The following is a 288,358-nucleotide window of genomic DNA, read 5'->3' as shown; positions in this document are numbered from 1 at the left end:
CTGTCTGTCGTAAAAAATAGCAGTGTTATCATTAGGGATCTCCCAGGCCCCAATCTCTATGTCTTCCAATGAAAACCAATGGTGGACAAAGTACAAACTCAAGTAAATATTCAAGCATGCATTAAAAAGTTCTTGTAAATATCAATGCATTGCTGTATTGAAATGTAGTAAGAATAAAATAAGTCTGCACAACAGTTGCTGCTCCAAACTCAGACTGTTTTCACAACAACTTACCACTCTGCCTCACCTGAGGAAGACCAACAAGTGGTCTTGTCCTGCACCAGAGCATAAATATCGTTTTGAAAGATGTTTTGCAATTTAGAACATAAAACAGGTTAAATAGTGAAAATAGCAGCTACCAGTACAAGCTCACGTGTCACAGCGCGAACGTGCTGTGAGCTTTGTCGATAGGCTATTTTCACTCTAATTGAAATATTATGGGCGGGAACCCCTATTGGTATCTTACCCCCTCAGGCCGGGCACCCATATTTGGGTTCTGTACAGTATGTACAGTATTCAAAAATGTAAATATTTTGATGCTGCTATATAAATATTTGAAGTTTTTCAGAAACCTTAGGTCAGGATTTAGAGGCGTTTTTAGAATCGGCCTTAGGCCTAAATGGGTTAAAGCAGCACGTTTCCCTTTCTAGTAGTAAGTGCTAAAATGTTTTAACATTGAGCTAATAGATCCGGCCTGCATGCTTGGGGGTTCAATTGAATCTTGACTATCAGGTCAAAATTCGTGTCAGATCCTGTTTCTCAGAGCAGGGAGACTACAGCCTCCCCAATTGTATAAGTTATATTGTATTGTAAAAGCATAACCTTTATAATCATGAGGGACTCCCAGCCCACTGAAAACCCTAAAACTCTGATAGAGAACTCACACGTGACAAAGATATTTCCACTAAGTGTGGATGTCTTTTATCAGTGTAGTATCATATACGATGTGGAAAGAGGAGGTAGATAGATGAAGGCCCTCCATCAATGACATGGACTCTAGAGTTTAGCCTCTCTTCGTTCTACCCCTCCCTCCTCTTATCGTGTGCCAAGTCTTTAGACTAAAGGTCCAACAAGGAAATCACATTTATTTGAAACATCTTCAAAGGTTTTAGGGGATGCAATTATTATAGGTGAAGATTTTCATAATGTAAAAATGAAAGGAAAAAAGAAAGTCTAACAACAGTGTGGCTCCATGTGGCCAGTCTATGATGCAGTCCCGCCCCCTTTTATGACGACGACAGGCCCAGGAAATAATGCATTTTTCCCATAGACAAGTATTTATTTAAAGATCTGTAAGCCTTGGACAAAGCCAACTCGGATCGTGACAAATCACGTGTGTTGTAACTTGTAACCTGCCCTTATTTCTATATAAGAATAGGAAACATCTTCCTTTTATTCATTAAGTATATATATTTTTTTAAGTACACATACATGGGCTTAGCTTAGGTAATGGGAAGGAGCACTTTTTAAGCTTCCCTTTACTTAGTATATTTGCAGTATAATTTAGGATTTAAACATAACTTTGCAGAAGTATTTTAGGGAACAACACATTCTTGTACAGATCTCAGTTGATATTTATGGTGTTACGTTTGCAATTTGTCTATTTGCACTGCATGGAGCCGGATATCAATTCAGTTTTATAGCGACAGACAGCTTTCATAAACTTCACTAATCTACGGTACCAGCCTGTACCTGGTACCACCCTTCTTATTGTGTTGTGAGACATTAAACAAACTATACACGCATGTGAGGGAGCACACACACACACACACACACACACACCCACCCACCAAACTATACACGCATGTGTTGTGAGGGAGTAGTAGTACACACACACCCACCCACCCTTTGGCCTAGCTGTAAACCGGTACTTCCCTGTCTATGTGTTTCCATAGGGTTATAAAGGACAGCCCCACCCACAGCTATTCATTTCAATGGAAGTTGCTCAGTGGAGTTGTCAAGCACCTGGAAGAATGCTTTACTTCCGCATTTTGTTTTTATTTGGACACCAAAATCTGGTGTCCAAAATGCGAAGTGCACAGGGTTGCGCACACACACTAAACCAGTGGTTCTCAAACTTTTTCTTGCAAACGACCCCCAAATGAATGTGTTATGGCCACGGACAGACACCGATTGTTTTACTTACGGTAAGTAAAAATATCAATAGGCTACTGCAATATAGAAATACCCTACAAATCCGGAATTAAAATGTACTTGCCAATACTTTTGTAATAGTACAAAAGTATTGGCATTAAAATGTACCTATATAAAAGTACTCATTATGAAAAATCCCATTTCACAAGTTCAAAAAAGGATGACAGACAGACCGTCATCCATTAATAGCTAATAAGGTGATGATTAACCTCAGTGGTTATAGTGATGGAAACTTCTGTGACGGAATCCATTGTCAAGGACACCCGGCAGCGGTGACATCACTGCAAAATGAGTGAGGTGTGTGCGTGTGCGGGTGGGTAGGTGGGGGAACCCTGTGTGTACACTGAGAATGACACAGAGTCAACATGCCACTACACCTCTGGGTCTTTGACCCGATACAAAACGAGTCCCCCTCCCTTAATGGCCATGTGACAGGCCTCTCATGTTGTAGCTAACACTTTTATGGTTTGAAGAATGTTCTTAAGGCGTGCCTATCATGTACTATTATCGATCGAGTGCCCAGCCTTTATTTGCCCTGAACCTGGGTGAGGGTCGGCCTGTCACCATTGTTAGATAATCTCCTGATTGCAATTATTTCAGCTAATTTAGGATAGTTTCCATGAATCTGTATAACATCTGGAGGAAACAAAAACTTAATATTTCCATCATTAGCTCTTCTTCTTATTAAGAAGACGACAAAAGGCTCACTGCAATAGTGAGTTTGCAAAAACATTGTTTTGTCTTTTAAATATTATTAAGGACATAGTCTTTTTTGGCCATAGTATATTGGATTACTAGTCATTGCCAGCCATTTATTTGTGAATTTAAGTGTGCCACATTTTTTGTATTTTTCCAGTTTCCCATGTGTCTATGAGGTGACAGTACTTCATTAGACACCCTGGAGTCGTTTTTATGTGCAATGGTATTTGTATTTAGGGTTTCTTCCTGGAGGCTGAACCCTTGACAGTCAAACGGTCCAATGACATAAACAGTAAGTGACATCACACTATCATTTTTTGTTTACAATGTGCCAATTCTAACTCAACTTCAGCTGTCGAAAATAACAGCTGACCTGACTCGATCCTCCACACTGTCAGCTAATGTGTAACTATTTGTGTGTCTCCCTTATCTTTAGAGTATATATATATATCGTTATATGACCATTTAGTATAGCATCTCTGTTAAGAGTGGACTATAAATTAAGGATGGTCTCAGATTGGGGTTGGGGAGGCTGCCAGAACAGGCCAGGAGGCTTGTATGCTGTTCTTCATAATAAATTCTCAATACTTCACCCTGAATGGACATCAATATTCATAATACATTCTCAACACTTCACCCTGAATGGACATCAATATTGTCCATTATATGTTGTAGATGACCAAACAGCGAAAGCTAAAGTGCAAATGTGTGCTTTATGTAACTTTCCTCTCATTTGAACCTGGTTAACTACGCAAGTGCTGACATCTTTACCATTGAGTTAATAGAGCCTGCCTAGTGCCTAATTGCTCTGGGGATACATACTGTAGAATCTGGACTATCAGGTCAACATTTGTGTCAGATCTAGGTGAGAATGTACACAATGTAGACAAAATACAGCCACCCCAATTGTACAAGTAAAGTTAATTAACATACAGTATATAACCCCAGTTTCAGTGACACTGCACTGCTTGTAACCTTTAAAGTTGATTTTAAGATTTTATTGTTGACTTTTAAAGCTCTTAATGGCCTGGCACCCCAATACATATCTGACCTCCTGGAACCCTGTGTGCTTGTCCGTTGCCTGAGGTCCTCTAATTTAGCCCTACTAGAGGTCCCTAAGACCAACCTGGTGACCAAGGGTGACAGGGTCTTTGCAGCCAGGGCCCCCAGACCCTGGAACGGTTCCCTCACAATCTTTAAATAAAAATGAATGACCCATTCCTATAGAGGCCTTTATTGCGGCAGAACTGAATGCCTTTATTCACACTGATAGTGTTCTTGTGTTACATTATATTTTTGGCTGTAATTGTTGTTGATGATATGATTGTTTGATTTCATATTGTTAAGCACTTTGTAAGGCCAGGCCTTCCTCTAATTAACTGTGAATTCCCCAGATGATAATACAATATCTGTCAGCTTTTAGAGTTGTAGAGAGACAAGAAAAATAGAGTTGAAAGAAACACATGACAAACATATCGTCGCTGTTGGACAGAAACCTCATCTCCACATTTTTATTTTTTCCCCCCGTAAATTAACGGCCTAGGCCTACTTGATCCTACTACAGAGTCCCACACAAAAGCTTGTGGATCTGCTCCTTTAAAACCTGAAAAGTACGTTTTGGACATATGAGGTTTCCCACCCGACAGAAACGATATCACTCTGACATTCAACAGAACATTTAAATGTATTAATATCTTAAGTTACGAAACTAATTAAGTGTGTCGTGCGATGTATTTTTCAGACCATAAATCATTATCTCAAGTTCAGCATGTTCAGTTTGGTTATTAACGCCACTGAGAACTCCGATATCATGACGCATGCAGATCAATGGAGTGTGGAAATAAAGATTAAATTATTATAGGAAAATAATAATGCCCTTTGATTTATTGGGCAGTTCACACACCATATAATCTATTTAGGACAAGGTTATCAAATCGGAAACTTTAATCCAAGAAGTGGTTCTCAAGCATTTTCATGTCAAGGATCCCCCAAATGTATATTTAGGCTATTTGACAGCAGTAATCTGAAAAGATTTTGTGCAAGGGACCCTCACAATGGAAGATTGAAGATCAAAATTATTAACATTGTTTTCCACAATTTTCAAAATATTTTGAAAAAGCAAGTATGTAACTTATAAGTGGTTAAACTGATTTGTGATGCTATGTTAAAGCTGCACTATGTAACTTTCCTCTTTCCTAAACCATTGCACTAATAACACTCTACTAAGCACAATGCACTTCTTGCCTAGGGAATTAATTGATTCTTGACCATTAGGTCAATATTCATGCAAGACCCTCCCTGTCTCTAGGTGAGACATGACCTTTGACTGTGATGCTCTATAATATAGGTGCTTTGTCCTGGTTGCTTTGGGCTTGTTTTCATGGATTTGGCTGCTCATTGCTCATGGCAGCACTGCTGAACAACCTCATGTCGTAAGGGCCATTCAAGCACTGGCATGACACCAAAGTGCTTAATGTTTCATAGATTCACTTACTGCAGTGTGCCACACCAGACCCCGTAAGCGTCATAAAGGGATGATGGTTATATAATATAGGAAGTCCCAGCCCCACACCGTGTCTCTGACGCTGAAGACACAAAGAACCCTCACAGCTCTGGTGATTAATCATGTTTCAAAGTGCAACTTGCCACACCACAGATTAGATGTATTTCAAATAAAAGTTATGATAGTAAGATAAGTATGGGAATGGGATACCACCATCATAACCACGTATCATAATTAATAGCGTCCCACAGAGATCCTCCTGTGTACAATATATGTGCGCGTGCGTGTGGAGAGAGAGAGAGAGAGAGAGAGAATGCAAGGGACTTTTAAGAACTTTTTAATACCTAAAAAGAAAAGAAACTTGTGAAATGGGACTTCTGCATAATGAGTATCCTAACTACTTATTACTTTTGGTACTATAAGTACATTTTGTTGCCAATCTTTTTGTATTTTTACTCAAGTCATTTTTTACCACGGAACTTGTACTTGTAACAGAGTATTTTGAGTATTTCTACAATAGGGTATTGATGCTTAAATGATACAGATAACAGTTTGAAAAGGGAAAAAAAGAAAAAAGGGGGGAAAAAAGTGAGTACTTCTTCCATCACCTTGAGAACCGATAAGTCAGAAGGAGCACAAAACCTCTGCTGGTATCATGACTTGCGCTGTGATCAACTAAACATGAGGTTTAGACGCCATCTAGTGGATTGATGACAAGAACGCTTGCGAGAGCCTAACCAGAACATTTTTGTTATATTGGAACTTTGTTTCAAACTAAATTGAATGCCTCAACTGCTACAATTCCAAGTGCTTGTCAGGGTGGGGGGTCCCCAGTTCAAATATGATTATTTTGTGGGGTCACAGCCTGAATAAGTTGAGAACCCCTGCCCTAGAGCCTACAACCATCTCTATCTGGCACCAGTGTATTAAATGTCCATATGGAAAACATTGTTTGATGACATTTGATTGTGCTCATTTAACGTGAGATGGCCACTGATTCAGTTACAAAGTCGTTATCTGTACCCGACCGCACACCCGGAAAAATGCTCAGAGAGTTTGAGACGAGTTGGAGTTGTGTGAGCTACTACCTTGATGTTATCTGTAGCCCCAGATTCAAATCAGGGGGTTCTCCATCTCTCCAGACCTATAGTATTAAGAAAATACATCATCAGTCCGGGGATCCCCCCAAAACATAATTTGGAGACGCCAGAACTCTCCCAACATCTCTTATTTTCAAAACATGTTATACATTTGATAACTTGAAATGGGACATTCTGTATAATGAGTACTTTTACCTTTGGTACTTTAAGTACACTTTGATGCCTTGCCAATACTTTTGTACTTTCACTCACAGAGCATTTCTATATTTCAGTATCGATACTTGTTGTAAAAAAAATATATGTACGTTTTTCAACAACTGGTATCAGACGTTATGCTTCAGTTCAGGGTGAGCTGAAAAGGCTTTGAGTTCAATATTGACCTCAGCTCCTAGTGACCCTGAATGGGAGTCCATGTCCAGGTATGATGACGTCGGCAGTCCGCAGCGCCACCTGTCGGTGGACCTCCTGGACTGCGGGGTTCTCGCTCAGCTCGCGCCAGCTGTCCTCGTCGTCGCAGCACTCAAACAGGTCCCCGGCAACCAGCACCGTGCCCACGGAGGTTCCCGTCACTTGCACACTGATGTCCCGTCCTGTGTGACCCGGTGTGGGGACAAGAGATATCTGGTGGACAAGACACGGGAGAGCAGAGAATAGAAGAGAATAGTTTCTGACTACAAAATACAAGACACAAATTTTTTGTTTGTTTGTTTTGTTCTCAATACATGTACGTGAAAAGCAGATCGTGATGTGGCCTTCAGTATTGATGTACTTTGAATTTCCTTGAGTATTGTATCGTACATTTTGTGATAAGGTTGTCCCGTGGCTCTCACTTACATGTTCATCTATGTGATACGGTTGTCCCTGTGCCAGCTGGTTGGGAAGGTACCTGTCCCCTTCGCTGATGTCGCAGCTCACAGCCACCATGGCAGCCTGGAAGAGACCCAAGTTCCCGACGTGGTCCGAGTGGCCGTGGGTCCCCACCACCCAGTGCACATCTGCCGGCTCCAGGCCTCTCTCCTTCAGCCTCTGCAGGAGGAGGTCTCTGTCCCAGGGCCCCCCGGTGTCCACCAGCACCGTCCTGGAGGGTCCCGTTACGAGGGAGATGGTCCCGTCCGCCCGGAACGTCCCGTCAGGCTGCGGCTCGCAGTAGCCCACCTATCAGTGGTGGAAAGTAACTCGATTGATTGATTGATTTGATTGGATACTTTATTAGACAGAAATGCAAACAGCAGGAGGCACAGTCATACATCAGGGCTAAAGGATCTGGGTTCTGGGGACTTCTTTCCAAAATACTACCATTAAACACATATAAAACACTATATGGTCACTACATCACTTTTACTTCTACTCCACTACAACATCTCAGAGGCAAATATTGTATTTTTCCTCTACTGCAACTTATTTGAAAACTTTAGTTTCTAGTTATTGTACTGTTAGCCCCTCTCGGAACCCTCCATAAAGCTTTTATGAAATTTGGATTTCGCTTTATGTAGGGTCCCTGTACATTACTCCATTTTCGAATGGGGATGTTGGAACGCGGACATAAACATCCTCCGCATTAAGTAAATCTGCGCACTATGACGACTTTTTTTCTTGTGAGGGCTTCTGAATGTGTGAACTATAAGTACCTATACATACCGCTGCGAATATCTCCTGTGTCGCGGAAGCCGTTAAGTATTTTTAATCCATGTTTGATTAAAAATGTCGCTTTGATTCTTCTTGTTTATTTACCGTTTATTGTACCGCCTCCCGATGTGCGGTTGGCTTGTGCCGGCTATGTCCCTGCCTCTGATCTGCTCCGTCATAGCTATAGCGCCACTAGCTAGCCAGATAGGCGGTACAATGAGGTGTCAATAAACAAGGTAGGAAGAGAAGAATCAAAGCGACATTTTTAATCAAACATAGATTAAAAATACTTAACGGCTTCCGCGACACAGGAGATATTCGCAGCGGTATGTATAGGTACTTATAGTTCACACATTCAGAAGCCCTCACAGGAAAATAAGTCGTAAAACTGCGCAGACGTGTTTACGTTTATTTATGTGTGCGTACCTGGTGGCAGGGTGGCATAGGACCCCATGGAACTGGGTCTACAAAATGTCAGAAACTTCAGTACCATTGGGTTCTGCTTGTAGGGCTATTGTACTGTAGACTTTGATTATCATTAGTGCAAAACCACTTCAGACCTATGTATACTTTGGACATTTCAAAATAGCCGATCTAGAACAAAACGCGTTGCCTTGCGCAGGCTCTAGATCACCTATTTTCAAAGCATATTTTTATACGAGTACTTCTTCCATCACTGCCCACCTTGAGGACCGACACGGAGTACGGCTGACCGGCGATGTCCAACTGCTCCTCCGTCAGGGCGGTCCGTTTAGGGTCCATGATCATTCACAACACATTATACACAACAATAGAGATAGAGACGCTATGATTCATAGAGACATGATAATAACTTCATACATATGATGATATGAATAGAACACCAGCATGGACAACAACCATAGAGACAACAACACAGGAACCGGTTTGTATGGCAAGTCAGAAGGAACACACAAAACCTCTGGCATCCCCATCACTTGCGCTGTGATCAACTATACACATCTCCGCCATCTAGTGGAATGATGACAAGCTTGTAACTTATTTTTTTTGCAAGAGCAAAAAATAAAATAAAAACATTATTGTGTATTTGTGTTGTGTTTTGTTTGAATTATACATGACAAAATAACATTCTGTTTTGATTGTATTTGGCTACTGTCTTGCCAGCAATGGACAGACGGACCTTTTAGAATGATGAACAATTATAAGATTTCTTGGGTTTAAAACCTCTTAAGTGGAAGTTTGATTCCAGGTTGCTCATGTGATCATATGAGTCACATGGTTTGTGTCCTAACACTTCCTAACAAGGTCCTAACACTTCATAACAGCATCCTAACAAGGTCCTAACACTTCCTAACAACATATCCTAACAAGGTCCTAACACTTCCTAACGAGGTCCTAACACTTCCTAACAACATCCTAACATTTCACCATATCGACATTTCCCTGGCATATTTCTTCGTTTCTCCTCTTGTTCTACGCCATTGGGAATGCTAAAGGGTACAAGCTGCGATGGCCGAGTGGTTAAGGCGTTGGACTTGAAATCCAATGGGATCTTCCCGCGCAGGTTCGAACCCTGCTCGCAGCGAATTGGCAACGTTTTGAGATTTATATTATATAAATCAAAATATATTTTATTTGATTTATAAGACATGTCCTAGCCACCGTGGACGTTACGTTAACTAGTAACGACTAGAAAGTAATCTTTCTTGGTCTGAGCTCATGCCATAATACCATATTGGAACAATCCAGGACATAATGCAAATACACACTTAATGAACAGTGAACGAGTCCTAAATTCTACAGTAAATGGCGCAAAATCAAAAAATGGCCTGTGGGTAAAAGGCACCGCTGAGATTCGAACTCAGGATCTCCTGTTTACTAGACAGGCGCTTTAACCAACTAAGCCACGGCGCCGTTGTGTGTCATGTGGGCACATTTAAGCATTTAATTAACGTGCAGTTTCGTGGTTCAAATTCAGACTTTAATAACATTTAGTTGGCTTAATAACATTCGTTAAACTGAATCTGTGAATTGTACATTCTTACATAGATCACGCCACCAAGGAAGGCCAAAGCTGTTCGCTTGAAAACAATGGACTATCAAGTAACATTAAATAAGCACTGGGTGCCGCTGTAGAGTCACACGCATGAAGGCTATTCATACGCCAAAACTCAGTGACTTAAATCACTAGACTATGATAATCTGCATTGATTCCTACCTGACTGTGACATTATTTCTCACGACCACAGGCTACAATAGATGCCTTGCATAATAATAGCCCTAATAGCATGATTGCCTATTAATCATTACCATCAGAAATGTCAAATTTCTGTAAATTCTGTGCAGCAGTGCATGGTAGCCTCATGAATCCCTGTGTAACGGACCTTATATTGTGATGTGCAGAAAGTGTTGACGTGCTGGCCCTTTAATTTGACATGGGGCCAGGCAGCCAGGGATAATTGGTGATTGGGAACCAGGTAGTTCAACTGTGGAGGTGGCGACTAGGTTAAAACACAAGCGCAAACGTTTGTTGAATATAACTGGAAAAGAAGGACAAAGGACGGAAAGGCGATGGAACGTACAAACATAAATCATGAGAAGTGAGTAACCTTCATGATAGTTGTAAAAATTCAGATCTACAAGGCATTAGGTGTTATGTAATTTGAATCATGGTGTATACATTTCAGTTGGAACAAACCATGGACACACTGACTCAACAATTAGCACCCAGCTGGAAAGGGGCCAATTAAGGTTAAATATTGTGGTTCCAAATTATACACTATTAAATTTGATTACGTTCAACGCTGTAAAGCACTTAAGAGTTAGGCCTTTAAGGGTCCATTTGGAACCCCTAGCTCTGTTGTAGATCGGTATTGGTTCAAAGAAATGTCATTTTTTTTAATGATGATATGATATCCCAAAATGAATGGGTCTTAAAGGTCTATACTTTATCTCATCAGTACCCAGAGGGTCTCTGGACCACACTTTTAGAACAACTGGACTACAGGGATTGCAACTTACTAATATTTTCATAATCGATTCACCACATTATCCATTTAAAAGTAAAAAAGATTATAAAAATTGCTGATCTACAATCTCAACGCTTTGCAGGCACTATTTAGGCCTATATGATGAAGTAGGCTTATAACCTACTAAAGTAGTTCATCCTTTGTCAACATGTATCACTGAGTCTGTTGGATTGTAGATAAATAACTAATTAGTGTTGAAAGGGAGATTAATATTGAACTGTTATTCTGTTATAATTATTAGAGATAGGATCCAAAAGGAAGCACGCACATCTCAGGAAATTCTACATGTGCTGAACAAAATATATAATACACGTACAATGAAAAAAAAGGATGTCCCGCCGCACACTGTATCAGCTCCTAGGAAACTTGGGAGCTGATACACACTGGCCTCAGTTACATGCACAAAATGTATTCAGAATGAATTCATTCATTCCGAACAGAGATTCATACCCAACTATTTACGTGGAACCTGAATACAAGTATTCCTATTCCTCAATTGTTTACATGACCAAAGCATTCATTCTGGAATATAAATTTGGACTATAGAGATTATAACCGACAAACACTAACAGCTATTTTCTGATCAAATAAAATAAAAATATATTTTGAAGCTCAGTCCCTGATTCAAACGGTATATACCACCCCTTCAGACTGGAATGAAAATTCATTCGGAATCAGATATTCTATTTCAATTGAGGTGTTTACATGAGCGTTTTTATTCTCATGACTGGAATGAATCCATTCATTTCCGAATGAATTGCTGCATGTAAATGGGGCCACTGTGCGGACAACCCTTCTTTTTCATTCTGTTATAATTCTTGTTATTTCAATGGACGAAACACTTCCCAGACAGGCTACTGTACTAAAGTCCACACAAAGATAAGTGCGGACTAACACACAATCCACTCCATTTGTTCCCATTAAGAACAGATCTGCCAGGCAATCAATATGTTGTTTAATTAAACAAAAAGCATAGTGCTTGACTGGTTTATTGATAGCCAAACCTTTTATTATAATTGAGCATGAGGTACCCATTGAAGCACAGCATCAATTAGTTGACGCACGTACACAGGCACGCACGCACTTGCGAAAAAAGGAAAAAGCTCATTCCTCTTTTATCTCTGACCACTTCCCTCCTTTCAACTTAGGCATCTACCAGAAATGCCTACATTCTATGTAACAATACACACTTTCTCCATTTCCCCATTATCCATGAGCTAGTTCCTCTTACTAATCCGCCAGACCATCAAGTAACCTTTTCCTCATCTCTGACAGTCACCTTCAGGAATGAACACTATGCTAATTTTGTCATCAGTGAAATGACAGTCCAATACCTATCGTTTACAATAGAAACAATTTGATCATGAGACCTGTCATCATGACCCGTCAGTCAACATATTTGATATTGTAAAATCCTCATTGTTTATTCATTCATTTAACTCTGATATACAACATACATGCATGTGAATTAATTTAGAATTTAAAAAGATTTACCTATTATATATAGGCCTTCTACTGTCGGTGAATGGACTGCCTAATGCTTCGTAACGACACCCAACACGTCCGTAGGCTACAACACTCTTAATATGGGGGCAAAAGAGCCAATCAGCTCTTGAGGGCCAAACTGGAGAGAGGTTGATGTTTCAATCATATTTGAGAATAAATACCAGCACTCACGTTGTATCCTTTTAGGATTCTTGTTTTATTTTTCGTTTTCCCCCAGCAGGCAACAAACAGACAGATGGGCGTTTCGGCCGTGTGGCTAAACTTCTTCAACTCTAAATCTAGAGTTGAAGTAATTTAGAGTTGAAGAAGGCCACACGGCCGAAACATTACACCATTATGTGGAATTATTCAACTGAGTGCTTGCTCTCGCTTTCTTCTTTCAATCATATTTGAAATTTTATCAAAGGTCAGCGAATAAAGATTATATTACCCACCCACCATTCCACTGTACATGCAGGAATTTACATTTCAATAGCCATATTCAATTTCGGTCCGCTTCTGAGGAAAGGCTATACTTTACTTGAATTGTAATTTTACAAAACAGTAGACAATATTGTTATGGCTGTGTGGACTTAGTCTACATCAGTCTTGTGCCTGTTTGTTTATGTAACAACTGACACGGGATTCCTAAAATATTCCTTTCGGAATGTACATAGGCTATTTATATTTGGCAGATTCCAGAGCATATTTCTGGGAAGAACTCACTTCCAGATGTGTACGTGTGACAGTCCGTGTGTCATGTGTGTGTGTGTGTCCTTTGTGCTTTGCAACTTGTGTCAGCAAAATTGTCCCTAATCTCTTGTGTGCAGAGGGCACGTCATTTCCTGAGCATTTGCACCCTTGTTTTTCATGCGCTTTCACAGGCCTGTATAGAAATCCCAACACACGCACGCACGCACACACAGTACCATCTTACTAAAATTCCATTTGTACATGCCACTTGTACTTGCCAGTTGCCACTTCTTGTTCCTTGCAATTTGGACTCCAAACCCACAACCTGTATCTTCTTCATAGTCTTAGCGTATCTCTGGGTTTGATTAACACCTTGTGTTTTGAGATGAACCACGTACATGCTTACCTAACCAGCTGACCTAACATGACCTCACATACATTCTAAACCCCAAATCTAACCTTTCCCTAACACAGAAATAGCCGCATGTATATGAGGATTGGCTAAATGTGCCCACAGGGGCCAGGCTGTTTCCTCATCTGCTAATGACGATATTAGGCCCTTATAAAGATACAAGAACATGGTATTCACTTTACTCCCTATACTTACTGGCCACCGGTAGAAACAGAAGTGTATATACTTTACTTTCGGTATCGCCACAGCTTGCTTGGAACAATTGGCAGAGGTGATAAAAAAGGTAACGGGTACTAGGTACTTTTGCCTAACCTAACCCATTAAAACCATTAATGTGATTATATCATTCATAGAGTATTAAAAGGATATAGACTGAACCAGAGGGATAGCCTCGTGTGGAAGTTGCTCAGTGGCATTTTGAAGCACCCGGAAGAACGCTCTACTTGGACATCTATTTGGACACCAAAATGTGGTGTTTGGTGTTCCGCCGGGACCACGCATAGTGGAAGAGCGCCAATTAATGACCCTCCTCAGGGTCTATACTTAGCCCTGGTGAGTCAGACCTAAGAGACTAATGTGAGACCCCATGGAACTATTCATCAGTTTAAATGTAGCCAGGGGGAAGACAACTGAAGTCACGCATCCAGCTGCTGACTCATCCTTATGACTTCTGACCTACATGTTTCCATTTCAGTTTCAGCGCGAATTCTTTCCTTCTTTCCCTTTCTTTTCATTTCACTTCCCACCACTCACCCTTTCTCCTCCTGGCTCGAGCCGCTGTCAACTCGTTGCAAAAGAAATATAAATGTTTTATGAGGCTTATGAGGCTTATTCATATCCCGAAAGAATCTCCGAAAGAACATACTTACTGAGCGGTTTCTCTTCACAGAAAACACGATTCAGATTTTCACTTCACAAATGGAATAAGTGTATATAATGTCCATAACTCGGTGAATAAATGACAGAGTGTAGGATCTCTCAGTATAGCCTTGCATGGGAACAAACAGTTCCCGAGCCACGTGGCCCCTAGGTCTGTAGACTAACTCCTGTTTCCATTGCGTGATGCAGTTTGAAGTACACGTACACCCCCTGGACGTGACGCTATATAGTATGCCACGGGGACCGGGGAGTGAAGCCCTGACCTCCCAATCTCAGGGCAGACACCCTAAAGGGCCTTGCAAACGTGAAGTGAGGAACGCAGGCGTTGTTGCCTGGCTCAACACAGGTCTCCTCCAGGTCTGTTGAAGAGGGGGGGGGGGTTTCCAGAGGGTCCCTGTCATTCATTGTAGAGTCTAGGTCTTGTATTTCTCTGTATTGTTCCCTGGTCTAGTTTTCGTGGTTCTATGTTTGTTTGCTCCAGCTGTGTCTCATTTTATAACTAGATAAAGTGCCCCTCGGTGCACAGGTCTCCACCAGGGCAGGTCAGGTTGTGGCCTCCTGGTGGCGCTATAATAGGCTAATGTGAAAAGGCTGCCATTTCTTACACCTTGGATGGCAATTTGATTTGAGGCATTTTGTTCCAAAAATGTGTTTTGGAAAAATCCACCTGTTGGTGGCGCTATAACAGGCCAATGTGAAAAGGGTGGGATATATTCCTCAGCCTAGTAGGAAAGTCTGTGAAAGATTTCACGTAAATTGCACGCCGTGTTCATAATTTGAGGCTTTTTGTTCAAAATGGGGCAAACCTTCAAACTTTGCAAGCCAATGTTGGCCAATTCGGGTGGAATATGAAATAGTGAACAGATCTGTCTTGAACAAATGACAATAGTGTGTAACGATTTGCGGGATTTTTGAGTGTGGAGGAGTAATCTAAAAAAATGTTTTTCAAAAGTGGCCTCCTGGTGACGCTATAACAGGCCGTTCTGGAAGATTTGGGGCTGAGGTTCATTGTTGGCATCCAGGGAGTGTGCGTGCAAAATTTGGCACATTTGCCGGAGATTAGCTGGTAACAGACGGACGGACGGACGGACGGACACGCTACGCGCATGGCCTCAGGTTTTAATGGGTTAAAGCAGTAGTTCCCAAACTTTTCAGCTCGAGAGGGAGTCGAGACCCAAAAGAGAGATTAGATGTTTGCCCGGGACCCAATAATGAAAATAGCAGATCTACAAGCGAACAATGCATCACAGTTGTGACTCCAAACATTGTTTGGGAAACAGTGGGTTCAAGAATCCACATGATGATGCAATATTCTAGAAGAGGTTAAGTGCACAGTAAAGCATGTGTTAATAGGGAGTAGCTGTTAATGGACACACACACACACACAGTGGGACAATACAGAGTTATGTAATATGAGAATCAAGCCAACACACATGGAAGGAGGTGAAAGGGAGACTGAGGAGGAGGAGGAGATGGTACAGGAAATAATCGTAGGTGTTAGAGAGAGAGAGAGAGAGAGAGAGAGAGAGAGAGACATTTTGAACTAGGGAAAGTGCATGGAAAATATGTAGGTGGTCAGATTTTGTCTACACTATAGGTAGGATGTCAGCGCCTGATGTCGGCTCCTGATCTGATCAAGGATCAGCCCACACTCCTCGATTCAGTGGGATTGCATTGTTAGAATGAGGAATGCAGACTTCTTTGAAAAGGAAAGCAAAATTTAGTTAAACTCTTGAAAACAGCTGGCCATGTCCAATTGTCCATCCATCACACAGCTGTCGGCCCACATGAGGGTATCATGTGGGTGTGAATGTAGAGATTAGGAGTTCAGACAAGTCTGATAACTGTGTCGACAAATGACTAAACAACTAGCACTGCTATGTACTTTGTGGTCACAAAGTCATTGGTTTCGCCTCCTATCCTGTAATCTCCTCTCCCTCTGGCCAAACTAGCTGCATTTTCGCCAGCAAAAGACTATCAAAATATGTATAAACGATACAGAACCACCTCCCCTAAACAGTTTATTTTTGGACCACAATGCTTATATGAGAAGATTTTAAGGTGACCCCATGTTATACTTAAAAACGTCAACCCAGGGGATGAACGACGTAAGGACTTCAGTACTCTATGACGGATGAAGTTGAGGTTGATGTGGTCTTACTTCCAGTTAAAAGTCTAGTAGCTACATTTGGAACCAAATGCACATGAAAATATATTATATTAACAGAATATATTGCAGAATATCATTATATACAGTATGTTTTATTTCAGCATTCTTAGCCTACTAAGCCTAGTAAGTATCCTTAGGAATAGTGGAAAATCCAATAGGATATTTTGAAATGGGTAAACCTTTAGAATACATGAGAGAGTGAATGAATGAAGTATAACTGTCTGACGTAGTTTTGGGTCTTTCAAGATTGTAGTCATCATCGAAAACATCATTCATGGAATCATGGAACGTAAAGTATTTCTATCTCAAACCATCACATTCTTTCTCTTTTCATTTTGTTTTCTTTTCGGACGGTGGAAATGTTTTCTCCACGTATAGCTACCATATCCACTCAGCTTACCTTCTGTGTGAATCGTGATACATCGTAAGTCATGCAGAAATAGTTTCTGGGGGAAACATTAGTGGTTCTTTTACATCGCTGTCATCACTCCTTATTAATGCCTGATTTATGCGAACTGAAATTAGCCAATACACAATCTCAACACCAGTGGTGTAAAGTAACTAAGTACATTTACTTAAGTACTGTACTTAAGTACAATTTGGAGCTATTTGTACTTTACTTGAGTATGTCCAATCTCTAATCGCATGCGGCGAGTTATGTGATTGTATACTGCGTTCTCAGCAACCAACACTGATGTATGACGGAGTACAAATCGGGCTTAAGCAGAAAAAAGATTCAGCCGGGGAAAACCTGACAAGGCGATTTATGAAGGAGAAGAGCAGTGCCTCTGTGTATTCACACTAGTGACCCAGAGGTAGTTGGCTAGTACACTGTGTTTTTCCACACAACAGCCACAGCTAGAGAACAGACGGACAACTGAGGCTTTACTGTTAAGTGGGGCTCGGTTAGGCTGGGCTCGGTTAACATGTATGTACGAGACACGCAACAAGCTCCACTGTCAAAGTCATAAACAGGGACCTGCGGTGGCATTCTTTTATGGCCCTGCACTCCAGTCCGGGTGTCTCATTTTCAGTACAGTATGTGGCTGTACTTTCCCCCCATTGAAAACGACTGTGTCTGCGCCGGTAAATGAACCAAGCTACTAATTGAGTGCCATGCAGACACATTGCGGTCGGGGTCAGGTTGCGGCATGTCGCAGCATGCAGGTTGAATTGTGTGTGTGATACGGTAATGAACTCCGCAGGTGAGGGAGGAGTGCTTGGAAATCTTGTCGACCGACGTTAGATTGGCGTGTTTATCACACGGCAAAGAGTGAGTCACTGCAAGGGACGTGAGTGTGTGTGTGTGTGTGTGTGTGTGTGTGTGTACATGTGTGTGTGTGTGAGTGCGTACGTGTGTGCGATGAGTGTTTGCACGAATGAAGAAGCAAATACACACCTACCATATTGGAAACTGGGAGTGTTTTTCTTCTGCCAAGCACTGCTTGGAAATCTGGGTCCCCAGGGCAGATGCTTTGAACCGTCAGTCATGTTTATATTTGACTGACTCCTAAACTACCTTGGCATCAGTTTTAAATGCTCATGGGTTCCCCCCTTTAGCGTCATTTCGGAAAATGCAGGGTAGTCCTACGCTGTTACGTGGCTGACGAAAGAATGCGGACATGATTGAGGAAAGGGAAATGTTGCCATTAAAAGCACTGCACACAAGTTACAAACATTGAAAACAAGTTAAAAACATTGAAAACAAGGCAGGTTCATTATTAGAAGATGCATGTGTGCCGCACGGGACTCAAGTCTGCGCTGCTGCCGAATCCCGAGAACCAAGTACAGAACCCTGGTCTGGGGGACCGAGGGGTCTATACATCAACAGTATATAAGGTCAATGAAGAATGTAAGGTTTAGGTGGTTGGCATGCAGAATACTGAAATGACTTACTGTATTTATTCTGGCTGGGTGCTGTGTTCTCCACCCTATGGGTCAAAGGCTAACGGAAGTCAAGGGACAGCAATGTGTTTTGTCTCGGCTGTCCAGACACTGGCCTTTGTCTGTCCTGTATATCTTCAGACAGCTGCTAGCAAGGCGTTGACAGACGAGGGGACACGCATACACACTCATAGGCAGACAGCCATACACACACACACACACACACACACACACACACACACACACACACACACAACCAGAGGTGACTCAAGCGTCCCACTGGGGCAATATGCGAAGTCAGAAGAGACGTTGACTCAGAGAGGCGGGGAGTCTCCTACAGGTGGAATGTGAGTGTTTGTTTGTGATAGAGGTGGATCGAGAGAGGGTGCGAGAAAAGGAGGGAAAGTAGAAGACAGCGGCTGAAAGTCACAAGGCAAGATATATGCCTTTTGCTTCTTGCACATTTGGCACGGCTGCTAGAATCTAGATTATACTGCACCGGTACTCTACCTGTACTGCATGCTTTAACTTTATCCCTATCATAGTGTTGTTAAATCCAGTATTATTACTTTTTTTAATTTGTATTGTCATGTTATGGAACATGTCTCAACCACTATTCTGCTGAACTGTACAAGTTAATATAATATATATAATATATATAATATATTAACTAAATAATGTAATATATTAACTTGTACAGTTCAAGAGAATCACTAATGAAGACTGCTTTATTTGCCATAATATGGCAAATAAAGCCGTCTTCATTAGTGATTCTCTTGATAAACGTATTCATGATGCAATGTGGATGACAGGTATTCCTCTTCAGTTCACGGCGAGGTGTAAAATAATACGTTACAATAGCATAAATACCCACATTGATTTGTACAAGCAAAGTCATTAACTAAAAGCCAGTGACTTTGCAACAGAACTAAATGTTTTGACATGTTGTTGTCACCAAGCTGGGTCGAGGCAGGGAAGATGCAGTGTTTGCCAAATCTCTCATCTCATCTGCCGTGCAGGGCGTTTCCAGACTGCTGTTTACTGGCACAAAGAAGATGGTGAAACCGTTCAGTTGCCTTTTTGGAGTGTGTTTTGTCTGGTTGTTAGCTAACAATATGGTTGATTCTGTCAGTTCTTCATCGTCACGTGTATTATAATGTTAATGAATTACTCTGGCTTTCTCTGCCTTAACACGACATAAAATAACAGAGCGTCCATAAAACCAACATAAACGCAGACATTAATAGACTGTGTAGCCTACAAAATGTAATTTTTGTACACAATTTATGTTGTGTATATACAATACACAACAATATACACAATATACAGTACAGAATTACATCGTCACTGTAGTGCAGAAAGCTTGTATATTCATATTTTCTCCCATAGTTAATAATAATATTGTCCTATACTTTGTTGTATGACAGTGATTCGCAAAAATAGTAAATCTTTGTAGCTATTTGTGAAATGGGTCAAATATTTTGTATGTTTTTTGCCTATAATAATAATGACCATAACTTGCATCCATTGGAACATATAGGTTGACAGTTTTTGAACATACATTTCCACCAGACAGCGACATTGTGTGGTCCATTATATGGGTGAGTCAGTGCTTCAACTTGACTGGTACTGTGTGGAAAGACACTGTTACTGAGTTAATGATGCTCTGCTAATGTTTTTATAGATGGAAGGAGCGACAACAGAACATGTCCTGTTCAAGCTTGACATGAATCAAGCTAGACTTGAGCACTGGGGAGGTTATGTAACTGTGTGTGTGTGTGTGTGTGTGTGTGTGTGGGGGGGGGGGGGGGGGGTTGGGTGACTGTGCGTTTATTTGATGTGTTAGATGTGCAGGTACAATTGCTTGATACGTGTGTGTTGCTTGATACGTGTGTGTGTGTGTGTGTGTGTGTGTGTGTGTGTGTGTGTGTGTGTGTGTGTGTGTGTGTGTGTGTTGCGTGTGTGCGCGTGCATTACTATACTTGCAACATGTTCCCTCAAGTAGTCCGTGGTAGGATATTTTTCCTGGTCCTAAAAAAAAGTTCTGGTAAAAAGAAAAAACAACAGAAGGATTGGTGCAGTTGCTTACAATGGAAGCTTACAAGGAACATGGTTGGTTTATAGGGTTAGAATTAGTGGTTAGGTTTAAGGCTGGTTGTTGGAATGGTTATGGTGTTATGCCTTATTTACACAACCATTTCATTAAACCATTTTGAAATCTGGTTGCATTGCACACTACAGGATTCCCTTCTCAACATTTCACTGCACGTACAGTATAGTGCATATCGTTTTCCTCCTTTTCAGTACAGAATTAATTTCATATGTTGATCTGACCCTCTGTGTGCAGTGTGCACGTGACCTCGCCCTAAAATCAGGACCACAATGCTTATATGAGAAGATTTTAAGGTGACCCCATGTTATACTCCATAGAGAAAAAACGTCAACCCAGCCGGGGATGAACGACGTAAGGACTTCAGTACTCTATGACGGATGAAGTTGAGGTTGATGTGGTCTTGTCTCTTACTTCCAGTTAAAAGTCTAGTAGCTACATTTGGAACCAAATGCACATGAAATGCAACAATATATTATATTAACAGAATATATTGCAGAATATCACTATATACAGTATGTTTCAATTCAGCATTCTTAGCCTACTAGTAAGTATCCTTAGGAATAGTGGAGAATCCAATAGGATATTTTGAAATGGGTAAACCTTTAGAATACATGAGAGAGTGAATGAGTATAACTGTCTGATGTAGTTTTGGGTCTTTCAAGATTGTAGTCATCATCGAAAACATAATTCATGGAACGTAAAGTATTTCTATCTCAAACCATCACATTCTTTCTCTTTTCATTTTGTTTTCTTTTCGGACGGTGGAAATGTTTTCTCCACGTATAGCTACCATATCCACTCAGCTTACCTTCTGTGTGAATCGTGATACATCGTAAGTCATGCAGAAATAGTTTCTGGGGGAAACATATTAGTGGTTCTTTTACATCGCTGTCATCACTCCTTATTAATGCCTGAATTATGCGAACTGAAATTAGCCAATACACAATCTCAACACCAGTGGTGTAAAGTAACTAAGTACATTTACTTAAGTACTGTACTTAAGTACAATTTGTAGCTATTTGTACTTTACTTGAGTATTTCCAATCTCTAATCGCATGCGACGAGTTATGTGATTGTATACTGCGTTCTCAGCAACCAACACTGATGTATGACGGAGTACAAATCGGGCTAAAGCAGTGTGCACATGACCTCGCCCTAAAATCAGTTATACTCTATACGCTATATAATTAGTATATTGTATATACTTACTATTGTCCATATATCATGTCTGTATTTCTCCAAAATAATCAGCTTGAACGTTGTTTTTAAATTAAATTTTTACAATGCTGGACATCCTCCGGTAAAACATTCCAGAACTTCACTCCACTGCCAGAGTGGTGCAAGGCTAGCATCCAGATGTTTCAAATAAATACATTTCCCTCACTTTGTGCATGTGTGCGTACGTGTGTGCAACTGTGCATGCGTTCATGTGTTCTGTTGGTACAAACTGTACCAGCTGGCCTGTGTCTACATTAGGCCTGCTTCACCACAACCTCACACTGTTACTCACCAAAACCGCAGGTCCTCAGCAGGCGAAAACGTACCAATTCTCATGTCATCCTTCGTTTCCATTCTTTGTAATTTTTCACTTTTGATGTATACAGTACTTCCTCTTGTGGTTGACCACCTTAGACCACACCACACATCTCACCGGCCAGTTGCATCCTACATTCCTTCAGGATGACCCTGAATGCAGTGGAATTATTATGTAAGACACATTGAATGGTTTTGGGTTGTACTGACATTTGGAAACTATTTTTGTCATCCCAACAAATGTCCATACATTTCTTTTGCATAATATTTTATGGAAAGCACATTGAAGTGCCTCGTTGAAATGTGATGTACAAATCAACTTGCCTTGCCTTGTCTGGTTTGGTTGATCACATGTGGGTTAGGTTTACACCCTTTCCAAGACAAAACAAGTGTTTGCAGTGACAGGGACCATGTAGTAAGCCTGTCTATTATTATTCATGCCATATAATTGGCATAATGACCCAATTTGGGAGAAGATTTTATATCATCAGCAGGCTAGAATCGAGACGTGGGAACTGGGAGGTGTAGGACTGAAGGTGATCAGGCTTCCCTAGAGCTTATGGACAGTCTAAATAAATACCGGTACCTCAATTAACCACTTATGTGTGCGATTGATACTTTTACAGTTTGTACAATGAACACAGTTCGAGGAAAGTAGTAGGCCTACAGTTCAAATACAAAGTCTGTTAGGAGGATAAACACCAGAAAGACTTGTTTACATTGGGATCCTCCACTTTCAATTCATCAGAAGATACGACGGGTTGTATTTTTGCTATTAAATTTGTAATTTTTAGAATTGGCCTCAAAGTTGATTGGAAAATGTTATTTCTGTATTCATATTTGCCGCGACAGATGAGGAGGATCCTAATCACCTTTACTCACTAAAATGAATATGATGGAGGCTGTTGTTCATTGAGTTGGTCATGCTATTGACGTACCACTTGCTTATCATCAGGCATGAGTGTTTCACCTTTACTTGCCAAATTCTCCACATGTGATGCACACTTGGAATTATCACTGTCAAAGCAGCAGTCTTTCCTTTTGTGTCTGCACTGTCATCTGCAACGGGCCTTAATTAAATCATAATGGCTTTGGTTTAGTTGCCAATCCCTTCCAGTAACATAACATGACATCCCTGTTTCTGCTTAAGATAAGAGAGGACAATGAAGAGACTGGTAATGTGTTATTCTGTCTGTCTGTCTGTCTGTCTGTCTGTCTGTCTGTCTGTCTGTCTGTCTGACTGACTGACTGACTGACTGACTGACTGACTGACTCAGGTACCCATCATTAGGTCACAGAAGTACCCCCACAAATGTTTTCGCTTTGAAATATTTAACAAAAATGTTATATGGCTCTGATCAGGCTGAATTTGCTGAAACCTTGCCCAAATTTGGAGTTATTCGTCGTCATAGATATAGCGGTCTTCAACAGGGGGTCTGTGACCCCTAGGGGGTCCTCAGAGTGACTACAGGGGGTCCACCAAACCATTGTGTGACGGTGACGGGGAACATTAAATAGCAGATATATTTAAGATCACAAAGCCCTGTCTTGTAGCTATTTTAGTGTAGAGGGGAAAATAGCAGACCACTATAGACTACAGAGCCAACCTTCAAAACCCTCAATACTTAGTCGACTTGACCAGTCGAGTATTGAGGGTTTGAAAGGTTAACTGTCTGTAAGTATACATTAACATGAATCCAGCATATTAATAGAAAAGATAAATCATGTCACAACAGTGATGATAGTGCTGTCAAACTAGTCTATGAAATCTATGTAAAAGTTTAATCTGCGACACAATTTTATACAGGATGTAGTCCCTGCTTCGATCATCTCTCTCTCAGCTAAGGGGTCCTATTGGCCTGAAAATAGATAAAAACATTGTTTTACAACTTATTTGCCCCTGAAAGTGAGGATGTGACACATGCAGAGACGAACACAACATGCTCCCCCCCCCCCCTCCTCCAGCTCTCATTCTGACTGCAATTTGGTCAAATTACAAGAAATGAAAGTAAAAATAATTACTTTTTTTGGTTTTGTTTTACATTTTCCTTGAAATTGGGATGAAGTGGCCATTTAACTGCCTCTGTGGAGCATCCAGGAAGCTGTGTTTCCCCACACGCTCCTTGATTCACTTCCGGTTTTGTAATTGCCATTGGGCAACTATAGCAGTGGTGGACAAATAACAAGGTAATAACAAAGTACGTTTACAGTACATAATTGAGTATCCATACTTTACTTGAGTATTTGTATATTTTTGTATACTTGACTTTCACGGGGAAAATGTATATAGGCCTATTTCAAAAACAGCAATGCATGGATATTAAAAAAATAAAATGTAGGCCTACTTTGTAATTTGCACTTTTTTTGCAGTATAGGTTTTTCTAAACGTATTGTACTCCAGTACTTTAACTTACTCTCACTGTATATTTGACCAGGAGTGTCTATACATTGACTCAAGTAGGCCTACTGGGGTTGCGTGCTTGAATGTCTTCTTGTGCCTTCCTGTGAATAAATCACAGAAGGCTGGTTTTTGAGGTCACTGCAGTCGACTGCATAGTCATGTTGTTCACTCTTTGATTGCAGCTGCCTGCTGCTGGGTGGGTTCAGAATGAACACACTGTTTACCTCTGTCTCTCTCTTCTCACGCCCTCACACCATCCATCATGCTTCCTTATGTTTTACTTGTGGTCACGTCATGTCCTCTCAGTTTCCAAGGAAAGTCAGCTCATTGCTGTAGTTTGATGTTTCCACTACCCATCCATGCATGCAGATGTGCTTGTCCAAAATGACAATCGCTGCAGCCTCGTGTCTCTGCTTATAGTCGAATAATTGTTTTGAGAAAAACACAGACGAATCCGAATCAACATCGCGACGCATTGTGAACTTGTGTAAAGATGTTTATACATTTGAAATTTGAAAACTTGACATGGGACATTCTGCATAATGAGTACTTTTACTTGTTGTAATATATCCTTCATTTAGCTGCCTTTACTTTTGTACTTTTACATAACATACATGAGTACATTTATAGTTCCGTACTTTTACTAGTACAGAGTACTAATCTAGCAGTATTGATACTTCTAAAAATGTGGTATTAAAACATTTGAGTACATTTTCCACCACTGCTCAAAAGTTTGACATTCTGGGCGCCTGCTGGCCAAGTGGTCCAGGGCAGCGCATGCCACACATAGGCTTTTGTTGTTGGAGTCCCGTTCATGACGACCTTTGCTGCATGTCTCTCCCCTTCTCTCTCTCCCTCCTTTGCTGCATGTCTCTCCCCTTCTCTGTCTCCCTCCTTTGCTGCATGTCTCTCCCCTTCTCTCTCTCCCTCCTTTGCTGCATGTCTCTCCCCTTCTCTCTCTCCCTCTTTGCTGCATGTCTCTCCCCTTCTCTCTCTCCCTCTTTGCTGCATGTCTCTCCCCTTCTCTCTCTCCCTCCTTTGCTGCATGTCTCTCCCCTTCTCTCTCTCCCTCCTTTGCTGCATGTCTCTCCCCTTCTCTCTCTCCCTCCTTTGCTGCATGTCTCTCCCCTTCTCTCTCTCCCTCTTTTCTGTCCATCTTCACTTGATCAAGTCAGGCAGAAAAAACAAATCTTAAAAAAGAAAAAAAAAAGTTTGACCTTCTGCAAGAGGCCAGATGGAGTTTCCTGCTCATTTGACCTCACACTTCGCCACACTTAAAGCTAATGTGATTTAATACCACACCTAAATCACACTACTTCCACATTCCCATGAATAAACATGTAAAGGCCCTGACACACAGAAAGCGTGCAGAGGAACATGCTATCCCTCCCTTCCCCAACTGTAAATTACAATGAATTAAATACAAACAAACTAATAATGAGCATCTCTTTCACTCTTGTACTCTGCACCCCCCCGCCCCCACCCATCCTGCTTCTCTTCCTATGTTTCTTCTACTCCTACCCTCTACTGCAGTGGTTCCCAAACTGTGGTGCGTGGCGTGCACCCCTTGTGGTGCACGAGCGCCTTCTAGGGGGTGCGCGACATAAAGTCTAATGGTGGTGCTATGGTTTTATTTTAACACATTTTGTGCCCAAGACGTCCACAGACGTCCTAGGAATTGCAGCATGTAGTGCCCAGGACTAGTGACAACAATAACAAAAAAAAACAGCTCTTGGTAGAAGAGTTGCATAGTTCTTTGAAATAAAGAATTCTATAAAAAATGTTCCGGCTTGCAGTTTTAAAACTGATCTTGTTCGTGTGGTCCTTGCTGGTGAATGAAGAGAGACATAACATATTATGCCAGCATGATTTAACATTTTTAATTAACCTTGCAAGCCTCTCTATTTTGGGCAATATATTTCAAATGTATTTCTGTTTAAACGAGCAAAATTCACTTTTCTTTGTATGACGAAGTATATAACATTTTAGTTAGTTAAGTTGTTAAGGAAGAAACACCACTCTGCTACAGCCTTGTTGCTCGTGCAAATGGCGCAGTTCACACACACAATGTTTTCCAGTCAACACACGTCATGAGATGTAACGTCTCCATGTCAACACTGGAGAAACGGCCAGCGGACAGTGTGTGCATGGGGTCAGTCTGTACACTCAGAGTCAGCTGAACCACAGAGCCAAAGGTCGAGCCCCGCCTGCCCTGGGTGAAGGGAATCCCCTCTCCTCTCCTCCTACGCACCATGTCTTCCTTCATCTCTTCCCACTCGTAAATCGCTTTCCTTCGATGAGTCCTCCTCATTCCTTCAGTCCTTCCCCCGCCACCTTTTAACCCACTGTCAGCGTTCAGATTTTCCGTTGTCCTTTTATTGCCATGGCCACAACAACAATAACAAATGCTAGAATTGCTTGTAATTATTTGTGAGCACTTGCACACACAAGCAGGCAAACATTATGTGTATTAGGGTTATCTTGGCAACTATAGGCTCACATAAATACATACCTATAATTAGACTATCCTATCCCCTTGTGTCTTGAGTCACTGGCTTCCTTTTAGTTTATAGTGGTATGATAGCAGCTTCGCACCAAACTGATGTAGACGGACGTAGAATGGGGTTTTCCAACACCTGGTCTCAATACAACGCAATGTTCATGAGGGTCAAAATATTTAAAAGGATTTCTATTTTAGTGTTGTCATGTCATCCAGCTGAAGTTATACAGTAGGTGTTGTTATAAGTGAAAAGGGAAAATGCTTACCTTTTAAAAACCGCAGTAGAATACAGACCTGGAATACATGGGCCTCAAACACAGTCAATTGGTGATAATACTTCATCGTATGATAAAAAAAAGGATATTGATCTACAAGTTCACAACGAGTTGCATCACGACCTATTTGCCTAAGCCCTAAGACATTCCTAAAGTGGCTAAACTCTTTACAGTCTTTCTTTCTTTCTTTCTTTCTTTCTCTAAAACCTCATTATAAGCAAGATTATGCTTTAATAGAGAGACAGGAAACAAAGGACAGAGGAACACAGGAAAGACCTACTACACAAGGCCTGAACCCGGGTTTTCTCTAGCTCATGGTGAAAGCAACGGCCTCTGAGGGTTGGTCACATACAGTAGGCTTTTTAATGTTTTTGTTTCACAAGCATTTCCAATTTAATTGCTGTCCCCGATGGCGCCATAGTATCAGATCATCATTTGTTATACATTTTTGAGAGAATAATATTTGACCAAATATATGACTTAATTGAATGCAGATGTCTCTCTCTGTCATGTGGTTTTGAAGGGGGCACTTGCAATTTTCTTTCCTCATTGTTAATGAAGTATCTGTAACAAGTTACTTGCAGGGCTCAATCGTGTGATTGTTAATTTAAATTTAACTTGTGTCGAGCCTCTTGCCACCACCTATTTGAATCCAGTCTCTCTGTCTGTCTTTGCTACGACTGTTATTATGAGTTATTTATTATAAGTTATTACACTTCATTGTACAAGTACATTTGCACAATCCTTGCAGCCGCTTAGCTAAATGTATTTTCAAATGCAATCTATTGGGTGTTTATATACAGAGAATACGTGTTTCTTCATAAATAGTTTCACAGAATTTGTGAGCAACACACATTGCTCACCTGACTCCTGCCCTATGGGCCACATGGAAACGTTGGTATCCCAAGGCCACTCACTGCCACATTGCTCAATTACATACCGATAGGTATGCTCAAGAACTTGTTCAATAGCGGACTAGCTGATTCAGTTACAGTAGTACATAAATCATGTAAAGCCCTGTATAAACCATCCCAACAGGCACAGTGTGTACAGTGTGGCCATGTGTCATGTCAGCTTCCAGTCATAGGTGAAAGGGCTTGCGTTTCACTAAAGCACTTACTGTACAGTAGCATACTTTGATATTGCCTAACCTGTGTGTGTGTGTGTGTGTGTGTGTGTGTGTGTGTGTGTGTGTGTGTGAACACACACAGCACCCGTGACATTATTCACCATCCTCAGTGGGGGGGCGGGCTGGGTGTACCGAATGTGTCATGGATCTATATCAGCATGCGCATAGCTCATCTATTAAGCATGCTGAATAATGATGATAAGGATGTTAGGGAGCTAGCCAGATCTTCCCTGTTCCTCGATATGAGGAGACGCAAGGTCCCCTTAGCCAGGGAGCCACAGCCCCACTTCCTTGGGTTCAAAAGGAAACCCAGTGGGAAACTGGACACTCGCTCCCCAGGCTTCGGTGTCTCGTCAGATTGGCCGGATCTGAACGACCTCTGCACCCAAGCCGGTGTGTCCCTGGAGTGGGCGCGGCCTGACTCTGAGACTGTGGAGGTCTCTGAGGACATAATAACTGACCTTCTCACCTCTGTTAGAGCAACAGTGACCTACAGCGGACACACCCACCTGTTGACACCTAAGGGTGCCCGGCGGACCCTGTTGGATATGTTCCAACATCGGCAACAACAACACTGGACTGGACTCAAACTCCAGGGGAAACTGGCTTGTCTTCCCCATGCTGACCACTCTGTTTCCCATTCATTCATAAGGAACACTGCTCTCAATGAGGACATTATCACCTTTACAGTAAAAGCCAGGCTACAGATCCTTCCCACCAAACTCAACCTCTCCCTCTGGTTTCCCTCCACCCATGCACCTCATTGCTTGCATCACACCACAGGGCTTGTTACAGAAACCATGTCACACATTCTGAATGGCTGTTTTGCCTATAAAGGGCTTTACATAGCACGCCACGACAGAATAGTTGATCTCATAACTAAGGACATATCCAAACATTTTGCACTGTCTGTGAGAATGTACAAACATTCCTGTGTCAAACCTTCCATGTTTCAACTCTGTACTGAAAATACTGACATTTTTGCACATCTCTCTGCTAACACACCAGATGTTGTTGTGGTTAATGAAGAGAACAAATCAGTTTTCATTCTTGAAATGGCCTGCACCTTTGACTCTAGCTTAGAGGAAGCCTTTATGACTAAGGTCATTAAGTACCAGCCGCTCCTCCAGTCCATCATTGAACTAGGCTATAGGTGCAATCTATATGTGTTTATCTTCGGCAGCCTAGGACATGTACACAGTTTGGTCGTAAGAGGCTTCCAACAACTTGGGATGCCGAAAAAAGCAGCCAAACGGCTTGCGAAATTCTGTGCAATATCTTCCACTATCGGTAGCCGCCAAATATGGCGAAGACGCTGTTACCTGTACCCCTGAAGGGTGTGTGGGTATTTATTTGTTCGGGATTTGCTGACTGCATTCTGTGCGGCACCTTGTAAATATTTGTGTCCTTGTATTTGTATCTCTTATGTGGACATAAATAAATGATTAAAATGTGTGTGTGTGTGTGTGTGTGTGTGTGTGTGTGTGTGTGTGTGTGTGTGTGTGTGTGTGTGTGTGTGTGTGTGTGTGTGTGTGTGTGTGTGTGTGTGTGTGTGTGTGTGTGTGTGCGCGCGTGTGTGTTTTTGAAGAGTATGCACATCATTATTGTAACACCGTTTTGGTTTGGCAGACACTGTGCCGAAGAATGTTTGTTGACTAACTTATTTTCACTGACAAACGAAAGAAAAATGAAAGAAAAAATATAAGCTATGACTAAAACTAAAACAATACAACACTGTACAGTAGCTGAACAAACACGTTGCACAGCCTATTTTCAAACCAATTTGCAAGCTTACAATGTGTCACACTGCAAAACGTTAGCTTGCTACTTAAAAAAAAACATTGAAGTAATGTGAACATAATGTAGAAGAATTTTTAAACATTTTACCAACACAAATCTTGAGTCCCTGGCACAATGTTTCAGATGGGGGTCTGCAGCCAAATAACAATGTATTGATGTGATGCATTGTGAGCTTGTAAATCTGCTATTTTCAAAAGATGTTTATACATTTGAAAACTTGAAATGAGATATTCTGCATAATTAGCACTTTTGGTACCAACATATCTGCCTGGGTGACAGCGACTGCTGGGCGAGCGCGCTGGTGCTTTGGCATGGGGGGGTAAGATTTCGCTGGCTGCCGGCTGCACTAATAACTTTGGTGCAGGCCTTAGAGTTTAAATGGACAGGTATCAGTCAAAAGGGAGACATCGAAGAGGAAGGATGGATGGGGAAGTTTCAACATATGGAATATTTCATAACAGGTCAGCTACATATATGGAGATCTAAGGGTTTGAGGTTTGAGGTCAGATGTAGAGTTGCTGGCCAATATTGATGACATCAGGGATCTCCATCCCTGATGATGTCACATGCTCCATCCCTCATGATGTCACGTGATGTCACATGCCCAACCAACCAACACACTGACGGGAAATGCACAATTCCATAATTACCTTTGGTCGCAATTAATACAGCATTTCTATAATGTTGTAATAATACTTTTACTTAAGTAGGCCATTTGAGTACTTCTAGAAGTCACGACTAGAAGATGCTGGATGTCAAAATAATTTGGTGCTTGTTTACGCTGTGAAAACAGCTGCCCTGTGGCAGCTGTTTTATGGTTTAATACGACTAGACAAGAAACGTTCATGTCGGACAGATGCTTTCTTGGCATGTGTTAAGCTTCTTTCGCCCAACAACACCTACTAATCACTTTGACCACAGGGGCTGTTTAGCAGACACTGAGACAAATGTCTAATCAATTAGCCTGCCAGAGCAGTTTTTCTCTTTCGTTTGGTTTGTATCTGTGCGCATACTGTATGTGTATGTGTGTGTGTGTGTGTGTGTGTGTGTGTGACACGTTGCATCGAGCGGCGCGGACGAGGCGATTGCGGGGATTGGCATTAAAGACTTATTCATACTCCAGTTTTAGGTGATAAGGTGACCTATTAAACGGCGGTCTGCGTTTTAGTGAGCGGTGACTCCGCGGCGTGATGTCATGTTGTAGTTTTTGGTGGTCACCTTATCAGCTAAAATGTATGAGTACGAATAGGCCTTTAGAGGTTAGGTTTAGGTGTTGGCGTTGTGAGATTGTAGATCTGCTATTTTTGGTGTGCGACACTGGTGCGCTCTTTTCATCTGCAATGTATGTACTGTATACATTATGTGAAACCAGTTAGGTGAAGCCCACTTAATGGTCTTGCCATATGTCTGTTGTAGTTTATAACAACAACGGCAACAATATTACAGACTGTTGCTATGGTAACAGAGCCTTCATTGTTCCACAATCAGTTCCCAGCATCCCCCCCCCCCCTCTTCAGACAGATCTGAGTGGGTGGTACGGACCACATTTCCACTCAGAACCTTATATGGAACAGTATGTACCAAATCCTCAATGGGGGTGGTGGTGGTGGTGGGGGGGGGGGGTCAAAATATGGTCTAAATATACATTATATTGAATCCAGTATTACTGTGTAAACAAACACCATGACATGCCTTTTTAGAATTGCAGTTTCCTATCCACAAAAATAACTGACACATGAGCTCATCTTTATCCCCAGAGAGATTCCTGTGTCCCTTTGTTGTTATTTGTGTGTGTGTGTGTGTGTGTGTGTGTGTGTGTGTGTGTGTGTGTGTGTGTGTGCGTGTGTGAGAGTAAGCACACGTGAGTGAGTGGCACTGAGTGCATCTGTGCATGTATGTGTGAGCAGTTTTGAGCGTGTTTCCAAGTTCATTAGTGGTGAACACCTCATGTGTTAAATTGTGCCGCTTGATGTATTTTAACAAGCTAGCTCGTTTAACGCCATAACAAACCTGAGGTACACAGAAGCTAAGCTCGGTGTTAAGTGAGAAACATTCAAACCCAGAGGACTATAAAACACGCCATCACCGTGACACCCCAAAAAGAATCAAACGGCCTCCGTAGACAATGACATCACGGTCTTGACGAGACTGCCAACTTTAACGAGCATCCATGTCATCTTTTAGTTCTACGGTCTATGGTTAAGTTACAACGTTGTTTCACCCATGTCTTTATTGCCATGGTAACAGAGTGAGATGTGACGGGAAGAAGGGACGTGAGGGATTTTGGCGAGACGTCTGCTGTTTTGCAGTGATGGAAAAACCAAATGTTGTATTTAAGAACTTTTCAATACTGCAATGACAAAACATTCTGTTACAAGTAAATATCAAAATAAAAATTCAACTCTCGTTCTCAGTCAAAGGAATCAAGTCTGGCCTTGACTGTAAAATAAATTAGACATACTCTACTGTAGATAAGTTTACAAAAGGAAAGTGATTAAAAAGACGCCCGCAGACTATGAGATCACAGTCCGTGAATAAAATGAACAAGGCAATGACAGCATGGCCTCCCCGTCCAGGTTGTAACTTTATAAGATAATATTTGTGCATAATTTGTGTAGTATACAGTTTGTGAATTAAGCTGCACAAATCACAGTGCCATGGCAATGTCGCATTATACAGACTGCTTGACGGTTTACGCCTTATTAAACCACCAGCAGAGTACTGGAAAGGAGGGTCCGGCTGATAGTCGAACCTCAGATTCAAGTGGAATTCAAGTGGAACAGCTAGCCTGCCCCAGCTTGTGTGATTTCTGGTCTAGAGGGGCGGATTCAAATATGTCGGCGAAAACAGCCGGTGGATGCTATCTGTGCGCCCGCCGATCCCTCCTCGATCCTCCCCTCCCCTAGCCAGTTGAACACAGCAGAGGACACTGATGTCTGTCAACAAATTTGTCCTATGCCACTTTTTTTGGCTCATTTGCACAGGCTTTTTTTTAACAAAACGCCTGCAGTCACGAGGCTATGGAACAACTGACCAGCTCTTCACTCTTGCAGGGATCCTGGAGAGGGCCTGGGAGTATGCATATGCGGTTTACATGTGCTTTGTGGATTTGGAGAAGGCATATGTGTGAGCTGCGTCCGTGTGCTGGGCAGTAAGTCGGATTTTCAACTGTGACCCGACCTTTATGCTCTCCATAAGTTACACTGCAATGTTGGTTGGCCAATTGGAAAAAAACTCTTCATACATAGGAATGTTTTACATGTTATGCATATGTACTATAGCTGAATTATCTTATTGGTTGACAGACGGACAGACAGACAGACAGGCAGACAGACGCATGCGCGGGCGCGCGGGCGCGCGCACACACACACACACACACACACACACACACACACACACACACACACACACACACACACACACACACACACAAACCTGGATAATTATTTATACTAAATCAAATATAATGACAACAATATTCTCTTGTGGGGGTCCCTGGACTCCCTGGCACAAGATCTTTTAAAATTGTGGACTTGGAGGTCCATGGCTTATGCCTACTGGATCCTATGATCATCCTTTACATGACAATGTTTGAGGACCACTGGTCTACAGCCATGCTATCAAAAAGACACACATCACTGTTTTCAGTTAGACGTTTGCTATTTTTGAGGCGAGCGACACTGTTGAAATGAAAAATAAACAAGGCTTTGTGCAGAAGACACCCACTCAAGGAAGCTCTCTTTTCTGGAACTTCCTACAGAGAAGATAAGCGGACAAGCAGTCTAGACTCTAGACAACCCTGACAATGCCTTCATACCAGAGATATTTGGAAACGGTGAGTGTGTGAGCTGTCCCTCGCGCTCACGTCTGCTAGAGAGGCATCATGAGTAGTGGGACATGGAATGCCGGCCGACCACTGAACCAAATTTGGACTTTTTGCTGCATCACTCTCACACCCCCTACCCTCACCCCTTAACCCCAACGAGTCAAAGTTGGAAAGAGTGTAGGTGAGTTTGGCAAGCAAAGGAAGAGGAAAAACTACTGTGGGAAAACAAGTAGCCAACTATGAACCGCTTTCAAAGTTTGCATGATTGGCCCGTTTAGAACAAAAAGCCTCAAATCATGAACGCAGCATGCAATTTACTTGAAATCTTTCACAGACTTTCCTACTAGGCTGAGGAACATATCCCACCCTTTTCACATTGGCCTGTTATAGCGCCACCAACAGGTGGATTTTAGCAAAACACATTTTTTGAATACAATGCCTCAAATCATCCAATTGCCATCCAAGGCATAAGAAGAAATGGAACCCTTTTCATATTGGCCTATTATAGCGCCACCAGGAGGCCACAACCTGACCTGCCCTGATGGAGACTTCATCTAGTTAGTAGACTATTTTTGTGGTTTTTAGAGCGTAAAACCCCTCTCAGTGGTGATTCCAAGGATTAAAAAGCTATACATCCTGAAAATGTGAGTCTTCATCAATTTGTCACGCTGTGTGTGTGTGTGTGTGTGTGTGTGGGGGTCACTATTTCAAAGACATGACATCATTTCTGCTCTCAGCGTCATACTGCAGGGTTATCAGTTCGCCACATGTGACACGTGGACATCTTTGTGAGGATGCGCAACACTGTCATGACCGGCACGTTCACAAGAAACACCAGAAGTTGACTTTTTTCTACATTCGTCACACGTACAATACGTGCTGTATGTGTGCTGTATGTGTCCTATATTCTGTCAGTTTGTTTGCACTGTCCATGTATACTGGCACAGTGCCAAGGCTGTCAGCCAGCTGATGAGTTGCTGGAATGTGTCATAGTCAGTGTGTCAACAAACAGTGGCCAATGATTTCACCCCGTTAGTGACCCGTCACCCCCTGGAGGACAGTGGTGCATGATGGGGGATCCCTTGACTAAACAGCATGACTGGACTTTCTCCTCTGAGAGAACTATAGTCAAACATACCAACATAATGTGTGTGTGTGTGGGTGCGTGTGCATGTTTGCGTGCATGTCTGTGCGCCATGCGTACGAACTTGCTCGTGTGCATGAGTGAGTGAATTAATAGTTTTTGTGTCTGGCCACTTACGCCAATTATTCAGACACATTAAAGACAGTATTTAGTTTTTGGTGTAGAGCCATCACGCTGACGCAAAACAACAAAATAAAGATAATTCCATGAATAAGAAATTAAATTGACATAAATAAGGGTTCTGTAAGAGAATAACCTGTGCCATGCACACCAAAGGAAAATGGTGTAGACTTGTCTGTCTGTCTGTCTGTCTGTCTGTGTGTGTGTGTGTGTGTGTGTGTGTGTGTGTGTGTGTGTGTGTGTGTGCGCACACACACCTATGCACACATGCATGAATGCAAACTTGTTCAAATCAAGCCTGTTTTTCCTTGAGGGCATGACAAAAAAATGTATATGAGCAGCACTGATCAATAATGGGAAATGTTGTGTGTGTATGGGCAACAGAGAGAGAGAGAGAGAGAGAGAGAGAGAGAGAGAGAGAGAGAGAGAGAGAGAGAATGTGTCAGAGGAGAGTGTGTGTGTACTCAAGAGAAAGGGTGCCTGTCCAGACAGTCGGGTGACCTCATACCCAGTAATGACTTCCGTATGTGTGCGCACACGCGTGCGTGTGTACGTAGTCGTACGTGAGTGTGTGTGTGCGGCCTATGTGTGCCTGTGTGAAGAAAGTGAGGGTGGAGAGAGTGAGTGAGTAGTGGGAGGGGCAGTAGAACAACATGCTCTCCAACCATGTGTCTCCACCTCTATATAAAGAGAGGAGCTCCATTAGTTCCTCACATTAAACCGGTGTAAGACCAGGAGCAACAGGAGACACTCAACTGCCAACACGTCAACTACGAGAACTCCTTTATTTTCAAAAACTTTAAAACACCTGACTTCAAACACTTCAACCTACAAGGTAATAATTCATTTCTGAACTGAACTTCTCTTAACATCCATGCCAGTTTTACATGAATAGAAAATGCTCAAAATATACTCTTAGGATGCAAATGACAAGAAAGCTCTCTGTAAATATGTTTTAGAACTATCCTTGAATGTCAGTGTGAATAAGTGCAGGCGTGAGTTGATTAGTTGCATAACACCTATTCCCATGATTCATACTGTAATATCACAGGTTTGGTATTTGTTTTAAAAGAGTCATACAGTTATTATACAGGAGTGAATGGCAATTGTGATGCAACATAAATTATGCTGTTGAATGTGCTGTATAATATTACATGATACCTTTTAAATTATGCATTATTTTTTACTATGATTTGCTATTTTGTTAATGTCTGAATTGTCTTGAATTCATTTTACATAGTTTATATTGACATGCGTGTGTATTCCTTTCCCCTATAATGACATGCTCATATAGACTCAGGGATGCTGGTTTGAAAGTGGTTAACTTCAGCTCAGAAACAGCAGTGTCCAGCTCCTGTGTAGTTAGTGGTGGCAGTGAAAGGGGGTTTGTAGGCTACCACCATGATGGGTGTGTGAGCTATAGGTTATATAGAGCCCTGTGGTCACGGTGTTTGATTTGAACCACCTCTGTGACGCTGTGTAGAGACCGCATGTAGCATGGATACGCTAATGATGTACACTGTACAGTATGTATGTAATGCAGTGGAAAACTAGGAACGTATGGTTATAGTGACTCATTTCCAGTAAAGCACACAGGCTATGTACTCACACACACCTTCTCTGAGTTGGTTCAAAGTTGGCAGCTGGTGCTTGTTATGTCCAGCCCCCCCTGTACTTGTAGCTGTAACTGTCTACAATTTGGGGCATTTAGTATGTCTTATACTCCCAGTGCCGAGATCTTATATCAGTGCCAAGGTCTCCATTCAGTTCCAAGGCCTGTATAGTCTTGCGTAAACAGACAATCTGAGATCTACAACTACTAAGCGGGCCTACATCTGGTGACATCTATAAATTCAATGAATGGACTAAAACTGGACGGAAACTATTCTGAAATTTTGAATTAATCACAGCATTGCGGAACCAATGCAAAGTCTAACTTGTATTATGTAAGCTTCATATAGTTGAAGAGCTATTAAGAATTGTAATTTTTTTAAGACTGTAGGCTGTAGGGCTACAAAATGGAAACGAATTGATCAACCTTATACAGGTCCATTTGTTTCCATTTAAAAACATTAGGAGTTAGATTGACACTGACACTAACTGTGTATGATGTCTGCTGCTAAGCATAACTTATTGCACTGTGAGTCAGTATTCTCTGGTGCCAAATAATGTCACAGTATTGAGCAACTCAAAATCTAAATGACACAAGGAACATGTTTTCCATCATAAGGTTTTGTTTATAATTTTAGAAAGTTTGAAGCATTTTTGTTGGCGAGCACAGCAGAAAATGTGCCAGCTCTTGTTACCAAACTTAACAAGTCAGCAAACCAACCCAAGTATTATTTCTGTGAAAATTGTAGTATCTTAGAATAACTTCTTGGGTTAACGGTTTCCTTGCACAGTGGATTATACTCATCTACTGCACATTTGCACAGCTTCAGCCGTCTGTTAAAAACTATATTTAGATGTTTATGGCTGATGTGTTTTTCCATGTTTTAGCAGAGATAGAGGCAAATTGAACAGGAAGCTTTGTGTGGTTCTACTCAGATATCTCACTGTGCCTCCTCGTGACTCTAGAAAGAATACCAAGCTTAACATTGATATACTAGTGCTTCTCAACATTTTGTGGATCAGCGTCCACTTGAAAAACCCAGAAGGGTTTTTGTCAGCCCACCCATCTGACCTTAACGCGATTTTAGTGATTTAATCAGTGTTAATTAAAGTCAATGTTTTGAAGAAAACTGTACATGTACTGTATGTTTTTATACATAATGTTTTTTAATGTTATGTCAAGACCTGAGGCCAATTCTACAAGTGCCTTAATTCTAAACCGGTAGTTCTCACACTTAAGATCTTTAAAAATAGCAGCTGTATAGCCTACAAGATTCATGCCACGTACGAGCTTGTACATCTGCTATTTTTGATTAGCCAATGCTGAAATCGGAAATAACACAGATTAAAACACAGGTTAAAATCTTCGTGGTTTTGGGGCCCCCGCAGCCCACAGGTTGTGGAATCGTTGCTCTCGAAAGAATACTAACCTCAACATAACACCATTCTCTCTTTCCCAGGATGCTTTGCGTGTGCGCGTTCCTCTTCCTGTCCCTGAGCGGTGCGAGTCTCGGCGGCCTCCTGCAGGACAGGCAGACAGACTTCGGACTGAGGGTGTTCTCGGAGCTGGCCCAGCTCTCGGCGCCCAAGGGAGAGAACCTGGCCTTCTCCCCCTACGGAGTGGCCTCCGTCATGGGCATGGCCCAGCTGGGCGCCGGTGGAAACACCCGCAGGGCCTTGACCGCCGCAATGGGCTTCACTCTGCAAGGTACCACGACGGCTCCTGGTCGTAATTTGTGTACATCCATGATCCAAAAGTTACACATGGCATGTTCCAGATTTCCTTTTTGACAGTATTATACCATTAACAGCAGAACTCCTATACTTGGTTGACCGGAGTCCCTCAGGGATAGATACTAGTGACGTTTATGAGCTTGTAGACTGGCAAATTTTCTGCAAAGGTTTTCCCCACAATATGGATTCTGGATTAAACACTTCACATTTCATTATAGGAGAACATTTTAAAACACTTTCCAGAAACCTCCCAAAATCTTGTAAATTATGCGAAAAAGTATCCAAAAGTATAAAAAATAGATCTAGGCTAGATCTACTGTTGTGAGCTTGTAAAACACTTAGTTTCGCCGGTTGTACGTATATGCCTGATTATGTAAGGGCTTATGTGGTAAAATTGCACACTTACATTTTCTTCCGACGATTCATGGTTCTTATGTCTTTCTCTCTCGTCCAGAGCGCGGCATGTCTCGGCAGCAGCGCCTGCTCCAGCGTGACGTGTCCAGCGAGGACGGCGTGGAGGTGGCGAGCGGCGTGATGGTGGAGAGGAAGATGAGCCTGGAGAAGAGCTACCGCCGGTCACTGATGAAGGCCTTCCAGAGCGAGCCGCACCAGGTGGACTTCACCAGGCCAGAGCAGGCCCTCGCCGTCATCAACGGCTGGGTCTCTGACCACACCGCAGGTACTTGGTCACGTGTCAGTCTACAAGCTCTCTATGAGCTTGTAGATCTGCTATATTTGAATAGCTAAAGTATAAAATAATGCTTTTTAGCTCAAATCTAAAATGACACGGATGCTTTCCCGGTCTTAATGGGTTAACAATGATGGAAGAACTTGCTGGTTCCTGATTCCATAGCATATGCATATTTCTTTCCTGCCGTGAACCAGCTGCCTGTATAAAGTGTGTATATAAAAAAACACACTTATCGAGAAATAGTTTAATCTCAAGGAGTTCAAGTTTAAATTGTTTGTTAGAATTCCCTCACTGATCTTCCGTTTTCTTTGGGTCTTTGCAGGTATCATCCCAGAATTCCTGACCTCTGGATCCCTGACTGACCAGACCCGCCTGGTCATCCTGAACGCCCTCCACTTCCAGGGCCTGTGGAAGGTGCCCTTTGACCCCAGGTTGACCCAGGAGAGGATGTTCCACTGTGCCAACGGCAGCTCTGTGCCCGTTCCCATGATGAGTCTTACCAACCGCTTCAATGTCGGTATGTCAACCGACTCCCTCCAAGTCAAGCAAGCACTTTTTTATGCCAACGGGAGACAAAATGGATAGCCCGAAATACTAATGTACAGCAAATACGATATATATTCATTAGAGCAGGGGTCTTCAAGAGGGGTGGTTGTGTGAGGCGTTGTGAGCTTGTACAAAATGTGCTCAATTTCTCATGTATCTCAGGGTCAACAAATATAATACAGTGTGCGCACTGTAACTCCATTCTAAACTCTCTCTATCTGGGTTTTCCACAATCAACAGGTGAGTTTGTTTCTGCCGACGGTCTGGACTATGATGTCATCGAGGTTCCCTATGAAGGTGACTCTCTGAGCATGCTCCTGGTGTCTCCCTTCGAGCCCTCGGTGCCGGCGAGTGCACTCATCAAGGAGCTGAGCGTCAAGAGGATACAGCAGTGGAGGGCTGAGTTCAGGAACCTCAAACGTCAGCTGGCCCTGCCCAGGTGAGAGAGAGAGAGGGACACATTGATTGACTTTTGAGTTCCTTTAGTGAAAAATGGCATGAGTAGAAGATGAGGGAGTGTTGGAAAGGAAATCTTTGGACTGTTAAAGGAATGGTATTTGCAGTATGTGTGTCACCTATATGATCATTAACAGCTTGTGTCTGTGTTACTGTAGGTTCACCCTGGACACTGATGTGAATCTGAAGGCCGCTCTCACCAACTTGGGCCTGGGAGGCATGTTCAACCTGGCTACCGCTGACTTCACACGCATCACCTGTAAGTTATTATATGATCGCTAACTTAAAGCTTCAACAAGTGTGCATTGACTCCCTCTCTCGATGGAGAGAGCTAATTGGACGATGTGCAAACTAAAATAAAGATGGCGGCATATCTAATCGTGTCCAATAGAGTGCGACCTCTTCTTCAAATAACGCCGTATTGCATTGATGTATGGGTCAATGTTACACACTACAAATAAATACTTTGTGCAGTGTACGTGTATGTTTATGCCGTTCAGACGGTCAGAGCGGTCAGTGTGTGCACGTTTGGGCTGCTGTGCGTCTAAAGTAACTTTGCTTGTTGTTTCTACAGTGGAGGAAAGGCTGTGCGTCTCCAAGGTTCTGCAGAGAGTGAAGATTGAGGTGAACGAGGAGGGCACCAAGGGAGCTGCCGCAACAAGTACGATATGAACCTACCCTCTCTTTCATCCTCTCTCATCTGCTGTCATAACTTTATCATGACGAGTTAGGAGATCTCCTAACTGACTATTACTATTTGACTATTTCAATAGTTTTTCAGGTATTTGCAATGATTTATAGAAACTGAAAAAGGATTCTATTCTATTCTATTTAGTTGTTTTTTATTATTATTGGGTTTCTTTTTTTTAACTTTAGTTCGTAATTGTCTCTCTGCTATAGGTGCCATCATGTTCTCCCGCATGGCTGTGGAGAGTCTCACCATGGACCGACCTTTCCTGTTCCTCATCCAGCACAAAGCCACAGGTGCTGTTCTGTTCATGGGCCAGGTCAACCAGCCACAGACACACTAGTGGCCAATCGCCCAGCCACTCGACACACACCAAACTATACCGACTCCTAATCATTCCATTGGCGGTGTCTACTGCCAGTCAAACTTGCTACTGAGACTTGAACGTGACAAAGCAGAGATGTGATGACCACAGCTATACAACAAATATGTCCCTGACTGACTCGAGAGTGTATGGATAATGCTTTGTCCCCCTTTATGTTAAAGCTGTAACCACCGTTCTCCCGCACGGAAGACTACATTTGTACTGCTCTGCACTTGTGAGCTTCAGGCAGTACTATGATGTCCCTCCCAGAACCAGGGTCTAAATGTCTCAATGGAACAGTATAACAGTATACTGTATTCATTTATTAATTAAAATAAGTTCCGGGTTGCAGCTTTAAAGGAGCATTCAGTGATTTGAAGAAAAAAAAACCTGGTCCGCCCTGGTAACAAGCACTACAGTGGGGCGACACGCGACAGGCCAACAGCACACACACCAAGGCCCGCCCCCGCTCAATCATGATTGGTGGGAGGCCCCTCTCTATTCTAATTGGATGAAGGCTGGGCCACTTAGCCAAAAACAAACCTAAGGTTTTTTGACCCCCAGGGGTTAGCTGGGGACAGGGAGGAACTCCTTATATGGTCAGCACACTCTATAGTAGAGATGATTATCACAACAAAACAAAACAATAAGTGATTTTTGAATTAAGTGAAATCACTGAATATACCTTTAAAGGAGATAAAGACATGTGTTTGACATGAGAGAATAACAGAGTTATTATACAGTATTTCTTGGTTGTTTGTATGTTACTAATTTATTTCTTTTGATGGTTATGGTTGACTAGATGGAAATTATATGAAGAAATTCGAAAAAAGGAAATGTCATCGTTTACCATTTTCTAAACTCGGAGGCACTGATACATTTGACAGTATGTAAATACAGGTCATTCTTTAACGAGGAAAAACACTTGTAAAATGCACCTTTATGGCTGCTTGACTGTTAAAAAAAGTTTGCAGGTTTGTTTTCTATTTTTACAATGTTTGTAATGGCTATTTCATTATTTCTTTGCAAATATACAGTTGTATTTTTCACAATATTTATATATTTATATAAAAAATAAAGATGTTTTTACAAAGCCATACTCTTGTGATTAATTACATGATAATAACCTATCAAACTGTAGTACATACAGTATATGTAGTATAGCCCAGTGGTTCCCAAAGTGGGGTCCGGCCGTCCAGGGACCCCCAGGGGTCCTTGAGGGAGTTCCAGGGGCAGCTAAATGATAGTTTGGAACCAAATGGGCCCTTATGGGTCTGTAGCTCTGAGAGTGTACAAATTTGTACACTGTCAGTGTTTCATTAACATTGATTTTACAATATGAATTGGGGGTCTCAGAGATAGAAATGACATTAAATGGGGGTCTGTAGACTAATATGCATGTCAAACTGGGGGTGCTTGAAATTAAACAGGTTGAGAATCACTGCTAGAGCAGTCAAAATCTTCTCTTATGGGGGTCCCTGGCATATATTTTTCAAATGGGCGTCCGCAGGCTCATTAGTGTCAATTTAGGGGACCTTGACATGAAAAAGTTTGGGAACCACTGTAGCCTACCATACTAGTACAATGGTAGGCCACATACTGTACCGTGCTACCGACCATCCTTGTTGATTAATTGAATACATAGGACCACAAATGTACCTACAGTACCTGAAACAATAAACCATGGTACCTGTCACTAACCCTGCATGAGAATATTGCTGTATTTTGCTGCCGGTGAACCTGATGGCTTGTGGAATTGTACTACAATAGTGTCAGATTGACACTATTCAGATAACTTATTGCCATTGTCCACCAGTGGGTGTTGAAATGTTTCATTTGAAGAGAAGGGAGACAACCTCCAAATACAGCAGAATGTGATAGTCGTAGGCTATTAACATACTCTTTACTCTACTATACAGATTTGGTGATTTTGGAGGCATGTTCTTTTTTATTTAGCTTATTCTTATTCAGCCTCCATGTTTCCTCAAATACAAAGACAAGTAGTATAGCTAGCAAAGAAAGAAAGAAAGAAAGAAAGATAAATGTAAGCCAACATTAAATGTGACTGTCTCTTGTAAGTATAGGTATCTAGAAGCATTCTGACCTCTAGTGTTCATGCAGAACATGGTTCGCACAAAGTTTGTGACACAAAAGGGCAAAGCCATGATACAATAATGAGCATTATAAGAGCATTATAAGGGCATTCTAAAGAGCAACATACGGTATAGTCTACAGTGCAAGCTGTCACAAAAACGTGTGCTATTTATTGATTTATAGTGATTTATTTAATTTTCATGACAGTTCAGAAGTGTGTAGTAGTGTAATTGACTCATATATTGTACAGTAGGCTACAGCATGTCTTACACATTTGTTGCCTTCACCCTTCCAATTGCTACCGTTTCCATGGTAACTACATCACCGTTTCATTTTGTCATGGCAACAACATTTGGAAACAATTTGAACTCAGCAGCCTACTCACTCATCTGTGGCAACTGAAACATCAATCTACCATAATGTTCTTTGAAATTAAAAATACAATTCCCTCGATCCTGTCTAAAATGTTTTAGTCGTGATGCTCAAGTTCACCTTTCTTCACCCTGTATTTGAAAGGCCTACTGTACTTTATAATTAAATAGCAACAATACAAGATACAGACAATGCCCAGAATAATTTATGCTATAAACAGCAGATCTACAAGCTCACAGAGCGTCGCATCCTCAATAAGCTGTGAGCTTGTGGATCTGCTGTTTTCAGAGACTTTATGATCCCATTTCCTGGAGGGTTTGTAGCGCTATATTGGCTTAATTGGTTGTCAGGGTGACCCACTCGGCCGAAACGTGAATGCAGTGGTCGCCCTTGACCGACTTGCCCAATCACAGGGCTAGCTGGCATCTCTCCCCCCGGGCTATGGGACGTACGTCCCACGGTCACGCACGTCTAGAATGCGCAATGCGCATGTGTCACACACACACACAAGACAGAGGTGGATTTGAGAACAGCTGACGCTCGCGCTGCTGTGCTGTCACCTCACCGGGTGCTTTCTTTTCTTTTTTTTAATGGACGCATTTGAACAATGTTAGCGTTTTGTGCGTTAATACGACCCGGTTTTTAAATAAAAAACACCCCTCCTTTTTGTTTTCTTCCTACGAAGCTTTTCATCGTTGGGGGGTACGGACGGCATACCATGGTAAGTACCACTGTTTTACTGTACGTTGGAATGGAATGGAAGCTAGTCTCTGTGCTAACGTTAGCATGCAAGGTGTTTCAGGTTTCAGGAAGAGGACACCTGTGTGTTCCCTTCCTCCTCCACCTGGATGAGAAGACACGCTAGCTTCCATGCTACCAGGCCATTTTAGGGACACAAAATGCATTCTAATGACATTGACAGCCACCTGTTGTGTAGCTGTGCACTCTTCCCTAATATTATATCGCATCGTAATATGGGCAAAGTTGGAATTGGAGGAAGTTTTCCAAGTTGCTACAGTATGTAACATAGCTTTAACACAATGCTGTGTATTTATTGGTTTTGACCAGATGTTTCTGTTCACTGTACTGAGTGCACTTTGCACTTTTTCGTTCCGAAAGATCTTCATTTTCTAGCCAAAAAGTGCATTGTATACGTGTGATGGGGCTCAGAGTGCGTCCACCGGGCAAACTGGAAAAGTAGGCTTTTTCATCACAAAACCTGTCTTTGTATTGGTAGCGAAATCGTTATTTGTATTTATTCGAGAGGCTGTTAGGCGGCAGGTAATGGAGAGAGCTAAATCCATGCTATAATGCATCCAAAGTTGCAATACCAACAGAAAATTAGATAGGAGTGGGACTTTTCTGTTTGGATGAATGGGCTGTCAAGGGTTGGTATTGCAACGCTAGCTTCCAGAGTTGCTGGGCTAGTATACTACCACCGTCCAAAATTCAGGTCTAGAGTTGCTTTTGCTTGTGGCAAATATAGGGCAGTGGTTCTCAAACATTTCCTGTCAATGACCACCAAATTAATATGCATTTGTCTGCAGACCCCCAACTGATATATTTTCCATATGTTTGTGTTGTAGCAGATATAGATGGCTGAGCTGAGAGCTCACACAACTCTTTGCATCGCGATGTGTTGGTGTTGGGTATTTAAAAATACAAATAGCTGATTAAGTCAGTTAAACTGATTTGTATGCTATATACATTTGCTGGGATCCCACTTTGAGAACCACTGACTGTAGGGACCTTGATGTAGGGATGTGACTGGCTTGAGACCAGAGGCTGGAAATTGCACAGGTGAAAGGAGCTGGCCTCATTAGCCCACTGGCAGAGCCTGGCCCAGGTGAAAGGAGTTGGCCTCATTAGGCCCACTGGCAGAGCCTGACCAGAGCATTTTGTGGTGGTTCTGGAGAACAGACTCGATGGGCTCTGCACTCCCTGTGGGGGTGTGGAACATGTGTGTCGAATGTGAAGTCGGTGGGTCAAACGGTTCTCGAGTTACGCGCATTACTGTGTGTGTGTGTGTGTGTGTGTGAAGACTGCAAACTGAAAAGTGTACTTGGCAATCAATTCGGCCCACTGGCAGAGCCTGATTGGTTGAGCCTCAATTGGCTGAGGCAGAGGCTGGAAATTGCACAGGTGAAAGGAGTTGGCCTCATTAGGCCCACTGGCAGAGCCTGGCCCAGGTGAAAGGAGTTGGCCTCATTAGGCCCACTGGCAGAGCCTGACCAGAACATTTTGTGGTGGTTCTGGAGAACCGAGGGTCCGACCGACTCGATAGGCTCTGCACTCCCTGTGGGGGTGTGGAACGTGTGTCGAATGTGAAGTCGGTGGGTCAAACGGTTCTCGAGTTACACGCATTACAACCCACACACACAGACACGCGCACAGAGACGTGGCGCATTTATAGTAGGATACTGTCAACACACACAGTGACATATAATTATTTTTACTGTACCTAATAATCAAGTGAGTGACAATGGCTGATCTACAAGCTCACACCCTGAAATGCGGTGTGAAGCTTGCAGATTTTGAAAAATATAAAGGAACAGTTTTGGACATGGATTTTCACTCGACAGTGACGCTATTATAACTGCTTTGGGGCGCAACTCATAACCTAGTCACTTGTAACTACACTTGAGGTGCATTGATTGAATTGCCCCATTGAATAGCCAACCAATGCATGGCAGAGGCGTCAAGCATTGAGTTACCCGGTTGTCTTGCCGATTTTGCGCAGTGCTGATTTGCTTGTGTGTACGTTTGTTTGACTTGGGCTCAGTGAAAGAAAACTGCAAGCAAGTGGGGTCAACCACAACCACACACTTGTCTCGCATTGGTTGACGGTGCCGCCTGGTTAAGGCACAACAGAGTTGAACACCGTGCATTGAACATTATGAGAGATCCCAAATTGGCCTTTTATAGCTTTACTTGGCTATTAAATACAACTTGTTTACATGAGTCACAGATAGACTTTACCCTTTCTGTTCTGTGTAAACTATAAACTACATTCAATTGTCCAATGAGCCGCACTAGCCCGGTGTGTTTTGTTAAAGGTTAGCTTTGGAGTGTCAGTGGAGTTGTGGAATTCACAGTCCTTGGACTATAGTTTCCTTCTGCATTACCTGAGGCGCAATGTAAATATGCCCAACACAAACATCCAAGAATCCTGCTGTTGTAAAACAAACACACCTCTCCTTTTTCTCTGTTAGACTAAGGACAATGTATACAATATATAGGTTTATGGTGCCCTTAGTTTCTTTTATTCTTTTGGGCTTGTTTTTGCACACGGTTTCTCTTGCAAAAGCTGGCAACACTGTAGTTAAGTCACCTTTTTGCAAATATTATAACTTTCAGCTTGTGTAGCTTCTCTTGACTAGACTTGAATACTTCTTGCTGTGAGCAAAGTAAAGCAATTAAAAGCTGATATGTGTGTGTGAGATGCGGAAACTGAGTTCCTTCAAGCTGTTTATGGTCTAGATTTAGGCGATGCATTCACTCACTGTGCTTTAATTAAATTGACCTCAAAAGTGTTACAGAGCTTTGCATTGCATCATTAAACACTGTACTGTAATTGTCAACTAGACTAAGAATAGGCACATTTTTCCGAAAGAAGCCATTCTTGTGGATGATGGCATATTATCTACACACACACACACACACACACACACACACACACACACACACACACACACACACACACACACACACCAAACAGCTCATCCAGCCTCATCTGACATCATGCCTCACTGTTTTCTCTGAGCCTCTCTCTCTCTCTCACTCACTCACTCATTCACTGTCACTCACTCACTCGCTCTTTCATACAATCAGTCAAAAAGTTATTTTGGAAGATGACTTTCACAGTCGAGCTCAAGCCCCCCAAGAAGACAGCCTCAGACACGGAGAGAGGGGATGTCAGCCAAGGTTAATGGAGTCACCGTGCCAGCATTTACTCTCTACTTCGACTCCCACAGCCACAGGGAGCAGTTGGCAGCGTGACAATAGCAGCTCATTTGTCTAAAACGCGTCTGACATTTCAGATGCATTAACACGGCCCACATCTTCCAAAATAGACTTATTTTCATCAGGTCATGTTAAATGTTGAATTATTTAGTGTTTAAAAAAAACATTGTAGGGTGAAATAAGAGTTCTTTGAGTGAATAAACAAAATTGAGGCAATACTGGTCAACTTGTCTCCAAATAATTGTCACTATGGAATGTTAATAGTTAATCGATTAATTGCCGTTAAGAAATTGGTCAATTAAACTTAACAGTTAATAACTAATTGAATTAATCAAAAGTTCAAAACGTCATGCAATGTGACAGACAAGACAGTGCACTTTTCATTTGATTCTATTAATCATACAAAGATGCCATTGCCTGGCAATGTATCGCAAATGGTCAAATAAGTATTTGATTAAGCAATGTAATATGCCTTTTGTATTCTTTCTGTATATCAGCAAAGCGTAGATTTTTATTTTGGACATTGAGGGAAATGAAGATTCTCCCTTATCAACTAACCGTTTAATTGATCGATATAAAGCTGCAGGGGTCGACAATAATCATGGCCCGGTGGCCCGGATGTACTTTTCAGAACGTCCGGGTCACTATAGATGGTTCCATACACTGGCCCTGTTGGGCCAGTGAAAAAAATGGCTTGAGAATGAAATAATAATAATAACTAAAGTCTAATTTCACAATCCGATGTGGTACGGTTTTGTAATTATTTCTGTGAAATCGTTTCGGTTATTACCGCTAAAACAAAAGCGTTACCGTTTTCCTTTAGAAAGATATTGAGGGATGGACACGAATAATTGATAGCGATCATACCTGTGAGAAATCCAGCACCATACTGTATCAGGGGTGCCCAAAAGGTAGATTGCGATCTACCAGTAGATCACAAAGGCTGTGCAGGTAGATCACATGACATGCCCCTAAAGAATATTTAAATTAAATATATAAAAGACAATATTCTTGGCATCTGCCACTTGGATTAAAGGCGACTTGATTGATTGACATCAAAATGCGGCTGTCACCTCAAATCCACAATGCAAAAAATATATTTAACTCAAATCTTTGCTTCTGGAGGCATCTCACAATATTTTGACATGCGGGTCCGCATCTACAGGACAGTTGTAGAATCAGGTCTTAATCGGTTAAAGGTTTGAGTCGTCCGTTAAGACCTACTACACCACGTCACCCAAGTGTCTTCTCTCCCAGCACTGTCTCTCACTACCGGACCGGTTCTTAATAAAACATTGTTTCTCTGCTGCAAACCCTGAATTGAGAATACAGATGTAGTAACTTTAAGCTCTACTGTATATAAACCCCCAATGTTGTAAACCTTATCAGAAACGGAACAAGCGCATAGACAATACAAACGTCACATTGTTGTCATTGAGTTTGTAAGCCAGCAGCAGGCGTCAGCCATAATATTTAACTGAACTTTAACTGCACTAGCTGTGCTCTAAAGTAGTAGTAGGTAACGGAGGAAATGGCTGTCACGCAGTTTGGCAGAACGGCTACTTTAACAACATACAGTACTGTACTGGGGAAGCATGACACAAACGTAGCTTTTGTTACTTGGCAGACATGCAATATTGCACAGCTAATCCCCTCGGTTTTTAGAAATGGCACTTTTGATCTGTTATCCTGTCGTGCTGCTTCATGCTGGGGCTGAATTGATCATCATATTTTAGTTGGTGATTAAGGTGTTAAAAACATTTAGGGCTGTTTGCCCTAAATGCCCCAAAATGGTTGGACGTTTTCACACTGAAGTTGAAAGGTGATTAAAAGTATTAATAATGATTTTGTGCAATTATCTCAAATAATTGTTATCAGGTATTTATGTAATAATTGTGAAAAGCCTACTTCATCATGCTTCAGTATATCAGCTGTGAAATTATTCCTGCATTAAAGCTCAGCATGGGCTACATACTGTAGGCCTCTGGCAAGTTACCTTGTGTGGAGGAGAGTGACACCACCGTTTTAAAAAAGCACTGCGGATTAGTTCTGATGATCTAACTGTGTTTTTGAATGTAACTCTGGGTCTTTAACTAGGACAGACAGTCCTTTGGGAACGGTGTTGAGTGGTAGTGGTATTCATAGTTTTCCAGCGTTTGGTGTGTGCGAGGGAGAACGAGGTCGAGGGGGAGAGAAAGGCTTGTTTGTGCAAGGTTCATTCCGCTTTGTTGTTGTTCTTTTTTTTTTTAAGGCAAAGTAGTGACTGTTGAATGTACCAGTAATGAATGTGGTGATTTGTAAGTGTGTCCTATATGTCGCTGTCTGTCAACCTCTACTCTGATGCCAGACTTCCTCTAGGCCTATGTGCATTATTCTCTTATCATGTTTTCTCCTGTCTCTCCTTCCTTCTCTTATCCCCTGTCTCATTTTATTTCTCTCATTTCCTCCCCTCCCCCCCCCCCCCCCTCTCTCTCTACGACCCAATGTTTCTCTCATTTCCTGGTCCTTCAAAGAACCCCCAGAACAGCTATCCTGGGAGTTCCACTCTAACAATCATCACTCATCAGTTGTGATGATGACTTCAACAACTGCTACCCTCAACCCATTAATTCCACCATCTGCTTTAGGCCAGTATCTCATACATGCCAGATAAAGTGAAGATTGTTTCAGACTGATATTGGAATAAAATATCATCAGCTGCTATTTTAAAGGCATACTAGGTAACTTTAAGCCAAAATAAAATAAAAACTGCTTCTCGGAGCACAGGTCTCCTGGCAGGTACAGTAGGTATGGTTATTGTGGCATCCTGGTATGCACTAGCCTCGCATAGCCAGACTTCATCTGCCTTTGCAATACATATTGCCCCAGGTAGATTAAGTCTGGCTCCTAATATGGGCCGGGACATAGCAGGAAAAACAATCTAATACTGAAAGGGACAAGACTAGACACTATGCACATGCCTCACTTTTCCACCGGTTCACACCCCCCTCATCTAGACTGAGCAGCAAAACATTGAGCAACATGGAGCATTGGAGTTTGGAAGTGCTCATTGGAAACGGTCAACTGTCCTGCATACCACCCGTTTTTTAAATTGCACATAATGCGGGAGGCAGCAGGACGTTGTGTTTTTGAAAACTAACGCTTCCAAACACCTAAATATAACCTGCATGCAATTTAATAGCTCATAGCATGTCTGTGGTAGATTTTTATAAAATAAAAAACTTTGCAGATAGAGGATAATTCAAGCTTTCCGTACAGCTGCAATGTTTTTGAGGTTAACATAGTTTAATACAATCAGATATGATTGTTTGGATGTATGGGGTGTCAAGGGCACTCGGTAGGTGTTCCTGCATGACTTCAAAGTACGAATTGATGATGTCACGCACATAGCCTCTATAGTCAAGTATTAATGCTACGTTTTTTCGAAGCTTCCTAAATTAAGCAGTGTACTAAGTGTATTAATGTATCTGTAAATGAATGTAAGTGTATTAATGCATGTTAGTATGTCTTTATTTAATGTAAACAGTCCCTGTAACCAAGATAACTGGAGAAGCAATTATTGTGGGTATGCTATTTGGGAAATGGTTCCAAAATGTTTCCATGTACTTCTTAAAAGGATCCAACGGTATAAATGCACTTGGCATTGTTCCAAAAAATGCAAAAAACACCTGTTGGTGCAGGCGCTATAACAGGCCAATGTGAAAAGGGTGGGATATTTTCCTCAGCCTAGTAGGAAAGTCCATGAAAGATTTCACGTAAATTGCATGCAGCGTTCATGATTTGAGGATTTTTGTTTAAAAGCCAATGTTAGCCAAATAGGATGGAATATGAAATATCGGACAGATCCGGCTTGAACACATGACTATTGAGATAGTGTGTAACGAATTGAGGGATTTTTGGACAGAATCTTGAGGAGTAATATATATATTTTTCAAAAGTCGGCCTACTGGTGGCGCTATAACAGGCCGTTCTGGAGAATTTTGAGCAGAAGTTCATCGTTGGCATCCAGGGAGTGTGTGTGCAAAATTTAGCGTCGACCGGGTTAACAGTGCCGGAGATGAGCTGTACACAGATGGACGGACGGACACACACAGACACACGGACGGAGTGCAAAACATACTCTCTTCCCATGCCTTCGGCCTGGTGGAGACAATGACCTATAATGATTTTGATTATAGATACTGTAGATAGATAGATATATGTGAGAGTGTGTCTCACTTTCGGACATCCTCATATTCATTCTTTCTGCCGCCTCTCTGTCCTGTCCAACAGGGGTTGTAGCCGGCTGCCCTGCACCACTGACGAGTCCAACAGCTCCTTCCCTTTCTCCTTCATCTTCTCATCGATCCATCTTCGGAGCTCCTCTCGAGTCATAACCAACTTCATCATCATCACCCTCCATCACAATTTAATGTAACGGCAACAACTCTCACTGTCTGTACTGTCTTTATATCTGTCCTTACCTGACCCGTGTGCATTAATTTCAGTTCTCAGTCGCCAGTCTCGCCACAATTGATTTCAGCCATTTGGATTCCATAGAAGCCAGCATGTCTTCTGTGGAAGCATGTTGCGCAGCGCAAATAGCCAATCTATAAGCTATCAATGCGTCATAGGCAGCTTGCTGGAACCCCTTTTGGTGGTAGCATTATGCTATGCTTTAGCTATTGAAAAATAGCAGATCTACAAGCATTTTCGCGCTACGAGGTTGTAGGTCTGCTATTTTTGAAAAATCGAAGAACGACTGACATAGAAATATAGCTTTTTCAGAAAACGGTCCGGATGTAGAAGACATTTTTAGAATCTGATCTCGGGTCAAAATGGGTTAAGATTAGAGCATTTGAAGTGGTCAAAACTAGCAGTATGTTCAGTAACGGTCTGGGATAGCTCACAATAGCAAAGCCACAATCTGTGAGGGATTTCTTCACCTGGTTGGTAGTAGGTAGAACAGCAGGAACAATATTAAGTAAAACATAATAATATATAATATTACAGTGCCAGTTGTTTCACACGGTTTCCCAAATCACACATTAGTCGTGGGGTTTTAATTTTGATTGAATCCATGGCGTGTGTGTTTTGTTGCAGATGCGTTTCATGTTGCTGTTCAGTCGACAGGGGAAGCTGAGGCTCCAGAAGTGGTACACGGCCACAGCGGAGAGAGACAAGAAGAAGATGGTGAGAGAACTCATGCAGGTGGTGCTCGCACGCAAACCCAAGATGTGCAGCTTCCTGGAGTGGCGGGACCTCAAGATTGTATATAAAAGGTAAACATGAAAATATACCAACCGTCAAGACCTGAGGTCGATTGTACAAATCATAAATGTAAATGTGAGCTTGTACAGTCTTAATGTGCTAAACAAGGGTCTAATAACAGTGTGGTCTCCCCCCTCATATTTCTTTCTTGATAGTGACAGTTACCACTTACCGGTGATATAGTTAATCAAAGTCATACATTTAATCCATTATAAAAACATAATTGGACATTTAATAAAATAAGCTATTCAGAACCCATTGAAATATGTCAGTGTGATCTTGTAGATGTGCTATTTTCATTTGTAAGTCACCCTTGGGCGTTGAAGTATAAAACGCTGAAGTATTTGATCTTTTATTATAAAGCTGCAACATTTACAAGTCGGCTCCTGCCTCGGCTGCTCGTCCCCCGCCCCAACAGAGGAGTAATCAATAGACAAGCTGCATAGCATGCGTTCTACTCTGTCTGTGTTGCAGACAGACAGAACATTTTCGCCGATGACGGTACTTGTGCGCTCTGCTTGCGCAAGTAATAACTTGTATATGATTAGCAGTCCACTTAAGACTATTCAGACTATGGTATGGTCCCGTGTGCGCACCTGGGACCATAGACCAAAGACATTCAAAGACCCACGGTTTAATAGATGGCCACATTAATTTCATTGACTATATTATCCCCTTGTAGGGCTTCTCATTATATCCATTTGTCTATTGTGACAGATATATTTTCATGACCAATATGAAGAGGTCACCGTTGAGCATCGAACATGTTTGCAACTTGTAAAAGAATGCTGTTAATAAATGTAACCTTTCGGTTGCTTCTCATTTACCAAGAGGATTGTGGTATATAGATAGACATGTAAAACATTGAGGTAGATTGTTCAGTTGTGTCATTTAGGAAGTTTAGAGGAAACGTGACATATGATATCAGTACAGATTGGATTTCAACAGTGTTTAGCTTATAATATGATGTGTGTGTGTGTGTGTGTGTGTGTGTGTGTGTGTGTGTGTGTGTGCATGCGTGTGCGCAAGGTTAAGTGGTTAGTGATGTCAGTGACAGTAACATCTAAATATTTCTTTTCACAAGCTCATCAAAATGTGAACATTCCATATTATATATATTATGTAACTTTTTTGCTTGCTGAGTATTGTAAACATAAGCCATTTTCTCAATGGACATTCACAGCCTAGGCATACAAAAAGTTGCTGCATTGAGTCAGAAATAAATCATCTGCATTTAGCAGTTTTAGGGTGGGGCTGTGAGTGACAGCTGTGACAGTGTGACAGATGAAAGCCTATAAGAAGGAGGAGGTGTGTTTGGGTGCAGGTGGATTGATTGTCACCAAAAGGCAGCATGTGCCTGAAGAGGTGGAGCCAATCAATTAGGATGTGATCATCATAAATAATCTCTGAGAGCCACCGGAGCCATGCCCAGAGTGCTGTCTGGTGGTTCTAAGGGCAGTGGCTCTCGATGTGGGGTCCCCTAGGGGTCCTTGAAGGCTTTCCAGTTTTGTCAACTCGTAGATCTACTGTTTTCCCAACAAGTCTTGTTATGGGCGTCATTGGCACAAAATATTTCCTAATGGGGGTCCGTGCCTAAATACATTGGGGGTCCTTGACATGAAAATGTTCTACAATACAGACCAGAGAGCACTATGCTCTGGGTGAACTCTGAGTGCACAAAAAGCCAGATTTATCTTAGCCTCTAAGTAGTGACAATGGTTTGTTTGTATTGCCTTGTAGATTGGCTATAGATTGGCTATTTCCAGCAATGTAGAGGGAAAAGTGAATGAGAATAGGTATAGAGCCCTGGGGGACGCCAAGTATATACTGTAGGGTTCAAGTGGTTGAAGTAAGACATTTCAATATTGTACTTCATTACTCTTTACTGTGCATATATGAGACCAACCGACTTCAAACTGGCCGTGCACAGCTGCAAGGACTCAAGGGAATGTACTTTGGATATCCAGTTGTCCAGAACCGCCGATCCAACCAACATGCCCATATATGGGCATTCCTATATACAAGCATATACTGATGACATAGTAGTGTAGGCGTACTGATGATGTAGCGGCCAAAACTTTTATTTAGTCATGGAAATACTTGTTAGTTCTCCCTTTCTGCCATTTCAAGTCAATCTTTTAAAATCATATAATTATCATTTACCTCAGATGATAGTGGTACTGAGGTTCAAAAGTTCCAAAGCCTTTTTATTGTGTTTTTCATTGTGCCGACTGCACTGAAGCGTGAGTCCATTTAGCTCATTAATGTTAATGTCAAACCTCAGGGAGCATTCTGGGTCGGACTGATCTAACAGATGATTATCTCATCCTTCTTGCATCTCCCCCAGAGGAGAGTCATGTATCTCACACAGAGCTCTCATGCTCTCCTAGTAGCATGAGCTGCATCCGGCCTTGCTCTGAAAATAGCTGACCTACAAGCTCACAATGTGTCTCACTGCAATGCGCCGTGAGCTTGTCCGTCGGCTATTTTGCGTGCACAACACCGGTGTGCAGCTAAGTATAACTCTGTGTTCTACTGTCTCAATGAGTCATTCGGGGAAATGACTCAGCTTTCGCCCACTTTCCAACCCACGTGTCCAACCCACATCTGCACTGCACAAATTTGAACGGTGAAATAATCTGTTTTTTGAGCTTGTATGATGGGTCCTAATGACAGTGACTCATAGTGAAAAGCTGACAGTCTATTATTTAGCCTGATAACTAGGTCAACCTTTTTCTTTTTTTTGCAACCCATTTATTCACCCACTGTCAATTATCTAATGTAATCCTGGGCGCTATAGCACTTCCTCTGCCAACCTGAGGGGGGAGCGGACTGACCTCATGCTTCCTCATATGCATGAGGAGTCCAAGCTGCTTCTTTTCACTTGACAGGGGAGAGATTCCCCTTCCGGACATAGAGTGTGGAAGGAACACGTTATTCCGACCAGTTCCTTTCCCCTCCATCAGGCGCCCCGGCTGACTGGGGGAGGTAGTTCAGAGACTAGGATTACTGCATGTTTTTGTGAGGGTACACGGAACTCCACACAGAAAGGCCTTTTCGCCAACCCCGCCTCGGGTATGGGCACTGACGTGGAGCCTGGAGGAGAGAGCGCACCCACAGCGGGACTCGAACCCAGGACCTTTTAGCTGTGAGGCAATAGCACTACCGACCGTGCCCCCAGGGGCGGGCCTTTTTCATGTCAAGGACCCCCGGAATTATATGCATTTGGCCACCAACCCAATCTCAACATATTTTGTTACATATTCAAACGTTGCATTAAAAAGAAAATACTCATGTACCGAGCAAATACATAGTGTGCGGGTGTATTCTATTCCTTTCAAGAATAGCCAAAGTATAAAATGTAATGTAAAATTACACTTTGCTGCGGGATGCTTTCCCGTTTTTTTTATGGGTTAAATGGAAATTTCACAAGGGCCCGTGGATGAGTCAGCCATGCGTGATTATGAATCCCACCACACCTCTAAGATAGACACGTCTGATTGGCATAGTTTTACTGAGGTTAGGGTTAACGTTGGGTTTAGGCATAGTTTTACTGAGGTTGGGTTTAGGCATAGTTTTACTGAGGTTAGGTTTAGGCGTAGTTGCAAAAATGAGAACTCATGCTTTTGATTCTAGCTCACTGCAATGTTGGCGAGTTTGACATTTAATTTGGTTGGATGAATGGGCTGTCAATGGGAAATTGCACCTTGCTGACGCGGCCTGCATATACATGGTCAATGGGCTTCAATGTGTGAAAGGATATCCTTTGTAATACCAAATCTGGGTCACGTTTCAGATTATCATTTTACAGGATTCGTCATGAAATTCCTGGCAATATTTTGAAATTTGAAAAAACATTTTCCAGTCCTGGAAAAGGTTTGGAATTTATCAAGGGGTCCTGGAATGTTTGGAACAGTTTGACATTCATTGGTAAAAATAGTTTTATTTAATGAGGTTGATCAAAAGACTGATCAAAATTTGAATAGCTGAGTATATTTTCAGCAGTATGATTAACTACTGTGTACAGTATTAAACAAGCAATTTCTTTTAGTAATTTGATTCGTATATTTGACCACTGGGGGGCACCAGAGCATTGACTAAAGACTCTCAGTAAAGTATGCGAGTGTGTATTTAGTGTAAGCTTGTGTGCCCCCATGCTCATAAAAGCCTGTGTTACTTTAGTCTTCATGTCACCCTCCCAGACATCAATAAAACTGTATGTATTGTATACAGTATACAGCTGTGTAATGAATGTGGGCGGACACACGGGGTGTGAAACCCCACTATTCCAGCCTCCAGCATTGATCTATTCTACCGTAACTGCTGTTTCTCTCTCTCTCTCTCGCTCTCTTTGCCATTGCTCATTATTGTCAGCAGAATGCAGAGGCAGGCAAACAAGACGGCAAGCCTTTCACACACCATCCATCCCACTCTGTGTGTGGGTTGTTAGTAGAGTACAGAGGGATTCCCTGTACAGTGTACAGGGTGGCGTAGGCGGAGTGTTGTGAAGCGATCCAGTGATTCATCAGTCTCTCTGTTCTGAAACTGTGTGGGTCGGGGTGGTCCACACATAACTTTGGGGGTCCCCAGATGACAGTTAAAGTGATAGACTTTTAAGACCTTTTTAATACCTGGTATAAAAACATTACTGTATCAAAAGTAATCAACAAACTATACTATAAAAATCACACCCGTGTGAACTTAGTGGTACAATCCCCACCTCACCTCTCTCTCTCTCTCTCTCTCTCAATTGAAAATAGCCTATCTACAAGCCCACAACGCCCTGCAGCGTTGGTCCATGGACCCAAACATGCGCCCGACCCACTGTATGGGAAACGGTGATGTAGATTAGAATATAGATGACGATAGATATGGATCGTGTACTAATAATGTGTGTGTGCGTGCAGGTATGCCAGTCTGTATTTCTGCTGTGCGGTGGAGGAACAGGACAACGAGCTGATCACCCTGGAGGTCATCCATCGCTTTGTGGAGCTCCTGGACAAATACTTTGGCAGCGTGAGTCATTCAATCTCCTCCTCTCTTCTTCACTCCTGCAGGCACCTGCTGCATCTCTGTTCCACCACCACTAACCCATTCAACCTCCTCCTCTCCACTGCTGCAGGCACCTGCTGCATCTCTGTTTCACCACTAACCCATTCAACCTCCTCCTCTCCACTGCTGCATCTCTGTTTCACCACTAACCCATTCAACCTCCTCCTCTCCACTGCTGCAGGCACCTGCTGCATCTCTGTTTCACCACTAACCCATTCAACCTCCTCCTCTCCACTGCTGCAGGCACCTGCTGTATCTCTGTTTCACCACTAACCCATTCAACCTCCTCCTCTCCACTGCTGCATCTCTGTTTCACCACTAACCCATTCAACCTCCTCCTCTCCACTGCTGCATCTCTGTTTCACCACTAACCCATTCAACCTCCTCCTCTCCACTGCTGCAGGCACCTGCTGCATCTCTGTTTCACCACTAACCCATTCAACCTCCTCCTCTCCACTGCTGCAGGCACCTGCTGTATCTCTGTTTCACCACTAACCCATTCAACCTCCTCCTCTCCACTGCTGCATCTCTGTTTCACCACTAACCCATTCAACCTCCTCCTCTCCACTGCTGCATCTCTGTTTCACCACTAACCCATTCAACCTCCTCCTCTCCACTGCTGCAGGCACCTGCTGCATCTCTGTTTCACCACTAAAGTAGTGTTGATTTTGACAGCTAATTTTAATTTAGTTAAACATCGTCTTTTGAATAAAATGTCATTTCGTTTTAGTCAAATTTTAGTCTAGTTTAAATTGACTCGATATCATAAGATTTTAGTGTAAAAATCTACAGTCAATTTAGTCAGATTTAAACTTATTTGCATGCCGAAAATAGCAGATCTACAACGGCGCGTTGTGGAATGTGACAACTGCATACAACCAAGCATAATATGACTTAGTTATACTGGATCTCTTCTCCATCAGTCCCTCCATAACATTTTAGTTTAGTTTTTTTTTGTTGGCGAAATTGTCACCTACCTGGAAAAACGGCGGGTCGGGTAGAATTTGAGAACTCGCACATCAGTGCGTGCTTATGCTTATTCAAGTTGGAAAGAGGCTTCAGCCCTGACGCTTTATGCACTGTGTGTCCTGTTGCCGTAGGTGTGCGAGTTGGACATCATCTTTAACTTTGAGAAGGCCTACTTCATCCTGGACGAGTTCCTCATGGGAGGAGAGATCCAAGACACGTCCAAGAAGAGCGTCCTCAAAGCCATTGAACAAGCTGACCTGCTGCAAGAGGTACACACACACACACATGGCCAAAACCACCCAGTTCCTGAGGTAATTTCCAATTCCTGTGAGAATTCACGATCAATTACAAATGTCATACTGTACCCATTTTCTTTAAGTTTCTCATGAATTTACCTTTCTCCACCTGTCTTTTTAGGAGTGATGAAAGCAATATTGGTTGGTTAATGTGTTAAATAGCTCTATATTCCTGCAAATGAACAATTTCTAGCCCCTCCTATGTCCAGCTTTTGGTGTATGTAAACGCAAACATTAAATGCCATTGACAACGAATGGACAATTTTGAGTGTAAACATTGCGTGACACAAACCTTGATGACGAAGGTGAGGACGCAAATTGTTTTTGGCCGGAATGAGATGATGATGTACGATGATGAGACCGCCCCTCACCGACTAACCACCGGTGCGGCAGCGTAGGTGGTTAATCAGCCGGAAGGTCATTTATATACACGGCTACTTAATACATCAATTAATACATTTATCCAAAACACAACAAAACAACTCGTATTTCCTTGTTTATTAATGAAAGTATTTCCATAAGTGTCGTGCTGGCCTCCGTCTGCCCAGCTATTTCTCGCTCAAATGTTTCCAATTATTTTTTTGAGAGCAATGTTTTGCTGTAAATGACTGTTTGTGTTTACATGGCTGTCATGTTGGAAACAGCAGTAAATCAGCGGGGCACAGCAGGTGCTCTGAGGCTTTGATAAGTCTGTTATAGAGCGGAGCGGTCATTATCCAGAAATAACAGACCGATTTGGTGATGCCGTTGTTCACTGCTGCGTTCTACAGCATATAAGATTCATAAGTTGGTGAACCAATAGGAAGTCTGCGTTTTGTTTCCCGCACAAGTTTGTTCCGCCCCCTCTATGCCCAGAAACGCATAGGTCTCTTGTCAGGCATAAGAATCAGCTACTGCGCTCACTCCGTCTCCCTGCTGTTCTTCATTTCTGTAGTCAATCCTCCCTGTCTGCCTCCCTCTCTTACTTTGTCCTGTGTCTCTGTCTCCCCTACAGGAAGACGAGTCACCAAGGAGTGTGCTGGAGGAGATGGGGCTGGCATAGTACACACACACACACACACACGCACGCACGCACGCACGCACGCACGCACGCGCGCGCACACACACACACACACACACACACACACACACACACACACACACACACCGACAGCAGTTACACCTTTTAACCTGAGACAGAAACCACGCACACGGAGGTGGATGGCTGGGAGGGGAGGCATATATTGAATCAAACGCAGCTTTATCTGCGGCTCTTGGTACTGCGTGGGAGGGGGGAGGGGGGGGCAGACAAGAATTCAGGACTGTAGAGCCTTCCAGACGGTTCAGACTTTGTGCGTGTGTCTAGATGCAAAGTCTTAGCAGGAGACGAGACACTTTCTACTTGATGAAGAGGAACAATAGGACCGGCAAAGCCAGCCAGTTTCGCACTGTACTGTACATGTGTGGCTGTGCACGTCCCTGTACACTGTACAGGCTGCGAAATGGCCTTTTTTTTGTGTGCTGTTGGGTTGTGGGGAGGGGAGGGACTGATTCTCATGATTTGGGGGCGGGGGATTTAAGCCCAGTCCACAACGATGATTCGCAACGCAACAAGTTGAAATTCGCAACCGGTTGGAACAGAATACCAAAACCGCAACGACCTGCAACAGGTCCATTTAGACCGCTGTGCCTGGTTGCAAGTTGTAACTCATGGAGTTGTGCGTCATTGGTATGTGCTGGTTTTTAGGGATGGATGGATGAGTCCAGCTACAGCTACTTTTAAGTGAGGTAAACATTTTAACCATGGATACTGGCAGGTCCACACTTATTATGGCGCTTTTTGATTGATGTTTTTATTAAGAAAAAAAACTATATATGACCATATATTTGTACATATCTGTCAACAGGAGAGCTAATTTCCATTGTGGTCCATTGCATAGAACCGACTCGACTTTCCAATAACATTTACAACACATTAATTCGAAAGAAACGCATCTAATTAAAAAAATCACACCCGTGTAAGTGGGGGCACTCTTATCATCGTACCGCTCTCCCGTACGCCCTCCCTCTGATGCCTATTTTAATAAGAATTGATTACGGAAAACTTCGCTGGCTTATGCTGTCTATGGGAACGCTCTTATGCTGTCTATGGGAACGCTCTTATGCTGTCTATGGGAACGCTCTTATGCTGTCTATGGGAACGCTCTTTTTTTAAATCAATGTTGATCTGCGCCTCATTTCTGTAATCGATATGACCCCAGGTTACAACATGTATGTTTTGGGTGAATTGGGTGACAGAACATTTACGTCATAAGTGCTCTAAACACACATTAAAAATCCCATAGACTTGGCTGCCAACCATACGACGTAATCTTCAAAAGCCAGGTAGCTTGAGAATCACTGGTTTAGCAGAGGGTTGGTCGTTGCAGTGACCAACGGCTACGCTGAGGGTGCACTACTACATGCGGTGGAGAACAAAGCCAGTCGATTTGAGCCGTTTCAATGCAATGGAAATGCATAATTTTTTATCACTGCTTTGTTTTGCTTTTAAACCATCGGTACTACGGACACAAAGGGTTGCGTAAGCGCAGACTGTCAAAACCTCTTTAGTTAGTGGAACCTGAGGTTAGATCTAGAGCTATGTTTGATACGGGATGAGATGCATTGTTGGAATAAGACGCCCCCCAGTGGTTCCCAACTGGCTTTGTACAAAGGCTTCGCATTTTGCGTTGGACATGCAGTCAACCGTCCCCGCAGTATATGTATTATTTGACACTATTACTTTATTAACCTGTCAAAGTTGCTCTTTGAGTGCAAGCCTCTTCTTCTGCGTCTGCTTGTCGGCCTCCGTGTCCTTTTATGGTAGTCTTGAAGTTGGGTAATGAATTAATTACCCAATTAATTAGAGCGACAGAGAGAGGAGTGTGTGTGTGTGTGTGTGTGTGTGTGTGCGTATGGGTGTGCGTGTGTGTGTCAATTTAACAATGGTGCAGACGATCAGAAATCAGCAGAGTGATCGACGTTTGCGCTACTCTATGCCGAATTGAAGTGGACTCGGACCTGGAAATAAAAGCGTCTGGGTTTCCGAGGCTAGTAGGGCATTGGCAAAGACCTGGTCAAAAGATTAGTGTATCTTCTGTTCGGCGTGTATGGGACTTGTTGTCACGAGCGGGGTGCTGGATGTGGCCACCAGAACGTCGAACTCTACAGAAAACCCTGATGTTGCCCCTTGAGTTCCTGGATGATGTTGTGCAGGTTCTCTCCAAAGTGGAGCTCATCCCTTCTGGCATGCTACAGTCTCCTGGTGAGCGCCCAGCTTCATCCGGGCACAACTGAGCCTTGTCTGGAAACGAGTCAGATTGCACTTGGCTACACTTTCTTTCCTGATTTTCTCAGAGGGAGTCAGAGGGACCATTCTCTATGGCCTTGTGCAACATCCGTCTCTGTAGCTCATTGTTGTTGCTAATCATGCTTTTTGAGATCAGCTTTTTAGTTTTGACCCCAGATTGGACCCATAGCTCCGCCTCACACTCGCCGACTCTGCAGTCCCCTAATCTCACTGACCCTCTCGGTTACTGCTGCCTTCAACGCTGCTTGTTGTCTTGGTTGTAACATTTGAATTTGGTCTGGCATGTGCACTGGCATGTCAGACCTTGCCTTTTACGTCCCAGCCGGGACACGCCTGCTTTTGGAATGGTGGCTGAGATACAGTAGATGCCTATGACGGTGTCTGCTACCTTTGGTCTGACCACCACCTCTAGCTCCTTACGCTGCCTTTTCTGTGGCAGGCTGGCTTTCATTATTGTCTGTGGAGATCACGGGCAAGGGAGAGACCGACTTTGGTCGATCTGCGTTCTCCATTTTCTTTGCTCTCAGACTGCTCTTTCAAGACTATTAGCCTCAACCACTGCCTGCTGGGTGGGAGAACATATGCAACCAGTATACCCTGGGTTGCCGTTTTCACATCCAATTTAAGCCTGGCTGGTGTCATACCTCACACAGTGAAATCCTCAGCGTTAAATGTATCCGTTTGTCCACTCTGTGTACAAATGCATAAGAATAAAAGCACGCTACTATATATTAGAATAATCACAGCTGTCTGTCTGATCACAAGAGCTCGTTATATTGGCTCATTGTGGCACACCTACAATTGAGTTACATTGTACATCAATTGAATTATGAAATAATACATAATTATAAATAATGAATTAATCATAATAATAATAATAAATAATTAGAATAATTAAAACATATTCACAGACAAGAATGCCATTTGGGATGACTACCGTTTTTAGAAAGGCAGACAACCAAGGACACAACAACATCCATATCAAGATAACATAGTAAATCCAGTGTCGGAACAGAAGCCAATTTGAAATGCTCAACAACCATGATCCTGCATGGGTCCCTTTGACATTAATTAGCACTGTGTAGTGCGATTGTATGGTTGGAGTGAAGGTAGTGGTCTACTCACATTGAAATAGCTTCCTTCATGCTTAGCACAGGTGCCTGCAGAGCTCTGCTGGCTGTAGCCAGACCGCCAAAGCGGGTCTTGTTGTTAATGGCCAGCAGGCTGAGCTGGCCTTGGAGACACTGGATCATTTGATCTGTCTCCTTTTTGTAGCAGAACAAGGGCTTCATTTACAAATAGATACCAATACCAGTTTATTTCCTGATAACGAGTCCCATAACTTGCATATCGGTTAGGCTTACAATTAGGAAAATATTCAGTTTGGAGTTATGTAGAGGTTAAGTTTAGGGGTTGGGGTTTGAATAATGCCCGATTTAATTGGCTGTGGGTGTTGGGCGTCCCTAAAAAGGCATTCATAGAAAATGAGAAGGCTTTACAAAAAAGGGGCATTAGAAAATGTGTGTGGCATACCAGCTGTTGGGTTTCTGAGTCTTGTTGGATGCGTTGAGACAGAATGTCATGTTTGTTTCTGACTCTTGTTGGATGCGTTGAGACAGAATGTCATGTTTGTTTCTGACTCTTGTTGGATGCGTTGAGACAGAATGTCATGTTTGTTTCTGACTCTTGTTGGATGCGTTGAGACAGAATGTCATGTTCGGCCTCCAATGAACAGAGAGCATCCAGGGAGGATGTCCTCAGCTCAGCCAGTGCCTGAACATGACTGGTCAGAAACATATTGACCTCCTTCATTGCCTCCACCTGATTGGATGACAGGGAGTGAAGCCAGACATCAATAGTTGTGAAAAATAGTTGTGTTGTGCGGTTTCCTCGAGGGCCTTTGTTGGCCTTTGCAGCCTTTACGCTGCCTTTTCTGTGGCAGGCTGGCTTTCATTATTGTCTGTGGAGATCACGGGCAAGGGAGAGACCGACTTTGGTGGATCTGCGTTCTCCATTTTGTTTGCTCTCTCAGACTGCTCTTTCAAGACTATTAGCCTCAACCACTGCCTGCTGGGTGGGAGAACATACGCAACCAGTATACCCTGGGTTGCCGTTTTCACATCCAATTTAAGCCTGGCTGGTGTCATACCTCACACAGTGAAATCCTCAGCGTTAAATGTATCCGTTTGTCCACTCGGTGTACAAATGCATAAGAATAAAAGCACGCTACTATATATTAGAATAATCACAGCTGTCTGTCTGATCACAAGAGCTCGTCATATTGGCTCATTGTGGCACACCTACAATTGAGTTACATTGTACATCAATTTAATAATTAAATTATAAATAATGAATTAATCATAATAATAATAATAATAAATAATTGGAATAATTAAAACATATTCACAGACAAGAATGCCATTTGGGATACCGTTTTTAGAAAGGCAGACAACCAAGGACACAACAACATCCATATCAAGATTAGTAAATCCAGTGTCTGAACAGAAGCCAATTTGAAATGCTCAACAACCATGATCCTGGGTCCCTTTGACATTAATTAGCTAATTAGCACTTCCACGTGGCCTCTCAATGTCCAGGGTATTGCGGCCTCATTGTCCACCATGAAAGGTGACTGGAGTGTCACAAAATGCTCAGTTATTATTGAGCAGACATACTGTACTGTACATACGTAATGTATGCATATGTAGATTAAGAGACGAGATTATATAGAGATGTTTACGTTCAGGTCTCAGGACTTCTTTGCGGACAATCCTGCACCCCCTACTGTAGATGTTCATGTGATTGTTCAGAAGTTGGGTGGGTGGTGACTCATTTATGTGCTCCCGCATTCAGACCAGGCTTCGTTCTAGTCCATATAAACACCTGAAAGTCCTCTCTAGTGACCATGCTATTAAACACACAAACTGTCACAAATCCCCCGCAGCACGTCGGAAACCATATCCGGACCGGCGGCGCTAGTAGGGCCGTCACAATTACAGTTTTAAGTTGACGATTAATTGTCACTCAAAATGGTCGTGATTAACTATTTAATTGTGTGTTTGGCATTGGACATTGGAACATATGAAGCCTTTTAGGCAAGTAATGCCTTATATAGTGATATAATTATGTAATACTTACATGTATACTAGTAAGCTAGTATACATGTAGAAATAGCTGATCTTATAAGCTTGTAGATATGCAGGAGGTTATAAACCTACCATTCTTCAGTTAATATCTACCTAACAACTACTAATAACTTTCACAACTAATCATATTCACAGTCTGTCAGACTCACACACATATCACACCGCTTGGATGCAGTAAAGTTCACTTCATGTGCCTTAATTGCTTCCCCAGCTGTCAATATTATGGATACCTCATGTGCTCAGCAGCGCAGCGGCACTCTTCCACCACACGGGGGCACTGGCGTCTACAGCCTTTTCCAACAGTCTGTGAGGCTACTTGCTAGTTGAGAACCACTGATTCAGAGGGTTGTCCGTTTTTTACTGGGTTTTTTTTTAACCACGGTAAACGAATAACGCTCGTCACATAGTTGATCTGCCGATTGACCTTGACATCTGCAGCTTTTTATTTTATGTATTTTATCCAAGTACTGGCATATTTTACTGCTGTGTTTGACTTATTTATGATCTAGTTGCTTCATACTATTATATGGTGTATAACTAAGAGGATGTGTGTAGTCGCTATGCTATCAAGTGCTATTTTTTTACTGCGATCTACAATTGCAGAGTTTGAACAGTTCTAATAAATGTTCTTCATTTAACATGAACCTCATTTGGAGCCAGGAAAAGTTCCCTGCAAGCTGTTTTAGTTCATACTTAATAAATATGCTAATTATCACACACAGTGGTTTGATAAAACAAAGACATTCAAATTGTACTGCATTGAAAAGCAAACGTTTTTCTTGGTGCGTGTGCCACACATTGATTTACAGTGTAAACCACACAAACCCTTACGTCCCTATTCTGTGCATGTCATAATGGGCGAACTGAGAAAATAGCCCATCTACGAGCTCACTCGATGCGTAGTTGCGTCGCATTGTGAACTTGTACAGTAGATCTGCTATTTTCTATGATGGCCTTTGGTTTTGAGGGGAAAAAAGGAGGAGACCAAGTACAGACCCCTGATGGACCACCAGTCTACGAAGTATACCGTCTCTTTCGGATGTAAACCTCAGATGTCCAAAACGGTTACTAATCAGGATTAAAATGTAAAAAAATGGCAGATCGACAACCTCAAGCTTTCAGATCTGCTCCCTTTGATGCTTTTGTCTGATGCTGTAGGGTGATAATTTACGAAAATAATATTTAATTAAAATATGGATATAAGAGGTTTCCATATACGGTTTTGGTATAGTTAACCCATTTAGGACAGGCAGATTCTTAAAAACGCCTTCTAAATTCTGACCTATATGTTTTCTGAAAATTAAAAAATTAAAATCAACATTTTCAAAAAATGTCCCAAAATATCCCCAAAAGGGATTTCCGTCCTGAAGGGGTAAACACAAAGTGTTTCCCGCCCAGAATGGGTTAAACGTTGAAAGGCCTGCTCTATAGTCAGAGTTTATACTTATAAATACGGTGTATTTCATAGACCCCAATGTTGTCCCCAACACGAAGCCAGGACCCTGTGACATTTGAACAACACCATATCATATTCCTACATGAAAGTTGTTCTTTGTCTATAAACCACATCAGTACTTCTCATGAGCTACCAGGGGGTATGGGGGGGGGTGTGTGTGTGTGTGTGTGTGTGTGTGTGTGTGTGAGAATATCCGTTATTTAGTTTTTTGGTGTTGACATACGGGAAACATTCTGAGGCAAACAAATGCAACCAAAAGCTGCTCTTAATTTATAATTGTATTCCCTGTGTAGAACGTCTGTCTACTGTGAGTCACTGTTTTCAGTCATGGTGAAAGTCTCTGCTGCCTCAAAACGTCAGCTGCTTTTGTTATGAAGTAATCTTTCAAATTAATAATAGTAATACAGGATTTCATGGTCCTGGGGTGGGTATTTTGTATCTATTTTTGTGTTTGTGTGTACTTCCATCCTGATCACAGCTTTTGTCATGGGCTTTGAAGTGTGATATAGTTAATAGGCAAGGGTGTGGGTGTTGGGAACGGAATGGTTTTGACTGTGTACACGGGGTGTGTTTGTGTGTGTGTGTGCCTGGGGGAGTGTTTGTGTGTGTGTGCCTGGGGGAGTGTTTAAGCTCTGTTGCAGCACTGAAAATAACCCATGTACTGTATAGGGCTGTCACAACTTTTAAATTGTCACATATTATAATTGCTATTAATGATTTGGCATTGAACATTGGAACATATATGAATACAAATTTCAATTCCGTTTGGTTTTGAGGCTACAAACAAATTGCAAACACAGGGCAGATGTATGACGAGTAACTAATCATGCCATTCTGTAGGCTAATTATGGTGACAGGCCTACCCATGTTTTGTTGTGAGCTTGTACATTACTAATTTCGGTGCGCAGCATGAGGTGCGTGCTGTTCCTATAATTGTACATGACGGAATTTAAAACCCCCAAGGCGTTTCTTTATTTTTTATTACAGCTCAGTCTTCGCTCGCCTTGATTAACACATGTTTGGATGGACATGCCATTTCTGTAGTCGTGGGACCGTTTTAACCCATTAAGACATGAGGCTGATTGTCAAATGTCTTCTAAATCCTAACATCCATCCATCCATTCATCTTCAACAGCTTATCTGATATCGGGTTGCGGGGGTAACAGATTTACAGTGTTCCCTCCCCCGAGCAACATTATCAACGTGTGTGTGTGTGTGTGTGTGTGTGTGTGTGTGTGTGTGTGTGTGTGAAAACATCTAATGTAAGCCCCTCAGTCAAATCTGGTCATACATATATACTCCATTTAAAGATTTGCATACATTTTCACAATTTAATATCCAACGCATCTTAAGAGATCTTAAATCTCAAAAGACACGGATGCTTTCCTTTTTAGTTTTAATGGGTTAAATGAAAGTGGCCCGATCTGATCTCCCACGTGGAGTGGAATCTCTCTTGCCCAGGGGAGATATTAATACGCTTTTTGGTCTTCAGGCAGAGGCTCAGAGCTTTTATTTTATTTTTATTTTGTTTATAATTATTATTTTGTGTGAGATGATATACTGTACTTGCTGAATTCAGAATTTTTTACTCATGTTTCACGAGTAAGGGCTCAATGAAATGTGCGATCTGTGATTGTGATTGTTGATGAGGCGTCGGGTCCAATATGCCGACATGTAAACTCATTTAAATTATGCAAGTATAGCTCCTGCAAACTAAAAGTAAATTTATACTTAAACAACTTGACTATCATACAACAAAAACAGCATTACTTTGACTCGTAAAAGAATGGAAAGAAACGTTGACACATTCCACGTCTACAATTTATTCAGTTGAAAGTACTGTATGTACAGTACTTTTCAATGAAGTATAAATTGGCTTTAAGACATTTCAGATAGTCTATGATGTACGTGCGTGCATGCAAATGCCTAAATGCTCACACATTCCTCGTACATTTGGTCATTTACTTTTCCAAAAAAGTGTTTTGTCTGCATCGAGGGAACAACTTACGTAGGTATTTTGTTTTATTTTGAGGGCTGTTTTGCTTTGTGATTGTGTCCCTGACTGACTTCTTGCTTCAACTTATTTTGTTTAAAAAAGGCACATTTCCATTATTATAGCCCCCCCCCCCCCCCCCTCGTGTTGAGTGTTTGTTTCAACCTAGTTACTTTAAACTACAGATGGCAAAAATAGCCAATCTACAAGCATGTATATTGGCAAAACGGATATGCCAGGGTTAAATGTGATTTAAATCCATGCCCCTCTTTGAGTACTTGTGACCCGTCTCCTTTTCCTTTCTTAATTTTCTGCTTAAAAGAAAGGAAAGAAAAATCGAAATGGTAATTGAGATTCAGATGATTCTAAAGTGATCGTTCTGCTTTAGGGCTCTCGTGAGTTAATACACTGGTATAAAGTATACTGTACTGTAGGTAATAATCTTTGACAAGGTCTTTGACTGCCTGGTGGAAGGGAGGGAGGGAGGGAGGGGGACGACGACCAGTGGTGGAAAAAACTACTTGCTTGTTTTACTTAAGGAAAAGTATCAATACTGCAATATAGAAAAACATAAAAATTCAGAACTCAAAATGTACTCAAAATGTACATTGCGACGCATTGTGAGCTGGTAGATTGATTTTCAAATGGCCGAAATGTATATAGGGCTGAAGTGGTTACTGTATGTTTTGTAATAATAATCAAAGTAACTAAAGTTTATTTATATATATTATATTATATTTTGATCTGAGATGTAGTGGAGTTGAAGTAAAAGTATTGGACATTAAAAATACTCAAGTACAAATACCTTAAAATTGTACCTAAGTGAATGTACTCGCTGTAGTCACTTTCCACCACTGAGGACAGGGTGTGTTTAACTGTTGGTACCTTAGAGTATATATACTCTATGGTTGGTACACGGCTCTATAGCATGCAGGCTAGCGGAGGCATGTTGAACACTATGTTTTTTTGTTTATTCATCATTCAAAAGGGACTCAATGTGTGAATGTAATTTTATAATGACATTAAATACCATTTTTAAGTAAATGACCGTGTTGTCTTTTGACATGCTGCTATACAGTATATGCTCTTGAATGTTTTTTTCAAGGTTTCAGCTAAAAGAGGTGCTTTTTTATTTTTGCATAACCTATTGAGGGGGTTTACCCTTGAATGCCGTATCAAAGGCATTTCTCTGTGTTTCACGTAAGGCTGGCGGCTGTAAATGGAATTAAGACAAAAATGTAAGAAAGGGAACAAAATATGCTTAACGTGACTCTTCACTGTTCCCCTGTGTCTTTGAAGAGTTGCTGTGACGACCCACCTGTCCACAAACCCAGTTATAGACTGGGGTGTGCCCATCTATTCTGCATCAGTGTACAAGTTTATGCACATACGCGTGCGTTGATATGTAGGCCTACATATATTGACACATCTGCTAAATCACTGTATGTGTGTGTGTGTGTGTGTGTGTGTGTGTGTGGGAGGCAGGGTGTTCTGCAGTAGATGGCTGCATGCTGATGCTGGTGAGTGAGTCACCCACCCAGCGCCACGTGACATCATGAATCATTGGCACTGCCCCCCCCCCCCTTATCACCCATCCCTCCATCTCATTCCATCTCCCCTTGCTTATATCTGTCTTTTTCTTCTCCCCTGTCTGTCCCTCTCTGGTGGACTCTTTTGTCAGACAGGGATGATATTATGTCTTTAGCTGCGACTCCCCATTTGTTAAGATTATTCCAAATTGACCCTTTGTCAAGTCGTGGTTTTGGGCCTCTCTTCGCACCCATTGGTTGCTGTTTCTTGGTTGAACAAAAATCCTTTCTCCCCATCCACTAGTCAGTTTGCTTCGTATTGATATTCAGTGTATTCAATTCTTATTTTAAACTCTGTCCCAGCAAAAAGGGAGATCTCAGTTGCAGTGTAGTGACTGGGCATACATTATGTTTTTAAATGTTTTAGCAAATTCCCAGCCATAAGGCGGAATCAGGGTGGAACCAGGGTAGAACAAGGCTGAAAGAGCCTGCTGGTTATAGTCGGTCAGGAACCAATCGGAAGGTTGACAATGGGTCAATTGTTGTTGTTTTTTCTCAAGTGAGTTTGAAGATTCGGTTTATTATAAGTTAACCAAAGTATAAAATAGGGTCAAAGTGGTTAGAATAGTTTTGCTGGAGAACCCCCTGGAACCCTCTCCTCGTCGACCCCACTTTGAGAACCACTGTGTTAATTAAGAGGCCTAACTATATGTACATTTACTCATGTATGTATGTATGTACAAGCCTGCAACACAGTTTAAATCGGTTTAAATCCAACTCAAGTAAAAGAGCTGCAGACCTGCAGCTTTTAGTGTATGACGTAAACTTTTTTAAATCGTCCAAAGGGGATTAAAGTGCTCCGGTTTAATGTCATTCTTGAGCTGTTTCCAGGACCACGGATAGAGCATAAAACCTAAAAGCCACATCCTCCCAAACTCTGGCCGACGGGGGACGAGGGGCAGTGAAACGGAGGTTGAAACAATTTGTCGTCAAAGTAAAAAGGCTAGTATTTACTATTTACCCCATTTAGACACATGCATTGTGAGCTTGTAGATCGGCTATTTTCAAATGGCCAGTATAGGGCCGAAGTGGTTAATGTTATGTTTTGTCATAATGAACAAAATCTACGAAGTAACTAGTAACTAAAGTTTTCAAATAATTGTAGTGGAGTAAAAGTAGGCCTACAATATTTGCCTCTGAGATGTAGTGGCCCTGGGTAAGTAAAATTATTGGAAATTGGAAATACTCAAAGTAAAAAATAAATACCTCAAAATGGTACTTAAGTACAGTAGTGCTTAACGTAAATGTACTTAGTTACTTTCCGCCACTGCAGCTTAATGAGGTCACTTGACTCGGTGGCGTCCTCTGATCTTTGCTACGTGAACAGCAGGTCTACGATAATGAATCCTGTGGGGTAATTTGTGATCCTCCCATCACCTAATCTAAGCCTCAAATGCAAAGGTTGGATTCATGCACATCTATGACAGGATAGGATACAAATAACGTGACCCTATATAGCCCCAAAGCTATTGTTACTGAGCAGTGTTGATTTTCGCAGACTAAAACTATGATGAAAAATGTTCGCCGACTACCTTTTTTTCACTGATGCACTAGCATGCAGCCAAGTGTGAAATCAAGCACTATTCGCCTATAACGCCATCAAGCCCGCCAAAATACATTTTTGTCGACAAAATCAACTGTCGATTTAGTCCATGTTGTGAGCTTGTAAATAATGCTTTGAATCGTAATGATTGAAAAAATAAAGGTATATAATGACGTGCCCAACATAAGGGTGCAATGGTACTGTTTTGAGATATTTGTACTTTACTTGAATATTTCCAATTTCTAATACTTTTACTTCTACTGCACTACATCTCGGATCCAATTTCTAATACTTTTACTCCACTACATTTATTTGAAAACTTTAGTTACTATATACAGTACATTTCGGCCATTTGAAAATAGCCAATCTACAAGTAGATTTGTTATTTTCAAATTATTTGTAGACATTTTATACACTTGTGAAATGGCCAAGTGGGAAATTCTGCATAGTGAGTAGGCCTACTATCTACTTTTGGTACTTTTAAGTACATTTTGATACCATTGCTTTTGTATGTTTACTCAAGTAAGTTTTTTATTCCAGAGTTGTACTTTTACTGTAAAGAGTATTTCTGCTTTGCAATATTGATACTTTTACTTAAGTAAAACAATTGAGTAGTTTTTCCACCACTCGTTAAATGTGCTGAATGGAATAATTGCAAACACTCAAACAAACAAAGAAACCTTTTCTTAATAAAAAATAGTTGACTTTTATTTGTTTCTCTCTGTGTAGCAAAACTAGTCGTTGGACATGCATCATATTTACAGTACATATCCTGCGGACGCATGTTCTATCACCGTACCATACAACAAAGTACACCTAGAAAGACCATGGACGACAGTTTCTCATTACAAGACTCAACACAGGGACTCGGCAGGTACGCTATACGTCATTGTTTTCTGTTATCTTTTAGATTTCTTTTTTTTATACTTTTTTCGGGATGCTTTGTTAAGTCTTCGGAAGAAGCGATACATTTTAGAATGCAAGTACAGATAAACGTGCAGACACTACCCTCCCCCTTGTCTCCTCTCGCCATCACCATTTTCATCTGTCTCGCCCCATTCTTTCACTATAAAAACACATTTCTATAAAAAATGAGAAAATGCTATGTTGTTGACCGAAACTCTTCAGCGAAAGTGACTTGGGGTTCATGTTGGTAAACATCTCGCTTCTGCTAATTCTTTGTATTACAAAGGAAGAGATGTGCATTTGTACACTCACGGTTACAAAGAGATGAATTAACAATTAAAAGGAATCAGTTCTCCATTATTAATAAGATTTAACAATAAATGTTGATTCTCATCACAGATGCCATTGAAAAAGGGAAGCTTAGCTATGCTTATTTATTGATTTTCTTCCCTGAATTTGATTCCTGATCCAAGATTGGTACCAACCCAATTCTTCTTGGACACTTAACAAATAAATAAGGTTGATAATCACATCATCACAGCACTAGAGTCATTTAGAAGTGGAATCTCGGAGCCTTCAGTACGTTTCAGTTAAATGTGAACGCCAGATAGCCGGCAAATGAACAGCAATATTATAATCTCCTCTTTATTGTTTAGAACAGTCAGTGGTTCTCAAAGTGAGGTTCAGGGACCCCAGGGGTCCTTGAGGGTGTTCCTTGGGGTCCCCCAGCTAAATGATTGACAGATGGGAATCAAATGGACCCTTAAAGATCTGTAACTGCAAGAGTTATGTTAGTCAATGCGGTGGTTCCCAAATTGGGGGACTTTAGGGGGTCCCCAGATGATTAGCTTAAGATTGTTTTCTAGCTAAAAGGTAAACAAACCTTCTGCACATTTATAAAGTCATAAATTAAGGAATTTAGTTTGAATACCAAATTGGCAAACATTAGTAAGAAAGATACTATACTATAAATACTATACTGAAAATAGACGATCTACAAGCTCACAATGCGTGCAAGCGTGAGGCGTTGTGAGCTTTTAGTTTGGCTATTTTCACTATTTATCTGTGGAACCAAGTCAAACTAAATGCAATGCCTACAATTGCTTATCAGGGTGGGGGGGTCCCCAGTTCAAATATGATTATTTCGGGAGGTCACAGCCTGAAAGATTTGGGAACCCTTGGTCTAATGCATACAAAGGGGGGTCCTTGAAGTTGAAAAATCATTGGTTTAGAACAGTCTATAAGAAATAATTGGTTATTTACCTACATTCCAGAAATAAAACGATTAATGAACCCATTCGATCTGTTCGTGGATAAGATAAGATGTAATAGAATGCTTTACAGAGAAAATGCACCCAACAATAAGGCAACGACATTTTAAACCGCGTCCTTTAAATGTATGGAATGTATACGCGTTACATTTACAATTGTTGTGTAGAAAAGTATAAAAAACATTCAATTCAAATGTCAAAAAAGGATGACCATGCGGTATAAAAGCCAAGACGACATTGTAATGTAAATAACAGATGGACAATACTGTACAGTAAGTAATGAAAATGTATAGGGAAATGAGACACTGCTTTTGACGGGTCTTGGGTCAAATTGTACAGGACACGCTTCCAGTCTGATGTCAGGGCATTTGTTGGCACGATAGAAAACCTTTCCTTGGCCCTGTTGTCCGCAGAGTCACAGCTGGGCAGAAACCTTGTATTGCCGTTGCCGTACTTCATTTTTGTACGTTTATTTTCATTAATTGATGCCCTATTTTATACTCTCTTGTGTGAGAGTGTCGTACAAAATTAGCAATGAATTACCCATGTACTGTTTGTGTGACTTAATAATATATTAATATAGTGTTCCACAGGTTCTTTTTTTCCCCCTTTCTCCTGAGAAGTAATGGCTTTGGACCAGTGGTGTAAAGTAACTACCGTAAGTACATTTACTCAAGTACTGTACAGTACTTAAGTACTGTATGCAATGCATTGTGAGCTTGTGGGTCTCCTAGTATTGATACTAGCAGACCTAGCAAAATATTGATACTTTTACTTGAGTAAAACATTGGAGTACTTTTTCCACCACTGCTTTGGACATACAAGGTTCCAGTTGGCTGGACTCTGTGGAAGAAAGCCCGGACTGTAAAGGATTCCATACCCATTCTGACCCTGCGAATGACACCATGGCAACAAGGTAATTGGAGTTATGTAAAGGTATGAGTCATCCGAACCTTTAATAGTCGCACTGTGGCTTTCACAGCCCTTTGTATGAAATATGCTTTTTCCATGTAATATTTCATTATAAAGAGCTTTGGTGGGCACACTAATGATATGTATTATATGAAAAGGTGCAATAGTATACAGTATATATATATATAGCTAGTTCATTTTTCTACAAACGATTAACAATTATAAATATCCCTGCCCTTTAAAAAACATGAGATAAGGCTTTTACATCCGGTCTCAAAATGTTTACCAAAAGCCGAATGCATGTCATACGCCTGTATGGTACTGTATGATTGTTGACCGTTTCTGGGTTTGAATTTGTTCTTTAATATTTGCAAATTTAGCGAATCATTTACCAAGGCCGTTTGGTTTAGGCACCCCTTAAGACTTAAGCAGTTCAAACATTTGAAATAACGTTTCCGTCCGTGTACGAGTAACCTTTTTACTCCTCTCTCTTTGTATGAATAATTGACAGATTCTTAAAGCCTGTTTAAACCCTACGCGTAGTTGCGTGTTGATCGGCTATTTTCAATGCTCCACAGTCACACTCGACATAGTATAACGGCTCTTTGACAGCACAGACGACGACATGTTTGACAATCTGCCATTTCAGTCATTTCCGAATGTCCAAACATGGCGAACGAGAAGGCCATTACGCTGGGTGGTCCAATGGAGGGTTCTAGACTGTAGTGTGACCATGTCTGTCTGTCTGTTCCTCCAAGGGGGAGACTTTTTGTTGTTCGTCCCATGCTCTGCTCTTTAGAACCACAGTCTCATTTGAATCAAAGAGCAATCTTGAAACGAAAGTAGTTTGCACGCCAAACTGTGTACACTATAAAAAACGGACCAAGAACACAGGAAATACACAGGGCAAAACTAAATCAAAATGGGCCACCAGAAAAGTGAACTAAAACGAAACCAAACAAAATCTCAAAAGTCTTTCGTTCTCTGCTCTCCTCCCACATGCACCTCAATCGGTCCTTCACTGGACCAGCTGCGGCCGTTTCATGAGGATCTGCTGAATGTAGTTCTCTAGGCGGGCGTCGTCGACGCCCTCTGCCTGGTTCCCTCTCTGTCCGTAGTAATCACCGCCTCTGGTCATGGCGGGCGCCGGGGGCCGGTAGTAGAACCCGCTCCGCCGGCGAGGAGCGCCTCCGGCCAGCCGGGGAGGCGAGCGTAGCTTGGGGAGGGGCGCCGCCTGCTGGAATGTCCTCGGGTACGACGAGTAGACGTAGTCTGCATAGTAGGGGTTTCGCCGAAGGCTCGCCGGAGGTTTCCTGGGCCTAACTTGGACCCAGTTGCGGAAGCGCCGCTTTGGGCCGAAATTGTAGTCGTAGTCTGACGCCGAACTGCCCAGGAGGTTGTTGAGGGTGAGGGCAGGTCTGGGGTCGTAGTAGCGCGGTTTGGCATTTTGAGGAGGAGGAGGAGGGAAGTAAATGGGATAGTAGCCGCGATAGGGTTTCTGTTGGTAGTAGGACGAGTAAGGGGTGTAAGGCGTATAACTGGCCCGAAAGGACTTCTGTGGTTTGAGCCAGAAATCCTGAGCGGTTGACAGTGGCTTCTGGGGTCTGGTCCAGAATTCCTCGCTGGCCAGTGACTGTTTGCTGGGCGGTGGCTCCAGAAACCAGGCCTTGAGAGGGTTTACAGCCTGAGGGTCTTGCTTAGACGACGGCACGCTATTAAGAGCGGCTGCCATCTGTGATGCCGAAATGCCGTTGATGGACGACGAGGATGATTGAGAAGACGACATGGGCATTAGGGGCCGTTGCCGAGGGGGCGGTGACCCCATCTCAAGCGCCACGTCCTTCTTCTTCTTTTTCTCCACGTCGCTGATGATGTCGACGACGTCATCGGCGGGGAGGTGGAGCTTGCTGGAGATCTCGATCAGCTTGTCGATGGTCTGGGGGTCAATGTCGTCGTCGTCGTCCGTCGCCTCCTGCTCCTCGTCGGAGCGCTTGTCCTCGGCTGCGTTGGACTGAGACGAGGAGTACTTTCCGTACTTCCTGTTCCTGCCGCCATTTTGCTTGACCATGTACTGGAGGAGCATGTCCGAGGCGATGTCGGCCAACTTCTCCTCCTCCATCTTGGCCCTCTGTGCCTCGGCGGCCTGCCTCCGCACCTCCTCCTGCTCGGCTTTGGCCCTCGCCTCCTCCTCTGCGGGGCTCAATACCTCCTCCTCCTCTTCCTCGTCGTCCTCATCCTCTCCCTCAGGCTCGTCCTGTTCCATCACGTCGTTCTCCGGCAGAGGGGGGCTCTGCGCCGCGTCGTTGGTGTTGTCGTCGAGGTTGTTGTCTTGGAAGTCGTCCATGAAATTGCCTCCCTTGAACGTCGGGACGTGCATGGCCTTCTGCGTCTCCTCCTGCCATTTCAGCTTCTTCTTAGACATGGCCCCTTTGTGCGCGGCTTGGATTTCATTGTAGGGGCTGAAGCCCCCCCTGCTCTCCCTCTCGCCAACCTGGGAATCTCTCTCCCTCTTGGTGGCGGCACTGTAACTCTGAAACTTCTTCATCATCCTCTCCAGGTTCTGCACTTCCTCCGGGCTCAGCTGCTCCTCCTCTTCGTTGCTCTGCCGGGGATCGCCTGTGGCTGCTGGCGTGCGTGGGCGTGCGGGGGGAGCTCCCGGCGCTAGATCACTAGCTCCCACCTCCTCCCCGCCCCCATCGGAAGGGTTGGAAGCTTGCTCTGTTTTCACCGGCACCGTCTGACTCGTGGTGCGGCTCGTCACTCTCTCTGTCATTCTCTCCTCTTCCTCCTGCTTTTTCTTCCTCTCCTCCTCCTCCTGTCTCTCCCGCTCCTCTTTCCCCTGCGCGGCCGCAGCGGCCATCACCAGCTCCAGCTCGTGTCGTCCGTCGCGGTCTTTGTCGCGGTTTTCTCTCTCCGCTGCTCTCGCTGCCTCCCCTTCCTCCTTTGTCGCCTCCGCGGGCTCCGCTTTCGCTTCCTCTGTGCGCTCCTGCTCTCCCCCATCCGTCCTCCTCTCTGCCTGGGGCTTATTTAGCGCCTCCAGTAAGAGCGCCGCTAATGTCTTGGGATCCATGTCTTTGAAGAGCTCATCGTCGTCCTCCTCCCCTTCCTCTCCTGTCGCCCCTCCTTTTGGCAAGGAGCTCATCTGATCGTCCCGCCCCGCCGTGTCCCCCGCACCCTCCGCCAGCCCAGGAGTGGCAGTCCTGTGTCGGCTGCTGTCAAATCCAAGGGAGTTGATGGGGATCTGCGTGGAAAGGGGGATGAAGGACGCCCCGACCAGGAGGACCAAGAGCGTAAGGGCACTTGAGGCATGGTGGCACCCGAGCATGGTCGCTCAGGATGGGGCACACAGCTGGTGGTGGAAAAAAACAAAAGAGGAAAACATGTTAAAGAACTTTCAAACGTAGCAATAATATAGAATATCTGCTTTTAACCCTTTTCTTTGTTCCAAACCTTTTCAAAATATAAAAATATATTGTTATCGGGAGGAAACCACCTAACTAATCAATACTGAACCAATGAAAAGTAGTAAAAAGTGCATCGGACAAAACCTCTTAACTCCATTGGACCCTCAAACTGTCTGTGAAAACGACTAATTCCACCACCTCTCCCCCTCTCATGCAAGTAATTGACAATATATAAAGTCACAACACCAACTTTGATGAGGCAGTATTGTTTTGTTTTTAAAATACATTTTGGAGTTAGGTGGTTTCTTCCAGACAGCAGAGAGATCTAAAAAATATAGTTATAGAATTATATGTTCATGGTTAATGGGGTTGAGTAGGCACAAACTAAACTACATCAATGCCTCGTCGATGCAAGACAGCCTGTCTCCTAAAAATATATATATCGGGCAGCTCCATAATGACATAGTGATTCTTTTATGATTTTATGACAGGATGTTAAGAAGGAGTGTTATGTCATGTTCTATTCCTGGGGCTTGGTTGAGTCTTTCAATATCCATTTAATGTGGGCGGATTCACTGTCAAGAAAATCTTTATTAAAGGTAGGCAGTTCACTTAAATCTGGAACTTTTCTTGTCTATCAACTTCACAGCATGCAATCCATGTGTACATTTTCATAACTGAAATATAAGACGATGCTAACAAACTGTCACTGTACAATTGGAAAACCAGTGGGGTTGCATCGTAGGCGTGCCCGCCTGAAGGTTACTTGAGTCCCGAGAGGCACTGCCGACTGCCGAGCGACCTATAAAGCGACCGAGTTGCGCTGCGGAGCGCTGCGATGTCACCTTCAGTCGACTCAGTGCCGTCTGAGTTATGTACCGATGGGGATGGATTTGTTTTCACGTCCAGGACAGGCTTCAGACACGCCTCCTCAGATCTGAACCCATTTCATTTGGCGTTAGGAACCCGTTGCGACCGCATGCCCTTGCTGAACCAGGCAGGGTTCGAACCCACAACCTTCGTAAATCATTGTCCCTTCGAGTCTCGGAGTCGGTATATACCTCAGAGACGCCATTTGTATAGTTTGATGGATGGGGGAGCGTGTGGTATCTCGCACTCCTTTTTCAATCTGACTGGCAGTGCACGCACGCACACATACAAACACACACACACACGCACACACACACACACACGCACGCTTACTCAGAGATTAACTCTCAAATATCTTATCTAAATAAATATGAACTATACTAGGCTACATAACTATTGCTATAACTATTATTATTCCGGTTCCTATTCCTATTACTTATAATTTCTATTCTTATCCTATCCACAGAGCAGACTTCAACAATTCTGTCTCCCTAGCAACCTAGTAATTAGCCAATCATGCGACCGACCGCCACCGACCGCCCATCTTTAATGAAGAGTGTGCACCGTAGCGACAATCTTATCATAGCCACTTTAATTATGTTAATTGGATCACAGTGCAAAAAAACAAGTTGCTTGAAACTATACGTTTTTAGGTGTAACAAGTGCAGAGGCAGATTTGTTCTAATATAAAGTGAAGAAACCCTTAATTAACCACAGATATATCATCTCAGCTTATTGGCAGACGCGGCAATCATCTCTATTTCACCCTTTTAATATGATCATCCGGATAAAACAATTGTCCCAGAGGGAACTGTGGGCGTAATCTGTATGTTGCATTAATACAACTGTGCCCCATCCAACCTCGAGGGATTAACAGATCCTGATCCTGCATGTCTATCCTATCATAATGACACAGATGGCTTGTCTCATCAGTCTAAACACTGCACAGTGCAGTGACCTCATGCCGTGGCCATTGCATATCATTGCTGTCGGTCAGAAACCTATAATCCCCATATTCTAGCTTGTCGTGTTTCGTGTTCCTCCGTAAATGTAAACCCTGTGATGATCATGCAACATCACACACAAGCTCAAAAGTACCCAATTGTTGCAGAATGCAGATCTGCACGCTCTTATATATGAGCTTCTAGATCTGCCGCTTTTGTTGCTTTTGAATTTGAAACCTGAAAAGTACAGTTTTGGACATACAAGGTTTCCACCCGACAGACAGAGAGATATGTTGACAAAAGAGAGATGACGATGTTTATGATGAACTCTGGGTGCGGACAAATGATGCGCTATAACGCAGCCATAAATGTTGTTTGAGCAATCATGCTGCAATAATGATCTCTATTAAGGGAAAATCTGGGTTTTTAGTTTTTCCCCTCACACTTTTGCATCACACACATTTTCAGCACCTTTTGAAAACGGCCAGTTGTAAAGTAAGGCATCTGCCTGCCTTTGCCTACAGTAAATCCGCCCCTGACGCACGCACGCACGCACACACGCACACGCACACACACACACACACACGCACACGCACACGCACACGCCCACTCACACACACACGATGAAGGTGGATAAACAGTCTACTTGATATACAATATAAATAAGTTGTGAAGCCAAGACTTTATGCATGAAACTTTACATGCAGCTTAAGGCAAAACTGATGCCAGATGGGGAGATTATTATTATTATTATTGTCATTAAAAGGGGCGTATACTGTATAGGCTACGTGTCATACTGTCATATGAAAGTGATGGTGTTGATTGATGATGATGCATGGTGGTGATTATGGAATTAAGGATATAGTTTCGTGTCAACTAAACCAGTGACTCTATCAAGCATTGCTTCTAAAACGTAGAAATGTAGAAAAGTAAAATATCCCAGTTCCCATTACAGTCATAGGCTACTGAGTTATGTTATAAAGAAAGTTATAAAGAAAGCACCAAGCAGAGAAACAAAAAAACTGGAAACTAGCCTAGAAACAAAAGAAAAATACAATTAATAATAATAATAATAATACATATGTCGTACAGCACATACCTTTTGTGAGAGAGCTGATGTGGGGGGATTCCTTGTTATTCTTTGCCTCCGTCCAAGACCAAGCTCTTCCTTCTGTCAAGCTCAGCGCATTAAAGTATGTGTTTGTACGCACGGGAGATGACAAGCATACACAGCTGTCAGCATTCAGCAATATGTCTACAGCATTGTCTACAGGCAGTCAGTCTCTGCATGTGGATGCGTTGTGTCTTCCCTCTGTGCCTGACGTGCTTCGGTACTTCTAGACTGGTGTTTACCGTGGCTCTGTGGTGACGCATGCATGCATGCACGGGCTGCTGCTTTTTGTCCGGGGTATTTTCAGCACCTCGGAGAGCGCCGGATGCTTATAAAGTCGTCCGCCCCTCCCTCCCCTGAGCCACGTGACCTGATACGTCAGTGGCCCCCCATTGACGTAAGCCGGGAGCATTTTCATTGATAAGATTCACCCTCCCCTCCCCACCTCTCCTCTCCTCTGCTCCAAAACACCACATCACCTCTCTCTCTCTGTCTCGCCCCTCCCCCACCCCTTCGATCGAACTGAGGCGTGCTCTTTGCTGATACGCTGCAGTGCACACAAGCTGATGAATGAAGGGAAACTGTGAATGAAATAGTATTTCTGGGGGGGTAGAGAGAATGAGAGGAATGGGGTGGGGGATGATTTTGCAGCTTTTTGCCCCTTTGGTATAGGCTGTACTCGAGATGAAATTGTTTGGTATGGTTTGTATGGTCCATAATAAATACATAATTGGACATTATTGCTTGTACATCCAACAGGCAGGGCCATGGGGCGTCATATATGTGGTCTCAGTCAGTCATGATGCCCCATAATAGCATTCTCATTTAACCACTTAAACTTCATATTTGTAACCGGAGTGCGGCGGAGTCCCTCAACTAGTGGTTATTCTCTGTTTTCTGTTGTGGGGAAAGCTTTCGCAGAAAATGGCAGATCGATTTATTTTCTCCCCCATGCATCTGCCGTGAGGAAAATGGTGAAATGTGAAATATGTGAGTTATTAAGTTGCGGCGCGGGGCCGCGGGCTGGACCAGATGTAGCCTTATCGTCACGTTCTGATCTGGGTCTGGTCTGGTCTGGTCTGGTCTATGGGGTGGCTGTCGCTCTGGCTTTTGGCCACTATGAACCGGTCCAAGGACAGAGAGAGAGGAGGGAGGGGACTGACTGCGGAAACCTGCTGCATTAAGCCCCTGTCTGTCTGTCTGTCTGTCTGTCTGTCTGTCGTCCATCCCACCCGCACCTGCCTATACCTACAATATAGTCAGTGCTGATGGTGAGATGTCTAAAATAAGAAACCTTGCTCTTTACTATTAATATCTATAGGCACTGTCATAGTTGCCTTATCCACATAAGCAGAATAAAATAACACAAATATAGTCCGCCGACTTGCTTTAAGGGAGAAAAATCTGAAATTCAATAGTCATCGGTTTGTTTCTGTTGCCAGAATGTGTTGGCATTCAGAGACACGGTCGGTGTACAAATGGGACCCTTTCTGTTGTAATCTTACACAGAGCAAAATCCTTGCGTTCATTTATCAATGTAGTTTCTTGGCGGGAACCCCTTTTGGTGTTTCAAGTATTATGTTATACTTTAGCTATTATTGCAAAATAGATCTTAGGCCTACTTAACAAGCACACACAACTATAGAACTTATTTAACAAAAAGTCACACAAAGTAGTGAAAATTGCAGCTCTGCACGCTTGCGCCGCAACAAGCAAAATGTCTGTTGGTATATCGGGTGCAGGGGGATTCCTCCCCCTCAGCCTGCACCTACACATCATCCATCTTTCTCTATCTGTCTGCCTCACTCCCCCCCCCCCCCCCCCCCCTCCCTTCTCTCTCTGCATCCCATTCACAAAAAATGCTTGTACACAATGAATGGGCTGTCAGGGGCGGAGGGGGGGGGGTTCTTTAAAGGGCCAGATACTCATTTGGCTCTAATACAGTGGTTTTCAACCTTTTTCATATCAAGGACAATTATTTATTGGGTATTTGAGCCTGCACGGACCACCATTTACTGACATTTAGCCTCTCAGACCCAAAACGAAATAATTAGTTTTATATATCGATCGAAGAATGTCGATCGGACATTGTGACCTTTGACACCATCCATGTTTCTGATTTGACCTGAAGGTCAAGATTCAAATTCAAGATCAGACGGCTCTATTGGCTCGATGGTAAAACATTCAGCATTCCGCAGGAGGCCCGGATTCAAATCTGGGATAAACCGGAAAATTCCTACATGCAGTGCAGTGGTTTGGCTCAGGTCTAGTGTTGTTTTTGACAGTAATTTTTAATTTAGTTTTAGTTATAGTCTTTTGTATAGGTTTACAGGCCTTGATGGTGTTGTAATGCTGATTTTAGACATGGTTTCATGCTGAAAATAGACGATCTACATGAAGCTTGTAGATCTGTTCTTTTGAGCATTGTTCAGACGTATACACACAAGTCACACATACGTACGTATATGTACTGTACATACAGAGACTTGGTGCATTTATAGTTAGTAAAACATGGACCAAAGACCAAAAACTGGAGAGAATCTTTGTTTGCATTAGGACAGACTGAAAACGACTTGTATACGTAACTTAACCACTTAAACCATGATTTGATTTTAAACTGGCCAAAGTAACCCCCCTGTACAAAAAAGGGAGCAAATTAGAACCCGGCAACTACCGCCCTATTTCTATTCTAAGCTCCATCTCGAAAGTGATGGAAAAAATAGTCTATGAACAGGTTGAAAAGTATCTTGCCACTAATAAATTGTTGTACGAGTTCCAATCTGGTTTCAGAACATCCCACTCCACTGACACATGCCTTCTCTATTTGAGCGACCACATCAAACACGAGGTGGATGCTGGAAAATACTGCGGCATGGTCATGCTGGACCTCCAAAAGGCTTTTGACACCGTGAACCACTCCATACTGGTTAACAAGCTTAAAGCTATTGGTTTTGATAGCACATCAGTGAGCTGGATGCAATCCTACCTGGAGGGGAGAGAACAGATGGTGGAAGTGAACGGAACACTGTCCCCCCCCCTCCCAGTGAGCTGTGGCGTCCCACAAGGAAGCATACTAGGGCCTTTACTGTTCCTAATATATGTAAACGACATGACTTCAGCTTGTGACTGCAACTTGTTCCTGTTCGCAGACGACTCAGCACTGCTGGTCTCGGACAGGAACAAACTGCAGGTTGAAAAGACCCTCAGCTCTGAACTCGGTAGAATCTGCACCTGGCTCGCTGATAACAAACTATCCTTACACCTGGGAAAAACTGAATCCATTCTCTTCGGATCAAATAGTAATCTCAAAAAGGCAGATGGCTTCTTGGTTAGAGTTGGTGATGATATTATCACACGGAAGGATCAAATTACCTACCTAGGTTCCATCCTGGAGGCCAATCTTTCCGGTGATAAGATGGCCACCAACGTAATCAAAAAAGTCAATCAAAGAACAAGATTCCTCTACAGGATCTCCTCACTGGTCGACAAAAACACCTTGAAGACCTTAACAGGAGCCCTTGTACAAGGTTTCTTTGACTATGCATCCACCTCCTGGTACCACAGCACCTCAAAGGCCCTTAAAACAAGGCTCCAGACCTCCCAAAACAAACTGGTCAGGCTCCTACTTGGCCTCACCCCCCGAACCCACCTCACCCCTGCCCACTTTGACAGGCTGGGATGGCTTAGGGTCGACGACAGAGTACAGCATCTTGCAATGGGTCTGGTCCACAAGATTAGATACACCACCAAGATACCCATGTACCTGTCTAAATACTTCCTTAATGTAAACGAAGTCCACACCCACAACACCAGAGGGAGTGCAACAAACCATGTACAACCCAGATTCGGCACAAACAAGGGACTAAATTCTTTTCGCTCCTATGCGACCAAAATGTGGAACGCCCTACCAACAGTCATTAAGACATGTGAATCCCTTGGCTCCTTCAAAACTGCTCTCAAAGGGCACCTACGGATGGCTGCAATTCGAAACTGGCCTCTGTAAACTCTGTAAAAGCTGAATTTGTATCTGGATTGTACTATGTTTTTGTATGGACGTGGTGTTGGGTGCCTGCACATATGCACACATGGCATCAACGCATGGTGTTGTGTGCAGGCGCCCTACACTCTGTCTTTGTACTATGGATTGTACTATGTTTTTGTATGGACGTGGTGTTGGGTGCCTGCACATATGCACACATGGCATCAACGCATGGTGTTGTGTGCAGGCGCCCTACACTCTGTCTTTCGTTTTCTTTTCTTTTATCCCCCTGTTCCCCTCACTGTATATATACTTTTTTTTCCCTTTTCGCTTCCTATATGATGAATTCCTGTTCTGTTCTTTAACTACATAGAAGTGTCTATTTGTTTGTCTCTAAATGTTTTGATGAATTGAACAATGTGGACCCTGTTGTAAACAAGTGTAAGGCTTAATTGGGTCGTCCACTCACAGTTAACAGTCTTTGTATTGAGTTTGTGCTTGAAATGTACTGTAATTCTGCAAACTGTTAATAAAGATTTCAATCAATCAAACCACAGAATTCCTGTTTTAGGGGGAACATTCACCAAAAACGTTGTGAGCTTGTAGACCTGCTATATTTGGTGAAGAGACTTGGTTCACTGTAGGCTGTTAATGAACGCACAAGTATATTTTAACTCGGGTCCATTTTGGTTAAAATGAACTTCCTGAAGTGACATTGATAAATTCCAAATATTATCAAAGTTTTCTGAGGCGCCGCTGGACTTGGCACCCACTTTGAGAAGCCCCGACAGTGCATTTAAAGGGATTGTGACATAAGAAAAAAGTTTTTGTAATTTTCTTTAGGTTTTCTGAGCTCAATTGCACCCAAAAACCCTGAACTTTTAACATTCAGGAGATTGTCTGTGGTCTGGGGTTTTCTGGCTCAAACAAGTGCTCTGATTTTCCTGCTGTTTGTGATGTAAGAGCCAGCAAATCCCATATATGTCAATGGGATTTGCAAGCAGATGTCACTGTTTTCACTGCCTGCTTTCATTGCAGCCTTTTGAGGCTTCCAAACCCCAGAGAAAACTCCAGACCACAGAACATCCACTGAATGTTCAAAGTTCAGGTATTTTGGGTGTAACTGAGGTCATAAAACCTAAAAAAAGAAACGAAAAAGAAATGAAAATGAATGTCATGAAACCTTTAAGTAAAAGAAACACAAGTACTGCTTTCACCCGTAGACGCTCCCTCAAATGACCTTTTCCTTGCATTCTGTTGGGCCAAGGGCACTGCCCTGTTAATAGCTCCCTCATCTTTCATGTGCTTCAAAGCAGGTTGCTTTTGAAACATCACATGAAATCCTCTTGAACGATCAAAGAGATGAAATGTATGAACGATTAAGCATCTATAAAGCGTGACATTTTTGTTGGCTCTGTCGAGTCTGTCCGCTGCTTTTCAACAGCATCTGACACTAACGCATGATTTCCTTCCCGTCCGGTCTTAACTCTTTGATAGCTGTTTTCAATGTGTTGTCTTGATCTTTGTATTAAAACCCGAGGCCGATTCTAAAAACACTTCCTAAATATTATATCTCGTCTCTTGTCGGGTGGAAACGGCATATATTGAGAAAATAAAAATCTCTTTTCAGGATTAAAAAAAATGCAAAAGTAGCAGATCGACATTTTGAGTCCATTTGTACACTCTTAACCCATTCTGACCTGAGATCAGATTAATACGAGGTTTCCACTGGACACACACTGGTCTGATTAACCCATTCTGACCTGAGATCAGATTCTAAAAATGTCAGTCGTTCTTCGATTTTTCAAAAATAGCAGACCTACAAGCTCGTAGTGCGCCACTCGGTGGCGCGCTATGAGCTTGTAGATCTGCTTTTTTTACAATAGCTAAAGCATAACATGATGCCAACACCAAAATGGGTTCCCGTTCAGAATGGGTTAAAGACACTGAGGATTTCAGTGTAAATTGGGGTCCCTGTGATAAAACAAATTGTATGAAATGGGGGTGGATATGATTTGATAGATAGTGAAATACACACTAGTGGGGATTCAGTATTTTAGCCGTGACGTGAGCGCCCCCTCCAGAGATACTTCCGGGTCCGACTTTGTGTCGCTTTTCTGTCCCCATAGAATTATACTGTGACGTTCTGTCAGACTAAATCTGAGACAAAAACAACCACGAAAGTCTCATTTTACCGCTTTCCCCGCAACAACAAAGCTGCTGCTCTCCCAAATCTGGCTGTGACAGGCCGTCTGCCCCACACGGAATACTATCGCCATTTTATTTCATTGTGTCAACTAAATCGTCTTTTGCAAACTAGATTCAACATACTCAAGCCTACACACATTCTAAATATGCCCCCGAAATATTGTACTGAGCAAATGGACTGTTACCACCTTCAATAATAATGATAAAATAATAGTCTTTATTGTCTCTACATCATATATTTTCTTTGTCATGTACAAAACATTAATAATTCTACTCGAGTTGGAAGCATTAAGACCCATTTTAACCCTCAATGGCTTCCTTTCTGAAAAATAACGTCATTGTAAAAAGATTCACGCGTTTAGATATTCTTTTTACAATGAGATGCGGACGGGACCTGGTGCCACTTGGACCCGGACGTAACGTATAGCACTACAAAATGACGTCGGACTTAAATACTGAATAGGGTCAAGTTGTTAGTGCTTCATCACCTCCTTAATGGATGATAGATACATTACTCATTGTGCCCGCAGTGATGGATGGATGGATCATGGGGGAGGGTGGAAGGCCATATCTGTTATTAAGTGACATTAAGATACTATCTCTAATATACAGTATGATGTATCTTTTCTAAGAAGGATGATGACAAGCTAATTCATTACATTCTTTTGAAGAGAGAAGGAGCACGGCAGTGGAAACAACTGATGTACGAGCTCACAATGCATCACATTGTGACACGCTGTGAGACTGTAGTATGGCATGTCATAATCAGTACCGTCATCGATGGTACTGAGTACTGACTATAATGACTATGGTGCTGAGTTGACAATGGTAGGCCTACTATATGGTGAATGACGAGAACTGGTCAAACATTGGTCAAATAACATAAGAAAGAGGCAGAATTTGTGAAGAGAACTTTGTCTACAGATCTTGTTAAGATCTGCCATTTTCCACAATATTTATCTGAACCGACTCAAACTAAATGTTCAACTCCTAATACAATTCCAAGTGCTTATCAGGCCGGTCCCCAGTTCAAATATGATTATTTTGCATGTCCCAAGTTCAAATAATATGATTATTTTGGGGGTCACAGCCTGAAAGAGCCTGAAAGAGAACACCTGCGCTAAGACAATGTATTACAAGCTAGGTAGACTTTGAGGGTTCAGATGCTGTTTTGACCTCCAGTCTGTAGTCCAAGGCTGTATGCTTTCCAAATAAAGTCTAAGCACAGGTTACGAATGCACACACAGCGTGTGAAAGGTTGGGTCCAGGTATGTGTGAAGAACACGCAGACTTTTGGTGAAGGACAAACCTCTCACTGAGTCAAGTACAGATGGGAATACAGCAGGAGGGAGAGAGATAAATCATTATAATCTGTGCCATGATGCACTCAATGTGTGTGTGTGGTGTGTTTGTGTGTGTACTGCACACGCGGTGTGCGCGAGCGCTGCACATGCACGTTTGGTAATTGCTAATGAGTTTTTAAAGTTTGGCAGGATGGTGTATGGCATGTCATAATCAGTACCATCATCAATGGTACTGACTATAATGACTATGGTGCCGAGTCTGAATATGGTAGGCCTACTATATGGTGAATGACGAGAACTGGATGTTTCTCACCCCGTTGTCGTGATTTGAGACACTGCCTATATGTATATTGTGCAGCCTTTTATGGCAATAACCAACTTGTGTATTTTCCCCATAGGGCTAGCTAGATGGTGCAGAGTGGATGGGATGTATGGGGCGGGTCATCCGGGTGCAGTACTGAGTTCCGACACCTGTTTTGGTCCGACGGTTATTACGACAACCTACCTCTATCCCTAAACTAACCATAACCGCAAGCACATTTTCTAATTTTACCAGGTAAGACCTATTGGGCGCTGAAACAACAGGTCTGGGAATGCCCATATATGGACCTTTTTTCTTCTTTTTTTATGTAAAATGTGTGCTAATTGCGAACGTAGTGATTGCGAACGCAGTGAGCACTTACTATGAGACCTAGCAGATCATGTCTGTGTGTCTGTCTGTGTGTCTGTCCCGCTATCCAAATATGGAGTGTGTTGCATCAGCAATCACTCAGCTCCATATATGGGCACAAAAGGGGCCAGGTCCACTCAGCTCCATATATGGGCACAAAAGGGGCCAGGTCCACTCAGCTCCATATATGGGCACAAAAGGGGCCAGGTCCACATATACAGTAACAGCGGGACAGACACACAGACAGACAGACAGACAGACATGATCTGCAGGGTCTCAGCTGCGTTCGCTTCCCGCGTTTGCGCGTCTTACTGGTTAGTTAGTAAGGCCAGGTGGCGCCTCAGGCCAGTCCAGTTAGGGCCCAGGTAGGGCCAGGCCTTAATTTTCGGGCCTGTTGAGAACTCTAGTTTTTTGCCAGAGTTAGCGCATGACTGAGGTCAAAGGGCGACATCGAAGAGGAAGGACAGGTGGGAAAGGATCAACATGGAATTTCAGAACAGGTCAGCTCCGAGATCTAAGGATTTGATGAGGTCAGATCAACATGGTGTCTGTGAGGTCAGATGTAGAGTTGCTGGCCGGCTCCATATATGCAGATCTAGGTGATGATCCAGTCTTCTCCATGTATGGCTATCCAGGGTTTGATGAGGTCAGTGTCGTGATCTTCATATAATTTTGGAGACGGCCATATATGAGTGCATCCCGAGGTGTGACTGACCGACATGAAACGCAGGTTTTCATAGTAAACTGCGACCTACAGTCGCAATAAAATTATACATTTTTGTGTTTTTCATGCCAATTAACAAACCCGGCGATATTGTCAGGGAGGTGGCTCCGTATCGTTTACGATAGTCACTCATATTTGATGCAGTCTCTTTCTGGCGAGAATGTAACTAATTTTGGCGGCGGTAACGTTATTGTTTTCTCGAGTCGTGACACAAATGGGTCCCGACCCACTGTTTGGGAAACAGTGCTCTAATATAGTAAGTGGTTAACATAAAAACTTTATTGTCCTTTAAATCTTATATGAAATTGAAATTTGCCTTTGGCACACTGGCAGTCAGTTTATATACAACAGTATATAAAATACATAAATGCATTTAAAACACTATATAGTCAAATGCATTCGCATAACGCAGCGACAGTGATCATGCATTAACAATAACATGCACATTGCCTGTTTGTTTCTGTGACCGCTGGCTTAATTGTGCAGCGCTTAGTGCGTTAGAGACTGGATATGACTGGTTGTTGGTATGGACGAGTCAGTGCAGTGCTGTTGCAGCTGCCGACGATGACTCATAGCGGTTAAGCGATGCACTTATAGGGAAGCATCCAAATGACTAGAGTTTGTCTGGGGGGCTCTGCTGCTGTGCTGATGCAGTCAGCTGGCTCCCAGCGCACTCGTAAACACACAGGCCATTTTCAACTGACTCGCACTTCTAAAAGGCACTTTGGTTTGGTTTAATGTGGTCGTTTATATGCACAGTTTTCATCCTTGTGGGATTAATCATCAGTGTTGGAAAGTAGAAAGCAACTTATATTACTTAAAGTAATATACCCTTTTCCAGTGATATTATACGTTTACTATTTTCCAAAAGTAACTACTGGTAGTTAATATTTTCACAAGCCTCTGTGGTGTTTATTTCAAATTGTAGACTGGGTTGTGAATTATCGGATGCAGAAGGGCCTTAAACCATCTGGAACAAACTGGTCAGTGTGACACTTTTGGGGACAAAATATTCTATACAGCGAGGGGAAACAAGTAACAGCTATATTTTGAGGTGCTGCACCAGTGCATCCTTAGTTTGGGGGGTATTTGCTCCATCCCTCTTCTTTTTTTTTTGGTGAATAACTGAAGTTCTTGCCGGTCCCAAATGCCACCCATAGCTCCTCTGTGTTCAGCTCTGACACATGTGTAATGTCCTTTTGCAGCATCTGCTGCAAGGAGTAGCAACCTTGCATCTTTCCCTTCATGTGTGAAATGGGCAATCAGATCTGTTTCTTGTGGGTGAGATGATAGGACATTGGGTCTGCATTTCTATTTCTGCTTTGGGGATAATAGTTGTATTCTGTATAGTGAAATGCCTGTGCCATGACATGAGCCCGTTGACAATGTAGAACTGGGATTGTGGTCTATGTTGTCTACTGCTGCTATTGTGAATAATCATTCTCTTAACATCGCTGGGCACACACTTGCTCTCTGTGATACTGTTAAATTGCATGGTTGCCCATTGCTGTGGTGATCTCCAGCACTCTGATAAAGGCCGACAATGGCCAAAACGTCCGCGTAGGGCTGCGTAGGGCGTAAAATGTGTGCTAATTAGTAGTAAATTTGTAAATTTTCGGGCCTGCCGGGCGTGGCTGCGTTAAAAACTCTTGAGTTTAAATGGACGGGTATCAGTCAAAAGGGAGACATCAAAGAGGAAGCACGGGTGGGGTAGGATCAACATATGGAATGTCAGAACAGGTCAGATCCATATATGGAGATCTATGGTTTGAGGTTTGAGGTGAGATGTAGAGTTGCTGGCCGACTCCATATATGCAGATCTAGGCGATGATCCAGTCTTCCCCATGTGTACCAAGTTTCATTATTTTATGAAAAAGTGAACGATTCACTTACAATTTCGTCTCAATCTACCGCACTATAGTAGGCCTATAAAAGTGAAGCAATCAGAATTGCAGTGCTGCTGAGTTATGATATACTATGAAAGTCGTTGGTGCGTATTATTGCTGTAATTACAGAAAACATCTATCCGTCATGTGGGTTTCATGCATAGCTGGGGGGGGGGGGGGGTGTGTATGAGTGATGAGTTGTTTTGCTGTTAAGACATGCAGCAGGGGGGGCGGGGCCACAGTCCTTATGGCTGTTTAATGTTGTCCTAATCATCAGCCATAATCACCACGGCTGGCTTCATTAGCACAGCAAACATTGTGACATGTATGGATGACGTATGTATGGAGACACTGCAAAAAACTCTATCAAATTGTGAGTTGAGTGCCTCTCCTCTCCTCTCCTCTCCTCTCCTCTCCTCTCCTCTCCTCTCCTCTCCTCTCCTCTCCTCTCCTCTCCTCTCCTCTCCACATCTCCTCTCCTTTCCTCTCCACATCTCATCTCCTTTCCTCTCCTCATCTCATCTCCTTTCCTCTCCTCATCTCTCCTCTCCTCTCTGCTCTCCCATCGCCCATGACTCCCCCTCTCCTCTCCTCATCTCCTCCCCTCTCTCATCGTTCATACACCCCACCCCCGCCCTATGTCCTCTCCCCCCCGCCGTTATGATGGTGGAACTCCGCTGGCATCTCATCCCACCCACACACTCCTGTGTGTGTGTGTGTGTGTGTGTGTGTGTGTGCTTTGTATCCGGGCCTATCTCTCCATTACTAATAGATAGCGGCATCTGCTTCGCTAGGCGTGAGGGGGCTGCAACGTCAGTTGCCTGGTAGGAAAGCACACTGAGAGAGAGGGGGAGGGAGGGCTCATTGATCATCACACGACGCCATTGGTGGTGGGAATACTCTGATCTTTTACGTAAAAGTAGTAAAGACCACAACATATTATACTTACTCTACCACGCCTGTATTCAAACTTTTTCTTGAGGAACAGCACAAAAGTATCGTAGTAAAGTATAGTAGTAAATCTGTCAAAATGACAGTAACCTACATTACAGTAAAGAGTAAGAAAAGTCAGACCAGTCTGAAGTCAGTGGTACTGTACTGTACTGTACTGTACTGTACTGTACTGTACTGTACTGTACTGTACTGTACTGTACTGTACTGTACTGTACAAGCTCTCCTCCCTGGTGTGTGTGTGTGTGTGTGTGTGTGTGTGTGTGTGTGTGTGTGTGTGTGTGTGTGTGTGTGTGTGTGTGTGTGTGTGTGTGTGTGTGTGTGTGTGTGTGTGTGTGTGTGTGTGTGTGTGTGTGTGTGTGTGTGTGTGTGTGTGTGTGTGTGTGTGTGTGTGTGTGTGTGAGGATGGACAAATCCTCTGCATGTCCGGAAGAAAGCCATAAAGTGAAAACATGTTGCCTTGTTTTTAAACTTTGTTCAAAGATGAACTAGGCCTTTTTTAACTTAATTTTGACCCTGAAGACCCCCCCCCCCTTCCTACACCGTTGACTTTACAAACACTGCAGCCCTCCTTTTTTGCTTCAATAAAGTAAATATACTTTACTTTACTCCACTGGAGAAGAGGCAGAGAGAGCGAGCGAGGGCACATTGATCATTGTGCGACGCCCCCGACACAGAACAAGCAAAGCCCGCATCATTTACTGCAAGTCAAAGGAGGGCAGAGGAGCAATCTGTCATGAAGACACCTTCACTCCCTGCACCCAACGGATGACGACTGCACTCTATATATATGCCAGTGGCTCTCAACCTGTGGGTCGGTGCCCAGTGTTTATTTTGTCGACTAAAACTATGACGAGAAATGTTGATCGACAAAATCTTTAAATAAAAACTTAAAGCTGTGATGACTAAAACCAAGACTAAATAGAGTAATTGACAATTTCGGCAACAAGTAAAAACTGGATTGAAATGTATAGGGTGTTAAAAATTAGCACTGCTATGAACACTTTAAGCAATGCATCTGGTTCGTCCAATGTGATTGTGATGTCCATTTCAAATTAACATAACAACATAAGTAACACAAATACATTGTTAAACACCATGATTTGAGCGACAATAACAAGCCAAATAAAATGTCATAATGGTGACAGCCCTACCACTGCACTCTGTCATAACGCATAACGCTACCCTCGCTCCCTCCAGTGAGAGGGTGTTGACTGCATGCACTCTCTGTGTCTGCCTCATCCGTCTTAACCCAGTCCATCTGGGAAAGAATCTGTGTTCATTTTAGATTTTTAGCTATATTCTAACCACTTTAACCATTTATTTATACGTTCTTTATGTTATATTTTGTGATGCGCTATGAGCTTGTAGATCTGCTATTTTTGGTGCAAATCTTTGAATATATATTTTTTGAAAGTGAACATTTTTCACTCAAACTTTGCTTCTGGTCACTGGAATAAGCTTTTTATTTAACTCTGAGCAGAGGTGCAAAGTAACTAAGCAGTAAGTACATTTACTCGAGTGCTGTACTTGAGTACAAATTGTACTTGAGTACAGTACTTGATGTTGCATTGAGGTATTTTTATTTCACTGGAATTCAATACTTTTACTTCTAATCTACTGATGCACAAACTTGGACACCTCACCACTAGTGTTGTTTCCTGGTAGTCACTGGCTGTTTTGGGTCGACCTGTACTGTACTGACCATGGCTGATCAGACCCCGGCCTGTGTCCAAGTGGCAGCCACCACTGTCTCTTGGGATGATGGCAGCACCCGTTGCTATATCATCCTGCCTCCGGGCCTGGCTCCCCCTTTGTCTGACCAGACGTGAGCATGCTTCTGCGCTCATTCTGCCTTGATGGATTCTTAAGCCCTCCTTGCATGTTTTACCGCATCCGCTTTTAGGGTTCTTCATCAAGGAAGAAGTGATTTGGGCTGCCAGCCCTCTCCACCCCGGGTCGCAGTCTCTCCGGGCCATCCTCTCTCCAAAATGTCAATGTAGATTTTGATTGTTATTATAACAAAACCTACATTAACCACTTCAGCCATATATTATGTGAAAATATCCGGTTACACGCAAGTACTTCTTCCAAGCACTGACTGACTGTGTGCAGTCGGCAGTCAGATATGTCGGGTGTGTGTGTGTGTGTGTGTGTGTGTGTGTGTGTGTGTGTGTGTGTGTGTGTGTGTGTGTGGAGGGGGGGGGGGGGGGGGGGTTGTCAAGTCTAAAATGGGAAACCTGCTCTGTGGAGCGTGATGGAAGCTGAATGAGGGAGAGAGAAGCATGAGGGACAAGTGACAGAGACAGAGAAAAGACTGATTCATATATGGCATTGTCAGTGGTGGTCATCATTTGGCGTTGCCTGAATTGTTTTTTATTCTTTATTTTATTCACGTTCTGTGTGGATGTACGCACTGTTTTGACAACTTCTCTAGACACAATATGCCCACCCTCGCACCCTCACATGACCCAGGCACTGGAAATCTACTGGAAATGTATTTGGTGACATAATTCATATACTGTGTCTGATAACGTTGTTGCTTTTTTCCGAAAAATATGTATACCCTTAACAACCTTAGGTACTAAAAACCTTAAAAGATAGAAATGACAAACAATGACTTATATTATAGAGCACCGGAGGGTTCCACAGGTTCGTGAACTTTTTTATTTGCATTGTAATCCCCAGGGGGATTTTAGATCACAGAACTGTGTTTGAAAAATAAACAAATCGCCCAGGCCGTTTTATTCATATGGATATGAAGAATCTATATGGGTTAATAATAATAATAATAAAATAAAGTTTACACATAACGAGAGAAATAAGGCAAGACACTAATGAGCATTCAATCGTAGTCCATAATAGGCTATCACAGTTGTTACACACCACTCCCCTGGCTCCCAGTATTATCAAACATGGCTCCCCCACACATCCGGCGAGCAGCAGTCTCTCAAAGGATGCTTCAAAAGGTCAAAGACTCTCCCCATCTACCAATCCATGCAAACATATTCAACCCACCCACTGCTCGACTTCCATCTATCTAGACGACCAATTTGGAAGAACCCCCCCACCAGCTGACTTCACCATCCAATCAGCTTGGAAAAGGGAATGGGAGTCCAAAGAGGTCCCAAACAGACACCTGGTGTCAGACCCAACCAACAGGTCCCTGGCACCACCCTCCCAAGGAGACAGTGGTCTACGCTCAATATGTTCAAGACTGGACATGGCCCCTGCTTGGCCAGCCTCCACAAATGGGGCAGCGGTAGCCCAAGCCCACTGTGTGCGTGTGGTGAGGAACAAACTATGGAGCACATCATAGAAGTTTGTCCTCTCCAAAGACTGGAAGGAGGATTAATCACCCTCCATACAGCAGACCAGGAGGCAGTACTGCTTGGCTTAAGGACTTTGCATTCGCTAAATAAATTAAAAAAGTTGTTATCACACTCAGAGGATGGTTTCACACTGTTTTGGCTTCTTGCGGCATCAGAACTGCGTCAGGGCGGAGGTTGTCTGAACCCGCAGTTCTAAACAAGGTGCGCTTCCCAGAAGATTGTGGTTAAACAGTTCAAATATTATTATTTTGGGGGTCACGCCCTGAAAAGGTTGAGAACCACTGGTCTAATGCATATCAAACTGCAGGGGTTCCGGTTGAGAAGCGATGCGATTAAGAATGTCCTCCCAGGCAGACAGCTCTGCAGGGACAAAGCCACGGGACATACCATATGCTGCACTCACACTGGCAGATGCAAAAGATACAAAGCTATACACAGCATATTTGAAGCTTCGTATTTTTTCATCAACACGCATTATTGGGATTCAACATTTGAAATTGATCACCCTGATGGCAAGCACTACTTCTGCGTTCTTCACATTCTTGTTAACTCTGAGCACACCCAAACAAATTCCAAGGAACCGTAAACCGTAAAACCTTGTTTACAGGACGTGCCCTTGCTCTAATTAAATACACACTGATGGGCCTGCAGGGGGTGTTGGATTAGAGATGATGATTATATTTTTTTATTTTTATCCCACGATTTTGGGGGGGGTTCTTTTCACCTGACAGGGGGAAGTTTCTCCGGCCGGATGTAGCGCGTGGAAGGAACACGTTATTCCGACCCAGAGGGAGGTAGTTTAGAGATCAGGATTACTGCATGTTTTTCGTGAGGGTACCTACCCTATAGGGGACACGGGGTGAACAAGCAAACTCCACACAGAAAGGCCCTTTCGCCAACCCCACCTCGGGTATATGGTGTAGGGCACTGATGACGCGGAGGAGAGAGCACGCCCACAGCGTCCCCAGCGCGAATCGAACCCAGGACCTTCTGTGAGGCGACAGCACTATACCGACCGTGCCACTAAAAGGAATAAATTGTATCCTAAATTCAATTGTATTTGGAGCATATACAGTAGCATAGCAGACTGTGCCGGTTGAGTTCTTTATTCTCTGTAAAATAATTGGCCTCTGGGAGTGAATAAAGATGATACAACTCTTTCCATCTCCACAGCCTCTGGAAGGAGGGCGAGGCAGAGGGAGAGAGGCAGAGAGGGAGGGGGTTGGGGGGGGGGGGTTGCCTGAACTTTATTTAGCGTAGGAGGGAGAGAGGCAGAGAGAGAGGGAGGGGGTTGGGGGGAGTGGGGGGGGTATGCCTGAACATCATATAGCGTAGGAGGGAGAGAGGGAGAGGAAAGCCCTTTACTTCCGCTGCCGATGTAGTTGAGTCAGCTTTGTAGGATTAAGTCCCGCAGAGTGGGATGTATGCAGAGAGGGAGAGAGAGAGAGGCTGTTTCCTGCACAACGAAGCATACATTTTAGGCACAATAATGATGAATCATGAGCTGTACACCATAATCATCAAGATTAAAACAAAAAATGGCTTTAAATACTTCACTTTATGCACAATGAATTTAGGATATATGAAAGTTTCACTTTTTGAATTATATTACGGAATAAAATTTACAAAATATTCTAATGCATTGAGATTGACCTGTAGAAGTTGTTAATGTGTCTTGTAATAATAATCAAAATCTGCAAAGTAAATGTATAGTGGATACAATATTGCCTCTGAGATGCAGTAGAGTAGAAGTATTGGAAATTGGAAATACTCAAGTAAAGTACAAATGCAACAAAATTGTACAGTGCTTAAGTAAATGTACTCGGTTACTTTCAACCACTGATTAATATTGCAGGAGCTGGATGGAGGATCCATTGATGGTCCCCAATGCAGGGAACTGTAGCTACGCGGCTGCATGCGGCTTCCCCCTGCAGCGCTTCAGAGAGACTGACGGAACGGAGGGAGAAGATGAACAAGGAGAAGGGACGGACGACGGAGACATGGCTGTGGAGGAGGAGGAGGAGGAGGAGGAGGAGGACTGAGGAGCAGTGGTGTAAGCAGTGTTTCTTTCCCAAACTTTTTCATGTCAAGAACCCCCAAATTTACATTAATTAGCCCGCGGACCCCCAAAGATATTGCCAGTGCCAGTGATTTTTACGGCTCTAGCAGTGATTCTCAACCCGTTAATTTTCAAGGCCCCAGTTTGACATGCATTAGTCTATACAGACCCCCATTTAATGGCATTTCTATCTCTGGGACCCCCAATTTATATTGTAAAATAAATGTCAATTTAACTTTGAGAGTGTACAAATTGAACCAAATGGACCCATTAGGGTCCATTTGTTCGACGTTGTGTATGCGCATGTTGGGGGAGGTGAGGTGAGGTGAGGTGAGGTGAGAGGAAAAGTTGCTACCTTTGACCATTATCTTCATATTGTATAGTTGGTTCATTATACGACATTTCTGTCTACTTGCTTTGTCTCTCGGAGGAGGGCTGTGAGCAGTTCAGAAACCATTCAGCGGTTGTATGTTGCACAACTGTGTTGTGTGCCATGGTCGTCGTTCGCTGAAAGTGTCAGACGTACAAGCATAACGTGTCACAGCCTGCCATGACATCTTGTATATGGTTATGTGCGGCACGGGCACACGACACCGTCGTATACGACGCAGCATAAATGAAGCAAAGCATAGATGTCTTTATTCAACGTTGTGGTCTGGCTTTAAAAGGAGAGACCCAAAACAGTGGAGAACAGGACAAAGCAAACGAGATTGGAGGGGGGAGAGAGAGAGAGAGAGAGAGGGAGAGAGGGAGGGGGAGGGGGGAGTGTTAGAGAGAGAGGAGGGGTATAGGCTCCTGGGGGTTGTGTATGACTCACCGCTGCAGCTTTGTGCGTCACAGGCGCTGGTGGAGGACACACACACACACACACACACACACACACACACACACACACACACACACACACACACAGGGCTGTGCAGGAGGAGATAGTCAAGAGGGCTGTATGCAGTTAATTACAGCTTGACAATTCACATACTGTCTCATTCATTCTCTCATTCCGTATGTCGTCCTCTCTCATTGTCTCTTGTCTGTCTGTCATAGTCTATCGCTCTCTCTCACAGACAGAATGTGAGACAGTGAGACTCACAGTCTCACATTTTGTCTTTGTCCTCTCTCACTGTCTCACTTTCTCTCTCTCTCTGTCTCATCTCACTGTCAGACACACACAAAAGATGCATTTTTTTAAATTGGTAATCACCATTCTCATTCTCAATCACCAATCATCATTCTCTCTCCCTCTTTCTGTCTCACTGTCTCTGTCTCTTTTATGTCTGTTGCTCTCTTTACTTTTCTCTCCCACTGTCTCTGTCTGTCTGTCTGTCTGTCTCTCTCTCTGTGTGTGGCAGTGTCTCTCTGCCATAGTCCCAGTCATCAGATCAAGCAGCAGCAGGTGTGGGTTTAGTTGGGATGAAAACACAGAGACAATGAATGAATGAATGGGGAGCAGAGTCCCGCACTCCACAGTTACCCCAGAGAACTCACCGCAAGGGTGCATGCCTAGTTGCCTACACACGCACGTGAGCACATGGTGTGTCTTGCATTGGTTTCCTTCTCCTTCTATTTATACTGCAAGTATTATTGCAGTATTGTCTTAGTTTTACTTAAAATATAAATGTGATTACCTTTTCCACCACTGGTTGCATGCATGTCTTGCATGCATGCATATCTTGCATGCATGCTTCCTTTTCTTTATTTTTTTCCCTGGGTTGTAATTTTGCTGGATTACCTCAACAAGGTGTGTGTGTGTGTGTGTGTGTGTGTGTGTGTGTGTGTGTGTGTGTGTGTGTGTGTGTGTGTGTGTGTGTGTGTGCGTGCGTGAAACTCATCACACAATGTGTGAGTCATCATGTTTGGGTGGCTGATAAAGTCAACGATGCCCTTGTATGAGTGTGTGTACAGTACGTGCGTGGGTGGGTTTAAAATACAAAGTGACTCTGTATACTCTCTCTGGCAGGCACGTCGTGCACACACATCAAAGGGAGCTTGAGCCCCTGCTGTTTTTACCGCCTGTAAAAAAAAGAACTGCCCTCACCCAGACCATGAATGCAGCATTTACTATGGTGAAAGAAATACAAATGCCCCCTCTCCATGCCATACCTGAAGACAGCATTCAGGAGAATTGCCTTTTTCCGAACCCTCCTTCCTAACCCTTTGCGTAGAATTCCATGTCGTATGCTGCATTTCCAGTAGCTAAAGAGTGCATGTCCAACAAAATAGCTGATCTACAGGTTCTCAATGCATTTGTTTTGTTGCAATTTTTGGCCAAAAGTGTACCTTGAATTTCAGCCCCTGAAGAAGGCATCTTGTTTGCCTGAAACGTCGGTTCGATAAAAGTTTCTTGCATCGTGACTACGAGCTGTGCGGCCTCTTTTCCTTTTTTCAAGCCCCTGGCTCTCTAACATTCTCTGCACTTCCTGTGGAGGAAAAAGTATACTTACATTCTTTATACCAGTCATGGTTCCCAAACCTTTTCATGTCATGGACCTCCAAATTGACACCAATTAGCCCGCGGACCCCCATTCGAAAAGATATGTGATTCTCAACCCGTTTAATTTCAAGGACTCCCCAGTTTGACATGCATATTAATCTACAGACCCCCATTTAATGGCATTTCTATCTCTGAGACCTCAATTTATATTGTAAAATCATTATGAATTTACCTCTGATTTGTACACTCAGAGTTACAGACCCATAAGGGTCCATTTGGTTCCTAACTCATTACCTGGGGACCCCCTGGAACTCCTTGAAGGACCCCTGGGGGTCCCCAGACCCCACTTTGGGAACCACTGCTTTATACGTATTTATATGTAGGGCTGATCAAAATCTGGAGTAAAAGTGTAATATTTAGTACAAAGTACTAATGCCTAAAAATTACTTACAGTACTTGAGTAAATGTACTTTCCACCACTGCCATGATCTCTGGAGTCCTCAGTGTCAGGGGCCCATTATCCAACAGAGGCCCCTCAGGACACATCAATTCATCGGCTGCTGCCAAAAATGTCATCAAATGTCAGCAGGGCCATGCACTGCTCCTAACTATAGATTACGCTCTTACCCATAATACAGTAGGCTATACAATTGATCAATGATAATGATACCGAGTCGACACAAAAATAATTCTTTTTTTTTAAACATGCGCTTGCACTCAGGAAACAAAACCATTTGGACATGCATGGGGTCTAACTGTAGGCCTATATCAATAGGTCTATCTATCTCAAATATGACATTACAGGTCATTAAAGGTCAACCCCTCTGGGGTCCCCAAATTATTTGACTTTTCATTTCGAGACCCAAAAGACTATAGTGAAAATTGCAGATCTACAAGCGCATGCAGAAACGTTGTGAGCTTGTCGATCGCCTATTTTCATTACTTCTTAATTATCTTTGTTTTGTGTTTGTTTGTTTTAAAATTTATAATATATATATATATAATATAATATATATATTTAATTTAAATGTATTCAAAAACATATATTCTTTTTAATGTAGGAAAAGAAAATGGCCCATAAGAATTATTGTTCCACGACCCACAAATGGGTCCCGACCGACTGTTTGGGAAACTGTGATGTAGGAGAACTATTATTATATTGGTAAAGTGTAAAGTGAATACATATACTGTATATACATGACATCTTGGAATTAATTAGTTGGTCCTTGAGCGCATTTGACAAGATTCTTTCAGAAAGGCATGCCGGAGTTGGCGAGACGGAATGCCCAGCCGGGACATTTGCTGCTGGGTATGTTAGAGATCCCTTTTATGAAAAATGGGGAATTGTATGCCTAGGAATACTCAGCGTGGAAGATGTAGAAGATATCTATATAATTGGATTTATGGTGGCAACTTAAGCCTCGTCATATTGGGCCTGGGACTGATCTACCGGAAGATTTCGAAAGGACCAGATGAGGGTGCTCCAAAGCTGGCCTCCGTGGTGAACGACCTGTGCAGAGTGGTGGGATCTCAGACTGCGGCACTAGTGGAGCTTAATCGGAAGCTGGACACTCAGTCCGCTAAAAAATCCTGATTAACCGGCCATTAAACCGGCCTCCCTTACAGATGAAAAAGACAGTGGCGAGAAATCACGCGCACCCGCTGCCCCCCCGCCCCCACCATACAGCCAACTGAGGGTGCTTTTCGACTGAGAACCAAGGCCGCAGTCTCCACAGCTAGCTGTGTTTACCTCCCACTATCTGGACTTTGAGACAACGCGACCCTGAGACCCAGATTCGGGAGGGCCGTTCAGGATACGCAGACATAAACAATTAACTAACGAGACATTTCAAACACATTTCGCACCACATGCCGCCTTCACCCTATCCACCCCCCAACCCCCACCTGCGCTGTTCCGGTTGTGCTACACTTTTTCCTACGCGCACGCAGCCCCTCCATCCAGAAGGGTGGCGTGCGTGTAGTGGTTTTTTTTGTTGCCCAGACCTACAACCCGCCCGCCCCCCACCCAAGTGATTCTGTGCCTGCACGATACAATGACAATTGTAATGTGATGTGATGTATGCCTCCCTCTGTCAACACCCCCACCCGAACCCTGCCTCCCTCCCCGCATCCTCCCATATCTTTCTTTTTTTTCTGCAAGGAAGAAACTAGTGGCGGCGCACTCACGTGCAGCGGCTCAGTGCACTCTTTGTACACCCTTCATTTCATTGTCTAAGTATTTGTATACTCTGTGCAGTGACAATAAATTGAATCTAATCTAATCTTACGTCATCACTTAGTGCCCTAAACAAACATTAAAGTCCATAGACCTGACTGGCAAATGATTTACATCACAAGTGCTCTAAACAACCCATAGACTTGGCTGCCATATGATGTAATCTAGTTCAAAGGCCACGTATTGGAGAGGGGCCTCAAAAACATTGGTGCACAATGACATACCATTCCTCAATCCTCATCCACCCCAATTCCCAGCTTTAGCAGACGCAAATAGCCGACATCAAAGTGTCACACAAAGCACACAAAGTAGCACATTGGGCATTGAGGCACTCAGGTGCACTCAAATGCAATTTACTCTTCAGTTGAGAGTTGATAATAGCAGTAACTGATGGGAGGTACGTTGACCTAACCTGGCTGGCAGCGAGCAGGGCACGACCACATCGGCACAGGCACATTTGTCTGGTTTCCAGGCTATGTCGACCGTGTGTGTGTGTGTGTGTGTGTGTGTGTGTGTGTGTGTGTGTGTGTGTGTGTGTGCATTAGCTTATCGATCTGATATTTTCAGCAAAAGCATAATACGGATGCTGGGGTTTAAGTGGTTTTTAAGCCGGGCCTGCTACCCATTGTGAAGTTGTAGGTCTGCTCTTCTTGCTAGTTTTGAAATAGGGTTTAGTTGCATACCGGTAACTCTCTCTCTCTCTCTCTCTCTCTCTCTCTCTCTCTCTCTCTGTGTCGCTCTGTGACGAGTCTTAATGTAACAGCACCATAATTGCAGCCTCCTTCCCAGCACCCCATTGTCTAATGGGTTTCATCATGGAGACATTTCCCATAATTATCATCTCATGCTGCTGCCACTGTTGTGGATATGTGTGTTTGTTTCCATGTGCGTGCACTGCACACGCGTAGCATCAGTTCCTCTATGTGACTGTGCGTGCGTGTGTGCGTGTGAAAACACCATATTATAGACGGTATAAGAAACTATTAGAACAGTGACCCCCTACAAATATGGACATTTCACAGCATCACAACACATTTCACATGTGTGGCACCCACTATGGGCATAAGTGAAAGCACAAGAGGTGCACTCTATAAAGGCTGCTTAGTTTATTTCTTTTAAAAAAAACAGAGGGGAGCTATAGCCCCTCCTATATGCTTTGTGTGTCTCTCAGATGGACCTTATGGGTCTATTTGGGTCCATCTGTACACTCTCAAAGTTAGAGAGTGTCCACTTAGTGGTCCCCAGACCCAACATTGAGAAACGGTGATCTGTCTATCTATGCTACCACCACTTCCGTGACATCATGAACATGCTCTGTCCAATCAACGTGCAGCTGTGATGCACTAACTTAGGAGAGTTTTGGGATATGAATAAATGTGTCAGTGCCATTCTTATGCCACACTAGAAGATGGAAGAGAAGACTACCAGCCTCCAATTAACAGACAAGTGGAAAACACAGTTTTGTGTACTCGCACTGGACGCGAACACAGCAAATGTAAACCTTTCTCTCTCTGAGAACTACAGAAAGGTGGCACACGCAAGAGAGAATCAGTTGCATCCTGCTCACCCGGACAGATTTGACATTTGGCACCAGGTTCTGTGCACAGAGGGTCTGACCGGGAGTGGTTACTGGGAGGTGGAGTGGAGTGGAGGGGTATCTATAGCAGTGACATACAGAGGAATCAACAGGATGGGACAGTGTGATGATAGTCTGTTTGGATACTATGGCATGTCCTGGTGTCTGGATTGTTTTGAAGTCCACCAGGGCAACTGGTACTTTGTCCGGCACAATCGGAAGACGACCATCCTCCCCATCCGTCCCTCTGGCTCCAACAGAGTAGGAGTGTATTTGGACTGTCCTGCCGGCACTCTATCTTTCTACAGAGTCTCCTCTGGCGCTCAGACACACCTGTACACCTTCCAGTCCACATTCACCGAACCGCTCTACCCTGGGTTCTGGTGCTGGTATGACTCCTCAGTGTATCTGTGTCGGATAGAGGAGGTGCAGTAGCATCCCATGGTCCAGAGGAACCTACAATACCGCTCACACAATAGTGCACTTAGCAGTGGCACGTCCTGTACTGGGCCACATGGGAAGGATACATCCTTTTGAGGGGCGTTAGCCCCTCCTATGCCCAGCTTTCCGGGTCAGTGTGAACACAAACATTGGCTGATGATTGGCTGATCACACCATAGCGATGATTTGATTGGCTGAGCAAAGTAAATATTGAAGATGAAAAGTGAAGATGACAAAAGTCATTGGCCAGAATGACATTTGTGATGATTTGATTGGCTAAACACGGAATGTGATGTATGATGATAAGAGCGGGCTCTTTGTTTGTTTATCTATCCAGGGCTTACCTGCGTACCACTGGACCCCAATCAGTGACAAACTTTGCCGGCAGTCCAAGGTAATAGCTCCATTCTCTTTTTTCAACATTTTATATTTTTTGAAATATTCAGATTTAATTTCATACGTCAATTTCAACCGGGCTGAGACCGTGCCCAATATAGCCAAACCACCGAATTACAACATCGTTACCATGCATTATAAGCACCCCCCCCACGACACACACACACACACACACACACACACAGTCTTCATGTTGTTAATACATCACAAGTGTCGTATGTCCATGGTGAACACTGGCAGCCTGAACATTTAGTAAAGTGTGTAGTGTGGCTGGTCAACAGCTCACAACACAATTAACTTGCCAGGCCAGCTGTGTTAAATCCAATCCAATTTAATAAATCCACAGGGAATATTTCATGGCTTCACTCTTTCAAAGGTACCAGAAGATGTTCTCAGCTGCAGAATTTAGAAAAATATCTAAGGATTAGTTGGTTTGACCACAAAGTAATTATTGTCTGCCAGGAATGATATTGCTATAAGTAATTGTAGCCATACATTTTAAATCACCACCACATATACATACACAAAGGTTTGGTGAATTAAAGGTGGCAAATTAATCAATGCATGCTCTAGTGTCTAGTCTTTATCCATCCTCACCCCCTGCACGAATAAACACCTCACCACCTCCACGTTGCCCTTGAAAACTTTTCATGATCAATGGACTCCATTTACCTCCATCCAGAGAACTGTCCAGTTGGCAGTTACTGTTGTGGAGGCCTCAGGTACCTAAATGTGACACAACAGGGACCCCTGGTGGCAAAATGCTAAACATACAGAAACCCTTACAGGCTTATTGAGTTAGTTAAAACCACTGGTTTCCACTGAATAAAATAATCATGGGGAGCCTACGGTTGTGATTTCTTGCCATTTGTCATTTTCAAGTAGTTTATTGGTACCATATCCTTTATTGTTGCTGAACAATCAAGCACTGGCATTAACGCAATGCAACAAAACCATTGCACACAATATCTACAATAAACAAGTTAAAAGCCTATAAAAGCTTAGCCTATACGTCTCATTAAAATAATCATTGTTCTATTTTCCATAGTTAATAGTAAGACCAGTGGTTCTCAATGTGGGGTCACAGGAACCCCCGGGGGTCCTGCAGGAGGTTCCAGGGGGCCCCCAGCGAAAACACCCCAATCAGTTTAAATACCGGTATGTAAACAACATATATAGATGATGACGATGAGCATATATTATGACCACGGATATGCTCTGAAAGTGTGGGAAAACACCACATCCACGTCACCATGTCTTACTTTAACCTCTTTAACCCTATATGCATCCGCCATTTGAAAATAGCAGATCTTCAAGCTCACAAAATGCGTAGAGAGGCGTTGGGAGTGGGACACACATCTTGTAAGGGGTCCCTGCTGGCACAAAATATTTTCAGATGGGGGTCCACGGCCAAACACATTCATTTGGCGGTAGGCCTAACCCATATAACCTCACACTAACCTACAGTTTGTCCGACTATTGGGATGTTGGATTAATGGGTTTGTCAGAATTATGAGCGGACCACAGCCAGTAATTTACAGAGCCACAGTGTAAAGAAATCAAACTTGTGTGAAGTGATGGGCGCCTACTGTGGCTGCCACATGACATGACGTCAATGTTTTGTAAAAAGTGCTCTAAACAAACATTAAAAGTCCATAGACTTGAGGCCGGTTCGGATATAGGCACACTGAGCACACTGCCAATGCAAACGAAAAGGCGAGTGTGCTCCTGGTGCGCTTTTCCGAATGCACCCTTAGCTGCCATATGATGTAATTTCAAAAGACATATAAAACCATATCATGATGACATCGTATATAAAACCATATCATGACGTTGTCAAAATACTCAGTGCACAGGATATAAGCGTGGTGCCCTGACCCAGTGTTAGAGTTGCACGTATAATTAGAGTAACTACCAAAGGTTCATTACAATTACACCATCCCATTAGTAGAGTTGCATCTGTAATTAAAGTAACTAGCTAAATTTAATTACAAACAGATGTTAAATGTGAAGGTTTTCAGTGCAGGTGTGGCAGCGGTAACACTTATGGTCGGGTACTCTTACATGCGGAAAAGAGCAATAAGACCAAGCACCCTCCAGAAGGCCGTGGATGAAGATGGAATTAACCAGGCCTTCAAAGGCATGGAGGGAGAGAAGATGACCGTAGAGATCAAGAGCCTGGAAGTGGAAGCTAGGGAGAAAAGGATCATCTTCCTGATAGATCCGTTTCTCCTCTGCTTCCACTTCCTCCACGAGCGGAACAAATGGGAGAAGGAGAGACTCCAGCTCATTAGCGAGAAAGAGGGTTTGTCACAGCAGTTACTCGCCGCAGAGCAGAAGAACCAAGACGTGATGGACGCGATCCTGAAAATGGAAGAGAAGATGGAGCACGTTCAGCTGCGGAGCAAGTGTAGAATCGAGGTGATCGTGTCCCTCCAGGAGGAACTGAGCAGGGAGAAGAGGAAACAACAAGAGGAGATACTCCAACTGATTCAAGAAAAGGAAGCGTTGGAGAACACGTGGGACGAGGAGAGACTCCAGTTGATCAGAGAAAAGGAAGCTTTGGCCGACAAATCAGAGCAAGAGAGACTCCAACTTATTCAAGAAAAGGAAGCTTCGGCTGAACAATGGGAGGAGGAGAGACTCCATCTTATTCAAGAAAAGGAAGCTTTGGCTGACCAATGGGAGGAGGAGAGACTCCATCTTATTCAAGGAAAGGAAGCTTTGGCTGACCAATCGGAGCAGGAGAGACTCCATCTTATTCAAGAAAAGGAAGCTTTGGCTGACCAATGGGAGGAGGAGAGACTCCATCTTATTCAAGAAAAGGAAGCTTTGGCTGACCAATGGGAGGAGGAGAGACTCCATCTTATTCAAGAAAAGGAAGCTTTGGCTGACCAATCGGAGGAGGAGAGACTCCATCTTATTCAAGGAAAGGAAGCTTTGGCTGACCAATGGGAGCAGGAGAGACTCCATCTTATTCAAGAAAAGGAAGCTTTGGCTGACCAATCGGAGCAGGAGAGACTCCATCTTATTCAAGTAAAGGAAGCTTTGGAAGACACAACATGGGAGGAGGAGAGACTCCAACTCGTAAAAGGAAAAGAACATATGGCAGAATGTTTTCTCTCTGCAGAGCAGAAGATCAAGCAGGAAGAGAGGAAGTTGTTGTCATCACATGCGTGCAAACTCACGCTGGACCCCGCAATGGTAAACGCTTACCTTGCTCTGTCTGAGAATGACAGAAAGGTGACACGTGTCGGAAACAGCCAGTCTTATCCTTGTCACAGATTTGTCTATTTGCCGGAGGTTCGGTGTAGAGAGGGTCTGACTGGACGCTGCTACTGGGAGGTAGAGTGGAGCGGAGTGGTTTCTATATCGGTGACAAAGTCCTGGTATCTATTATGTAATGATGGTTCCCATGGGAACTTTTACAAAGTCAATCACAACGGGAATATGACTGAACTTCCCGTCTGTCCCTCTGGCTCTAACAGAGTAGGAGTGTATCTGGACATGTCCGCTGGCACTATGTCCTTCTACAGAGTTTCCCCTGCCACGTGGACACACCTCTACAATGTACAATCCACATTCTTGGAACCCTTCTACCCTGGGTTCAGGTGCTGGTCGTCTGACGCCTCAGTGTATTTGTGCGAGATAGAGGAAGTGGGATGATGTGTACAGATTGGAGAGTTCTTCCCCAGGAAAGAGCATCTCAGTCAGATTTCAAACTAAAAGGCTAAATGTCCAGGAAGCTAGAACGCCCGATTACGGACCATCAGCACCCGAGTCAACGAGAGAATTGGTTCCCAAGCTTTTTTGTCTTATGTAACTCTTGAGCTGTATTACCATACTGATGGTAACACCCTCAATGTTTTAAATTCTTGACTAAAACAATGCCCTTCCCCCAGCTGTGACGTCATGTGTCACACATCATCATGATGAAGGGCACTGCTCACTTTACACAAGTGTGATTTATTTCAATTCTAACGATATTACAAACAGTAAAGTTGTGGTTGTCTTGATATAGTGACTGCATGCTTCATTGTCGATCATAGTTTCAGCCCAAACTATGCTATGGCTGAAGGGTGAATGAGATTTTGTACAAATGTCACCTTTTTGAAGGGCGCTATAGCCCCGGCAGCCAAGTCTAAGGAGTTCAATGTTTAGGGAACTTATGATGTTGTTTAGGGCACGTACATCATACCCGTAGCACTTGCCCTTAGTTAGCACTTTATGTAGACTTAGATAGTATTTTAGACAGACTTATAGCTTGTTACGTAGACAGCACTAGAATTGCATTTTATGTAGTCATAGCACTTTATAGTACACATGTATATTGTATAATATATAATAATATAATACATAAATAATACATATATGTATAGTTGACATAGATACTACACTGTTACGTTCTTAGTTTATACATGATTCATGATAACTACTTTATATATATGTGATGTATGCCATGCTTTTGTTTTTGCTTAATGTAAGTCGCTCTGGATCAAGAGTGTCTGTATTCTGAGGTGAACCTTCAGCGAAAATAGCGGATAATAATTTCAATGGAGCAAACACCAAACTGAACAACGCAGTCAAATCTACGTACATTGCTTTGTCATGAAATTAAAAGCCTTTTTGTTTTATATTGCATCATATCCCGATACAAAAATGACATTCCTGTTATTTAGTGGCTTACTTTCCTCCTAGGCCTACACAGGTTTCATGTTTGTTTTGTAAACGCCATTGACAATGAAGGGAAAATGTATGTCATAATGTGCCTCATTACGTCATATTGTCTCTTTATTGTTAATGGCGTTTAATGTTTGTGTTGGCACCGTTTGTTTTACATCACAAATCAACATGAGTTTAATATATTAGCGCCCCTCACTTCACACGGGTGTGATTTTTAGTTACTTTATATTACACATTGTTAATGTGCATGCATAATTTCTATCTCCTTACATTGTTTGACTTCTCTGCTTTTGTGTCTGCAATTTGTCATTTATTCACGTGAATGCTCTTAATGTGATTGTTCAGGCTTCGGCTTTGAACAGAGCTTTTGTCACAAATTGTGCAGCTACCCTGTACGGGTCCGCATGTGCTGCTTCAGTGCATCATTTAGAACAAAGCTTTTCCCACAATGGCAATCTTTGTTCCTCAATGTTCATTCATTGATTCATTGTGTTTAAAGCTGAATGATCTTCCCTGGTCTCCTTCGGCTCATCAGCACAGAAATACTGTATTTATTTTATAACATTTTCAAAACATTAGTATTAGTATAACAGAGTGAAAAAAATAAACGGTTCATTTCATAAAATAATTTATTGGTACAGTATACTATTTACAAATGAACAACATTCCGGTGTAGTGTAAATATTGCAGGATAAGAAAAGAATATTATAATAATACATATTGTTCCCCCCTCTCAACCAAGCCATGTGTTATGTAAGGAGAAACACTATTTACTTCCACTTGGCACAGTTTACCTTTCTCTTTACCTCCTCCTTTATTCTAGAGTCAAAATAGCTACAGTATGGCTTTCACACTGACAGAGAGCAATGACAAGTTATACTGTACCTGCAGGCAGTATGTTACGTCAATCAGACGTAGAGTAATGGTATAATTAACTTGTCCAAATTGTCTTTGGACATAGGCCCATTTAATATCTCCTGCTGCAAGACATGTGGCCATTACTTTTGGGGGTCCCCAGCCCAAAAGGTTGAGAACTCCTGGCCTATTTGACCTCCAACTGTCAGTATACAATGTCAGTTAAATATATCATTTACTTTTGGGTGGAAACCTTGTATTCCCAAAACACAGAACAAACTGAACTAGAACTTTCAGAAATTGGCGATCTACAAGTTTGTAGATCAGCTATTTTCAATACCTAAACTCGATGTTTCCCAAACAATGGGTTCAGACCCACATTTGGGTCGCAGACCAATTTTTATGGGTCACAAGAAAATATTTAAATTGTTATTTTAAAAGATTTAAAAAAAAATCTCAGAATATTTAAAAACTCCTCAACAACAAATCTTTCATACATGTTCTCTAAAATAATGTACGGAATACCATAAATGTTATACTAAAAATGAGTGAAAATAGCAGATCTACAAGCTCGTTGTGAACTTGTAGATCGGCTATTTTCACTCGTTCACACATTTCTCCTTTGGGTCTCAAGCTAAAACGTTTGGGAACACCTGTCATACCTTGGCACTCTTCTATAACAAAGAAGGGGCATCTCACACACACTAGCAAAACCCAGTCTTGATGTGTACTTGTCATGTTACAGGTTGACTTTACTGAAAACATCTTTTATCATGAATATGATCAATAAATGCCTCACCGTTATAGAATATTCAATGACAAGGCATTTTTGCCAAAACAGAACTTCTGCTCACTGTTTTTTTGTTTTGTTTTTCACTGCATCATTCTTTGTAAACCCTAGAAGTGGTTGTGAGTGAAAAATACCAGTAGATCAGCAGTTTTTGAAATACTCGCACCACCACACCAACCACGCCACGCTCAATGTCAGTTAAATCACCTTTCTTCCCCGTTCTGATGCCCGTTTCCTTCAACTGCAGCGAATCCGTTCTCCACAACTTCATTTTTCACTGCCTGTTCGGTCTCACGCATGAGGTTCTGTAGTTTAAACTTAAACTCGGACAGATGGTCCGATGGCAGAGACCTCATGAAGTCCGCCACGTGAAGGACGTATCTGTCACATTCGTCCCGTTGTTCCAGCAGTCTTCCAATGACGGCAGTTCTTCTCTCCCGTCCGGCTTCCATAGTTGCCTCCCTTTCTGCCCTCCTTTGGTCGAGAGCAGCAAAAAGACTTTGGTAATTGAGGCCTTCTGGCTCGGAGGTCCTCTTCCGCTTCCTTGACCTTGGAACGGAACGATCGGCACTTGGAACGCGACATGAAGGAGTGGAGGGACCGGGACACGAAGTAGTGGAAGGACCAGGACACAAAGTAGTGGAAGGACCGGGACATGAAGCGGCGTCATCAGTTGGAGACGGGGATGGAGCTGGGAGTGGAGAAGGAACAGGACGAGAACTTGCAGCGGGAGTGGGTGTTGTTGGAGGTGGACGCAGAGGAGGAGTTGGGGGCGGACGCGGACCAGGAATAGGGATCGATGGAGCTGGAGTCGGGACGGGAGACGGTGCTGGACACGGCGGGTCCATTGCGGGGTAGTCAAATTCATCTGCGTTCACCGCGGACAACTCCAGCTCCAGATCGGTGGACGGGGAGCAGGAGACGGGCTGGTAGCTTGGGGACGGCTGCTCTTGCTTCAAGACAAACTGTGTGTGTGGGGGTGGGGGGGAAGAAAAACAAGTGTTTTAACAAAACCTCAAGATCCTAAAAGGATACTTAAGCCACAACACAAGCTTTTCATAATGTTTCTAACTAATCCACCCTCAGTGGTGATGTTTTTTTGTTAATAATTCTTGCCTGTAATGTCTATTGTCTATCCTACTATGTCTGTATGCACCCACAAGGTGGCAAAGGTGTTTCAAGTATTTAGCCAAGGATAGTGATGTAATTTAACCGATGTAATTTTCCTGTCTACATGAATGTTTAGATATAGCTTGACATCGAGAAGCTATAAGAGAAGAGCTTGTAGATATTCTATTTTAGAAACAAAGAAAAGAAAACGTCCTTGACATGACATCTTATGAGAACCACTGAACTAGCAGTAGTATAGCCTCAGGTTAACTTGGCGGTCTGTTAAACATGACCTAATAACAGAAACGGCTTACCTCGGCTTGGGAGATGGTCATTTTCATTGATGGTTTGGGTTTGATGTGACAATCGAGCCACCGGAGCACTGTGTACAGCACCGGAACCCTGTTCCTGCCACCTGGACGTCGTCTCCAGGTCATCATCCTCCGACGCGCCTTGGTGAATTTGTCTCGTAGGTTTTGCCACCTTTTCCTGCAATACGTTGCGTCGGCGGAAAGAGTGTCCGCGATCTCCGTCCACGAACTGTTTACCGCCCGGCTGTCTTTGTGGTCCCTCAGGGAGCTATTGTAGAGGTGTTTGTACTTCCTGACCTCCTCGGATAATGCCACTTCAAACACGTCCATCGCGCTCAGCTTTGTTCTTCGTTGTTCCGTTTGTTCTCTGCTGCCGTTTCGCAGCGTCTGCACTGGTAGGAAAGCTGTGGGGAAGAATGCGTAAACAAAAATAAATATAACACGGCCAACCCAACGCCTGACCAATCGCACTGTGTGAACTAGTACGGACAGTAGTGTTGATTTTGTCATCCCCATCAGAGGTGTAATCACCTGTACAACAAAAGCAGTAATTTAGTTACTTACACGCCCGTGTGGCAAGGCATATGTGGGTATGACTACCCGTTAACTTAAAGCCTTGTATAGCAGAGCGCCACAGCACCATTAGGTGCAAGAACATGAATTATCCTGTTGCTGCACATTTTGGGTAATCCAATCACTCTGTCTCTTCCCTTCAGTATATTTGTATACTGAAGTAGTATACACATTTAATTTAGTTTTAGTCATATGACATTTTTATTGTTAGTCTAGTTTTAGTTGACTAAATATCGTAAGATTTTAGTCGACCAAATCTACAGATGATTTTGTCGACTAAAATGTGTTTTGGCGGGCCCGTCATAATGCCTGATTTTACACTTTACATCTACAAGCTCGCAAACAAAATGATTATCTCTCCAATAGTCCCTCCCTATAACATTTTTGTCTAGTTTTGTTGACGATTTAGTTTTCGTCAGTGAAAAAAAGTAGTTGACAAACACTTTTCGTCATAGTTTTAGTCGACAAAATCAACACTGATGGACAGTCAGGTGTGCAGGAGCGTCGGAAGAAACTTCTGAGACCGACCGGCGACCGCCCATCCGAAGTTCTTCAAGTTCCTCATTTTGTTCCTACCCAGTCCGAACAAAGTTCTGACGTTGGATGGAGCATGTAGGCCTCGTGTAGGATCTCTGCAATTTTTGCTATTAGGCTATATATTTTTATTTTCATCAATCATTTTTTCATCAATATTTTGTTCTTTGACCGAAATGTTGCCTAAATAAAGTTCGTATTGCAAGTGCAAACGGTGTGCAGGTCTTTGTGCACTTTGTGTGCATTTTTCGGAGTACATTGAGCCCTGCATAAGACTTAGTTGCCTATCAATAATTTCATCAAATTATAATTGATTAGTTCAATTAAGTCTTACAACCCCTACACTCAGTCGGTGTCCATAGTGAGGTACATATCGTTGCTGTCCAGAAGACGCCACCTAACTCCATTTTTGAGATGTTTGATTATTATTTTATTTTTATTTTTTGTCATAAATCGATGCTATTGCTATTGATGCTATTAACATATGTGTGTTGGTTAAAACATATTCAACCAATGCAAAGTATTAAAAAAGCACTTCGACAAAAACCTTCTAAGACTTAGAAGGTTTTTGTCAAAGTGATTTTTTAGAATCTAAGTCAACTTGAGCTGGATGTTTTGTTATTAGTCTTCTTCCCTGAAAAATGAACATTTTGGAGTTAGGTGGTTTCTTCCAGACAGCAGAGATATGCATACGCACCAGGATTGAGCTCATCATCATCTTCGAGCTCATCTTTGTGTTGCACTGGCTCCAGCTCCTCTTCCACACACTCCATGACAAAAGCTGTCTCCATAATGCTGCTCTCACACACACGCACAAGCGCGCGCGCACACACACACACACACACACACACACACACACACAATAAGATGTATAGCTTGCTGACGTTTATTTATCTATCTATGCTAGTATGTATATCAATACGGCCATAGGTCGGAGGTTAATATAAAAAATTGTCAGTCACGCCTCGTGTCACACCTCCATGGTATCACGCCTCGTGACACGCCACCATATTATTGGCCCTCTCCATGTAGGAAGATCACGACACTGACCTCATCAAACCCTGGACTGGATCATCACCTAGTAGATATGCATATATGGAGCCGGCCAGCAACTCTACATTTGACCTCAAACCCTTAAGGCTTAGATCTCCATATATAGAGCTAACCCGTTCTGACATTCTATGTTGATCCTCCCCACCCGTCCTTCCTCTTCGATGTCTCCCTTTTGTCTGTCCAATTCAAAGTTATTAGTAGAGTTCTCAACAGGCCCGAAAATTAAGGCCCGGCCCTACCTTCAAACCCTGTACAATCAAGACACTGTCACCCTTATATATATGGAGCTGACCTGTTCTGACATTCCATATGTTGATCTGACATCAAAACACTCAAGACACGCTCCATATATGGCCAGACCTCATCAAACCCTGTACACTCAAGAGTCAAGACACTGCCCCCGCTGCCACCCTTAGATCTCCATATGCAGCTGAGCTGTTCTGACATTCCATATGTTGATCTGACCTCATCAAACCCTGTACACTCAAGACATGCTCCATATATAGCCAGTACAGAATTCATACATGCAGAATTCATTCATATGTTGATCTGACCCCCCCATGCCAAAGTGCCAGCGCTCGCCCAGCACTCTGCCGTCACCCAGGCGGACGCGTGCACGCAATCTCCCTTTGCTGCTGCTGGAGCTTTTACCATTATGTAATGTATTGTATTGTAAGTCTTACTGTTGAATTGAGTAGAATAGACCACAATCAAAACAAGCTTTTCTGTTTTCTGCCGTATTGTTATCAAGCTGCACTCTGGAGTCTCTCACGTCACTCACGGAAGGGCTCGCTCCACTGGTCACCATTGTAGATGTTCCCAGCTAAATTATTGATAGTTAGGAAATAGTCTTGTGTGGCCAGACTGTTGCCTCCCACAATTTGGGGCTCCAGACTCTAGCATTCGGAGCTCATGGAATAGTTGTCTGGCTACTCGAGACTAGTTAGTAACCAAATGGGACCCTTTCAAATTGCTGAGAAAGTACAAATGGAATCAAATGGGACACTATACAGTTGGTTCCATTTGTACACACTCAAGAGTTATTGGGATCCATACCAGAACTTGGGGTCCTTGAAATAAAACAAAGTTGCATTTAGTGTCCCATGCATTGTGGCATCATGACCACAGAGTCTGTGTCTAAACATAAAATCACACCTGTGTGAACTGAGTGGTGCAACTCTCCCCTCCCCTCTCCTCCTCTCTCTCTCTCTCTCTCTCTCATATTAGCTGGCAACAGAGCAGCACTATCTCTCTCTGTTTCTGGCACCCCCTACTGGTACTAATTAGTCATATACACATAGATACGGACATTGCTGGTTTGCTGGTTGTAGGAGTGGTTGCACCACTCAAAAATATGAATCATTGTCATCACCCACAGCCAGTGTTGCCAAGTCTGCTTATTATAAGCAATGCTTGTTATATAATTAATATATTATATAATATAAATATAATTGGAAGTTTGGGGCTTGTTTCTATAATGTAAATGTTTATTTTATCCAATATATATTGATGATCATGGCATGGCCCTATAGTCACATATTTTGGGCTTGTTAAAGTACACCTGGTGATTATTTCTCTCGCTAAATCTGGCAACACTGCCCTGGCATCATGTAGGACAGACAGACCATTATTCTAAAGCCCCCTCAGGTAAAAATGTACTATATATTCTTTTACATTGAACTATTTTCAGCAATGGGATACGTTTACTGGTGGGGTAGATGTTGTTGAGCTGGTCAAAGTAAAAAAGATGTGGGCACCCGGCACCCTGTAGGTGGTTTACAGAGACACAGAAGCATCCAGCAGGGCATTCATGTCGCATTCCGTGTTTTCTGTGACTTTCTGTCTCATCTTTTAGACGTCCTACTCTAGTTTGGGTTTTTATGTGTGGTGCAACAGTGTAGATTATTATGTACTGTGTGTGAAATGTACAATGCGTAATACGTAATACCACTGGCAGTGTGTTTTATTTAACCAACCTGCTGTAAGTCGTTTGAATGATGTGTGGATTCAGTTTGTTGTGTTTGTAGCTCGTCTACTGTAGCTCTCTGGAACAGGTTGCATCGCTCCGCAGCCGCCGGGTGGCGCTCGCTGTCTGACAAAGACAAACACTGACCAAGCTTCAGCTGTTTTTCCCCCCAAAAAAACACATATTCTCTCTCTGACCGACGCCAATTATTAATTTACCGACGACTTAAGAGACTCGATCTTACACATTTTAAGTGATTTATTAGTATCATTCTACAGATGTTTCACTTGTACAGCCTACAGGTATTCACTTGTATTCCTCAGTCTTCATCAGAATAGAATGGACCAGAATGTAAACAAAACACAACCATCAGTAGAGTTCCGGGTCAGCGTGTTTCGCGCATGCTCAACAGAGAATCCATTCTAGGCATGGTTGTGAAATGTTGCCTATCGCCACCTGTGTGTGGTTCCCAGTTCAGTTTAGTTTTCCTCCGAGGTGGAAAGCCTGGTGACGCGACTACGCGAGGTTACAGGTTTAGTGGTTTCATTTAAATATATATTCTCTAGGTGAACTGTAACTATTTGATGTTTCAATTGGATGATGAAGTATGGATTGGAGATGAAGTATTGGATGTATAGTAGCCCTCAATTAGGTTTGGAATGATTTTCCCCCACTTTCTTTCTTTCTTTCTTTCTTTCTTTCTTTCTTTCTTTCTTTCTTTTAATTTAGTAGGTTTTATTGAATTATGGTATGATGAGGCTTTTGTGTTTGGAGATAATCCCAAAATGTTAAACTTGTTGCACAAAACCACAATTTGTATTTTTGTAGTCATGTTAAAATCATTTATTTTATTTTATTTTTTTGAGAATTACAAAAAATAATAATAGCAGATCTATGAAGTCATATAAGTTACATAGTGGCACTTTAATATACCCGCCATCAGTACCTACAGTCATTGAAATGATCTCTAACTTTAATAGCTGAAATCCAATTGCATAATGCTATACAAGCAACTTTTAATGTGTATTGTTACACTGTGCTATTTCTACTTTTACTAACCAGTAAGACGCCTGAGGGTGAGAAGCGACCGTGCCGTGCACGCATCCGCCTGGGTGACAGCAGACTGCTGGGCGAGCGCTGGCGCTTTGGAATGGGGTTTCAGATCAACATATCCGCCTGGGTGACAGCAGACTGCTGGGTGAGCATGCAGGGCATGAGGGGTAAGATCTTAATTTTCAGGCCTGTTAAGAACTCTAGTTTGCACTAATAACTTTGGGGCAGGCCTGTCTAGAGTTTAAATGGATGGATGTATCATGCTTTCTTTTTTTTGCGACCATAGGTCGCAGTTTACTGTGAAAACCTACATTTCCCGTCAGTGGTTGGTCACGCCTCCATATATGGTCACGCCTTGTGACCTCATGCCTCCATTTATGGTCACGCCTCGTGACATTACACCTCCATATATGGTCACACCTTGTGACACGTCACGCCACTATATATGGACGACTCCATATATGAAGATCACGACACTGACTTCATCAAACCCTGGATAGCCATACTGTACATGGAGAAGACTGGATCATCACCTAGATCTGCATATCTACATCTCACCTCAAACCTCAAACCTTTGATCTCCATATATGGAGCTGACCTGTTCTGACATTCCATAATGTTGATCCTTCCCCATCCATCCTTCCTCTTCGATTTATTTTTTGACTTATACCTGTCCATTTAAACTCTAGACGGGCCCGCCCCAAAGTTATTAGTGCAGCCGTGCCCGGCAGCATCAAACCTCATCAAACCCTGTACACTCAATACACCCCCACTGCCATCCTTAGATCTCCATATATGGAGCTAACCTGTTCTGACAATCCATTTGTTGATCTGACCTCATCAAACCCTCTACACTCAAAACACACTCCATATATGGCCAATACAAAATTCGTTCCATATGTTGATCTGACCCCCCCATGCCAAAACGCCAGCGCTCGCCCATCAGTCTGCCGTCAATTTATGAAACAATGCAATAATCTGAAAAATCAGCCTGGTGTTAAACTAAATCCTTTTAACATTTACTTTTCCCAACTGACACCATAACCGACAGTGCAGTCCAGATAGAGACCCATATACTGTATAACTGTCTACACAAAATATAAAATGTGAAGCAGTTGTGGTCTCGCTGTGGTGAGCCTGAAACACAAACCTACGCCAAAAATGTTACACGCATACTAAATCAAATCAAATCAAATCAAACTTTATTTATACAGCGCATTTACATCGACCAAGGTCCAACCAAAGCGCTTCACATTTGCAAAGCATAAATTACAAACACAAGCAAACAGAAAAAGGGATAAAATAAAGCAATAATTTCAAAGAGAGAGCAAAATGTAAAATGCAATTAACAGTCCATAGGAACATAGCTCGTGGGCAGACTTAAATTTAATTTAATTAAAAGCTACTTAGTTACTAGTAAGTTGGAATGAATATGTGAATAAGTTCAGTGGAGGCTGAATGACTAGCATATATGCAGGCAAGGTTACTCTGTGTTCCGTTTGACCAGACTATTTTACCATACTATTTTACCAGACTACCAATATTTGATTGTAGCTATTCAGTGGTTCTAAATTCCTGGAACACTAATCTGTAGTGCTACTGCCTAAATTAGTATGTTAATACAATATAAGTTATGGGGTTGTTGTATTTTATCTCCCTGCTCTTCTTTTGAGACATTTCATCAAATCCGGAGTAGAAGAAAAAAGTTACGTAGTGCTGCTTTAAACATGTAGGCCTAAGGCTCCTATACTATTATTATTATTCTACAGGTGAATTCAACTGTAATCATTTGATGTTCCAGGTCTAAATTTGGTCTGAAATACTTTACCCTCACACTAGTTTATATTTCAGTTGCTTCACATTTAAGTGGTTAAATGTACACTGAAATACAACATAGCATACGGTATAAATTGAAGTTAAATATTCATTTTTGAACATTTATTCTATTCAAATGTTTGATAATCTGGTGTGACTACAAATGAAAAATAGCAGAAAAGGACCTGTAGGTGGCAGTGTTGGCTCAATAACCGGACAGTAGGTAGCAGTGAAGGAACACATGAGCTGAATTAATAGATGTAGATACAAGTACAAGTACGGTAAGTACCTTGATATTGTACTTGAGTACTGTACTTACTTTCCACCACAGGTCTTTGCCTTTAGCTACTTGACATATCTGGGTCAACCACATGAACCCTATAACTTCCCTGTTCTGTACATGTCATAATAGTCGAACGAACACAAGGCGAAAATAGCAAGCTCACAATGCTGTTTCCATGCCTGGCTACCATTAGACTGTTGAACAAGGCCTCAACTGTTGAACAAGGCCTGAACATGCATGCACACATGCTGCACGCACAATGTTTTGTTTGATAATGCATCATACAACAAAGCATAGGCCTATAATGAATGTATAATGTATGTAGGTTTTGTAAAATTATGTTTTTATGGGTTAGGGGTGTTTCTCTCTGTATGTAGTGTTTTATGTTGTCTGTTGTTATTGGACCTTGAGTCTGAACAAATAAAGTTGATTGATTGATTGATTGTTAATAAAGTATTCAATAGATAGATAGATAGATAGATAGATAGATTACTTTATTGGCAGTTTAAGAAATTACAGTGTCATAATTTTTTCTAAAACGCCAACATGGACTATACACAAAAAAACAGAAGCTTGTTTCCATTGTGGTCCATTGATTTGGTTCAATCAATCAATCAATCACTTTCCAACGACAACATAGCAGCATGCTATAGGATACTACATCGGACTATAGTGAGTGTACGTGTGACTCACTGGCAGGTAAAAATAAATAAATAAAAATAGCACTCCAGCAACTGCCAAAATGTATGCATTATGATGCCCGGTCTTCCTGGTGCCCAGCGCCCGCAATCTTCTCCCCCAAAAGTGCCCACTGACTCTTTATAAATAAATAAATACTTTTGCAGTTTGAATGCAGAACTTTAACTTAGTATTTTTACACTGTGTTATTGCTACTTTTAAGGTTCAAGATTTAAGGTCAAGGTTGCACTTTATTGTGTACATGCAGGTACATAAGAGTAAAACCTATTTTTCGCTTCCTTTAGACAATGCAGCAGCGTAGATAACAATAACAATGTAAATTGGGTAATCTTAAGGATTACTTCATCTAACAGTCACAAAACTATTACTGGGACAATAACGAAAGTAAACTCTTCAAGAGGTGGGTGGGGAGCCAGGCAGGAAGTGCTGTAATCTGTTCCACCAATCCTCACTCACACAATGCCTACCCGGTTACCCAACATGCATTTGTGCATTACTAACCTTTTTGTATTTTCTTTTTTTAATTATCAAATGCTGTTTCCTCAACAATGCAATAACGTGGAAAATCTTGCCTGGATTTACACTAAATCCTTTTCACATTTAGTTTTCCCAATTGACACCATGACCGACAGTACTGTCCAGATAGAGACCCATAAATATCTGTTTCGGCAGGCCTATAGTTGTGTAGTTCTGAATGGTGGTTTAGACGCGGCAGAGGCTGTATAGCGCAGGCTGTATGGCCGAGGCTGCGGATGGGCAACCAGGCACAGCTGCACAACCACATCAAAAAAGGTGTGCATAGTAGGTTTGTATTGTACTGAGGTGATTCAGCGGAAGCTGGACGTCCCCGATACGAGTGCAAGCTTACTGTGTGTGCTTTTTTTACTAGATTATAATCTTTATTATTTCTTATAGCACCTTTTCATACATGACGTGAAACTAAAAGTGCTTTACACCCACAATAAAAAAAGGCCTACAAAAAATATGCTCAGACACAAATTCTCCATTCATTGTCAATGGGAATTTAATCATTGTGTAGGTCAGAAATAGCCGATTCGCTCGTCCACATATGACGTATATTCTCCATTCATTGTGTAAGATGAAAATCTACACTAATGGCTGAATATATGCCCGTCTAAAAGGAAGCATAAACAACAGCATAAAAATATAATTAACAAATTACTTTATTTATTTATAATTCAATTTTTTGGGGGTTCTATATGGACTTCATGTTTGTTGATTATATACAGTATAGGATAAATTATGATGTAATTCGTACCAGCCAATTAAGTCTCTTCACTTTAATGATTGTTAAGGCTAAATTATGATGTAATTCGTGTCAGACAAGTTTACGGACTTTAATATTGGTTTAGGGTAAATTATGATGTAATTTTATGAAAGCCAAGTCTGACTGATGTTTGATATAAATACATATTGTAATACATTATTGAGCAGCTTTGAGGGTTTGTGTAAACAAACATTGTTTTGCTACTGTTTCCTTTGACTAGTTTTTACTGTAAAGAAAAATCACACCCGTGTGAAGTGAGGGGCGTTCTTATCATCGTACAATTTGCGTCCTCACCTTCATTTTCAATGGTTATGTTTACGCAATGTTTGTGTTTACACAAACACTCAAAACTGGCCACTCATTGTCAATGGCATTTAAGTTTTGTGTTAGGACAATGTTTGTGTTTAAGCTGGACATAGGAGCGCCCCTCACAAACTAGAGTCCAAACACAAACATTGTTTTGCTACAGTTTCCTATGACTAGTTTTGAGTGTTTGTGCACTCAAACGCAAACATTGATGACAAAATTGAGGACGCAAATTGTGATTGGCCAGAATGAGATGATGTATGATGACAAGAGCGCCCCTCTCTTCACACAGGTGTGACCTTATAGTAAATTCAACTAGGTTTTGTTGAATTTCAGTAAACATACAGTATAATAACACACAATAATCCCAGTAGTAATTTCACATTTATAATTTAACTTCAGCAATGGTCTTATTTGGAGCTATACACTGCAACATAATGAAATATAAAACATATTTTATATATACAGTACCCAAGTGGTCAGCCAAGTTCAAGTTTACTTCTTCCACCACATTTCATAGAGATTGTATAATACTATTTTACTACCCTATTAGTTACTTTACAGATTTATGTTATTCCTAAAAACCTGTGTATTTTATCCAGCAACATATTTACGTTCAACTTTACCAGCGGCATGAAAATAAAGTCTAATATAGTTTTAAGTAAAGTAGGCTACAGACATTCCAAAAATGTGTTGTAGCTCCTACTAAGGAGGATATACTTCATTACTGTCCACAGCTTGTGTTTTACACTACTGTATACTACTTTTACTATAGTAATACTTTTCTCAACTTTGGCAAAACAAAACCTTTGCTGAGCCAATAACGAAAGTAAAATCTTCTAGAAGTGGGCAGGTTACCAGGCAAAAAGGGGAAGTACACAGTAACAAATCACGCAGTGCTATAATCTGATCTAACAATACTGGCTCACACAGCCGCTGCCTACCTGCTTTCCCAGCATGCATTTAAGCCTTTCTTATTTTTTATTTTTGTATCAAATGTTGTTTTCTCACTTCACAAATACTATCATGTATGGACAAATTGGCATGCATCAAATCCTTTCCACATTTCATATTTTGTTTCCCCAATGGACACCGTCACTTGCAGTGCTGTCCAAACAGAGACTTATATATTGCTCTTTCAGAATTCCATTCTGTGTGCAACTGAGGATGCGCTTCAGCGGATGTGGGCTACAGCCCTCAGTGGCACATGTGGAGCTGGGCACAAACAACACCTTGTACACCACAACCACGATGGGAGAGAGGCCTGGTGAGTCTGCATGACGATGCAAGTCTTACAGCGGAGGCTGGACATACTTAAATCATCATGCAAACTCACCGGGCCTCTTTTTGGGTGCGTTCGGAAATCCACACTATTCAGACTATAGTAGTGGTTGTCAAACATTTTGAATTAAATCGTGAACTTGTGACAGGCGTTGGCCCCCTTTGAGCACAGCTAGTGATGAGAGAAAGGTTTTGTCTGATGAGGACATTATCAAGGTACCAGTGAGGCAATGTCTGGAGGAAAATAGAGTGCAACTGTCGCTGCCATGTTTTTTTTCCCACAAATCCCATTCATTGATGTTTCAGAAAATGTTTATATTGAGAGTTCTAAACCTGGAACAAATCCACGCTCCTGATTAATCCTCCTATTCTATTCTATTCTATTCATTCTATTCTATTCATACCATAAAACAACTGATTCTGTTCATGAGAATATTTGGAAAATGCTTTTATGTTATGTTTATTAAAGTAAGTATGGCATAGTGTTGTAGTTGACTGGTAGTTATTTTTAGTGACAATTGAGTACCTTTTCCACCACTGCATTTGATTATTACATGACCGTAGTATATCATCGTTTTACAACCAGGTCCAGGAGTCTACACTCGACTGCTATAACATCATAACTGATAATACAATAAAATAAAATGCCATATGAATAAAAGGAATTGTTTATTTGGGTTTTTTTTACTTCCGGAAACTCACTTTTGAGTTATCTCTAAGTCAGTTATATCTAAGTCACAAGGTAGTGTGTGTCAAAATAATTTGATCACTTTCGAAATTAATCTGTGAGTTTGACATACTACACTGATGAAGACAGAATGTTAGCATAACGATGAAGACATTGATGAAGAATTTTCACCACGGCGACTTGGTAAACTGGTGAGTTCTCCGGTATCCACTGGCTTGTGGTGGACATTTTTGCCAAATGACTTGAGTGGACAATAATATTACCAGAAAGAAAGACATGAACAGTTAGCCCTGAATGACCATAACAGGTCTGTAACTCTGAGAGTGTACAAAAGTACACTCTCAGAGTTAAGGGGGTCCTTGCAAAAATAAAACATTTGAGAACCACTAGTAATAGTCGGACTCGTAATATATGCCATAGTGTGTCAAATGTATTGTATTGTATTGTAGCCTATGTACAAAAGTGTCATACATATTATTTTCATTCAATAATTGGGTCTTGTGAACAAATAAGAACATTATAATGGTGTGTAAAAAAAGACACTATGGCTCGTTCCCCCCGCGTGTTCCTTTTATTTTCTTGTTATATTGTTAGATACCGGTATGTGTTCTGTGCTTGAGGTTTTTGTCAGAATAAAATATACACCATAAAATATGCCGGATACGCTGGGGGAGAAGGGGAGGCACACTGGTAAGGGGGAAGGGGGGCAGGCCACGACACAGCGAATGCGTGAAAACCATGTGACCTCTATAGTTGTCGCTCGCCCATGTGAGTGGCCTCTACACTTTCTTGGCGAGAGGTCCCGAGAGTACACTTGAATGGAATGAGCAGGCCATTCGGTGGTCTCGGTTTTGGCGAGTATCTGTTTTATGTTTTTGTGTGGCTTGCCGACACCTTAATCATTAAGTTAATTGATATAGGGCAAGTCCTTCAGCAATAAGTTCCAAGATGCCTTTTAAAATACTATTTTTTTTGGGTTCACGACCGTTAACTTTCGAGAACGACCGTTAACCTCTGAGAGACGACATTCCGGCTCTCATGATCTCATCCACTAGCAGGATATTGGTAGCGATTACAGTGCATGAATGGAGGAGCTGTCTCTTGACGTTATAGTTGTCCCACACGCCTGCCTCCCCTGAAACCATAGGCTCGCCTGTGTCGAGGTCGACCCCCACCAGCTGCCCCGACTCTTTGTGCTCAATCTGCAGCTTGACCAGAGTCTCCATCGGGTCGTAGCCTGCGTTCTGGGCCAGCACCTTGGGAATGATCAGGAGAGCTTCGGCGAAGGCTTGGACGCCGAGCTGGGCCCTGCCCTTCACCTTGGGCTTGTAAGCGACCAAAGCGTCCGCTACTGCCACCTCGAACGCACCCGCTCCCGACACTACACTACCATCTTCGATGGCGTTCTTGACTGCCCGCAGGCCGTCCCTGACAGCGTCTTTGATCTGCGTGAGGGTGTGCGTGTCAGGTCCCTTTACCAGCAGTGTCACAGAGCGAGGGTTCCTGCAATTCTCGAGGAATGTGTACTTCTCCTCTCCCAGTGTTTGTTCGTATACCAGCCCAGCGTATCCCAGGCAGTCTGGAGACAGGTCATCCAAAGAGTTCATAGGATGGCCACCACAAGCCAAGGTGAGACGCTCCATGTTCCTCCTCTTGGCCCTGCGCAGAGCCACGATGCCTTCCTTAGCGAGCGTGTCCAGGGAGTTTGGGTCGATACCCTTCTGGTTGATGACGACAAAGCCCTTGTCCCCATCGTGACAGACGGCGTTCTTCAGGGCGACGATCTTCTGCACGCGGTCTTGGATAAACCTCTTCTCGGCGGCCACCAGCTTCTCCCTCTCAACTGCGCTGTTGTAGAAGAACCCGGAGTTGACCTCCGTCTTCTCGTACTCCAGGGAGACATTGCAGGTCAGTATGTAGGCGTCCTCCACCCTCTTCTTCATGTTCGGGTGCCTGGCGCCGTGGTCCAAGACCAGACCTCTGACCAGCTGCGTGTCGTTGTCCGTCTTGTGCCTCATGTCCGCAATCTCCACCATGAACAGGTCGATGGGCTCGTTGGGTTTGGTGATGGCCAGCACAGCGTCTACAACAGCTTCTGTGAGGAGATCTGCCAGCTCTGCGTGGACCTTGGTTCTAAGGGAGGTGCGTGCTACGGTGATGAGGGTCTCCCTGTCCATTTCCTTGGTCACCTTCAGCTCCTCCAGGAGGGCAAGGGCCTTCTCCTTCGCGGCCTCAAAGCCCTCAGCGATGATCCTGGGATGGAGGCCCTCCGACACGAACACGTCGGCCTGCTTCAGGAGTTCGCCGATGAGGAGAACGGTGGAGGTGGTCCCGTCTCCCGCCACGTCATCCTGCGCCGTGGCCACTTTGGCGATGAGCGACGCAGTGGGATGCTTGATCTGCATCTCTTGCAACAGGACGTTGCCGTCTTTGGTCAACTTTATGTCCCCGGAACCTGACACGAGCATCTTCAAGGTCCCTTTGGGTCCCAGGTTACTTCTCAACACGTCCTGAAGTCCACGGGCGGCGCTGATGTTCACGGCCAGCGCGTCTCGTGCCCTGGCCACCTCGGCCTTTGGGTTCAGAGCTTTTACGGCAGTCATGGCATCTGTTGAATGGTCTGTTCAGCCTAATTAAATAATTAACTGACCACGTCTCTTCTCGTCTCATAAAGCCTGAATGAGCTCTCGTCTGACATCATACAACACAAACTGTGCATCATGTTCACGTGTGTCCACTGTCATTATTGAGGCCTGCTAGCCTTATATGTCCAGCTTTTGGTGTGTGTGCACAAACGTTAAAATTCCATTGACAATGAATGGACAATTTATAGTGTAAACACAAACCTTGTGTGAGACAAACATTGATGACGAAGGTGAGGACGCAAATTGTGATTGGCCGGAATGAGATGATGTATGATGATGGACGATGATAAGAGTGCCCCTCACTTCACACGGGTGTGATTTTTTTATTTTATTTTTAGAATGGGTGGTGTATTATTAAGCATTGTGAGCTGCAGTGCCACTATACAGTTTAGTAATTATTACTTGCGCAAGCAGAGCGCGCAAGTAATCATTTCGCTTGGTCTCTTCAAAGTGAAGCCAAGTTTATTTCAACCGTAAGTCTGTGCCTGGTTTGCTGGGACCAGTTACAACATTACGTCATCGCTGAGAACTGGGACCAGTTGTAACTGGTCCCAGTTCTTAGCGATGACGTAATGTTGTAACTGGTCCCAGCAAACCAGGCACAGACTTACGGTTGAAAAAAACTTGGCTTCACTTTTTGGAACCAAGTAACCACAGTATACTGCTAATCAAATTACAACTACATACTCTGTATGTAGTTGTAATGTGATTTGTAATTTGTAAATCTGTGCCTGGTCTGCTGGGACCAGACTACACAGACGACCATACCTCTTACGTCATCACTGAGAGCTAGTCATACATATACACACCGTGTACTCTGGACCCAGCTCTCAACGATGACGTAATGTGGTATCTGGTGGGACCAGATTACACAGATGACCATTTCTCTTACGTCATCACTGAGATACAAATCCAACTACAGATTTCGGAAGTATTTTAGATCATGTATATTTCAACAAATTTGAAAGTATTATTACAGAAATTGAAGTTAGAGACACATATTACTCTGATCATGATTTAGTATTAATATCACTATAGTACAAAATTTAAAACATTTAAAACAATTGACAATTTACAATAAGTAATAAAATAATTATACTGTATAATATATTTTAATTCAGTTTATATACCTTTTTTTTCATCACATATCAATGATTCATTTTTCTGTAAAAAAGTAGTTAGGTAGCAAATAGTTACACGTAATGATTATACATTTCAAACGTTCCTTCACAGAGATACTGAGATGTGATAGTTTCCAGCGGTCTAAAGTACTTGCGCGCTCTGCTTGCGCACTAGTAGGCCATTTATGGCCTACTAGTGTGCAACAAGCAAGTATGCACTCGGCAGAGTGCAGTTCTAGTTCAAATTGTATCCACCCGTTTAATGTGTTATATGTTTTAATATTGGTTGGGTAACAGGTAACGTAGTATGTATGTACTGTAAGTTGAAAGTACTATACTGTGGTCGCACTGGTCGGTTGGCTTTTTTATGTACGTATGCTCGGAGGTATATATACTGATGTTGATGGTGACGTAATTAAGATATATATCAATGCCGGGGTATAACTGGATTTCGATGGTGACGTAATAAAGTTTCAGATTACTATACATACAGACATTATCTTTAATTCACCCGACACTGAAACATATCCTAATTGCGTCACCTTCGACAGCCAGTTATAACCCGACATTGAAACATATCTTAATTACGTCACCATCGACATATACGAGCATACACGTGCATACGTGCACGTGGGGCCTCTACGGCGGCATCCGTTGGGCACTGGCCTTCTTGGAATGATGCAAGTTGGAAATTAATGCCCCTTCCAGATATTACGTCTGTGTCCCTTACTCCCTTTTATGCCCAACGTCATAATGATGTCAGATTTCTGTATGTGTCTCTCTGTATCCCTTTATTCCTATGGAGTTCTGTGTCAGCCATGCCCAAATATGAAGTGTTGGGATGTCAGAACAGGCCAGCATATGGAGGTCTGTGTCAGGCATGCCCAAATATGGAGTGCTGTGAGGTCAGAACAGGCCAGCTCCATGGACCATGGGCAGGGGCCCGGTCCAGAGCCCGGGCAGAGGCCTTTTTGGGGCGGTTCTGGACAACCGTGTGTCCAAAACCGGGCACTGCACTCCCTGTGGTGGTGTGGAGCACGTGTGTCGAATTTGTTACGTGGATTACAGATGTACAGACGTATAGGCCTACACACTAGTCATCCGAGAAATATACTTCATTCACAAGATAGACAAACACTACCCCCCCCACAGAGGCAGAAATTCACACAACTTCAAAATCCCTGGACTAATTTTTAACAATTTTTAACCTTTGACCTTCAACCCTGAAAAAAAGTAAGTAAATGCCTGTAATATATTTATTATTGTGAAAGATATCCCCCAAATGTAAATTATTCTGGCATTTAGGCATTTAGGAGACGCTCTTAATCCAGAGCGATTTACATTAATCATGTATTACTATTGTAATAATTATATAAATGTGCATGATTTTACATATTTTCCTCTGCTAAGTAGTAGTAGTACAAAGTAGTAGTAAGGTTAAAGTTTGGAATCTCTTTTTTGCAAGTAGAAATATATGAAGGGTTGATCGATTTTTATGACCTATGTGTTCCCATTGCCCACAATGTAGATGCAAATTATTAAATGTATGAACATTGAACAATCACAATGAGTCAGTCTGGAAATGAAAACGTCTGGGCACACACACACACGCACACACACACACACACACACACACACACACACGCGCACGCACACACGCACACACACACACACACACACACACACACACACACACACACACACACACACACAGCTCCGCCCCACCCCTCCTCGCTGCTACGCCGAGGACACGTGATCCAATATGTGGTGACGTAACGGCTCTTTCGGCTTCAGCCATTGGCTGACGTGGATCTTAAAGCGAGGTTTGAATTTGCCCATTTCTTCTCTTCTCTCTAGCTCCTAGCAGGCGGCTAATACAAAACACACATCGCAACGGACGGGCGTTCTCAACGTTATTTTGTGTTGAAAGTTCGCCGTTTGAACGATTTCGAGGACAAAACTCGGCCACAAACACACTTGGACCACTTTTATCCGTGTCTTTTACTGTCTTAATCGTCTGTCTTTTTTTTAAACGTCGAGTTTTTACGTGGAAAGTTAGTGTTTGTAGTGTGTTCCTGCTTGTAGCAAAAATGGCATCAAACACGAGCATGAAACGAGAGGACAAGCAGCAGGGGAAGAACGTTCAGGTTGTCGTCAGATGCAGGTATTTTACTTTCATTACTATGCTAACGCTTGTGTTTATTGTAATTGTTTACCCCACTGATTTCTGTTGGTTTGTTGTGGGTGGGCGCGTTTTGTGCGGTGCCCCTGTAGACCAGTGGTGGTACTTGCATGTTCTTGAAGCAATGTAGAATTAATATTGCAAGTAAAAGGCAGAAATGCAAGAGTAAAAGAAGTACAAACTTGTATTAAAGTACCCAAAGTAGAAGGCTGTCGAAATGCCTCAAAATTGTACTTGAGTAAATGTAATTGGTTAGTCTTTACACCACTGGCGCAAACGCCTCGTCTACATGCAGCTTTGTTGGTCAAGCAATCCCCAAATATGCTTACAAAATAGCGTTGAGCTTGTAGGTTGGCTATTTTCGAAAATGTATGAAAATCTTGACGTGCGAGGGACTGATGAGTGTTTAAGCTGCTAAACTACACCTAGCTCTGGTCCATAGCTCCATATGCCGTTACATTTGCAACGGACCCGAGCTAAGCTACACTAAACCACGGAAAGCCCTATGTATTTCATATGGTTCAGACTCTATAAAATACATCTCCGATAGCCTTGGTCCTGGGCTACAGGGCTAGCAAAATTATTTAGTTTCGTTGAGGGCAATTTAGTACTTGCACTTCCACTGTTGTGGTTTGTTTGAGTCCATGGTTGAACTTGTGATTATTACGCCCTCCAGCTGGCCATGGACGCGACCTTTTAAAATGTCTAATTTGTACTTTTCTGAATCTCAACATCGTATCCAAATTAAACCAAATTCTTTATTTTACTTAAACATCTGATCAGCCGCGCCGAATCTAACGTTCACATCGGGAACGAGCCCTACGTGTAAATTTCGCAAAAACAAAGCAGATTAACTGTTGTCTCAAACTTCTTCTTTTTCTTTTTTCACCCCAATGTATTGTGAGCTTGTAGATTTGATATTTTCAAGAAATGGCTATAATGTTAGTTTTGTAATCCAAATCCACAAAATGAATAGTAACTACAGCTGTGACTGTCAAATGAGGTGGAGTAAAAGTACAATATTTGTACTTTTAGTACAGTACTTGAGTAAATGTGTATGTTGTGCCACTAACTTGAGTCACTTATCCTTGTGTTTTCAGGCCCTTCAGTGCAGCAGAGAGCAAGGGCACCCACAATGTCGTCAACTGTGAGCCCAGCAGAAGGGAGGTGATTGTCAAGTCTGGTGGGGTCAATGACAGGGCAACAGCCAGAAAGGCCTACACGTTTGATATGGTGAGCAGGCTTTTAAAAAAAAAATACATGCACAACTGATTCCACATTTCAAATGTTTGTTCCATTACAACGTTTCCCCTCAATCGTCTCTTAGGTCTTTGGTCCCGCAGCAAAACAGATCGACGTCTACCGGAGCGTAGTGTGCCCGATTCTTGACGAGGTCATCATGGGCTACAATTGCACAGTCTTTGCGTAAGCAAGCATTTGCACTAAACTTGTGTTGTAGCCACTTGAGGATGTGTAGTGGTGCAGCAGTAACCAACAGTTGCTGTCGCCTGCCTAGTCTAGGGTTATGGGATTGTGATTATTACTCCCTCCGGCTGGCCCATGGACGCATGTTTAAAATGTCCATTTTTTACCCTTTTCTGAACATCGTATCCAAATTAAACCAAATTCTTTATTTTAGTATTTAATTTAACTAGTTAAATAATTAGTATTTAACTAACTGTTCAAAATGGCACAGTACATGATCCGTGGCTGATGTATATTTGTTGTGATTGGTCAGCTATGGACAGACTGGGACCGGCAAAACCTTCACCATGGAAGGCGAACGAAGCCCAGATCTGCAGGTCACTTGGGAGGAGGTAAGTTTTTCAACTTTTTCACACAACCAAAGTACTGCAGGCCATTGTTCGGGCAGTTACAAGCTGCATGGTGATTAAAACAAAATATTCCTTTTGGACTGAGGTTTTGTCTGCTTTCAGTTTTCCATTGATGGATACTAAATCAGTCTCACAAATGCATGTGCACAGTGCAATCATGTTCATTTGGGTGCAGTTAAGTTAATATCTGCCAAATGGGCAAAACGCATCGTACTGGTGTTCCACAACCTTGTGTTTGATTTCAGGATCCACTGGCTGGGATAATCCCCAGGACGCTGCATCAGATCTTCGAAAAGCTGTCGGAGAGTGGCTCAGAGTTCTCTGTCAAAGTGTCCCTCCTGGAGATCTATAACGAGGAGCTGTTTGACCTGCTGAGTCCTGGAGATGATGTTGGCGAAAAGCTCAACCTCTTCGATGACCCAGGCAAAAAGGTACGGTCTCTGAAGTACTGTTTTACTGTTGCTATAGAGTGCTAAAGCTGGGTAGTTTGTGTGAAATTCTAGAAGTTCTCCGATCAGGTTTTTCCCCACGATCAACCATCGTGCGTAAGGGGACAATCGGATATTTCCAAAATTATTAAAGGGTCAACATCCTTGCAGCCATGTGCATGCTGTCAGTAAACGATGGGTGATTATTATTATTTTTGTAAGTGACTAATTAGCTGTGTATTTGTCAGCGTGGCGTGGTCGTTAAAGGTCTGGAGGAGATCACAGTCCACAATAAGAATGAAGTTTATTCCATCCTTGAGAGAGGCTCTGCCAAGAGGAAGACTGCTGCCACACTCATGAATGCCTATTCCAGGTATTCAACAGAAAAAATAAATATATATACATTTATGATATACACACTAGTATTAGCAAGCCTCTTCAATTACCTTGTTTGTATTCATGGTAACATTTCTTTTCAAGTCGATCCCACTCGGTGTTCTCAATCACCATTATCATGAAGGAGATCACCCTGGAAGGAGAAGAGTTGGTGAAGATTGGAAAGCTTAACCTGGTAAACTAACACTACTAAAAGTTGTAAAAATGTGTAAATGCCTTGTTGGCTCAGTGAGACCTGCTGAGCTCCAGTGGACCACAACTCAACCTGTCCCCATGTCTTTAGGTTGATCTTGCGGGCAGTGAAAACATCGGCCGCTCGGGGGCACAGGACAAACGTGCCCGTGAAGCAGGCAACATAAACCAGTCTCTGCTGACGCTCGGCAGAGTGATCACGGCCTTGGTGGAGAAGAGACCTCACGTCCCTTATAGGTAAACTGTGGTTGTGTTGTACGGCAGTGGTTCTTTAGGTGCGCAGCAAAACTATTTTTTTTAGCTTAATTCATTGTCTCCCGGTGTTTTTAGGATAGTGTTTACGCACGGCACCGTCGTACGTTAAGTAAAGCTTGTGGGGAGACTTCTCCCTTCTGCCCATGACTGACGATTCTGTGATCTCGTGAGACCAGCCGTTGAACGTTAAATGGCTCAGTCTTGCGAGAGCTCTCACAGCATTTTTTTTAAATTCGAACCTTTGTCTATTCTTTAATAGAATTTGAATATTCCTTCAAATATGGAATATTCGTTTGCAGCACTAGTAAATGGTACTACCAAGGTACTCTCCTGACATGATCTTAATGTTCTACAGGGAGTCGAAGTTGACGAGGATCCTTCAAGACTCTCTAGGGGGACGGACCAAGACGTCGATCATCGCCACGGTGTCTCCATCTTCCTGCAACTTGGAGGTGTGTTCATCAGAATTTATTTTTGTACACTATTTCCCGATTTGTGTGATTTGGTCAAAAATTATATAGCATGTCTGACAAACTCATTGTCCGGCACGACGGGTGATTTCAGTATGTCAGACCTGTGGTGTGTCGGATCTGTGTGTGCGTCCCAATATAAGATTTACAGTTAATTTAGCCCATTTAGACTTAATACTGATTGTATAAACTCCTAAAACCTGACCTAAATATTCAAATAATGTGCTTACATGTATAGCAAACTAATAAGACACAGAGGTAGCTACTGGATTGAAAGGTTGATGCCTTTCAAAAGTTTCAATCCTTTTATGGATTAGACTATGTTGACGTTGGTGCTGCGTTGTCTGTGCTGTGTAGGAGACATTGAGTACCTTGGAGTACGCCAGCAGAGCCAAGAACATCATGAATAAGCCAGAGATTAACCAGAAGATGACCAAGTCAACGCTCATAAAGGTACATGGAGAAACAAGTCACGTTAGGAATTTTGCCTTGGGACAACAGTTTTTTTCAACCAAGGTTCATGTTTTTTTTAATAGAGCAAGTAAAAGATGAGTCTTAATTTCTTTTTTGAGAGATTAATTTATTTACTAGACCTCATAAAATTACATCTGGCCACAAGATCACGGGATCTAGTGATCTACTGAATGTGAAGGGCGACGTGTCAAACTGACATATTGAGCCTATTTGACACACCGTATCATCCCCCCCCCCCAGTACTCTACCTTCACATTCAGTAGATCCTGTGATCTTTTGTGGGCAGATGTCATTTCCTGGAGTCTAGTAGGACTGGTAAAAAAATAATCGCTATAATTTGTAAAATCTTCAAATGCCCCCGCCCCCTGTAAAAAATTGCTAAAATCGCTAAAACGAAAGAAGCAAATAAACAAATTAACACTCATCTTTTACTTTCTCTAATAAGAACCTAAAACATGACCCTTGGTTGAAAAAAACAAAGTTGTTACCCTGCCGTGATGCAACTCCAAATGTGGACAAGAAAAATGCTCCAATGATTCAAAATATGCTCCTCATATGCTGAAACGGCTCTCAAAATCACACTTTTAGTAAATCAACAAACACAAAGTTGATTTAGACAACATGGTAAAAAACAGGAAGTTAACATTTTTATGAAAATGTTTTGATGTTCCAGATCCAGTCTGGGTTTTAATAAAAAAAAGGCAAAATCAACAGTTATACATTTTCTTTTGGTGATCTATAATTGTCTGCATAAACTTGTTTGGTATGTACTAAAAGAGTGACTTTGAGAGCTGTTTCAGCATGCAATGTAAGTCAATGAGGAGCAAATTTTTAATTATCAACTTCTAATCACTGGAGCAATTTTGACTTGTCCACATTGGAGTTTCATCATGGCTAGGTAACTACACAACCCAAACTTCTACCAAAGTTGTCTTACCTTTAAAACTATACACTGTAGTAGACTGTACAGATTCACCATCTGTTTTTGACAAACGCACAAAGCTGAATGTCAGTCATCTTATATGTGGACTCCATTCTTGCCCCCACTCAAGGAATACACCGAGGAAATTGAGCGCTTGAAGCGTGACCTGACTGCCGCTCGAGACAAGAATGGGGTGTACTTGTCCACTGAGAACTACAGGTATGGCACTGGGGGAATACAACATTGGATGCCTATCCAAACGTGTGAAAAATATTTAATGCAACTTCTGCCCTTTTCACCATTCCTGATGACTTTGTAGCTCAATTTACACCCCCCCCCCCCCCCCCCCATTTCATATTTTTACTCCTTGTGTTACAGCCACATGACAGAGCAGATCACCTCCCAGGACGGGACTATAGCTGTATATTTGGAAAAGATCTCTGCTGCAGAGGAGGAGCTGAAGAAGGTATGTTACAGTTTTGCACCACAAGTTGATTAACTAGGAATCTTAACGCAACATATTACTTGCCCAACTACTGTAATCAGCTGGCATTTGTAAGTGCATATTCAAACTTTTATACACACCAGACTTTAATTCACAGTTTGTCTCATCTCCAAGTCAATAATTTGATGACTGGGTCAATGTGAGTCTAATCTCCAACCCCATACCATCAAATTATTTGCTTTCAGTGAAAACAAAACAATGAATACAAGGCTTTTTGACATGTGTATTTATTTGGACAGAATCTATATTGATCTACTCCTGTCTTTTCTCATTTAATTGCCCAGACCATGAACGTTCTCCTTGTGTCAATGCTATAGCCACTCATTGGGTCCATTTCCTCTCCCCAGGTGATGGAGCTCTTCACCGACAGCCAGAGCCAACTGGAGCAGCGCACTGTCCAGCTGGAAGAGCGAGACCACAGGTTCATTACAACTATTTACTACACATGTGCACCACCTTAGTTCAAAAAGAAGCTGACCAGAGTGGTGGTGGGAGGGATGCAGTTCTTGAAAGTAATAAGTGTCCTGGTTTTCTGTTTACAGGCTAGATGAGACCACAAAGGCCCTCGAGGAAACCGCACAACACCTAACAGAGGAGCAGTTCATCAGCTCTGACCTAACCTTCACCCAGGAGAAGCTGTATAGCACTGCTGACCAGGTGAGGATTAAAACAAAATAATATATTGTTGCTGTTGGGCAGAACCCCATGGGTTGTCGGGTTAATTGCACCCTGCCCTGTGAGGAAGCTGAACTAGTCTCATCACTACCTTAATCTGATGGGTTGTCTTATCTCCAGCTGCTGAATACAGCCCACATCAGCACCAGCCATGTGTCTGGTCTCCATGACAAGCTGGACAGGAAGAACAAGGTGCTATTCAATTCTTTGCTTTCACACGTTCTGTTACTTCATATCGTTGCTGTAGGACCAAACATTTATTCTATATTTTGTAAAATAATGGCTATACACAAGTGACAAAATTAGCCAGTATCGTATATTAGCGGTGGCCTGGATAATTAAGATTTCGCTGGGTTTTATAAATCAAATAAAAGTAAACAAGCTTGTGATTAAGAACTACATTGGTAAATGCGCTTATTTTGTCCATTTCCTGAACACACAAGGTGACTGACGATATATACATGTTCTGTGGATGGAACGTCAAGCATGCATTTAAGTCAAGAAAGTGTAACTGATTTCATTGGGTTGCTAAGGTAAGGCAGTCCAGTAACGGTCTGCTTTTTAAACTCCAGGTGGACCAACAGAACACTACTGTCCACCAAAGTTTCAGCCAGAGGATGGACCATGTGCTCAGTGACATGGAGGGCAGTGTCTGCCAGCAGGCATCCAAGCACCGCAGCACGCTGGCCAGCTACACCTCTTCCATGGGTGAGTTTAAAGCGGTGGAATAATGTTTTACTTCTGCAATATTTTAGCAATGCTCCCTCTGTTAAAAGTATAGCCGAAAACAATGTACTTGAGTAAAGGTATTGGCATCCAAGTGTACTAAAAGTACTCATTGTGCAGAATATCCAAGGCCTGTGATTTCTTCACTTGGTTAGCACTATGTAGATGGCAGGAACACATAATTGTACATGCTGTAATTTAGGAAGCTGCTATTGTGCATGGGGGCTGCTTCCCCCACTGACTCACAAATCGCACTTTAGGACCTGGCCAGTCATGAGGTTTTATTTAGCTTTAACCCATCATCCCTCCATAGACGCAGTGCTGTCGTTCAACGAGGAGGCGATGCGTACCGCTGTGGCCACCATGGAGTCCTTCATGGGAGGAGTCACACAGCTGGTGGCCCAGGGTGTGGCTGGTTTCCAGGACAAAGTCCACCAGCAGGAGGCGCTGTGTCTGCAGAACAGAGAAGGCCTGCTGGAGCTGCAGGTGAGGACCTTAATCGTCGCCATTAATCTCCATTTTGACAGAAGGCAGCTCATAAACACGTCGTGATGCGTTTGTGACCATGTAGAATGTAGATGGTCTAGTGTAATTTCTTGGAAGTTGGTCTTCATATCTGCTGTGTGTATTAGGAGGAGTTCAAGCAGGACCTTCAGGAGGCTCTTGCCGGCTCCCTTCTTCCTAGTGTGGCAGCCATCAGAATGCTGAATGAGGCCATGAGGAAGACCGTGGAAGACCACAGAGCCCAGGCTGACAAGGTCCGTATGATGCAATTACATTTACCAATGTGTCAGTGGTTCTTAAACTTCATGTCAAGCACCCCCAAATTGAAGAATGTATTTTGCTATGGACTTTTTTTGTCTTTTAGGGATCACCATACAGGATTGGTCTTAACAATTCTGATGCCCAGGACGTGTCCACATTTTATCAAATAAAACCGCGGGGTGTGTGGCGATGTCTTACGGTCTTTTTTTTAATCAATAAAATGGGAACACTAAAATATATCTTTTTTTAGGGGGTAAACTGCAGCCGCTTGCGCCCGACCTGTTTCGCTTGCCTGAGCGCACAATTTACTTTATGGAATCTACGCTGCCTCTGTGCAGATTGATTCAAACGCTTATGACTAGACTCATTTCTGACTGCATCATGCACCACCTCACAATGTTAACGAGTCTAAAGAGTTCACTTACTGGCGCATTGTAGTAATGGAATGGATTTAGCTTCATGTATTCTTTTTGCCTAGAGGGAAGGCAGCCGTTATCCCAATAAAATATTATCTGCTTGGCACTGTAGCGCCTTTATTCTAAAAGATTCGGCAGCACCATAATAGTTACATTAAAGTAGTGGATTTTGAGAACATTCAATTGGTCCATCGCATTTTAATTGGCCATACAACAGCTAAATCATTTGGCTGACTGTAGAACCCCACTCCTCTGGGTCCCCAAACCCTACTTTGAGAACCACTGAGCTATTATATTTACTAAATGCACAGTGATTACTGCACTCACTTGATGTCTGGCTTTACTCCCTGTCATCCAATCAGGTGGAGGCAATGAAGGAGGTCAATATGTTTCTGACCAGTCATGTTCAGGCACTGGCTGAGCTGAGGACATCCTCCCTGGATGCTCTCTGTTCATTGGAGGCCGAACATGACAGTCTGTCTCAACGGATCCAACAAGAGTCAGAAACCCAACAGCAGGTATGCCACACACATTTTCTAATGCCCCCTTTTTTTTAACCTAACTCATTTTCTATGAATGCCTTTTTGAGCCTTTTTTACTCTAAAGGCGCCCAACACCGGTCTACAGCCAAGTTAAATCGGGCATTACTCAAACCCCAACCCCTAAACTTAACCTCTACATAACTCCAAACTGAATATTTTCCTAATCGTAAGCCTAACCGATATGCAAGTTATGGGACTAGTTATCGGGAAAGAAACTGGTATTGGTATCTATTTGTAAATGAAGCCCTTGTTCTGCTACCAACAGGAGATGGATCAAATGATCCACTGTCTCCAAAGCCAGCTCAGCCTGATGGCTATTAACAACAAGACCCGCTTTGGGGGTCTGGCTACAGCCAGCAGAGCTCTACAGACACCTGTGCTAAGCATGAAGGAAGCAATTTCAACGTGAGTAGACCACTACCTTCACTCCAACCATACAATCGCACTACACAGGGTTTCCACGGTCATGAAATTCCTGGAAATATATTGAAATGAGCAACCTTTTCCCTTTTTTTTCCAAAAGATGTACAAAATGATTATTCAACAAATGATAATCACAACTTTTCATCTATTACAGCAATTTCATCTAGTTTAAATATTTCCATAAATTAATTTAAAAAAAACTCAAGGCAGATCTAAAAGCTCACATGCTTCGTTTGTGAGCCTGTTGATGGCCATTTTCACTCTTTGGTCCCGGGAAGACTTCTTGAGTCTTGTCTTGAGCTGTAAATGTTTGGCAACCACTGGATGCCATGCTTATTATCAATCCAAACGCAATCGACCCTCTCTGTCCAGATGTTGCAGTGAAGCGGAGAAGAGCGTAGCGGTCCAGGCAGACGACCTGTCCTCCACCGTCTCCTCCCTGGCCAACGCTATCCGCTGCACTGCCCAGGTGTCTGACGAGGCCCTGGAGGAGAGTACCGGCTACTGCTCACTCCTGCACCGCTCCCTCACTGGTAGGACTTTTGACTGGTGTGCTCATCGTAACCATTTATAGTTTTTATACCTCAGTCCGATAAAGAAATTAACTCCTAAATCCTACATATGCTTTCTGGAAATAACTAAATGTATGTTTCTATATATCTGCCGGGTGGAAACCTCATGTCCTGTTATAGATTCAGAAAAGTAGCTGACATACAAGTTCAAACAGTTTTTGATGCTTTGCTTGTGTGATGCTGTAGTATGATCAAGTAGGGCAGTATGTGAACAATTTAGAATACTAAATTCAGTGGGAATTAAGTTGCCAATTTCATCTTGAAAGGGGAGAGACTTATCAGTTTCAATTTAATGGCGTTTATTTTCCCTAGAGTTATCTGATTGGATAAAATTCATATCCTGACCTAAACATACATTTTCTCTTTAAAGTGCCAGAGATAGACTCACTATAGCAATGAATAGAGCTATAGGCTATATGACACATAACAAAAAGACGGAATGGCTTTACTTTACTTCATTCTAGTGTTTGTTCACTTCTGTCGTGCCTGTGCACCCCAACAGGTCTCGGAGAACGCAACGGCAATCACTGCTCCAGAGCTCAGGAGAGGGTCCAAAACCAAGCCCAAGAACAGATGGCCCTCCTTGGGCAGAACTCTGCTGCCAATCTGGCACTCCAAGAGGTAAAATGACAAAGCAGATGAGACATGTGGTTTGGCCCTGCGACACGTCGTCTGTAACCTGTAATGATCTCTTGATCACAGGTTGACATGCAAGTGGGGGGGGATGACATAACAGAACATTTTTAATATCGGTCGATACAGAGTACCCTTCCTGTACCAGTGTATAAACTAATCTAGGACAGTGGTTCTCAAGGTGGGGTTTCCAAATGGACCCTTGCAGGTCTAACCCTGAGTGTACAAGGCAAATGGACCCTTACCATTTCACTCACTGACTTCTGGGTCCTTGAAGTTAGGTTTGATAACCACTGATCTAGGGGGGGGAATGGTCTCCTGCCCTTTGAATTCTCAAAGCTTACTGCGCTTTCAGAAATTCCATAAAATCAAAACTTCAATTTCTTCAACTGGTTCTGGTTGCCTATATGTAGACTGACGCCTTAACATTTGTATGGTTTCTTTCAGCGTGTGGAGAGCCATTCCAACACATTGCTCCCAGACACCAGGGCCCAGCTGACGGGGCAGCAGGAGAAGGTGACCCAGACGGTGCGTTCACTCCAGACACGGGTCTCCCAGGACCAGGCTGTGTTTGACCAGCAGCACGCTGACCTCCAGAGCCACGTGGAGAGCGCCCAAGAGCTGCTCCACCACTTCCACCAGGAGCTGCGACAGGACGTCCCTACTGGTAAGAACCAACAAAGACATGTTGACAAGCCCACATTGCAGGTTTGACTACAGTATTCATATTATTAGTACATTGCTATGTTTCAAATTGGCAAATGTACATGCTTGCAGCACAAAGTGATGCACAGTAAGCTTGTACTGTATCTGCTTTTTTTCTTTTCTTTTAATGGCAAAAAAATTACACTGATGCTTTCCCTGTTTTTAATGGGGCAAAAATACATTTCACAAAACGTGATGGCCCTTTACTGACGGATCCCCCAAAACCTCTGTGGTCCTCCAGGTATGACTCCTCAGCGAAGGGAGTTTGAGTACCCCAGGGAGCTTGTCAAGTCTCGCAGGCGCTCTGAGCTACTGGAGAGCCTGCATCTCCAACAGGAGGAACTGCAGGCCACCATTGAACTGCAGGCCGCGACTGACGCACTGGAGGTAGAACGAGAGCTGGAGGCTGAACAACACAGAGTAGAGCAGGTAAACGCTTCAACCCATTAAGACCTGAGGCCAACTGACTGCCCTACAAAGCCAAAATGCAGTAACGTCCTCTTTGGACACGCAGGCTAATTTGACCTACCTGGCAGTCACTGCACTCTGGCTATGTAGGGCAGAACAGTTTTCTTTAAAATGTATGTTATGTCAGTGGTTGTGTTTTTGGCTAAGGACCCCATCTCAAAATCATCATCCAGTGTCTCTGAGCTCTAGATCGCCCATTACTTCCTACAATTGGCAGTTAACGGGTTTTTCATTTGTCATTTTGGTCATCTACCACGATAGTTTTCAGTAACTTCAAATTCCATGTTGGCCATCTTGGACTCACAAACATCTACTGTTGACTGATGGGGGGAGGGGGCTAAGTTTCAGAGAAACTTAGTGTTTTATTGTGTGCATATATATGAACTTCTGAAATGGAATAGTCCTTGGCTTCTAGGTAGCATTCTAATGATCGAATGTGGTGTCTAGGATTTGCTTGAAGTCTCGGCGGAATCGTTCGAGAACGATGAGAACTTGGTCTGCAGCAACGACAACCGTGGACCCTTCTTCAAGGTGGGTAGTACCAACCGTTAAGATTATTCTGTGCAGTGGTTGTCGAACATTTTAATCTCAACCTGAGACCCTCTTGGGTCCAGGCCATGGACCCTTCCTGATTTCAAATGGACCATGAGGGCATATTCATACTACAGTTTTAGGTGATGCGGTGAGCTGAAACGGTGGTGGGTAAAAGCAGGCGTGTTTGGATGAGTGGTGAAGCACTTGCCACCACAGCTTTGTTCTAGTATTTGGTGGTCACCTTATCAGCTAAAACTGTAGTCTGAATATACCTTAGGGGCTCTATTTTCGTCACCGCTAAACCCCTTATCTCTACATTTCTTTGCCCTTTTTTTTTTTTTACTATTTTGCAAAACATTTTTCAATGCTCAACTAGCCAATCTACATTGTGAGCTTGTAGGGCCATTTTAACTATTCAAATTTGTTTTGCAAAATGGTAAAAGGCAAAGGTTTATGGATAAGGGGTTTAGCGGTGACAAATGGAGCCCCAAGTCTCTAACTGAGTGTACAAATGGAACCAAATCTTGTACACGTTTTGTGGGGGTCCTTGAAATTGAAGTTTGAGAAACTACCATCAAAAGTTGTCTTTAGAGGTTGTGGGTATTTGTAAATGTTATCCTGATTAACCTCAGGATGACTGCATTCAATGCTGAATTTATAGCTTCATTTCAGTAATCTCCCCCTTTTCCTTTCAGGCATCCCAGCAACGGAAGAAGAAGAGAGTCCCTGCTAAGACTGAAACGCTAACTCCGAGGTCCAAATTGCCGCTACGTCATCAGAATTAAAGCATTTGGCTTTTTCCATTTTTCATGTTCCGTGTTAACTGTTTTAATGCATTATTTTAATTTCTAGCATTTTAGTGTTTTTTGTTTGATTCAAATAATAAAACGTTTTCATACATCCTTTTTGTAGCTTATTTGAGCTCAAATCACAATCAAACCAAATTCTCAGCCACTAGCCCACTACTGTTGATCCGTTGGTCTTTACCAAACTCTTGTTCACAAATCATACCTTGCACAGATCCTGCTCAGAAAATTCCATTGTCATGGATAAGTTTTATATTTCAAAATGTGAAACTTGTATCTAGTTCTAGATTCATTGCACAATTCTCATTGGTCGGGCCAGTTTACTGGTCAGTCGAGCACAATACCATTGTAGTTTTGCCACTGGGCAGGTGGCAAGTGCTGCTTGATCATACTAGGTGCCAAAAGTCATTCAACAAGCTCAAAATGTGTCACAACACTGAGCTTGTAGATCTTCCCCTTAAGTACATTCTGCTCACTTTAGCTATATGCTTTGAATCTGCAAGTTTGGGACATATGAGCTTTCCACCTGATGTGCAGAAACGGGTAATTCACTGTTTGCATGTGCTTGAACTTTTTTTTTCCTGTATAGTTGAGGTGCTTTGGGGTAGTTTTTATATATATTTCACTTTAAGATCTCTTTGAAATTGGTCACAAGTCCATACCTACACTGCATCACATTAAATGTCCAATCTACAAGATCCCATGGGAGCTTGTAAATCGGCTATTTTCGAATGACCAATGTACTATATTGGGCTTGTTCATAGGCCTGGCTGCGTACGAGCGAGGCCTGATGCTGCCCCCATGTGGCGACAATGGTTTCATGTACCCAAAAGAGACTGAAAACAAAGCCCCAACCATTTAATTTGGTTTTAAAAGCTTTATATGAGAGGCTATACAAACTATCAAGCTTGCTACCCTTACTAACACATTTGCCTTACACTCTGTGGGACGAACCATGACGACATGGATAAAAATAGATGGGATAAATTAAATGTATAGGGAATTACATTAAGCCTAAAGTTGTGATTCTAAAAAGAAATGTGATTACATTTAATGATGCATAATAGGCTAGACTGTACATGCAAACTGCAGAACTCATAATTAAATGTTTGCACTTTTATTGTATTGCTGTGACAGCTAGTATGAAGCTCAATGGAGTGGAAATATAGCTTAAATTATTATAGGAACCTTTTATTGGGCAGTTCACACACCACCATATAATCTATTTAGGACAAGGTTATCAAATCAGAAACTAAGTGCACACCAGCCATTTTGGAAAGAACTCCTACTACTCCTACTTCCAGGCCCCTTCCCTTCATAGGTGTTACGGAGTGATTAAGGCTTGATCTGTTTCTTTGGTCTATAGACCTAGTGTTTCTCAAACATTTTAATTTCAAGGAACCCCATGAATCTGAATGTGTACATATGGAACCAAATGGACCCTTATCTTTATGGATCCATTTGGTTCCATCTGTACACTCTCAGAGTTAAACACCGGTATGGGGCCATTTGCAACCCACTGGGTGTAAGCACACTTGGGCTTCCATGCGTGGAATGCGTCTCTTCCTGGTTTTTAGACAGCTGGTGGATGGAAAATGAAGCTTGCACACAGCTTCCATTTGCCGCGGGAGCAAGTGTTTCCGGGAATCTGGCCGACGCGGCATTCTGCCGCTTAGGTAGAGCTGAATTTGTGTGCCTGCGCTGACTCGAGGACACTAGTGCAGCAGTGTGTTTCCAGTGAGCCAACACATACAATAGAGCGCCGTGGTACGTCCCCATTTCATGACGACTTATATTAGGGGAAATAGCCAATAATGCACAAAATAACACCTGGACCTCTTTGGTGGGGACATAACTACAAATAAAGGTAAGAAAGCCTTCTAGCATGGAATTCTCCTTTAACACATTGGATCCGTATGAGGAGTATACCTGTCCTATAAATGAACACCGAGACACCGAGCAGACAGCAGGATGAAGATGGTACTGTGGCTGAGTGTGACCTCAGTGTGTAGCATCATATACTCTTGTTTCCTAACACTTGTTTTGTGATTTATTTGATGCCTTGGAAAAAATTCAGACTCTTTAAGGAAGTGTGTAATATAGTATAGTTAGTCTAACTGGGTCATGGTTTACCTTGTTTGAGTAGATTGTCCAATTACTAATCACTGTGTGGGTGGGTCTGGTATATAAGGGAGGCTGGAAATGTTGAGGGGATAATTGCTCAGCTGGCTTGAGACCACACATGCAACGGACGGGCGTTCTCAACGTTATTTTGTGTTGTAAGTTCGCCGTTTGAACGATTTCGAGGACAAAACTCGGCCACAAACACACTTGGACCACTTTTATCCGTGTCTTTTACTGTCTTAATCGTCTGTCTTTTTTTTAAACGTCGAGTTTTTACGTGGAAAGTTAGTGTTTGTAGTGTGTTCCTGCTTGTAGCAAAAATGGCATCAAACACGAGCATGAAACGAGAGGACAAGCAGCAGGGGAAGAACGTTCAGGTTGTCGTCAGATGCAGGTATTTTACTTTCATTACTATGCTAACGCTTGTGTTTATTGTAATTGTTTACCCCACTGATTTCTGTTGGTTGGTTGGTTGGTTGTGGGTGGGCGCGTTTTGTGCGGTGCCCCTGTAGACCAGTGGTGGTACTTGCATGTTCTTGAAGCAATGTAGAATTAATATTGCAAGTAAAAGGCAGAAATGCAGGAGTAAAAGTACAAACTTGTATTAAAGTACCCAAAGTAGAAGGCTGTCGAAATGCCTCAAAATTGTACTTGAGTAAATGTAATTGGTTAGTCTTTACACCACTGGCGCAAACGCCTCGTCTACATGCAGCTTTTGTTGGTCAAGCAATCCCCAAATATGCTTACAAAATAGCGTTGAGCTTGTAGGTTGGATATTTTCGAAAATGTATGAAAATCTTGACATGCGAGGGACTGATGAGTGTTTAAGCTGCTAAACTACACCTAGCTCTGGTCCATAGCTCCATATGCCGTTACATTTGCAACGGACCCGAGCTAAGCTACACTAAACCACGGAAAGCCCTACTGTCGGATGTATTTCATATGGTTCAGACTCTATAAAATACATCTCCGATAGCCTTGGTCCAGGGCAATTTGTACTTGCACTTCCACTGTTGTGGTTTGTTTGAGTCCATGGTTGAACTTGTGATTATTACGCCCTCCGGCTGGCCCTGGACGCGACCTTTTAAAATGTCTAATTTGTACTTTTCTGAATCTCAACATCTTATCCAAATTAAACCAAATTCTTTATTTTACTTAAACATCTGATCTTTTTTTGTCAGCCGCGCCGAATCTAACTTTCACATCGGGAACGAGCCCTACGTGTAAATTTCAGCACAGGCTTCGCAAAAACAAAGCAGATTAACGGTTGTCTCAAACTTCTTCTTTTTCTTTTTTTCACCCCAGTGTTTTAACGGGACGGCTCACAATGCGCCGCGATGTATTGTGAGCTTGTAGATTTGATATTTTCAAGAAATGGCCTTAATGTTAGTTTTGTAATCCAAATCCACAAAATGAATAGTAACTACAGCTGTGACTGTCAAATGAGGTAGAGTAAAAGTACAATGTTTGGATCATTGAGATGTATTGGTAATGCTCAAGCAAAGTACAAGTACAGTACTTAAGTAAATGTGTATGTTGTGCCACTAACTTGAGTCACTTATCCTTGTGTTTTCAGGCCCTTCAGTGCAGCAGAGAGCAAGGGCACCCACAATGTAGTCAACTGTGAGCCCAGCAGAAGGGAGGTGATTGTCAAGTCTGGTGGGGTCAATGACAGGGCAACAGCCAGAAAGGCCTACACCTTTGATATGGTGAGCAGGCTTTAAAAAATACATGCACAACTGATTCCACATTTCAAATGTTTGTTCCATTACAACGTTTCCCCTCAATCGTCTCTTAGGTCTTTGGTCCCGCAGCAAAACAGATCGACGTCTACCGGAGCGTAGTGTGCCCGATTCTTGACGAGGTCATCATGGGCTACAATTGCACAGTCTTTGCGTAAGCAAGCATTTGCACTAAACTTGTGTTGTAGCCACTTTAGGATGTGTAGTGGTGCAGCAGTAACCAACAGTTGCTGTCGCCTGCCTAGTCTAGGGTTATGGGATTGGGATTATTACTCCCTCCGGCTGGCCCATGGACGCGACTGTTTAAAATGTCCACTTTTTACCCTTTTCTGAACATCGTATCCAAATTAAACCAAATTCTTTATTTTAGTATTTAATTTAACTAGTTAAATAATTAGTATTTAACTAACTGTTCAAAATGGCACAGTACATGATCCGTGGCTGATGTATATTTGTTGTGATTGGTCAGCTATGGACAGACTGGGACCGGCAAAACCTTCACCATGGAAGGCGAACGAAGCCCAGATCTGCAGGTCACTTGGGAGGAGGTAAGTTTTTCAACTTTTTCACACAACCAAAGTACTGCAGGGCATTGTTCGGGCAGTTACAAGCTGCATTATGAAGTGAACATGGTGATTAAAAAAAATATTCCTTTTGGACTGAGGTTTTGTCTGCTTTCAGTTTTCCATTGATGGATACTAAATCAGTCACACAAATGCATGTGCACAGTGCAATCATGTTCATTTGGGTGCAGTTAAGTTAATATCTGCCAAATGGGCAAAACTCATCGTACTGGTGTTCCACAACCTTGTGTTTGATTTCAGGATCCACTGGCTGGGATAATCCCCAGGACGCTGCATCAGATCTTCGAAAAGCTGTCGGAGAGTGGCTCAGAGTTCTCTGTCAAAGTGTCCCTCCTGGAGATCTATAACGAGGAGCTGTTTGACCTGCTGAGTCCTGGAGATGATGTTGGCGAAAAGCTCAACCTCTTCGATGACCCAGGCAAAAAGGTAACGGTCTCTGAAGTACTGTTTTACTGTGGCTATAGAGTGCTAAAGCTGGGTAGTTTGTGTGAAATTCTAGAAGTTCTCCGATTAGGTTTTTCCCCACGATCGACCATCGTGCGTAAGGGGACAATCGGATATTTCCAAAATTATTAAAGGGTCAACATCCTTGCAGCCATGTGCATGCTGTCAGTAAACGATGGGTTATTATTATTTTTGTAAGTGACTAATTAGCTGTGTATTTGTCAGCGTGGCGTGGTCGTTAAAGGTCTGGAGGAGATCACAGTCCACAATAAGAATGAAGTTTATTCCATCCTTGAGAGAGGCTCTGCCAAGAGGAAGACTGCTGCCACACTCATGAATGCCTATTCCAGGTATTCAACAGAAAAAATAAATATATATACATCTATGATATACACACTAGTATTAGCAAGCCTCTTCAATTACCTTGTTTGTATTCATGGTAACATTTCTCGATCCCAGTCGATCCCACTCGGTGTTCTCAATCACCATTATCATGAAGGAGATCACCCTGGAAGGAGAAGAGTTGGTGAAGATTGGAAAGCTTAACCTGGTAAACTAACACTACTAAAAGTTGTAAAAATGTATAAATGCCTTGTTGGCTCAGTGAGACCTGCTGAGCTCCAGTGGACCACAACTCAACCTGTCCCCATGTCTTTAGGTTGATCTTGCGGGCAGTGAAAACATCGGCCGCTCGGGGGCACAGGACAAACGTGCCCGTGAAGCAGGCAACATAAACCAGTCTCTGCTGACGCTCGGCAGAGTGATCACGGCCTTGGTGGAGAAGAGACCTCACGTCCCTTATAGGTAAACTGTGGTTGTGTTGTACGGCAGTGGTTCTTTAGGTGCGCAGCAAAAAAAAAAAAAAACGTTGTACGTTAAGTAAAGCTTGTGGGGAGACTTCTCCCTTCTGCCCATGACTGACGATTCTGTGATCTCGTGAGACCAGCCGTTGAAAGTTAAATGGCTCAGTCTTGCGAGAGCTCTCACAGCATTTTTTTTTTAAATTCGAACCGTTGTCTATTCTTTCATTTTTTTATATTTGAATATTCCTTCAAATATGGAATATTCGTTTGCAGCACTAGTAAATGGTACTACCAAGGTAATCTCCTGACATGATCTTAATGTTCTACAGGGAGTCGAAGTTGACGAGGATCCTTCAAGACTCTCTTGGGGGACGGACCAAGACGTCGATCATCGCCACGGTGTCTCCATCTTCCTGCAACTTGGAGGTGTGTTCATCAGAATTTATTTTTGTACACTATTTCCCGATTTGTGTGATTTGGTCAAAAATTATATAGCAAGTGGCGACGCATGTCTGACAAACTCATTGTCCAATTTGTCCGGCGCGACGGGTGATTTCAGTATGTCAGACCTGTGGTGTGTCGGATCTGTGTGTGCGTCCCAATATAAGATTTACAGTTAATTTAGCCCATTTAGACTTGATACTGATTGTATAAACTCCTAAAACCTGACCTAAATATTCAAATAATGTGCTTACATGTATAGCAAACTAATGAGACACAGAGGTAGCTACTGGATTGTAATGGTTGATGCCTTTCAAAAGTTTCAATCCTTTTATGGGTTAGACTATGTTGACGTTGGTGCTGCGTTGTCTGTGCTGTGTAGGAGACATTGAGCACCTTGGAGTACGCCAGCAGAGCCAAGAACATCATGAATAAGCCAGAGATTAACCAGAAGATGACCAAGTCAATGCTCATAAAGGTACATGGAGAAACAAGTCACGTTAGGAATTTTGCCTTGGGACAACAGTTTTTTTTTTCAACAAAGGTTCATGTTTTTTTATTAGAGCAAGTAAAAGATGAGTCTTCATTTCTTTTTTGAGAGATTAATTTATTTACTAGACCTCATAAATTTACATCTGGCCACAAGATCACGGGTTCTAGTGATCTACTGAATGTGAAGGGCGACGTGTCAAACTGACATTGAGCTTATTTGACACACTGTATCATCCTCCCCCCCCCCCCCCCCAGTACTCTACCTTAACATTCAGTAGATCCTGTGATTTTTTTGTCGGCAGATGTAATTTCCTGGAGTCTAGTAGGACTGGTAAAAAAAGAATCGCTATAATTTGTAAAATGTTCAAATGCCCCCGCCCCCTGTAAATTGCTAAAATCGCTAAAACGAAAGAAGCAAATGAACAAATTAACACTCATCTTTTACTTTCTCTAATAAGAACCTAAAACATGACCCTTGGTTGAAAAAAACAAAGTTGTTACCCTGCCGTGATGTAACTCCAAATGTGGACAAGAAAAATGCTCCAATGATTCAAAATATGCTCCTCATATGCTGAAACGGCTCTCAAAATCACACTTTTAGTAAATCAACAAACACAAAGTTGATTCAGACAACATGGTAAAAAACAGGAAGTTAACATTTTTATGAAAATGTTTTGATGTTCCAGATCCAGTCTGTTTTAATAAAAAAAGGCAAAATCAACAGTTATACATTTTCTTTTGGTGATATATAATTGTCTGCATAAACTTGTTTGGTATGTACTAAAAGAGTGACTTTGAGAGCTGTTTCAGCATGCAATGTAAGTCAATGAGGAGCATATTTTAAATTATCAACTTCTAATCACTGGAGCAATTTTGACTTGTCCACATTGGAGTTTCATCATGGCTAGGTAACTACACAACCCAAACTTCTACCAAAGTTGTCTTACCTTTAAAACTATACACTGTAGTAGACTGTACAGATTCACCATCTGTTTTTGACAAACGCACAAAGCTGAATGTCAGTCATCTTATATGTGGACTCCATTCTCACCCCCACTCAAGGAATACACCGAGGAAATTGAGCGCTTGAAGCGTGACCTGACTGCCGCTCGAGACAAGAATGGGGTGTACTTGTCCACTGAGAACTACAGGTATGGCACTGGGGGAATACAACATTGGATGCCTATCCAAACGTGTGAAAAATATTTAATGCAACTTCTGCCCGTTTCACCATTCCTGATGACTTTGTAGCTCAATTTACACCCCCCCCTCCCCCATTTCATATTTTTACTCCTTGTGTTACAGCCACATGACAGAGCAGATCACCTCCCAGGACGGGACTATAGCTGTATATTTGGAAAAGATCTCTGCTGCAGAGGAGGAGCTGAAGAAGGTATGTTACAGTTTTGCACCACAAGTTGATTAACTAGGAATCTTAACGCAACATATTACTTGCCCAACTACTGTAATCAGCTGGCATTTGTAAGTGCATATTCAAACTTTTATACACACCAGACTTGAATTCACAGTTTGTCTCATCTCCAAGTCAATAATTTGATGACTGGGTCAATGTGAGTCTAATCTCCAACCCCATACCATCAAATTATTTGCTTGCAGTGAAAACAAAACAATGAATACAAGGCTTTTTGACATGTGTATTTATTTGGACAGAATCTATATTGATCTACTCCTGTCTTTTCTCATTTAATTGCCCAGACCATGAACGTTCTCCTTGTGTCAATGCTATAGCCACTCATTGGGTCCATTTCCTCTCCCCAGGTGATGGAGCTCTTCACCGACAGCCAGAGCCAACTGGAGCAGCGCACTGTCCAGCTGGAAGAGCGAGACCACAGGTTCATTACAACTATTTACTACACATGTGCACCACCTTAGTTCAAAAAGAAGCTGACCAGAGTGGTGGTGGGAGGGATGCAGTACTTGAAAGTAATAAGTGTCCTGGTTTTCTGTTTACAGGCTAGATGAGACCACAAAGGCCTTCGAGGAAACCGCACAACACCTAACAGAGGAGCAGTTCATCTGCTCTGACCTAACCTTCACCCAGGAGAAGCTGTATAGCACTGCTGACCAGGTGAGGATTAAAACAAAATAATATATTGTTGCTGTTGGGCAGAACCCCATGGGTTGTCGGGTTAATTGCACCCTGCCCTGTGAGGAAGCTGAACTAGTCTCATCACTACCTTAATCTGATGGGTTGTCTTATCTCCAGCTCCTGAATACAGCCCACATCAGCACCAGCCATGTGTCTGGTCTCCATGACAAGCTGGACAGGAAGAACAAGGTGCTATTCAATTCTTTGCTTTCACACGTTCTGTTACTTCATATCGTTGCTGTAGGACCAAACATTTATTCTATATTTTGTAAAATAATGGCTATACACAAGTGACAAAATTAGCCAGTATCATATATTAGCGGTGGCCTGGATAATTAAGATTTCGCTGGGTTTTATAAATCAAATAAAAGTAAACAAGCTTGTGATTAAGAACTACATTGGTAAATGCGCTTATTTTGTCCATTTCCTGAACACACAAGGTGACTGACGATATATACATGTTCTGTGGATGGAACGTCAAGCATGCATTTAAGTCAAGAAAGTGTAACTGATTTCATTGGGTTGCTAAGGTAAGGCAGTCCAGTAACGGTCTGCTTTTTAAACTCCAGGTGGACCAACAGAACACTACTGTCCACCAGAGTTTCAGCCAGAGGATGGACCATGTGCTCAGTGACATGGAGGGCAGTGTCTGCCAGCAGGCATCCAAGCACCGCAGCACGCTGGCCAGCTACACCTCTTCCATGGGTGAGTTTAAAGCGGTGGAATAATGTTTTACTTCTGCAATATTTTAGCAATGCTCCCTCTGTTAAAAGTATAGCCGAAAACAATGTACTTGAGTAAAGGTATTGGCATCCAAGTGTACTAAAAGTACTCATTGTGCAGAATATCCAAGGCCTGTGATTTCTTCACTTGGTTAGCACTATGTAGATGGCAGGAACACATAATTGTACATGCTGTAATTTAGGAAGCTGCTATTGTGCATGGGGGCTGCTTCCCCCACTGACTCACAAATCGCACTTTAGGACCTGGCCAGTCATGAGGTTTTATTTAGCTTTAACCCATCATCCCTCCATAGACGCAGTGCTGTCGTTCAACGAGGAGGCGATGCGTACCGCTGTGGCCACCATGGAGTCCTTCATGGGAGGAGTCACACAGCTGGTGGCCCAGGGTGTGGCTGGTTTCCAGGACAAAGTCCACCAGCAGGAGGCGCTGTGTCTGCAGAACAGAGAAGGCCTGCTGGAGCTGCAGGTGAGGACCTTAATCGTCGCCATTAATCACCATTTTGACAGAAGGCAGCTCATAAACACGTCGTGATGCGTTTGTGACCATGTAGAATGTAGATGGTCTAGTGTAATTTCTTGGAAGTTGGTCTTCATATCTGCTGTGTGTATTAGGAGGAGTTCAAGCAGGACCTTCAGGAGGCTCTTGCCGGCTCCCTTCTTCCCAGTGTGGCAGCCATCGGAATGCTGAATGAGGCCATGAGGAAGACCGTGGAAGACCACAGAGCCCAGGCTGACAAGGTCCGTATGATGCAATTACATTTACCAATGTGTCAGTGGTTCTTAAACTTCATGTCAAGCACCCCCAAATTGAAGAATGTATTTTGCTATGGACTTTTTTTGTCTTTTAGGGACCACCATACAGGATTGGTCTTAACAATTCTGATGCCCAGGACGTGTCCACATTTTATCAAATAAAACCGCGGCGTGTGTGGCGATGTCTTAAGGTCTTTTTTTTAATCAATAAAATGGGAACACTAAAATATATATTTTTTTAGGGGGTAAACTGCAGCCGCTTGCTCCCGACCTGTTTCGCTTGCCTGAGCGCACAATTTACTTTATGGAATCTACGCTGCCTCTGTGCAGATTGATTCAAACGCTTATGACTAGACTCATTTCTGACTGCATCATGCACCACCTCACAATGTTAACGAGTCTAAAGAGTTCACTTACTGGCGCATTGTAGTAATGGAATGGATTTAGCTTCATGTATTTTCTTTTTGCCTAAAGGGAAGGCAGCCGTTATCCCAATAAAATATTATCTGCTTGGCACTGTAGCGCCTTTATTCTAAAAGATTCGGCAGCACCATAATAGTTACATTAAAGTAGTGGATTTTGAGAACATTCAATTGGTCCATCGCATTTTAATTGGCCATACAACAGCTAAATCATTTGGCTGACTGTAGAACCCCACTCCTCTGGGTCCCCAAACCCTACTTTGAGAACCACTGAGCTATTATATTTACTAAATGCACAGTGATTACTGCACTCACTTGATGTCTGGCTTTACTCCCTGTCATCCAATCAGGTGGAGGCAATGAAGGAGGTCAATATGTTTCTGACCAGTCATGTTCAGGCACTGGCTGAGCTGAGGACATCCTCCCTGGATGCTCTCTGTTCATTGGAGGCCGAACATGACAGTCTGTCTCAACGGATCCAACAAGAGTCAGAAACCCAACAGCAGGTATGCCACACACATTTTCTAATGCCCCCTTTTTTTTAACCTAACTCATTTTCTATGAATGCCTTTTTGAGCCTTTTTTACTCTAAAGGCGCTTAACACCGGTCTACAGCCAAGTTAAATCGGGCATTACTCAAACCCCAACCCCTAAACTTAACCTCTACATAACTCCAAACTGAATATTTTCCTAATTGTAAGCCTAACCGATATGCAAGTTATGGGACTAATTATCGGGAAAGAAACTGGTATTGGTATCTATTTGTAAATGAAGCCCTTGTTCTGCTACCAACAGGAGATGGATCAAATGATCCACTGTCTCCAAAGCCAGCTCAGCCTGATGGCTATTAACAACAAGACCCGCTTTGGCGGTCTGGCTACAGCCAGCAGAGGTCTACAGGCACCTGTGCTAAGCATGAAGGAAGCAATTTCAACGTGAGTAGACCACTACCTTCACTCCAACCATACAATCGCACTACACAGGGTTTCCACGGTCATGAAATTCCTGGAAATATATTGAAATGAGCAACCTTTTCCCTTCTTTTTTTTTTTTCAAAAGATGTACAAAATGATTATTCAACAAATGATAATCACAACTTTTCATCTATTACAGCAATTTCATCTAGTTTAAATATTTCCATAAATTAATTAAAAAAAAACTCAAGGCAGATCTAAAAGCTCACATGCTTCGTTTGTGAGCCTGTTGATGGCCATTTTCACTCTTTGGTCCCGGGAAGACTTCTTGAGTCTTGTCTTGAGCTGTAAATGTTTGGCAACCACTGGATGCCATGCTTATTATCAATCCAAACGCAATCGACCCTCTGTCCAGATGTTGCAGTGAAGCGGAGAAGAGCGTAGCGGTCCAGGCAGACGACCTGTCCTCCACCGTCTCCTCCCTGACCAACGCTATCCGCTGCACTGCCCAGGTGTCTGACGAGGCCCTGGAGGAGAGTACCGGCTACTGCTCGCTCCTGCACCGCTCCCTCACTGGTAGGACTTTTGACTGGTGTGCTCATCGTAACCATTTATAGTTTTTATACCTCAGTCCGATAAAAAAATTAACTCCTAAATCCTACATATGCTTTCTGGAGATAACTAAATGTATGTTTCTATATATCTGCCGGGTGGAAACCTCATGTCCTGTTATAGATTCAGAAAAGTAGCTGACATACAAGTTCAAACAGTTTTTGATGCTTTGCTTGTGTGATGCTGTAGTATGATCAAGTAGGGCAGTATGTGAACAATTTAGAATACTAAATTCAGTGGGAATTAAGTTGCCAATTTCATCTTGAAAGGGGAGAGACTTATCAGCTTCAATTTAATGGCGTTTATTTTCCCTAGAGTTATCTGATTGGATAAAATTCATATCCTGACCTAAACATACATTTTCTCTTTAAAGTGCCAGAGTGTTTGTTCACTTCTGTCGTGCCTGTGCACCCCAACAGGTCTCGGAGAACGCAACGGCAATCACTGCTCCAGAGCTCAGGAGAGGGTCCAAAACCAAGCCCAAGAACAGATGGCCCTCCTTGGGCAGAACTCTGCTGCCAATCTGGCACTCCAAGAGGTAAAATGACAAAGCAGATGAGACATGTGATTTGGCCCTGCGACACGTCGTCTGTAACCTGTAATGATCTCTTGATCACAGGTTGACATGCAAGTGGGGGGGGATGATATAACAGACCATTTTTAATATCGGTCGATACAGAGTACCCTTCCTGTACCAGTGTATAAACTAATCTAGGACAGTGGTTCTCAAGGTGGGGTTTCCAAATGGACCCTTGCAGGTCTAACCCTGAGTGTACAAGGCAAATGGACCCTTACCATTTCACTCACTGACTTCTGGGTCCTTGAAATTAGGTTTGATAACCACTGATCTAGGGGGGGGGATGGTCTCCTGCCCTTTGAATTCTCAAAGCTTACTGTGCTTTCAGAAATTCCATAAAATCAAAACCTCAATTTCTTCAACTGGTTCTGGTTGACTATATGTAGACTGACGCCTTAACATTTGTATGTTTTCTTTCAGCGTGTGGAGAGCCACTCCAACACATTGCTCCCAGACACCAGGGCCCAGCTGACAGGGCAGCAGGAGAAGGTGACCCAGACGGTGCGTTCACTCCAGACACGGGTCTCCCAGGACCAGGCTGTGTTTGACCAGCAGCACGCTGACCTCCAGAGCCACGTGGAGAGCGCCCAAGAGCTGCTCCACCACTTCCACCAGGAGCTGCGACAGGACGTCCCTACTGGTAAGAACCAACAAAGACATGTTGACAAGCCCACATTGCAGGTTTGACTACAGTCTACAGTATTCATATTATTAGTACATTGCTATATATGTTTCAAATTGGCAAATGTACATGCTTGCAGCACAAAGTGATGCACAGTAAGCTACTAAGCTTGTACTGTATCTGCTTTTTTTCTTTTCTTTTAATGGCAAGACACTGAAATAAAAAAATTACACTGATGCTTTCCCTGTTTTTAATGGGGCAAAAATATATTTCACAAAACGTGATGGCCCTTTACTGACGGATCCCCCAAAACCTCTGTGGTCCTCCAGGTATGACTCCTCAGCGAAGGGAGTTTGAGTACCCCAGGGAGCTTGTCAAGTCTCGCAGGCGCTCTGAGCTACTGGAGAGCCTGCATCTCCAACAGGAGGAACTGCAGGCCACCATTGAACTGCAGGCCGCGACTGACGCACTGGAGGTAGAACGAGAGCTGGAGGCTGAACAACACAGAGTAGAGCAGGTAAACGCTTCAACCCATTAAGACCTGAGGCCAACTGACTGCCCTACAAAGCCAAAATGCAGTAACGTCCTCTTTGGACATGCAGGCTAATTTGACCTACCTGGCAGTCACTGCACTCTGGCTATGTAGGGCAGAACAGTTTTCTTTAAAATGTATGTTATGTCAGTGGTTGTGTTTTTGGCTAAGGACCCCATCTCAAAATCATCATCCATTGTCTCTGAGCTCTAGATCGCCCATTACTTCCTACAATTGGCAGTTAACGGGTTTTTCATTTGTCATTTTGGTCATCTACCACGATAGTTTTCAGTAACTTCAAATTCCATGTTGGCCATCTTGGACTCACAAACATCTACTGTTGACTGATGGGGGGAGGGGGCTAAGTTTCAGAGAAACTTAGTGTTTTATTGTGTGCATATATATGAACTTCTGAAATGGAATAGTCCTTGGCTTCTAGGTAGCATTCTAATGATCGAATGTGGTGTCTAGGATTTGCTTGAAGTCTCGGCGGAATCGTTCGAGAACGATGAGAACTTGGTCTGCAGCAACGACAACCGTGGACCCTTCTTCAAGGTGGGTAGTACCAACCGTTAAGATTATTCTTTGCAGTGGTTGTCGAACATTTTAATCTCAACCTGAGACCCTCTTGGGTCCAGGCCATGGACCCTTCCTGATTTCAAATGGACCATGAGGGCATATTCATACTACAGTTTTAGGTGATGCGGTGAGCTGAAACGGTGGTGGGTAAAAGCAGGCGTGTTTGGATGAGTGGTGAAGCACTTGCCACCACAGCTTTGTTCTAGTATTTGGTGGTCACCTTATCAGCTAAAACTGTAGTCTGAATATACCTTAGGGGCTCTATTTTCGTCACCGCTAAACCCCTTATCTCTACATTTCTTTGCCCTTTTTTTTTTACTATTTTGCAAAACATTTTTCAATGCTCAACTAGCCAATCTACATTGTGAGCTTGTAGGGCCATTTTAACTATTCAAATTTGTTTTGTAAAAGGCAAAAGTTTATGGATAAGGGGTTTAGCGGTGACAAATGGAGCCCCAAGTCTCTAACTGAGTGTACAAATGGAACCAAATCTTGTACACGTTTTGTGGGGGTCCTTGAAATTGAAGTTTGAGAAACTACCATCAAAAGTTGTCTTTAGAGGTTGTGGGTATTTGTAAATGTTATCCTGATTAACCTCAGGATGACTGCATTCAATGCTGAATTTATAGCTTCATTTCAGTAATCTCCCCCTTTTCCTTTCAGGCATCCCAGCAACGGAAGAAGAAGAGAGTCCCTGCTAAGACTGAAACGCTAACTCCGAGGTCCAAATTGCCGCTACGTCATCAGAATTAAAGCATTTGGCTTTTTCCATTTTTCATGTTCCGTGTCAACTGTTTTAATGCATTATTTTAATTTCTAGCATTTTAGTGTTTTTTGTTTGCTTCAAATAATAAAACGTTTTCATACATCCTTTTTGTAGCTTATTTGAGCTCAAATCACAATCAAACCAAATTCTCAGCCACTAGCCCACTACTGTTGATCCGTTGGTCTTTACCAAACTCTTGTTCACAAATCATACCTTGCACAGATCCTGCTCAGAAAATTCCATTGTCATGGATAAGTTTTATATTTCAAAATGTGAAACTTTCATGTATCTAGTTCTAGATTCATTGCACAATTCTCATTGGTCGGGCCAGTTTACTGGTCAGTCGAGCACAATGCCATTGTAGTTTTGCCACTGGGCAGGTGGCAAGTGCTGCTTGATCATACTAGGTGCCAAAAGTCATTCAACAAGCTCAAAATGTGTCACAACACTGAGCTTGTAGATCTTCCCCTTAAGTACATTCTGCTCACTAGCTATATGCTTTGAATCTGCAAGTTTGGGACATATGAGCTTTCCACCTGATGTGCAGAAACGGGTAATTCACTGTTTGCATGTGCTTGAGCTTTTTTTCCCCTGTATAGTTTAGGTGCTTTGGGGTAGTTTTTATATATATTTCACTTTAAGATCTCTTTGAAATTGCTCACAAGTCCATACCTACACTGCATCACATTAAATGTCCAATCTACAAGATCCCATGGGAGCTTGTAAATCGGCTATTTTCGAATGACCAATGTACTGTATTGGGCTTCATAGGCCTGGCCGAGTGAGGCCTGATGCTGCCCCCATGTGGCGACAATGGTTTCATGTACCCAAAAGAGACTGAAAACAAAGCCCCAACCATTTAATTTGGTTTTAAAAGCTTTATATGAAAGGCTATACAAACATATCAAGCTTGCTACCCTTACTAACACATTTGCCTTACACTCTGTGGGACGAACCATGATGACATGGATAAAAATAGATGGGATAAATTAAATGTATAGGGAATTACATTAAGCCTAAAGTTGTGATTCTAAAAAGAAATGTGATTACATTTAATGATGCATAATAGGCTAGAATGTACATGCAAACTGCAGAACTCATAATTAAATGTTTGCGCTTTTATTGTATTGCTGTGACAGCTAGTATGAAGCTCAATGGAGTGGAAATATAGCTTAAATTATTATAGGAACCTTTTATTGGGCAGTTCACACACCACCATATAATCTATTTAGGACAAGGTTATCAAATCAGAAACTAAGTGCACACCAGCCATTTTGGAAAGAACTCCTACTACTCCTACTTCCAGGCCCCTTCCCTACTTCCTTCATAGGTGTTACGGAGTGATTAAGGCTTGATCTGTTTCTTTGGTCTATAGACCTAGTGTTTCTCAAACATTTTAATTTCAAGGAACCCCATGAATTTGAATGTGTACATATGGAACCAAATGGACCCTTATCTTTATGGATCCATTTGGTTCCATCTGTACACTCTCAGAGTTAAACACCGGTATGGGGCCATTTGCAACCCACTGGGTGTAAGCACACTTGGGCTTCCATGCGTGGAATGCGTCTCTTCCTGGTTTTTAGAAAGCTGGTGGTTGTAAATTCAGCTCTACCTAAGCGGCAGAATGCCGCGTCGGCCAGATTCCCGGAAACACTTGCTCCCGCGGCAAATGGAAGCTGTGTGCAAGCTTCATTTTCCATCCACCAGCTGTCTAAAAACCAGGAAGAGTGTGCCTGCGCTGACTCGAGGACACTAGTGCAGCAGTGTGTTTCCAGTGAGCCAACACATACAATAGAGCGCCGTGGTACGTCCCCATTTCATGACGACTTATATTAGGGGAAATAGCCAATAATGCACAAAATAACACCTGGACCTCTTTGGTGGGGACATAACTACAAATAAAGGTAAGAAAGCCTTCTAGCATGGAATTCTCCTTTAACACATTGGATCCGTATGAGGAGTATACCTGTCCTATAAATGAACACCGAGACACCGAGCAGACAGCAGGATGAAGATGGTACTGTGGCTGAGTGTGACCTCAGTGTGTAGCATCATATACTCTTGTTTCCTAACACTTGTTTTGTGATTTATTTGATGCCTTGGAAAAAATTCAGACTCTTTAAGGAAGTGTGTAATATAGTATAGTTAGTCTAACTGGGTCATGGTTTACCTTGTTTGAGTAGATTGTCCAATTACTAATCACTGTGGGTGGGTCTGGTATATAAGGGAGGCTGGAAATGTTGAGGGGATAATTGCTCAGCTGGCTTGAGACAGCAAAGAGACAACAGGGAGAGCTGCCAGGGTCTTCATGGAAGACCCCCCCCCCCCCAAAAGCAGTGGCTCTCAAATTCCCCCAACCCCCCCCCCCCCCCCCCCCCTCTCCTAATGCCCCCCATGTGTACTCTGTGACCGTCACGCTCATATTTGATATTGTTTCTCTTCAGCTCTCCAGGTTCAACCAACACCAGGTAAACAAAGATGAAACAACAAGTTACAACACTCTCTCAAAGTTAAATGAACTCTGAATTAACAGTGTCGAGAAAAACAAATCATAACACACACACTGCACGTGGGGGTCTTTGGGCGTCCTTGAAATTACTGTAGGCCTATTATGCCTATAGCCTATAAAAAAAGTTGATAAAATAACGGAGCTCTGTTGCGTCGTTACTCGTAACCTGTCGCTAGGGGTCACTGTTGTGCAGGTCATATTCCAACCAGGAAGCGCTAGATAGTGGAAACAAACTATCGCACCCAAACCAAGTGATTTCCAGTTCCACACACACACGCACGCACGCTGGCGGCACACTCACTCACAAACGCATAACATACAGCAGCAGGTCGCGACGTCCCTGACAAGCCGTCAACTCCAGCAGCAAGAGAAGGGTTTCTTCTTCTGTACGTGGTGGGGAGTGTCCTGTCCGAGACGGAGAGCCCTTACTACGGGAACAAACGAGCAGTCACCGACCGCATTTATGAACAATCAGCTGTGATTATTGATCTTTGGCTCTGCTTTTCTTTCCCCCCTCTGCGGCTACAAGTGCCACTTTGAGGGACAGGATCTGCGTGTTTGGAGTCAGTCTGGAGAGTAAACCATAGAGTTCTAAGGAGTAAACAGCTAAAAGGTTTTTTCCAGTCAGTCTCTCCTCTGTCACCTTCAGCATGGCTACTACTACCTGCACCAGGTTCACCGATGAATACCAGCTGTACGAGGAGCTGGGCAAGTAAGTGTTCAATGTGGGAGTCAATCATTGCCAATGGACTTATTCGTATTGTTACGGACAAATTTCCGTGAGGTTGTGTAGTTATAATGTTCAAGCAGCACCAATGTGTTTTCGTCATGTAAAATTTGAGGGTGATCATTATTTTCATTTTTCAAAACAACCCAAACCGCGGGAACCTTTTTTCCCCACTTAAAATGCTATTTCATAAATGAGGAAAATCTTATGCAAACCCCTTGTAGGCTAAGCTTGGAGATCTGCTATTTCCACTGGCTACTTTTGACAATTTCTTGTCATTTTTTAATTGATTTTTTTTAATTGATTTTAATTTTTAAATGATCATTTTCACCCTGAATTTTTCATCTTGATGGGTGACATTCATGACCGCACCTTTCTTTCAACAGATCATGGATTTGTACTGTAGCCTATGTTAAATAAAAAAAATCACACCAGTGTGAATTGAGGGGCGCTAATATTAAAGTCTAACTCATGTTGATTAGGTGATGTAATAGTGATGTAAAACAAACGTTGACAAAACAAACATTACATTATCTTTATTGTTAATGGCATTTAATGTTTGTGTTAGGGATAAGATGACATTGAACTAAAAACAAACATTAAACCTGCAGCAAAAAGCAGCAGCCTTGCTCTTACATTTGAATTAATGTGTAGCTCTGGTCCATAGCCCTACTACTTAATGTGGAACGTTGACACAGAAGGTCAGCACAGCAGTGTAGCATAGAGAGGAATATTCAAGTTGTTTTGCAACCCTTTCCACTCTGACTAGAGCCAACCTTAGGGAGGATAGTTGACATTCCACAGTGCTCTGTGTGTGTGTGTGTGTGTGTGTGTGTGTGTGTGTGTGTGTGTGTGTGTGTGTGTGTGTGTGTTGGAAATTATACATTAGGAATGATGGTCTTCTAGAATCTAGATCAGTGGTCACTGGTCCCCAAACCTTTTAGCTCAAGACGCCAAAACAGAAATAGATGTTTGCCTATAGGACACAATCCAGTTAAAATAGCTGCGGTGCGAGCTTGTATAGATCTGCTAGTTTCACTAGGCTACTTCTATAGTTTCTTCAGCCTAATTGGGAATTGAATTGTAACCAAACATTAGCCACAATTTGCAACACTAGATTTTTGAGGGGCCTGGCTTTGAGGGTTTGTGTAAACACAAACATTCGCTGATGATTGGCTGATCACCCCATAGCGATTTGATTGGCTGAGCAAAGTATTGCTTGTTCCCAGACATAAGCATCAATAGGGTTTTTACTTTTTAGACGGCTGGTTGGTGTAAATGACACTTTTTGTTGCTGACGCAAGTTGAAGCCTTTCCCTCCACTAGCTGTCTAAAAACCCGGAAGAGAGACCTGAACTAGGGGCTTTCTTGACGCTTATGTCTTGATGTACCCATTGAGGATGAAAGTGAGGGCAGAAAAGTGAAGACGGAAATGTGATTGGCCGGAATTACATTTGTGTTGATTTGATTGGCGTAGCACAAAATGTGATGTATGATAAGAGCACCCCTCACTTCACACAAGTGTGATTTTTTTTTTGTTTTAAACAGCTTTTGTCCCCACATGTCTCAAGATTTGCCATTGACAATGAAAGGAGAATTCAGGTCAAATGTCTGCTAAATCTTGTCCCGACTCCCCACACGTCTCAAGATTTGCCAATGACAATGAAAGGGTAATTCAGGTCAAATGTCTGCTAAATATGACATAAATTAAACATCAAAACATTAAACGCCATTGACTTTGAAAATGTAAATATGTAAACGACCAAATCAGCTAACCAATCACAGGCAACAGGTTGAGGCCAGTATGAGATGATTCATGATGATGTACGATGATAAGAGCGCACCTCACTTCACACGTGTGTGATTTTTAATAATGGGTTGAATCTAGAATTGCAATATACCCTCCATTGACAGCCCATTGATCCAAATAGAAATGTCTGCTCTTCTTGTATTAAATTACGTTAAACTCACCAACATTGCAGCTATAGGGGAATCTTGAATTATCCTCTTTCGATCTGCAAAGCGTTTGTTTCATAAAAGTCCATCATAGACATGATATGAGCTTTCTTTCTAGCTACTTTCTGCTAAGAAATTTCCTGACGTGATTATGCGCTCGTCGGAGGATGCTGAACGTACCACCTGTTTCGAATTTGAACATAATGCACAAATGAATTGTGTTTCTGTCATATGAACATTGGAACATTGGAAGAAATTGTATTTGTTTTGCTTTTTATGATTATCTCAAATAAGTACTTGTCCCACAGGGGTGCATTCTCAGTGGTGAAGCGCTGTATGAAAATCTCCACCAGCCATGAGTACGCTGCCAAAGTCATCAACACCAAGAAACTGTCTGCCAGGGGTGAGTGTCTGTGTATGTGTGGATGATGCTGCCATGACAAGCTTGTTCTGGTTCAATCTCTGCTCTTACATTGTTCTCTGCTAATGTGCTGAACTAATGTATAGCAGAGCCTGAATGTCAATATCAAATTTAATATTCACACTTTTTTATTAAATCCAATGTTCTCAAGCTATTCTTGGTCTCAAACTATGGTTGTCATGTCTAAGCTGCCGTCAGACTGGGATGAACTTGTTTGCTGTACTATAGCCTATTGATTGAGTGTGTTCCCCAAAACTATTCCCCTCGGAAACCTGGGGCGTCAACTCGATTTGGAATTCTATGTCGGAGCAAAAATAACATGGTTTCGTCGACCTGGATATGGATATTAGTAGTAGGTGATCTCTGGAGTAGGGATGCTGTGCTGTTGAATCAAATAACGGTCTCTGTCTGTCTCTCTCTCTCTCAACTCAATTTTTCAAGAGTTCCTACAATCATGTTTTCGGCTAGACAGTCCTCCAAAAACTGTTGGAAAGAAATGTCAACATGTTAGTTTGAACTCTGAGAGTGGGTACATTTCTATACTCTGGGGTTAAATTTACAATCAGGATTTTGCTATGTGGTTAGGTACACGTTTTAGTTTGATAAGGAGACCTCCGTGTGAGATGTGAAAAGAATTGTGCATGTTTTCGAAGGCTTCCAAGTTCCAGGAGGAACCACGCATACTCTGTTGCAGCTGTGGGAGATAAGATAACACAGTATTGTGGGGGGAATTTGCTGACCACAGCAAGCATGAGGAATAGCGGTCCCTTCTTCGTTCAAGTCATCTCCACACCAACTTCCCACGTAATTTTTAGTGGTGGAAAGTAACTAGGTACATGTACTAGTACAATTTTGAGGTATTTGTACTTTACTTAAGTATTTCCAATAATACTTCTACTCCACTACATCTCAGAGGCAACTGTTTTTGCTCCACTACAGTTATTTGACAACTTTAGTTACTAGTTGGTTACTTTGTAGATTTTTATTATTATTACAAACTAAGCATATACATTAACCACTTCAGCCCTATATACATTTCTGCCATTTGAAAATAGACGATCTACAAGCTCACAATCATTCAATTCAAAAGATTTGTATAGGCTACATTTTATTTGAAAACTTGTGAAATGGGACATTCTACACATAATGAGTACTTTCTACTTTTGGTACTTTCATACCAATACTTTTGTACTCAAGTCAATTTTGAATTCCGGACTTTTACTTGTAACAGAGTATTAACATTGCAGTATTGATACTTTTACTTGAGTAAAGATTGTGAATACCTTTTCCATCACTGGTCATTATGTACTTTTGTCTTCACTTTGCAACCCTTCCCGGTCAGAGCAATTTGAGTGCACACTGCTCCAGTCTCAAAAACTTTCGCTATCTCATAATCTTTACCTTTGTACAGTGAGTGAATGTGACGTTAAGCTGAGGGGAACTTGATGACTCATTTTCCCATATCACCACTTGCTAAATAAACCCTTTGATGTTGGCCTTCATGTCCTTCGTGACAGGATATATAGGCTTTATTTTCTTTAGTTTTTTTGTAAACCCCAAAAGGGTTTCATTGGTTGCATTGCTCCCAAAAAGATCCAACTTTGCAATAGGATGCAACTTTACTCTGTTATCTAGTTTGTCGCTGTCCGACATTCCTAGCCCATGTTATTAAAGTTAAATTAAATCGGCGAAAGTGGCCGTTTTCAAGATGTTTTGGCCATTATCTCTGGAACGGAAAGTCCAATCTGCTCAGTTCATAGCTTGTTGGATGCATGACTTTGAGGACATGTTCGGGGGGACCTCTAGCAACTCCCGGGATCCTAGGCGGTCATGTAGTTCGCATATACGGCGGGCTGGCACTGTGGTTGCTTGCAACTACATGTAACCACAATCCAATGGCAGTTTCCCCCCCAACGACCCCCACTTTGAGAACCCCCAGTGGTTCACAAGTCGTGCTGCCTCAAGCTCATCAGTACGATAGGGGTATCACCACTTGGGGTGAGCGGTAGAAATGATGTCTCTGATGCATGTTTGAATTCCGGGTAGGAAATAAAATATATTGATGTGTCCTTCCCCGTTTTCTGTCCCAGGGCCATGTAAGTGCTGTAACGGAGAACAGAGAGACGGTTTCTGTTCACTCTTTTCATCTATTCTCTCCATGGTCATTATTATCTCTCTGTGGAAGGCAGCCGTGTGGGGAGGTGGCCTCCCGCTGTCAGATTGTGGGTGGGTGGGAGAATGACACACACACACACACACACACACACACACACACACACACACACACACATGATTGCACATTGCAGCCTCCCATAGTAAAATTAACTCCTAGAGTGTACAAATGGACCAATAATGTATCGCTTAAGATGTTATTGTGCGGGGCGGTTTTCCTGAAGATGCAAGGATAAAAGCTGAACACTCAACGGCTGTAGTCTGAATATTGACTCCACCTCTCCCCCCCCTAGCAGCCACTCGCATATTCAGCCTCCTCCTAAACCCCCTAGCACTCACCTCGTCAGATTCTACCTCACCCCCTAGCACTCACCTCTTCAGACTCTACCTCACCCCCTAGCACTCAACCTCTGCAGACTTTTGAGAATTCTTACTGTTCTTTCAATGCCCCCAATAATGCCGGGTTCTATTTAAGTGCACCTAAGTAAGTAAAAGCGTAATAATGTGAATAAAATGGCACAATTGATGACTGTAAATGGAGAGAGAGAGAGAGAGATTTTCATTGGGAGATAACTCTTCCTGTCTGGAGAAAATGTAACAAGAAAATGAAAGTGAGAGGAGCGGTCTGGAATGAGATTATCCCCCCGCCCCACCACGCTCGCTTCTTAGTAGCGGACGCACAACCGGCTAACATACTGAGGAGCAGGAAGGAGAGTGATGAGAGAGAGAGAGAGAGAGAGAGAGGGAGAGGGAGGGATGGAGAGAGATTGAGAAGATGTTTATAGAAGGGGAGGCCATGATGCCAGATTCCGATTGGTTTGTCTGAATGAATCACTTGGCTGGGCTGGATTCCGCCTGCATTACCCCGAGGCAGAGGAAATGAAAGAGAAAGGTGTGGGTGTGTGTGTGTGTAGTAGGAGAATAATAGTTTTATGGTTGCAAATAGATTTTTACAGATGTGTTTACAATCAGAAAAATCACACCCGTGTGAAGTGAGGGGCACTCTTATCATTGTATTCATCATCATCTTATTCCGGCCAATCAAAATTTGCGTCCTCACTTTTTTCACTTTTCCTGTGTTTACGCAATCTTTGTGTTTACAAAAACACTCAAAGCTGACCATTCATTGACAATAGAGCGTCACAGTCCCGCCCCTGACGAGAGGCCCGGAAGATAATTCCCAATTAATTTTTCCCATAGACGTTTCAAAAAGTATTTATTTAAAGACCTTTTAAGCCTTGGACTCTTGTCAATGTTTTGGGCCGATCAAATAATTAGAAGAAAAATAGGGCAGGGTACACTTTTTTTTAGTTTTAGTTTTTCTTCTTGCTAATTATTTGATCGGCCCGGTTTATTGTCATGATTTGTCACAACAAGAGTTGGCTTTGTCCGAGGCTTAAATGTCTTTAAATAAATAGTTTGTGAAATGTCTATGCGACAAATGAATAGGGAATTCTCTTCCGGGCCTCTCGTCGTCATGAAAGGGGGCGGTGTGACGCTCTATGGCATCCAATATTTATGTTTACACAAACGCTCAAAGCTGGCCATCCATTGTCAATGGCTTTCATTGACAAACCCTCAAAGCTGGACATACTGTAGGAGGGGCTAGCGCCCATATTCAGGTTGGATTTACACATTTGGAAAAATGGCACAGTGAAGTAGGTGGCTACCTTCTTAGGAGACCGGAAGCAGGTTGGATTCTATTTATTATTTTCAACGGAAGAGTGAACGTGAACACAGCTTCTGAAGGATTATTTTTTAGCCCCCCATGAGCACTGAACTAAATATTGGACCTGATCGTCACAAGCACTTACAGTAACCATTGTTGCAGCCAAGGTTGCTCGCTCGCTAGCAATGTGACTATGAATGAGTCATTGGAGAGGGTTTATGCACCAATGTACCTTGGTGCTACACCGGATTCAATGGTTTTCCCTTTCACACGTAAAGTAAAAGCAGTGGAATAAAACTTTTCTATTGGGGATGTCAATTATCAATTGTGAATTGATGAATGATAACCTTAGCTATCGATTAACCGGTTAGTTGATAAGCTATGTTTAAAAAATATGTCTGTGAATCTTAATTTCCCTCAATGTCTAACATAAAAATCTACATTTTGCTGATATACAGAAAGAATACAAAATACATATTATGTTCCTTAAAAACACATTCCCTCCCGTTACCATATAGGCGGGATCCTGAGGGCAGTGCCAGAGAAATGCGCAAAATAAGCAGAGAAGAGCCACATCCGCCCGGCACGGAAGTGATAGCCTCCATATCTGTAGTCTAGCGAGGGCTCTAGGTGGTGGTCGATCGCCCGGAGGGTGATTATTCTTAGTGCGAGCTTGCATTCATGTTTTATATGCTCCCAAACATTGTATTTTGTCCCATTTTAGCAGAAAAATTACTAATATCTGTGCACGGATGATATTTGGGAGACAAACACTTTCCTGGGATTATTATGTTGGTAATTTGCGTTTTTAGATATTTTAGTATTTCAAAGTATGATGTCAAGGACACTGGTCTCACTGCTGGATTACTACAATGACCACTTTGCTGCACTCACCCCACCTCGTGGAGAGGGAGAGGGCTGTCTTAGTGCGGGCACATATAGAAACGGCAAGATGCCGCTAAGAGCAGGCATCACTTCCTCGTTTTTAAACAGCTGGTGGATGGAAATGACACTTGCGAGTGGCGGCAACTTGCAGTGTCGGCAAAGCAAAGCGTTTCAGGTTCAGCGTCATTTCCATCCACCAGCTGTTTTATAAACCTGGAAGAGACACCTGGAGGACGCGTTTTGTGCAGCTTAGGTGTGCTCACGCCCTTTACTGAGACAACATGTAGGCCTTGGAAGGAAGTGAGACCAGTGTCCATGACATCACCCGGAGCTTTGAAATACCGTCCGGTACTAAAATATCTAAAAACTCATATCTCACACACACAAACTCCAGGAAAGTGTTTCTTGTCTCTTACATTACATAACTTTACATTAAAATAAAATCTGGTTGCAAAAGGGGTGAAGTGGCCCTTTAACGATTGATTAATAGATTAACTATTAACATCCCTAGTTTCTATAAAGCCCTGTGTATCGTCGCTACACCTGTTGGCTGTAGCATCCTGTCAGAATGTAACGCGGCACAGATAAACCCAGACCCAAGGTCACCTCTTTATGGGGGTACAGGGAAGTGGGCCAGTCATGTGACATGCACTGGAGAGAGGGGACACAGCTGGGACGCATCGAAATGTTAGATGGTGTCACTCCTTAGGGGACAGAGGCCCCCTGCGTTTGGACTCATGCTTGATTGATTCATATTTAATCAACCGTTATTTAATTCGCTGAAAACAAAACATCTCTTTTCCAGCCGTGCTGAGAAAAAAACCCCACACTAAATCACAAAAGAGGATATTTAATTATTATATATATATATTAGCAAAGACGGTTCATCCACACATTGGATCACTGCTGCCCGAGGGAGAGTTATTGTACTCGAAACATGTTGCAGCGAGTAGTCTGCAAGGTTTTGACTTTTGAGACAATCGTTTGTTCATTTGCCTAAACAAAAAGTTGTAAAAGCTGTTTGTAGTTATTAAAACATTGAATTTGCATCATACAGTGGTCTGATGTTTTTGCATGGGAATTTGGTCACCCAGAGTTTGAATCCCATGTAGGACATGGACATGAAGGGCCATATTTTCGTCGGTGCCTTACCCCTAATCCCTGAACTCCTTTGCCTTTTTTTGTGGATCTTGTAGATCAGCTATTTGAACTATTATATTGTTTTCAAAATACATAAAAAAGGCAAAGAAGTTTGGGGAGTAAGGCACTGGCAAAAAGAAGGCCCGAAACGTACAGGTTGCAGCTTTAAGTATTGGTGAGGAGTGTATGCATGACATCATCATCATACCCAGAAGTTAAGGCAAAAATAAAGTGGTAAAAACAAATAATACTTTCTGGCCTTGACAGCAGAAAAGAAAAGTCCAAACAGAAAATTCCTATCTGATTGTATTAAACAACATAAAACTTACTTTGCCACTCACTTGTACTCGCCTTATCCTTGCGAATGCCCTCTATAAAATCTCATAAAAAAAAAAATCATCTTGCATATGAACAAAGTACCACCCCTATTCTTTGGCCGAGTTTCCTCGGGACTGTGGAGAAAGTAGGCCATTGGTTTGAAAATGCAGACCTTAGTGGTGAGAGGTGGATGGAACACCACCAGTGCTTGTGGAAAAGCTAGCAGTGAGTGAGTGGGTTGGTGGGAGGGTAGGGGGGGGTTGACCGACTATTAAATCTCCAGCTTCTGGAAAATAAACCTCAGCTGGTTTCCAGCATGAACTCTGAAGAAACCTGTGGAAACTAAAGCAGCCGTAGAGGCTAAAACACGTGTGTCATATGTTGGGTGGGTAAATGCCTCTGTCAAATAGTATGTGGCAGTTCATTTTGTCTGTAGTGAGCGCAAAGAGAGACATTTTACTGGACTTCAGGTGCTGGGCAATCTGAGAATCCCATCGTCAAATATTCGGGAAAACAGCGCCTCCGCTGTTGTTCCTCGAAATTAGACTCTGGGGGCAAGGTCTGTTTAGAATTTCTATCAACCGGAAAAGGCCCTTGCTTTTCCGCCGAGTTCCACTACTACCGCTGTGCCGCACTGTTTTCATTCCTACTTTCAACCATTCCTTTGCGGAACAAAACATGGATGTAACGGAGGAGGACATTTTTGCTAGTGTGCTAAGGAGAGTTGCTGTTCTACACAATGTTGAACATATCAAACCGCTTCAGCACATTTGTTTGAAATATTGAATCGATCGACGAGATGTTTTATTATGTTTACCTACTGGTTTTGGAAAAAGCCTCGTATATCAAGCTTGGCCAACGGTGTGTTCCCTACTTTCCGAAGCCTTTCCAGAGAGATGGCCAAAGGACGCTATCGTTTTAGTTATATGCCCACTCATTTCTATAATGGAAGAGCAAGTGAAAATGTTGACGGAGCGATCGAGGCATTTCTGCAGCATATGCTGGGCAGAATGCATCTACAGACTCTGAAAACATGCCGTTTATTAACATTTAATCATAATAATGCTAGAAAATACAATTTAACCATGTGTACTACTACTTATGCATGTTGCATCATGGCATGCAGAAAAACAGCCAGCTTTAAACTCACGAGTCACAATGCATCTCAGTGCTATTGTGACCTTATAGATCACCCATTTTGATCAAGTGCTGAGTATTTAAGGGATTAGTGTCTAAAATAAAATACACTGAATGTACTTTTAGTACTGTCAAACGATCATATGGACCCAACCATCCATTAAATCAAGTTTATTATAAATATGCAACACAATTTGAAATTTAGACAATAAATGTAGCTAATGTAAGAGGATTTATATTCATTGATTACACTAGATAATGGGTCCTTGTTGACCTGTAAAACGTAATGGACCCCTTCTCAAAGTTTAAAGCAAAAATATAGATAATACCACGTCTGAAAGGCTTTGTATCCTAATGTGATTTGTGAAACAGTGTGAAAAGGAGCCCCCGCGGTTTCCAAATCAATTCACTTTCAGATTGAACACTAAACCAAAGCTTTTATAACTTTAATTTGTACTGCAAAATACATTTGTTTTACGTCCGTTATATTTGTACGTCACGGACTGTTCTGAAGTTGCTTAAATAAAGGGGTCATTTGTTGGGAAACGTAAATATTAGCACACAACACAATTAACGCGTTTGATTGAAGTTACACTTAATCATAACCAACGCTTTTATTCATACTTTGTACTGTACACAGTTTACATTACATTTAGTTTGACGGAGTTTACACTTATTTGTTCAACATAGGACGTACAACATTAGATAGCACTTCCCCGTTTTTTTGTGAGGTGAGATGGAGATGGAGATGCAGTTGCACAACGCTTATGTCTAGCATTGTTTCGGTCATACAGTTCTTTGACCGAATCGCCAACCTTTTCCAAAATTTCTTTGGTGCGCGAATATTTCATCAACAATTGTTTGCAGCTTAAGCAAATCGATTTCAGTGGATCGTCTGCAACAACAGGTTCTTCGGTTATAGCTTCCAAACTAGTCTCCAATCCCTGATTTGTGAATAAATTAAATACTTGTCCTTTTACTCCATACTTTAAATAATCTCCACAAACTCTACATACATTCGTAATAGGTTTCTTTGGTGTTGTTTGTTGACCAGAGGAAGCCATGTTCAATAATAATGGAAGCGTGTAGGTTTGCTTCTAGTGGGACGAAATTTCCTCGCTGCACACACATGTAAATCCCGCCCACTAAATGTGATTGGGTGATTGCGCGGCTGACTTCCTGAACTACAGCGTCCATACTTGTAGGCCAGTGATACGTTTCTTTCTACTGCTTGCCGACAGACTAGTTGACGCGAGGCAACAGTCTGTCTTGAGAGACTAGGTGCTGGGTGACCCTAGCAGAGCGTCATTGTTTTGAAGTCAAAGAGCCTTGTAAGCTGTCTGTCTGTGTCTGTCTCACTCTCTCTCTGATGCTAAGTTGGCACCAAGGGCCAATGCTTGTGTGTACAACACACACACACACACACGTGTACACCCCCCATAGAGAGAGCGCACTGTATATAAACAATGGTCAGTATGTCGGGTGTTAGCGGTGGGCTTAACTGGGCTGTTGTCGGGGGGGGGTCTCAGCAAGCCGTTGACACGCCGCTCTAGCAAGACCACCCATGACATGACGGGTACTACTACTGCCAATGCCATGTCATTCTTCCCACTGGCCCCCATTACAACTAACCCTATAACGTCACTAACTGTAGTGGGGCGGGGTTCTGTAGCCAAATAAATGCATATCATTTTGGGTGTCCTTGACATGAAAACGTTTGAGAAGTCACTGGTTTAATAGAGATATTGTGTATCTTGAATTGCATGCTATCTTTAAACATGACCATGAACATTTTCTTCTCTTTCAGCAGATGGAATTGTGATTTTTTTTAAAGCAGACAGGAGGCAATGAAGCCTCCTGTCTGTTTTAGCGTGCTGTTTGTATTAGTGCTTGGTTGACATGACTATGGCCTAACACCATAGTCTCCTTTTACTGGCCTCTGTCAATAATAATTATTATGACGTTATTGATGCTTCATCGGAAAACACAGGCTTATACCACAACGTCCTTTGGACTGTTTGCGTTGGCTGTAGCAGATATGCTCGCTGCGTCCGCCTCCCCCCAGGGAGCCGGACGCAGCGAGAGCTGGCAGCTCTGCAGTGCTGCACACAACAGCTGAGACGCAAACTGTGAAGCTAAAGTGTATGTGTGTGTGTGTGTGTGTTTGTGTGACTGCGTGTGTGCGCGCTTTGTTGTCTCCCCTGAGCAATGTCCCTTCACTAACTGATGCATACACAGACGGGCTAAAAATAGCCGGTTAGAGGCTAGAGCAAGGGAGCCTCCCCTTCCACACACACACACACACACATGCACAGCGGAATGAAGCAGATAGTGTGTTATTGATCAGATGTGGGAATGAAGTATTCTCCGTGTGAGTGGAGAGGCTGTCTGCTCACCATTATGGCTGCAACGATCCATTCCTTCAGCGATTATTCTTTCAAATTACTCTTTCTATAGTAACCGGGGAAGGGTGCGGAGAATCGATGAACCACTTGATGGTGCAGTGTGAGCTTGTAGATCATGCACCTATTCGGGCCATCAAGACCCGAGGCCAGTTCTACAAATGCCTTCTAAATCAGTAGTTCTCACACTTTTTCAAACACTGGTTCTCAATATTTCGTGTCAAGGACCCCAAAAATGTTATGTAATTGGCTTTCGACCCCCATCTGAAAGTCTGTTGTTCAAGCGTCCCCCAGGAGCAAAGATATGAGTTAAAAACCTTGTAGATCTGCTTTTTTGAATTTTAATCAAACAAACATGTAAACGAAACGACTATGACGATACATACAACGGAAACAAGACAATACGTACAATACACACTGCCTCTCTTCTCAATTGATGTTCATAATACATATGGTGAATCTGCTTCGACAGGTTAAACAGAGTTAACTGTAATGAAACAAAGTCAGGTCTTATGGTAGAGACATGAGTAAATCCATCTAATATATCTGCTATTTTTTAATAGCTAAAGTTTAAAGTAATGATTTAAACACAAAGGGGTTCCCGCCCAGAATGGGTTACATTTCTGTTTTCTTTGGACAGCGGGAAGATGAAGCGCAGCGGTCAGTTGATGCTGCTATACGGCCCAGTCCATCAAAGCCCGCCCATGGTGAGGTCGCTCCTCAATGCAGATGTTGGCAGTGCTGTAAAGTAACAAAGTACAATTACCTAAGTATTGTACTACTGAATCCAAACTGGGATCCAGATATTGTACTTGTACACTTCAGTTACTAGTTGCTTTGTAGATTTTGATTTATTATTACAAAGCAAATGCATTAACCACTTCAACCCTATATTTTGGCTATTTGAAAATAGACGATCTATTCTACAAGCTCATGATGCGATACATTGAAATCTCTCTATACTAAGTAGTCCTACTACTTTTACTTTTGGTACTTTAAGTACATTTTGATGCCAATACTTTTTTAGTTTTACTCAAGTAAATGTTGTGAATTTTACTTAAGTTGTAACAAGAGTATTTCCAGATTGCAGTATTGATACTTTTTAAGTAAAACATGTGGCTTCCATCACTGGTTGTAGGATGTGTGCAGTGAGAGTGATGGATGTGTGTGGATTACACCAGGCACTCCATCTCTCTGAAGCCCGCTCTTATGCTTTTAAAGCCTTCATGGATTAGCTTGTTTCATCACAACAACACAGGTTCCACAGAGATGTGTTGCTAATTGCTATCTTTCATTTCTCCTTTCTATCTTTCTCTGTCTCCCTCTGTGGCTCTGTCTGTCTGTCTCTGCTAATTTTTCAGTTGACTAACGTGGCTGGCAAAACTTTGTTCCCTAACGTATGTCCATCTCTGTCACAGGGGGGCTGTGACATCATCATGAATAAAGGCATATATTTGGTTTAGACTGGGGGAGGGGAGAAGTATAGAAGTACTATACTTTGGTCCGACATACCATTGGTCCGATCGACTACCTACCCCAAACCCTCACCCTAACCATAACCGCCAGCACGGGGCAGCACACCTAAACCTAACCCCCAACCCTATCCTGAGTCAGACGGACCAATGCTATGTCGGACCAAAGCATGCTCCCCCATTTGAACTGGGGACACCTCACCGTAGACAAGCACATGGAATAGGATTTGAGACATTACTCAGTTCCACAGATAACTTTTGCCTCTTTCTTATATTATATGACAATTCAATTTAGTCAATGTTTGACCAGTTTGTATAGTGTACTTTGTTCATTACTTTTGATGCAGTAATGGTCCTTTTTCCCCATTTCTTTTAACTAGACCTGTAGGTGCCCGTCGCCTACCGGCCTACTTGAGAACGATGCAACTTGGGAATCTAATAATACCTGTTGTCAACTTGTCATAGCAGTGCAGGAGATCTCTGTATATGCCTGTGTGTGTGAAGAGGGCAAGCTGACTGACTGTGAAAAGTGGACTCAGTTTGCCCTCTTCAGACACAGGCAGATACTGTGAAAAGTGGACTGGTTAAGTAGGCTAATCAATTGTCAGGTGTGGGGTTGCCATGTCAATCAATTGGCTGAGGCAGAGGCTGGAAATTGCACATGTGAGGGGATTTAGACTGATTAGGTCCACTGGCAGAGCCTGAGCAGAGCCTTTTGTGGTGGTTCTGGAGAACCGTGGGTTCGACCGACTCGAGTCCCAGCACTGCACTCGTGTGTCGAATATGAAGTCGGTGGGGCAAACGGTTCTCGAGTTGCGTGCATTACAACTGTACACACACACACGCAGGCACACAGAGACGTGGCACATTTATAGTAGCAATCCCAGCAATGTGTGTCCCTGACTGGGTCCGTCTGAGCACGGAAATAGCGTTTTTTCACCAGCAAATGTCAATGTTGCGCAAACACACACACAAACACACACACAGTGTCAGTCATGAGATATACTGTATATATTATTTTTCAGCATCATTCTGTGTATGTGCTAATAAGGTGTGCAGTCACACATCAACGCTGCCTCGGAATGCTCCTCGCTTGATTGACACCCCCTCCTACCCTGCCCCACTCGCTCTCGCTCTCGCACCCCCCTGACACCCCCCCCCCCTCCCGACACCCCGCAGCGGAGCGGAACGATAATTTTGCAGTCCTCCCCCGAGTTTCAGTCTAAAATCCTCATTTAGCCAAGTAGGCCATCAACACCTGGGGGGGTGGGGGCACGGAGGGCCTGGCTTAATTAGGACTCCTTTGTCTGCCAGACGTGAGGGATAGCGGGTGCCCCAGTCAGTCAGTCAGTCAATCAGTCAGCAGTGTTGCCATGTCCGCTTAGTATAAGCAACTTTGGGGCTTGTTTTTCTGTAAAGTTTCTTGTAAATATTGGTGGTTGCATTTTTTTGGGGGGGCCTAACCACACCAAAGGGTCACCATGCAACTCCTTGGGTCCAAATGGTTCCAAGGAGTTAACGCTAAAACCGTCTTGACCCTTTGGTGTGGTTTGGGCAATTTAATTATTATTATTATTATTATTTAAACTCAAATATTTTCATGTCTAGAACACCCAAATTATATTTTTCCCTAACCCCAGGGAGTCTCAGTACCAGATTTGTGGTGTTGGAATGTTTCAATAAAATCCTCCTAATATTCCCCTTTTTTGTAAGCTGTTTTAAGAGGTTTTGAAAAATAGCAGATCTACAAGCTCACAACGTGTCGCATCGTACGCTTGTCATTTGTCCAACGTGTGGAAAACGACCGGATTAAGGTTGGCTAACATGCGTTAAGGTTGGTGAACATGCGCTGCTCCGTGCTTGCGGTTATGGGAGAGACAGCGAGATCAATTCGTGGCGGTGGCGACTCGCCACGACCTATTTTTTTACGCCATGACGTATTCTTCATTATCCGCCATGGCAGAACAAAATCCGCCGTGGCGAGTACAGAATCCGCCGTGGGGGCGACTCGCCACGACCTATTTTTTTACGCCATGACGTATTCTTCATTATCCGCCGTGGCGAGTACAGAATCCGCCATTGTTTATTATTTTTTTGCGTGCCGTGGTGCAGGTTTTATTGTCCTAGTAGTACTATTCTCGGAATTATTTCATCCTCTTGTAGCGTAACGGTTAGCGCTCTCGCCCCTATAGTCAAGGCACTGTGCCGGGCCAGGTTCGATTCTTGCAAAAAACAAACTTTTTTTTTTTAAGTTATTTTTTTACCCGTACATACAGTGTGTGTGCGTGCGTGCGTATACAGTGTGCGTGCGTGTATGCGTGCGTGCGTATACAGTGTGTGTGTGTGTGTGTGTGTGTGCTTCATCGTATTTATTATTATTATTATTATTATTATTAATATGCAGGTAATAATAATAAATACGATGAAGCACGCACGCACGCATATACAGTGTGTGTGCGTGCGTGCGTATACAGTGTGCGTGCGTGTATGCGTGCGTATACAGTGTGTGTGTGCGTGCGTGCGTGCATGCTTCATCGTATTTATTATTATTACCTGCATATTAATAATAATAATAATAATAATAAATACGATGAAGCACGCACGCACACACACACACACACACACACTGTATACGCACGCATACACGCACGCACACTGTATACGCACGCACGCACACACACTGTATGTACGGGTAAAAAAATAACTTTAAAAAAAAAAAGTTTGTTTTTTGCAAGAATCGAACCTGGCCCGGCACAGTGCCTTGACTATAGGGGCGAGAGCGCTAACCGTTACGCTACAAGAGGATGAAATAATTCCGAGAATAGTACTACTAGGACAATAAAACCTGCACAACGGCACGCAAAAAAAAAATAAACAATGGCGGATTCTGTACTCGCCACGGCGGATAATGAAGAATACGTCATGGCGTAAAAAAATAGGTCGTGGCGAGTCGCTGCCACGGCGGATTCTGTACTCGCCACGGCGGATTTTGTTCTGCCATGGCGGATAATGAAGAATACGTCATGGCGTAAAAAAATAGGTCGTGGCGAGTCGCCACCGCCACGAATTGATCTCGCTCCACCTGGAGAATGGTTAGGTTAGGGTTTGAGGTTGCCGTTGTCGGACCAATGACGGAACTTGGTACTGCACCCAATCTGGCAACACTGCCTTAAAAGGCCGCTACACTGCACTGGCTCTATGTCTCTCTAGGGCTAGCTGAGCTCACATGGTGTACCGTCTCTCTCTGTGGTACCTCACCTTTACCTACCTTTACCTCTAGCCTTTGCCTCTGTCTGGCTGTGCTCGGTGCTCTCAGTGGAGAGAGAGTCCCAGAGCAGATCATTACGCAGCCCACCTTTTGGACCGGTGGAGCGCTGTGTGTTCTTCCAGTCGCCCTCCGGAGGAAGAGCGAGGCTCAGGGGTCAGGGGTCATCAATAAGTCTTTACACAGTGAGCATGTTCACATGGGGGTAGAGCTTTCACTTCTAGTGAGTTTTACTAGTTGACTATTTGCCTAGTTTACTGTCGACTAGTTTATTAACTAGGCCAAAAAAAACTGTGTACATTGGTGACTAGCCTATAACTAATCTAGCTGATCTTGAGGCCTACAAAAACGGGAGAATTATTATTATTTTCTTATCAACTATAGTACCAACAAGGTCAAAGCCCTACATGGGGGTCTGTAGCAAAATTTATATCAATTGAGGGGTCCTTGACTTGGAATAAGATTTATAGAATCACACCCGTGTTCATCATACATATCACACAACTTTAACGTTGTTTAATGCAATCAGATCAGACTTTTCTGTTTGGATGTATGGGCTGTCAAGGCCAAAACGTTTTTTTTTTTTTTTTTTTTTTTGCCACTCCGTAGGCGCTCCCGCATAACTTCCGGGTATGATGATGATGTCACGCGCATACTCTCTATATAGCAACATTGTTTTTGTAATAAATTCATAAATAAATACACAAAGTTTTTCAGAAAACTATGGTCAGGATTTAGAAGGTGATTTTAGAATCGTCCTCGAGTAAAAGAAAATAGCCAATTATTTGGGGCACCCAATTATATCCTCTTGAGAATCGCTGCGTTACTGCGAGGACACATCTGTGGGCAGAACACCCGCCTCGATTAAACCTATCTCCATGCCAACCTGCGCCTGCCTCCGCTGCTACACGCTCTGCTTTTCTTGTGTAAATGAGGCTGTCTTTACGTCGAGGCACACGCATCAAACGTAAACAGCCTACATGCTGTAACAGCCTGTGTGTCTAATAACTCATTGAGACCCGATGCCGAGTACAAAAAAGGCCTTCTAAATCAGTAGTTCTCACACTTAGTAGATTTTTAACAAATTGTTCAAAAATAGCAGATGTACAAGCTTGCAGCGTGGCACAAAGTGACATACTGTGAGCTTGTAGATCTGCTATTTTTGAATGGCCAATGCCAAAAAAATCTAAAATGACATGGATGCTTCTACGGTTTTAATGGGATAATTGTTGTAATGTACACGCACACACACACACACACACACACAGACACCCACACATTACCATACTTGACATTCATCAACATTTTTATGAATGCCATTTGTGTAATTTTAACCCTGAAGCCACAAATAGCCTATGGTATATACATGTGCACATACACGCCTGAGTATACCGCAAGTCTGTCAAAACTTCCAAAGCTGCCTATGCCTAAATAATGAGTTTTATTTATTATTATTTTTTTTTAATTGCAAGCCCAGGACCACAACCTTTCGCTCACAATGTGTATATCTCTCAAATTCTTAAACCAGTATTATTGTGGAGACATTTGGCATGCACACGCGCCTTCACAGAGGCTAATCTTTCCTGTTTATGTCCACAATGGGAGCTGACAGTATTTCTCATCTAACTCGCACAATAGCTGGCCCTGGACAGTAGAGATTACATTCAACCAAAATGCATCCAACATTTGGCATGACTGAAGCACTTTGAAACATTGTTTTGAAAAGTGTTATACACAATAGTAGCTACAGTTTTGGGGGGCACCATTGGTTGTATTTATTACTATTTCCACTGTTCTTTTTTGCAGTTTCAGGCATAACCGGTGGCCAGATGCTTTTTATGAAACTTTTACAGAATGGTAGCGGGTCATTGCAAACTGGCAATAAACAAATCGTATTCTCATTGGCCAAAGGGGGGGGACGATATAACAATCAATTTGAAAATAAAAAATATGGAATCTCAACAAGCATAACTAAAATATGGAATTTCAACAACCATAACTTAAGTACATACTTTAGGTCGGATATGCTTATTCTTGGTGTCAGCCAAATCGGAGGTGAAGTACAACACCTAACCATCAGCTCCCAGTAGACTACTTACTACTTACTCACATATGGTGACTGAGTTACAGCTGTGTCTAACACTTCAAATGGCCATAACTCAGTGACCATTGCTCTGATCAGTGCATCATACTGTAGTATGGAACGTTCACTGAGTACGGGGGTAATTGTGTGTGTGTGGATCAGGGCTCGACAGTGCGAGTAGGTACTAAAAATAGCACAATGCAATTTGTAGCACCAGTGCGACTACATCATTTTGACCGTGATAAAGACATGGCTTTGATACAGCAAGTGCACATTCTATGAGTCACAGTTCTATACCTTAATTTATATTTCTGTTGTACGGCGGTGTCATTCGCCAAAAAGAGTAGATCTACAAGCTAAAATGTTGAGGCTCAATGCGTTGTTAGCTTTCAGATTAGATGTCAGTCCGCCCTCCTCACCAAGTTCTGCATAGCAGACTACTGTATATAGCTTAGTAAATTACAGTAGTAGTGTACTGTAGCTGTATGTGTCAGATGTTCTATATAACGATATATTGTGATATAATTTTCCATATCGCCCACCCCTCATATCTCTTTATTAAAGAAAAACACATTATTTTATTTGAAAACTTTTCATCGTGCCCCTAAAATTATTTGTGTGCTACTAGATTTTTCAACTTGGGAGCACACGTGCTACTTGGAAGCGTCGAGCCCTGGTGTGTATGGCTACATGGTCTCATTTAGGCTCTTTTAACGAGAAACCTTGGAGCCACAGGTGGTTGAGGGGGAGGAAGACGAGAAGCTTTGCGAAGGTTAATGATGTTAGAGAGAGAGAGAGAGAGAGAGAGAGAGAGAGAGGGCGGGGGGTGTGGAGTGAGAGAAAGACATTGCAAGACATACAGTACAGGTAGAGAGAGATTGTGAGAGAGAGAGAGATTGGTAATTTGGGTCAAAAGAATGGAATGAATGAAATCAATTGTGTGTGTGTGTGTGTGTGTGTGTGTGTGTGTGTGTGTGTGTGTGTGTGTGTGTGTGTGTGTGTGTGTGTGTGTGTGTGTGTGTGTGTGTGTGTGTGTGTGTGTGTGTGTGTGTGTGTGTGTGTGTGTGTGTGTGTGTGTGTGTGTGTGTGTGTGTGTGTGTGTGTGTGTGTGTGTGTGTGTGTGTGTGTGTGTGTGTGTATTCACACAGGTCCTCTCATCCAGGAAATTGAGATTTCTAATCAGTGTATAGCACTGCCAGTAGCCTTGTGATAGACTGGCTACACCTCCATGTATCATTCACATGTCTGTAGCTGTTTGCATCATCATGTCCTTCAGTCCCTGGGACAATGTCTGATCTCTGATGTGTGAGTCATGTTGACATTATCACATTCCTGTTTGGGGCGAATGTTCCTGAAGGCGGTCAGGCCTCATTAAAAGGCCATTTGTGCCGACACACTTTTCCACCATGTTGCACTTTCTCCGAAACGCACACAAATCTGTATGCATTATCTCTGAACTCAATTATCTCGGATTATTCCTATTCCATTCCAATTGGATATGACCGCCTTCCAAAATTTGCGAGTCAATTTTAGATTGTTGGCAGTGGCTAGTCACAAATAGGCCTAGCAGATATACAAGCTTGTACATCGGCTGTTTTTGAAAAGTGTTCCATCATTTTGAATTATTAATTTGTCTTCATGCCATCTTGCCTGGTTTAGTCCCTCTGTCACAAATTCACAATCCCTCTCTTCATCCTGTTGGTGTTGATGCGTTGTTGGCCTTCGTCTCTGCCGGTTTGTCGCCTGCCAGAATTCATTCGGCACTCAGCCCGTCCATGCGGAACCCCTCTGCTCTCCTTTTGTCATTCGGTGCCAAAAAAACTGGACTTGAGTGACAACTACAGATGGCAGCTGTCGCTGGAGTCTTTGCTTGACACAACTCAAACACACGTATTTAGGCAGAGAAACGGAGCAAGACCGAACGGGACTGCGCTGTACCATTCCTGTTGACTTCTCTGGCAATTCCCCTATACTCAAGTCGAGCCCTAATCGGGCCTGTCACGATTGTTGCATAGTTGCCTGATCGCAATTAAGTGCGAGCTTGTAGATCTGCATTTTCCACTATTCAAAAACGTTTGAAAATGTATGAAAAACACATAGTATAGTTATACGTAGTAATATCTATTACGTTTCTCTGTCGGGTGTTACTTTTCGGGATTCAAATGAAACCTCTTGCAGATCTGCTACTTTCCATGCTTTTGTGTGAGGCCATGGTATGATCACGGTCTCAAGATGTGGGTCACCACAATGGCGTTAATTTACGAAAAAAGAAACAGTTGGTTAAGAGGTTTCTGTCCACGTTGACGTATTTTTAGCATTGAAATACCTCACAGCACTAAACTGAAACTGTTCCCACGATGAAAACCCCCCTCTGTTCTTCATGAGTCAGGATCATGAAACGAAGGCCCTCTCTGACTGTGTAAAGCACTGATGTTTCTCAGATGATGGATAAAGATGGCCTTCCTTACCCTGCAGGTTCATGGTGTTGGGGAGCGATGCGAACGCATGTCACCGCCAATTATATACCCAACGCCTCCACTGACAGGTGACTCAGTTCTATAAACTGACTCTGTGTGTGTGTGTGTGTGTGTGTGTGTGTGTGGGCGCGCACTTTCTTGTTTAGACTCTTCACACAACAAATCTACCTAGCAGAACAGAACACACACTGCGGACCCTCAGAGGCTCCAAACAGCGAGTGCAAACCATCGCAGGGGAAGAGCTTGTAAATTGGCTTATTTTTTAATGCGTGACACACCGGTGTCAACAACTAAGTGAAGATAACTATATTGTTCAACCTTGTAATTATTTTATAGTCTGTGTGAACTCTGCCATCCACTTTGACTTATATAATGATTTTAAAAACGATATTTTTATCGTTATAGTTGTGCTCAGTGTGAATGGCTAAATAGGTAGCTAATGATGGCTGTTGGTTTGACACCCATTCCTCCTACGCCAGATACAAAGGAAGCCGCCTAAGCAGGTGTTTTCTCCTTGATGATAATGATTACCTTGTCTATAAATGTGCCGAGTCTCTGTGCTGTATGTCTGTCATCCCCGTAACTCGTGTCAAATCTGACACATGCATTCGGTCTTACCCACGGTTGTCTCTAGAGCCACCACAAAAGTCTCTGCCCGGGCTACTGCAGGGCCCAAATCCAGATCACCTCTAGATCTCCATATATGGAGCTGGTCTGTTCTGACATCACACTGATGTTCTGACATCACCCCTAGATCTCTGCAAAGACTCCATATTTGGGCATGCCTGACGAAGAACTCCATATGGGCATGTAAAGGACACCGACATAATAAGTGGGTGGATCATGCATTTCCAACTTGCATCGCTCCAAGTAGGCCAGTACCCAACGGACACCGCTCTAGTTAATATAATGGGAGACAACCGCAGGGGTGGGGCCTGGCTCTGGGGTGTCTGGCTCTGTGAGGAGAAAGCGACTGCAGGTGTCAAAGAGTGGGTGGCATTTAAAGTTTTCAAAGAAAAAAGGTAATGGGAATAGCAAAAGCATCAAGGGAAACTAGAAAAAGTGCCCCTCTGTGCACAGGTCTCCACCAGGCCAGGTCAGGTTGTGGCCTCCTGGTGGCGCTATAATAGGCCATGTAAATTGCACGCTGCGTTCATGATTTGAGGCTTTTTGTTTCAAAAGGGCCAATCCTGCAAACTTTGAAAGCCAATGTTAGCCAATTAGGATGGAATATGAAATATCGGACAGATCCATCTTGAACACATGACTATAGAGATAGTATGTAACGATTTGCGTGATTTTTGGACAGAATCTGGAGGCATAATATAAAAAAAAATGTTTTTCAAAAGATGGCCTCCTGGTGGCGCTGTATCAGGCCGTTCTGGAAATTCTGGAGCAGAGGTTCATCGTTGGCGTCCAGAGAGTGTGTGTGCAAAATGTGGCATCGACCGGGTTAACGGTGCCAGAGATGAGCTGTTCACGGACGGAGTGCAAAACTTACTCTCTCCCCCATGCCTTCGGCCTGGTGGAGACGACTACTACTTGCCTCTATGTCTTGTAGTGACTTAAAGACATCACTTGGCAGCATATATCAGACGCATACAGTACCATGTCAGACATATGATAAGTGCCAAAGCAGAACAGAAGCTGGAGTGTATTCATACAGTAGTTGTATGTCGTTGCCTCGGCCTGGGCCACGGCTGAGTAGTCCAGGCACCTAGGCCGGTAATCCAACCTGACGGCGTGTTGCAGGTTCGAGTCCCGGGACCGTCGGCCTTTGCCGCGTGTCTTCTCCCCCCCCCCCCCCCATCTCTCTCCCCCTTTCCTGTCCAAAAATTACGGAACCCCATCAATAAAGGCAAAAGCCAATACAAATATCTTAAGAATCCTCTTCATTGCACATCAAGTGAAACATGCTGAAGCACCAAGTGCTCTAAAATTTCCTGATAGAAGGCTGTGTTGACTCTGGACCAACACCAGCATGACATGGCATCCCAAATCGTCACTGACAGTGCAGTCAACACAGCCATCTGAAGAGTACTTGGTGCTTCAGTAATCAGTATGTTGATTTTTGAAGTATTGACAACATTTCAGATGGTCAGAGAGAGTGAGAGAGAGAGACCGACCCACCAGGAAGGGTAAACCGAAAGGGCCCATGAATGCCCTTTCGATCATACTACAGCGCCTTGTAGATCGGCTGCTTTTTTTTTGTTGAGATATGAGGTTTCCCCCCCGACAGAGAAGATATATGATACACTAAATGAAATATTTCCATTTAATCCACTCTAAACCCCCTAATGGCCTGTATGAGCCTGAACCACTTAACAGTAGCTTACATGGAAATCCACTGCACAACTCTGTCCTGTGTTGTAGCTGTCCATGGAAGCCAGCATGTTGACTCACTGAAACAAGCCATGCACCAGTGGTGGGAAAAGTACTCACATTCTTTACTTGAGTAAAAGTATCAATACTGAAATATAGTAATACTCGATTATAAGTAAAATTCCAGAATTCAAGTTTGTAAAAGTCTGAACAAAGCCTTATTATTGTCCAGTGTCCATGCATTCCTCATCATTCTGTTCTGTGCGCTGTTCTGTTTTGTGCTCTCTCTCTCTCTGTTGTCTCATTGCTTTGGCTCTGTTTGAGTGAGTGATACACATTGGGTGTATTTAATGTTGTCGTGTGTAAAGCTTAATGTCACTCCTCGCTCCGTACAGTAAATTAACTGTCACGTCTTTGTGAGCGTCTGCTTGCGTTAAGACTCTTCTTCACACAGCTAGCTTCCTAAAACCTAGACCTCACAGAAGACTCTTATTCATTGCCAGAGTAAATCATGATTTAATTCACCCAGTGATTTTACGTCAATTCAGCATAGCTGACTTACGGATGCGAGTGCATCTCTTGATTTGGACTATTAGAAAGCTTCATACTCCCTTTTATATTCAAGAGCACTGTATGTGTGCGACTCACTCATACTAGTAAAAGTCCTGGATTTAACATTTACTTGAGTAAAATGTATGCAGGTACCAACGTGAAAGGTTGGTGTGACATGTTCTGTGTGAGTAAAAGTAGGCAGGTATTTGTGTAAACCATGTAAATAAAATACCAACGTGAAAGGTTGGTGTGACAACTGTGACATGCTCTGTGACTGTGTTGACACTGTCCATCATTTGGTTTATAGTAGGCCCATGTATAGTGTCAGCAGAGTCCGTCTATCAAATGTGTGACCTTTGACCTTTGCATCACATCTGTTCCCATAATCTGTTCTATAATCTGACGGAAAGAGAAAGATGATGAGAGTCTGGAGGGGAGAGATATTGGGAGAGAGAGAGAGAGAGAGAGATGGGGGAGGTGCACAGAGAGAGACGGAGAGGCAGTGAAGAGACAGAGTGAGAGAGAGAGAGAGATGGTGGAGATGAGTTACAAAGACAGGATTCTCTCTAATTGTCTCCACCAGGCCGAAGGTATGGGGAGAGAGTATGTTTTGCACTCCGTCCGTCTGTGTGTGTGTGTGTGTGTGTGTGTGTGTGTGTGTGTGTGTGCGTTTGTCTGACCGTGTACAGCTAATCTCCGGCACAGTTTGCCCGGGCCGATGCCAAACTCTGCACACACATACACATTCCCTGGATGCCAACGACTAACCTCTGCCCCAATTTATTCAGAACGGCCTGTTAAATCGCCATCATGACGCCCATTTTTGCGAAACATATTTCATTACATTACTCTCTATGGATCTGTCCAATTTCCCATATTCCATCCCAATTGCCTTAGATTGCCTTCCTAAACTTGCAGGATTTGTCCATTTCGAACAAAATGCCACAAATCGTGAATACAACGTGCGATTTCCGTGAAATTGTACACACACACTCCCAATAGGCAGACGACAAAATGTCACTTAAAAAAAATCATATCAGCCTCACAGTGGCGCTATAATAACTGCACCAATCTGTGTATAACTTTGTATGCGCACTCCGGAGAGGCCAAGGAAAAACCTTTGCCCTGTTTGCAAAACACATTTCTTTATATCACTCGCACAGATTTGGTCCATACAGCTATGGGCCACTTAAACATTTTCAAATCAGCCTCATGGTGGCGCTATAACAGGCATGTTTTTGCCTGCACAGATCTGTGTACAACTTTGTATGCACACTCCCAAGAGGCCAAGGAAACGTTGCCCTGAATTTTTCACATCTGCCTGTTATAGCACCACCATTTAGACCGATTATTGCAGAACGCATTTATTTTCGTTGCTACAATTACTCCTAAATATTTTGTCCAAACATCACAAACACTGCTATCCTCCTGGTGGAGACCTGTGCCCCGAGGGGCACTTTTTCTAGTGTAAATGGCCCTTTAAAAGAGGGAGACGGAGGGAAAGGATGTGTCCGTGGGTGGCTGGGTGGTAATGCCAGCTTGTCAGTGGGGGATGTACCCACAGCCATATGGACCTGACACACACACACACACACACCATGGGCTCTGGCAGACCATAGAAAGTAACACCACATTGCATGCTGTGGTATTTGCCTTCAGTTGCTCAGCGCGATGTGGCATGGCCCTAGACTTGGCACAGCCCTACACGTGCGTGTGTGTGTGTGGGGGGCACGCACGCAGATATAGATCACAAAGACTTTCTCTCCCTTTTTTTACAATTTGTTTCACCATCTCTGGCTTGTGTGAATTGGACTGAAATAGTGACTGCTGTCTAAAATAGACAGCAATGAGTGGCCTTCTGCTCTCCACAGCTAATTAGTAGTCTGCTTACCACGTCCATACTAACCGTAGGAAGTATTGACAGTAATTTACGTCATATTGTCTGAGCAAATCGGCATAATGTCTATTTTTGTCCTATAGGCACACTGTCTATTTTACGTCATGAACATGTATGATAATAAGAGTGCCCCTCATTTCACTTACATTTTAGTTACATACGGTAGGGCAGTTATAATGTAAATGTGTGGTTTATTAGCCAGGGATTATCTTAACACACATCTTCTCTTCTGAGGGTCCCTGCCACAAAACCCTTTCAGATGTGCCAAAACGTTTGATAACCTATAGGTTTCCCCAACTTGTGGGTCATCATGAGATGTTAACCTTAATCCTTTAAAGTGTGTGTGTGTGTGTGTGTGTGTGTGTGTGTGTGTGTGTGTGTGTGTGTGTGTGTGTGTGTGTGCTTTTATTACTACCGGTATACTTGTTAGGAGGACCCCACACATATAGTAGAATATGAGAAATAGACGTTGTGAGGACCTTTAACTGATCGTTGTATGGGCAAAAACCTTTTTCTGGTGGGTCATGACCTTAGTGGGCAGAGACATGGGAAGCCATTTATAGCAACCGTGGCTGACTTATAGTGTGTGTGTGTGTGTGTACACTTTGGAAGTGGAATTGGAATGTGTCTCCAGTCTCCACGCCCTGTGTTGTTGTCTGATTTGGGAGCATTAGTGCTCACGGTACCTGTATGCGAGATTTTGCGAGAGAAACATAGCAACCAGATCTAAGACGACAAGCCCGACAACAAGCGACTATTGAGTCTGCCTGCTGGTGGCACTATAAAAGGCAGATGTGAGAAAGTGAGAAATGCAGAGCAAATGTTTTCCCTTGGCCTCTAGGGAGTGCATCATGCCTTTCGGCCTGGCGGAGACAACAAAAAAACCCAAACGCAATCAATATAGACCCACTACCAATATCTAACAAGCCCAAAGTGACTAAGAATAAGCAGTGTGGGTTGTTGGGTGGGAGCAGATCTGGACTTGCAGACCGGGGAGACTTAAAACACAGCATTCCACAGTGTGTGTCATTCACACAACACACAGAACACATATTACCATCACACACATCATTCCAGCATATACTCCAACCCCCTCCCAGCTTAGCGGTCTTCCGTGTTTTGGTACAATGATGCATGACCGCAACTGTCAGCTGGTCCGTGGTAATAGAAAGGTTGGGAACTTGACTGACTTGACTGACCTTAAAACTACATGACTTCATCCACAATGCATGCACGCACACGCAGACGGACGGATAGCTGTAATGACATGATGGACAGAGAAGCAGACGAGGTGAGAGTTGGCTCTCACTGATTGACTAAAGGCTGATTTTATATACCTTTTGAGATTGACCGTGTCCAACCTCACAATGTGTCACGGATGGGATGCAACGCATTGAGAGCAGCGTGTCAACCTGCTATTTCACAGCAGCATGAATTAAGCGCGACGGGAAGACACACTGGGCTGTATTTTGCGTGTCTTAAGTCCCAGGTCTTATTCCCTAACTTGAGTAAACTAAAGACCTGGAGGCGTGATCAATGCTCTTTGGCCACTCAGAATAGCCAAATGGCATTGATCACGCCTCCAGGTCTTTAGTTTACTCAAGTTAGGGAATAAGACCTGGTACTTAAGACACGCAAAATACAGCCCACTGTCTCCTAATTTCATCTCATTTCACATTAAACACAGCAATGGTGTCATCTGTCTCACAACACTGCTCTGTCCAACAACTAAATATATATATACACTGTCTCACATTACCCAATCTGTGCTACAGCAAAACCCATACATTGGGTTCATATTTTGCCTTTTTTGGACCATAATTTGATAAACCATCACCTGGTTCGCACTTCGCAGTATGTCGAACAGGAGGAACAATATTACTAAAACATCATCATTTTACATGATCTTGTGTTAATTGTTTAGGAATCATTGTCAGGGGGGCTCATTTCATAACGGTTCACAAATAACACATTAGGAAAGCAAACATTTTCAGTCGTGAAATTGTATTTTGGTTTTAATCCTCACATCTTCCATTTGCAAAGATGTCGTTCTTCTTGGCTTGCCCTCGCTGTCACTCACCGTAGGACCTGTCAGCCCCTGTTTACACAGCACTGTCTGTGTGTGTGTGTGTGTGTGTGTGTGTGTGTGTGTGTGTGTGTATTTTTCTACTGAGTACTTGTCAAAGTGCTCAGGGTAGCAGATGGTCAGGGGTTCGGCACTTTGGGGGAACTGTCTGGGTGTCTGTTTAATGTGCTTTTCAATCAGAATGACAAACGTCCTGCGATGCTGTGTGTATTTCTATGAACCCACCCATGCGGTGATGTAAGGGAGTTGCAACAACTCTACGCCTGCAAGCATTTCCCTGTTTTTGAAGGGCGCCGCTAGCACACATGGCTTTTGAGGATTACGTCATATGGCAGCCAAGTCTATGTTTGTTTAGGGCACTAAATGACGACGTAAGATGTCATATGGCCGATATTAATACATCTTGTAACTAATTTTAAGTATAAGAAACGAGGTAGGATGGATGCATGTAGCAGCCAGGTGTATGGACCCCCGGTGACGTACAAAAGCAAACAAAGGGCACAATTGTGATTTATTTTGTATTTATTTTGTAATGTATTGTGAGTTTATAGTTTAGCTATTTTTGTGGTATTATTTAGTTTTTTTTTGTCTTGCAATTCTGCAAGTAGCCATGACGTTTCGGGAGAGCTTTGCGTGGAAACGTTTGGGAATTTCATGCTGTATCGTTCATCAACTTATCCATAATGAATAAGTCCATAACAATGCAAACCTGTCCACGCATGCATGTCCCACATGAGAGACCGGCTCTGACAGGAAGAAGCCATTGCTCTTGGCTCGCGTCACAGTCAGACGTCTATGCCTGCCTTTTGTCAACAGCTGGTCTGGGGGCCCTCCAGTGGTCCAAATTGGGTCTGTAACTCTTGAGTGTGCAAAAAGAACCGAATGGACCCTTACAGGTCTGTAACTCTGTGAGTGAGTGCAAATGGAAGCAAGTGGACTCTTATGGGTCCATTTGCTTCCATTTGGATGGAGGGAAGTGTCAGGAGTGAAAGAAATATAGTATATTCATAGCTATGTAGGTATTTGGCATTAAAATTGAGCTTTGACATTTTTAATCGCACAGCCCCAGCAAGTAAAAAAGAAAGTGCTAAATTGAACGGTAATTCAAATTTTCCATTCTCCATTTTCCAATATCATTCCATAATAGACAATTAACTTTTCGGGCATGACCTTTGGGTAAGTACTTGCCCACCGAGCTAGTGCCTCTGAGACCTTAGTGTCAACAACTGAGCTGGAAGAAGCGGTGGTTGACAGTTTGAGGTGTTCTCTCCTCTTCAGCTCCAGTGGTGTTCAGCACACTGCTGTCTCTCAGGCTGAAGTGGAAGTGGATTTGTGGTGACTTGACTCGACAAGTCGTCCCCTCTAACTCAGCGTGCTGCTCGGTGACAGTTGACACTTCTGAGAGGGAGAGGTTTGTCAGGAATGTGCCACTGTGGAGAGGAGAAGTGAATCTGGAAACAAAGCAACGTGTTAAAATTTGGAGGAATGTTTCTACAAAATGAACTACATTTATTTCCAGAATGGTCCTCCAGGGGTCTATACTTGGCCCCTCTTTTTTTTTAGCTGAAACCACATGTTTGGTATTTCCATCAAAGGTTTGCTTTATAATATGCCCAGAATATTGCTACAAATGATAACTTCAACATTTTTGGACTGCTAAGCTGACATTTTAATATCAGATGGTTCAGACTACAAATGAATCAGCCCTGTATCTGTCAGGCATCATTTAACACCTCATGCTGTTGGCGCTGCCAGTCAGCCAGCCGGCCACAACGCGCCAGAAGTAGATGATGTCAGCTGGTGCTGCCAGGGGCACGCGGCTGCTGTCGACACCCAGACAGACATGCACCAGGCAAGCCAGACGGACAGACCACATGCCAGCCAGCGTGGTCACCAGGCCAAATTCCTATCTGTCACAATCTAATTCTCTCTCTCTCACTCTCAGATTTTGATATAGTTGACTACGACCTAAAGGTCATTACACACTGGCGGATTAGCGATGCGTCTTTGGTATCCTTTAGATTTCTCCACCACTTCTTTTTTGCTTTTCTGCCTTCATTGATGGTATCAAGTGAAGACTGACAGAAAAGAGGGAGAGAAGGGGAGAGACATGCAGCAAAGTTCGTTATGAACGGGACTCGAACACGCAACGCGCTGTCAGGCCGAAGCCTACAGTATATGTGGCATGTGCCTGGACCACTTGGCCAGCGGGCGACCCCACACCACTTCTTCACTACCGTGATACTGTACAGTTGGGGCCGTGTGTGTGTGTGTGTGTGTGTGTACAGTAGGTGAATGTAATGCAATTGTGAAGCATTGACCTAGAATTAACAACGATGCATCCAGTCAAATATTTTTACAGATAGTTTTTATATTATATTGCTTAGACTGATGCTATAGGTTCTTGGTTTACCTATATCCTAGTCTACTGAGGCACTACACTCTCTACATTTGATGTGTGCGTTTACCTTTCTTACGATAAGTCGCTCTAGATAGTGTCTGCTGAATGCCTATATTGAAGCGCTTTGGATAAAGGCAGCTATATGAATGCACCATTTATCCCATTGAAACCGGGAAAGCAAAAAAAGGTCCTTGCAGTCTTGTTTCCATTCATGTCCTGGGTCCTAAATCAGTGACATTTTAGCATTGGTGATTCAAAAATAGCATATACACTGTACAAGTTACCAGCATGGCACTTTGTGCCACGATTTTTTAACATAAACAAATAATAATCTTGAAATTGTGAAAACAATGGATGCATATAGTCTTAATTGGTGAACATTTAACTATATTTGTTATTGTAGAGCCAGCGGTTATCTTTGCCCTACGGCATTGTCCTCGTGCGGTCAGAGTTGTTCACCGAACACGAATGGATTAGTTTCCTCCATCCTTGTAATGATTGACAACTGTTATTAACGTGCAACACTGATAAGAGATGGCGTGTGGATATGAGCGTCCTAATCTCTGACAGCACTATGGCTGTTGTAGTTCACAAAGGGGCTAAAGTACAGGGGTTATGCATGGCTCTCATACTGTAGTTAACAGTAATAGCTCCTGATGATGAGTTGGCCCACAGGAGATGTGGTAGCCTACAGTGTGGGAGTGTATGCGTGCCCTGCTGTCCTTTGTAAACGGGAAGCTGGAACTCACTCGGTAGGCTGTGTATGTCAGAACTGACGTAATACAGAGCAGTGGTTCTCAACCTGTGGGTCGGGATTTTCTGTGTGTGTGTGTGTGTGTGTGTGTGTGTGTGTGTGTGTGTGTGTGATCCCTGCCATTATGCAACCTTAAAAATACTTATGTTTAAAAATGTAACCGTTTTGAAAGACTTGTCGTCACGCCTTGTTTCACATAACTTGTTCATCAGGATCAGTCTAGAGATGAGAAGATGAGACACTTGACCCTTGACCCACTGTGGCACTTTCTCTCATTCCCATCACTGGAAATATCATCTCTGGAAACGCTGTTTGTCCAAAACAGTTACTTTTCAAGAAATGCAGAAAAGAAAACGAAAGCATAAAATACCTGTATTCCAATGGATCCAAGTTATAAACCTATTTTCTTACCCACACAAATTTCTGTGTGTTGTCACTGCTGTTGTAATCCTCACTTGCTCACCTGCCAGTGAGGAGCCCCCACCGGGAGGACGTAGAGCCTCCTTCCCGTCCAACACTGGATAAGTGCTGCACTCATCCAGTGTTGGGCGGGAAGGGTGGAACGTCCTCCCGGTGGGGGCTCCTCACTGGCAGGTGAGCAAGTGAGGATTACAACAGCAGTGACAACACCTAAACATATAACCGCAAGCACGGAACAGCGCATGTAATCCGGTCGTTTTCCGCATGTACTGTAAGCGTGAATAAAGCGAAATTAAACTGGTTAGGATCTCCACACACACACGTGGGCTTTTCAAGCAGAAGCTGTGCAACTTTGTCAAAGGCTCCGTCGTGGATTATTGAGTGTAATATTGTCTGTAGAGGTTACACATCTGATACGTAGCCTACAATACAATGTATAATACATAATAATGTACTGCACTCACTTCATTATTAATAGCCTGTACTGTGTCTCCCTGCAGTGATTGTTTTTATAATGTAGTGCACAGTAAAATTGTCTGCGTTGATCCTATCTGAAACTCTGAGAGTGTACACATTGTACATTTGTACACTGTCGGTGTACAAATGTGCAAATGTACACATTGCAGCCTTTATGCTACTTGGTGTGTCACTCTTTGTGCGTGCATGCGTGCGTGCATGTGTGCGCATCACACTTTCTCCTTCCCAAGCCACCTGGCTCGTCTTGGTTTCTTTTGTGTGTGTTTTTTCCGTATTTGTGCATTGTTGGCAAACGAGTGGACGTGTTTATATTTAGCTACCATGTTTACTTTAGCTACGTAGCTTCTACGTACTGCTGCGTTTGTGTGTGTGTGTGTGTGTGTGTGGGCAGGCACTAGTCTGTAGAACTCATGGGTGTAATAATTATCAAGCGAGGGTCAATTCTTTTTTACACTGTATCGTTTAAAGGAGCACTTTCTCTCTGTGTCTCAGAGGAGGGCTGTGGACCGTTCTGAAACCTCGGTAGACATTTTTCAGTAATGCAAGAGAGCAATGTCTTCTGTTTCTATGCTCTTGCAAAATGAACAAATTCATGAATAAAAGGTTGAAATTGTGGGTGACATGAGCAAAACCTGTCTATACCGATGATGTGACTGGTAGACAGGTTTCTGACCCGAACTCCTCTGCGACACAGAGTGAGTAGACACTTCTAATGGGCATTAGTGAGGATCAGTTATATGAAAATGAGTGAAGTGGTCCTATAAATAAACTGTTTTTCTATGTTTAAACCACGTATGTCCATGCTAATGGTCCCTACACACTGTAGGAGTTTTAAAGTTGTCGGCGAGTCATCCGATCGTCATGTCTTTTTTTTTGAGTGGTGCAACCACCACAAGGAACAGCAATGTCCGTGTCAACCATGTGTTCATGTTTGTTTGTTTGTTTTTTGTGACAATGAGCACCAGTGCCAATGAGTACCAAAAGTGGCGCTGTTGTGCCAGAAATGGGGAGAGAGAGAGAGAGAGAGAGAGAGAGAGAGAGAGAGAGAGAGAGAGAGAGAGAGAGAGAGAGATGGTGCTGCACTGTTGCCTGCTAATGAGAGAGAGAGAGAGGGGGGGAGGGGAGATTTGCACCACTCAGTTCACACGGGTGGGATTTTCTTTTAATCGGCTGTCATATTATCTTTGTGGCTTTCACACTAAACGATTGGTCGCCGACTAGGGATCACACACTGCAAGAGTTCACCAAGATGCGATCCAGACCCGATACATATAGGCATTTGTTTTTTATTCCAATTCATTTTGACATCTCACACACGTGCAGGATACCGTGATCTCTCTCTCTCTCTCTCTCTCTCTCTCTCTCTCTCTCTCTCTCTCAAAAGTTTGCTCTGCACTGTTGATTCCGATGCAGTTTTATCAACATTATTCAAGTGAAATGCGTTGGTTTTATAGACTATTTAACAACATTGCACTAATATAGCTACCAATATGTACGACACAGGGATTTATATTATCATGATCATCTATCGATACAGTCGACAGACAGACAGACAGACAGACAGACGGTGTCAGTGAGTGAGCACAGCTGTCCTGTGCTCTCATTGGCTGTAATACAGGCCTTCTCGGCGTGCGGTCGCAACCCAGTTCATACTGTATGATGTCCAGTCGGCGAAAGAGCCAAATATCAACTTTGCTAGATATTCAGAAACGTTCAGGAAGGTGTCGGCGAGCGCTTTTATCGGCGCTATATCTTCTCGCAGAGCCTTTCACACACACAGCGAGCAAAACCTCGGCGATCAGATCGGGGGTTTTGTCGGCGAGCGCCAAACATGTCCCCGATAGCATAATCCGGGCAAATATCGGGCAGTGTGTATACGAGAGCCATAAAGCTCCCCTGTTTGCTGTTCTTTGTTACCTTCTCCATTCATGTCACACCTGTCTGCCTCTGGAAGTGTGTGTGTGTGTGTGTGTGTGTGTGTGTGTGTGTGCGAGCATTTACCCTCTATCTCTCTCTTTCTGGCCCAGCTTTCAGAGGCCACAGACGCACACAAAGACACACAAAGGGAGTGCAGCCTTGACAACCTATCCCATAGGGTACATGGCCAAGTCTGTGATGTATTTGATGGCTACATGCTGGCTCGCCTCTTTCTGGCTCTAGTAGCACTCAGTGGTGGTGACTGCAGGTGCTATGTGTAGTGTGTGTAAAACTATGGCGCAGAATGTTTGTCGACTACCTTCAAATGACTAAAATGTGACTAAAACTAAATGGCATTATTTTTATTCAAAAGACTGACTATTCCCAGCGACAAAGTCTAGTATCTCTGACTGTACTGTGGCTTAAATATCCTCTTTGGCTTATGGGACAGTGGTTCCCATTCCCAACCTTTTTATTTATTTCATCTGGCCACTTAACACGGCTGTCGTGTTAAGCCATGTTTACACTTTGTTTTATATTGTGTTTTAGTTTGCATACTCCACTACAATCATTTTGACAAATGTAGTTACCAGTCATTGCACTTTGCAGATTTAGATTACTAGACTTTCAGGTTCTTCTCTCGTAGAGCCGCGTTTGCATATTAAGCAAAACAGCTGGCTGTTTTTGTTTCACTATACAGGTCATTAACCTCCCCCAACACACACACACATGCAGAGTCACGCGTGCACAGACATGCACACGCACACAGCTTATTGGTTTGCAAAAAATCTAATAAAACAATTCCACCCTGAAGCCACACTAATACAAGCTTGTTGTTGTCATTGTCATGCTGTAATGACAGGACAGCTCGCAGCCTGTAGCGTCTGTGTATTCTCTATTCTATTAATATTGTTCATAATTATACGGACTCTCTGGATTTTGGAAGGAAGAAGCTCTTCCCCAATGCGACCTCATGGTGGCGCTAAAACAGGGGCCTTAATGTTTTTACCTATAACTATCAAACTCTTTTCAGTGTTTCTCAACCTCATGGGCCAGTGCCCACTTCAACATCTTAAAAGCCTTCGTGGCCCTATATCTTATTAAATGTGTTTTATTTTATTTTTGCATCTAATATGAGGACTGATGGCATTTCTGGCAGCAGGCTAAATCTACCAGCATTATGGTCACTGTCTCACACTCTAGTCCATTGAACTCATGATTCATGTCCTTTTGAAAATGTGTCCCATAGGGCCCGTCTGGTTGCTTGAAAAGTGAGTCAACCGCTGTGACAGTTTATTTTACTGTGACATTTTGTTTTTCAAATATATGCCCCAAAGAATATGAATTTAAAACAAATTCAATGGTTTTTCAAAATAATTCAAATAATAAAAATACAAATAAATCGCATACATTTGAAAACACACGCATGTAGTAGTGAAATGGCCAATCTGCAAGCTCACAACACATAGCATTGTAACACTTTTTGAGCTTGTAGATCTGCCATTTTATCTGTTGGGTCTTGAGCTAAAGGGTTTTGGAACCCCTCCCTAACTGGGTTGTAGCTAGTATGTTGCAGGGACTTGCCTCTTTCCAAACATGGACATAGAAATGTAGACGCCAGCTCTGGAGCGTATGTGCAAAAGTGAGGGCAACCTTCCGCGTTGGTGCTTCACTAGTCTCTCGTAACTATTGTGAGAGGCAACAGTCTGGCAATGCGAGACTAGTGCTTCACAGAAGCTTCCGTGTGCGTCGTATATGACAAGTCCCGGGAAAGACGCGCTGTGATTGGCCAGTAGTCACTTGAGTGTCAGCGTGGCGTAGCGTGCCTTCCTCACTTCTGGTGCACTTCCACCATCACGTCGATACACGTCGCTCTAATAAACTGTAGCGGCCAATGAGGCATCTATTGTCCAACCCTTGATGCTGAGTGACCTCGTGACAAGCAGGGAGGCACTAGGCCTCATTTCTCAGAGTCTTTGGTATGACCCGGCCGTTTCGCAGCCTCCAAAATGTGTCCTGAATTGCTGTGTGACCAGGGTCTTAATGAGAGTCTGTCCCACAGCTGTCACCTTCTGGCGCACCTTGCATTTATTTATGTCTCTGTTGTTCCCTCCTCTCCTTTCATGTCTCCACCATTGTGTTCTTACACTCGCACGCGCGCATGCACGCACATGCACGCACACTCATTTCTGCTTGCTCCTCCACCAAGAGACAACAACTAAACTAATCGGTGTGTCTCATGTGAATTTGCTTTGTGACTTGGTGTTGAGGAAAATCACACATTTTATATCATAACCTATATCATAATTACATTTGTAAACCAAGCAATTTCAATGAGTTATGCCGATTTTGTACTGAAAGGTGGGGTCTATAATGTGTCTTTGTTATAAGTTATGCATAATTGTAAAAACATCTATCTAGCCCCTGTTATGAAACTTTTTTTCATATGTGCTGCATTATGGAGGGCGTTCCAGGGGATCCACAGCTAAATTTGTCTGGATTCAGGCTAATAACATAATTTATGTTGGTTCATTAATCCATTTCCAGAATGCCAATATCATGGAGAGAGGTGGTGGGTCGGGGGGGGCTGCAATGAAAATAGCTGCCCCCGTTTAGCGTGATGTGGTCTGACTCATGTGGGTTGTGGAAATGGGCCACCTCCTCCAGGCTCAATCCAGAATGCACCACTTTTCTCAAGTTGCGTGTCACATGTTCCTCCTATCACATGTTCCTCCTATGGCCTGAACAAAACATCTAGTTGTATTAATTTTAAAACAAACACGTAAACTAATCTAAGAAATTCCATGAATAACAAACTAATAATTATTGAGAAGTAGTGAAAATTCTAAAAACTCGCAATGCGGCGATTTGTGCGCCTGTAGATCTGCTATTGGCTCTAGTTTTGAGTCCTGGGCAAACTACTCTAATCTCTCTTTTGGGTCTCGAGGCCTGAAAAGTTTGGGAACCACTGGTTTAGACTAGAGGATAATGGAGTTCATACCTGTGAACCACTGGTTTAGACTAGAGGATAGAGTTCATATCTGTGGACCACTGGTTTAGACTAGAGGATAATGGAGTTCATACCTGTGGACCACTGGTTTAGACTAGAGGATAATGGAGTTCATACCTGTGGACCACTGGTTTAGACTAGAGGATAATGGAGTTCATACCTGTGGACCACTGGTTTAGACTAGAGGATAATGGAGTTCATACCTGTGGACCACTGGTTTAGACTAGAGGATAGAGTTCATATCTGTGTACCACTGGTTTAGACTAGAGGATAATGGAGTTCATACCTGTGAACCACTGGTTTAGACTAGAGGATAATGGAGTTCATACCTGTGGACCACTGGTTTAGACTAGAGGATAATGGAGTTCATACCTGTGGACCACTGGTTTAGACTAGAGGATAATGGAGTTCATACCTGTGGACCACTGGTTTAGACTAGAGGATAATGGAGTTCATACCTGTGGACCACTGGTTTAGACTAGAGGATAGAGTTCATATCTGTGGACCACTGGTTTAGACTAGAGGATAATGGAGTTCATACCTGTGGACCACTGGTTTAGACTAGAGGATAATGGAGTTCATACCTGTGGACCACTGGTTTAGACTAGAGGATAGAGTTCATATCTGTGGACCACTGGTTTAGACTAGAGGATAATGGAGTTCATACCTGTGGACCACTGGTTTAGACTAGAGGATAATGGAGTTCATACCTGTGGACCACTGGTTTAGACTAGAGGATAGAGTTCATATCTGTGGACCACTGGTTTAGACTAGAGGATAATGGAGTTCATACCTGTGAACCACTGGTTTAGACTAGAGGATAGAGTTCATATCTGTGGACCACTGGTTTAGACTAGAGGATAATGGAGTTCATACCTGTGGACCACTGGTTTAGACTAGAGGATAATGGAGTTCATACCTGTGGACCACTGGTTTAGACTAGAGGATAATGGAGTTCATACCTGTGGACCACTGGTTTAGACTAGAGGATAATGGAGTTCATACCTGTGGCCATCAATCCAAATAAAATTTCCTCTCAAGGCCAGAGGATTATTGTAAATAGAATGTCAACATGACATCAGCCATGAGGATAGTATACTGTATAAGGCTTAATGCTCAGAGACCCTCACAGCGGGGGGGACTGTGGTCGTGTTGGGGCTAAATCCTGTAATGTCACAGATTAGTGGCACGCCACACACTGTGTGTGTACGTGTGTGTGTGTGTGTGTGTGTGTGTGTGTGTGTGTGGTAATGAAGTAGTCAAAGCGAGCGGAGCGAGGCCAGCTTTCGCCCGGCGACCGGGATTACAGCTCTCCCGTAAAAGCGCATTGGTCCGATTAGGATTACACACTGCCACTGTGTAAACCGAGGATGTGATTGGGCGCTACGGTGGCAGTGATGGCATCTGGCTTCTGAGTGGCTCAGCATGAGGAACTTCCCGTAGGCTAGATGTACGTAGCACTGCATGATTATAATGCGAGCGCACACAGCGACACACACACACACAGCACAGTATTACTTTGAAATAATTACATCCGTTATTATTTTGAGCATGTTAAATTACTGCCATTTTAGACTCCGTTCCATTCTTTACATGCAGCAATGGCAGCTATTCTGTAGCACCTATAGAGCGCCGAAGTCCTGATGTCACTCGCTCATCCTTTTTGTTCATGGAAATGTTTCTCTATGGAGAATAACATGGGGTCATCTTAAAATCGTCTCATATAAGCATGGTCCAAAAGTAAACAAACTGTCTCTGCGATATTGTCGGGGGGGGGGGGGGGGGGGGGGGTGTCTCTGTATCGATTACAACAGTCAGTCAGTCATATTTCATATGTCTGTTTCTAGTGAAAATGTAACTAATTCTGCAGCAGTAACATTAGCTTTTTTTATGTATTTTTCAAACACAGTTCTTATATGAGGCGATCTAAAATCCCCCCTATGGTGATTACGATGCAAATAAAAAGTACATGGACCTGTGGACTTGGCGCCCTCCACCGATATTGACGCCAGACTCCTTTAAAAGTTAAACTTTTTAAGGAGACTAGTCGTCTCTGTCGGGCGGAAACCGCATAAGTCCGGAACTGTAGCAGATGTTCTATGTTAATGCTTTTGTGTGACGCTGTAGTGTGATAACAAAAAAGGTAAAAATATGCAGATATGAGGTTTCACACATATAACTCTGGTCAAAACAGAAATGAATTGACAGAACTTAATTGGGATTAACTGGGTGCTGAGTACTCCGTCCACGACTGTATTTAATCAAGCATTAATCAACATTAATCAACGCACTCAACTCTGCTCTTCATGTGACAGGACTTCAAGTGCCTTCTCACTTGAATTATTCAGGAAATTAAACTCTTCATAATTTTTCTCTCTTGCTTTGAATTTTCATTAGAGGCCGACTGATATAGGTTTGGCCGATACAGAACATTGGATTTTCACCACTTCGACACTGGTTTCCATATTTTGGAAAAGTCCTTGACCTATTTTGTGGGGAAAAAAACACCACACACACACACACACACACACACACACACACACACACACACACACACACACACACACACACACACACACACTCCTTAAGCCAAGCGGTTGCCTCCTGGTCTGCTGTATGGAGGGTGACTAATCCTCCTTCCAGTCTTTGGAGGGGACAAACTTCAATGATGTGCTCCATAGTTTGTTCCTCACCACACGCACACAGTGGGCTAGGGCTACTGCCCCATTTGTGAAGCTGGCCAAGCAGGGGCCATGTCCAGTCCTGAACATATTGAGCGTAGACCACTGTCTCCTTGGGAGGGTGGTGCCAGGGACCTGTTGGTTGGGGTCTGACACCAGGTGTCTGTTTGGGACCTGGACTCCCATTCCCTTTACCAAGCTGATTGGATGGTGAACTCAGCTGGTGGGGGGTTCTTCCAAAATGGTCGTCAGATGGAAGTCGAGCAGTGGGTAATGTGATGTGAGTGCTGGGGGCGTAGAGTACAGCACTTGTCATGGTAATGTATACATTATACACCAACACCACTTTCCAAGGCAGGACAAGGAGTCCAAGGCACTTTCTGACGAGAGCTTTTAAGTGGCGGTGTGGGCCTGCTGGTGTGTGGGGCTATGATTTTTTTGTGGAGCTGTATGATTTTTGGAGACGACGAGAGAGTTTATGTTAATTTGCGTCTGGTGTCGGGCATGTGGGCGAAATCCCCCCCCCCCCTCTCTCTCTTGAGCCAGTTAGTGCTCACACTACTCCAACAAAGTAAGCTACTTCAGAATCATTACCGTCAGCAGCAACGAGCAACATGCTCGTTACTCATAAAAACGGAATCCACTTGACATTTGAGATGCCGTATGACTACTTAATCATAGCGCTGGCGTTAAAATCACACGCATCTTGTTCTTTTCTGCATGAATGGAACGAACTGCCTGTGGTGAAAAGCACTGCGGAGCTGTGCTGATGGTGTTTGTGTGTTTGAGTGCAGTCCTATTTCCCAGAAGGCTGTGTTGACATTACTGTACAGTGCATCATCTGCACCGGAGAAACAGCGGTGTAGCAACAGAACAAGGTTACTTGGGCAGTCCTTTGTTGCCAGCAGCTTTCAAGGCTCCACAAGCAAGAAGTTCGGGGCTCAGGTTGGCAGAGAGAGAGTAGTCCCCAGGATTACATTTTAGGAAATTGGAACCAAGTGGAAAAATATTTATCACAAGATTTTAGTTGACTAAATCTACAGTTGATTTAGTCGACAGAAATGTGTTTAGGCGGGCCTTGATGGCATCATAATGGCTGATTTAATTTACACAAGTTGATTGCATGCTGAAAACAGCCTACAAGCTCATGAGCGCATTAACTCTTTTCCACTAGTCCCTCCCTGACATTTTAGTCTGGTTTTAATTTGTTGATGAAATTGTCAGTATATTTCGTCTTAGTCATCATAGCTTAGTTTTTATTTCGTTTTTGTCAGCGGAAAAAGGTATAGTCGAACGTTTTTCGTCAGTTTTTCTTTTCTGAAGACCTGTCATTTTTTTTTACTGCGCTTAGGTTTTTGTATAGGGCCTATACAGCCTATACTATAGGCTACCTGGTATGTGCTTGATGCGTACTGTTGTTTACCATTATCTAGTGTGTTGTGTGCTGGTGGAACATCTTCATGATGCACTGTACCAAAGATTATCCCACAAACCATTTCACTGACAGTTTGTCATTCATAACTACTTTTGACAGTGCTCTCAATTGGTACTTTGCAACCACACAGCCACAGTAGTATAAGCTAGTCGAATGATGTGCTTGTCACGTTATCTGTTGTCTGTTCAATAATGCAAGGCACTACATTTTCTGAAAGGTGCTCCACAAATAAAACATTTTACTCACTTATTTATTAATCCTTAGAGGAAAAAAGCAACTAGGGGGGAGCTTCTTCAGTCCCATGTCAGTGAATAGACATACTGTAGTGTGCCCCATTTTTATACTTAACAGTATGATAAAAATACCTTTTAATTACTTAAACCCTATATACTTACCACATGTTGCTTGTAGATCTGTTATTTTCCATGCCCAGAATAGGGGCGCTAGCTAGGGTTCAAGTGCCAAACTATGGTGACAATTCCTAGAACAGTGAAGGTTTTGCGATTTGAGGTGGATTTAAGGACCGGTCTGACCGGATGAACCAGCCATTCTAAGTAACCTTTTCAATTTAGCAAACCTTTACCTTTCCCATACAGCTAAACATTTCCTGTACAGCCAAATAGTTGTCTCTTGTACAGTAGGGCTGGCTTTAACTGTTAAATCCTTAATTGGTACTAACCTGTCTCAAGGCCTTCACACGCCTTCACAGCTGTAGAGGCCCCACGGGCACCGTTCTAGTCATAATAATAGTAATACCAGTGACATAATAGTTGATGTATTTAATTCCCTAATAATAATTCCCTAATAATAATAGGTAGATGTTTTATTTTTATATTTTTAAGATACATTTTTTACATACAAGTACTTTTACCCATTTTTTGAATTCCAGGTATCTACTTGTAAAATAGTATTTCTACATTGCTGTATTGATACTTATACCACTATAGTTCCAAAACCTTTTCATGTCAAGGACCCCCAAATTGACACAAATTAGCCCACGGACCCCCATTTGAAAAGACATGCCAGGGACCCCCCACAAGAGAAGATATTACGGCTCTAGCAGTGACTCTCAACCCCGTTTAATTTCTAGGACCCCCCCCCCCAGTTTGACATGCATTAGTCTACGGACCCCAATTTAATGGCATTTCTATTTCCGGGACCCCCAATTTATATCGTAAAATCAATGTTAATTTAACAGGTCCGTTTGGTTCCATTTGTACACAAGAGTTATAAGGGTCCTTTTGGCTCCAAACTATCATTTAGCTGGGGACCCCTTGGAACTCCCTCAAGGGCCCCTGGGGGTCCCTGGGCCCCACTTTATGAACCAGAATGTGCATACTTTTCACATGGGGTTGTTGTTTTGCGGCCTGCTAGACTGCAGGGAGATGAGGGAGGAACCAGGAACCGGGGAACCCTCTGGAGAGGTTGACGAGCTGAGTCTTGTTTATCGCTCAGGAAAACTCTAGATTCTAGTGTGTGGCTGCTGGGTGGAATTCTGAAATGTGAAGAATGCATAGACTAAAAGAATGCTCTGGGGGACAGACCTATTGATTCCAAGAATTGTGTGTGTTTTATTAACAGATCACCAGAAGCTGGAGAGAGAGGCCAGAATCTGCCGCCTGCTGAAGCACGCCAATATTGGTAAGACTACAGAGAGGTCTCACTTTGCTCTCCCAGCCATGATGACACCCTGCTCCTTGTCCTCCAAAACAACTGTCAAACAGCAGTACAGCAACTTCACGCAACGCACACACTTAAATTTGACGTGTCGTGTGAATAAATTAGGCTTAAAGCTGTGTGTGTGTTACTCGCCCGAAATCTTCCGAACACATGTAGCCTTTTGTTGTGGTTAAATCAAACCATAATAAGCAGCTTCGCTCCCAGGTGACATGCCTAAAAATGGAGACCATCTGCCTTGCTGACACACACACACACACACACACACACACACAGTCACAGGGGCTAGTCTGCTGTAATTATCAAACAGTCATGATGCAACATGCACGCACAGAACGCGCACAACGTGCACACAACCCATGGGTGCGCGTTGTGCGCGTGGGTTAGGGGGCGTAAGTGAGTGACAACATAATGATAGGGTGTATGATTTAGTTCCACAGGCATTGTGGGAGCCAAGGGCCATTGTGCCAGTCGAGTAAAGCCCCTTTTCCACCAAAATAACTTTGGTTCTAGAACTTTATTATCATGGTTTATCTCACATCTGCATCTTCCAACCTTGAATAGCGACACGCCCACTTTAATTGGTTCCCACTTCATTCTGGACGGGAACCCCTTGTAGATCAGCTATTTTTGAAAAATGTACATGAGTAAAAGTACAAAAGTATTGGCATCAAAATAGTACCAAAAGCAAAAGTACTCATCATTATGCATGTCACATTCCGCAAGCTTTTAAATCTATACAATGTATAAAATCAGACCCAATACCAATAATACTATTATGTATTTACAATATCATTAAAGTGCGTGCATGTGTGCGTGCGTGCGTGCGTGGACAGTGACACTTTGTGGTCAAGCAACGACAGACAAGCAACGCAACGACAGACGTGGTTGGTAGTAGGAGTGGCTAAAACCACTCGAAAATACAGATCTACAAGCTCTCAAGTGAGCTTGTAATCAACTATCGCTATGCTGAAACAACATTTTGATTGTTTTCAAACCAGTACAAAGTACAATATTTTACTAATTTGAATAATCCAGTAATGTAAAGAAAAATACCTCACAATTATACTATACTTAGTTACTTTCCACCACTGAATACAAGTAGAGTAATGCAAGCGTACAAGCACACACGGCATACGTTACAGCGTACAGTACACACACACACACACACACACACACACACACACACACACACACACACACACACACAAAATAATTTTTAAATAATGTATTATTTGCCTCCAGGCTGCATGTCTGTCTATATGTTCTCTCCCAAGGCAATAAAACAGTAACTAATGATTATGCTCAAGAGAGTTAACATTATTTCTATTTATTTACACGACAACTAGGAAATAAAATGGATCATTAGCTCTAAACTAAATGTGTCAGTGGCTCAGCGTGCTAAGTTGGGGTTGGCGTCTCTGTGGTATGTAAACATCTGAAACAGAGTTTATGACCACCAGTGATTATGGTAGGGTCTGCGTGATGCTTCCATATATAAACATGGAAAAGGCCCTTGAGCAGGACTTGACAATTCAGAGGTTAGGTTTATTGCTCTTAGGCAAGCTGGCCGGTTTGAACCATTTCTTGCATTAAAGATTAAGACATTAACAGTTTTCTTCTCTGTAAAAATAGGTTGCCGAGTCCGTTCATCTCACACTACATCACGGCGAGTCAAGGATGCTCCTTGACAATATGTATATTATGTATAGATTGATATTGTACTCAAAGTACAATATTGACCTATAAATGTACATTGTAAATGTCTAGCATTGAAAACCAGATATATTTGCAATGCTCAGCCTCTCTAAAAGGTTACATTGAATGATACATGTCCTTTTTCCTACATTTATAAAACAAATATAATACTATACACACACACACACACACACACACACACACACACACACTCTGTAAAGCGGCTGTCTAGATGACTGAATGAGTGGAGCTATGAATTCCTCTTCCCTAATGAGATTTTTCTCTGCCTTCCTCTCTCTCTCTCTCTCTCTCTCTCTCTCTCTCTCTGTCTCGCTCCAGTGCGGCTCCATGAAAGCATATCGGAGGAGGGATTTCACTATCTGGTGTTTGATCTGTGAGTGCGCACGCACACGTACACACACACACACACACACACACACACACACACACACGGACGCGGGCTGAAGTCAGGTACACAAATCTCGGGAAAATGTGTCAAATGTGTCAAATCTGCAAAATAAAATAAAAGCTTACCACTAGCTTTCTTCACAAATGTGTTCATATAGGTGTCTACTATTACCTATTAATTTGTTCCAATTGCTGAAAGCTGGTAGCCTGGTGAAACCACTCCCCCTGCTGGACAACATTTTAATTCTGCCAGAAGGGAAAGTCTGGGCACGCCGGTCCAAATCAGACCGGAGCGATATGCGGCCGCTGGAAGCGGGATCAACGCCAGACTTATGACATATTGAAGCGGTGCCACAGCGCAAATGTAAACACAACCCAACAGGACCACAACTTCAAATTATTATGGAGATATCAGATTTTTGTCCCGCTGCTTCCCGTTCATCGTTTCGGCTTGAGAGAACCCAGATGCAGGCAGGAGGAGAGAACTGGTGAACTCAATACTGCCGCTATCTGGCAGGACTCGGGTTAGAAAGTTGGGGTACCATACATTTAATTATGCTTTAAGTAGCATGTGACGTGTCACATTTGGGCACATTTGTGCAAGTGGCTATGGCCGAATTTAGCCCAAAAGAGATGATAGGTAATAGTAGACACCTCTATGAACACATTGATTTTGTGAAGAAAGCTAGTGGTATATTCTTTGCAGATTTGCCACTAATTTTGCTAATTTTCCCTTATTACATTTCAGACAGCCGCTAATCGGGCGTTGCTGTTGTCTACAAAGCATGATGGGAGATTAGGCGCGGCGTGTCCCTTGTTCCATCTGTTTTCACCACCAGTCAGTCGGTTTGCATCCCACACACACGTGTGCATGTGTGTGCGTGGGTGGGTGTGTGCGTGAGTGTGTGTGTGTGTGTGTGTGTGTGTGTGTGTGTGTGTGTGTGTGTGTGTGCAACTGTGCATGTGTGCGTGGGTGGGTGTGTGCGTGAGTGAGTGTGTGTGTGGGTGTGTGTGCGTGTGCAATCAAACACCATATTGTTGTTGTCGGACAGAAAGCTCTTATCTCCATATTTTAACTTGATTTTTTATTTATATAAAAAATGAAGAGAATGACTCCCGTATAATGAACTGCCAGGGGGGATTAACGCCGTACTTAATCATACCGCAGCGGCACACAAAACCATCCAAAGTAGTAGATCTGCAAGCTCCGGCCACGCGCTTAAACAGTAGCTTGACGATCTGCTACTTTTTCAGTGGTGGAAAGTAACCAAGTACTTTCATTTAAGTACAATTTTGAGGTATTTGTACTTTTCTTGAGTATTTCCAGTACTTTTACTTCTAGCTCCACTACATCTCGGAGCCAAAATGTGTACTTTTACTTCACAAGTTCACTAAAATTATTTTAAAACTTTAGTTACTAGTTACTTTTGATTAAGATTTTGATTGCATTTTATGCATTAACCACTTCAACCCTATACATTTCGGCCATTTGAAAATAGCCGATCTACAAGTAGATCTGCCATTTTCAATAGATTTTGTACACATTTTGAACTTGTCAAATGGGACATTCTGCACTATGAATACTTTTACTTTTTGTACATTCTGCACTATATGAATACTTTTACTTTTAGTACTTAAAGTACATTTTGATGCCGATACTTTTGTACATTTTCAATTCCGTACTTTCACTTGTAACGAAGTAGTTCTGAATTGCAGTATTGGTACTTTTACTTAAGTAAAACAATTGAGTACTTTTCACCACTGGCTGTTTTTTTATTTGAATAGTGAGAGGAACCGTTGTTGCGCATACTGTGTTTTCCACCCGACAGAGACAATACCCCCAGACTTGTAGACCAGATCAGAACAGCCTGAACACACAGACATCAAATGGGGCCTGTAAAAGAAAGTGCCCACTCCAGACCATGGAGCTTTGGTGAGAGAAATGCAAATGTCCCCTCTCTCCATGCCCTACCCGAAGGCACCATTAAAAAAATAATTGCTTTTTTCCAAAACATTGCTGCTTGAAAGCAAACATTTTATGTTTAAAGAATTGTCCACATCCAGTAAAGGCTTAATACCAAAGGTACCTCCACTCACCCTACCCCTGGGTCACTCACTCTACCCCTGGGTCACTCACTCTACCCCTGGGTCACTCACTCTACCCCTGGGTCACTCACTCTACCCCTGGGTCACTCACTCTACCCCTGGGTCACTCACTCTACCCCTGGGTCACTCACTCTACCCCTGGGTCACTCACTCTACCCCTGGGTCACTCACTCTACCCCTGGGTCACTCACCCTACCCCTGGGTCACTCACTCTACCCCTGGGTCACTCACTCTACGTCACTCACTCTACCCCTGGGTCACTCACTCTACCCCTGGGTCACTCACTCTACCCCTGGGTCACTCACTCTACCCCTGGGTCACTCACTCTACCCCTGGGTCACTCACCCTACCCCTGGGTCACTCACTCTACCCCTGGGTCACTCACCCTACCCCTGGGTCACTCACTCTACCCCTGGGTCACTCACCCTACCCCTGGGTCACTCACCCTACCCCTGGGTCACTCACCCTACCCCTGGGTCACTCACTCTACCCCTGGGTCACTCACCCTACCCCTGGGTCACTCACTCTACCCCTGGGTCACTCACTCTACCCCTGGGTCACTCACTCTACGTCACTCACTCTACCCCTGGGTCACTCACTCTACCCCTGGGTCACTCACTCTACCCCTGGGTCACTCACCCTACCCCTGGGTCACTCACTCTACCCCTGGGTCACTCACCCTACCCCTGGGTCACTCACCCTACCCCTGGGTCACTCACCCTACCCCTGGGTCACTCACTCTACCCCTGGGTCACTCACCCTACCCCTGGGTCACTCACTCTACCCCTGGGTCACTCACTCTACCCCTGGGTCACTCACCCTACCCCTGGGTCACTCACTCTACCCCTGGGTCACTCACCCTACCCCTGGGTCACTCACTCTACCCCTGGGTCACTCACCCTACCCCTGGGTCACTCACTCTACCCCTGGGTCACTCACCCTACCCCTGGGTCACTCACTCTACCCCTGGGTCACTCACTCTACCCCTGGGTCACTCACTCTACCCCTGGGTCACTCACTCTACCCCTGGGTCACTCACCCTACCCCTGGGTCACTCACCCTACCCCTGGGTCACTCACTCTACCCCTGGGTCACTCACTCTACCCCTGGGTCACTCACTCTACCCCTGGGTCACTCACTCTACCCCTGGGTCACTCACCCTACCCCTGGGTCACTCACAGTCACAGATAATTTTCCCAGAAGGAATATTCCTTAGTGGAATAGTGTCATAAGATCTGGGTTCCAAAAATAAACAAATCACCCTGGCAATTTTGTCAGGTAGGCTGTTGTTAATAATATTGGGTTTACTATTAGTTTAGTTAATTGTTGACCCTAGATTGGATTTCTTACTAGTGACAGATACCCGTAGCTTAATTTGGGGGTCATTGACATGAAAAAGTTTGAGAACGACTGTGGTAGACGATACACGAGAGCAATTACGACACGATCAACTTTGATTAATTTCACCTCCAATCCAAGAAAGTAATCAGTTCATTATGCAACTGAACATGGTGGCTAGAGGCCCACCATGTCTGGAGGGTGTAGGTGTGCTAATGGATATAAATATTCTGTGACTACTTAAAAGGTAAGGGGATACGAAAACCAATAAGCTTATTAATTCACAACTTACAAGCTCAGTTTGTGGATCTGGTTTTCACTATTACTTATGCATTTATTTATTGAAATTATTAGATCTTTTGTTTTGTTTGTTTGAGAACCCCTGGGTTAAACCACCCTTCCGATCAGACGGGATCGGAAAATTCTCTTCCAATAGGTTATTCTGATAGAGCTGTCATGCTGAATATGAGTGTCATAATAGGGTCCATGTCATTGTAAACGCAATCACTGGCCTGCAACCGGTCCAGAACACTGATCAGGGACCATTATTAGCCCTGTCCTGGTTTTAGTCGACTAAATCTATAGTTTATTGTGTCGACTAATGGCTGATTTTACACTCGGTTGCACGCTGACAATAGCCGATCTACAAGGTCACAATGTGTCGCACTGCGACACGTGAGCTTGTAGATTGGCTATTTTCAGAGCTGTAACTTCTACTGGATCTCTTCTCCACTAGTGCCATTTTAGTGTAGTTTTTATTTGTTGACAAAAATGTCAGTACATCTATTCTAGTCATAGTTTCAGTCATCAGTTTTATAGTTTTTATTTAGTCTTCATTTAGTTTTCATCAGTGAAGAAAGGTTGGGAACCCCGAATGGATACATACTTTATTTGTCCATATATTGACATTTATTACCAAGTATTACCTAAGAATTGTCAATCTGCATGCTGTTGTGAGTACAGTATGTAGATTGGGGCAGCTATTTTCACAATTTGTATCTGTGGAACCGAGTCTTAACTAAATATATGTTTATTTTAATTTCAAGTGCTTGTCAGGGCGGAGATTGAGTCCCCAGTTCAAATAGGATTATTTAGCAAGGCCACGCCCTGAGAATTTTAGCACCACGCACTGTTCTAATGTGCGGACAACTTGTTCGGGACCAATTTTGCTCTCTGGCGTTGCTTTGCAAATGTTTTATGCTTCAATATGAAAGCCAAGGTTTTGTTAATGTAGTTAGATGATGTCATACTATTGAAATACATCTCACTTTGACCTGTTAAAATGGGGAGTTGGAGCCACTGTCCCCTCCACTGTGACCTGTAGACTTCATTTACTCTCCTCAATGTGTTTTCCTTGTCGTTGTTGCCAGCCCCAGAGGACACCTAAAAGGCAATGGAAGTTCAAGTGATACAGACTGCATGCACTCACCTACACACACGCAGACACACGGACACCCTCCACCTACACACATGCAGACACACGGACACACACACGGACACCCTCCCCCTACACACACACGGACACCCTCCAGCTACACACACGTGGACACACGGACACCCTCCGCATGCAGCCAGTGCTCCAGTCATGGAGCACAAAACAATGAGCAGAAAACGAGCACGTACCGGTGGATTGGAACTGGAACACTTGATGATAATGAAGGTGGTGATGAATGGTGCGCCGTTCTCTCTTCTGATTGGATAAACTTGGTATGCAGACCTGAAAGATTAGGCTATACTATCGTCAATCATCATCCTCTTCTCTTCAACTGTGTATTCACCAGTGGTGGAAAGTACTACTTAAGTACTGTACTTGAGCACACTAGTATTTCCAATCTTCAGTACTTCTACTCTGCTATGTCTCATCTCAGAGGACAATATTTCAATTATAAAAACTAAAGTTATAAAACTTTAGTTATAGTTACTTGGTAGGTTTTGATTTTTTTTTAGAAAACCTACATTGACCACATATCCATATCCATTTGGCAAATTTGAAAATACTTGATCTACAGCTCACAATGCATCGTGATGCGATACATTGTGTCGCTTTTCTAGATTTGAAAACTTTAAATGGGATCTTCTGTATAATGAGTACTTTTACTTTTGGTACTTAATAATTTGGGCACCCCCAGTTTGGGAACCAGTGATCTATGCCAGCGTACAGTATACTGTTTGCACTGCATCTGCTCCACACTAGGCCGGCATCCCGCTCAAGTGCGTAAGCTTCATGGTAGATATGAGCTCACTGCATGGCGGGCCCACGCCCAAGTTCCCATCCAGCTGGGCTAAATATAGAACATGGTAAATATGAGATCATTGTGGGATCCTATCCAGCAGGGAAAGGAACTGTGACGCAAAGCAGAAGCCCCCTACATTCTCACACTCTTCTGTGTGTCTCCCTACAGTCAGTGTCTTGTTACGCTCAAAACCCTATACTTTGTTGAGTCTTCCAAGGGTCTATACTTGGTGAAGCAGCTCAGTGGCCTTGCGGTTAGAGTGTCCGCCCTGGGAAGTCAGGGTTCGATTCCCTGGCCGAGTCATACCAAAGACTCTAAAAATGGGACCCGATGCCTCCCTAATTGGCACTCGGCATCAATGATTGGTTTGGGGGGTAAGTCCCTGCAACATATATAGCGTCATGTCCAGGGCAATCTGCCTCACAGCAGTGATTTCATCCACTAAAACTATGTTTTGTTTCTATTGCTCGGTAACCATTTGACACTGTGTCAAACTGTGTTAATGTAGCAGTCAATATCTCCTTAACATAATATCCTTATGTTCAGTGCCGTCGCTATACCCGCAATACGCATTGCACGTAGGGCAACATGCCAAGGGGGCCAAAAAGTGGGAAGCCGAACCTCAAAATAACAATTGTCTCCATGGCTCCGCTGCGTAATAACAAGCGGCCGTGTGTGAATCTTCGCAAACAGCGAAAATAGCCGAGGTACTTTGGCCATATATTGACATTGGCTTTATTTGAGTATTTCCAATTTCCAATACTTTTACTTCTACTCCACTAGATCTCAGATCAAAATAGTGTACTTTTACTTTATTTTACATTATTATTTGAAAACATTAGTTATTAGTTGCTTTGTAGATTTTGATTATTACAAAACCTACCTGTAACCACTTCAACAGTATATATATTTAAAAAAAATCCTTTGAAAATAGCCAATAGCAGATCTACAAGCTCACAATGTGTCGCATCACGACACACTGTGAGCTTGTAGATCTGCTATTTTCAAAGGATAGGAAAAAAAGTTATACATTTGAAACTTGAAGCAGGACATTCTGCATAAGGAATATTGTGGTACTTTATGTGTGCCAATGTTTCCGTACTTTTTGAATGCCTCACTTTTACATCTAACAGAGTATTTAGTATAGTAGTACAAAACAAAATGTGACTACTTTTTCCACCGCTGATGTTAAGTACTCACTCCATGTGCATTTGGCAGCGTTCTCTCCCTTGACAGCTGGAAGGCAGATTGCTTCCAGTTCATGTTGAATGCTGAACCTTCTGAAGGAGTTGTGATCTACTCTCTCACCGGCTGAGTGCTTTTATTTGCTACTTTATACCTTGATGCCAAAACTATTGTACTTAAGTAACATTTTGAACATAGGACTTGAGAGCAGGGGTCTTCCCAAAAAAGTTTTTTGACCCCTTAGCTGATAGAGCGATGAAGCAGGGGACCCCCCCCACCACATGTATAATTGTCATAGTTGGCTTCATAGGCTTGTTTGACATCACTATACTACTACTATCATTGTGTAGTGTGTTAGAAGGCACTTTGTTGTAGCGTGGTGTTAGAAGGCACTTTGTTGTAGCGTGGTGTTAGAAGGCACTTTGTACTGTAGAGTCGGCCTCAGGTCTACCTACAGTACTATAGGGGCCCCGGCCCACACACACACACACACACACACACACACACACACACACACACACACACACACACATCATCATTGGAAAATGGCCTAATAAGATTGCTGAGCTCTATTCAATCATCAGATTGAGTCAGCCAGCATGTGGCCGCCGGGAAGGTCGTCGCGCTGCGATATGAAAACTCGTCAAAAGGTCAGACCCCCATAATAACCAGGCTTGGATATCCTCGTTGTCGGGCAGAAACCTTTGTAAATTGACGCCCTGCTAACTGCAGCGTCGCTCAAAAGCATCAAAAGTAGCATACGCGTTTCGAGCTTGTAGATCGGCTACTTTTGAATTTGAATCAGTTTTGGACATAGCGATATATGCGGTAGGGCTTAAGTGGTTAAGGGAATGTTTATTTGTTTTATAAATTGAACCCTGGCAGTAACAGTATAACAGTAACTTGCGTTTGAGACCAAACTAATACTATACTGTACATTCTGTGTAGAAATCGTTCCACCCATACACTCTTAGAGTTACGGAGTTCCTTTGAAAAAGAAAATCACTGGAAATGAGCAAACCAGTTGGCATGCTCTTCTCTTACGCTATGGCCCACAGTCCAAACATAACTCTGGGGCCATATAGCTGCTCTGTGAGTGATTATCTTCTCATTATGCCTGCTGTCCCCGTGCCCCCCCGAATCCCCCCTTGAAATAGTACTTGTGCGGAAAAACCTGGAAAACCCCCATCCCTGTGAATCAGCCAGTGTTTAGAGAGAGAGAGTAGCGATGCTATCTTGGTGAAATGTATCACAGCGCCGTGGTGATTTCATCACGCAGGCATGCGCTGAATAAATTTGTTTTGCACACAACTGGGTGGAAGTGGCTTCACTCTTCATGGAGTGTAAATGTGTAGCAATGAATGAGACACATTGATTAGAAACCACACCGTGTCCTCGTGCTTTCTATCCTGTTTATTCTTTTCCCCCTTTTGTTTTTTTACACATGCACACAACAAAATATACAGCTTCATGGGTCCGTTCTTAAACGACTACTTCCAACCCACTTTCAACCTATATTCAAATAGTCACTGTCGGGCAGAAACCCCTGATCTCCATTTTCTAACCTAATTCTTTTCCGTACATTAACGGGCCTACTTGATCATACTACAGTGTCACACAAAAGCATAAAAAGTAGTAGATCTGGCCCGGGCCGGCCTAGCGGTCCGAGCACCTATAAGGCTGGTAATCCTGGCGGCGTTCAAGTCTCAATCCCGACGAAAATGGAAAAGTTATTTTCAGGGGTGACCTGAGACCCTTTTTTTTGAGAACCACCGGTTTATACTGTCTGTCTGTCTGTCTTTCAGAGTGACGGGTGGGGAACTGTTCGAGGACATCGTTGCTAGAGAGTACTACAGTGAAGCTGACGCCAGGTCAGTATGTAATGTGTTCCTGTGTGGTGGTGGTGGTGTGTGTGTGTGTGTGTGTGTGTGTGTGTACAACAACCGTGCAACAATAGGGGGTCTCTCCAGCTCTTTCATAAACAGAAACTACAATTCCAGGTGGGTTTCAAATTGTATTGTACCAGTTCCAGTTTCGCCTGCTAATTTATTTGAGCCATCACTTCCAATTTCACTATCCTTGGATGCGATGCGGTATATCCCAACCTGGAAATGTGCTTAAAGACCTAGAGAGACAGGGAGACCCTCCATTACTGAGCAGACATTAAAGTCGTGACGACTACTGTCCGAATATAGAGCTTTTTAACGCTTACTTTAACAAAAGAAAATTTGTACACTTGAGTCGTATAATAACATATTATACAAATTGTCACTTACAGCGCATACTTAACGCACATTAGAGCTGACGGGAGATGACTCACTCACTCTCACACATGCAGTAGTATGTTTGCATATTCTCTCTCTCTCTCTCTCTCTCTCTCTCTCTCTCTCTCTCTACATTTTTCATTCCTCATCGGTGTATACATTCACGTATAGTTCTATTACTAGCTGTAGCGGAGTGCTTACAGTACATGCCGTGTAGTCTCTCCCCACGTGTGCGTGTGCGTGTGTGTGTGTGTGTGTGTGTGTGTGTGTGTGTGTGTGTGTGTGTGTGTGTGTGTGTGTGTGTGTGTGTCTGAATTAAAATCCCTTTCTTTGATTTTCCTGCCATCTGCTATTTTGCCTTCCCTCTATTTATAAGTTTCTCTGTTATGTTTTGTAACCCCCCCTCCCCCGGGGCAGAATCCACAGAACTCTGCAATCTTGTTGATGCGTGTTAAACGTATGCCTCTCCCAAAAGCTGGAGTGTTAATGAGAGTCTTTGTCGAATTGACATTTCATTGCCCATGGAGCCTCTTAAAAGGTTATTTTATGGGCATTTTTGCCATGATTTAGAGTGGTAAAAGAGCACATGACAACTTGGGTTAAGATGTTGGTCCACTGATGACTAGTCTTGACTTTCATACATCTAGAGAATTGTGTCACCAGTCTCAACTAGACTGTCTGGTACTGTAGATCATTTTGATTACTTGTGGACCCTTACTGGTCCAGTTGGTTCCATTTGCACACACTGAGTTACAGACCCTTATAGCAGTGATTTGCAAACCTTTTCATTCATGGACCCCCAGTTTACCATGCATTGTGCCACGTGCCCTCATAACTCTGACAGTGTACAAATGGAACCAAATGGATAGGGAGACCAAGGGTCCATTTAATTCCATTTGTACATTGTACAACCGTTTAGCTGGGGACCCCCTGGAGCCCACTCAAGGTCCCCTTGTTGACCCCACTTTGAGAACCACTGCCTTATGGGTATGTAACTCAGAGTGTACCCCCCCCCCCCCCCCAAATTAAAGGTGTGTGTGTGTGTGTGTGTGTGTGTGTGTGGTGTGTGCGCGCGCGTGAAGCTCTTTCCTCTGTCATCTGGGCAGGGTTCTCTCTTTATTGTTGCCTGTGTTTGGTCTGGTTGCTGTGTATATTACGGATGCAACGGTTCTCTGTTTAATATGACCATCATATCACCATTGATGGTGCAATATGCACTTTGTTGCTGCCGAATTGGCACTGCGTCATGTCCTGTGTATTGTCACCGTAGAAATCCCCTCTCTTCAAGTATATCCAATAGGTCGCCAAAAATAGCCGCTATACAAGCATTGCGACATGTTGCAAGCTTCTAGATCGTTATATTTTTGTTATATCCACAGTTATAGCCTAACCTTTATTTGTATGTAGTAATTATTTTTTCATATCAAACCATGAGCTAAGTGAACCGTTGCATCCCTAGTGTTTGTATGTATATGTAAATATAAATATATCTGTTTATGTTCATCTGTTCCTCTTCCTCTCCTTGGTGTGTTTTCTTCTCTGCTCCTCCACAGTCACTGCATACAACAGATTCTAGAAAGTGTAAATCATTGTCACGTAAATGGCATAGTTCACAGGGACCTGAAGGTTAGTAAAGAACGATGCCAAAATCAAACAAAAACCCAATAACCGATTAAAGCACAGGCCTGCAGCACGCTGTCCTGCTCCCTCCACCGCCTGACCAATCAACCAATTAACCAATCACTGATCAACAACTCACACACACACACAACCGCCACTCCCCCAACCGGTCCTAACCCGCAGCCCGCCATCCTGAAGCGTATACATTCGCCCATTGTTAAAATGTGCAGTACGTGATTTCCCTTGGTTGAAATGAGTAAGCTATAGTATATATATATATAGTATATAGTAGTATATCGACAAATCCACGGAGGGGTGCCCTGTGGCGCAGCCATATCTGAGGTGTATCATTAAGCGCAGCTTGACACACTCAGAATTGATTGCTTACACCTGGCCTGTAGCAGGGCACCGCTCCATGGATTTGTCTGATAGTAATCATTGCTGTCGTGGTGTGTGTTCAGTATCATGCGTCACCCCGTCTACCCAGAGCTTAGTAAAAAAGAATATAATGTTTTAGGTTGGGATACCAATTTGACCCAATCAGGAGAGAGAACTCATACAGTATAAAAGTAATAAAGGATAAAAGATAAACATGTGAAAGTGGAAATGATACCACAAAGAGATGAGCAAACAAATTTGAAACTGGGAAAGCTATAAAAATTTAAGATGATAAATGGGTATGCTCTGACTCTCTCCTGATTGGATGAAATTGGCAAACCACCTAAAAAAAAGCGATATTTTCTGTTTAAGAGCTTGAGCGACGGGGAGACCAATGTTACTGAACAAGCTCTATACCAATGATTACTACTGTATCACATTATAGAGATTTACAAAAAAAAAAGTTTAACCCCCCCCCCAAAAAAAAAAACATCACTTGCACTACCTTCAAAGTTGGCATGTGACTCGGGCGATGTGTCCGGTTGGCCGGTTGGGTAGAGGTAGAGATGGTTGTGGCGTGGTGCCGGGACGGGGGAAGCGGGGTGGGACGTGCCTCTCTTCCCCCTGCACGCCAGGCAGGACACCCGCCCGCCCAGCAGCATGTAGCATCTTCTCCCCAAATCCACGCGCTGAAAGATGGCCGCCGCAGAGCTCCGGACCCCAGGGGGAGAGAGAGGAGGAGGAGGCTATAGGACAAGAGAGAAATGTTTTTTTGCCGGGAACCCAAACTATAGTTACAATAGCAGATCTACAAGCTCACAACGCAATCTATTTGAGCTACTGAAATAAATAAATCAAATAAATGAATGGAAGTCAAGGAAACTCGCCACCCACTGTTTGGGAACCAGTGGCATAGAGAGCAATTGCACCTCCGCGTCCTCTATAGCGTCTCTCCACACACTCCCTGGGGTCACAGGGTCACGCTCAGCGGCCAGCCGCTAACACCACTTCTGTTTTGAGACTCGGAGAGATAAGACGGAGGCTATAGTCAGGTGGGGGTGTGTGTGCGCGCGTGATTGTTTATTTTGGACGGTGACGGCACGGCAAACTCACCTGTGTGTGTGTGTGTGTGTGTGTGTGTGTGTGTGTGTGTGTGTGTGTGTGTGTGTTTGTGTGTGTGTCATTACCATTGTTAATGGAATAGGATGGAAGTGGCCTGTACCTTGATTCTAGCTTAGAAGAAATAGAAGTGACCGCTTCTAACCGAGGCTAAGTCATTGGATTTTATTTTTATTTTCGTTTTATCATGTCATATGAAAGCAGGGAATCATAGCTTCAAATGGACGTATTGGTTGTTCAGTTTGACCCACCAGTTTAGGAGATATGGCTTATAGAGTGATGTCTTGCAGAAAACAGCGAGTTGAGAAAACAGGCCTGAAAGGTTCACTTCTGTGGGTGTGCGTGTGTGTGTGTGTGTGTGTGTGTGTTGGGGGGGGGGGGGGGGGGGGGGGGTGTGGGCTGGGGGTTGCGAAACAAAAACACAAAAGTGTCTATCTGCCCTGTCAAGCTCTCCTAGTCTCAACACTGCAAGCAGACAGTGTGTGGTAGCTCGTCACTCACTAACCACCGCCCCCTGCTGTTTGCATGCAGTCATTGCATTCAGCAGATCCTCGAGGCCGTGCTCCATTGCCACCAGATGGGCGTGGTCCACCGTGACCTCAAGGTGAGTACACAGACAGACAGACACACACACACACACACACACACACACACACACACACACTGGGACCCGCTCTAAAAAAAAAGGCTAACTTTCCGAGAGGGTCCAAATGGAACTTTGATCATTTAGAATTAGATCAGTTTGGGAACCTGATTTAGATCATTATTATGGTCGTGCCCCAAACTATTTGTTTCCGGGGGGTAAGTCGTGGTCTCTGTTGCTAGACGACGCTGGGCTAGTCTGTGGTCTGTCATTAAAATGGTTCCTGTTCTTCCACCGCTGCACGTTAGCTACACCAAACCAATAGGCTGCAAGAACCACCAGTGTGATTGGATGGATCCAGATTCCATATTAACCCTCTCTCGGCCAGTTAAATTTACACTGACTGTGGACAATCCAAAAAGGCACAAACCCCCAACTCCTTCTTCTTCCTCACCTGTCCCCCCGTGGTCTTCCCCCTGAGACCACCCCTCTGACCAGACTCTGACTTGTGTGTGTGTGTGTGTGTGTGTGTGTGTGTGTGTGTGTGTGTGTGTGTGTGTGTGTGTGTGTGTGTGTGTGTGTGTGTGTGTGCGCGCAATGTCTGCTATGTACAGTAGAAGCTCCAAACATGTTTCACATGGCAATTTGGTTGCATTTGCACACTCCTCTGAGTCACAACAGTTACCATAGGGATGGTGTGGCACCTGCAGTCCTCGCAAGCAGAGGTGGAAAGAGTACTCACGTTTGTTTACTTAAGTAAAAGTATCAATATAGAAATACTCTGTTAGAAGTACAAATTCAAAATGAACTAACTTACATAATTACAAAGGTATTTGTGTCAAAATGTGTTGATAATCAAAATACAAAGTAACTAAAGTGTAAAAGTACAATGTTTTGATTTGAGATACAAGTGGAGTAGAAGTAAAAAGTATCTCAATATTTTAATGTACTTACTGTATTTACTTTCCACCACTGCTCCTCTAAGTAATTAATAAAGACAAATATAAATGCACGTCATGCGTCATTTAACACCGCCTCGTTGTCATGATGGTTTCTGAAACCACACCTGAGTCAAATTAACACCCTGTTGCACGGGAAGTCAGTGAGTGGTGGCATCAAAACATAATGCGTATACATTAACCCAAAGTAAAAAGTACTCATTATGTAGAATGTCTTTCAAAAATCTGTCAAAAATGTTTCGTAACGACTCAAATCTGCAAAGTAAAATTTAAAATCATTGGTAGCGGAGTAAAAAAAAAGTGCAATGATATTGAAATACGTATTGAAATACTCAAGGAAAGTAAATGTCCAGCAATTGAATATACAGCAGATAAGTATAGTACTTAGTTACTTTCCACCTCTTGAGCCAGACTCTCAGTCAAATGTGCCCCCCCCCCCCCTGTCATCCGGGAGTATTGGACATGGTGGCTTCGCTCAGGAAGCGTAGAAATCTACATCCTGCCTCTCCTCATTGCGCTCGTGTCTCTCTGCGGCGTTGGTCAACACGCCGGTTTCGGCTCATTGCCGCTGATTTGCTTATCAAATGAGCCAGGTGTGTGTGTGGGGATGGTGGGGGGTCTTCAGGTTTACTCGGCACAAATAACGAGCTCTGAATTTGCATTGATTCGCCCACAATGAAGACACACAGAACGCCCTTCTCGTGCTTATAGAGACTTGATTGGCTGTCGCCTCCGGACTCCGGTGCTATGGAGAGCACTGGCCGAAGCGCAAAAAGCAAAAAAAAACAACCATTTACAGATTTTACACCAAACGCCAATTATCAGTGGTGGGAAAGTACTCACATTTTAAAGTAGTAAAAGTAGCAATTCTGCAATATAGAAATACAAATGTATTACCAAAAGTAAAAAAGTACAAGTAAAGTACTTTGCACCACTGCGGAGAGCGCAAAAGGCAAAGAAACCAAAACATGATAATTATTAAACAAAGCCGGAGCCGGAGAGGAGAGAGCAAACAAACAGCTCTGTTCTGAGCTCTGTTCTGAGCGCCACTGTGTGTTCAGCTGGAGATAAACATGTTGGCCTTTTATTATTGTCGCTGTCAGTTAAAAAAAAACCTCGTCAGTTAAAAACCTCTGACTTGCCCAAGCCTGCAGTGCAGATACCCTGTTACATGTATGTTTCAGAATGGACAAGATTATATATTTTTTTCAATACCGAATGATATTGATATCGACGGTCACGTCGGTATTATCGGTTAACGGCAATTAATTATATCGGATATGGATATCGGCCAAAATGTCTCATCAGCACATCGATGCGTTTTCAAATAAATGTAGTGAAGTAAAAGTATAATATATGCCTCTGAGATGTAGTGGAGTAGAAGTAAAAGTATTGGTAATAGTAAAGTAAAGTGCAAATACTTCAAAATTGTACTTAGTTACTTTCCACCACTGTTAATGACTATACTGTACAAAGAATAGACAGTTACCACGCTACTGACTGTCATCACATGCTTTATACTGTACTTCTGCTGTAGCACTGTGTTGCACGCTGTAAATGACCAATCACCATGTTAGTTTTTAGTACAGTATTGAGTAAATGTACTTAGCTACTTTCCACCACTGCTGTGCAGAGACGATATGTTTTACGACTGTCTGCCTCACTCCATCCTATTAGCGGCAATTACACTGCAGCTGCCGAGAGCATGCGTAAATCCTTCAATCACACAACCACACACACACACACACACAAACATACAGTATATGTTAGACAAATAGGCATATCAACTTTTAGAGAGAGAGAGAGAGAGAGAGGGGAGGGGTTCATTTGCAATGACGACTTGTTGACTTACAACCGACCTTATCCCGACCTCATCATCCATATACTGTACCCCCCCCCCCCTGCGCGCCCGCCCCCGCACACGCATGACACTTGCATGAATGCCTGACTCAATGAATGCTCTAGTCTAGTAGCTCTACTAACCAACCGCTAAAACCAATGAGCTGATACACTGATGTTTGATCCATGTCACTGTGAAAAAGAAATGTATTTTGAAAATGTACAATCTGGGATTTTTAATGGATGACACCTTCATTTGTTTTACTTATATCTGCATGGCGGAGCAGTTGTTACCCACATGGGTACCAAGTGGACACCGTAGGGGTCTGCAGATGCCGGGCCATTCCTAGCTAATTAGACACGCACGCACACACGCAGTCACGCACGCACGTACCTGTATCGTACGCACACAAACACAGCCTCTACGTGTGTGTACATACACACACACAGTTCACACAGAGTGCATTTTTTTTTGTACAGTACATCAACGCCCTACTTGATCTTACTTTTGCTGGTTGTTTGTTTTTGTGTTTTTGTTAGTTTTTTGTTTTTTCTGAAAAGTGACAGTTCTGGACATATGAGGTCTAACCAGCTGACAGAGACGATATACTGGAACCAACAATCTGCAGTACTGTAAAATAATAATTCCAAAAAAAGAACTCGCGCCTCTGTGTTATTATGACAACAACAGCTCCACTCCTAGTCATTAAATTCACATTTTGGCTCGGCGGAGGAGGAAAGCAGCTTCCAAAAATGTCAGCAGACCAAAAATAAATCAATAAAAAGAATCAAATTAATCAAACGTCCACTCTGTTCGGCTGCCTGGGTTACAGTTTTTGGTATACATAGCAGTCCCTGCTGACCTCTTTCGCCCAATCGCCTTTCACCTGCTGTGCCAATTCCACCCGCTCCTTGCCGATTGGCCCGGGGAACAGCTGTGGCCAGTGGCTGAGCTAGGCACCTTGGGACAGACACGACTTCACTCTTGAGATCGGCAAAATGGCAAATCTACAAGTCACTTTGAACTTCTAGATTGGGTATTTTCGCTATTCTCTGCAGTATTACTTTTGCATACTTCATCACACTCCTGTTTGATGAAGTATGGCATTGCAGTATTGATACTTATACTTGAGTAAAGAGTACTTTTCAAACCACTGGTCATTAAAAAAAAAAAACGAGTGAGGGCTCAGCATTGTTTAACCATGGCAGCGTTTATATCTGGAAATGACACTGTGTGTATGCGTGTGTCTGTGTGTGTGTGTGTGTGTGTATGTGTGTGTCCGTGTCTGTGTCCCCAAGCCTGAGAATTTGCTCCTGGCCAGCAAGTTGAAGGGTGCGGCGGTCAAGCTGGCAGACTTTGGCCTGGCCATCGAGGTGCAAGGAGACCAACAGGCCTGGTTTGGTGAGTACAGAATCAGAATCAAACTTTATTGTCACATCACATTACAGGTAACATGGGTGAAATTCTTGTTTGTGCAGGCTCATCATTGCAGTTAAAAAGAAAGAAAAGTGCATAGTACATGACTAATCTACATGGTACAATATGTATGCATATAAAAAATAAATAAGTGATGTAGCCTATGTGTATATACAGAGTAGTCTACTAAAGGAGACCAGTCCGTTCAGTCTGTGTGGCGTCACCAGTCCTAGCTCTTGTTCAGCAGTCTAATTGTGGACAAGTAGAAACTGTTCAAGAGTCTGGTGGTGCTGCTCTTGATGCTCATATAGCGTTTGCCCGGCCGTGGGCGCGGAAGTGGTTTGAACAGGCTATGGCTGGGGTGATGGATGTCCCTGATAATGCTCTCAGCCTTAGCCACACAACATCTCTCGTGTATTTCCTGGAGTGGGGAAAGCTCTCCTCCCACGATGCGCTGTGCTGTTCGCACCACTCTGCAGTCTTTTCCGTTCTGCAGCGGTGCAATTTCCGAACCAGGCAGTGGTGCCACTCGTCAGAACACTCTCGATGGTGCTCTTGTAGAACGCTTTGAGGATGCGGGGGCTCACTCTGAATTTCTTCAGGCGCCTCAGGCAGTAGAGCCGTTGTTGGGCTTTTTTCACCACTGTGGTTGTGTGTGTGTGGCCCACTTCAGGTCCCTCGAGATGTTTATCCCAATGAACTTGAAGTTGCTGACCTGCTCCACTGCAGCACCATTGATGACAATGGGTGCGTGCTCTCTCTCTGGTCTCCTGAAGTCCACGATCAGTTCCTTGGTTTTGCTGACGTTTAGAGCCAGGCTGTTCTCGTGGCACCACTGTGTCAGCGTTCGAACCTCTGCTCTGTAGGCCGTCTCGTCCTCGTCGTCGATCAGGCCCATCACTGTTGACCTCATCACATTTGTGATCGCTGCTATGGCCGTTTTTAGGCCAAGGCGTGTTTTTTGTGCAAAACTAATGCTTGGAAGGGATTCAGAATCATGAAAACCCCCTAGTTTGATATGTCACATGCTACATAAAGCACGATCAAATTTGGAAAATGTTGCCTCATATAGGTTGTCTATGGTGTGGTATAGGCTACAAAATGGCCATAACCTTTTTTCGCGATGTTTCCAACAGAACAGACATCTCATTCTGTGGACCTTAATGACCAAATGAATAGAAAAAAACACAAATTCAAAGTGTGTGATGACATCACAGGTCCTCTCAAAGTGTCGGTGACTGGGTGCTGCTGAGACTCTCAGCCCCACGAGCATGCTTGGATGGAGGAGGTTCTGTGGCTGCGATGCAGACTTCACTCACCGCAGAGGGCTGGCGGCTTTCCTTTTCAGGAAGCTTGCTTGTTAACTATGGCCCATAAAACTTAACTTCTGGTTTAAAGCTAATCCTTGGCTACTGTGAAAGCCGTATACTTTTGGTTGGAAACCTAGAGAGGGAGAGCGTGCGTGCGTGTGTGTGCGCGCGCTTCTAGATCGTCTTTTTTCGGTTATTAAGATGAAAGGGTATTTGAAGTGGTCAAACTAGCAATAGAATACATGTTAAGAAGCATCTTCAATAAAACCCTAATAATGGTCTCGTATATTTCATACAAGCAAAGGTAAAAGTCTCAATCTGTGATCTATTCAACTGTTTCTTTTAGCTGTAGAACAGTAGGAATATTGTGATAAGTGTTACTTTAAATAACAGCATGCTATTGTGGTGGTCTCCTTTCACACTGGCCAACAAAACAAACCAAACATTTTCACTGGGCACTGGGGGCGTGTTCTCTTCTCCGCGTCATCAGTGCCCATACCCGAGGCGGGGTTGGCAAAAGGGCCTTTCTGTGTGGAGTTTGCATGTTCTCCCCGTGTCTCCTAGGGTAGGTACCCTAACAAAAACATGCCTTAATCCTGGTCTCTAAACTACCTCCCCCTGGCCATCCGGTGCGCCTGATGGAGGGGAAAGGAACTGGTCGGAATAACGTGTTCCTTCCACACGCTACATCCGGCCGGGGAAACACTCCCCTGTCAGGTGAAAAGAAGCAGCTTGGACTCCTCATGCATATAAGGAAGCATGAGGTCAGTCCGCTGCCCCCCCCCCCAGGTTGGCAGAGGAAGTGTAGCGCCCAGGATTACATAAGATAATTGACACTGGGTGAAAAAATGGGTTACAAAATTGTGAGATAAAACATAAAAAACCTTTTCAGTCAGATGTTTATTTTTGTGTGCGTGTGTGTTTTCCAGGCTTTGCTGGGACTCCTGGGTATTTGTCTCCTGAGGTTCTGAGGAAGGACCCCTACGGCAAGCCAGTGGACATGTGGGCATGCGGTAAGACCACCGCAGTCCCTTCCTAAAGCCTCCAATCCCATAATAACCTTTCTGTCACCATCGGAGGCCGCAGGACTTCACTGCGTATACGCTCTATACCGGTTGGTTCAATCGAAGGAAGTCGGCGCAGCGCCTCCACGAATAACGAGCGCGACACCAAATGTCACGTTTCCCCTAAGGAGCATCAAAGCTAGTGACTGTACTTCAAAGGACAGTCGATACCTTGCAACACTAACACAATGAAATACAAATCTATAGTACTACTTTAATTTAACAAGTGTACACATGTAATTGAGTCAATTTTCTACACTCATGAGTCCATTTTCTACGAACTCATTGACTGCCTAGGACGAGCTTGGACGAGTTATTAGGCCATTCTTAATTCAAAATAGTCTCGCTAGTATCTACCGTAAAGCTGCGTTCCCCGTCGCTAGGCAACGCTTGGCTCTGTATTTCCCTGTGGTAAGATAGCCGCTGCATAGACTGCTGTAGTGGTCGCGATCTTTAGCATATTTTTTGCGGAGCTGGTGCCTGACAGTGACACTTGGTACTTGGTGTAGTGGAGTGGCGTAGTGCATACACCAGTAATGTAAAAATAGCTCATTCATGTACTTACGGTACTTTACATCACTGTTGCCGACACTTATTACACTTAAGGTCAAGGCCACCTGGACTTGTCAACACACACACACACACACACACACACACACACACACACACACACACACACACGGTCCCTCTCTGTCAGGGACTGTAGTGTGTTGTATTTGTGGCCAGTGGTTTCTCTCTTTCAAACTAAGTAGTGTTTGATTTTGACAGCACACTTTTTAGTCTTAGTCTGTCTTTTGAACAAAATTCCATTTAGTTTTAGTCATATTTTAGTAATTTTTGTTTTACAATGTACTGTAGGCATAACTGACCCTCTCTGGTTTTAGTCAATTAAATATAATAAGATTTTACTCGACAATAATAACATATATCATATAATAACATTTTAGTCTAGTTTGTATTTGTTGAAGAAATTGTAAGTATATCTTGTCTTCAACATATAGCTTAGCATTTATTTAGTTTTCGTCAGTGAAAAAAGGTAGTCGACAGAATGTTGTTGTCATAGTTTAAGTCGACAGTGAAACAAAAAGCCTATTTCCTGGAAAGCTACTGACAAACCAACCACCCAGTAACACTGTGTGGGCACAGGTGGTGCGTCGCCATGGCGACCATTGTGTGAGGGTCAGAGCAGCGATGTCACTTTGATAATGGACTCCTTACTGTCTAATTAGCCCCGCCGTCACACTGGCCCCTGTTTTAGAGGCAATTATGTCAAGTTTGTGTTCGTCACCTCCTCTTTAGCAGTCCAATTTTCACAGTCTGCCAGTCACAATTATCACATAATCGCCAATCATTTGAGATAATCACAATTATATTGCATGAATCGCCTTAATTGTTTCAATGTTGAAGTGTATTTTTTTCCCCCCAAATATTCACGTTTTTCTTGCGTTTTCTTGCTGTGTTGCCAGTTCAGCAAGAGAAACAAGTGGCCAGGTCTATGAAAACAAGCACAAATGAAAATAGCTTATCTACAAGCTCACAGCAACACATTGTGAGGTTGTACATCCGTTATTTAAAAGCACATTGAGAATAAATCGAAATATTTTGAATATCTTTAAAACATTTACAAAAAAAAGGCACAAAATATGTTCAGATGGATGTCTGTGGACAATTACATAGCCTATTAATCTGGGGTTCCTTGATGTCAAGAAATGTGGATGCAAGCACTTCAGAATCAAGCCCAAAAAAAACATCAACCAGCAACTACCAATAATTTATTGGTAGTTGAAGGAAGCGAAGCACACACACAAGGAGCCCCAGTACCTTGGTGGGGAAAAACGTGGATAAAAGAAAATGTGGAAATAGCAGATGCAACTCATAATGTGACATGTTGTGAGCTTGCTATTTTTTTCCCTTTTCTTTTGAAAGTATATAATTATTAAATATGTCAATCATTTATTTGTATATTTAAGTAATTTATCACCATCTGTCCCGTGCAATTTACAAAGCTTCAGAGGCAAATGTGATTGTTATTCATACATTTTAACATGCAATGCCAAAAACACGATTAAATTGTCAATCGCAACTATTTGTATGACAGTTATAGTAAGTAAAACTCCATGATCTTGTATGCCGTGTGTGTGTGTGTGTGTGTGTGTGTGTGTGTGTGTGTGTGTGTGTGTGTGTGTGTGTGTGTGTGTGTGTGTGTGTGTGTGTGTGTGTGTGTGTGACTGTGTGACTGTGTGACTGTGTAGGGGTGATTCTGTACATCTTGCTGGTGGGCTACCCTCCGTTCTGGGATGAAGATCAACACAGACTGTATCAGCAGATTAAGGCTGGGGCGTACGACGTGAGTCCAGCACTACTCTATGACTTCTCATTTGATGTTTGCTAAAGAGCTGGAGAGAAAGGGGGCACCCCTGTTACGGAATAAGAATTCTAGCCGTGATATAGCTATTTATCACAAAGCAAAGCTCGTCCTACCTTTAACCAATATGGTAGACCACTTATAAGGCTTCACAACACTTGTCATAAATGTTATATCATTTTTGCACAACAACTTATGAAGTATTATAAGTGCTGGTAAATAATGCATTATAAGATCAGTGGAGAAATCAAACCTACCATACGTTACGTAGTTATAAAGCATCTTTATTATATAAAAAATGTATTATGGAGATACAAGATTCCCTATGATATAGAGCTAACATTGACGTCAGACACAGATAAAGCAATGCAGCAGACAGACAGATGAAAAGGTCTCCTGTCATTAGTTCCCATCTCCAGAGTGGGACACCGTGACTCCCGAAGCCAAGGATCTTATCAACAAGATGCTGACCATCAACCCCACCAAGCGAGTCACTGCCACAGACGCACTCAAACACCCCTGGATCTGTGTATGTACACGCGCACACACACACACACACACACACACAATGGCCTCTTCACACCACACTTGGTGGATGAAACTCGTCTCTCTTGTCTCTCTCTCACTCTGTCTCACAGCAACGCTCCACTGTGGCCTCCATGATGCACAGGCAGGAGACTGTGGAGTGCCTGAAGAAGTTCAACGCCAGAAGGAAACTCAAGGTAAGACGACATCCTTTTCCCAAGCAGCAAAATGCTGCTTAGAAAGGGGTCACCCCCAAGGGTCCATTCTCTATGATAACAGTGACCTTGTTAATAATAATACAAACTATACTATAAGAACTGGTCAAACATTAGGGCAAATATAGAGGCAAACATTTTTTAAATGGACGATTTACAAGCATGTAGATTTGCAATTTTCACAATGTGTATCTGTGGAACCGTGTCAAGCTAAATGTACACTTTGTACAGTAGTGCCTAAACTGCTGCAATTCCAAATGTTTGTCAGGGTGTGGGGGGGGGGTTCAAATAAGAATATGATTATTTTTGGGGGTCGCCAGTTGGAATTTTTGGGGGGATTGCGGCCTTAAAAGGATGAGAACAACTGATCTAGTCACTTCTGTTGGTGATTTGCTTCACTGAGCGAACCCTTGAACATAGTGGTGTAATCATTACCTTTCTAGCTGCGTCGAGTACTTTGCCATGTCAGCGATATGTGTCTCCTTCCAGTCAGCATCACCTCACTGTGTCCTGTTTTTTCTCCCCAGGGTGCTATCCTGACCACTATGCTCGCCACACGCAACTTCTCGGGTAGGTAAAAATCCGCCGTTCAGTTTAATCCAATTCCTTTAGAGTTATTTTTGTCGCATGACAAAGTAGAGTGTCGAAAATAGCCGAAATACAAGCTCGCAGTGCCGTGCCGCGTTGCGACCTTGCAGATCGGCGACTTCCAATGCGCGATACTGTCACCCGTTAACGCAGAGATCGGTCTTCAGCTCTTTTCTGGACACATTGACGTTACATTTTCTACATTTTCACGTACATGTCTTTTGGGATGTTAATTTGACCGAGTCTTACGAATGCGCTGACCTTTCGAGGCAAGCAAGGCCAGCCCCTCTCCAGCTTTTTTCAAAACCCTGATGTGCCGTCAATAGAGAAGAGACGCAGACTGGATGGTCAGTCGCAGATCGATCTGTCTCAGGGCCCCACAGGTCCCTTTTTTTAAAGGCCAATAATGTTCAAAGTGGGTCCGCTAACTATAACGATTGATTGTCTCTTTGGAACTTGCCGTCCTTTGTTTTGTTCCGTTAGTGGTCTGTGTTCTGTGTTGTAAGAATGGAGTGAAGAATGACCCCTGATTGCCACTCAGGGGTCATCGTTATGTCCCTACACGGACAAAATGTGTCCGTGGCAAGACTTGTCCTTGCCCATGGCAAATGTTAGATTTTCTGTTTTACACACCATTGTTTTTGTTTCACCCCTTCCAATTTCACATGGTTATCCTAGTGTAGCCTATCAAGTTCTCTACAATTGTTCCTCTAACCTGAAAATGTATTTACTGTTTACTAAAGAAGCTGGACCCCCTGTGACTGAACACTGAAACACTATATAGCAATGAGTTCTATCAGAATATTAGAGCTATCTAAAACAGGTATTCTAATTTCTAACATAATTTAATATTTTGGGAGAAGAAGAGAATTAATATCACTTACAGCCTCTTTAAATCATGTCTTTATTTATTTACTAGTCATGCATCATGTTTAAAAATTGGTAACACCGCCTGTCAAGTGCTATCCGTCTGTTTATTCATTCATACATAATGCATATGCAGGAGTTATTTTTAATTTTGTAGTGTGACGTGTCAGTCGACACATGTCGCTCAAAGCATAAATTGGCCTCTCTTTCTCTCTCTCCCCTCCCTTCTCCCCTCTTTATGTGATAACTTGTTTTACGAGGTAAGAACTTCCTTAGCAAGTTAGCATGCTTAGCATGTTCTTCTGAGCCTGCTAACTAACATGCCTTCTGCGACAACATACACTATACTGTAGCTGATAACGCACAGTCAACTAATTACCTCCTAGTGCGCTCCAGCCAAACAAGAAGCTCCACTTCCGCCAAGTGTGCCACATGTCCCGCTCTCAGCCGCCCTATCCGGCTTGCTGTATGCCCTCAACAATCATTTATTCTCTGTCAGGTTTCTGCCTGAACAGCAACAACATGCATGCTAGTTGAAGATTGGAGTTAATCAGTTAGAAAAAACAAGATTACTCGATCACCATTCACCGCATTGATCTCTGTGTGTGTGTGTGTGTGCGTGTGTGTGTATGTGTGGTGTGTACATGTGTGTGCCCCCAAAAGTACATAATTTGAGAAATACACATTGTGATTGTGAGGACAATTTCCCATGGTCCTGTCTGTGGGGTGGGTGGGTGTGAAAGTGAGGCGAATACAAAATAATTGTATTTAGTCCAGCACATTAGGGTGTCTCTTAGAACTGATCTACAACTTAAGCTAACGACACATCTTATCAGAGCGCATTGTTAGATTGTAGATCTGTTATTTTTGTCAACAACACCGTACGGGGTATACATTGGGCTCCAAGTGACCCCTATGCCGCATGCGTCTACCAGTTGGATTTTAATTGCATGTTCCGCACTAACATGTAATTTCACTTAAGATTCACTTTTTCGCCCTCAAACCCCATTTGCATTCTGTCTCGACACTTTCTCAATTTCACACAGGTTTAATTGGCCCTGGCCTACACTTCTATACTTAGAACTGTGCGTGTGCGTGTGCGTGTGTGTGTGTGTGTGTGTGTGTGTGTGTGTGTGTGTGTGTGACACGGGCGTGTGATTTATGCTATGTCACTGATTGTGGTTTTTCCCCCCCTCCTTGCAGTAGCCAAGAGTCTGATGAACAAGAAAGCGGATGGTACTGTCAAGGTGAGACCATCTGACCTGTGGGTTTTCATGCATTTTGTTTGTTTTTTCATGTAAGACTGACTGACGTTATCTGACTTGCATTGAGGTGTATGATTCAACTTGCTGGGATCGCACAATCAAAGGCTTGTCCTTTCACCCCCGACGACAAGCCCTGTGTGTCTGCGGTGCAGATGTTCCATTACGTTTGGCATGATGACATTATAAAAGGAGCAGTGGGTCGCTTTTAATGCAGTGCCCCGCGGGGGAGCAGTTTGGGCTTAAGTGCTTTGCTCAGGGACACTTTGACGGGGTCGAACCGAGGATTCCCAGACGGCCACTCTAACCATTCAGCTACAGAACATGGCTGGCCCTAAGCCCTAGTAATTATCCTTTATATTGTCTTTGTCGAGTGGAAACCTCATATGTCCAAAACTGTTACTTTTCAAGATTCATATATTTAAAAGTAGAACACGTAGCAGTCAGCAGATGGACTTGCTACTTAATCGTAAACTTTATTTGTTTGTGTGATGCTGTAGTATGATTAAGTAGGGCGTTAAATCCTGGACATAAGAGCTTTCTGCACAACAACAGCGATATGAAGTTGCACCAGCTTGTGCTTTTTTACTCCTTCTTTTTAAATGCTAGCACTTTAGAAAATGACGAAACGACTTCCAGAGACGCGCTTTCAGAAAACAGTCTGGAAAATAGTCGTAGGTGTTTGTGTGCAAGCTCGTACGGCCTTGTCTTTAAGTTCACAAGAGGATATTACTTTGTCATGTTCTGTCTGGTTGGTGTTGCTGCGGATGGATGCAGAAAAGGAAGAGGGGTTGTACAGTATGTACAGTACACACATGATACGGGGAGGCCTCTATCAGTCATATAGATTGCAGACAAAACTACCCCCAGAAAAGTAGAAATTCCTCATTGTAACACCCCTGTAAAGCAGTGGTTCTCAACCAGTGGGCCAGGGACCACCAGTGGTCCTTGAGGGGGTTCCAGGTGGTCCCCAGCTAAATGGAGAGTTGTTAACCAAAATCTTTAACTCATGAGAGTCCATTTGGGGGTCCATTTGGTTTCATTTTACTCTCTCAAGAGTTAAATTATTGTTAAACATAAACACATTGATTAAATGTAGAAGAATTGTTATTTTGATCAATGTTCGCCTGTTGCCTCTCCTATGGGACCACATCAATACAGCGTGGAATTGTGGACAAAATCCTATCCAACAATGAATGAATGAATGAATGGTGGTCCATGGCTCAAATGCTGAATAAATAATAGACCTTGATATGAAAAAGGTTGAAAACCACTGCCGTAAAGGACTGTTGGAATAGTCAAAAACTGGCACGTGGTTGGTTAACGTAACACCGTGGTTCTCAACCTTTTCAGACCGCAACACCCCCAACACTCTCAGAGTTACTGACCTGTCCATTTTGTTCCATTCGTATACACTCTCAGAGTTACTGACCTGTCCATTTGGTTCCATTTGTACACTCTCAGAGTTACCGCCAGACGTTGAGAACCAGTGGTTTGAGAATATAGACCAGAGTGAATGACTTTGTAGAAAATCGGCACATGTGTGTACTTTAAAATGGTAGAGTACTGTAGTATCGTAGTTGGTTGCAATATTACTGTCCAATCTGTCCAATACCAGTTCACCTTTTTCGAGTTGCCCGAGGGGATTCATAGATTGGGTGGAGTTGCATATCGTCTCTGTCATGTGGAAACCCCATGTGTCCAAAAGGTTTTGGTTCCATTTGCACACTCTCAGTTACAGACCCATACGGGCCATTTGGAACCCACTCAAGGACACTTTGAGACCCACTGGTGTAGCAGAGTGTTTCCAGTGAGCCAACATGCACAACAACAACAGCACCCTGACACTGTTTGACCAGAATGGAACAGAGCCTTCATTAGCATCATCGTAGCACCTGTGAAGGAAGTAGTAGAACCCAAGTTCTTTCCAAAATGGCGTGTGTGCATTGAACCAATTAAGCCTTTCTAATTGATTACTGATTAGCGGGGATTGGATTCACATTTAGCCCTCACACTCATTTTTTTAAGCATGACACAATGCATCTCTCTAAAGCGAGGCTTTGCTCGAAGCCTGTCAATTTGAATGCTAGCCTGTTAATTTACTGCTCTTGTTGCTTTGGCACCTGAATACCCCCGCCAACGGGGATCAACACAGGTTTATCTGATCTCATCTTAATTGCTTGACGTTGCGCTTCACAACTCACCTTGAGCGTTCCTGACCGAGAAGTCAGCAGATTTAGTTGAAAAAATAAAATTATAATATTTGCAACTGTAGGTCGCAGTTTACTATGAAAACCTGCATTTCCCGTCAGTGTCGCGCCTCGTGTCACGCCTCCATATATGGTCATGCCCTGTGACATCACAACTTGTGACACATCACGGCACCATATATACTGTCTCTCCATATATGAACATCACGACACTGACCTAATCAAACCCTGGATAGCCATACATGGAGAAGACTGGATCATCACCTAGATCTGCATATATGGAGCCGGCCAGCAACTCTACATCTGCGCTATGAGCTTCTACATCTACAAGTATGAAATTATGGTTAAAGTGGTTTGCGCATAGCAGAAAGTGTTCATCCGACCAGTACTGGATCAGAGTGGGGAAATCGGAGTGTGGATTAACTTCGTCATACACAGACGGCACGGCAAGCATCCACCACCGGAAATGAAGCCAACGAGGAAGTAATGAAAACCTGCAGTTCTCATTAATGGCATAGAAGGTCCCGTCCTGCTACTTGCAGAAAATACTTTGTTTTCAGTGGCTTTGGTAAATTATGCTCCCGTAATTTTCATATTCAGTACAAAGAACGGTAGGCTTCTACTTGGTTTTACCGAGTGAAGACCCACCCCTTCTTCCACCCAATAGCATTAAATTATTCGGACCCGGTAAAACCCACCGATGGGTTTTTTAATTTGTTGAATTACAGACTTCAAAACAGGTCGCATGTAGGCAACGTCATGTCCATTTTTATAAAAATAACAGTCCATGGTCGTGCATTAACCTTTCTCCACAGCAATTCTTTCCTCTTTTGTTTTCCCCTCGGTGGTGAACTTCACATGAGACTTAAGATGCATGCTCTGTCATACGGTCACTGCAGACCGAAAATAGCTGAATCTACAAGCTCACAACGCGCTGGCAAATCGAGACTTGACCACTTGGTCACTTATGTCCGTCAGTCTGTCTGTCCGTCCGTCTGTCTGTCTGTCTGTCTATCTGTCCTGTCCGTCTATCTGTCTGACTGCTCTGTCCCCTCCAGATCAACAACAAGGCTAATGTCAGCACCAGCCCCAAAGATCCAATTCCTACTCTGGTACACGCTGCATGCCTGCCTGCCTGTGGGTGTGTGTGCATGCATATCTGCCTGCCTGTCTGCCTGTCCGTCCGTTTTCAGTTTCATCTGTTGGCTGTGCTGTATAACTACTGTATATCCACATTCTCTTGTCTAAAGGGCGGATTCCCCTTATAGCTATTCAAAGACTGGCTGTATACATGCAGCATGGAGCATGTTCCAAGTCAATTACAAGTTTGGGATTTCATCGCATACGGTATTACATGAACAAAATAAGAATAGATGAAAAAACAAACAAACGCAGACACATAGGCAGCTGCATTTCCATTTCATGAATTTAAAAACCAATAAAAGGATCTTAACCAATCCTAAAACTGACAGGCAACCAATGCGGGGAATTTAGAAAGGGCATACGGTAATATGTCTTGGCTAGAGAAGCAGGTGCTCTGTCTGATTTGAGTGAGCCAAGTAAACTTTTTTAAATTACCTTTCATACCGAGATCAATTACGTGAAGCATATGATCTCTCTGCATGCTGTCACAACGTGGCTTCCCCGCGTTTAACCTGTGTCGGCGTTTTCATTGGAACGTTGACGCTCACGTTGCCCCCGGCAACCCGCACAGCGGCGAGCCCCGCGTTTCCAAAAATAGACCCGTGTGATGTGAATGAAGGCAGAGACCAAACGCATGCAGAGAGAGAGAGAGGCGCGTGTGGGCAGGTGGGCACCACTGTGTGCGCTCCCCATGCCATAGCCAGATCAGTCATCATAAACAGGCAGTCTAGTGCAACGTTTCATGTCAAAGACCCCTACATTGACGTTGCAAGATTTGTGTCCAAGGTTTAGTTGAAGATAGCACATCTAGAAGCTCACAGATGTGACGTGTTGTGGGCTGGTAGATCTGTGCATATATACTGTAGCGTTAAAGGATTTCATCTGATTGGGATGCTATGTCAAATAGAACTGGAGCTCTCTCGAGCACACCCTCTCAGTGAAAAAATGTTGTGCCAGGAATCCCCAGAAGACATTATGTCAAATAAAAATCTACATTATGTTTGCTCCAAATTTAAAGAGTTGAGAGTTGAATTTTGGTCCAAAAGTAAAACTGTCTCTGCGATATTGTCGGGACTGACTGTATCGTTTATGACAGTCAGTCTGTTTCTAGTGAAAATGTGTTGCCCAGAGAGATCAAGGCACAAAATTCAACAAAAATTCAGGAGCAGTGTACACAATGCAGTGTACACACTCACCTAGGTAACACAGCACCAATGGACATCTTTTTTATATTTATTTTGTCACTGTTGTTGTTGTGGGTGTTTTTGTGTTGTGAAATGTGAGGATGTTACCGAGACCATTGTGTGTTTTTGATGGAAAGGCACTCGTCTGAAGCAGTCGCCAAAGAGCCGTTCAGTCGTGTGCCTGATACCGGTTTGATGTTGGTGTCCGCGAACGGCCTGGCTTCCGCCGTTTGCATTGTCGTGAAAGAATGTATACTTTTGTTTGTATGACCGCGTTGTTCGACGAAAACCGGTTCGAAATGTGTTTATTTCCGGGGTGAACGATGTGGTCATACAGGGTATAAATGAGCCATAGATTACGGAACTGTTAATTTTGTTAAATATTGGAGAAAATACTTCAGTCAGTTGCTGTAACGTATTTAGTTGATCATTTTAGTGAGCCTCTCCTGTAGAGACGATTTGGTTTTCCACAACTTTTATCTAAATCGGTGGTTCGGTGGAGTCCAGAGACCCTCAGGGTTCCTTCAGGGGACCCTTACAGACCTTTAAACTCTGACATTCCGTCCCACTCAGAGTTATGGGAGTCCTTGAGAACCGCTGTTTTAAAGCAGTAGTTTCGAGGCCCAAAAGTGAAATTTGATGTCTCCCCAAAATTACATTATGAATATTTCTTTGCCAAAAGTAAAAAAAACTTATTTTCTATCAATTGCACACCCCATGAAGCCTTTAATTCATTACGTGATAGAAAAGTATTTATTATTTGGTTGAACTAACCCTTAAGCCCTATTATTTGACAATGAAAATAGCTGATCCACAAGCTCAGCAACATGTTGCGACGTGTTGTGAGCATGTGGATCTGTTGCCTTCTCTATTTTCAATAATTATTATTTTCACAAGCTCACAAAAACGGGTCCTGACACCATTGTTTGAGAACCACCGGTCTAAATTTTCACCTCTTTCCAATTCACTTCTGTCGGTGCTCTCCTCTATTTTCCTGTCTTAACCCATTCTCCCTCTGTCGCTCTACACTCTTCCTCCTCGCTTCGGCTTGCTCCTCTTCCTCCCCGAATCAGGAGCCTCAAACCACTGTAATCCACAACCCCACTGATGGAAACAAGGTACTCTAGCAGATTGGCTACAGTCCCAAGTCCTGTGTACTGTGTTGCTCATGCTGTGTTACGCTGCTGTATGCAAATTAGTGTTTTACTTTTTGTGTGGGTGTGGGTGTGCGTGTGTATTGTTGCGTGTGGATGATCAAGGTGGCTTGAAAGTGTTTGCAGTGTGAATGATTTGCGATACAAGAATGTTGCATGCTGCTGTGAGACGTCATTTGTGAACTCCATGTCTTTTGAACTTGTAGTCTGACGTTATTATGCTACAGTATACGCTGTCCTGTTTTCATACGTGGAACTTTTTTTGTTTCAGCACACACACACACATCTAGAGTAGAGCTGCAACTAACGTTTGTCTTCTTGACGACATTGATTATTTTTCAGATTGTTTGAACATTTACATAAAAAAATTAAAACAATATATAGTTTTTTTTAAATAACTATTTTATACTTATTTATTAAAGTAGATTAATTTAATTATTTTTTGTAATGCTCTACTGAATTGATTAGTTTGATTAAATGTTGCTCCCCTAAGTACTATACACCTGCATCTCCCAGGGAATGTTCTCTTGTATCTCATATGGCACGATGATCTGTCATGATTGTCATTGTCGCACATGAGCCGTGTTGCATAGTGTAGTTCAGCCACTGTGGGAGTATGAATACGACAGAGATATGCCATCTAGGTAGACACTAATCTGTGATGTATGTTTGACTTCGAGTCTTCTTTGTCTTGTGCAGTGATATTTTGTTTGCACGCTTTAAGCTTTCAGAGCATGCACTGTGCTATTTTTTATTATTTGAATGGTCAATTTGTGTCACAATTGAACTAAACATATTATGGTTTAATTTCCTGTTTATCACGATAAAACTAATTTAGCATTAATTTACTGTAGCATCATTTAAACTCCATGGTTTCTGTCCATTTCCTCCATCTGCCTGAGAGGGATTAATCCATGGTAGTGGAGAAGCTTTTAGGGAGAGATAAGGGATATTTCATGCTAATTCGTCTAAATCCAAATTTTGCTCAGATGTAGCCCAGGGCATGCTCCAATGATTTAGCTAGGGCGCCTGAGCCGGCCACCTTCGGGGTCGCCACTGAGGCCAAATCCATATGGCTACCATTAACAGCCAAAAGGCAACATTTTCATTATGCTTTGGTCACATTTGTGCACATTCGTGCAAAACTAATGCTTGGAATGGATTCAGAATCATGAAAAACCCCTAGTTTGACATGCTACTTAAAGCATAATGAAATTTAGACATTTTTTAATGTTAATGATGGCCATATGGATTTTGCCGCTGTGGCGATCCTGAAGGTCACCAACTCGAGCGCCCATAGCTAAATCATTAGAGCATGCCCTGGGCTACATCTGGGCAAAAATGGGCGCATTTAGACTAATTAGCGCAAAATATTCCTAAACTCATCTATGTTGGAAAGTAACTACGGTAAGTACAACTTTGAGGTACTTTTACTTTACTTGTGGATTTCCTTTCATATGAATATACAGTATACTTCATGGTTCTACTGCAGTGTTTGAAAAGTATATTTACTATTTTTTCTTATATTTATTTGAAAAGGTGAACTATAATCCCATGAGAGATGAGCCCTGAGGTGGCAAGACTCATTCATTCATTCATTCAGTACAATTTTGAAGTACCTTTGCTTTCATTTTTCAATACTTACTGTACATGCTCGTCTTTAAACAGTACTACTTTTCAGAGGCAAAATATTGTACATGTTTCTTGTCCACCATATTTTTTTAATTGCACTGTTACTTTGCAGATGTGTATTTTAAATACATACTGTAAGTATGAAAGAAACTATTAACATGGTGAAACACATCTTGATGACATCATCAAGATGTGATTCACCACCATGTTAATGATTTTTTTCAGACCTAGTTCTAGGAAACATAGAATAGGGGGATTTTGTTTTATTATTTCCACACAACAGCTCTAAGGTATATATTAATGACAACCCCAAAAAACCCCACCACCATCAAAATCCTAATCTGAGTACTTCCACCACTGGGGATTAACAGTGAAAAGCAGGTCACAGTGCCAAAATAAATCCTGGGTTTTCCAAAAGGTAGCCGGTTAGTGCTCCGTGCGCCAGCCAAATGTACCGACCAGACCAGAGCGGAGCTTTTTCCCAGTCTTTGAACCCTGTGGAAGCGTCTTTCTCTCTGGGCCTGTGTGTCTGCTCTGTCATCTATGAACAAACAAAAAAAACCAACCGTCCGTCTGTCCTTCTCCCAGGAGTCCAGCGAGAGCGCCAACACCACCATCGAGGACGAAGACGTGAAAGGTGAGGATAACTTTATTTAATTTTCAATTTCTTGCAAAATCCTCCTTCGTTAAACACCGTTATCTCAAAATGAAGAGCTTTCAGAGTGTCCTTTTACACCCATTAAGACCTGAGGGTGATTTTTACAATGCCTTCAAAACAGTTTCTCAAACCTTTTTCGTGCCAAGGACCCCCAAATTGAGATGTACCGGCATATGGCCACGGACAGACTTACAAGATTTAGCAAAAGTGTTGCAGCAAAGGCTCGAAACTGTGCTTGTAACAATTTTGAGAACTGCTTTTCTAAATCCTGAGAGTTTTCTGACAAACATATGTTGCTATTATATTGTAGCTCAAATCTAAAATGACACTAATTCATTACCAGGTTTAATGGGTTGAAGGCCAGATTCATGGTCCTTCTGACATGGCTTAAGACATCTGGGGGAGCACGAGTTCTGAGAGAAATGTATGAGACTGCAAGCGCCCATCAGAAGTTTTGAATGACTCCAATTTGTAGTTATCACCTCCCTTTTTTCCGAAGACAACTGGTTCCATTTTGTACACACTCAGTTGCAAGCAAATGAGAGTCTGCATGATGTTGGCGCGATGCCCAGTGTAGCTAAATCCCAAATCCATTTTACCACAACTGTTCACAATAATGTGTAGCTTAGTATAATGTTGTCTGTTTTTGTCCATCCATTCTGCTTTCATCAGCTCCGTTGTTTGCTTTTGTTGGCTGTTCCCCCTTTCATATTTTTTATATATTGCATTTGTTTTTGTATACTAATAAATAGCATTATCATGTATCATGCTGCCATCGTTGTGCCACTACCGTTAAACAAACAAAAACTGTTGCTTCACTCTTTTGTTCGTGTCCGGTACACACTGGGCTTGTTAACAAATAGTTGCAGAATTAAATTATTCACTCATTAACAACTTCCTACTCACCATCTAGGGCAGTTGTTTCATCCTTTTCAGGCCATGAACCCCCAAAGTGATCATAATTTAACTGGGGACCCCCACCCCAATATGCATTTGGAATTGTCTCTTTTCAAATGGCCGAAATGTATATAGGGCAGGAGTGGGTATTGTATGTTTTGTAATGATCCAAATCTACAAAATAACTAGTAACTAAAGCTGTCCAACAAATGGAGTGGAGTAAAAGTACAATATTTGGATCCGATATGTAGTGGAGTAGAAGCAAAAGTAATTGTACAAAGACCTCAAGAATTACATGTACTTAAATGTACACCATGAAATTAGCTAAAACAACGGAGAGAGGCAGACAGCCAGCTGGTGTCAGGTTGGTGGGGTTTCTATATGAAGAGTGCATTAGGTTGGCAGGGTTTTCAAACTTGTGCGCAATTCGAGTCACATGGGCAAGATGGCTCAGTGGCTGGATGGTAACCGCAAGGTTGCCAGTTTGAACCCGGGCTCCCCCAGAGTTGGTGTTGAAGTGTCCTTGAGCAAGACACTGAACACCTAATTGTTCCTGATGTGCTGGTTGGTGCCTTGCATGATTGTCGCCGCCATCGGTATATGAATGGGTGAATGTAATGCACAATCTATGTACAGTAAAGCGCTATATACGTATATAAAGGCGCTATATAAAATGCCACATTTACAAGATGGCCACCGACCACAGCACCCGCTGTTCTGACCTGTCACAACTTGACAGGTTTCTGAATTACTTATTTTTATTTTTCACTTTTGTTTTACTAATGTTCTTTGCTTCAATTATCTATTATGCGTGTATAATGCCGTGTTGTGCAGTGTTAATTTAACTTTTATTTGGGTTCGATTTGACAATTTCGTTCCATTTGTTCTCTATTGGGAGTGAAAATGAAATGATTCTCTGTTAGAGGTTTGGGTTATCTTTCTATGATGCAACTCCAAATATTGGGTCCGAAACGGTTGAGAAATGACAGTTACCGTTGGGGGATCCCCAGGGGGTCCCTCTACTGTACTGTACTGTCACTGTACTGTACTGTCACACCCAAAATCATCATCATATTGATGACCCCTGGTGCCACATTTCAAGCTTGCAGACCTGCTACTTTTTATGCATTTGTTTAATGCTGTAGTATGAGCAAGTACGGCATTAATGTACGAAAAAAGTTAAGACAAAAATGTTTAAATAAGGCATTAAGAGGTTTCTGCCCGAGAGCAACGAGATAGGTTTTTCCTGAAAACTGTTAGCATTTAGAAGATGTTTGTATAGAACGTAGAATCAGCCTCAGGTCTTCTGGTTTAATGGCAGCTTCTCGTGACATTCCGACCCTTGGCACAGAAGTGGCAGGGTCTGTGACGGAAACCCAAATGGAGGAAGTGCACGTACTGTGGCCGCAGGGAAATGGCGTTTCCGACGCTAAACACACCATGACTCCCAGTCTGTGACTCATTTGCAAACGCATTGAATAATGGATGGTCTGTGGCCATGTGTGTGGCGGAGGTGGCTTCTATCATGGGAATGAAAAAAGGGAAAATGTTCTACGTATACTGTAACACAGTGCTTCCCAAAGTTTTCAGCTCAAGACCAAAATGATTTGGTGTCCTCCCGGGATGCAAACATAACAGAACATCCATTATAAATTAAAAATGTAAGCCTCATTTATTACAGAAAGTAGCTAATTTATTTTCTTAAAAAAAATATATATATATATAGTGTCAACACAGGAAAAACTCTCACAAACAGACAGACACATACACACAGACAGACACACACACACACACACACACACACACACACACACACACACCTCCTCAATCCACTCGATCCACCCACCTACCCATCCATCCACCCACGCATCCATCCATCCATTCATCCATCCATCTATCCATCCACCCACCCATCTACTCATCCACCCTCCCCCCCTCTCGCTCGTAACTCGCCCAGTGTGACGTTCCTCCACAAATCCCAATCACATCCAGCTCCTTAAGCGTTCGGCCACGTACCCCTACCCCCCTCGCTGCCCCTCCTCTCTCTCCACCACCTCCTCCTCTTCGTCTCGCTCCTCCTCCTCCTCTTCCTCGTGCCGCTGGTACTCCCCTAGCGTCTGGCCCAGTGCTGAGGAGTGCGGTCGGTACACCTTGCGAGTGATGGTCGCCGCATACCTGGTGCTGTTCTTCTTCGCTTCCTCCTTTCTTGTCTTTCTGCCTGCACCTCCTGCACGCTCCAATCACACCCGCACCCACCTGTTGGGCGGCGGGAGCCCCCCGGAGAGCCCGGGCTCTCAGCGTAAGTCCCCCACACCCAAAACTTTGAGAATCAACTGACATAGGTTTTTCAGAAAACTGTCAGGATTTGGAAGACAATTTTGTAGAATCGTCCTCAGGTCGAAATGAGCTGAAGAGATTTAGCCTCTCAGACCCCAAGATTTGTGTCTATTGTGTTTTCGTTGGATACGATTTTTAGAACAGGCAAACAATTTTCCAACAGTTAGCTGGGGATCACCAACCCCTTTTGGTGTTAGCATTACGTTATGCTTTAGCTATTGAAAAATAGCAGATCTACAAGCTCATAGCGCGACACTGGCTGGCGCGCTATGAGCTTGTAGGTCTGCTCGAAGAACAACTGACATAGAAACATAGCTTTTTCAGAAAACTGTCAGGATGTAGAAGACATTTTTAGAATCTGATCTCAGGTCAAAATGGGTTAAGGACCACTGGTTGAGCAAGGAGCACCATTAGCCTACTATCAGAATATAGTGCTTCAACCTCTCACTTACTGTAGCCCTAAATATACACTGCAGACTTTACAGTCGAGTAAATCAAATGGTTTGTGGTTGTTGGCTTTAAAGTATGTGTGCTGCTGTCAGCCAATGATGACAGTTTGAATTGAGAACAACATGATTAAGTGTACCATGTAGTGCTGTGCCATTGCTCCCTCTGGTGTACACAAACAGCCACAGCACCTTCAGCCACAGACTATAGTGTAGAGTTCTGAGTTCATGTCCAATCTGTTGTCATGCTCAGCAGGGAGCTGTTCATTGCAGCCGTGGCAGCCATATAGAAAATATAATTGTACAGATATTCTAGGTTCTTAGTTTACTTATGATCCTTGATTATTTCAATGCATTTGATGCATTATACCTTGTGGTGTTCCTGCTTGCTGTTAGTCGCTCTGGATTAAGAGGGTGTGCTAAATGCCTAAATTGTAAATCTATAAAGGTACATACCTCGTTGGCCGCTGCAGTTCATTGGAGCGATGTGTCGTAGACGACACCGCCATATTTTGTAGAGAGAGCCTAATGCAGTGAATGCATTTCGGCTATTTAAAAAATAGCCAATCTACAATATCACAATGCGACACATCTAGACGCAATGAGTACTTTTACTTTTGGTACCGGACTCTTTCATGTAACAGAGTATTTCTATATTGCAGTATTTTATACTTTTAAGTATAAAATGTGAGTACTTTCACACCACTGTAACTTGGATGGATGGTTGGATGGATGTGTTCATGATTCATACTACATCGGGTGTGTATGCTGGGTTGGTGGAAGAAGTGACAGTGACAGTGATGCAGGTCATAGAGGGGACCATGCTGTATTTTCCACAGTGCGATTGAATGACTAATGAGTAATCGCTGTACCAATCATTGCATTATGTCCTGCAGCTGTGGAGACTTTCTGATTGATTCTGATTTGATTTATACAGAAAAGCGTGGGCGTGCGCGCGCGTGCGTGTGTGCGTGTGTGTGTGTGTGTGTGTGTGAGCACGCATGGGTGTCCTCTTATGAACCCGGGTCTCCTCCGGCAGATGTCTCGGTGACTCGGTCCTTTTGTGTGTAGTGTTACTAGGGCTGCGAACATCAATTATTTGATTCCATTGACAGGTTTACACCCTGGTGTCTGACAGGACACCTACAGTACATACGTTTACACCCTGGTGTCTGACAGGACACCTACAGTATAGCAGACATGAAGCCAAATATCTGGATTGCAGCTTCAAATTGAAGGCGAGAGAGCAAAGGTCTGTCTGCTATCAATGTGAGCGGTGTCATTGGCCTGGCTGGACCCGGGGACTTTTTGCTGTTCTTGTTGGGCTTTTGCAAATATAGCAAACACCATCGTAGGTCAGTCTATAGATGGCCAATCATAGGAAGGTCTGGTGAACCTTATCGTCTGTCGCGTGGAAACCTCATATGTTGTTGTACAGGATTCAAATATATTTAAAAAAAAAAGTAGCATTGATTTATTAGTTTATTGAGAATGAATTCAAACACAAGAAAGCTTGTTTCCATTGTGGTCATTGTGGTGAAAGGGGACAGGGAGCAACAATACAGATTCAAAACAAAGACAAAAAACTAAATAACTTTATATTTTGCCCTGGTATACCCCACGGGCAGGGCACAAGAAAAACATTACAAAAACACAAAACAAATACATAAAAACTGCAAAAAAAAATCTATTTTACTCTAAACGATCAGTACATGGGTTAAAATTAGGTCATAATTATTATTGGCCAACCTTCTTTAAGTGTCAATTAACAGTTTTCAAAGGAACCGATCAACTTCCATGGAGATAAGAGGTTTCTGCCTGACAGCGGCGTTATCTTCTTGTTAGCTTTTCTGTCCCCGTAAACATTCAACAAGGTATTGCATAGAGGTACAGTAGGCATACAGTACATACTGTACGCACAGACTGGTATAAAGGAATAGAGTAGAGGTATAGCTACTAAAGTAGGTAGAGTCACAGTTAGGCGTTCAATACTTGAAGAAAGAAGAAAGGTTTGGTACTGTAGGGAAACATGCTTCGTTCATCCACAGTTAGTGTCTTATCATTGCTGTTGTTGACCTGTGCCGAAATGACGAGTGGTCTTGACACGGTGAGCATTCAGACCGCTGGCAAGACGAGTGGAAACGACTCTGTCGAAGGTAAAGAAAACCAAAAACACTTCAAAGAAGTTGGGCATAATTCTTTGTTGTGTAAGCTCCAATCATTTGCATATATATAAACACAAGTTACGGTGTACCGTGCATAGGCTAAAATTGCAATGGAGTGAGGCAGTTAATATGGCGGCATATTGTCACTTTTGTTGTTATTAATGCCCTACTGCATCTTACATGAGTGTCACACACGTTGCGGACTTGTCGATCGGAGCTATTTTCACAATTCTAATATGTTCTTTTTTAAATAAAAAAAGGAACGTGTGAGATTCCCTCTCGGCAGCAATAACACTAACAAATATTTACATGAGTAGCATGGTTTAAAAAGAAAAATAAGTTCACGGTGGTCATTTGTCATTCCCCTTCATTTGCATTCCCGTACACCTTCATCGCCAGCCAGGTCATAACTCATAAGCTCCATGTCGCTTTGGTTTCGCATCATGTCAATGTACTGTAATGATTGGAAGCTTGTTTTGTTTTGTTCTGAGTCAGAAGAGTGCAGTTGTTCATGGTTCTGAATATGTTATCTCCTAGCTGCCCTACTTAGCATGAAAGGTAACGTTAGTGAACCACACTGACTTTCCCCCCGCTTACTGTATAATCCTCGCAGGTCTCTCCTCAGATCCTCTGTGTGTGTGTGTGTGTGTGTGTGTGTGTGTGTGTGTGTGTGTGTGTGTGTGTGAGTGCGGGTGTACAGTAGGGATGCACGGTATTGAGATTTTGGCTGATATCCGATTACCGATTGCTCGGTCAAATCGGCTGATACCGATATTGCAATGCAAGTTTCCATTAGGTTCTACCTTACATTACACCTATTATACGGGTAAGGTCCATGCGCACAGAGCGCGTTTTTCGGATTTTTAGTGGCGTTTCTCCATCGGTTTTCCGAAAAACGTGTCCAGTGTGCAACCACCTGTGATTCAAAGCAGTATACAAACGCGTCATTCCAACTTGTTACCCCTTTTTGATGAGATTTGGACCCAATGAAAAGTATTAAGAAGTGCTTCTGACAAAACCTTAACTCCATTGGACCCTCAAACTGTCTGCTAATTGCTAAAGCAGCTAACTCTACCACCTCTCCCCCTCTCATGCAAGTAATTGACAATACATACTGTAGTCACAATTCCAACTATGATGAGGCAGTATTGCATTGTTAAAAAAAAAAAGTTTTCTTTAATTCCTGAATAATGAACATTTTGGAATTGGGTGATTTCTCATCAACAGCAGAGATATTATGAACTTATTGTAAAACATTATATAATAAAATATCGCCTAAAACCAATATTAGTGTAATTTTGACATCACATAAGGTACCACATTCTTCAATTAATCTGTGCATCTCCGGTATACAGCGTGTGTTTGTATGTTTGTGTCCGTTGCCCTTTGTGCCCCCCCCCCCCCCCCCCCCCCCCCGGCAGTGACTTTGCGTTGATGCTACACTAGTTAAACTCAGAGAGTGTACTAAATGGAACCAACCCGTACGGGTCCATTTAGTGCACGCTCTTGAGTTTGAACCAGCGGTGTATCCTGTTCATTGTTCTGTGCTTTACCTGGCTCCAGTGTGGATGTGTTCAGTAGGCCTACACGAGTGGTGTTTATACTGTATAACACTGTGTGTGTGTGTGTGTGTGTGTGTGTGTGTGTGTGTGTGTGTGTGTGTGTTTTGAAGCTCGTAAACAGGAGATCATTAAAGTCACAGAACAGCTGATTGAGGCCATCAACAATGGAGACTTTGAAGCGTACACGTGAGAACAATTTACAGCTTTTTATTGTATTATTGTTTTAACATGGTAGTACAATTACACTTAATTGTATTATTGTTTTAACATGGTAGTACAATTAAACTTCATTTTATTATTGTTTTACATTTTGGCACAACATGCACAGTCACAATGCTCTTCATTACAAGTTGCTATCAAAATGTATATGGAACCAGATGGGTATAAAATGGTATTTAATAAATAGGTTTAATGGGAAGAAATTACACTGCAGTCAAAAGAAGAGCCACTAGATGGCAGAATGGTGCTTTATAACGGCTTAAGTTTCCTCATCTACAAAAAGCCACTTGGAATTCAGTACACACACACACATTCCTGATGCTTGTGTATTTCTGTTCTTTTTCAGGAAGATCTGTGACCCCGGTCTCACCTCCTTTGAGCCCGAGGCCCTGGGCAACCTGGTGGAGGGCACCGACTTCCACCGCTTCTACTTTGAGAACGGTACACAACACCACAGTGACCACACAACACACTGCTGTTTGCGAGACCACTGCCTTATTAGCCTGGGGTCTACCGATGCTTTCTATGGCATAGGCAGCTCCCGGCAGGATCCGCCGGGACAATCTAGATGCAGCTGCGCGACATGAGGCTAATTAATTAGAGCGACGGAGAGAGAGAGAGAGAGAGAGGAGTGTGTGTTTGTGTGCATCAATTTAACAAAGGCGTTTGTGCTACTGTATGCCGAATTGAAGTGGACTCGGACCCAGACTTTTTTTTTCCTCCCTGGAAATAAATACGCCTGGGTTTCCGAGGCTACTGCCTTATCGACCTAGCGAGCAACCTTTCATCTCCCCCCCCCCCCCCCCCCCCCCTCTCTCTCTCTCCCTCCCCGTATCCAGCTCTGTCCAAGGGCAAGCTGCCCATCCACACCATCCTGCTCAACCCACACGTGCACCTGATCGGCGACGAGGCGGCGTGCATCGCCTACATCCGCCTGACGCAGTACATGGACGCCGGCGGCCTGCCGCGCACCATGCAGTCGGAGGAGACGCGCATCTGGCACCGCCGCGACGGCAAGTGGCAGAACATCCACTTCCACCGCTCCGGATCGCCCACCGTGCCCGCCAAGTAAGGTGACTTTAAGCCGTGTCAAAGTAGCTAAAGACAAGATTTCTCGTCTTTACCTACTTTGTCCACAGTGCCAAAGCCGAGATTCTCGCCATTCATTGATTATCTATTGATTCAGATTGAGATCGCTCTAGACCAGCGGTGGTTACCTCTTGGCCTAGCCTACCTATTGGCGTTGGCCTCCCCAACGCCCAGTCTCGTTGCATTTGGCCAAATACATTTTTTTATATTATTATGGCGTTGAGGGAAGCATTAAATAATATATAATATATAATAAAGGTTTAATTGACTGAGATCTATGGCAATGGCGCGGAAATGGTAAGCTTTATTCACCTCATGACTAGTCATGAGGTGGTCGCGGTTACAAAATTCATCCCTTGGGTGATCTGTGATCCTCCCGTGGGAGCATTGCATAGCCTTTAGGTTAAGACAACGGTTCATTTTTTGCCCCTTGATTAAGGCACCTCACTGAAAGGACGACTGGCAGGGAACGGACACAGACTGAAACAATGTTGGCAGTCAGTGAGTGAATTAATTCTTCCACCACTGCCACGGTCTTTTCAGTGCATGAAGGCCAAAAGGTCCGGGGCCGTAAACTGGAAGTAAACGGCTCTGTAAAGTGCAGCGCAATCTTTCCGAAAATTCCTCTAATCTGGTGTACAGGTGATGACATGCACATTACATGCATAATAGAATTACAATTTCTTTCTTTTTTTATAATGGGAGAATTGGCACTCAAAGCCTAAACTGGTGACCACCAGGTGGCGCTGAAAGAGTTAAGCCCTAACCACACCAAAGGGTCACCATGCAACTCCTTGGGTCCAAACGGTTGCAAGGAGTTGACGCTAAAACCGTCTTGACCCTTTGGCGTGGTTTGGGCCATTGAATTCCATGCGTTGAATCACTAGGGTCAATGTGGGTCAACATAATACACCGCAGGGACAGCGCTAAAACCATCTTGACCCTTTGGTGTGGTTAGGGCTTTAGATACAGGCCGTGAATAAAGCTTGTTTCGACAAAAAACACAATCTGGGAAAAGAATCGGACATGAATTGCATTAAAAAAATCTGTTTACATTGAGGCGAATGGAGGCAGACTTTTCACTTCCGGTTCATTTCTGTTTTTATCTATGGCCTAGCTATTCATACGTTGGTGAAGAGCGTGATCAAACAATAACAAAATTACGAGATACCTCATCAATGGCAGTCCTAAATATCTTTGCTGAAATGTGAAACTAGCCGATAAGCTCACAACGTGGCACGCTATACGATGTGCTGTGAACTTATTCATTGGTTATTTTCTACAAATCTTTTCCCAGAACACGAATACTACGAGCGTTGGCTTCTCAAGACAAATCACACTTTGATTGTTAGATCGTTCCTCGGTGTTGGTGTGAATGTGTGATTGTACATATCGTTGCCGTCGGGCAGAAACCTGTTAACTTCATATATATTCAACCATTTGTTCCCTGTAAATGAATGCCTTAATTAATATCAGATCTACAAGCTTTTGAGCTGCTTTTTATGCTTTCTATGCTTTGTTTCTCTCTGTGTTGCAGTTGAGAGGAAGACCCTCTCCCCCCCCCCCACTCCTGGACCTCCAGCCAACAGCAGACCCCCCCCCCCCCCTCCCAACACCCCCACTCCCCAAAACATTGATGCTAGATTCTCCCTCCCAGAGTGTTGTTTACATTATCGTCACTGCTGGACTGAAGATTCTCGTTGACGTTAAAATAATAATGATAAATAAACAAAACCATCAAACAAAAAATCTAAACGACACAATGTCCCAATATATCGTTTTATAGAGAGAATGTGTGCTGTCTTTGTTCCCCTTTTGTTTAGTTTTTTTTTTTTGGGCTGATGCGTGTGTTGTGTTTCGTTTTGGGTTTCCGGCTTGTGGTTCACTGCAGTGGTTCTCAATGTGGGGTCCGGGGACCCCCAGGGGCCTTTGGGGGGTGCCAATTTCAGTTTTGATACTTAATGTTGATCAGAGTTTTCTGTTATCTCTGTACCTACAGTTCAGTATAGGAATTGCCTCTGTGCATGGACCGTAGTTCCTTTTCTTTTTGGAAAAGGGCAAATGGATTTTCCCCATAGCTTTTTGATCGGCTCAGCAGCATATTTGGCATGTGTGAAAGCCAAGACAAAAAATGATACTTCCCATATCTGTATGAAGTAGGTGGCTGCCTTTTTAGGAGACCGTCTATAGACCATTTGTAGTATCTGTGTACCAATTCACCTCCAATGGGCTCTATGCACAGAGAATAACTTCCCTACTTTCTTCACGGGTGTTACCGATGATATTAATTAAGGCTCTGATCCTTTTAGTGTACAGTGATTTTCAAACTGTTTTAATTTCAAGGACCCCCATAACTCTGAGAGTGTACACATGGAACCAAATGGACCCACTCAAGGACACTTTGAGACCCACTAGCTGGTGTAGGTGAGTGTTTCCAGTGAGCTGAGCCAACATGCACCATGGCTCTGTTTGACCAGAATGGATCAGAGGCTTCATTAGTATCATCGGTAACACCTACCAAGGAAGTAGGGAAGGGGCCCAAGTTCTTTCTAAGGGGGGGATTCACACTGAGTCTGATTGATTCAAACTGTTCCCGAATACGGTTGCTTGGTCCCCGCCTTGATTCTTTCGTACACTTCATTCAACTGTATTCAATGCTTTCACATTGCAGCGACCCGTATCCACGTACACTTCAATCGGTCCCCGGGAACGGTTGGTTGATCCGCTCCCGGGAACGGCACGCAGCATTCATACTACCACAACATCTGCCAAGTGGTCCCGAGTGCTCATCCAGGGAACATGTGTGTGAATCCCCCCGAAAGGTGTGTACGCAGAGCCCATTGGGATGGTCTATCTTCATGAATGAATGATCTTTGATGAAAGGTGCCTTTCCAGTTCAACTCTGCTGATGAGCCAATCAAAACTGAACAGGAAACGCCACCTTCCGGAAAATGGAAATACAATAATCGTGCACAGAACCCATCATTCAAGGACCAAATGACAGACCATATCGAACCAAATCACAGATGGTGGTCTGTGGCCAAATGCATATCAAATTGGGGGTTTGTTGAAGAAAAAATCTAAACAAAAACGTTTGCCAACGTTTTTGGCAGACTAAAGCTCTCAGCATAGTGTCATTCTTCTGTTTTCAATATTTCAATGGACTTGTCAATGAATGGACAAGAGTTAATGTGATGCTTTGCCGTTAGGCACCATGACCAATATATAACACATATCTCCTTTTTAAGTGTATCTTTTTGTTTCGGAATACAAGGCTTCTAAGTACAGTACAAGGAACAAGCGTGCTTTTCTTTATTATGGTGGTTATATAAATGAGATTTGGTTTTGGTGGTTGATGTAAAGTCTGCTATAAATTAGGCTGTCCTATCTTTGCTTTATCTTGGGAGTGTTTGAAGTTGGTCTTTAGTCTGGACATTTTACAAATACGACTTGGTATATTAAGCAAAGAATGACATGGATTTTAAATATGGAATAGGGAAAGTGTTTGTTCGCCTCATCACAGAGGTGTGTGTGTGTGTGTGTGTGTGTGTGTGTGTGAGAGAGAGAGAGAGAGAGAGAGAGAGAGAGAGTGTGTGTGTGTGTGTGTGTGTGTGTGTGTGTGTGTGAATGTAAACTATAGATTTATTGTATACATATACTAAATAAAAGGCCATTGTATGACTTGTGGAAAAACTTTAAAAGTCAAATATTCATATTTTCATAAGGAGTTGATTGTGTGAATTCTATCGGTTGCTATATTTTACGTTTGTTTACATTTTATATATTGTGATGCAGTAGGTGGTCCCATAGTTCTTATAGTTTTCCGTGCACTTGGTTTGCACATATAGCGATGGTTCTTGACATGTGTGTCGGGATCCTCAGTGGGGTCCCCACATGACCTGCTTAATGTGCAACGTAACAAACCGGTGAGAGGAGATGAAGTTTGCACACCAGGCCTTGAGCTCCAAACTTTATTTCATATAGAGATACATCGTTTCGACCCCTCGGGTCTTCGTCAGGCTTCGAAGGGGTCGAAATCTCCTCTCACCTGTACGTATTTTGGTTCAGCACCCGTAGAATGTTTTGAGACGTGCGCGCTTCCCTGCTGGATCCTATTTCCAAACATAAGAAACCAACATACAGTATAAGTGTATACTATACAGGGTTTTTATACCTTTAAGTGTATATGCACATTGATTACTTGTGACCATTACTTCTTCCCGAGGCATACATTTTGAAAATAGCCGATCCTACAGCTTACAAAATGGTTCCATTTGTACACTCAGAGTTATAAGGGGCCTTCCAATCAACCCACTGTTGAAATGCCCCTCCAGATGCGAAACGGCCGGAGGCAACCCAATTTTAAGAGTTTAATACACCCTAACCCTTTGATTGTGGTCCAGAATGTACTAAGCAAAAGAGAATTCCCATTTTTACCTGGTTTTAAGACTTCGTTATTTTCACGCTGTGTCGCACACAGCGCAACTATTACTCTGGCTTACTGTCCTGCCACTTGACTGTTGACATGTGTCTCTCTCAACAATGTCTAGCCGCAACAAGCGCTGTCGTGTTGTTTTTACACCGTTTAAGACACTGTGGTCACTGGGTTGGGGCCCATTTGTGGTTCGCAGACACATTGTTATAGGTCCCTTTATTTGTTTTTCTTACATTTTGTTTTTAATTAGGACGTATTATTATTTCGGAACATTTTCAAATGATTTCCCCAAAACGCTTTTTTTCTCTCTCTCTCCATGAATTAAAAAGAAATCGAAGAAAAACCAAAGCATTTCCATAAACTGGGAAACAAATGTTTGTATACAGTGAAAATAGCAGTTTCATTAGTTTAGGTCCCGGGGAGACATCAGATTTCTCTTTTGGGTCATGCGCTAAAATGTTTGGGAACCACTAGATTTAACAGCAGTGCAGAGCAGAGGGAGATGTTACCAATGTAACGTTATGTCTGTGGGGTTTTATAGGTGTTTTATTTGGATTGGTTGCAAAGAAACAACAGTGTAACCTTTATTTTATTTTTATTTTGCCTCCCCATGACACCCTCACACAGTTAAAATGTAATCATTTTCTCATTGTTTTCCTGACAAAAGGACACAATGTGTATTGTTGCCATGATGGGAATGGACTGATGATGTATGTTTAAGAAATATCAAATAAAGTGTGATTTATGGAAATCTGTTGTCTGTCTGATTGATTGATTGAAATCTTTATTAACAGTTTGCAGAATTACAGTACATTTCAAGCACAAACTCAATACAAAGACTGTTAACTGTGAGTGGACGACCCAATTAAGCCTTACACTTGTTTACAACAGGGTCCACATTGTTCAATTCATCAAAACATTTAGAGACAAACAAATAGACACTTCTATGTAGTTAAAGAACAGAACAGGAATTCATCATATAGGAAGCGAAAAGGGAAAAAAATATATATACAGTGAGGGGAACAGGGGGATAAAAGAAAAGAAAACGAAAGACAGAGTGTAGGGTGCCTGCACACAACACCATGCGTTGATGCCATGTGTGCATATGTGCACTGCAGGCACCCAACACCACGTCCATACAAAAACATAGTACAATCCATAGTACAAAGACAGAGTGTAGGGCGCCTGCACACAACACCATGCGTTGATGCCATGTGTGCATATGTGCAGGCACCCAACACCACGTCCATACAAAAACATAGTACAATCCAGATAAACATTCAGCTTTTACAGAGGCCAGTTTCGAATTGCAGCCATCCGTAGGTGCCCTAGGAGCAGTTTTGAAGGAGCCAAGGGATTCACATGTCTTAATGACTGTTGGTAGGGCGTTCCACATTTTGGTCGCATAGGAGCGAAAAGAATTTAGTCCCTTGTTTGTGCCGAATCTGGGTTGTACATGGTTTGTTGCACTCCCTCTGGTGTTGTGGGTGTGGACTTCGTTTACATTAAGGAAGTATTTAGACAGGTACATGGGTATCTTGGTGGTGTATCTAATCTTGTGGACCAGACCCATTGCAAGATGCTGTACTCTGTCGTCGACCCTAAGCCATCCCAGCCTGTCAAAGTGGGCAGGGGTGAGGTGGGTTCGGGGGGTGAGGCCAAGTAGGAGCCTGACCAGTTTGTTTTGGGAGGTCTGGAGCCTTGTTTTAAGGGCCTTTGAGGTGCTGTGGTACCAGGAGGTGGATGCATAGTCAAAGAAACCTTGTACAAGGGCTCCTGTTAAGGTCTTCAAGGTGTTTTTGTCGACCAGTGAGGAGATCCTGTAGAGGAATCTTGTTCTTTGATTGACTTTTTTGATTACGTTGGTGGCCATCTTATCACCGGAAAGATTGGCCTCCAGGATGGAACCTAGGTAGGTAATTTGATCCTTCCGTGTGATAATATCATCACCAACTCTAACCAAGAAGCCATCTGCCTTTTTGAGATTACTATTTGATCCGAAGAGAATGGATTCAGTTTTTCCCAGGTGTAAGGATAGTTTGTTATCAGCGAGCCAGGTGCAGATTCTACCGAGTTCAGAGCTGAGGGTCTTTTCAACCTGCAGTTTGTTCCTGTCCGAGACCAGCAGTGCTGAGTCGTCTGCGAACAGGAACAAGTTGCAGTCATGTCGTTTACATATATTAGGAACAGTAAAGGCCCTAGTATGCTTCCTTGTGGGACGCCACAGCTCACTGGGAGGGGGGGGGGACAGTGTTCCGTTCACTTCCACCACTCTCCAGGACAGCCTCTCATCACAGTGAGCTAACTGCTGGATACTACTACAAAGCTTTTTTGTTTGTTTTCTTCTTCTGAAATCGGTCTTGAACGTAAAGATATGAGTCAGGTTTGAACCGGCACACTTCTACTAGGTATACTACGGATATCATTTGACTTATCCACTGGGCCATTGAGGCACACAAACATGGTGAATTTCTGGGCTGCTTTAAAGTTGTCCTTCTGAAAGTCAGTGTGAAAGTCTTCTGCCTGGATATAGGGTTCGAAGCCCTACAGCGCTGTAACCTGCTAACCTTAGTCCTGTTGTATGTTCACATTAAATATGAAATTCACTATTTCACCAGTGTGAAGTCAACTTGGAGAAATGGAGAGCAAAGGGTTAAATCTGGACTGACAATCATTGCCACTGACACTCTGCTGATTGTCACTCACTCACTCACTCCCCAATTGCCTCACTAATCAGCATCAGTGCATTCACTGCACCTGAGAGTAGGGCGTTGGCCAAACACAGGAAACACACAAACCTCCATGAGAAACAGCAGTGTGCATCCATCCAAACAGGAGCAACACACACAAACAGCAGAGCAGAACGGTGCAGCCATATAAATGCTGGAGAGACAGCCGGTGAGAGAACTGTATATCTGTGACAGATCATGCCAGTTGCATGCCAGTTCATGGACACTTGTTATTGTTTGTTGTTGTTTATGATGACTTGAGTTGAAGTTAAAGGAAACATGATGGCCAATTGACATGAACAATAAACATGATCATTTGATTTAAAATACATTTGAATTGATTATTGATTGATAAAAACGTTTCAATGATGCTAATTAATTCAGTTTATTTAATTTACATTTCATGAGTTTATTATGTTTAAAAACTGTTTAGAAACGAATTGAGCAAAAAATGAATTGATTTAGAAATGAGTTGATTAAGAGACACTTAAGTAAAAATGATATTTAGGTGTTTAGAACATGTAAAGTATGTGTATTGATTGAATGTGCATTATACTTACATTAGTTCTTTTTTATTTTCCCTTTAAGGTTTTTCACCTTACCTGACTTACCCACTAACTGACTTACACAATACCTGTACAACTGTACTCAACTACAAAGTAAAGAAGAGTAAAAAAAAGGAAACTGTGTGGTCATTGTATGAGTGAAACCCAGTAACAATCTCCATATGGTCTGTGCCATCCCTTTCAAGCAGGGAAACTGCAAAAAATACTAAATATCTTGACAACCAGTGTTAAGATGCTGTGTTTAGATTACCCCACCTGAAACTAATCTAATACGATATGGGCTATAGCCCATGGTCCAAAATGATGAGAAACGAGGCTAACTTTTTTTTCCAAAATTTCAAAAAACATGGGCTATAACCCATCGTTTTTTTATATTTTAATTTTTTTTAAATCCTCAGAAATGATGAAAAACGGCGTGCTATAGTATGCCGTACGATATGGGCTATAGCCCATGGTCCAAAATGATGAGAAACGAGGATAACTAAAAAAAATAAAAAAACATGGGCTATAACCCATCGTCGCATGGAGACAGAACTCTGCACCATGCATCTCACATGCCTTTGTGGCATAAACATAAAGACAAGGATGTATAAACCGAATGTTGTAGGTTCAAAAATGAGTCAATATAAAAACTGAAACAACAAATCACACTCTTCATTAGGAGTGACATATTGGGTAAGACTAAGATAACGGTTGTAAAAAGCCCCTTGCTGGGCTTGAACCTAGAACCTTCTGTTTGCGAAGCCTGTGTCTTAACCGCTGCTACAACTTTGCTTATACATTAGAGACAGGTAGGCCTACAAAGGTACAACCTTGCAAAGATGCAAAATGAAAAAAGAATAACTAAAGGCCCTGCTCTTTGTAATACACATACAAACTTGGAAAAACATCCTTGATGTAAGAGTGAGCTAAATATTGTATAAATGTCCGTACTAGTAGGCCTACTTGTGTGCAACAAGCAAGTAGGCACTACGATAGGGTGCAGTTCTAGTTTATTTTGCCATAACACCCACATTTTACTGTGTGGAAACACCGGGGGGGAAATACCCCCCCGGCCCCACTGTACTGCATCCCAGTAGACCCAGGGTAACAGAGTACATCGATGAGTATTGGCTTCAGTGCTTGGGTACAGCTTGGTCCCCCAGGCTGGCCTTGAACCTGCTTTGGCCATGTACCTCGGTACACAGTCCCGGTTATACCTTACATGCCAGTGTGGCGCAGGTGATAAACCGGGGGTTTGTAAACAGGACATTCAGGGTTCAAGTCCCCTGAAGAACATTTTCAATGTCCATCTAAATTCTAAAAGGCTGGTTAAATATGAGTTCCCGGTTATACCGTACATGCCAGTGTGGCGCAGGTGATAAACCGGGGGTTTGTAAACAGGACATTCAGGGTTCAAGTCCCCTGAAGAACATTTTCAATGTCCATCTAAATTCTAAAAGGCTGGTTAAATATGAGTTCCCGGTTATACCTTACATGCCAGTGTGGCGTAGGTGATAAACCGGGGCTTTGTAAACAGGACATTCAGGGTTCAAGTCCCCTGAAGAACCTTTTCAATGTCCCTCTAAATTCTAAAAGGCTGGTTAAATATGAGCTCCCGGTTATACCTTACATGCCAGTGTGGCGCAGGTGATAAACCGGGGGTTTGTAAACAGGACATTCAGGGTTCAAGTCCCCTGAAGAACATTTTCAATGTCCCTCTAAATTCTAAAAGGCTGGTTAAATATGAGTTCCCGGTTATACCTTACATGCCAGTGTGGCGCAGGTGATAAACCGGGGGTTTGTAAACAGGACATTCAGGGTTCAAGTCCCCTGAAGAACATTTTCAATGTCCCTCTAAATTCTAAAAGGCTGGTTAAATATGAGTTCCCGGTTATACCTTACATGCCAGTGTGGCGCAGGTGATAAACCGGGGGTTTGTAAACAGGACATTCAGGGTTCAAGTCCCCTGAAGAACGTTTTCAATGTCCCTCTAAATTCTAAAAGGATGGTTAAATATGAGTTCCCGGTTATACCTTACATGCCAGTGTGGCGCAGGTGATAAACCGGGGGTTTGTAAACAGGACATTCAGGGTTCAAGTCCCCTGAAGAACATTTTCAATGTCCCTCTAAATTCTAAAAGGCTGGTTAAATATGAGTTCCCGGTTATACCCTACATGCCAGTGTGGCGCAGGTGATAAACCGGGGGTTTGTAAACAGGACATTCAGGGTTCAAGTCCCCTGAAGAACATTTTCAATGTCCATCTAAATTCTAAAAGGCTGGTTAAATATGAGTTTTGCAAATTTCCGCAATTTCCGCAATTTCCGCAATTTCCGCAATTTTGATTTTTTTTAAAAATTCAAAATTGCGGATATTGCGGAAATTTTGCAATTTCCGCAATTTCCGCAATTTCCGCAATTTTGAATTTTTTTAAAAATTCAAAATTGCGGAAATTGCGGAAATTGCGGAAATTGCAAAATTGCGGATTTCCGCAATTTCCGCAATATCCGCAATTTTGAATTTTTTAAAAAAATCAAAATTGCGGAAATTGCGGAAATTGCGGAAATTGCGGAAATTTGCAAAACTCATATTTAACCAGCCTTTTAGAATTTAGATGGACATTGAAAATGTTCTTCAGGGGACTTGAACCCTGAATGTCCTGTTTACAAACCCCCGGTTTATCACCTGCGCCACACTGGCATGTAGGGTATAACCGGGAACTCATATTTAACCAGCCTTTTAGAATTTAGAGGGACATTGAAAATGTTCTTCAGGGGACTTGAACCCTGAATGTCCTGTTTACAAACCCCCGGTTTATCACCTGCGCCACACTGGCATGTAAGGTATAACCGGGAACTCATATTTAACCATCCTTTTAGAATTTAGAGGGACATTGAAAACGTTCTTCAGGGGACTTGAACCCTGAATGTCCTGTTTACAAACCCCCGGTTTATCACCTGCGCCACACTGGCATGTAAGGTATAACCGGGAACTCATATTTAACCAGCCTTTTAGAATTTAGAGGGACATTGAAAATGTTCTTCAGGGGACTTGAACCCTGAATGTCCTGTTTACAAACCCCCGGTTTATCACCTGCGCCACACTGGCATGTCAGGTATAACCGGGAACTCATATTTAACCAGCCTTTTAGAATTTAGAGGGACATTGAAAATGTTCTTCAGGGGACTTGAACCCTGAATGTCCTGTTTACAAACCCCCGGTTTATCACCTGCGCCACACTGGCATGTAAGGTATAACCGGGAGCTCATATTTAACCAGCCTTTTAGAATTTAGAGGGACATTGAAAAGGTTCTTCAGGGGACTTGAACCCTGAATGTCCTGTTTACAAACCCCCGGTTTATCACCTGCGCCACACTGGCATGTAAGGTATAACCGGGAACTCATATTTAACCAGCCTTTTAGAATTTAGATGGACATTGAAAATGTTCTTCAGGGGACTTGAACCCTGAATGTCCTGTTTACAAACCCCCGGTTTATCACCTGCGCCACACTGGCATGTAAGGTATAACCGGGAACTCATATTTAACCAGCCTTTTAGAATTTAGATGGACATTGAAAAGGTTCTTCAGGGGACTTGAACCCTGAATGTCCTGTTTACAAACCCCCGGTTTATCACCTGCGCCACACTGGCATGTACGGTATAACCGGGAACTCATATTTAACCAGCCTTTTAGAATTTAGATGGACATTGAAAATGTTCTTCAGGGGACTTGAACCCTGAATGTCCTGTTTACAAACCCCCGGTTTATCACCTGCGCCACACTGGCATGTAAGGTATAACCGGGACTGTGTACCGAGGTACATGGCCAAAGCAGGTTCAAGGCCAGCCTGGGGGACCAAGCTGTACCCAAGCACTGAAGCCAATACTCATCGATGTACTCTGTTACCCTGGGTCTACTGGGATGCAGTACAGTGGGGCCGGGGGGGTATTTCCCCCCCGGTGTTTCCACACAGTAAAATGTGGGTGTTATGGCAAAATAAACTAGAACTGCACCCTATCGTAGTGCCTACTTGCTTGTTGCACACAAGTAGGCCTACTAGTACGGACATTTATACAATATTTAGCTCACTCTTACATCAAGGATGTTTTTCCAAGTTTGTATGTGTATTACAAAGAGCAGGGCCTTTAGTTATTCTTTTTTCATTTTGCATCTTTGCAAGGTTGTACCTTTGTAGGCCTACCTGTCTCTAATGTATAAGCAAAGTTGTAGCAGCGGTTAAGACACAGGCTTCGCAAACAGAAGGTTCTAGGTTCAAGCCCAGCAAGGGGCTTTTTACAACCGTTATCTTAGTCTTACCCAATATGTCACTCCTAATGAAGAGTGTGATTTGTTGTTTCAGTTTTTATATTGACTCATTTTTGAACCTACAACATTCGGTTTATACATCCTTGTCTTTATGTTTATGCCACAAAGGCATGTGAGATGCATGGTGCAGAGTTCTGTCTCCATGCGACGATGGGTTATAGCCCATGTTTTTTGATTTTTTTTAGTTATCCTCGTTTCTCATCATTTTGGACCATGGGCTATAGCCCATATCGTACGGCATACTATAGCACGCCGTTTTTCATCATTTCTGAGGATTTAAAAAAAATTAAAATATAAAAAAACGATGGGTTATAGCCCATGTTTTTTGAAATTTTGAAAAAAAAAGTTAGCCTCGTTTCTCATCATTTTGGACCATGGGCTATAGCCCATATCGTATTAGATTAGTTTCAGGTGGGGTAATCTAAACACAGCATCTTAACACTGGTTGTCAAGATATTTAGTATTTTTTGCAGTTTCCCTGCTTGAAAGGGATGGCACAGACCATATGGAGATTGTTACTGGGTTTCACTCATACAATGACCACACAGTTTCCTTTTTTTTACTCTTCTTTACTTTGTAGTTGAGTACAGTTGTACAGGTATTGTGTAAGTCAGTTAGTGGGTAAGTCAGGTAAGGTGAAAAACCTTAAAGGGAAAATAAAAAAGAACTAATGTAAGTATAATGCACATTCAATCAATACACATACTTTACATGTTCTAAACACCTAAATATCATTTTTACTTAAGTGTCTCTTAATCAACTCATTTCTAAATCAATTCATTTTTTGCTCAATTCGTTTCTAAACAGTTTTTAAACATAATAAACTCATGAAATGTAAATTAAATAAACTGAATTAATTAGCATCATTGAAACGTTTTTATCAATCAATAATCAATTCAAATGTATTTTAAATCAAATGATCATGTTTATTGTTCATGTCAATTGGCCATCATGTTTCCTTTAACTTCAACTCAAGTCATCATAAACAACAACAAACAATAACAAGTGTCCATGAACTGGCATGCAACTGGCATGATCTGTCACAGATATACAGTTCTCTCACCGGCTGTCTCTCCAGCATTTATATGGCTGCACCGTTCTGCTCTGCTGTTTGTGTGTGTTGCTCCTGTTTGGATGGATGCACACTGCTGTTTCTCATGGAGGTTTGTGTGTTTCCTGTGTTTGGCCAACGCCCTACTCTCAGGTGCAGTGAATGCACTGATGCTGATTAGTGAGGCAATTGGGGAGTGAGTGAGTGAGTGACAATCAGCAGAGTGTCAGTGGCAATGATTGTCAGTCCAGATTTAACCCTTTGCTCTCCATTTCTCCAAGTTGACTTCACACTGGTGAAATAGTGAATTTCATATTTAATGTGAACATACAACAGGACTAAGGTTAGCAGGTTACAGCGCTGTAGGGCTTCGAACCCTATATCCAGGCAGAAGACTTTCACACTGACTTTCAGAAGGACAACTTTAAAGCAGCCCAGAAATTCACCATGTTTGTGTGCCTCAATGGCCCAGTGGATAAGTCAAATGATATCCGTAGTATACCTAGTAGAAGTGTGCCGGTTCAAACCTGACTCATATCTTTACGTTCAAGACCGATTTCAGAAGAAGAAAACAAACAAAAAAGCTTTGTAGTAGTATCCAGCAGTTAGCTCACTGTGATGAGAGGCTGTCCTGGAGAGCCACAGGTCCAGGGTTCAAATCCTGGTCAAAACTGTGACACTTTGCTTTACACACTGATTTCCAGAAGGACAACTTTAAAGCAGCCCAGAAATTCACAATGCAATTTCCGCAATTTCCTGAACTTTTTTTTCAAAATTTCAAGTTAGCCTAAATTGCGGAAAATTGCGGAAATTGCGGAATTCAGGAAATTTCAGAAATTGCAAATTGCGGAAATTGCGGAATTCAGGAAATTGCGGAAATTGAGTAAATTTAGTAAATTTGAAAAAATGAAAAAAACGATGGGTTATAGCCCATGTTTTTTGACATGAGTCTTTGCCGCTTTGAACCGGCACACTTCTACTAGGTATACTACGGATATCATTTGACTTATCCACTGGGCCATTGAGGCACACAAACATGGTGAATTTCTGGGCTGCTTTAAAGTTGTCCTTCTGGAAATCAGTGTGAGGAAATTTGAAAAAATGAAAAAAACGATGGGTTATAGCCCATGTTTTTTTACATGAGTCTTTGCCGGTTTGAACCGGCACACTTCTACTAGGTATACTACGGATATCATTTGACTTATCCACTGGGCCATTGAGGCACACAAACATGGTGAATTTCTGGGCTGCTTTAAAGTTGTCCTTCTGAAAGTCAGTGTGCAAAGCAAAGTGTCACATAGCCACATGACTAATGTGGGATTCGAACCCTGGACCTGTGGATGACAAGTACAGCCACTCATCACACTGAGCTAACTGCTGGTTACTACAACACAGCTTTTCTGTGCTAGTTGATGTTAGTGTGGAATGCAAAGTGTCAGTAAAGAATGGGGTGGGATTGGCCCCTTTATTTTTTTGTTTGAACCTGAGTGGGCTTTGAACCGATCATGTGGCAGCATTCTAACACACTGAGCTACTGGCTCCAGACAATTCACACTTATTTTTTGTTTCTTTTGTTCTTCTGTAAACTCATAAAGTTTTTCACTCTGTGAGATCAGCCAAAGAGTCGAAGGGTTTTCTGTACCTCATTTGAACTGCCTAAATCCAGGATTGAAACAGGGACCGACCTTTAAATCTTCAGCAGGTTCGAACTTGATGCAGTTGAGAATGTCTGACTTAACCCACCTTTCAGAATATAGAGGTTCTTTAGGTTAAAAAACAATGCACACTTTAGACATAAAAGCCCTAAAGAAACAAGTGTAATTGGTGATCGAGTTTTAACCTACAACATTCGGTTTATACATCCTTGTCTTTATGTTTACGCCACAAAGGCATGTGAGATGCATGGTGCAGAGTTCTGTCTCCATGCGACGACACACATTTCAACAGTGTGCGTGTGTGTGTGTGTGTGCACGCTTCGATAACCAGTGTTGGACCTGTAAGGGTCCATTTGGTTGATGAGAAACGAGGATTTTTTCATTTTTGTCAAATCGTCAAAAATGATGAAAAACGGCGTACGATATGGGCTATAGCCCATGGTCCAAAATGATGAGAAACGAGGATAACTTTTTTTTTTTCAAAATTTCAAAAAACATGGGCTATAACCCATCGTTTTTTTCATTTTTGTCAAATCATCAAAAATGATGAAAAACGGCGCGCTATAGTATGCCGTACGATATAGGCTATAGCCCATGGTCCAAAATGATGAGAAAAACACTTTAATCTACAAACTTCACTCCAACGCTTTTTTTGCTACTTTTTAAATATGGCTTAAGTGATTAGGGTAGGCTATAGAGGAGTGTGGGGGTATGTTGAACGTCATGCAGAAAGAGATCAAGAGAGATGTCAGAGCGCTACCACCTCCTCCTGGAGGAAATCCCCATGCCCGAGTAAGAGTCTGTCCATCACAGGGTACACACTCTCTCACGCACACAAGCACGCACACACACACGCTTACAAGCACGCACACACACACACGCTTCAGATCTCGTCTTGAAGGACCCATAAATGTCACCGCTAGTACTTGGCCTAACTCATAGCTGTGTACAGGGAGTTGTAATTAAAACAGTACAGTATTTCCAGCAGTTATGTGTGTGTATGTGTGTATGCGTGTCGTGTGTCTTAGGCAATTTCCCTGGTCCTCACAAAAGTAATGGTTTGATGAAAATTAATATATAAATAAAGATATTTTAGAATTAGGCTTAGAAAGTATGTAGGGGAATATTTGGGTTGGAGTTAGTTAGGATAAAAAAAAAGGAAAAAAAAAAGAAAAAGGTTGTACAGAAAGAAAGGAAGTGGCACAGGATCCTAGCATGCACGATGCAATAGATTTTTATTCACGGGATCCTAGCATGCACGATGCAATAGATTTTTATTCTAATTTACCGTTTCGACAAAAAGGCCTTCTTCAGGGGTTTAAGTTATGCCTGATTTAAACAAATGTTGCACATTGTTTTGTGTGCAAACAGTGTTTCACACTGAAACAGCTGATCTGCAAGCTCAGAAGGTGTCTGTGACACATTGTAAGCTTGTAGAATGTAGTTACAATAAAAATGGCCTCCAAAAATGTTGATGTCCTCACAAGTATAGCATTATACAAGTGTGTGTGAGTGTGAGATGACTATGCCGCTTCTACGACAGGAAACAGGATGTACTGTAACATCTTTGTCATCTTGGCACGATGCTCGCTGACCTCGAGGTCACTTCCTGGGCGGGGCTTCTCATTACACTGTTGACAAGCACATCGGCCGTTTCATGCTTGTACAAAACCTGAAAAAAGGGAAAAGTAAACCTCCACTACCTCCTATGAATGGAATGTCACACATTTTGCCAAGAGATTTGAAAAGCTCTGAATTTACTGTACGTGTAATGCTCTGTGTCCGTGTGTGCACGTGCATGCATGCGCACGTCAAAATGTGTCATTTGGCATGGGCATTAGATGTACTCAGATTTATTTTTACTTAAGCAAAAGTAGTTCACATGCAATGCAGAAATACAAGTAAAACCCTGAGTTAAAAAATAATCTTCAGTATAAGTATGCAAGTATTGGCATCAAAATGTTTTTGATGCAACAAAGTAAAAGCACTAAAAAATCTGCTGATCTATAAAGCAATGTGTCACAATGTGTCGCTTCAATGGTTAATGTATGTTTTGTAATAATCTAAATCTGTAAAGTAACTATAGGTTACTTTAGTAACCCCAGTTATTTAAACGACTGAGCGAGGTGAATCGCCCTATGGGGAGTGCCATCTCTGGCATGAACACACAGAATTAAACCATATACTTCACGAACAATTTCATTGGTCGGGACTTCTACCCGCCCATGGCATGATCACCCCTCCCACCGGGGTGATAACGTTCCACTCATGCCACACGGGTCATTCCATGTTAACCAGATTGGCTTCTGCTTAGTTAAGTCAGAAGGGTAGTCTTTCGGGCGATTCACCTCGCTCAGTCGTTTAAATAACTGGGGTTACTAAAGTAACCTATAGTTATTTTAAACTCCTTCACTCAGTGAATCGCCCTATGGGGAAATATAAACTCCCGTATAGCTACCTACCAGTTGAACAAGTCCCAACCAACGTCACAGGCTTTTTACCCGTGACGGCCAACCCAGGAAGCGACGTCTAAAACGGCATGAGCCATTGCAGACGGCACCACATCCAAGTTATTCGGCGAAAGTCGAAGGGGGCGACCAGCTCGCCGCTGTACAGACATCCTGAATGGGGACACCTTTGGTGAGCGCCCAGGATGCAGACATACCCCAGTAGAGTGAGCCCTCAAGCCCCCTGGGGGCTCCACTCCTCCCTCGGCGTATGCCAAACGAATGGCTTCCACAATCCATTGTGAAAGTCTTACCTTCGTCATCGGTTTTCCCTTACTTCGGGAACCCCATGACACGAACAGTCGATCCCCATTCCTGAAAGGAGCAGTTCTGTCCACATAGTGTCTCAGTGCTCTGACCGGGCATAGGCAATTCAACCTCCTATCCTCCACAGAGGAGAAAGGTGGTGGGTGAAATGCCATCAGATCGACCGGGGCGCAGCCAGAGGGGAAATTCTCAGGCAAAAACGCGAGGCTCGGCCTAATAGAGACTCTAGAGTCGTTCCCGCTGAATCTCATGCAGCTCGGGTTGACCGAAAACGCATGTATGTCGCTGGCTCGCTTCGCAGTCGTCAAAGCGACCAGCAGAACAGTCTTTAGTGTGAGGAACTTCAAGTCCACTGTCCCCAGTGGCTCGAAGGGGTCCTGCGAAAGGGCGCCCAGTACCAGAGTCAGGTCCCATGACGGGACCAGAGATCTGGAAACTGGACAGGCTCGCCTAACGCCCGCCATGAAAGACGGACTAGTAGGTTCTCACCTACTGTCTCGCCGTCTACCCCCACGTGGTACGCCGAAATGGCCGCCAGGTTGACCTTCACAGAGGATTGGCCTAGACCTCTGTCCAGGAATTCCTGCAAGAAGGTCAGAATGTGCCTCACTGAAGCCTGAAACGGGATAACCCGTACAGGCCTGGCCGCACACCAACGTTCGAACACGGTCCATGCCGTGTTGTATCGTTGTCTAGTAGACGGGGCTCTCGCCCCTAGAATCGTCGTGATGACGTTCGGGGGCAGGCCTTCGGCATCCAGGTTCAGCCCCTCACGGGCCAGACCCAGAGGTCCAGGTCCTGTGGACGTGGATGGAAGGTCTCCTGCCCCGCTTGGGTGAGCAGGTCCCTCCGCAGCGGGAGCTGCCAGGGCCGGTCGTACAGGAGTGGGACTATGTCCGACCTCCAAGACCCCCAAGCCGGGGCCACCAGTAGCATGCATAGGCCCTGAGTCCTCACCCTGGCCAGGGCGGGGGGGATCAGGAGCAGAGGAGGGAATGCATAAAGCAGGCCCCTCGGCCAAGGGTGCGCCAACGCATCCATGCCCAGAGACGGGGACCCTGTCAGGGAGAAGAAGTACTGACACTTCGTGTTTTCTTCCGACGCGAACAGGTCCGCCACCGGCGTGCCGTATCTGGCCCACATCTGAGCTGCTACTTCCTTGTGCAGCGACCATTCGTGGTAGCGGAGTGGGCCTCTGGACAACAGGTCGGCTCCTGTGTTCAGGAGTCTTGGGACATGGCAGGCCGTGATCGACAGCAGATGCTCGTGGCACCATGTCAGTAGCCTGTGTGCCAACGTGTGCAGGCGCAGGGATTTGAGCCCTCCCTGCTTGTTGACATAACACATTGTCGTGGTGTTGTCGGTTCGAACCAGAACGTGACACCCCTGGATAAGCGGTTTGAAGTGCCGCAGGGCAAGGAAGACCGCCAGGAGCTCCAGATAGTTGATGTGTGCACGCCTCATGGCTTCGTGCCACACTCCTCTGGCCGTCCTGCCGTCGTGGGTGGCCCCCCACCCCGACATGCTGGCGTCCGTGGTGACGATCTTCCTGGTAAGGGTCTGTCCCAGGGGAACACCCTCCACCAGGACACCTCTGTTCGACCACCACTTCAGGGCGAGTACACAGCCTGCAGATACCGTCACTCGTCGTAACAGGCACCTGGTGGGCACACCTAGGGAACTTATCCATCTCTGGAAAGGTCTCATGTATAGCCTGCCCAGCCGTACTAGGGAGATGGCCGACGCCATGAGCCCGGCCATCCTTAGGCAGGTTCGGAAGGGGACCCTCTGTCCCGTCCTGAACAGCGTCACGCACTGTAGGAAAGCGTCCATCCTCGCTTGGCTCAGTCGAGCCGTGTAGGAGACTGAATCCAGTGCTATGCCTATGAAGTCTATCGACCTTGTGGGGACCAGAACACTCTTCTCGTGATTGATGGTGAACCCCAGGGAGGTCATGTGGAGCCCCACTTGAGTGGTGTTCCGCATCGCCTCTCGTGCAGAGTCCGCGCTTAGTAGCCAATCGTCGATGTAGCTCGCTACGCGGAGACCCAGACGCCGCAGCGGGGCAATCGCTGCCTCTGTGCATTTCACAAAGACCCTGGGGCTCAGGGACATCCCTAAGGGGGAGGACAGTGTACTCGTACACTCTCCCCTTGAAACCGAACCTCAGGAATTTCCTGTGAGGTGGGTAAATGGGAATATGAAAATAGGCGTCTTTCAGGTCTATCGACGTGAACCAGTCGTTCGGACGTATGGAACGTACGAGGGACTTGGTCGTCAGCATTTTGAAGTTGAAGGTCTTGAGGTACCGATTGAGAGCCCGTAGGTCCAGTATCGGACATAGCCCCCCCCCTTTTTTCTTGACCAGGAAGTAGCGGGAGTAAAAACCGCTGCGACTCTGAGTCAATGGTACCTCTCTGACGGCCTTCTTCTCCAGCAGGGACTGAATCTCTGTCTGGAGCACTTCTGCCGCTTGCCCACGAGCTTCGGAGAAGAGGACTTCTGCGAAAGCGGGTGGTCTCATAGCAAACTGGAGCCTGTAGCCCTTTGCTATGGTGCGTAGGACCCAGGGGGATGCTCCGCACAGTTCCCACTGCGGTCGGCATCGAGCCAGAGGGTTCTCTGTGGCCATGGGAGCCTCCACTGTGGCAGTGGAGTTCCCTGGACGAGAGAAAAATTGGGCATGACCCGTCCGGCTCGTGACGAGTGTGCCCGTCGAAACGGGTGCACTCGGCACCGGAAATAGGTCCCCGTCTCATTGTGTCGGGAAACCCAGGGGTTTCCCTCCACAGCGAGCTCATGCCCCCCCGATATTGTTGTTGTTTGTGTTTTTTTGGGCAAAGCCTTTATTACAGAAACAGGACAGAGTTGACCTCCTGCTGGAGAATCTGACCCTCTTCGCCGTGTGCCTCGGAGTAGAGGGCTTCTCCGAATGCAGGGGGCCTCATAGCGAAACGGAGCCTGTAACCTCTCGCTATGGAGCGGAGAACCCAAGAAGACGCTCCGCACAGTTCCCACTGTGTCAGGCGACGCGCAAGGGGTTCTCCATCACCAGGGGAGCGCGTGGTCGCACAGGGCCACGGGCCCGGACATGGCGGGACCCCGTGCCATGAGCCTCAACCTCTTGTGGGGCGGCTTGGGAGTGCAGTCCGAGACTACTACGCCCAGCGCAAGCCCTGAGGCGGGTTTGATGGGGGAAGACGTCAGGGTGCGTCTCCCCCGTGGAGGGCGGCGGTGCGGCTGCTGGAGGGCGGCGGCGTTGGTCAGCGGGGCATGGGGGACGTTTGTCCCTCACGTCCACGGAGGGAGCTCTTGGAGGAGCTCGTTGTCCGTCATCCACCTTGAAAACAGCCTATCTAGAATGCTAAGCAGCTAGGGTGGCATCGGCCATCCAACGAGGTTGCTACTCCCGACTTCGAAAAGGTTAGCTAAAAGCTAAACAAACCTAGCTTCACAATGTACATACCTGTAATGTTGAGGGAAGCAGTCGGTAGTCGAGGGTCGCTGGGGAACCATGTCGAGTGAGACTCGTGCCTTTTGCCGCTGCGTGAGGTAGTAGTAGCGGTAGTCGTCGGTGGAGGCCTAGGACTGCATCCGACATCCCGTTGTCGCAACCACCCGGTTCGAGGGAGCCTCGTTGGTGGGCTGACGAGATCCCGCTGGAGGGAGAGCAGCACCAAGAGCCAGCCGGCGAGGCCTGGCTGATGTCTTGGGTCTGGCTCCACAGGTCTGTTTACCAGTTTGGTGAAGAGCGTGTGGAGCTTGTTGTTGGCGGTCCGAGCCGCCTTCTTGGCAGGGGAGGAGCCCAGGAAGGACTCGTCATGGTGTCTCTGAGACGCGTCAAGGTTGAGGGGTCTGGACAGAGAGGACGAGGCGGTGGGGGCTGGGTTCTTGTTAGTATCCATGCCAACTAGAGTGGAGTCTTCACAAACACTCAAGATAGCAGAGAAAACAAACCACCCGCAGGCTCTTGCTAGTTAGAGTGGAGTTTACACAGAGCACTCAAAAATAGCAGAGAAATTACTAGAACCTGGGTTACTTTCGTAACCTAGCAGGGAGAGTACTAGAACTAGAGTTACTTTCGTAACTACTAGGACCGTAGTCACTGTGTTGTCACGTAGGTTATTGTTTACACTAATAAGCCCAGTGGTGAGGCCTCGTCTTTTGGCGATGGCCTGGCAAATTGCGCTCCGGTTTTCACCGCGGGAGCGTGTAAAAGGCCGGAGGCGGAGAGTAGCTTCGGCGGCGAGTCAACTAGAGCCGTTGTCACCCCTGCAGGCCATCTTGGGTGTTGGTGTAGCTTGAAGAAGGAACCCGCAGTCCAAGATATTGTAGAAGCACTTCTCTTTTAAGTTATAAGGTTGGAGCCCGTTTTTCAGCGGGCTTAGGTACCTTCTTAGCCGGAGCGTAGTTGTGCCCATCCCCCTGGCTCCAGGTGCAGGCTGCTGCCTGTCTGGTGGCGGTGGATATAGGCTTAGGACGAGCCCCTGTATTGGGGCGCTGGGTCAGAGTGGAGAATGTGTTCTCAGATCAAAACCCGGGTCGTCCAAGTTGGCATCGCCGTGGGCGATGCGGGCCTCAACCCGCTGAAGACGCCTCTGCTTCCGCCGGAAGGAAAGGGGAAGACAGCATGGACAGAAGCCAGGAGCAAGGATGGCCTGGCGAAGAAGTCCAGGCAAAGGCACAGCTTGTGTGGAGGTCATCTACAGCCAGAAGGTTGGAGCATGACCTGTGGAGACAGACCCTCTGTGGAGTAGCTGCTAAGCTACTAGCCTTGGTGCTAGTGGATGCTGGGTTCTTGTCAGTATCCATGTTAACTAGAGTGGAGTTTTCACAAACACTCAAGATAGCAGAGAAAACAAACCAACCACAGGCTCTTGCTAGTTAGAGTGGAGTTTACACAGAGCACTCAAAAATAGCAGAGAAATTACTAGAACCTGGGTTACTTTCGTAACCTAGCAGGGAAAGTACTACAACCAGAGTTACTTCAGTAACTACTAGGACCGTGGTCACTATCCGCGGGTCGTCACGTGGGTCAAGTGGGTTATTGTTTACACTAATAAGCCCAGTGGAGGGGCCTCGTCTTTCAGCGATGGCCTGGAAGATGCACTCCGGTTTTTACCGCGGGAGCGTGTAAACGGCCGGAGGCGGAGAGTAACTTCGGCGGCGAGTAAACCAACGTCTTTCGGCGGCAAGTAAACAAAGCTGGGCCGCGTCGGTGATGTGTATTCAGCGGCGCGGAGCGTAGCGGCGAGTTAGCTCGCGTCTTTCGGCGTCAGGCTAACAAGGCAGGGCCGCGTCTAAGGCTCGTTGTGTAGGCGAGTGCAAGCTAGCAGACAGCCCGGTCTTACGGCGCGGGAGGAGGCTAACGTTGTGTAACAGCGAGGCTAAGTGGCGTCTCTCGGCGCTGCACCAGCGAGCTAAAGCTAGCCGAGGAGGGCCTCTAGCTAGAGCTAACGACCGGAGGAGGAAGCTGGCTAGCAGGCTAACAAACTCTACACTGCACAAGACCTTTGTTACGCTTCTCAGCGGCCGGTAAACACTTACGTGGTCTTTTGCAAGAGACGTGTCATCGTGAAGAGGGCTACCGGAGGGTTTGCAGAACACTGTGAATCTCTTGGTACAAGCCGATGGCCCGTCTTTGGTGAGATACGGTTTCAACAGGTAATAACAAACAGGTAGCGTGGCTTAACGTGCGTTCAGCAAGCAGAAGACAATCGGAATGACCCGTGTGGCATGAGTGGAACGTTATCACCCCGGTGGGAGGGGTGATCATGCCATGGGCGGGTAGAAGTCCCGACCAATGAAATTGTTCGTGAAGTATATGGTTTAATTCTGTGTGTTCATGCCAGAGATGGCACTCCCCATAGGGCGATTCACTGAGTGAAGGAGTTTAAAATAACTAATACTAAAGCTGCCAAGTAACCAATTAATTGTAGTGGATAAAAAAAGTACAATATTTGTCTCTGAGCAAGTGGAGTAGAAGTAGCCTACCAAGTATTGAAAACCAGGAAGACTCAAGTACTGTAAAAGTACCTCAACACGATACTTTAAGTACAGTACTTGGGTAAAGGTACTTATTTCCCATCACTGATTCTGGGTGGTGTTCACAAAACATGTTGAGGAATCCGTCCCGGCGTTGGCTCGCGTCAGACAACAGCTGGCTGGAGATTTGTCTCATTTTTCAACACTCGGCGTTGGAAGAGGGAGAGACAGCTTACAACATGAGTACAAGGAAGCTGAGTCATCGTGTTCATATGTGGGTCTTGGCAGCGCGCGGCGCCCGTTCTTTCCCATCGGCCACGCATTATTCGGCTAATTTGCGGCCCTGATCGTGCGGAAATCTAAACCGCACGCATACGGCCATTTCACACGGGTTTGCCACTGTTGAAAGAAACGAAGCGCCGCAATTCCTTAAAAGTCTTACTGCCAGACTTTACCAGGATATACCGTAATCTATCACGTTTATATTGTCATTCTTCTCAGGGTTATCGCTAATAGGCACTATTAACCACTTAAAGTAAACCCTTAGCCTAGCCTATGTACTTAGTTGTAGGCCTACATCCAATAGTGAAAATGGTCAATCTCACAAGCAAGCTCATAACTCTGTGAGCTCGAGGATCGAGAATCGAAAATGTTTGCCCATTTTTGTTGAATGTTTGCCTATCACAACATGACCAGAAATGTGATGCTATAGCATCCATGTGGTTTATAATAACTAATAACTGCAGTGTTCATAGCTGCTGTTTTATGTTGGTTTAGAAAATGTCTGTTTTGTCATACAAGAGGGTCACGCAAAAGCTCACAGAACACCACAGTTATTTCTGAAGAGTTTTGAAAGTTCAGCTTTCAATTTGTCTCATTTTCTGATTGTTTTAGACAGAATGTAAAGCATTTTGACTTTTGAGTATAGCATTTTGACCCCACCTCCCCCACCACCCATCCCCCCCATCCAGGGACATCACACAACAGCAACATCACATATACAATTACAAACCCATGGACATAGAAAGAAACAAAAATACAAATAAGAAAATAGAGTTGTGAGAGTTTCAACTGAAATTGGTTGGGAATGTCTATGGAGTTCATAAACATGTGTACCCAATTAAAAGTATTAACAGTAGCTTGTGTGACAAAATAATAACTGCATTTGATCCATTGGAACAAGGGTTATTTTTTTCCACTTTCCAAAAAGGAATACGTTTGGACATACAGTAGAAGGTTTCCACTCAACATTGCGACGATACGCTTGATGCAGCCTCTATAGCTCTTGGGTCTCAGCGAGGCTGATGCCATCACTTTTGTTCCCATAACAGGGATTTTGTAGTGCCGTGTGTAATTCAAAGCAAATGTGGATTTCCCCCTGAAGAAATTCCCTGGGTTTTAAATGTGTCTGCGGCAAAACAAAGGAGCTTGTAGGACGGGGGGGACGGGGGCTTTCAGCGGGACGTTTAGCTTTAGTTCCTGCAATAAGAATTTGATCCGCTGTAATTCTCTGCTGTGGAGCCTAATGAAGCGAAGGTGGCCCCTCTCTGCTCCATGTGAACGGAGTGTTTACTGTTTTATGATGACAGTAAAGTATATAGTATATCCAAGCTAAATACTCAAGTATCCAAATGTACAAATTCCGATTTAGAACATGTAATTAAAAAAAAGGAAGACTGAAAATCTGAAAAGTAAAATAAATAAATAAAATGGCGAAAACAGCAGATCTAATGTACAAGCTATATTTGAAATAGGGCCTAACAGCAAGTAAGTCATATGTTTGTAAGTTTGGATCCGAAGAGTGCCATCCTCGAAATACAGTACAAATTATTTCCACTTGAAATTTAGTGGAGTGAAAGTAAATTTACAAAAAGAGTACCCCTCTTCAATTTGTAACTGATCCTAGAAAGTCTCCCCCCCCCCCCCCCTATTGTCTTTATGAATTGAATAAACAGGACCACAATGGAGCAATTAAAGCTTTTGTTTTTGTATCTTGCCACTTGCCACTATACTTTTTTCAAAAACTGTTAATAAAGTATTCAATCAATCAATGGCTCCATGTGTTTTATGGCGGTGGAGTGCAGATTAACCTGCTGACTTCAGAATAAAAATTGTAAAATCTGGTTCCCATGAGTAAGATACTCGCCCCTGGTCCAATGCAGCCGTGCATAGTAACTAACCATGAGTAAGATACTCGCCCCTGGTCCAATGCAGCCGTGCATAGTAACTAACCATGAGTAAGATACTCGCCCCTGGTCCAATGCAGCCGTGCATAGTAACTAACCATGAGTAAGATACTCGCCCCTGGTCCAATGCAGCCGTGCATAGTAACTAACCATGAGTAAGATACTCGCCCCTGGTCCAATGCAGCCGTGCATAGTAACTAACCATGAGTAAGATACTCGCCCCTGGTCCAATGCAGCCGTGCATAGTAACTAACGATGAGTAAGATACTCGCCCCTGGTCCAATGCAGCCGTGCATAGTAAGATACTCGCCCCTGGTCCAATGCAGCCGTGCATAGTAACTAACCATGAGTAAGATACTCGCCCCTGGTCCAATGCAGCCGTGCATAGTAACTAACCATGAGTAAGATACTCGCCCCTGGTCCAATGCAGCCGTGCATAGTAACTAGGTAAGATATTCGCCCCTGGTCCACTGCAGTGGTGCATAGTAACTAGGTAAGATATTCGCCCCTGGTCCAATGCAGCCGTGCATAGTAACTAGGTAAGATATTCGCCCCTGGTCCACTGCAGTGGTGCATAGTAACTAGGTAAGATATTCGCCCCTGGTCCAATGCAGCCGTGCATAGTAACTAGGTAAGATATTCGCCCCTGGTCCAATGCAGCCGTGCATAGTAACTAGGTAAGATATTCGCCCCTGGTCCAATGCAGTGGTGCATAGTAACTAGGTAAGATATTCGCCCCTGGTCCAATGCAGCCGTGCATAGTAACTAGGTAAGATATTCGCCCCTGGTCCAATGCAGCCGTGCATAGTAAGATACTCGCCCCTGGTCCAATGCAGTGGTGCATAGTAACTAGGTAAGATATTCGCCCCTGGTCCAATGCAGCCGTGCATAGTAACTAGGTAAGATATTCGCCCCTGGTCCAATGCAGCCGTGCATAGTAAGATACTCGCCCCTGGTCCAATGCAGTGGTGCATAGTAACTAGGTAAGATATTCGCCCCTGGTCCAATGCAGCCGTGCATAGTAACTAGGTAAGATATTCGCCCCTGGTCCAATGCAGCCGTGCATAGTAACTAGGTAAGATATTCGCCCCTGGTCCAATGCAGCCGTGCATAGTAACTAGGTAAGATACTCGCCCCTGGTCCAATGCAGTGGTGCATAGTAACTAGGTATAAATATCGTTGCTTGTGTTTTCACCCGACACTGACAATTTACTCGAGTCAAGTGCTGCACTTAATTACAATGTTGAGGTACTTTTACATATGTCCATATTATTACTTACTATAGGCATATACCTAGTGTAATTATTGTACTTTTTATGCTACAATTATTTGACAAGATTGTAGATGTATCGCTATTCTGCCCTATAAAAAAGCTTCTAAACCATATAGATGCACTTTACACCTTTGTACATTGTTCTTGTATGTATGTTTTGATGCTTTGTTTCCTAATGAAATGCATTCCACTGTCTGCCCGTTTTGTTTTTATGTTTTGTGTGGGGACTGCAGATGTAAACTATAGCATCTTTGCTAAATCGGTTGTATTTACGTTGCATTCACATGTAATGTCAATGGATATGCAGTGTCCCATCTAAATAAACAAATCAAGTAAAGTACTTTTTACTTCCAAGTAAAACAACTTATGCACTGTGACGACCAGGTACTTTCTTCTACCACTGCCTCTGTGCCAGCGTGAGCGAATAGTTTAGGAGAGCCAGTGTGTATGATGGGATTAAACTTCCACCTGTTCTGCATTTAGACAAGTCAGAGATGTAAGGGAGCCTGTTTCAGTTTTTAAAGCAGGGATTCATTCAAGCCACTGTTGGGACGGGGTTGATGCCGAGAGGGGCTGAGATCATGACTTGGCTGGGGTCATAATTGAGAGCAAAGGGGGATCCGAGTTGGTCTGGAGGATTCCGATGGGGAAGAAGAGCTCACTGCCCGGGCAATTGTTTCCACGGGCAAACCCTCTGCCTCCAGCCAGCTGGAGCTGCACTGGGGTAGCGTGTAGACATATAAACCACTGGTACTCAATGTCGGGTTCCAGGGACCACCAGTGGTCCAAACCCCCTCGTCTGTAAACTTGTGAGTTTACAGATGGACGTGACCAGGCTGATCTCTCCACCCTCAATGTTGGAACTCTGTACTCTATGGCTCTAACTATACTGGAACACTGAAAATATTCAGCGTTAATTTACCTGAACGTGTACAAATGTACTGTAACCAAATGGATTTGGTTCCATTTGTACACTCTCAGAGTTACAGCTAGACCATTTGGACCCCTTGGTGGTCCCCAAACCAGACCAGAACCAGTACTGTAAACGCAGTGGTTTCTAGGTGTGATGTTGTGACCGGGAACAGTGTCATGCACCTGTTTAGACTGGGATATGACTTGTTAACAGTTAAAGTACAAACAATGTCAACCCAATATACTTTGATCACAGGTGCCCCCCAGCCCCCAGGTTTCTTCTATACCTAATCTCACCCAATCTCTTCACCGGAAATAGTCGATCTGCACGCTCGCCATGAGCTTGCAAATTGGCGATCTCCACTGAACGTTTGCCCATATTTTCACAGAATGTTCGCCCACTACATTATATGGCATGACCAGAGTAGAGAAGCTATAGGGTTCTTCTTGTAATTATGAGAGCACAAGGAGAGTTTGAGGAGGAGTTTGCAAGGAACTTGAAAAATAAAAACGGGTTTCATCAACAGAAACAATACCATAGTAGTTAGCTCGCAAGCTATTTCTGGCGACTATAAAGACTATAAAGTCATTTACTTGTCATTAAAGTGACAGATTGGCCTGCTGTGAATAAAAAGCAACTAATGTGGGGCTTACCTCAAGAACAAGGGCATGCCTCAACCAACCGTCAACATTAAGAGTTTGGGGATTGTTTACATGCGTTGCCAGGCCAACCGAGGCATACTGTACTATATGAACAAGTACTGTTGTGATATACCCTTGCGTTCAGCAGGCCCAACCCAGTTGATATAGTTACACATTTGTTTTTACTAGCATGACGGAGTGTATGTTTGTTATTATGTTTTTAAGTACAGCAACAAAGAATTTAGATCCTATCACAGCTCGGAGACAGCTTTAGGGTGTTTTCCATGAATAAAACTGGTGGAATTTACTTTATTTTAGTCCATGTTTGAACACTTGTACTTCCCTACAATTATTTGAATACTGTACAAGTTTCTTGCAGATTTAGATTATTGCACATGCCTTAAACAGCAGATATAGCAGATCTACAAGGTCACAACGCATCGCAGCACATCGTGGCTTCTTTTGACAAACAATTGTTTGATGCCAATACTTTTGTATCCAGGCCTTTTTACTTGCATGTATAGAGCAATGGTTCTCAAACTTTTAGATTTCAAGGTCTCTCCTTATTGACCTTATATAACTCTGACAGTATACAAATCAAATGAAACCAAATGGAGCCCAACGGTGCCATTTGGTTCCATCTGTAGTATACTGTCAGTTACAGACCTGTAAGTGTCCATTTAGACCCCCGGCCTAAACCCTAGGAACCCTGAGTCCATAGAATCCAATTTGAGAACCACTTGTGACAGAGTATTATTATTAATATTACTCTTTTTTTTTAAAGAATCCGAGCTACTTTCTTCATCCACCACTGCTTGAATGATGAACGTTTATTTTTCAAGGAGGGCAACAAAGGATTTAGCTCTTTATAATGGCACTGGGCCAGCGTTTTAGTACTCCCATGAATACACAGTGCTAACGCAGCCACGTGTCAGCGGAGGCACGGGGTGTAAAGTAACAGAGTACATTTATTTGACAGCTTTAGTTATTAGTTACTTTGTAGATTTGGATTATTATTTAAAAACAAAATAATTACCCACTTCTGCCCTACAGTGTATATAAATTATGTCGGCAATTTGAATATAGCCGATCTACAAGCTTGCGAGTACTTTAAGTACATTTTCATACAAATACTTTTGTACATTTTTTCATTTAGAATTTTTTGAATTCTAGACTTTTATTTGTAACAGAGGATTTTTGTATTGCAGTATTGCTACTTTTACTTAAGTAAATCATTCCAGTACTTTTTCCACCACTGGTGAAAATACTTTTCCTGTCACAAAGAATGATGACAAAATTACGAGAGAGCCGGGTCTGATAAAAGCGAAGTCCAGAAAGAGTGCAGGAGATGGAAAGAGAGAAGCGGAGGAGGGGGATTTGTGTCTGGAGTTTTTATTTTGTTTTGTTAGTTGGTCGTACGTACATTCAGCTTGGCCTGTGACCTAACGATTCCCAAGCCAGTTTAGCCAAGTCCCGCCGTTGAAGCCTGTGATTGGCCAGTTAGTCGCTGTGATTGGCAGTTCTTCCTCGTCGTGTCCAACTTCTTCTGTGCGCTTTTTGCAATATGCCTCAATCTAACTTTAACCCTAAGCTTAACTTCAGAAAAAAACTATGCCTGAACCTAACTTTAACCCTAAGCTTAACTTCACAAACACTATGCCTCAACCTAACTTTAAAAGAAAATAAAATAAATTAATGTACTTTTACTCCACTACATTTACGTACTTGACAGCTTTAGTTACTAGTTTGATCTACACGCTTGCGATGCGACACATTGTGAGCGTGTAGATCTGCAATTTTCAAACTATGTTTACACCTGTGGTGTAACCACAGCAGGTTCTATGTTCCCAAGAAGATCACACATTATTGAGCTATCAAAGTCATTCCAGCACAGTTTGGGATGTGATTTGAACCTGGCTCTGCCACCTTTCTGGCAGAAACCCTATCAGAGGCAGGCAGGTATAGGGCATGTCTTGGCTAAGCTTGTATAAGCTCACCTGGGAACGGTTACATGGTGCTTGGCATGGTGCCAGACCAGACAGCTCTAAAACAGTCTTATTATTATTATTATAAAACACACACAGGCTGTGCTCATGAAACCTAAAGTAAATCACACAGCAATCATTACATCACATAAATCCTACATCTGTTTTGAAGATGCCAAAACACTTCAATCCACAGCTATATAATATCATAGAACTATGCTTTCTTTGATTCTTTTTTATTTTTATTTTTCTCACGCCGAACTACACAGCGCTGTCTGGTGAGATTATGCATTTCTGTCTCTCTCTCTCTGCGTGTACTTATAATAAATCTATGTAACAATCCAAAAGTCACCAGAGTTCAAGCATGCAATATAATCTAGAAAAATAAAACATTCTTTAAATGCCCCGAACATTCATTTTGAGGTCTTAATAATGGCACTTCTCCACTGAATGGTCCCAAGTCAACTCCACTCTACTTGTGGGCAAAAGTATAGTAGCCAATATTTCATGTATAACCCCCAGGGGCTGTCTGTACCCAGATGATTTTTGGGGCGTCCCCAGATGACAGTAAAGTGACAATTTAAGGATGGATATGAAAACAGACCATTACTGCATCAAACGTAATCAACAACAACTGGTCAAACATTGGCCAAATTGTCAAATAATTAGAAAGAGGCAAACTTTTTGAAAATAGCTGATCTACAGGCTCACAACAGCTTGCGTCGCAAGGCATTGTGAGCTTATAGATCGGCTATTTTCACAATCTGGAAATAAATCTAATGCCTCAACTCCAAGCAAGCAGAGTAGATTTAAGGTGGTACCGTGCAGTGAAAAGTGTCATTCGTCACGTCGGGGGGCACGGCAGCAGTGTCGGTACTGAAGTGGGTCTCGTCCTAGGTGTTCTGGGGAGGGGCACCTCTTCTGGAATGCCTCCAAGTCCATGAAGAAACAAGCATCCAGCTGAAACCAACTGGGGGGAAAAGAAAAGTCTGAAAGAAGACACTCCTGAGACGCAGGATGTCCGTCAATATCCCTGAGACAAAGTCTTCTGAAGTCTTTCACACATAGAATTTAAACCCTATATACTTAGTTGTCCGGAATCCCCCAGGTCCTTATACTAGGCCCCCTCCTGTTTTCACTCTACATCAAAGGAAGGATAAGCGATATTGTTTTTTGTTAAAAAAAATCTCTATATATAGCTCTATGGTATGATAGTAATCATTGCTATAGTGTTCAGTAACGGGTCTCCCCATCTCTTTAACCAATTTTGACCTGAGATCAGATTCTAAAAATGTCTTCTACATCCTGACAGTTTTCTATGTCAGTCGTTCTTCGATTTTTCAAAAATAGCAGACCTACAAGCTCGTAGCTTGTAGATCTGCTATTTTTCCAACACCAAAAGTGGTTCCCGCCCAAAATGGATTAATAAACTGAAAACAGGTAGTCTTACCAATAGTATCCAATCAGGAGAGAGAACTCATACAGGAAAAACAAGCGAAATTTGAACTAATGACATAAAGAAATCAGCAGAGAACACTTCAATCTTGAATCTTGAAATGGCAAAAAGGTGTTTGTTTGTTTGTTTCTCCCGACTGGATGAAATTGCTGGAAAGACGGGGGCGATACCCCCGCTACGGAACCCACACTTTATATGATTACTATCAGAATAAAAAATATCACTTGCTGCACCTTTAAAGGAATGAAATGGCAACAAAAACAGAAGCTACTCCCATAGATATAAAAAATTAGAGATGCCTCATTGGTTGCTGCAGTTCGTTGGAGTGACCGGTCTTCAACGGGAGGAGGAAGTCAAGTGGAATCTTGAAGGCACACACCTCTGTTTGGCCTACCGTTCTTCCGTTATGCTTCCCCTATATGCTTCGCGAGGAATCTTGGGAAAGCTTGCCAATGCAATCACGTATCACCATTGCCTCCCATTGTCTCCATGTTGCCTTCCGTTGAGATACAGACGGCCCAGAGCCGGGAAGAGGCGTCTACGTTTATACGTCTATGGCTACTCCTCCGTCCTCCGTTTCAACTTCCTCTTCTTGGCCTTCTTCTTGCGCCTCCTCTTGGCCAGGTGGTTGGAGAGCAGGTTATTGTCCCCGTCTTCCTCCTCCTCCTCCTCCCCCGTCCCCCTGTCCCTCTCCTCCTTGTACCACGGCCCCCACACCCCGCCGTTGTACTGCGGGTTGGAGCGCAGGTCCTTGGCCGGGTAGCGCACCGGCACCGCCGTGCGGTTGTACTGAGCCAGCCGCATCAGCATCTTCTTGACGATGTGCGGGTGCCGCTGGGACAGGTCCACTCGCTCGTACGGGTCGGCCGTGATGTTGAACAGCCACAGGGACTTGCCGCGGTCCCAGTTGACGCGCTCGTTGTGCCAGCGGTTGGTCAGCAGCAGGTTGGAGAAGGTCTGCGGCGGCACCTGCGTGGGTAGAAAAATATTAAGTTATATTCCTTCCATCTGAATGAGTTTTGTATCATTTTTTTCTCGTGCTGGACCTCTGTAGAGGTGAGCCCTAGCTCTCAGGCTAGCAGGCGATTCCTTTGTTCACGCCAACATTATTGTGAAAGACAAAGGCCAATAGAGCTGGGCAATTAACCCTTACGGGTCCATTTGGTTTAATTTTACACTCTCAAGAGTTACATTTGTTAAACATCTGCATTACTTACAAGAAGTAGACAATTAAATAATGTAAAATAATTGTTATTTTGATCGTTATTTGGACCTTGATATGAAAAAATATATAACGTTTCCATAACACACCCAGTCACTGTAGCCCGGCACTCCGGTCAGCAGCTTCCAGTGTCCCACGCGCAGCGCGGCGCGCACCGCCGTGTTCCACAACCCGTAGCCCGCCTTCCACGAGCCGTTCTTGGCCTTGGTGTAGATGGGGTCGATGTTGTGGAGGATGTCATGGCGCGGGGACGGGCGGCCCTCGCTGATGGCCTCCCACACATCGTACCTAGGGGATGGGTCGGAATAATCAATACATTTTTTGATAATTTTTTACATGTTGTACATAACCCATTTTCTTTCACCCAGTGTCAATTGTCTAGTGTAATCCTGGGCATGTTTCTGTGAGGGTACCTACCCTAGAGGACACGGGGAGAACATGCAAACTCCACACAGAAAGTCACCTTTTTGCCAACCCCATGCGGAGGAGAGAACTGCGGGAATCGAACCCAGGACCTTCTAGCAGTGAGGCAACAGTGCTACAGACTGCACCACCGTGCCTCCATGCAACACATCCCTACGTACCCGTCCAGGTTCAGGTCCTCGTCCAGCGTCCCCTCCCCCAGCGTCACCAGGGTGGGGAACCAGTCTGTGATGTGCACCAGGGACCGGCACTTGGTCCCCTTGTTGACCAGCAGGGGGCTGTGGACGAAGCCCACCGCCCGAATGCCCCCCTCCCAGTAGGTGGCCTTGGAGCCCCTCAGGGGCCAGTTGGAGCCCCCCGCCAGCGGCTGGCCGCCGTTGTCCGAGGAGTACACCAGCACTGTGTTGTCGTAGAAGCCGTAGCGCTTGAGCGCCATCGTCAGGTTGCGGACCGCCTCGTCCAGGCAGGACACCATGGCGGCGTACTTGCGGCGGTTCAGGTTGGGGATGCTCTTGTAGCGCTCCAGGTAGCGGGCGGGCACCTGTCGAATGATGAGTCATCGTTATGTATATAGCCTAAGCACATTAAGAAAACAACTGCGGTCTACCCCAAAGTTTCTTTCCAATCAAACAATGACTAGACATACAGTATGATGTTGTCACTGACGGGCAGAAACCTCTCATCTCCATGTTCTAACTTTTTGTGTGTGTAGATCTGTTCCTTTTGCTACTTTTTGCTTTGAATCCTGAAAATGTTCCACCCAAGAGAGACAAGCAAGTAATATGATATAGCCAGAGAAAGCCCATTGTCCTTTGGTTTTTAGATGTGTTGTCCATATTCTGCTGGAGTTAGCAGATCAGTATTGTACTTTGGAGCTAATCCATTTAGGGCTTCAAAAACAAAACAAAAATATATACAGTTGTTGCCAACTGAGTTTGTCAGATGTCATGCACTTTTTTTCATCTCACTCACTTCACACACTCCCCTCACTTCATGCACTTAGGTCATGCAGTGTAGTTCCAAATGCAGCCCCGGGGTGGCACTTCTTTGAGTGAGCAAACTGGGGCATAGACAGACACTCTCACGCAAACAGATTGATTGCACATGTGGGCTACTGCATAAATGTTGGTTACCAGTGGTTTTCAACCTTTTTCATATCAAGGCCTATTATTTATTTGACATTTGAGCCATGAGCAGGTGAAGATGAACTATGTGCACTCTAGTACTCACTTTTTGTTTTTGTACTACAATACTGCGATGTACGTAGGAGTACACACTGTTACGCATAAAAGACCTGGGGTTCAGAATGTACTCGAGTGAAAGTACAAAGTATTGTGGTCAGAATACACTTAAAGTACGAAAAGTACCCATTATGCAGAATGTCCTGTTTCAAGTTTTCAAATGTATAAAAAATATATTTTTTTAAATAGCACATCTACAAGCTCACAGTGCGTCGCAACACGACGCACTGTGAGATTGTAGATCTGATCAAATGGCCGAAATGTACATACTGTAACAGGTGTTATACGGTACCTGGAGCGGCGAATGGACAGCCTGATAGGCCAGGTAGAGGAAGAGTGGCGTGCGCGGGTCGTGGCTGGCCAGGATGCCCACGGCCTTCTGCGTGAACATCAGGGTGGAGTACTGGCCGCGGTCCTGCTCCCACGCCGCCTCCTCGCCCTCGTAGAGGTCGTAGCCGCACATGCCCGCCCCCTCGCACTTGTAGTGGCTGTAGTAGTCGCCGCTGCCGAGCAGCGAGCCGAAGAAGGTGTCGAAGCCGCGCTGCGTGGGCATGCAGCCGCGCTTGTAGAAGCCCAGGTGCCACTTGCCCACCATGTGCGTGGCGTAGCCCGCCTCCTTCAGCTTCTGGGGCAGCGTGACGTTCTCCAGGGGCAGGCAGTTGGGCTGCGTGGCGCGGATGATGGAGTGCTGGAGGCCCGTGTGAATCTGGTACCTGGAACACACAGACAGGACAGAATAGGAAGGTAAATCACGTTCTCTTTTTGGGTGCCATGGAGGACCCCCAAAATGACGGAACCTCATCTGAATATGTGTTGTGCCGAGGAACCCCCAGAAGAGATTATTTGAAAATCAAAATAATTCAGTTTCAAGGTTGTTTGTTTTTTATGTTCAAAAAGTCCAGATAAGCATTGCAGTGTGGCACAATTTTTTTTAAGGCTCAGCAAAGTGTTTCCTCCCCCACACTCCAACCTGCGAGGCCATAGGAGGTCTCCTTAAACACTTTTCCGCTGACACTAATAGGAAATTAATGTGGTGTAATCACGTGGAGCAACTCAATGTGGCATGACTTTGACACTGCTGAATACTGACAGCGTTTAAGAGCTCCCCTTCCTTACACTACAGAAGGAGTTCCCAAAAAGAAACCTTTTGTGTCCACATCTCTGCGAAACCATTTAACTCCAAAATGTTCATTTTTCAGGAAATGAAAAATACCTCCGCACCATCAGTGCCCATACCCGAGGCGGGGTTGTCGAAAGGGCCTTTCTGTGTGCAGTTTGCATGTTCTCCCCGTGTCCCCTAGGGTAGGTATACCCTCACAAAGATCATGCAGTAATCCTGGTCTCTAAACTACCTCCCCCTGGCCAGCTGGTGCCCCTGATGGAGGGGAAAGGAACTGGTCGGAATAACGTCTTCCTTCCATGCACTACGTTCGGCCGGAGAAACTCCCCCGTCCAGGTGAAAAGAAGCAGCTTTAGCCGGGGAGCCAGTCACCCAAAATTGGACAGGACCTGTGTTTTTATTTGTGTTTTTGAGGGGCGCCCCTCAAAGAGGCTAGCCCCTCCTATATACAGGTTCAATGTTTGTCTTTAGTTCAATGTTTGTTTTAAAAACGCCATTGACAATGAAGGGAAAATCATTGTCATCTTGTCCCTAACACAAACATTAAATGCCATTAACAATAAAGAGAATTTAATGTTTGTTTCACATCACCATCACATCACCTAATCAACATGAGTCAGACTTTAATATATTAGCGCCCCTCACTTCTCATGGGTGTGATTTTTCTCTATTCACTTAGTTAACATTAAAGTCTACAGAATGAGAGGCCTGCTCTGCCAGCCAAGGAGTATTTTTCGTGCAAAACTAATGCTTGGAATGGATTCAGAATCATGAAAACCCCCTAGTTTGACATTTACAATTGTCCCATGCTACTTAAAGCATGATAGAATTTGGGAAATTTTGCCTTATAGCCTATTGGTTGTCTATGGTGTGGTATACAAAAATGGCCATAACTTTTTTTCGCGATGTTTCCGGCAGAGCAGAGGCCTCTCATTCTGTGGACCTTAATGACCAAGTGAATAGATAAAACACAAATAAAAAGTACCGAATGACATCACAGGTTAAACCCTATTCCTTGATCTAATCAAAATAAATAAACGGGTACTAGAGAGCCATAAAAGCAGCCCATAAAAGCAAGCCCATGTTTAGAAATGACTGCACTAGACCACAGTGTTCAGAGGCAGTGGCCTGCCCACTGTTCTATTCTACACTGCTACTCCCAGGGCTTCCAACAGAGCACGTAAACACGCTCACATAGCGCTCAGAGAGAATAAGTGGGTCATGGGCAGTATGAATTATGTTTATGCCGTTTTTTAACATGCTACTGTATGATATTTCAATAAAATAAAACCAAAACACCGGTTGCCGGTAATCCTTATAAAATGCATCCAATATTTCGGTTTTCTCTCGTGAAAGAATGCTTTCACAGTCCATTTGAGGTTAAAACCTGTGGAGGAGAGACAGAGAGGCTTTGTGAAGGGAGATTACTGCGATGCATTATTCAATCCCATTCTAATTACAATGGAAGTGATCCAACGCTAACTGATATAAGATGACAGAGGCGCGCGCACATGCACACACACACACACACACACACACACACACACACACACACACACACACACACACACACACAAAGAGAGACAGACAGAGGAGAGAGGGGGGAGACGACAGAAGTGGGTCCAGTGCCCGTCTGGTGCAGTGTTGCCATGTCTGCTTATTATAAGCAATGTTAGACTTGTTTTTCCAGTAAAGTTACTTGTAAATTATTGGTAGTTTCGGATTGTTTTTAAAGTGTAGTTGCTAAGTTGAGCTTCTTTCCTAATGTTGTTGAAACCTAATTCTCAAACATTTTCACGTCAAGGACCCCCAATTTAATGCATTTTGTGCCATTATCCAATTAAGGACCACCAATCAAGATTAGTTTTTTCATAAACATTCCACATTTCCCCCTTTGATTCTCAAGATATTTTGAAAATAGCAGATCTACAAAATCTTGTGAACTTGTAGATCTGCAATTTTCAAATGCTCCGTTGGCCTATAGTCGCTGCTTTTGGGCTTGTTTTTCATAGACCCGGTTGCTTATTTTGCATGCAAAACCTGGCAACACAAACTCTCAGCGCAGTGTTCCATAGACGTCCAACATCAACATGACAGTCTGTGTTTTGGTGGTAATGCTGATCATAGGAGGGAGGAGCCCGACGGAATGAGGGCTTGATGAGAAAATGAAGAGCTGTCACTCACAGCGGGGGCCAGGAAGCAGACCTGTGACCTGAAGCTAATGAAGTTCCATATGGAGGAGAGGAGCAGAGGAGAGGAGAGGAGAGGAGAGGAGAGGCCATGCTGGCTGGCACAGAGCTGTGTTGACTCAAGCCTCACACTAGTGTTATTAGTGATGTGGAGAATGACATAGATCTATCCATTGAATAAATACAGAGACTTCCTATTAGAGCAGTGGTTCTCAACCATGAAGTTTGAAGTATAATAGACAGTTCCAAATGGGACCCTTACAAGTCTGTAACTCTGAGAGTGTATACAAATGGAACCAATTGGACTCTTACAGGTTATATACTGAATTATAGACTGAAGAAGAAAATATAGAATACAATACATTTGGCATAAATCATTTGGTTTCCTCCTATTTTGCCTGTATAGCAAATCTCTTTGGTGAAGACGGGTCACTCAGATATGGTTGTCCATGACATT

The 288,358-nt window shown here is 43.2% G+C and overlaps 12 protein-coding genes and 2 long non-coding RNA genes across 24 annotated transcripts in view; 8 read left to right on the top strand and 6 right to left on the bottom strand.

Annotated features, from left to right (window-relative positions):
* Positions 1–257: 257 nt before the first annotated feature.
* mblac1 (metallo-beta-lactamase domain containing 1) lies at positions 258–8,973 on the bottom strand. 3 transcript variants are annotated; one of them, XR_013966053.1, is made up of 5 exons: positions 8,767–8,973; positions 7,291–7,611; positions 6,837–7,077; positions 6,445–6,500; positions 258–275 (listed from the first exon to the last, which is right to left on the bottom strand). XR_013966053.1 is itself a non-coding variant. In XM_080792715.1 (4 exons), the coding sequence occupies exons 1-3, from the start codon at positions 8,848–8,850 to the stop codon at positions 6,838–6,840; spliced, it is 645 nt and encodes a 214-aa protein (XP_080648841.1). In that variant the 5' UTR covers positions 8,851–8,973; the 3' UTR covers positions 6,366–6,500; position 6,837. The 3 variants fall into 3 exon arrangements, 2 of the variants coding, with proteins under 2 accessions (XP_080648841.1, XP_080648840.1); XM_080792715.1 differs by lacking the exon at positions 258–275 and having other exon boundaries at positions 6,366–6,500; XM_080792714.1 differs by lacking the exon at positions 258–275 and having other exon boundaries at positions 6,397–7,077.
* LOC308335612 lies at positions 3,382–6,736 on the top strand. The gene is made up of 2 exons (XR_013966054.1): positions 3,382–5,861; positions 6,359–6,736. It is a non-coding gene; the product is annotated as an uncharacterized lncRNA (long non-coding RNA).
* Positions 8,974–36,172: 27,199 nt separating the features above from the next.
* On the top strand, positions 36,173–42,641 carry serpine1 (serpin peptidase inhibitor, clade E (nexin, plasminogen activator inhibitor type 1), member 1). The gene is made up of 8 exons (XM_080792136.1): positions 36,173–36,289; positions 38,526–38,773; positions 39,254–39,478; positions 39,813–40,007; positions 40,277–40,475; positions 40,651–40,751; positions 41,067–41,153; positions 41,393–42,641. Exons 2-8 carry the CDS (start codon positions 38,527–38,529, stop codon positions 41,521–41,523), a joined length of 1,185 nt encoding a protein of 394 aa, XP_080648262.1. The 5' UTR covers positions 36,173–36,289; position 38,526; the 3' UTR covers positions 41,524–42,641.
* A 1,887-nt stretch (positions 42,642–44,528) lies between these two features.
* Positions 44,529–98,961, top strand: ap1s1 (adaptor related protein complex 1 subunit sigma 1). The gene is made up of 7 exons (XM_080792813.1): positions 44,529–44,731; positions 52,246–52,386; positions 53,056–53,234; positions 58,131–58,239; positions 59,376–59,513; positions 60,535–60,581; positions 98,923–98,961. Coding segments are annotated over exons 3-7 (474 nt in total). The 5' UTR covers positions 44,529–44,731; positions 52,246–52,386; the 3' UTR covers positions 98,924–98,961.
* Positions 73,462–79,009, bottom strand: vgf (VGF nerve growth factor inducible; the record flags this gene model as incomplete). Its single annotated transcript, XM_080793056.1, has 1 exon — positions 73,462–79,009. One exon carries the CDS (start codon positions 79,007–79,009, stop codon positions 76,703–76,705), a length of 2,307 nt encoding a protein of 768 aa, XP_080649182.1. The 3' UTR covers positions 73,462–76,702.
* Positions 98,962–112,359: 13,398 nt separating the features above from the next.
* LOC308334950 (uncharacterized protein) lies at positions 112,360–118,406 on the bottom strand. Its single transcript, XM_080791849.1, has 3 exons — positions 118,092–118,406; positions 113,959–114,359; positions 112,360–113,499 (listed from the first exon to the last, which is right to left on the bottom strand). Exons 2-3 carry the CDS (start codon positions 114,283–114,285, stop codon positions 112,738–112,740), a joined length of 1,089 nt encoding a protein of 362 aa, XP_080647975.1. The 5' UTR covers positions 114,286–114,359; positions 118,092–118,406; the 3' UTR covers positions 112,360–112,737.
* Positions 118,407–126,501: 8,095 nt separating this feature from the next.
* Positions 126,502–128,097, bottom strand: LOC308334965 (T-complex protein 1 subunit zeta-like; the record flags this gene model as incomplete). Its single annotated transcript, XM_080791873.1, has 1 exon — positions 126,502–128,097. The coding sequence occupies one exon, from the start codon at positions 128,095–128,097 to the stop codon at positions 126,502–126,504; it is 1,596 nt and encodes a 531-aa protein (XP_080647999.1).
* Positions 128,098–131,132: 3,035 nt separating this feature from the next.
* LOC308335051 (kinesin-like protein KIF11) lies at positions 131,133–144,281 on the top strand. Its single transcript, XM_080792000.1, has 26 exons — positions 131,133–131,424; positions 132,543–132,675; positions 132,770–132,867; positions 133,181–133,259; positions 133,523–133,708; positions 133,954–134,078; positions 134,186–134,276; positions 134,385–134,530; positions 134,904–135,000; positions 135,376–135,471; positions 136,545–136,633; positions 136,793–136,880; positions 137,267–137,340; positions 137,462–137,576; positions 137,715–137,786; positions 138,167–138,302; positions 138,634–138,806; positions 138,953–139,078; positions 139,864–140,019; positions 140,309–140,448; positions 140,839–140,999; positions 141,541–141,659; positions 142,119–142,338; positions 142,618–142,805; positions 143,292–143,375; positions 144,074–144,281. The coding sequence occupies exons 1-26, from the start codon at positions 131,351–131,353 to the stop codon at positions 144,161–144,163; spliced, it is 3,156 nt and encodes a 1,051-aa protein (XP_080648126.1). The 5' UTR covers positions 131,133–131,350; the 3' UTR covers positions 144,164–144,281.
* A 2,157-nt stretch (positions 144,282–146,438) lies between these two features.
* Positions 146,439–154,363, top strand: LOC308335258 (kinesin-like protein KIF11; the record flags this gene model as incomplete). Its single annotated transcript, XM_080792276.1, has 18 exons — positions 146,439–146,702; positions 147,885–148,017; positions 148,107–148,204; positions 148,520–148,598; positions 148,875–149,060; positions 149,304–149,428; positions 149,538–149,628; positions 149,737–149,882; positions 150,211–150,307; positions 150,705–150,800; positions 151,877–151,965; positions 152,120–152,207; positions 152,594–152,667; positions 152,789–152,903; positions 153,042–153,113; positions 153,494–153,629; positions 153,961–154,133; positions 154,280–154,363. Coding segments are annotated over exons 1-18 (1,956 nt in total), but the record flags the coding sequence as incomplete, so codon positions are not given.
* LOC308335498 (kinesin-like protein KIF11-A) lies at positions 154,353–155,909 on the top strand. The gene is made up of 3 exons (XM_080792545.1): positions 154,353–154,405; positions 155,193–155,348; positions 155,638–155,909. The coding sequence occupies exons 1-3, from the start codon at positions 154,364–154,366 to the stop codon at positions 155,779–155,781; spliced, it is 342 nt and encodes a 113-aa protein (XP_080648671.1). The 5' UTR covers positions 154,353–154,363; the 3' UTR covers positions 155,782–155,909.
* Positions 155,910–156,130: 221 nt separating this feature from the next.
* Positions 156,131–159,466, top strand: LOC308335257 (kinesin-like protein KIF11; the record flags this gene model as incomplete). Its single annotated transcript, XM_080792275.1, has 6 exons — positions 156,131–156,332; positions 156,788–156,906; positions 157,366–157,585; positions 157,897–158,084; positions 158,571–158,654; positions 159,342–159,466. 6 exons carry the CDS (start codon positions 156,131–156,133, stop codon positions 159,429–159,431), a joined length of 903 nt encoding a protein of 300 aa, XP_080648401.1. The 3' UTR covers positions 159,432–159,466.
* Positions 159,467–162,235: 2,769 nt separating this feature from the next.
* Positions 162,236–254,935, top strand: camk2d1 (calcium/calmodulin-dependent protein kinase (CaM kinase) II delta 1). 9 transcript variants are annotated; one of them, XM_080792982.1, is made up of 19 exons: positions 162,236–162,668; positions 164,948–165,042; positions 205,614–205,673; positions 207,747–207,801; positions 216,484–216,549; positions 220,591–220,663; positions 224,740–224,842; positions 227,097–227,180; positions 229,484–229,578; positions 230,003–230,125; positions 230,235–230,318; positions 230,864–230,906; positions 232,998–233,038; positions 236,322–236,375; positions 240,965–241,013; positions 248,552–248,627; positions 249,007–249,101; positions 249,500–249,733; positions 251,287–254,935. In XM_080792982.1, the coding sequence occupies exons 1-18, from the start codon at positions 162,607–162,609 to the stop codon at positions 249,730–249,732; spliced, it is 1,491 nt and encodes a 496-aa protein (XP_080649108.1). In that variant the 5' UTR covers positions 162,236–162,606; the 3' UTR covers position 249,733; positions 251,287–254,935. The 9 variants fall into 9 exon arrangements, with proteins under 9 accessions (XP_080649108.1, XP_080649107.1, XP_080649109.1 ...); XM_080792981.1 differs by having other exon boundaries at positions 232,995–233,038; XM_080792983.1 differs by lacking the exon at positions 220,591–220,663 and adding an exon at positions 218,496–218,568.
* A 24,706-nt stretch (positions 254,936–279,641) lies between these two features.
* The window catches only part of LOC308335551, a 522,414-nt gene continuing 513,697 nt past the window's right edge, over positions 279,642–288,358 (bottom strand). The window contains exon 2 of the long non-coding RNA XR_013966041.1: positions 279,642–281,522. This is a non-coding gene — a long non-coding RNA (uncharacterized lncRNA). The remainder of the gene's footprint in view (positions 281,523–288,358) is intronic.
* Positions 279,642–288,358, bottom strand: part of arsj (arylsulfatase family, member J) — a 31,779-nt gene continuing 23,062 nt past the window's right edge. Inside the window, exons 2-5 of the mRNA XM_080792603.1 lie at positions 284,885–285,305; positions 283,513–283,892; positions 283,018–283,216; positions 279,642–282,675 (exon numbers count right to left, since the gene is read on the bottom strand). Coding sequence (XP_080648729.1) covers positions 282,265–282,675; positions 283,018–283,216; positions 283,513–283,892; positions 284,885–285,305 — 1,411 coding nt within the window. The 3' untranslated portion in view covers positions 279,642–282,264. The remainder of the gene's footprint in view (positions 282,676–283,017; positions 283,217–283,512; positions 283,893–284,884; positions 285,306–288,358) is intronic.

The sequence above is a fragment of the Protomyctophum bolini genome, assembly GCF_963924005.1.
Source record: "Protomyctophum bolini genome assembly, chromosome: 20".
Lineage (NCBI taxonomy): Eukaryota > Metazoa > Chordata > Actinopteri > Myctophiformes > Myctophidae > Protomyctophum > Protomyctophum bolini.
Note: the sequence above shows the minus strand (reverse complement) of the source record. Positions and strands in the feature narration are given on the sequence as shown.

Coding starts and splice junctions, on each gene's coding strand:
- ap1s1 (XM_080792813.1), top strand. CDS start 53,056: ATGCGTTTCATGTTGCTGTTCAGTCGACAGGGGAAGCTGAGGCTCCAG. Junction 53,235..58,130: donor CTCAAGATTGTATATAAAAG/GTAAACATGAAA, acceptor GTGTGCGTGCAG/GTATGCCAGTCTGTATTTCT. Junction 59,514..60,534: donor AAGCTGACCTGCTGCAAGAG/GTACACACACAC, acceptor TCTCCCCTACAG/GAAGACGAGTCACCAAGGAG.
- serpine1 (XM_080792136.1), top strand. CDS start 38,527: ATGCTTTGCGTGTGCGCGTTCCTCTTCCTGTCCCTGAGCGGTGCGAGT. Junction 38,774..39,253: donor AATGGGCTTCACTCTGCAAG/GTACCACGACGG, acceptor TCTCTCGTCCAG/AGCGCGGCATGTCTCGGCAG. Junction 40,476..40,650: donor CGTCAGCTGGCCCTGCCCAG/GTGAGAGAGAGA, acceptor GTGTTACTGTAG/GTTCACCCTGGACACTGATG.
- LOC308334950 (XM_080791849.1), bottom strand. CDS start 114,285: ATGGACGTGTTTGAAGTGGCATTATCCGAGGAGGTCAGGAAGTACAAA. Junction 113,500..113,958: donor TGACCATCTCCCAAGCCGAG/GTAAGCCGTTTC, acceptor CCACACACACAG/TTTGTCTTGAAGCAAGAGCA.
- camk2d1 (XM_080792981.1), top strand. CDS start 162,607: ATGGCTACTACTACCTGCACCAGGTTCACCGATGAATACCAGCTGTAC. Junction 224,843..227,096: donor AGACCAACAGGCCTGGTTTG/GTGAGTACAGAA, acceptor TGTGTTTTCCAG/GCTTTGCTGGGACTCCTGGG. Junction 248,628..249,006: donor GGAGACTTTGAAGCGTACAC/GTGAGAACAATT, acceptor GTTCTTTTTCAG/GAAGATCTGTGACCCCGGTC.
- LOC308335051 (XM_080792000.1), top strand. CDS start 131,351: ATGGCATCAAACACGAGCATGAAACGAGAGGACAAGCAGCAGGGGAAG. Junction 133,709..133,953: donor TCGATGACCCAGGCAAAAAG/GTACGGTCTCTG, acceptor TGTATTTGTCAG/CGTGGCGTGGTCGTTAAAGG. Junction 143,376..144,073: donor ACCGTGGACCCTTCTTCAAG/GTGGGTAGTACC, acceptor TTTTCCTTTCAG/GCATCCCAGCAACGGAAGAA.
- mblac1 (XM_080792715.1), bottom strand. CDS start 8,850: ATGATCATGGACCCTAAACGGACCGCCCTGACGGAGGAGCAGTTGGAC. Junction 7,612..8,766: donor ACTCCGTGTCGGTCCTCAAG/GTGGGCAGTGAT, acceptor CACCACTGATAG/GTGGGCTACTGCGAGCCGCA. Junction 7,078..7,290: donor CGTATCACATAGATGAACAT/GTAAGTGAGAGC, acceptor CTTGTCCACCAG/ATATCTCTTGTCCCCACACC.
- LOC308335498 (XM_080792545.1), top strand. CDS start 154,364: ATGAGGAAGACCGTGGAAGACCACAGAGCCCAGGCTGACAAG. Junction 154,406..155,192: donor ACAGAGCCCAGGCTGACAAG/GTCCGTATGATG, acceptor TCATCCAATCAG/GTGGAGGCAATGAAGGAGGT. Junction 155,349..155,637: donor AGTCAGAAACCCAACAGCAG/GTATGCCACACA, acceptor TGCTACCAACAG/GAGATGGATCAAATGATCCA.